The sequence below is a fragment of the Lampetra planeri genome, chromosome 24 (genome assembly GCF_965212315.1).
Source record: "Lampetra planeri chromosome 24, kcLamPlan1.2.h2, whole genome shotgun sequence".
Lineage (NCBI taxonomy): Eukaryota > Metazoa > Chordata > Hyperoartia > Petromyzontiformes > Petromyzontidae > Lampetra > Lampetra planeri.
In genome coordinates, this window is record NC_136130.1 from 11,266,305 (window position 1) to 11,482,490 (window position 216,186).

At 49.0% G+C, this 216,186-nt stretch overlaps 2 protein-coding genes across 3 annotated transcripts; one reads left to right on the forward strand and one right to left on the reverse strand.

Annotated features, from left to right (window-relative positions):
• Positions 1–27,838: 27,838 nt before the first annotated feature.
• Positions 27,839–176,560, forward strand: LOC144726793 (single-stranded DNA-binding protein 2-like). 2 transcript variants are annotated; one of them, XM_078605694.1, is made up of 18 exons: positions 27,839–28,017; positions 43,923–43,995; positions 52,024–52,085; positions 55,580–55,664; positions 154,005–154,109; positions 154,617–154,703; positions 160,959–161,018; positions 161,792–161,858; positions 163,914–163,984; positions 164,732–164,799; positions 166,013–166,049; positions 166,786–166,821; positions 167,407–167,458; positions 168,682–168,743; positions 170,522–170,609; positions 171,651–171,679; positions 172,342–172,434; positions 172,929–176,560. In XM_078605694.1, exons 1-18 carry the CDS (start codon positions 27,962–27,964, stop codon positions 173,037–173,039), a joined length of 1,242 nt encoding a protein of 413 aa, XP_078461820.1. In that variant the 5' UTR covers positions 27,839–27,961; the 3' UTR covers positions 173,040–176,560. The 2 variants fall into 2 exon arrangements, with proteins under 2 accessions (XP_078461820.1, XP_078461819.1); XM_078605693.1 differs by lacking the exons at positions 154,005–154,109; positions 154,617–154,703 and having other exon boundaries at positions 27,848–28,017.
• A 13,455-nt stretch (positions 176,561–190,015) lies between these two features.
• LOC144726795 (uncharacterized) lies at positions 190,016–203,262 on the reverse strand. The gene is made up of 6 exons (XM_078605695.1): positions 202,447–203,262; positions 195,500–195,658; positions 194,833–195,030; positions 193,754–193,828; positions 192,153–192,306; positions 190,016–191,185 (listed from the first exon to the last, which is right to left on the reverse strand). Exons 2-6 carry the CDS (start codon positions 195,629–195,631, stop codon positions 190,992–190,994), a joined length of 753 nt encoding a protein of 250 aa, XP_078461821.1. The 5' UTR covers positions 195,632–195,658; positions 202,447–203,262; the 3' UTR covers positions 190,016–190,991.
• Positions 203,263–216,186: the final 12,924 nt, after the last annotated feature.

Genomic DNA, 216,186 nt, shown 5'->3' on the forward strand with positions numbered 1-216,186 from the left:
CGTCTGAAACTGCCAACGTGATAAATAAATAAATAACCCCCCCCCCCCCACAGCCGTTCTCAATCCACCAGTGAGCTTGAGGCCTTACCACGCCGTGTCCGTCACACTTCACGTTGGTCAGTGCACATCGGCGGACGAGGTGTGGAGGAGGGCAAGACTGGTTCTGAATATCGAACGCGGGTCCATAGCGCAGCGCGCTCACCACCGTCCACCCAGCGAGGGAACATAAAATTGTGTAAATGAGCAGTGGATGTGGAGAGTTGTGTTTCTCAGGGTTCTGCACACATGCCGAAGCCATAAATCCAAATTCTACTGCACGTCTACATCTGTCACATGGCCGTGATTCATGAGCGGGGTTAGTGAAGGACACTGCACATTTCTGAGCACTCACTGGTATGGGCTGGGCTGGAATTGGGTTGCCACCCGTCCTGGTTTTTCCCAGAACGGTTCTCTTTGTTGTGAGGTAGCTGTCCTGGAAAATCTGTTAGTTTTGCCAGGACATTAAACTCTTTTTGGCGGTTGTTAAATAATACAGTACTTAATATAATCCATGTACGTGCATTGCTCCCGTGATGTGTCCCAGTGTTTTGTGCCTATACAGGTAAATCATAATTTCATTTTTTTACCCAGGAACGCTACACGAAGTCCACAGACTATTTTTCAGGAGGGTCCAGCATTGGCATGTTTGGCCAACATCGATGGCATGGTATATCATGGGATCTCCTTTGCCAAAAGGCCTTTTGGCGTCCTCTGGTGTGGACCAATCAGTTTCAAAGTAAATTCATATATTATCAGAGTATGTTTTTTGTTTGCATTCTGACCACAACCATTGTGGTTAATGCAGACATGATTCCTTGTAAAAGGTTTCAGTTTGGTGTTTTAACATCTCAACACCTGTTTTGTTACCAGAAAAAAGGGGGAAAACCCTATCGACATTGTATATTTTTAGCAACGGGAGGAAACCGGAGATATCCGGATGAAACCCATGCAGAACAAGGGAAGAACATACAAACTCCACCCCGAAAGACGACCGAGTGAGGAATGGCACCCAGGTCTTTCTTTATGTGAGAGACAAGCGTTACCACTACGCCACCTTGCCACCCACGGAGGTGGCAACACGAGGCTCGAGGAGTCGCTGTTGGTTGGCGGCGAGCAGCAAAAGGAGGATCGGAAGGTGTCAACATCATATGTGGCACGCCACATCCTTCGCAGACCACATGGTGTTCCTAACTTAGCACGGTTGACTAAGTAGGGTGCGAAAGAAGTTCAACATACATACATGCAAACTTGCGTGCGCTCTCTGTCTGTGTCTGTCTCGGCGCGACCAGCGGCCGAAGCGCCACCGCTCGTCCGAGTCACCGTCCACTGCAAACTGAAGGATTTGCATCGCTCCCGTAATTTTTGTTTCTTAACGCATTGAGCACAACCACTGTACTGCTCCATCCCCAGAACTTGTTGGATGGTATTTTGACATCTGAAAATGTAATTTCATCTATAACAAAACGTATCCCTGACTGACTTGCTCTATGCAGAGTCTGGTGATGGGATTTTAACATGCCAATGCCAATAACCTGCCAGATAAGGTCCGTGTGGCATGTGTCACGACTATGATTCATACAAATTCATACAGTGAAGTAATAATTAACAGTGCTTTGTCAATCCACTTCTGGATGAAGGCCTCATGCTGTGTCAATCTTGGGAGTTGTTTGAGTATCATTTTGACCAGCTGGTCAGTGTGAGTTGGTTCAGATCTCACTCGCCACTCGTGTCAGCGGTGGCCAGAAATGAAACTCAGGTCACCGATTTCATAGCGCGGTGCGTCAACCAGTGTGCCACCACTCGCCCCACAACCCAGCCACTAAGTAATAAAAATCCCAACATAAATTTGCAATAGCTTACGATGCGGAATATAAATAGAATCTTGCCAATCAAAAGAGCTTTTGCTATCCACCAGCTGAGTAGTTCGTGGATGTGCTACCATCAAAGTGAGAATGTGGATTGCACCCACGAGTGTGATGCAGCGGTGACAACGTGGCAGCAGTGAGACCCCTGCTGCTGGGTGCTACTGTGACTTGTAGGGGAGCGGTGGCGCAGCGGTTAGCGCGCCGTGCTACGAACCCGGCTACCCGGGTTCGATTCCCGCTCACGACAAACAACACTGAGGAGAATATTTGATCCGGTACAGGGCCTCCCCTAGGCCGACTCAGCCTTAAATGGTGCTACGTGTGAACATCAGGTTTTGGCCACCCACCCCCTTGTGTGCCGTGTCGGCCTTACTAGGTGCTCGCGAACAGAACGTCCCCCCCAAGTCTGTTTAAGGCTATCCGTGGATCTTTGTCGAGATACTAACGCCACCCCCCCCCCCCCAATTTGTACATGCGTGTGCGTTGGTCACATGGGACAATAGTGCCCCCCCCCCCCACAAATAGACCTCGTTTAGTGAGCAGTCAAAGTATATCGAGTAGAGGTGTATGGTTTGGGTCTGCTGGGATCCAATCACATCAGGTCTGATTTGACCCACGGCTATTTTGAAGCTGATCAGTTCTGATACGACGTGACGGGCGATACGATTATCGTGCAGCTCATATGGAGGTATCGTAGTCGTCGATTCGCGGCGTCGCTGCTTCACACCGAGCGGACCAGCGTGGATGCCGCGTTGCAGGCGCTGGTGCAGACGGAAAGCGAAAGACGCCGTGCGGTGTATCGATTTTAAAAGGCAGGATAGCGTGGACCCCGAGAGGGGAGGACACGTCGTGTAACAGTGACACCAAACTCCCAGTGACACCAAACTCCCATTGAAGGCCCAGTGAACTCCCGTTTGCCGCATAGGGATACTGCACGTGTCTCCAGTCGGTATACGGTTTCTACGGCGTTGGAACTATCTCTGGGATGAAAACTGTTGAAACATCCCCCAAGTCAATTAGCTACCGTGCCAACAAGCTGTCAAAACAGCCAGCGACCGCTCAGACCTCTCCCACTGCAGCCACTAAACTCTCATAATCATCTGTCCCTTCCGTCAGCTCATTAGCAACACATAAGACAAAACACCATTTCTGCCACGGCTCTCTTTGTTTTAGCCAGTATCACTGCTTCGTTAAATCTCAAAATAAACTCGACTGCATGGAAATACATTGGTGTTGATATGGCTGACTCTTGCCCTGTGTCAGTGTTTCCTCTCCAGGAGGTCATGGCCAAGCCCTCGGTGACCCTGGCTGTGATGAAGGTGACCTCACAGTAGCCTCGACCCCCAGGCTATCGGGTTTGGGGAGTCCGTCAAACTCACCAGGTGGTTTCACTAGAACAGGCATGGGGAGAAAATGTTTCCTTGCCGAGAGCCACATCGGAACTTCAAATACGTTTGGCGGGCAACTACGCAACGAACACACTACCCTCGCGTCTTTCATCAAATGACTCAAAACAAAATCGTCGATCGCCTTTACTACGCAAAAGCATGACCTCTGCGCCCACTCTCACTGACACGTGGTTGATGTTGGCTCAAAGTTCCGACGTCACGTGGCCAGGATGATTGCAGTGACATATAAATATTGCTCGCAGACCGTATCGAAGTGGTAGACCCCGCGACTCAATTGTGAAATTAAGTCGCGGGGTCGTATCTGGCCCGCGAGCCGTAGGTTCTTCAACCCCGGTACTGGGGTCACTGAGAGGCAAGTCTTCGGTTTCACACAAATTGTTGCACTACCTGGGGGAGAGCAGGGTGATGATGAGATTTATGGGCCTGTTTACGAGTGAGTGATGCGTGTTTACATTTGATTCACGTGTGTTTGTGTGTCAGCCCAAATAATAGAGGGTTGGGGGGGGGGTGTGAAGCAGTATCGCCTGAAATGCGTGTGTGTGTGTTTGTGGGCGAGCGTGAGAATAGGCCGAATACTCGTGTCACACGTGCGGCGTGCGAGATCTGCAAGTCCTTGGGTCGGCATGACACAGGTCCACTAGTTTGTTGTCCTTCCGCGCACCTCCGATTAGCAGGGTTGGCTAGGTACGGTGCAAAAGAAGTTCAACATACAGTACATGTGTAATAAAAGACTTGACCACGATCTCTGGCTCAGTGTCCTTTATTCGGTCCGTACTGCGTTCCCACACGGCTGTCTCTCTTATTCTCTCTGTGCTGGTTCCGATGTCACTCCAGTCCACATCAGCAGCCCCGCTGCTGTTCTTGTCGCTCTCGCAGCCCCACAGCAGCTCCGCTGCTGTACTCTCACACAGCTCCCTTGGCTGTTCCTGCTGCAGCTCTGACAGCCTCGTGCTGTCTCGCCTTCTCGTCGCTTCTGCGACTCTTGGCAGCCACCCCGCTGCCCCTCACACACAGCCTTACTGCCTATCTCTATCTGCAGCTTTACACCTCCCAGTAGCTCCCTACTGTTCCCAGGGTTGGCTCCCGCTTCTGACGGTGCCCCCTCGGCTCGTACGCCCGCGTGGCCCCACACCTTTCCATTCACACCCCGACTGACTTCTCCTTCCGGTTTACCCGCTTAAGGACCCCCTACCTTTCACCCACGTCACCTGGCTCCGCCTCCTCGTGACGTCGCATCCGGAAGGTCGCTTTCGCCCGCATTACACCACCCTCCCCCATAGAAAAAAACCCAGCCGACCTCGGCTGAACAACACCAAAGCGTAATGCGGTGAACCGACCTTCCCCCTTAAAGGACACTAAGCATGCAATATAACAACAAGAACAACACACAAGTAACATCGACGAACGTACGAAAGCATGCGATAAATACGACGGCAAGAACAAGAACAATAACAACATACAATCAACGAAACGTAAGCGATTTGGAACGAGTGCGGGTCGCCGGCCCGTCCCGGACGGTCGGCGGCCCACTTGTAGAACGGGGACGCGATGGAACACGAGAAATGACAGGGGGTAATTCCCCTGCTGCGATTGGAAGTCCACCGACATCTCGTGTCCCTGACGAATCAGTCTTGGTCGTATTCCGCGAATGCGCCTGCAGCGGGGTCGGAAGGGTCGCCGGGCTTGAAGGTACCGCATCCCTGGCAGGCGCCCTCCGAACAGGCCCACTCCTCCCCCGCGGTGTCACGGTCGGCCTGTCTGGAACAGGTACGACAGGCGCTCTAGCAAGATCAATGGTCGCAGGCGGGGAAGAGTCAGAGTCAGCAGCAACAGACCCCGGCAAGGCAACATTGGGAGATGACGCATCACGTAGGGGAGCAACATATGGTTTCAACCGCGACGTATGAACAAACCAACGGCGAGAACCAAACTGAACGCGCGCCGACTGTGGATTGGGAACCTCAATGAGGCGCACAGGACCATGCCAAGGTTTGTGCAATTTAGGAGAGGTCCCCGGCCGCACCTGCGGGCAATGGAGCCAGGCCAGGTCTTCCACCTTCCAGGGGCACTCCCCCTCAGACCGCCGAGCATACCGCTCGTTCCGGGCCTGGGCTTTGGCCGTAGCCACGCGGGCGTTTTCCCGCGCCTCCGTAACCCGGCGAACCGTGTCCTGAATGTATTCAGGGAGTGGTTTACGAGGTCCCTTCACCCCAGTACCCAATTGCACATCCACCGGAGGCACGTTTTCCCGACCATACATAAGGTAAAACGGCGAATACCCTGTAGCCGCATGGGGCGTCATCCTGTACGCCGAAAGCACTCCGGGGATGTGCAGATCCCAATCCGATTGCTGTTCACACACAGTATGGCAAAGCATGGCAGACAATGTCCTGTTCAGCCGCTCAACCATACCATCCGTCTGCGGATGGTATGGAGATGTCCGTATCTTCTTAGTCCCAAGGCCTGCGCACACTTCAGCCAATAATTTAGAAGAGAAATTTCGGCCCTGGTCCGTGAGGAGTCTCTCCGGCGCCCCCTTGTCCATAATGTACCCAAACAAAAAGGCGTCGGTGATGGCCGCGGCCGACTGATCGGGCAACGGCCAGGCCATCGGCCAACGGGAGAGATACTCAACCCCTACCAGCAAATATTTATTTCCCCTCGCCGATGGTGGGAAGGGTCCCAATATGTCCAGTGCCACCAATTCATTGACTCGAGACACCTGAATCGACTGGAGAGGCGGCACGTAAGGATGTTTAGGCGGCTTACGCCGGGCGCATTCAGGGCACGCGCGCACGTGCCCTACGACATCTGTCGCCATGCCGTGCCAAAAATAATGACGTTGTAACGTCAACAAGGTCTTCTGCACCCCTAAATGCAATAGTGTGTCACAATGGAGAGTTCTAATCAACTCAAATCGCAAGGACGTTGGTACCACCACACGCCAGCTTTCCTGGAACCTTTCTTGCCACATAAGCAGACCATCTCGGAGAGCGGTTCGCGGCCCCACAGCCGAACTCGGACTCCCATTGTCCCTCATAGACCGCTTCCGCATGGACAACAACGACTCGTCCATCATCTGTTCCCGAATCCAGACAGACCGCGGCAGATTCAAAACCCCATCAGTCGGTCCCGGTTCCATCGGAGTATCCGACTTCCCGACGGCCAACGTAAGCGGCTGAGGGGGGTTCAGAATCGGCGAACACCTATGCGTCCCCGACGCACATTTACAAGGGGCGCGCCCCGGTAATCTGGAAAGTGCGTCAGCGTTCGCATGGCGCACTCCCTTCCGATGTTGAATTTGGAAGGAAAATTCCTGCAGCGTGTCCAACCAACGTGCCCACTGTCCCGATGGCTGGTCCATTTTAAGTGCATATTGCAAGGCCGCATGATCCGTACGCACAATAAAAGAACGACCGTAAAGGTACGGTCGAAATTGCCGTAGGAAAAAAACAACCGCCAAAAGTTCTCTACGAGTGACACAGTAGCGTGTTTCCGCAGGCGACAAGACTCGGCTACCATACGCCACGACGCGCTCTACGCCCCCTTTAGACTGTGATAATACCGCCCCAATACCTGTGTCACTCGCGTCCGTATCAAGAATGAAAGGGCGATCAAAATCGGGATAATCCAATGTCGGGGCCGTAGCCAATAGATCACGCAGACTCCGAAAGGCCGCCTCTTCCGGTTCTCCCCAAACAAATTTCCGTCCTTTACCCGTAAGGAGATGCAAGGGCCTCGCAATCGTCGCAAACCCCGGCACAAATCTTCGGTAATACGAGGCAAATCCCAAAACCCGCCGAACATCCCCCACAGAGGCCGGAGTCGGCCAATCCCGGACACACGCCGTCTTTTCCGGATCCGTGGACACCCCCTCTGCACTCACAATGTGCCCCAAATAACGGACGGACCGTTGCAGTAGGTGGCATTTCTTTGGTTTGAATTTCAAATTGGCAGAGCGCATCCTCGTGAACACTGTCTCCAGCCGCGTTAAATGTTCCTCAAATGTGCGGCTGAACACAATAATATCGTCCAAATATATAAGACACGTCTCCCACTGCAACCCCGTCAAAACGAGCTCCATCAATCTTTGAAATGTAGCAGGGGCCGCATTCAATCCCATCGGGAGGCAGTTGAATTGAAATAACCCCTGCGGCGTACGGAATGCGGTTTTCTCCCGTGAGGACTCGTCAAGGGGAAGCTGCCAAAATCCCGAAGAGAGGTCCAGTGTGGAAAAGAACTTAGCCCCCGACAATGCGTCAAGGGAGTCGTCCATACGCGGCAGGGGGTACGCATCTGCCACCGATATCTTATTCAATTTCCGGAAATCGACACAAAATCGCAAGTTGCCATCCTTTTTCTTAACCAAGACCACAGGAGCGCCCCATGGGCTGTTAGATGGCGATATAATGTCCGCAGCCAACATGTCTTCCACCGCCCCCCGAACGTGTTCTCGCTCCGCTGGACTCATCCGATGCGAATTTAACCGAATAGGGGCAGCGTCGCCCGTCTCAATGTGATGGGAAAGCAACGATGTGCGTCCCAAATCCAAATCGTCGGAGCTGAACACATCCGAATACGTCAGCAACAATTTACGCAGCGCATCACGTTGCCCCACGGACAGGGAAGAATTTTCGTCACATAAGGTAGCGATCCAACGATTATCCGAACCCCTTGGCTCGGAAACACCAGCGACCACTCCCCGGCGATGCGGACAATCGTGCGTCGCAAACGCCGTAGTGGCATGTGCCACAACCGTACCGGCCGGAACACGGATGTTTTCCACCCCCGCATTAAGCACCTGTAAAACCGGTAATTGATCCGGCCGGACGATGGTCTGTGCCCCAACTAACGCCAATCCCGTTGTTATGGTGGCGGATGGTGACAACAAGACCCCTAATGCTCCTAGCCGATTGGGCAGGGGCTTCCGATACCGCAAGGGTATAAGCATCTGTGAACCAGGTGGGATGTCCACAGATGCGACGGACAGCGCCTGCACCTGTACGGCCGAAGCAGGTCGCCCCCAGGGCGACGGCAGAAACGAGATTCGACGGCCCCCCGGCAATTCAATACAATTCTCATTGATTTTAATCAAAATGGGCATCTTAGCCAAAAAATCCGTGCCTAGTAAGCAAGGAACCGCCAAAGATCTCGATATTAACACAACGCCCGAAGCCGACACATCCCCTATAGATATCTTAGCATCCACCTGGCCCACGATACCCATACTACCCCCGTTCGCAGCGACGCAAGACCCATAAACCGGACGCACAGCCCCCGGCGGAATGCCCAACAGATGGAAAATGACATCCGATATAATAGTCGCAGACGCTCCCGAGTCGACCAAAATGCGCACGTCCACACCTTGTATGGACCCCGGTACAGTGGACGAACCCGTAGCGGCCGCGACAACTCTCCGTGCCAATTTGCGCCACTGCATAACTGAATGACAAGGCCCCGTCGATGGCCTTTCTTTAACAACAACAATAGGATCGCGCAACAAAGGTGGTGGGTGAGGTGTAAAGCCTTGCCGAGTGTCTGGTGCGTGCCGACATGCCTGTTTCGGAGGTTCCTTGGTCGGCTTGTCCGGTGTTGTGGGCTCCTGCTGCGGCGGACCCGGGAAGCGGGCCCAGCAATCTTTGGCGTAATGGCCCCTACGGCCGCAGCGGAAGCAATCGGCCTCGTTGCGCCGAAGCGCAGGTCTTGCATCCCGGCGGCCCCGTCCCGATGGCGTAGCAAGCGGTCCCGGCCTTCCGCGTCCCGACCATGGAGAGGAGGCAGCCGTCAGCTCCTGTGGACCCCGCTCATCCGGCACATAGATCGCCCTTGTGGGGTCCCACCCCATCGCGCCTCCTTCCTTGACGGGCCCACCCGTCCATGCCGCCACTTGCTTCCAGCGACGGAGATTAAACTGCGCATCCAGACACTTTGCTGCCGCCCGGGACGTGAGCTTCTCATGCCCACACACAGGCATGGGGATCCCCAGATCCCGAGACAGCTCCAGCATTTTTCCCAATATGAGAGGCTCGAGCAGATCCTGTGGCGTGTCAGGATATGCTGCCATGGCCAGCTCCAACACCGCACCCCTGAACGCCACGGGCGATTCTTCGGGTGCTCGTTGTCGTTGAGCGAATCGCCGATGCGCGTCGTCAGGTGGCTCATAGGCGTCGGCCATTTCCTCAAAAACTCCACATAAAGTCTTCTTCTTATCGGCCGTTATGGAACGGAAAAATCGAACAGATTCGTCGTCCAGTAGAGTCGGCAACACTTCCAAGGCCTCCGCATCGGTCCATCTTGCTGAACGAACCGCCGCCAAAAATCGGCAGGCGAAAGCGCTCCAATCGCCCCCGATAGAGAATTCCTTAACTGTAGTAAGGTGGCGACTCCGACTCCTCTTTACGCCGTCTTCCAATGATGGTTGTTCTGGAGGCAAATTCAAAATGGCGTCGGCCCGCGGCGTGGCCAAGATGGCGGTTTGGCGCCGCGGAGCGCGCAAGATGGCGTCTTCTTGCCGCGTGGCCAATGGCGGCGGCAGGGCAGGCAACGTGGCGGCCCGTGGAGCACCTTCTCGTTCCATCGTCGTCCTTGGCGTAACGAGGTGACATAGATGCGCCAGGACGTCCTTGAGTGTCTCCAGTTGTTCTGCCACCTGTTGCCATCTTTGGTCAGCGTCCAATGTTGTTGACGGACCCGCCATCGCGCCGACATCTTCCACGCCCGTCCCCGTGCTCGCCTCAGCAGGGCTCTCCTCCACCACCCCAGCAGAATCCGTGGTCGGAGGGAATTCGTCGTCGTCGGACGAAGAAGCCGATGCTGGCGCCGGGGGAATTTTCTTCCTTACTTGCTTAGACATGCCGTTTCACTTCTGACCCCAGTGTAATAAAAGACTTGACCACGATCTCTGGCTCAGTGTCCTTTATTCGGTCCGTACTGCGTTCCCACACGGCTGTCTCTCTTATTCTCTCTGTGCTGGTTCCGATGTCACTCCAGTCCACATCAGCAGCCCCGCTGCTGTTCTTGTCGCTCTCGCAGCCCCACAGCAGCTCCGCTGCTGTACTCTCACACAGCTCCCTTGGCTGTTCCTGCTGCAGCTCTGACAGCCTCGTGCTGTCTCGCCTTCTCGTCGCTCCTGCGACTCTTGGCAGCCACCCCGCTGCCCCTCACACACAGCCTTACTGCCTATCTCTATCTGCAGCTTTACACCTCCCAGTAGCTCCCTACTGTTCCCAGGGTTGGCTCCCGCTTCTGACGGTGCCCCCTCGGCTCGTACGCCCGCGTGGCCCCACACCTTTCCATTCACACCCCGACTGACTTCTCCTTCCGGTTTACCCGCTTAAGGACCCCCTACCTTTCACCCACGTCACCTGGCTCCGCCTCCTCGTGACGTCGCATCCGGAAGGTCGCTTTCGCCCGCATTACACATGCATACATTACCCAACTCTGTACTCTGCTGATTGAACTATTCCACAAAATCAGATGGCTCGAAGTCTGATTGGTTGGCTTCTTCCGTGGCAGTGAATCACCCCAATGACATCATGATCCAGTGGTCAGAATCCTCTTACACAACCGATCACTCGGGATTGGTCGGTGTTAATCTAGTGGGAAGAGTTGTCCACTTTCCAGCCGGGAGAATAGCGGTCGCGTTTGATTTTGAGCAAAAATGGCTTTTACACACCTTTGTGTGAAGCTTCCTTTCACTCCATGTATGAATCATGCCCACGATGTAATGACTGAGTATACTATGTGTATATATATACGGTACATATTACAGTTGTGTAAAGTTTTTAAGCATTTATGCAACCCTTGGCTTATATATACAGGGGAACCCATTTATGGAAAAAAAACATCTCGGTTTTTGAATGACCTCTTACTTTATTTTCAACAGGTGACTGAATATTGTGCAAGGGATGGCTCCATAGCTTATAGAGGGGCAAGTTAAAAGATGTAATAAATACACTGCGACTGGTTCGGAGAATGTAGATAAAGGTTTTGAAATAAACCGTTATTTTGTGTTTAATCTCCCACTCTTATTCTAGTCATATATATACGTACTGTTATTATTATTGTTATTATTTTTCTATCTATGTGATTTTACCGAAAGACCCAAACAGTATGTGATCACCCACCTTTATATATGAGAAAGCAGATACACTCTGCAGTTTAAAATATATATTTTTAGTTTGGAACAACCCTATTAACACACCAATATCTTCTGTAATACCTCAAACATACTCCACATTCAAACCATGTTGGTCTCCTCACAATCCTCCACTTACCTGGTCTAACTACCCACACTGGCACCGATCTCAGGGGCAATGGAACACATTTTGGTTGCGATCGAGTCACTTACCAGGGTGGCTAGTCGTGTGGCATCTACCAAAAATTGGAGACAATCGCACAATCATTTGGGAAGTGGTACCACAGGCAGGGGACATGGCAACCTGTGGCACCTTTGCCTCACCTCGATGAACAATGTGGCCGCCATAAATGGGAACAGCTTTCCCTTAAATTCCCTTGTCCTGTATTTTATACAATTACGGTCAGTTACAACATTCGTTATTTCAACAAGGATCTGTTATAAATCTCACACCGTGCACTTACTACTATTCACAAATCTATTCTGCGCTGTTGTATTATTCGCACACACACACTCCGCCACTCACAACCATCTCGCACTGCACTCCTCAAATCGCTACAACAGGTGGGCCATTACACATTTGTGCATTTTTGGTCATCCGCTGTACAAACCCTCCGAGGTGGGAAAATGGAAATAATCTTGAGTGCTTAACCACGTGTTGATGGTGTGATGGGTCATTCTGTAGTCGTTGGTGTTATATTTTCAAACTTCATCTAACCAGGATTCAAATCCAAGAATTTAGCAGTACCAGCTCAGCACTCATACCGTCACAGAAATAACCTTTTAAGATACCATATTAGGAATCATAACCGTGTAATATACTCGGTTTTGTTTATATTACTGGACAGTGTGAGATGAAAGATTATGTCTGCCGATGACGAGTAAATTCACGTCCCGTTTTTGTAAACCATTGCTGAATGCGGAGCTCCCCACGCGTTACGGACTTGAGAGACATTCGACCATTCTTCACCACGCTGGTTAGTGCTGGTTGGTGAAGGGGGTGGGGACAGAAATATTTTTCAGCTGATCTCTACTGCTCAGAGCGGGTAAAACGTGTGTCTTGTGTGCACGATGGTCACCTGTTCAAGCACTATCAAGGTTTAAATACTACTTAGCTTCCGAATTGTGATAGGACCAGGAGCAATCCAGGTGATTTGGTCAGCACATACATGTTCACAAGATACAACTCTGAGCACATGTTAGGGGTTGAGTTAGAACTTAGAAAGGGATTGACACATTTACGAAAGTTAGATGGAAGGAGGTGTTGGCGGAGTAATTGAAGGACCTGGGTTAAGGAACAGAGAGGAATACACCAAGGAAATGAACAAGGGGTCACCGTTGGTTTTATTAAAGCAAAAATAAATCACGTGAAAGTGGAAAGGACACATCTGGAGAGCTGAGGAGGCATGAGAGATACACTCAGCTGTGGAGTAGAGAGGGAGAGAGAGAGAAGCGAAGACAAGACAAGTTGGCAAGATGGCACGACATATTTTTGAAGCCATTAAACAGAATTACAGGAATAACAATGTTCTCATACTCTTAGGTTCTTTCGGTAAAGTCACGTAGCTAATAAAACACATTCCTCCTGCGGAGGGAGCTGGTAGGAACGTTGGGTTGCTCGGTCAATGGCCAGGGTCAACGGCGGCGTGGTGTATTCCGCAAATATGCCCGACTGTGAGGGCGGGCACAAGCCGGCGTGAGTAGGTTAAACGTTGAGTTTTATAAGGGCACCACGGGATGACCAACCCCTCCCCACCCAGCCCCACCCCTCCCACCCCCCACCCAGCCCCAGCCTCCCCCCACCCAGCCCCTCCCCACCCAGCCCCTCCCCACCCTCGCCACCCAGCCGCCACCACCCTCCCCTCCCTACCCAGCCCCTCCCTGCACAACGGACACAATAATCCCCTGTAGGCTGGTGTAACCAGGAGGTTCCTACCAGTATAAAATGTTCTCAAATTCTGTCCATCGTGCAATGTGTGAGATGGAACCGAACAATGGAGAGGCCGCTCCTGGACAAGAACAACTATGGAAAGGAATGGAAGAGAATGGGACAGTGGGAAGTTCCTGGCTGACAACTCTCCGATAAAATTTCGATTTAAAGCTTTCGTGACTGTAGGGATTCATCTTCTTGGTTCTTTCGGTAAAGTCACGTAGAATGGAAATAATAAAATAATAAAAATAAAACATAATAAAATAATTCTCACAATTTTTATTATTTTATTATTTCAACTCTCCGATTGGCTCTACTCACTCACACACCAGTGATCACCTCCTTCCTTACTCACTCTCTTATCACTACTGTGGCTTACGTTCATATCAACTTCATCCGATGACTTTATCCGAGACAATTTCGTCTCATCCACACGGTTTCATCCACGACATCGCACTGCTCACACTTTGCAGCTCATGAAGGTGTCACTTGCCTAGCTCTTAACCTCGCTCAATTAAAGCAAATTGTTGCGACCCTCATCGATAGCAAATGTGTACAGTGCTGTTTCTTGCTGGCCGCTTGGCGATTTTGGTGCCTTTGGATCTGTGCTCAGCCATCGTGGTAAAAGGACAAAACGAAATGTGAGAGATGAAATCAAATAGTTCGTAGGCCACCACCTCTACTGGACGTGAACAACGAATAATAGACATAAAAAAATAATTCGTGGGCATTTTGCTCAGCAGTGAGAAGTTCGAGGCTGACAACGACTGCGCCTTCTGGTCGGGGTGGGGGGCCTCGTGCCCCCTCCAAGCAGCTCCCCCCCCTACTCCAAGGAGTGAGCTTGGGGGGTGGCTTGCAGATGGGGGGGGTGTGCAACTACTGTAGAGGGAGGAGAGGGCTGCCGGCGGGTGGTGGTGCTGGTTGTGGTGGGTGGTGGTGCTGGTTGGTGGTGGTGGGTGGGGGTTTGGTTGTGCTGGCTGGTGGTGGGTGGGGGTTTGGTTGTGCTGGCTGGTGGTGGGTGGGGGTTTGGTTGTGCTGGCTGGTGGTGGGTGGGGGTTTGGTTGTGCTGGCTGGTGGTGGGTGGGGGTTTGGTTGTGCTGGTTGGGTGGAATGACGCTCGCTCCGGCAGCAGCAGCAGCTCGCGGTTTCAAGGCGGCCCGCGCGTGCGCATAGAAGCAACACCACGCACACGCACACACACGCACGTGTGTGTGCGTGTGCGTGGTGTTACCGTGTACATAATAATCATAAGTCACATTTTACAGCTCCTTTGTCAAGCCCGCTTGACCATATTTCACCATCCTGGTCAGTGCGAGTTGAGCGAGGTGGAAAGCTCGGCGTGGGGGGCGGACAGAAGGGCTTGAGACAACATCACCGGCCACTGCTGTTAGCCGTGGCCGGGTTTGGAACTCGGGTAGCCCCCGGGGTTCGTAGCTTGGTGCGCTAACGGCAGCGCCACCGCTCCCTATCTGCTGGCCTCGCACAAGAACGAGGCAAAGATCCCCCACATAGCCTTCACACACTGCGGGGGCAAGTGCTGTTCGCGGACTACCTGTGAACGCCCGCACGGCACACGCGCGCGGGGTGGTCAAACACCACGCCCGGCCGCCTTTGTCTCCCTCCTGGCGGTGTTTACACACCGCGCCAGGTACTCATTTGAGGCTGAGTCGACCTAGGGGGAGGCCCAGGACCGCTTCAGGTAATCGTCGCCGGTGTTGGCCGTGAGCGCGAATCGCACTCGGTGGGGTCGCCAGGTTCGTAGCGCAGCGTAGCGCTAACCACTAAACTACCGCTCCCCACATACACACACACACATGTATAACACACACATGTATAACACACACATGTATATAACACACGCGCTTTGGTCCAATCAGATGTCACTGCGTTTCAATTACAGTAAATGCCCCCCCCCCCGCCCGCTTTCTCCCATACACACACTCACACACTGTTACACACACTTACACTGTTACACACACTTACACTGTTACACACACTCACACACTGTGACACACTGTTACACTGTTACACACACTCACACACTGTTACACACACTTACACTGTTACACACACTCACACACTGTTACACACACTTACACTGTTACACACACTCACACACTGTTACACACACTTACACTGTTACACACACTCACACACTGTTACACACACTTACACTGTTACACACACTCACACACTGTTACACACACTTACACTGTTACACACACTCACACACTGTGACACACTGTTACACTGTTACACACACTCACACACTGTTACACACACTTACACTGTTACACACACTCACACACTGTTACACACACTTACACTGTTACACACACTCACACACTGTGACACACTGTTACACTGTTACACACACTCACACACTGTTACACACACTTACACTGTTACACACACTCACACACTGTTACACACACTTACACTGTTACACACACTCACACACTGTGACACACTGTTACACTGTTACACACACTCACACACTGTTACACACACTTACACTGTTACACACACTCACACACTGTGACACACACTCTGAGCACACAGCGCCTCCCCCTCGACACGCCCCCAATACAAACACGTGCACGCACACTCACACACGATTACACACTCACACACTCTTACACACACTCACAGTTACACACACTCACACACGGTTACACACTCACACACTCTTACACACACTCACACACGGTTACACACACTCACAATCTTACACACTCTCACAGTTACACACACTCACACACTGTTACACACACACACACTGTTACACACATTCACACACACTAACACACTGTTACACACACTCACACACTGCTACACACTCACACACTGTTAAACACTCACACACTGTTCCGCACATTCACACACACTGTTACACACATTAACACTGTTACACACACACACGGTTACACACACTCACACTCTTACACACTCACACACCGTTATACACACTCACACTGTTACACATTCACACCATTACAGACTCACAGTGTTACACACACACTGTTACACACATTCACACACTCTTACACACACTCACACACTGTTACACACACACGATGTTACACAAACACACACAAAGATCCCTCGTGTAGCCTGCAACAGACTGTTGGGGCTATGAAGACCGGCAACGGCACACGAGAGGGGGGTGGGTGTCCAGCACCACGCCCGGCCGCCTTTGTATCCCCAGTGACGATGTTTACTACACACCGCAACAGGTACTCATTTGAGGCTGAGTCGACCTACGCCACCGCTCCCCAATATAAACACGTGCACACACAATGACACAAAAAGACAAAGATCCCCCGTCTAGCCTCGACGGACTGTTGGGGCAAGTGCTGTTATCAAGCACACTGTTACACGCACACACAATACTGTAGACCACGTAACGTCTTCCACGTGTTGGTTAAGTATGGTCAGATAACCCCCTCATCCAGCAGTGGATTGAAAGAACGGCCTGTGCATTTAAATTAAGTTCACGAACGTGCCTATGGGAAGAGACGAACGGCACGTGTGCACTCTGTTTCGGAATAGATGGGGCAATATGTGTTAAGTGGGTATCCCCTAGGTCGACTCAGCCTTAAACGAGTACAGTACCAGTGTGTATACATCAGCTACTCACCAGTAGCACTTGCCCCCAAGTGTTACAGGCTATATGGAGGATCTTTGTCTCTGTACATGTGTCAGTGAATTTTCACGTCCTGCACATGGACACCCGTGTTGAGTAGTACATGTGTAGTGTTCACCCTCGCGGCGTGTGTGCGTGTGGTGTGCGGCGCACACACACTCAGTCGGAGACGAGGTAGTCGCAGGAGACACCATCTCGCTCTTTATCATCTCGTTCACACCACCAACTCAGGCCCCCTCTCTCTCACGACCATGCTGCCGTACGACCCGGCCGAGACACGACCCCGTCCGCGTTGCACCGACGGCGTCGACCGAGACAGCCAGCCGCTGTCCGGCCGCGCAATGATCGGGCAAAGACGACAGCGAAGACGACGACTCCACTCCCAGCACCGGCAGCCCGGAGCCCTCGCTCTCCGCTGCTTTTATTCCCCTCGGCGCGGCCTGGCCCCGCCCTGGCCCCGCCCTGGCCGCGCCTCCGTTCTCGAACCCACCGGAGGGTTCCAGGGGCCTCCCCACGAGGTCCACACCGTGGCCCTTGCCCCAGTTCCTCCGCCCTGCCGGCACACACACACACCGTGTACATCATGCTCACGGCGTGTGCGCTAAGTGTCCACCTGCAGTTGCCGCTGCTGGACAGCAGTCGGCGCTGTGTCACTACACATGCGCACGTGTACGAGCATTCACACACTGGGTGAGACTTTTAGACAATATAGAACACACCTTGTGTGCACAGCACGTACATATTGGTCAAATACGGGCCCATATACACCAAACACAGATTTAATTAATTATCGCGAGCACGTATTAATGCTATCGCTAGGTCTGTGGGTGGTCATTGCCACGTAGAGCCAACCGCATTTGTATCCCCCCCCCCTCCCCGTGTTTAAGTTCACACAACCGCAGGTAAACCTTCTGAGGATTAGTTCAAAACCAAGTTCCAGGTTCCAATTAAATTTCACTGATGGGCAAGACCAGGAATGGAATCGTGGATTTTCGTGATCCGCGGCTGACAGTAGTTCACTATTACAATCATAGTATACCCTTTAATTATTTCGGTAAAGTCACGTAGGTGTAAAATAAAATAAGCAGTTCCACTGCTGGATTATATATTTTTATTTTTTCTACCTGAGGACGACCGCTTGTGTTGCGATCGAAACGTCGTGATTTATTTTATTTTATACCTAAGTGACTTTACCGAGTCACGAAAGCTTCAAATCACTATTACAATTGCTTCCAGTACAGGGTTATACTTACGTGTACACACATACACGCGTACTCAATCACGTGTATGTAAAATGTGAACACGTTCTAAATATTTTTAAAATAAATATCTGGTGCAATTGTGAACTTGTGGGAACAAATTTACGTGTACACACTCAAAGCAGTCTGCATCAGCAGTAGGCCATGCTTTCCCACCTGATGACGGACGCTTGTGTTGCGCCCGAAACGTCGTGATTTAATTTAGTTCTTTTCATTGATTTTATTTTTTACCTACGTGACTTTACCGAATAAACCAAAGAGTACACTCGAAACTGCACATCACACGACACAATTGTCACTTACAAACGTGGTGGTGTATGTCAGAACTTGTAGACACGAGATAAAAGTGTACATACACGTGCACACACATTTGTGGACACTCAAATCTACATATCCCACGTGTACACATACGTCACAATGCCCACTTCCTTACCACGACGAATTGCAGCTACGGTGCGTGTCTGAGCTTGCAGACGCAGGCAGTGACAAAGGTAAAGATCCCCTATGTAGCCTTGTAGACTGATGGGGCAAGTGCTGTTGGCGAACCCCTATTAAGGCCGACACGGCACACGAGGCTGGTGCTCTAGCGAACACCACGCCCGGCCGCCTTTGTCTCCCCGGTGTCGTTAAAACACCGCACCAGGTCCTAATTTATGAATGAGTCGAGTTAACATTGAGGTTCAGATATGCGTTGGTCACTGAACTGTTATTGGTCGTGAGCGGGAATCGAACTCGGGTCGCCGGGTTCGTCGCGCAGTGCGCTAACCACGGCACCACCGCTCCCTACACACACAGCCACTCAAAGCACACACAACCCACTCGTACACGCGCAATCACACACACACTCACACTAAGACGCCCCGGTGTAGCCTTTAACAGACTGTAGGGGCAAGTGCTGTTAGCGAGCACCTATGAAGGCCGGAACGGCACACGAGAGGGTGGGTGGCCAGCGCCACGCCCGGCCGCCTTTGTCTCCCCAGTGGCGATGTTTTTACACACCGCACCCAGCTACTCATTTGAGGCTGAGTCGACCTAGGGGATGCCCATGACGGGAGATACTCGCGCACAAACATTACACACACACACGCACATCAAACACACACACGCGCACATCAAACACACACGCACATCACACACACGCAAATCACAACACACGCCACACACATACACCACACGCACACACAAACACGCACGCACACACACCGCACACACACCACACACACGAACCACACACACACACACACCCACACAAACGCACCCACACACACGCACCGCACACACGCACCGCACACACGTACCACACACACCGCACACACACACCACACACACGCACCACACACACGCACACTCACCGCACACACGCACGCACACACACGCACCACACACACCGCATACACCACACACACCACACACGCACGCACACCATATACGCGCACGCACATCCACAAAACTCGTGCCCAGCCCCCTTGAGCTCCCCCCTCTCCGCCCGTCTCCCGTGAGCGCGGCGGCGGCGAGGGTGGCCCGCAAGGTGCGGAGCGGAGTCCGTGGCCGTGGGGTCTGTGCGGAGTGGAGTCCGTGCGGAGTGGAGTCGATTCCGTGGCCGTGGAGTCGGCGATCGCCCGAGGAGGGGAGGGTGCACAGAGGAGGAGGGGGGTCCAGAGCATGTGTATACAGTGTGTGTGATGTGTGTGTATGTGTGTGATGTGAATGTGTGATGTGTGTGTGATGTGTGTGTATGTGTGTGATGTGAATGTGTGTGTATGTATGTGTGATGTGAATGTGTGTGTATGTGTGTGTGTGATGTTAATGTGTGTGAATGTGTGTGTATGTGTCAATCTCCTGGCTCCGCCAATTGGGGTTTGGCCAGGAGGAGAGGCTGCCACTCCTTTGTCGGGAGCTGGACCGGTACCGCCTGGATCTCTGTGGCATTCAGGAGGTCCAGTGGGCCGATTCTGGCTCCTGCCACCATGAGGGGTGGACAGTCCTCCACTCGGGGCAGGAGACTGCCAAACAACAGGGTGTGGCTCTTATTCTGAACAAAATAATGAAGGGGGCGTGGGAGCGTGGAGGTGAGGTGTGGGAAGCTATAAGCCTCAGGATACTTTGGCCTCGCCTTCCCATCAACCTTCTTAGGTTTTTTCGGTAAAGTCACGTAGAAAGTAAAATAAAATAAAAACAAAAATCACGACGTTTCGGAGGCAACACAAGTCTCCGTCATCAGGTGGGACCGTCACAGCCAGATTAGCTGTATCAAGTGAGGCAATGATTCAAGATGTAATCCCTTAAAAGCGAGTTGAGGGGGGAGGGAGAGGGAGGGGGGAGCTCATCAGACTATGGTAGCCAATGAAAGGAACGTATCGGGAGGGAGGGGGGGCGAGGCCAAAAGGGTGGGCGATGGACGTGGAAGCGCTTGTGCGCAAGCGGCCAATTACTGCACACGCCAACACAATTGGCCGCTTGCGCACAAGCGCTTCCACGTCCATCGCCCACCCTTTTGGCCTCGCCCCCCCTCCCTCCCGATACGTTCCTTTCATTGGCTACCATAGTCTGATGAGCTCCCCCCTCCCTCTCCCTCCCCCCTCAACTCGCTTTTAAGGGATTACATCTTGAATCATTGCCTCACTTGATACAGCTAATCTGGCTGTGACGGTCCCACCTGATGACGGAGACTTGTGTTGCCTCCGAAACGTCGTGATTTTTGTTTTTATTTTATTTTACTTTCTACGTGACTTTACCGAAAAAACCTAAGAAGATGATTCCTTGCAGTCACGAAAGCTTCAAATCTAGAATTCCCATCAACCGGAGGCGAGGAGTGGTGGTCGTGGTTACTTATGCTCCCACCGAAGACGAACATCCGTGGAGGGATGCAGGCAAAGCCGATGAGTCAGATGCCTTCTATGACCTCCTGTCACAGGTGCTGGCTAAAGTGGCCACTTGGGACAGAGTCATCTTGTTGGGTGACTTCAATGCTCGAGTTGGCCATGATGCTGGCACCTGGTCTGGAGTGATTGGAAGGCATGGGCCAGATCAGCTCAATAACAATGGTAGGAGGCTGCTAGATTTCTGTGCAGCCCATGGGCTTGTAATTACCAACACGCTGTTCCGGCATCAGCGCATCCACACAACATCATGGATGCATGCCGGGTCCAAGCAAGAACATCTGCTGGACTACATAGTGATGGACCAGCGGATGCGAGCCCATGTCCTTGACACCAGGACCTACCGTGGAGCTGATCTGCCCTCTGACCATCGACTAGTCATCTGTAAGATGCGCCTGCCATTCTTCCACTCCGGTGGTAGGTTTACACACAGGACCCCATTCCAACCTAAAGTGGCCTGGTCTCAGTTAGCTGATGAAAGTTGCAAGCGAGAATTTCATCATCGCTTGCAGTTGGGGTTGGCATCGTCCCCCACTCCTCCTGATGTCGAGGGTAAATGGGCGAGGTTTAGGACTGTGACTCATGCAGCTGCAATGGCTGCTTTGGGTACGCGGCCCAGACCTCCCCAGAAACCCTGGCTGACAGAGGAGGTGTTCAGGTTAGTTGAGAAAAAGCGACAGGCTCACTCTCATCGGCTACAGCATCCCACGTCAGAGAATGAGGTTTACCGCAGCGTTCGCTCGGAGGTTCGGAGAGCCGTAAGGCGCTGCAAGGATGGGTGGTGGTCACGGGTTGTTGAGGAGATGGAGTCTGCCTCAGTGGCCCGCGATCACAAATCCCTATTTAACTCCATCAAAAAAGTTACCTGCAGCGCCATACCTATTACCATCATTAGGGGAAAGAACGGTGATCCAATCTCCGACCCCCAGGAACAGGTTTGCAAATTTTCTGAGCATTTCTGTGAGGTCCTGGGGGAGGGGAAATCCCTCAGCCAGGAAAACATCATGGCACAAAGTGGGAATAACCCTGCTGAGGCTGCGGTGCCTCAAATATTGGAAGAGGTCACCCCCTGTGAGTGGCTGGCTGAGGTGCCAGCTGTTGAGGAAGTACTGAAGGTGATCCAGAGTCTGAGACCAGGAAAGGTACCTGGCAGAGATAATCTTCCAAGCGAAATGCTCAGGGAGGTTGGCGTTTGTGCACAGACTGCCTTATATGACATCATAACAGTCTGGACCACTGGACGGGTTCCGCAGGATTGGAAGGATGCCCTGGTGGCCCCCCTCTTTAAGAAGGGGGACCGCACAGACTGTAACAACTACAGGGGCATCTCACTCCTCAGTGTGCCGGGAAAGGTCCTGGCAAGGATTATTCAACATCGCCTTGCTAGGCACACTGAGGAGAGGCTTGCGGAGCCCCAATGCGGTTTCAGGAAAGGGCGGTCCTGCACAGATGCCATATTTTCTGTCCGTATGCTACAGCAGAGGTATAGGGAATTCCAACAAGACCTACATCTCTGCTTTATTGACCTGGTTAAGGCCTATGATACCATCAGTAGGCCTGGGCTGTGGGTTGTTCTTCGTGACTGTGTGTGATGTGAATGTGTGTGTATGTGTGTGACTGTGTGTATGTGTGAATGTGTGTGACGTGTGTGATGTGAATTTGAGTGACTGTGTGTGATGTGAATGTGTGTGTGAGATAGATGTGTGTAGTGTATGATGTATGCGTGTGGGATATATGTGTGTGTGTACTGTGTGATGTGTGCCAGACAGATGTTTAGTGTTTGAGATGTGTGTAGTAGCTGTCCTGTGTGATGTGTACTGTGTACTGTGTGTAGTTTATGATGTGTGAGATAGATGTTTAGTGTTTGAGATGTGTGTTGACACTGTCCTGTGTGATGTGTGTGTGATAGGTGTGTGTAGTTTATGATGTGTGTATGTGTGAAATAGATGTTTAGTGTGAGATATGTGTGGTCACTGTCGTGTGTGATGTGGGAGATGTGTATTTGTCTTAACCAGTCCTAGGCCTCCCTTAGGTTGACTCAGCCTTTAATGAGTACCTGGTTCGGTGTATAAACAGCATTGGGGAGACAAAGGTGGTCAGGGATAGTGTTTAGCCACCACCCACCCTTTCAAGTGCCGCGCAGTTCATATACGGGGGATCTTTGTCTTCGTGTGTGTGTGTAGTGTGTGTGGTGTGTGTGTAGGGTGGGGCGTGTGTGTGTGTGGTGTGTGTAGTGTGTGTGTGTAGTGTGGGGCGTGTGTGTGTGTAGTGTGTGTGTAGTGTGTGTGTGTAGTGTTTGTGTAGTGTGTGTAGTGTGTGTAGTGTATGTGTGGGGCGTGTGTAGTTTGTGTGTGTAGTGTGTGTGTGTAGTGTGTGTGGTGTGTGTAATGTGTGTGTGTAGTGTGTGTGTAGTGTGTGTGTAGTGTATGTGGGGGGCGTGTGTAGTGTGTGTAGTGTAGTGTGTGTAGTGTGTGTAGTGTGGGGCGTGTGTCGTGTGTGTGTAGTGTGGGGCGTGTGTGTAGTGTGGGGCGTGTGTGTAGTGTGTGTGTAGCGTGTATGTAGTGTGTGTGTGTAGTGTGGGGCGTGTGTGTGTGTAGTGTGGGGCGTGTGTGTGTGTAGTGTGTGTGTAGTGTGTGTGTGTAGTGTGTGTAGTGGCGTGTGTGTAGTGTGGGGCGTGTGTGTGTGTAGTGTGTGTGTAGTGTGGGGCGTGTGTGTAGTGTGTGTGTAGTGTGTGTATGTAGTGTGTGTATGTAGTGTGTGTAGTGTGTGTGGGGTGTGTGTGTGTTTGAAAGATGTAGTGTGTGTGACGTGTGTGGGAGATGTGTATGTGTGCTGTGTGTATAGTTTGTGTATGGGTCGTACTGTGTATGTATGTGTCAGCTGTATTTAATGTGCGTGAGAATATGTATTGTGTATCATTTGGTGTGTGTAGTGTGATATTTAATAGTAAAGGAATTTTGTGTAATGTTTTGTGTAAAGCAATACCTGCATGATGTTTTGTGAACAATATATAAAGTACATTATTAAATGTGTAGAGTTTGCCTATTTATACTGTATCTGGAGTGTGCTTGCAATTGGTGCGAATGAGTGGGTGTCGAAAGTGCATTGTGTATGCAGTGTGTGTATATACAATACAGTACATGGAATGTGTGTGTATATTGCAGTGTTTGTAACACTGTTATATGGAATCTATAAATTTAGACTTGGAAGGTGTGTGTGTGAGTGTTAAATGTATGAGTGTGTGTTTAGTGTATCCATGTCCCGTGTACATGAGTGTTCAAATATGTGTGTGTGTCTAAAGAGAATATTGAATGTGCCTTCATTATGGGGCACATGTGATGCTACTTTACACACATGCACCGTGTGTCAAGTGTGTGTTATGTGTGGAGATGGTGTGTGTGTGTGGAGCCTATGTGCTTGGGCTGTGTGTTCACGTGTGTGTGTTGTGTGTAGATGAGTGTGTATGTGTTGTGTATAGATGAGTGTGTATGTATTGTGTGTACATGAGTGTGTGTTGTGTGTACATGAGTGTGTTGTGTGTACATGAGTGTGTATGTATTGTGTGTACATGAGTGTGTTGTGTGTACATGAGTATGTGTTTGTATTGTGTATACATGAGTGTGTGTTGTGTGTACATGAGCGTGTATGTGTTGTGTGTACATGAGTATGTGTGTGTACAGTAGTGATTGTGTAACATGTACAGGGATAATTTGTGTTTCGTGACCAGAAATTGAATGTGTGTTGAGTGTGTGTGTACACAATACTGTCCGCGTTGTTGAAGTTTGATGAGAAAGATTATGAACTGTGGATCACAGAGTATATCGTGTGTGTATGGAGTGTTTGTGTAGTGACTAAGCAGTGTGCTTGTGTAAAGTGTTTGTGTGTTTTGCGTGATTGTGTAGGATGAGCCTGTATTTACACATACATCGTATCCTTGGTGTGTGTGTAAAGACTCTTGTGGAGTCTATGCATTATTACAACGTGTGTGTGTGTATCTTGAGTGTGTCAAGATTTCAATTCCTGGTCAGGGAGTCAACTCAATCCATGGTCTTCACGGATCAACAACAACAATCGAGTCGTGCAATTTCGTGGTTGTCCTACGGGGAGACGTGACCCCGTCATAGGAACAGGGAATTTCCACATAAGTTATAAGGCTATAAATAGCAGACGAGCACCGCCCCATGCTGGACCGAGCGCAATACCGCAGCGACTTTGGTTTTGTGTGGAGTTTGTGCCGCTTGTGATTGTTGGACACTGTTGTTATGGTGTAGTCGTGTGTCAATCGTGTGTTGTTGTTGTTGTCATATGTGTGTATGTCGAGTACTGCTTGGAGGGTGTTGGGGGTTAAGGGGGCTTAACACGCAGTGACAAGGCGTTGTTGCACATCGTCGTGTGTGCAATTATGTGTTGCGGTGAGTGTAAATGTGGTCTTTTTGTGTTGGGGAATTGTGTATTGTGAAATGTACATATGGTGTGTATCTTGTGCATTGTGAGTGTATTGATTGGCTGTTTATTGCTCATTTAGTGAGAGTGTTTTACGTGTGTTGTGTGCATTATGTGTATGTGCGTTATGATTGTAGGTGTGCATTGTATTTAGTGTGGTGTCCTGATTTGTACTATATGTGTGTGTGCATTATGTATGAGTACATTGTGTATATGTGTATTTGTGTGTGCAATGTATGTCCGTTGAACTTCTTTCGCACCGCACGTAGCAAACCCGTGCTGATCTAAGTAGCTGCGGGAGTATAACGCAGCGAGTGTACACACACGTGTTCATTGTGCATATCTAGTGTGTTGTGTGTGTTTTTATGGGTGCGCGAGTGTTTTACGTGTGTTTGCATTGTGTATGTGCGTGTGTGTGTGCATTGTGCGTGTGTGTGTGCATTAAATGTACGCGTGTGTGTTTATATGGGTGCGCGTGTTTTACGTGTGTGTGCAGTGTGTGTGCATTGTGTGTGTGTGTGTGTGCAGTGTGTGTGTGTGCACTGTGTGTGTGCAGTGTGTATGCACTGTGTGTGTGCAGTGTGTGTGTGCACTGTGTGTGTGCAGTGTGTGTGTGCACTGTGTGTGTGCAGTATGTGTGTGCACTGTGTGTGTGCAGTGTGTGTATGTGCAGTGTGTGTGCACTGTGTGTGTGTGTGTGCACTGTGTGTGTGTGTGTGCACTGTGTGTGTGCACTGTGTGTGTGCAGTGTGTGTGTGCACTGTGTGTGTGCACTGTGTGTGTGTGTGTACTGTGTGTGCACTGTGTGTGTGTGCATTGTGTGTGCACTGTGTGTGTGTGCAGTGTGTGTGAAGTGTGTGTGCACTGTGTGTGTGTGCAGTGTATGTGCACTGCGTGTGTGCAGTGTGTGTGCACTGTGTGTATGTGTGCAGTGTGTGTGTGCACTGTGTGAGTGTGCACTGTGTGTGTGCACTGTGTGTGAACTGTGTGTGCATGTGCACTGTGTGCGTGTTTGTGTGCAGTGTGTGCATTGTGTGTGTATTGGGTGTGTGTGCAGTGTGTGTGCACTGTGTGTGCAGTGTGTGTGCAGTGTGTGTGCACTGTGTGTGTGTGCTTTGTGTGTGTGTGTGCAGTGTGTGTGCATTGTGTGTGTGCACTGTGTGTGCACTGTGTGTGTGTGTGCATTGTGTGCGTGTGTGTGCACTGTGTGTGTGAACTGTGTGTGTGCACTGTGTGTGCACTGTGTGTGTGTGCACTGTGTGCAGTGTGTGCACTGTGTGTGTGTGTGCAGTGTGTGTGTGTGTGCACTGTGTGTGTGTGCACTGTGTGCATTGTGTATGTGCACTGTGTGTGTGCACTGTGTGAATTGTGTGTGTGCATTGTGTGTGTGAACTGTGTGTGTGTGCACTGTGTGTGCACTGTGTGTGTGTAGTGTGTGTGCACTGTGTGTGTGTGCGTTTTGTGTGGTGAGGGGTAGGGAAGGCTGGGCATGTCCGAGAGAGAGGGGGGGAGGGCGGGCGGCTGAGTGGTGGTGGGTACTGATATCTGTGCACAGCCAAGAAAATAAAATAGAGACAAAAAAAGAGACACGCAAGGGAGCAGCAGCAGCAGCCACGGCAGTAGCAGCAACAACAAAAAATCTTGGCAAGACAATTTAACAACCACCACCACAACCAACAACAAAACCTTCCCCCCCACCACCACCACCAACTATCACAAACCCGAGAGGAGGCAACAGCAGCTACCTCCGAGTAGTGTGCCGTCTTTGTTTAGCAGCGCATTGCAACGCGCGGCGGGCAAGAAGAACATCTTTAAAAGAGAAACAACAACAGCAGCAGCGGTAGCAGTAGCAGAGTGAAGGAGGAGGGCACGAGGTAGTGGTGGTAGTGGACACGTGGTGGTGGTAGTGGGCACGTGGTGGTGGTAGTGGGCACGTGGTGGTGGGCACGAAGTAGTGGTGGTAGTGGTGGGCACGTGGTGGTGGTAGTAGTGGTGGTGGTAACGAGGTGGTAGTGGTGGTGGTAGTGGGCACGAGGTAGTGGTAGTGGACACGTGGTGGTGGTAGTGGTGGTGGTAGTGGTGGGCACGAGGGGGGTGCTGCTGCTGCTGGTGCTGCTGGTGGGGGGCCAGGCTGCTGGTAGTGGGGGGGGGGCTTGGCTAAGTGTTGTAAAAGTGGGGGGGAGGGGGGGTTAGAGGGGGGGGGGGTTCTTTTGGGGGGGGGGGGGGTGCGGGGGGTTTTAGCCTCCGTGGCTTTGGCTCTTCATGGGCTGACAGGTGCCCGCGACCACGGCAGGGCACGGCAGGGAGACCTCCTCCTCCTCCACCACGACGTCTCTCGCCGGCTTCCCTCCGCGATGTACGCCAAGGGGAAGTCGGCCGTGGTGCCGTCAGACACTCAAGCGAGGGAAAAGTAAGTTTAGCTACGTCTCTTTCACTCGTCTGCCGTAGTTGTGTGTGTGGTTAGAGATGTGTGTAGGTGTAGCATTGTACGTGTTGTGTGTGTAGCACTCTGTGATTGTGTGTATGTAGAGATGTGTGTGGATGTAGCATTGTACGTGTTGTGTGTGTAGTAGTCACTTAGTGTGTGTGTGTATGTAGAGATGTGTGTAGGTGTAGCATTGTACGTGTTGTGTGTGTAGTACTCACTTTGTGTGTGTGTATGTAGAGATGTGTGTGGATGTAGCATTGTACGTGTTGTGTGTGTGTGTAGTACTCACTTTGAGTGTGTGTGTGATTAGAGATGTGTGTAGGTGTAGCATTGTACGTGTTGTGTGTGTAGTAGTCACTTAGTGTGTGTGTGTATGTAGAGATGTGTGTAGGTGTAGCATTGTGCGTGTTGTGTGTGTAGTAGTCACTTAGTGTGTGTGTATGTAGAGATGTGTGTGGATGTAGCATTGTACGTGTTGTGTGTGTAGGTGTGTAACACTCACTTAGTGTGTGTGTGTATGTAGAGATGTGTGTAGGTGTAGCATTATGCACTTGCCTGTAAATCGAAGCCCACGTTGTTAATGATGTTGTGTGACTGTGTACATTGGCCATGCAGTGATTGTAGATTTCCGTGTGTACTCCCTAAGTGAATGTGTATATATGTGAATTGTCAGGGCATTTAAATGCATGTGTTGTTACATGCTTGGACCTGTCATCTGAAATCCGCGTTGTGAGTATACTATATACTATGCAGTATATGTTAGCCCTGTTGGTAAATGTATTTGTACAGCATGTGCGGCATGCTAGTAGTTTGAATGTAGTTGCAGTGTGTGTGGATATGAGATGTGTGTGGTGTACTGTGTGAATGTACATTCGTATTGTACGATATATGTAACTCAATTGAATTATGCATATGATACAATGTAGATACATGACAGTACATGACAGTATATCGTAGCTGTATGTATGTGTACTCATGTATGTGTAATGCATACAGCTACAGTACTGTAGTTGTGAATCTGTGTATTGTACTCACTGAACGTGATGGGTTCCTGTGTTGTCAATGAACATACAGTATAACCTGTACACTTAAAAGCTTAAATTGTACGCACATTTTGTGAATTTGCTGTGTCGGTGTACGACTGTGTTAAGTGTATGTGCACACGTGTGTGTCTTTGTGTTTACATGTTACATATGCCGTGTTAATACAGCTGGGAAGAGAAGCCTTAATTGCCTGGGTAACAAGTACTGTATCTAAAGTGAGCATAATGCACTGTAAAACTCATTCTGTACACTTTAGTGTGTTCGGTTGAAGGTGTGTGTGTGTCGAATAGACAGATTTTAGTTACTTGTGTGAAACAGTTTAAAATGTGGGCATCTTCTCGAGTTAACAGTAATTACTTTCTCCACCTCCTGTATACATTACAGTGCTGCGTACACGTGCGTTGCATTGGTGTGCTGCAGGATGTCTCCAGTCCTGTATACATCAGTGCGTTATAAGTGAATGATTGTGTAAAAGGGCAATGATGTAGTTAATTCAGTCTGCACACTCCAGTACTGTTTGTGTATAGGAGTTCTGATGTTGGCAAGTACCAACTGCTTGTGTTTTCTGTCGGCATTTTAATTGCTTGACAGTACGCATTGTGTAATGTCTGTACTGCGAGTTTATGTACAGCACAGTACTGTATTGGTGTGTAAAGCACAGCTGAATCAGTATGCAATTGTGATTAGAGGTACAGTACACTACAACACTGTAGGCTCTGCTTTATGTTAAATGTGTTAAACTGTAATGTACAGTATACTCTTATGTTCTGAGCTGTGTGCGATGTGCTTGTCACATTGTGTGTCACCAAAAAAGTCACCGCTTGCGAATAACACCGCCTCCGAAGAGGATTAAAATATGAAATAACCCGACGTTTCAGGCAACTGCCCTTCTTCAAAACAGGGACATCGTTCTCGACAAACGCGTTGACATTTCGTGTTGTAGTTCGTGCGTGTGCACCACTGCCAACACAGCACTGTAACACGTTGCACAATGAGTTGTTGCTGTTGAACATTGAGTGTAAGACGCATGCACGTGTTAGCGTGTGTCACGTGCACCACGTTGCACCTATTTGCAAGCGTTGCACCACCTACACTGGATGGGTGGTTCGTCCTGTTGCTGCAGCTGTCTGCAGGGACAATACCACCCCCGGAGTGGGTTGCCCCCCTTGAACTCTGCCTAGCCACTAGGGGTTGCCCTTTACTGCCCCCCAACATTTATTGTTGTTTGTTAACCACCACGACTCCACTGTTGTGCACTTTGCACCGCGCGGGCGGTGTGCGTAACTCGGGGCCAGCACGGTGCGCGTAACTCGGGGGCCAGCACAGTGTGTGTAACCCGGGGCCAGCACGGTTGTGCGTAACTCGGGGCCAGCACGGTGTGCGTAACCCGGGGCCAGCACGGTTGTGCGTAACTCGGGGCCAGCACGGTGTGCGTAACTCGAGGCGAGCGGTGTGCGTAGCTCGGGGCCAGCGAGTGGCACACCGCGTGTTTGGGGTGTCCTTTGTGAGCCGTGCACGTGGAACCGTGAGAAGTGTGTGTGTGTGCCCTGTTGTGGACTTTTATCCCAAGTGTTAGAGCGTGCGTGGACCGGCGGCACCCGCCGTAAGTGTTAATTTGGAGTAACATACACGTCACGTATCCGAACCGTGGCGTGTATCCATCCATTCTGGTCAATTAACCGTGCACACCAAAGTGCAGCATTTACACTTTGTCTAACTCAGTTTAGTTGTTGCTACAAATGTTCAGTGGACGTGTGGTGGTGGTGCACTTGTGTGTTGGTGGCTTGTTTTTGTCTGCACAATGAGATTGATATGGTCTGGGGATTGTTGTGTGTACAAGTAACTGCGATGTTTACGTCTGCCTACAAGAAGTTTTTGATAACAAACTAGTGACCGTGCAAGTTGTTCAAATTTACCCTTGTGCAGAAAGTACAATAATGAATCCACTCTTTGATATTTGTGGCACTGCAATGTAATCTCGGCTGATGGCAATTCCTGTGTATCAACAGGAAGACGCATTCCTGCAAGTTGAAGAAAACACGAAGTGTAGTCAATTGGATGATGATTCGTGTACATACATTTACTGTACTGTAACAGTTACCTGTGAGCAAATAAAATACGGTATTCACTCCCATCTCGCCATCAGAGTTTAGAAGTTACGCAGATTGAATTCAGCCTGGATAGTGCCCGGATTGGTGACCAGAATATAAGTTACGCAGAGTGAATTCAGCCTGGATAGTTGCCTGTAAGGATGACCACCATGTAGGAGATACAGTTGCAATAGGCTGTGTGGGCAGTAGAGGGCAGTCACAGAAACTAAATAGTTGTCTCCCCAACCCCCACCACCACCAATCCGCACGCACCAGTGTGGTGAACTTTCGCTAACATGGCCACAAGACACGTGGTGAGGCCCTCATCCAGGAGTGGTTTGACAAAACGAGCTGTGCATAGACCGTGGCAGTGAGTTTTGATGTGTGCAGCAGAGTGCGGTAATCTACCGTATTATGAAGATAACATCTTCGAGTGAATGATAATCCTCGCTTCTTTTGACCGCAACATTTCTCCTGGCCGAGATGAATCAACACATTACTAATATGAGCCAAGAATGTGTGTCCCGCGCGTGACGTCACTCCACATGAGGCCCACCCCCCTCATTAATATTCATGAGTGGGTGGATTATTACACTAACGCAGAGGAAGGTCGAGCTGAATTAAATAATTTATTACGCAAAGTCGCTTCTTTACAGAAAGTGACGGTGAAAAACACATTTTCGCAGCACAGTGCTACATCCGTGCGTGACGTCACTGCAAAAGAGCTCCCCCCCCCTTCATTAATATTCATGCACGCGTGGAAATTTACACGAACGCACAAGAAGTTTGCGCACTCCACATGCTGCACCCCTCCACAATAACCATTAACGGGTGACGTCACTCCACATGGGGCAACCCCCCTCATTAATAATCATGAGCTGAACAAATTTTCTATTGAACACGTTCCTTCGGAGTGGGCAGGTAGGAACTTGGTTGGACAGCGCATTCGTGCACAACAGACAGACAAATAATCCCTGGTGGGGAGTGTGGAACCTGTTGTTCCTACCTGTGTACAAGATACAGTAACTTGACTTGAGGTAGCCAGGCAGACAGCCAGGTAGCCAGCCCCCTTAACTATCGGCCCCTCCCCCTTGCTTAAGCACCCCCCCCCTCCCTTAGGCCCCTCCCCTGGCCACCCCCCCATATCCTCAGGCCCCTCCCCTGACCCCCCTTCCCTTAGGCCCCTCCCCTGACCACCCCCCATATCCTTAGGCCCCTCCCCTGACCCCCCCTCCCTTAGGCCCCTCCTCTGATCCCCCCCCCCTCAGGCCCCTCTCCTGACTCCCCCCTTCCTTAGGCCCCTCCTCTGACCCTCCTCCCTTAGGCACCTCCCCCCTCCGTACCCGGCAGTAGGTCTCCACCAATCAAAGAGCTGTTTGTAAGGTCTCCACCAATCAAAGAGCTGTGTGTATTATATATTTATTTATGCACGACAGACAGACAGACAGCTAAATAATCCCTGGTGGGCAGTGTGGAACATTGTTCCTCCCTGTAATATTTCAGATTTACTGCAGTATACACCTGTCCTTGGTCGGGCAAGAAAGCTAGTACTGAGATAAAATAAGTAATATTTAAAAATACCTTTTTTTAAATACGCTTTAATGAAATGTACCGTACGAGTAATGGCAGAACTCCACGACTCCAGGAAGTGGCCCCGAGGCTTGCCCATAACATCAGGGCCCGTGGTGATTTACAGCCAACGTGAGTTGAGCGTGGACAATTAGACCCAAGGCAAAACATAACATATAAAAAGATGGTTTAATTTTTTTTATGTTAGAATATAGTATTGTCATCAGTATGACATAAGTATACCAAGTTTGCAGTCGATACCACATTGGGAAGTGGGTTAAAATTGAGTTACAAGATTTGAGGATACGACAACAACATCAACAGTGATTAAATAAAAAAGCGTGAAATACTAATACAAATAAGTTTGCCCCAAATCTTAATTTGGAGCTATCGTCACAACAGCATAAACGCCCCCTGTTGGTTGATGAAGAATTTTTCTTATTTTAAATTTCAGTTTCACCTTTTACCATAGGCATATAGGGAAAACATTTCTATTATTTCTCTCGCAATGCATACATAATCACATCGTTTGTCTAAGAATCCGTTTATGTACATCCGTGCATGCTTGTGCACGTTTCCCTTCGGCTGATTAGAAGGAAGACGCATTGTGAACAAACATCACAGGTGAGACGTTTCAGGATAGGTGAGGCAAGAGGGTACCAACAAGACCGTACAAACAACACAACAAACGAGACCCAACAACCAAGGCAGGGTAGATGATACTGTAGAAATAAGAAGAAGTGATTCCTGAATGGAATTTCATCGGGTTGAGGATTTGTGAGTGGTCAAATTACTACTTTAAATAGTTGGTATCCAATAATCAGGCTGCTGTGCGTACAATTGCCAACAGAGGGCATGCCAGTGTGTTGCGAGTTTTCGTTCACAGGTATGCGTTGAAGTGCATGTTCAAAAGTCCCAAATTGATGTTTCCTCTATTCAGTTGTATCATTGGTTGTATTTTCCGTGTTATGATAATATCACCATGTGATTTAAGGTACTGGCTTAAAGTGGTCAGTGCATATTTTTTTTATAAGCCAGTCTGTACAGTCAACACTGCTGCTTGGCTATTTACGCGGAATATATTTTACAGAAGGGATGTTGCCCGTGGTGGAATGGTCAGGGCATTGGACTTGCAATCCTCCTGTTAAGTTCAATCTTTCAAGCGTGGCAGTTGAAACAACGGGGCAGCTTTCTCAAATTGCCTACCCCTGTCCACCGAGCAGTGCATGTTTTGAGTGGTGGGGTAAAGTGTGAGTACTCCCATCTCTGTACCTATAGGGGTCGGCTCTGTTGAGCTCTATCGAGTGGAGATCCTTCCACCAGCAGTGGCATGAGCAAGTTATGTACAGTACTTGCAGGGCTAAAGCTTTACTTTTTACATTTACTTAAACTAATTCCTGGACAACTAACTGGGACATAGACTTAGGAGGTGCCATTCGTTTCGCCATACACACGAATGACACAATACTATGCTATTACCAAGGTGTAATAATAAGCATATTGCCAAAGTGTGCTGAACTTAAACACACACCCGTGAAATCACTTGCATAAGTAGACCACTGTCCTGGAGTCGGCTCAAATCTCAGATGTGACAACTTGCATTCACTCTACAGTAAACACGAAATCCCAATGCGACATGAGCTGTCGATACAATAGTGTATGTAGCTGCAGTTTTAGACAATATGGAATAGGTCAGATGGTTAGCACACAACTGAGTGCACCTCAACCATCCCAGCGTGGATGAAAAAGTCAGTTCGTCCGAGTATGTCTGACGCCGTGGAATATTTTAAGTGTTTTTCCCCTTATAAAGAAAGCGGGACATCTTATTTCGACGTGAATTAACAGCCCTAAATGATTTCCTCGCTGCCCAAGTAAAAACGCCACTTCATAATGATGCGAATGATTGCTCACGTTTTAAAAGTGTCTTGACATATACGTCCAAACTTGTGCGACTGCTCAATTGCAGCAAAATAAGTAATGGGCACTGAATTCGTGTTTATTTGTATGTATGGTCACAGTAACACTGCTGTTTATTTACGTACAGAACTGTGCATGTGCTGTTAATAATTGCCTGTGTGGTGTCACTGTAAGTACGTGGCATTAATAATGCTTGTGCTTGGTGACTTTAGCAGCAAACAAGACTACAGAACTTCTGTTGTAACAACTTATGGCCATGTCAATCCACAGCCTTCCCCATGCTGTGTCATCATTGTGGGGATTGTTTAACCATACTTCACCGTGCTAGTAAGTGGAGGTTGGCTTAGTGGGAAGGGGATTTCACTTGCCACAGATGTTAGCCAAGCACGTGGAATACAACTGAGGCCACAAGGTTCATAAAACTACAAAAAAACTTTTTTAAACCATGTAAGGCCCATTGAGCTCTCTAGCTCTTTTTCAGAAGCGATCTGGTCACAATTGATAGCTCAATGAAGTGGCTTATCGTGTGGAAATTTATAGCAACCAAATACTCTAAACGCTTGTTTCTAAATGTGGAGGGGAAATCTGGACTCGGAGAAACATCCACGAGACCACAGGGAGAGAGACACGCAAACTTCAAATATACAGGGGTCAGGGTCGGGATAGAACCCTCGAACTCCCGTCTACCAGGGGAGATAGTTGACGATAGTTGACGTCTCTCCACCGTGGCGCAGGGCACAGCAATCACTGGGCCACTGCAACACTCCAAACACCGACAAAACAATTCTATAAAGCTCTGGTTACACGCTCACCAATGAATGTGCGTCTTGTATCCACTGGTCATTGTTAGTGTTCACTAAGTAGTCCTGTAGTTCCGTTGTGGTATCTGTCGTCCTGCATTGGCACACAATACACTGGGAATGCCAGCAGTGGCTTGAGCAAGCAATTGCAGGGTTGCACCTTTACCTTTGACACATCGTTTACTCGCAGGTCCGAATTGTGTGGATGTCTTCTTTACACTTGTGTGCGTGATGCTGGTGACGCATGTGGCTTTAGTGCGGCAATTAAAGGAACTGTGGTATGTGTGTGTGTGTGACCTGGGTATGTGTGTGTGTGTGACCTGGGTATGTGTGTGTGTGTGACCTGGGTATGTGTGTGTGACCTGGGTATGTGTGTGTGACCTGGGTATGTGTGTGTGTGTGACCTGGGTATGTGTGTGTGTGTGACCTGGGTATGTGTGTGTGTGTGACCTAGGTACGTGTGTGTGTGTTACTGACTGGGTACATGTACGTGTGGCTGGGGGTTGGTGGCGCAGTGGTTAGCACGCTGCGCTATGAACCTGGCGACCCGGGCTCCATTGCCACTCAGGCAACACCAGTGGTGATTTTAAGAACCGGTCCTGGGCCTCTCCTAGGTCGACTCAACCTCAAATGAGTATCTGGTGTGGTGTGTAAACATCACCACTCGGGACACAAAGGCGGCCGGGCGTGTTGCTGGCCACCCACCCCCTCTTGTGCCGTGCCGGCCTTCAAAGGTGCACAGCACTCTCTGTTCAGGCCAAACGGGGAATCTCTGTGACTGGGTGTGTGTGTGAGCGGCAGGGTATGTGTGTGTGTCTGACCGGGTATCCACTCACTGGGTATGTGTGTCACAGACGTGCCCAGTGCAGTATTGCCTTTCATCTGTGTGTATTGTGTACTAGTGGTGAAATGCGTGTGGTCACAGGTGTGGGTTCACGTGATCGAGAGATGCACACGGGTGAATGTGTGTTGTGTACAGGTGTGTTAGGTGCCTAAATGTGCATGTGAGCATGTTGGCTGTACTGTATACCCGAAGCGGCTTAGGAAAGTGTGGCACTGACCAAAAATGCAACTCCCCAAATGAGATTGAATATTTGAGAGACATTACCAAGTTCAGCCTCATCGATCTGTCAGCGACTCCTTTATAAGTCTCGGTTTCTCAATCAAATACGTTTCATTATACGGATAGAACAAACCCCAACTCTCAAGCCCCGGGATTGGCTGCTCCATCAGCATCTGTGCCACCCCTAAGAATTGTTGGTCAACATGAGTGTAGGACATGCAGTCCACGGGTGATTCAAGGTTACACTTGAGAGTGAAGTGAAGTAGTTCAAACTGACCCCGTCGCTCAAGATACCCCCCCCCCCCCTGCTACGCTTAACACTGTTGTCCCATTCGTGTTGTACGAGACCGCTTCAGTGTCGGAAGCAAATCCTTCTTCAGGATATGTTACGCACCCATTTTAGGAAATTCTAATGTCGCATTGTCGTCACCTTTTACCGTCTGTCATCCACTTTAAACTTTTTCGCACGATCCGAACGCGCTTCTGTGTGACAGACAGACGCGCACACATCACGCGGACGTACAGGTCACCTGCAAAAGTTCAACTGCTCTAACATTTTCATTCACCGTAAACTTCCATCACGTGCTGCTGTTTCCCGCAGCACTTGAAGCAGAGTTCGCTGTCATCCCGGGAATACCCAGACTGCCCCAAGCAACTGTGGCATCACTTCACACAGGAGATACCAGATGTTGGCACTACCGCTCTGCAAACTTTCCGCAGAAACATGTCATTGTATGAATTTAAAGAGAAGGTCCTGGCCAAAAACATCTGGTGGGTTGGTCAGCATCGTTTCGGGCGGTACTTGCCTTGCTGATGAGAGACCGTGTGTCAAAGCCAACTGTAGCGATTGATTGGTTGTACTCGACTGAATTAATTCTGGAACCGATTCGTTGTAAGAAAAAAAACTTTTATTTCTAATGAGGAAAGGCAGTTACATGAAGGGGACTTACAGTATTGTCTACCATCTATGGTTTTTTTCGCATTATATCGAACAAAAAGTGCAGGTTAACCGCGAACCATATATATAATACATTTTAATTTAGTGCATTAACTTTCTTATTCCAAAATTAAACTGCATTTTTTTGTGTTTATCACCACGCGCGCACCTAAAATCAACGGACACAAACCTGCGGGGCAAGGATATGGCAATAGAACAATGCCTGCCAGCACACAATCTTGAGTCGGCGTACTTGTTGAGCTTCGCAGTGGGACAATGGCCATTTATTCCTCCAGCAGGCGACTCGAGAGTGACGCGAATCCAACATCGTCGCCAAGCTGTCATTCCGGTTGTACGAGTTCCGTTCCCACTCCTCCTCCCCCCCGTTGAATTCCTGCTCATTTCATTGACTGAGAATGGAGACTTTTCCTGGTCCTCCACTGCGGGGGCGGGGTGGGAAAGTCGACCCCTCAATGTGGCGTCAGTCCTTTGGGACAGTGGCGTGGTTGGCCTGAGCGGCGAGAAGGTGAAGAGACAGGAGGGCGTTTATGTGGAAATGGCCTTGTGTGTCGCGCTGGATTTAGATGCTTCCAGAGGAAGCTCTAGAGAGGCCCTCCAGAGCGGCGTTCTTCGCTGCAAGGCCCGCCGGCCGCTGGCGGCCCCTGGTGGCCTTTGGTGCGGCCCCTGACGTGCGCTCCCCCCCCAGCATCATCATCATCGTGCTGCTGTCAAAACCCCCAATGGCCCTCGCACCGATGTCGTCTTGACGGCAAAAGTGACCCCCCTTTGAAAGTTTGTGAAGAACACTGTTTTAGATGATACTTTAAACTTTTTTGCATGCTGTATCGTAGACTGTTCATTCAGTACTTAAGAAAGTTTCAAATCGGTTCATATTACCTGCTGTGACAATGGATCAGAAACGTGGACATTGACCAAGGAGAATGGGGGTGACATTCTTGGGGTGACACCGAGAGACAGGAAGTAGAACACAGGTTATAGAACATACCAAATGCATATTGACTGTTAAGAAAATATTGGGGAGGACCTGCGATGGAGCAAACACAATCGAAAGGACGTTGATCACGGAGATAGAGTAATTAAAGCTTCTCATTGTACAGAAGCTAGATGGCTTTTTATATTACAAGTTGTGAGAGAATGCGACGGCTTATGGAGGCTTTCATCCATCAGTGGATTCGTCATGGGTGATGTGCTGTACTGTGTCCTGAACTGTTCAGGATTGCACTTCTGTGTGCGAGTGTCTGCGTGGGTTTTGTCGCGTGTTAAATATGACCGTCTGCAGGTCTCGCGTGTCGTTAGGGATAAATGGCTTAAGCCCAGTCTATTGCTGCGTGCACTTCATTGCTTTTATAAACTGAACTTAAGAGTGCGTGTGAGAGAAATACAGCAAACTACACATGTGCGCTTACTGTAGTTTGTGCACGAATATAGAGATATATTTCTTGAGGTGCATTGTGGTCTTTATGTTGATGGTGATCTTAAGACTAGAGAACCATAATGCACTTCTTCGGGAAATGCTGATTGTTCTGCATTTGCACAACGGCTCTGTGCCTTTTGCAAATGTTTGTGTGTTGTCTGAGTAGTATTTGTGAGTTCCCCTGCAGGTAACAGGATGATGATGGCAACATGTTCATTATGCTATTGCTGCTAATGACGACACCATGCTGCTTGTGCTGATAATTATGATGATGGTGATGTGACATATTTAGTCAGGAGAGCTGATCCGAGTCTTAAGATGCCTTTTCAAGAGGCTCCTGAATTGGATTTGTTTTGCCCATTCATTTCAAGGAGTGTTTTAAATGCGAAAGGAAACGAAACTACCCCATAAAGGCCCACGCATAACGAGGCAATAACAGTGAAAAGTCCGCAAACAGAACTGCCTGTGGAACTACTTCCCGAACTGCTGTCCGCTCGACCTTGGGTTTGGGAGGGTTCAGAGCCCTTTGTCGCGATCGTCCCCCAAACCTCGCTTGCTATGTGGCGCTCGATGGCCCGCTGCTGCGGTGCAAGCGCGTGCATGAGACTGGCAATGGAATGGCAGCAAAAGGAGGGACTAAAAACGTCTCTGTTTAAAATGGCTTTCTCTCTCTAGTTATTTTCAAACGTCTTTCTCACTTCTTCTTTCCTTGATTGATGTTAGACTACTTCTGCATTTCCACGCATGGTGCCCTGAGAACGATTGGTTAGGGGCGCTTTATACATTTTAATTATTATTCTCATGCGCCTGAGTGGACGACAACCGTTGCTGAGCGTGGCGCGATGAGATGAGTCCGAGCGCAGGGACGAGAAGTGGTTTTTGGCATCACAGGGCAGTGAGGGGTGTTGGCGGTGTGAGGAGGGCCTTCATCCAGTAGTGGTGGATCGGCAGCAGCTGATAGAGATCACGATGACGACGATGATGGACACGTTTATGTGGAGCATTAATTCCGTCAGATCTTGAGACCAACGACCAACGAATGTGCTTGCAGCTTCAATCGGATTAAAATCTCAGCGGTCGTTCAACCATCACCCCTACTTTTAACCTAAGATTTTTTTACAGCTGTTTTAAAAGATGAAGGTGATTTATGACGATGATTTATGATGACGCACCTCCACACTACACCGCTACACTACACCGCTACACCACACCACTTGTGGAAAGGCCTCCAATAGAGGGAGCCCCTGTAGAAGGTGTTTGGCCTACTATTCCACGCTTGCCTAGACGTCTTGGAGGCGGTTTGGAGTTCCCGCACTTTAGCCCACCGCACACAACCTGCCGATGGATTAAATGCCGTGTACTCATTTATACTGCTGGGTGAACAGGTGGGGAGAGATTTCAAGAATCTTGCACCGTCTCAGCTGCCGAGCTGAGAGATTGAACCATGAACCTCTGGGAGTCCAGTGTGCCAACCATTATATCATGGCAGCATCCCAAATATGTATCGTACTCTAGTATAATATTCATACCAGTTTCCTATGTTCTCCGTACAAAGGAAGACAACACAGTAGCTCTCCAAACCTGTCGTGGGCTCTCGAACCCGTTAAACGATACTGGTGATTCAGAAGGAACGGGGAGTGGACCACAAGATGTGATGGCCTTACGCGGTACCGTGTTTACTGTATAAGGGTATTCGCAGCACACAATGGGAAACGAGGAATGTGAAAACATGAAACGTGGAAGACATAAATATCTTTGGGGGCAAAAAATGAGGAAATGAGATACCATGCGGATTCTTTTTGTCCACTTTAACACGAGTCCATCACGCAAATTGTATTCAGATGAACTGGAACCTGATCTCAGCAATTGTTTCACAATTGTTGTGAAGTACAGTTCTCTACTGAATTGTTAAATCACCATTTTGTATCGAAGTATAGCTCACATTAAATATGTATTTAATCTTTCCTTGTAATTTCCCCGTAATTATATCCCGATTGTGCTATCGGCGTCGCGTCATGAGATGGAGAATCCATTTGGAGCTAATCGTCAAGTAGTGTACCCCTTGTTAGAGAACAACCCGTGGAAGCGGATATTACAGAGCTACCTCTCAGATGCCTTCGAGTGATCTCCGGTCCACAAAGTAGAGATCAGCACCTTCTCACCTGTTCCGCACATGGGAATAATTTGTGTCTCGTGACATTCGAACCGAGATTTTAATTCTCAGCCCTGGGCTTTAGCCAACTTAAGTACAGATTCAAATTAATTGCGATGTTTTTTTTTTGGTGCAGTCATTGGTGACCATGCTAAGACCATCAACTCACTACACTTGAGAAGCCGATTTAATTACGGGCAGCTGCTCTGATGTAAACCCAGAATCTCAACGGTGCAGCACAACACGCTGATTTCCGAGCCACCCATCCGCCTCTTACATTTATTAAAAGCAAACCTCCATAGATGTATTGTCACCATGGTCTTGTCACAAAATCATTTCTGTAGCCTGGAAGGAGCTGTTTAAGCATTGACCTGCAGAACTTAAATCTCCTAACAACATTGCAAGCCGGTGCAATAAATGAGTTTCAGTCTAACGAGTGGGGTACAGCATTCTGATATGAGTCAACTATAAACGATGCAAACATGGGTGGACATTATTAAAACTCTCAGCAGATGGCAGCACAGTAAAAATTGCATTGTGGATGTAATTTTTTTTTCAGAGGAACATCTTTGACGAGCGAAGGGAGTTGGTCACACGAAGTGGCGCGTCGAAAGGAATTCGCGGTGGTGGCACTAGCCCATCCGTGGCCCTGAGTAGAAATTATTTACCTACCATTGAATTGTCCAAACTAAATCCGAAAATTGGATGATGATGATGGAGAAGAGACGTTTAATTAGTGGCAGCACAACCCCAGCCGTGAACGAAGTGCCCAATGTGTTCCACAACTTACACTGCCCTGATGGTTTCAGGGCCCATGGTGAAGTTAGGGTTACCACCTGACCTGGTCTTCCCAGGACGTCCTCGTTTTTACGTACTTGTGCTGGGGAATCCGTAAGTCTCCCCGGTTAATATTAAGTCCTGCTTTTTGCCATTTGGATAATGATAATAAGCCGCCACTCGAGACGAAGCATACACATTAGGTTCTCCACTCTCCCAGTATTATGAGATACTTATTCTTAGGTTTTTTCGGTAAAGTCACGTAGGTAAAAAATTAAAATTAAAATTGATTAAAGTATCAAGTACAGCAAGCGTGCTGTGACGGTTCCACCTGAAGACGGAAGTTTGTGTTGCCTCCGAAACGTCGTGATTTTTATTTTATTTTACTTTTCTTAATTTTAATTTTTTACCTACGTGACTTTACCGAAAAAACCTAAGAATATAAATCCTTGCAGTCACGAAAGCTTCAAATCTAGAATTATGAGATACTCTTCTTCCTCTGTCCCAGTTTTGTGTACCTTCGAGGTGGCGACCCAGCCACGTTCTCTCAATACCAAAGCGTTCCCTGCATTGTGTTGACAGCCCTTTGTCACTCCACTGCTGCGTGAAGGCTTCCTTCCCACAGCGTGTTGGTCACGCGGGTTGCTTGACCGTGCTTGTCAATGCTGACTGGCGACGAGGCGGGGGATCGTGGGGGGTCGAGGACCGGTTCAGATGTCAGCAGAAAGCTGCTCGTAAAGCGCGCTTATATTTTAATTGCTGCCAGCGTATGCCTGTGGCTCTCGTCTCTTCCACTGAGAGAGAGGGGGAATTGGAGGGGCAATCGTTCCACAGGATCTAGAACGGAGGAGCCTTACGCGCCCTGTGTTTTCAGCTGCGCCGTGTGATGAATAGCTAACCTATGCCTGCGTAGCTGTTGTGCTTAGGCATCGGATGGCCCCTCACCTCATCTCCCTTGTGTTTGTCCGCAAGGGATGTGAGCCAAAAACAAGTTTTTTTTCAATAAATCCTCTCCACAACTACTGCTTTGCAAGGCTAGGCAGCCAGCCAGCCAGCCCCTCCTTGTATGTCACACCCCAGTACCACGAGGCCACCGTCCCTTAAAGGACTCGAGGGACGAGACCACGCCGGCGCCCTTCATCTCTGGTCGCGATTGTGAATTGACGCGCATCGATTTCCACCGTCTTTCACCGTGCGGTAGAAAACTTTCAGCGGTGGCTGGAACTGCAGCTCCACGGACATTCTGTCGTGGATGTTACAGATAATATAGGATGTGTTTAGTGGCGGCCTTAATCTCACTCGCAATTCTCTGCAAGTGAGGTAGAAGTAAGATGTTCCTTTTCTCCCACATTATTCAGAGCATCATCACTATTTACCATCACTATTTATCATCACTATCATTATTTTATTATGTTTCATTTGTATTATTTTATTATTTCCCTTCTACGTGACTTTACCGAAAGAACCAAGAAGATCATCACAGTGCTTTGTGGCTTCCTGTCAGGACTATGTTTTCGCACTGATAATTGAACGTGCTTCTTTTAAACGTTGTGCTGTTTGTTTGCCCATGCTTTCTTTACATAAAATATATATATTAAAATTCGTGATTGGTTGTCACTTTTGGCTGATGTGGCACTCCGTGTAAAAATGGAACAGTTGGATAAACGTGCAGGTGTAGAGGCATCCATCAAATTTACGTGATGTACAAAGCCATAAATAAAAATATCCCATGACCAAATCAGGTAGCGATGGCGATCAGCAGGCACAAGCGCGCGGTGTACACCAGGAGGGCAGTGCGACACAAAATCCAACTTTGTAATGATCGCCATCATCAACCTACACTGAACAGCATGGTGAAGTATGGTCAAATACCATATTTTACAGGCACATCTTGTAATTTTGTGTGTGTGTGTGAGCGAGAGACCAGATTTGTTCAACTCCATTCACATCAGGTGTACGTCTAACCTTCTGGAAAATATAGCAAAATCCCCATGGAGACCACTAGCAGCAGTTTCCCGAGCAGTGTGTTAACGCTTTATGGGGGATCTTTGTCTTTGATTTCTGCTTGACCTCTGTACATGTTTGTGTGTGCGCACGTGTGCAGGCTTGCTCTGTACGTGTACGAGTACTTGCTTCACGTTGGCGCTCAGAAGTCGGCACAAACGTTTCTGTCGGAGGTGAGTCACACGAGAAACGCCTTGCGTCGGCAAACTCTCCGTTGGGACGGCTTGCGTAGATTTCTGATGGCTTTTCTTCTCCTGCAGCTGCCTGGTAAATTCTTCAGAGAATTACCAAGACATTTTGTTTATCGCAAAGTGAACATTTAAGACCCCAAGACATAATTGCAAGGAGCAGGCCATTTTGGGTCACTATTATGGCCAGAATACATATGATGTGTACAAGCGGCGTGACGGGGTGGAGCAGACGGCACAGACACACTGGGGCATGTTGTCTGGGTGGAGCAGGCGGGGCGAGCACAGTGGGCTGGGCCGTGTCACCGCTGTAGATGGGAGCAGCAACGATGCGGGGCTCGATGGTTCAAAGAGAAGCCAAACAGACCTAGAATCACCCAGGAAGGGAGGCACAGTCACGATGCAGAACACGAATGAAATGGGCAAGAGCAACTCCATGAGCCGAATCTTGAAAATCCTGCTCTGGCTGTTGGAGTTGTTTGATTTTTTTTCATATTTCATATCGTGGTCCATTCCAGATTTCTGAGTTGAGGTAACTCTTAATAACAGTACACCGTATCCTCTGGGTTATAAAAAAAAAAAGCTCTAAAGTGAAAGACGCACCCCAGACATGTGCCCGGTTTCAATAATGCTGCACAAATCTGGTCTTGCACACACACACGCGCGTGTACCTACCGGATTGTGAGATGAATTCCCATCTTTCGCATTACAGTACTGGGGGAAAAGTGCGTCATAATACGGAAAATTCGGTGATAGGAGTTTAAATAAGTTGGTGAAAAGTAGTAAGTGATGTTGATTCATTTGTAGGATTTAAACTGCTTCAAATGTAAAGAAGTGTTTTGTTATTGTCACAGAATGTTTTTTTTTCTGGACACAAGACACCATCGTGCAGCGAACTCGGAGTTGGGAACAGAGATAGAGCAGGCGAGATGAAGAGCCAGATTCTCATGCTATTCCAATGGAGCCAATTGCCTTTTGTTGATTGGAAACATTTGCATTCTCAATTAGAAGCCTAATTGTAATGGGAAAAGGCTGCGATTGCGTTGAAAACTGCTTCTGTATGTTACGCGACTCTAAGTAAGCTCTCGGGCGCAAGCTGGCCCGTGGGAGACCCACAAGCGTCTCGTTGGCACGCTTAGCTCGAGCGGAAGCTGGCGCTCTCTCAAGCACCGGCCGTGCGCCGCAGCTTGGGCCAAGTGTGGCCACGGTCGTGGGGCGTGGATTAAGGGCGGCCGCGAGAGCCGAGCGGGCAGTCGGGCTCAAGAGTCATCGTGGCAGATGCATACCTCTCAACCCCTAATCAGTGCCCTACCTTATTACAGACCAATTCAGACCTTCGATTTAAAGCTTTCGTGACTGCAGGGATTCATCTTCTTGGTTCTTTCGGTAAAGTCACGTAGAAGGGAAGTAATAAGCGTCTCCCCGACAGACCTGGTCTTCACCTGAGGACGGCTGCTTGCGTTGTGGCCGAAACGTCGTGAGAATTATTTTATTATGTTTTATTTTTATTATTTTATTACTTCCCTCCTACGTGACTTTACCGAAAGAACCAAGAAGACAATTCAGACCTTATTGGTCACCCCGTGCCCCTTATAAATCTGAACGTTCATCCTACAAAGTCCCATCACAAGGGAGAAACACAAACAAATAGACACAAAATTATGTTACTAAACAAAAACTGTTTTACGTATTAATTTTGATAGTTGCTGTCAATGATGCTACTTATGCTATCGTCTGTGATCTTGCATGCTGATACTGCTGCTTGCTTGATATGTGGATGTACACACTCACGTTGTAAATATACAACAATAAGCACGAAAAATTATGAAGGGTTAAATAATATACTATCATCCATGTACATCCCAATCTGCTACTCTGCAGAATAAAAAGAAAATATGTCCCACGACTTTTTTTATTTTCCACTTCTGATGTTTCTGTTGCTCGCATTGAAACGGTTGTACGCCTTGTGGACCTGCACACTCATGTCCCTGTACACGACTATGGGTGGACATCTAAGCAGCTGCCTCTAGTGGGCAGAGCGACTGGACACGGAGTAGCCTGGTCACAGAGACCCTTCCTTCCTCCAGAGGTGCCGCCGGCCAGAGGAGCGAGTGGCAGAGGTCGCAACCGGGTACCCGATACCCGTACCCTACCCGATACCCGGCTACCCGTACCCAGCCGGGTACGGGTACCCGTTTGCGACCTTGGTGCGGCCAGGTACGGGTACGGGTAAGGAATCAAAACCCGCTTGCGACCTCTGGCGAGTGGCGGTTGTGTACGGCGCGGTAGGCAGCACGGGTGATGCATCTGCCAGTCATCTCGGTCAACCCACGGCACCACCTGGGTCTGTCCCGCCGTGACCTCCTGCCAGCAGCGAGCCTTCGACACTTCACGTGGCCTCAAAGTGCACCTGGCCTGGCACGAGCGCCGTGGTGATGTCACCGTCACTTGGTGATGAATGGCGGCTGTTGTTGTCGTCGTTGCAGTTGTGTGGTACAGCCCTCCGATTAGTTTTTTGTGTTGTATGGCGCGGTGTGGGACGTTTTTTTCGCACCCCGCGCTCGGGAGACTTCAATGCTCAGGAGCTGATGCAGGAACCCACTCGGGTTCCTGCAGAAGCTCCCATCAGACGGAGTGAAACGTCAGACATCACGCCGAACAACACGAAAAACGAATCGGAGAACTACGCAACACAACCGCTAAAGCCTGGCCAGTGTTCATGGTGCACGTGATTCTTAGCTCACAGCAGAGGGCCTCCCCTTATCAGTTGTTGGGGTTGTTTGACCATACTTGACTCAACTGGCCAGTACGTGATGCTTATATGTCGATAAAATAATACTACAGCATGCAGGACAGCTGGAAGAATCCTATGCTATGCTCGGAAGGGTTGCAAATGGCCAGACACAACTAACATCTTTAGATTCGTGCTTTGCAGTGTTGCAACCGCAATCGCCGTTCAGCGCTGTTATTGTAAATTATACTTACGGGCAGAATAACATCCACCTACTCTGCAGTGTCTATAATGGCGTTAAATAGCACACGTGTACGCGTTTGCGACGCAGTTAAATGGCTTAGGTACGCGACGAATATCCAGTTCACGCTGTTGGGCATCGCGAGATGCGGCTGCGTTCAGAGAGCCACGTAAATCCACGTTTTATTCCAAGGGTGCGAGGGAACACGCCACGCGCAAGCGAGCGCGTGAGCTTCGGAGCGAAGCAAGCGACGTGTGCGGCTCACGCTGCAGTGCAGTCACCCGCGCTGTAGGTTGTGAACAGGTGCGCACACAAACGCCCGCAGAAAGTGTCCTCATCACGACTGACGGCTGTTGAAACAATTGGACCTTTTTGTTAAATCTCCCCGCCGACCCACTCAGCGCTTATGTCCACCCGGAAGTACAAATGGATACAGCGCAGTTCGTCGGCAGGTCGTGTGTGATGGGCTAAAGTGTGGGTACCCCCCCACCCCCCCATCTTCCAAGACATCGAGACGGCATGGAAGACAAGGTCAAGATTTCCTCGAGACAGGCTCTCTCTCTCTCTCTAGAGCTCCGTCGGGTGGAGACCCTTCCACCGGCAGTGGTGTGAGCAAGCAATTGCAGGCTGCACCTTTACCTTCCCCTTTGTGCATGCCTCAGTGGGAGTGTGATAGCGTGATGGCTTGGTAGGCAGTTTCCCAGCCACGCTGAGTTCACTGCTACCCAGAGACTTCTGTAGGGTACAATGTTTGTTTTAAAATGGGAATTAAAATCCAGACATTTGCTCTCAACAGCAGGCCATTGTGTCTCTATCATCAGAATCATGGCCATCAGCTATTTACCGCTGGATGAAGGCCCCTCCACACCATCGCAATCCCTTGTGGTCCTTCGCTGCTCCCGCTCATCCCACTCCTGCACTTGAACTCAACCCGATCACTGCTTGGTCCATCCGTGGCGGTTGTCCTCTTGAGACTCATTCTCTCCAGTCCCATTGGGCGACGTGTCCTGCCCAACGCCAACTCTCACGTTTCTTCAAGTTCAATACGGTGTTTCTCACTCGTGGTTGGTCCCTGACCCATGCTCGATCATTTTTCTGTCTCTCAGTGCAATTCCAAGCCAGTGTCTCTGCGCACGTGGCAGTGTCAAGTTTTCAACGACGCGTTGGAAAAAAACTACCCGCAACTTTAAAATAAATGGTTTTTCAATCAAACTCGGACGCTGAATCTCCTTCAGCTCTGCCTCGGTCAAATACCGGTCAACGCTTTGGGCTATGCATCGTCGGGTTAATGTCAGAATTTTGTTGTTAAAATAACGGGATGTCATAGGTTGCCCCCCGTTCTTCTCACAAACGATATGTTTGAGATTTACATTTTGATCACTTTCCACTTGGTGACGTATTTTTCTTTCTGAGAGAAAAGTTGAAAAATCTGGATCGTAACAAGCAGCCACTAGGCAGCGGCACATTGAAAGTGTTTCAAGGTGACGGTGAGTAAAAAAAAGGGTCTCTCTGCATTGCTTCCACCAAATGTCACTGTGGAAAATAGGCCCGAGAATACCAACAGCTTAACCGGCATAGAAAATTGACACAAACGTAATAAAGCATCTTGCCAAATGCTGATTATCTTTTTGCGATGGATTCTGAGAAAAATGATGGACAGCTAACAACATTAGCCTAACTCAATTTTTTGCACGCTGGCCAAAGGCTCCTGGGAATGTTGTTGCTAGGCAACGTGCGCTGTTTAGCAGTGATTTAGAGGTGATTCTCAAAATGGCGTGCAGGCCTGCACAGCGTTCTTACCCAGGAGCGGATCTCATTGGCTGGTTAACTTCTGTGCAGGATGAGTCTGTGCAGCTTACGGTGCTGCTGGTGGACAGAGAAAAGTGACTTCTGAAAGTCTGGGCACACATCTTGAGTTTTCACTTTTTTTCCCTTTTAAGAGTTTTTTTGCCATTTGTCAAACTCACTCACGACAGCACAAAAACAACACCCGGTACCAATTAATACAAGTTTTTCAGAGTAATTCAGTGGAATTAATTCTTTTTTTTAACGTAAAAACTGTGGCTGATTCTGTTTTTCGCAATTCAAGAACGGTTCTTCACCCCCACTTGTGGTATTTGTGACCTCACCACTGCTGGCCACGGTTCTCTTCTCTCTCTGTCACCTTGCGGGCACCATCAGCTGCAACTGGAATTGGATCGTGAGTTTTGCGTGAACAAAAATATAGGATGTCAGCTAATCGCAAATGTCGTGCATAGATTGGAATGAGATTTGGTCAACATCCCGTCATGTTCCTAATCAGCTGATTGGACAGAGTCTTGATCAGCCAATTGGATATTCTTATTTCTAGATTTGAAGCTTTCGTGACTGCAAGGATTCATACTCTTAGGTTTTTTCGGTAAAGTCACGTAAGTCTCCGTCATCAGGTGGGACCGTCACAGCTAGATTTGCTGTATCAGCAAATCTAGCTGTGACGGTCCCACCTGATGACGGAGACTTGTGTTGCCTCCGAAACGTCGTGATTTATAATTTTATTTTATTTCTATTATTACTTTTAGTAAAAATGTTTTTATATTTTTTACCTACGTGACTTTACCGAAAAAACCTAAGAGTATGGATAATCATATATTTTTTATTTTAATTTAAATAAATCCATAAAGTACTCAAGTTATGGTTACGGTATTACTGTAAATGGGGTCTGGAATGGATTATGGCTTCCTCCAGCTAGGAATAGATCTTGTCTGATGATGATAATGATGATGGCAGTGGTTACTATAGACCTAACAAAACATTGAGAAACATCGTCCGTTCCTCAGTATTAGCAGCACTGTATATGTTAAAAATAGCCTCCAGTACCTCTCGTGTGTGCAGTCGGTGTAGTGTGTGGGATAGTTCAACTCACGACCTTTGTACTCAGCAGCAGCAGCAGCAGGCACCTCACCGGGGCTATGCTGCACTGCAGTTCGTCTTTTTGGGATATTCTTTATTGCACACATTGGCAGCCTCATGCTCGCCCATAGCGCTGTCACTTGAACGTTAATGAGGCGCCGTCTGACTGACGTCCTCACCGGGCAGGCGGCTAAGATGCACGCAGCGATGTATGTGAACCTGTGAGCGTGTATAGTGGGGTACTGTACGTGTTACATTGTCACGCAAAAAAAAACCTGCACTTGGTAAATAAATGGTTCTCGCAATCGATTCAAATCCACACGGTTCATTCACGCGCAGGGTACCTTCCAACGGATGCAGCGCTCTCACTTCTTGCAACCCTCTCGAACAACAATCTTAGCAACAATGTTAGCAACGTCGAACCACGTATAGCTCAAAAATCACCGCCGTGTTCCGGAAAGCATGCCTCATTCGGTAAACCGTGAAGAGCCGAAACACACATTTGACAAGGTTTTCCTGTACAAATTAACGTGATAATGTATGTTTACACCTAAACTGAACTTTTTACGAGTTGAATAGAATAACAAATTATGTTTTTGTTCTTTTGTTAATTACTTAGTACAGTGGTATAATATGTCATTGCACAGTTTGTAAAATTGGATACCAATAACCCGATTCGGATTGGATTTTACTGCCTGCCAAGTGATGGGATTTTGGGAATTCTGTGTCTGATCCAATCAGTTTGGAATCTTATTCGGGTCACGACACGAGCCGTCATGATTGGATCCCTTCATAGCTGAACTGCGCCCCACTCACATATCTACATTTGCATCTCTTCCCAAAAAGGGCCTGATTTGTCGAAAATATGTCATATGTATGTATTCAGCACCACTCAGAACCTTCAGATACAAATCTTCGTAGGCCTGTGTTAAAACATTTTAAAGTGTGAAAAAAAATTGGCACCAAATTTTTGGTTCCCCAAATTTGTAAACATTAGCCTGTAGAATTTTAAAGCAGACAACGGCGCGCATTTAGAGTTAATACACCTGCAGTGTTAACCAGGGCGGCCCTTTGGGTTTGAACCGTGGATTGCTCCAGCGCATTGCAACCACGCTAAGGCGAGAGCATGGCCACGGGCCCCGGTGTGAGAGGGTGTGCTGTGGCCTTCGCTGTGGTGGCACGTGGTGTCATAGGAGACGTCAGAAGAAACTAAATAAGTCTTCTTGAAATAATTGGTCATCGTGTTTTATTCGCATCTGCCATTATATGCACCATTATATGCACATTGGCAGCCCGGATGTGTTTTATTTATTTATTAAAATCCTCAATATTATGTATACACTGCATGTGCTGCGCTATTATGCACCCTTACGATTGTGATAATATAAATCCTTGTGTCTGTGTATTCGGGTACCGGTATCTTATCTGGCCCTTTATGCTGTTACATACATTTAAACCATTGTTATTTTGCAGCCTGTTGTTCCAGTATCCACTATTAAGTACTCCGGCGTTTAACGATGCACTGTTATGCTCCCCATTACGTGATGTGCCTATACGTTCCCTGATATCGTTTTATGAACTAGCAATTCAAAAATGTGCTGTTTTGTACCCCGATGTCCAATTATGTACTGTTGTGTGTGTTCATTTTCGGTGATTCACTGCTTCATTCCCTAATGGCATTATATACCCAGATGATATTACATACCCCGATGTTCCACGTTGCTATGCGCCCGTCTGTTTGCTGACGTTCTGCAATGTCGATACTCAGGGATGAGCTGCCGATTTTCAGATGAATCCGAAAATTCTGATGCCTTAGACATGAAATTTCAGGATGGTTCCATTTAATTATTTTTATTGTTCTACGCAAACTGCCGTTAAAGTGACACCGCGTCCGCACGTTCCTGCCAATAATGGTGTCAACATGGGGTCGGCGGAGACGTTAATACATTTATGCGCGTGCACTCGCCAAAATACGGCAACGTAAACTATCTGAAAATCAAAACAAATCCAAAATCCGAAACGTTTGCGTCCAAGACTCATTCCTAGTTGATACGCGCAGAGCCTGGGTGTGCCCTACAGCCGGACGCTGTTATGAACTCTGATTTACTGTAACGCTGTGTGCGTGTCTGTGCTTATTTGTGTGTGTGTGCAGATACGGTGGGAAAAAAATATAACTCTGGGGGAGCCTCCTGGCTTCCTGCACTCATGGTGGTGGTAAGTGACCACCGCTGTTACCGGACAGCGTCATAAGAAGTTCTTGATTTATTGCCGATGGGGAGGCTTCTCGTATTAAGCTCGACACCACCTTGCGGGCTCGCACGGCTGCAGACAGGCAAAATACAATAACTGGAATGATGCTGCTGGAAGATAGATCGGGCCTAAAATAGTATTTGCTTTGCTGAAGTGGAGATTTTTTTCAAAGCTAACATCGTTTCCAGCTTATGAGAATCTCCATCAACTGACCAAAGTGTGTAGGCAGGGACACAATGTAACATGCAGTCCAGCTCTTAGCTGTAATCCGCTTATCTGAAAGTCTTGCTGTCTATTACCAGGTTTCACATTCGGCTCCTTTGTTCGAATAAAGTGCGGTTTGTTCGAAGTTGTTTGGAAAATCGAGAGCATGGCTAACAATGTATGCCTCCTTCAAAAATATATAATAAAACTCTCCACGCGTCGTCACGCCGGCCAGTGCGGGTTTGCGAAGCTGGGTGCCCAAGATCGGTTCAATTAACACTGATGTTAGCCGCGGCCGGGAATTGAACTCAGGACGCCGAGTTCGTAGTGCAGTGTGGAGATTAATGACACTTCCAAACTCTTTTTTCAATAATCATGGACCCCGTGAGGTGGATTTGCCACATTAGATGTAAAGTTTGCTTGGTAAAGGTGCAGCCCTGCAATAGCTGGATCACGCCACTGCCTTCGGAAGCGCGTCCACTATGAGATGAGAGGCAGTTCTGGAGAGCGCCCTCTGGGCGGTGTCTTAGCCCAGACTTCCACACGTGGTGATGATGCACACGCTCTCTGCCACACTCACTCGTTTCATCTCATCTCACACACTCACCACACTCTCCACACTCATCCACACTCACTCACTACACTCAACACACTCAACACACTCACCATACTCGCCACACTCACCACGAAGATAAAGATAAAGATCCCCGTATAGCCTTAACAGACTGTAGGGGCAAGTGCTGTTAGCGAGCACCTATGAAGGCCGGAACGGTACACGGGGGGTGGGTGGCCAGCACCACGCCCGACCGCCTTTGTCTCCCCAGTGGCGATGTTTACACACCGCACCAGGTACTCATTTCAGGCTGAGTCGACCTAGGGGAGGCCCACGACCGGTTCAGATAATCGTCACTGGTGTTGGCCGTGAGCGGGAATCGAACCCGGGTCGCCAGGTTCATAGCGCAGCGCGCTGACCGCTACACTACCGCTCCCCACACTCACTCATTCACACACTCCCCACACTCACTCATTCACACACTCACCCACTCACCACGCTCAATCACACACTCACCCACTCACCACACTCGCCACACTCGCCACGCGCACTCACTCATTCACACACTCACCCACTTACCACACTCAACCACTCACCCACTCACCACACTCACCTACACACTACACTGCAGGTCACAACAACAGACTCACCGTACTCACCCGCTCACCCGCTCACTCACTCACTACACTCATCCACTCACCACACTCACTCACTACACTCACCCACACTCACCCACACTCACGCACACACCACACTCACTCACTACACTCACCCGCTCACCACAATCACTCACTACACTCACCCACACTCACCCACACACCACACTGCGACTTTTCTCTGCCTGCTACTTCCCACACACCGCCTCACTTTGAAGCTCCGTCTCGTTGCCTCTTTTTCCCAACATCCTATCAGCTGTTTCAACCTAATCAACGTCTTCACTCTTTTCTATGACAACTTTGATAAGAGTGTTGAAAAATCGGCAGGAATTGGTGTAATTGTGCAATTGGTATTTCTGTGTGTTATTTATTTTAGTAATTTGCTAACTTTTCCTCTACTTTGCTCTCGTATTGGTTTTCCTAGTCTTTGTTGTTGTAGCTTCATGACCCACCCCGACTGGACATCTGTGAAAAAGAGCTTCATGGCTCTTCGGATTCCTCCTCGAGGATGATAAAAGATTATGATTCTATTTTGCTGCCCGCTTGACACTTGGGCCTTTGGACCCTGTGCTCAGCGACTGTGATTCAAAATGACGATGAAATACTTTGGGAGAATGGAACGTAAGTCAGTCCTCGTCCGTGGATGGGCGTTCACGGTATCTAACCTCCCTCATGGACCTCAGAGGTCAACTCAAGTTGTTTACCTCAGAGCAGCACCCGGTTGACGCACGGTAAACTGTGTTTCCCTCAGAGGTAGATTTCACACACATCTCGGAAGCCCGTAAGGCGAGCTCACAAATTGAATCCTTCCTTATTTCAGCCGATGTTAGTCCCTCAGGTGTTTAGAACACGGATTCATGATGTCCAACATTTTGGTCACGCTCTGATATCGCCTTTTTTTTTCAATTTGTTCCTGACCCTGAAACTTTGACTCACGGGAAGTGGTCCTCAGACACAACGCTGATAATATAATAATTTAAATGTGTAACACGCCGCTGCGCGGGATTCACTCGCTTTTGAGTGAGAGAATGACGCTGAGGCGTGAGAAGGAACCGCAGCGAAGCGGTGAAGACGGCAGTGGCCACGCGGTGAACCGGTGCCAACAATTGCCCAAGCTCTGCAGTTCTCCATATATTAAGGTGTTATCGGACAATTCTTCCAGTGTTTACACTTTAGGGGCAGAGGTATTGCGGTAGGAGCCCATGACACGAGAGCTCGATGCCAACCTGAACTCGAAAAAAAAAGAGTTGGAGCCATTGTGTACGAAGCAAAAACACCTTCAGTACACGGTGATTTAGCAAACCAAGCTGGGTCAACATTTGAAAAAAATGAAAGCATCCGAGGCCCCAAACATAGTTCCAAACATAGTGATAGGTTTTTACCCTTTCAACTGGTACAAAAACTGACACCTTTATACAAGGCATCATGTTTGCAATAACCACAACACAAGCACTCAAAATGCAAACAAAAAGAAACAACTCTGATAATAATATGCACTGTCCTTGAAGTTGATTGGTCCACACCCGAGACAGCTTTTCTTAGAGCCTAGTCTCCATTGGTGTTGGACCAGGTGACGCCAAAAGCTGTCTTGGGTGTGGACCAATCAACTTCAAGGACAGTGCATATTATTATCATTATCAGAGTTGTTTCTTTTTGTTTGCATTTTGACTGCTTGTGTTGTGGTTATTGCAAACATGATGCCTTGTATAAAGGTGTCAGTTTTTGTACCAGTTGAAAGGGTAAAAACCTATCACTATATTTTGCCACTGGTAAAGGAGGTCTCATAGTATAGTTCTAAACGTCGAGATAGTGACCCATCTTAGCGGGACAGGTCACGAGCTGGCGAGAGAAAATCTAGATCTCAGAGATACGATCTTCCGGTTGCATATTGCAGTTCTCAGAAATAAAATTTATTTTGTTATCATTGATAAAAGCTGTATAATTCCACAAGCTTTATTCAAGAAAGTAATTTTTCAGGACTGCACCTTTACCATTCGGACTCGTGTGTGTTTGTGTGCTCCCCACCATGGCACCCTCTTCCCCAGTGTTTTCTGGGACCTGTACTGCGCTGCCCCGGAGAGACGCGAAACGTGTGACCACTCGAGTGAAGCCAAGGCCTTTCACGATTACGTGAGTAACCGAAACCACTCCTCTTCCCAGAAATGGTTTTGTTTGTGTCCTGGGGCTATATAACCAGTCAAAGATAAAAAACCGAATCTAATCATTATTACATTTAGGATTGGCATCATTCTTATCGTGCAAGGCTAGCTATCATGAAGGCGCTTTGTGCCGCAGTTGCACAGTAGGTGGGCGATTTAGTTTGGTGTTTTCCTTAATAAACCGATTTGGATAAACTGACGGTGCCTCATCATGACTCATACCTCTTCACTGGAGACCTGGACCACCAAATGGTATTCTTCGACTTGGGACAGGAAACGTCACTGAGATCCATCTCCAATCGTGCGATTTGCGGCTCACAGGGAGCGATTCCCATCACTGGATCCGAATTGTTACACTGTCCATCACTCTCTGTGCTTTTTTTTTTTACAAACATGCTCATGTTTTACCAGCAGCTGCTTCATACGTGTGCATTTATAGCTTAAGATTGTTTTGTTGAACTGGGTAATTATTTCCGCTGCCTTAACTCTGTGACCTCTGTAGGCCTCTTTTGGAAAATACTTTGTCAAATTAAATATTTTCCTCAACTCGCATTACAATGAACACATAAATATCCACCTGAGAAACGGCTACGGTAAAGGCTGCTTTGTGTTTCCCGGTTAATGCAACATCATTACTTTTGATTATTTGCTTTTGCATAAGTTTTCGTCTCCCATTGTCATTGATAATTCATGGCTGTTTCATAAAAGTGGATAACAAAGTGCAATTGTCCATTGGCTTTACACAACTGACAGAGCCCAGAGTTCAATATATGTAAACAATAAAAAATTGGCAATACATGTATTCAACCAAAATAAAGAAAGGGTATTTGTTATAAAAATAGCAAAGTCCGTAAGCATTCATCTTCACACACTTGTGTTTGGCGGAAGCATCCTGTGTCTGGACCTTTGACTTGAACACCTGCATTGGAGTCACGGATAATAGGGTTGTGGATAGGACTTCCCGGTTTATGTTGAAATCAGGGGACTGCTCTACCTGGTGTAATCTCCCGTGACCCGATAAACGTGTACGCAACAGCGGAACATTTTTAATTGACGCTTTCCAGACATAAAGGTGGCTTACCTGTGTTATAAGATGAACATGTCCTCCCTATACGTGGTGAATCCATCCAGCATTGCGAGTGGTGTGCAGTATGGGTACGTGTGTGTGTGTGTATGCGGGCGTTCGACACTTCACGTGGCCTCAAGGTGCACATGGCCTGGCACAAGCGTCGTGGTGACGTCACCACCACTTAGTGGCGAAAGGCGGTTGTGGTTGTTGATGTATGCGTGTATTTGTATGTGTGTGTGTGCTCGCTCGCATATCGGATTCAGTGTTAATGCCAAAGTATGGCCTTGCTAGGGCTCAGCAGGGTTTCATTGCCCGCGGAATATGTTCTGGAGTACCTTCAAAACCAACCCCCTGGACACCTCCAAGTTGTCGCCCCCCCCACCCCACATCACCAGCATTGGTGGGTGCGTGGATAGGTGGGGAAATATATTCTGGTGCTGCTCAACCATGGACGGCTACGTCGAAAAATTAAGCCCCAGGATTGTAGGTTCAAACGGGCAAATGATGCTTTCACATTTCTTAGTATCCACTAGTGACCCAGCTTCACATGGAGGGGAAAAAGCATCCTTCTCAGGATTTGAGATTTCAGAACGAATACTTGAGACTAAAAGGCCCTTCACACAATTTCCACTTTAATTGGCTGTGGCTCGAACGCTGTGGAGTAGCTGTAATCGGTGTGTGCAGAGCTACTTCTGTGTTTAAGAGATGATTCCTGAGTGGTGTTTAACTTTGGCGCGCGCTCCACGAGCTTTCAGACTTGATGTCCTCGTTGTGTCTTACACACACACACACGGCATGTTTGAGGTGTGAAGCATGGCACGCGTGATACTATACACAAGGAAGAGCAACAACAACAACAACGCCAATCTGTACAGCGTACTAATGCTACCACATCTCCACACGCTTTACATGGGGGATGGTGACATCGGGGAAGATTGTGAAATGGGAGGGTGGAGGTGAGGGACACACACAAGAAAGAAGAGGGATTCCTTCTCATCATCTCTGTTTCAGAGATGCATAGGAGACGTGTGAGATAATAATTATTCATTATAGTTGACTAGAGTTGGTATTGACGCTATCGTTCTTATCGTGCAAGGCTATCGCGAAGGTGCCGTTGTGTTTCACAGGCATCGCCTGCAGTAGTTTCACAGTAGGGTGGTGATGTTGCAACGCGACATGCACCCGTTGAGTAATGTGTTGTGTAACATTTCGATTGGGGCAAATCTGGACCATGATGTCGGCACGCAATACCCGACTCGTTGCGAATGACGTCTAGAGATCTTATTCCAGCGTCCACCGTGAAGTCGGCGGCGCATGTTGCGTGGTTAGTGCAGCCGCGCTATTAAGCAGGCGGCCTCGCAGATTCGAACCGCGGACCTCTGCAGCAAGAGGCGAACGAGCTTTCGCTAGGCCGCGTCACCGCCCCGATTAATTATCTTGCGAGGAGAAGATGAGCAGTGTCAGCTGTGTGAACGGCATCGTTCTGCCAAAAGGGGTGGAGATTTTCTTTTTTTTTACTATTTCAACTGTGGGTTCACTTCACATCCAGGCGTCGTTGACATGCGATCACGCAGGGACATGCTGGAACTTCCTCCGTTCCGCGTTATTGTGGACCTGGGGAAGTTCTTAGCGCTTAGCTTATTATCTGTGTGGAAACACCGAGTGTGAAAGCGAAATACAGTATGGGAACGAGTGCCCCTTCACCGATGGACAATCGAGAATAGTCCACAGCGCGACTGGCGTCACCAATCTCAAACCACGGAGCACGCGGTGACGCCACGGCCCGCTGCGATCATTCGCCGGCAGCATTTCAAAACGTTCACCGTGAGGCTGATTCCTGAAGGCGTCCACCCGCTCACTCGCCAACCTCGATAAAAACACAGAAACATCGCCGATCAACTCCGTGCCGTCAGAAAGAAGAGGTGTAGAAACGTAACGATCACCTCTCCCAGTGGCTTGGCGATTTGTCACGATTCGAGGTTGCGGTTCCGTTCAAAAATCGGTTTGCTTCATTTTTGCGATCTCATTTGTATTGTTTTTCAATTGTTAGTTGCTGCACTGACCTCAAAAGCAACATTAGAATTTGTGTACAATTTGCATCAGCTGTAAATAATTAATTCTCAAGCACACTATTTGAGGAACTTGCCTTGAGTGTAAGAATTAATTTTAATCGAGGAATTGATGCATCATTACACCCATAATCAATTTGTTTTCGATGCAATCTGCCAATGTTTTTCATTTGTTCTCTCATCCACGTGTTCCCCTCCTGGGAGAGAAACGTCGGACATTGTGCCAACGCACACTAACATCCTTTCTCTACCATGAAAACTTGGCAGGAGCCTCCTAAAAAATTGTCTTGATAATTGTTTGAGGCTTTCCTGGTTTAACAAAAGAATAATACGAGATGTTAACTACTTCGCCTGGTATATGGGAAGCCGTGGGTCAGATCACTACCCTGATGCCTGCTGTATATTTTGAGTTTGCGTGTTGTATCTCCCCGTGGTTGCGTGGATTTTTCTCCAGGTCCTCCAGTTTTTCTCTCCACAATTAGAAACACGTTTAGAGTATTTGACTGCAATACATTTTCACCTGATAAGCCACTTCGTTGAGCTATCATTTGTGACCAGGTGGCTTCTTAAAAATAGCTACGTAGCTCAGTGGGCCTTACCTGGTAAAAATAAAAATAGTGCTAAATAGTAATACAAAAAAGCGTGGTGGTGCCCTGTGTGATACACTTGACGCGTAGCGTAGCACAGACGCCGCATGAAGAGTCGCAGGCTGTAGCGTGGCGGCCTGTATATCACTGCCACAATTAAGTATTTCACCACTCATCCTATCTGTATGGCAACAGTGTAACAGGAATAATGAATCCGCAAGCCCTTGTAGATAACAAGATCTACTGATTGGAGCTTAACAAAGAGGAGGTTTTATTTAATGGGTTTGATTGATAGGTCTTTATAACGGAGGCTGACGCTTGTCCCAGTATGGATGGAATTATTCCGATTTGGGGTTATGAATGTACCTGTGGAGTAATAATAATTTTATAGCCATTTACCAATCCACTGCTGGATGAAGGCCTCCTCATCCCATGTTGACCATCGGGGTTGATTGACCATACTTCCCTAGTACAGGGGAGTGAACGGGGAAGGGCCAGGGACCACTTCAGAGATCACTCGCTACCGATGTTTGCCTTGGCTCGCAGTTGAACTTCCTTCACCGCAGTTCTATAACCTCTGGGCTACAGCTCCTCCTCCCACTGAATACCGTATATACTCTAGTAGGAGGTAAAGGTGCAACCATGCAATTCCTTGCTCATACCCATGTTGGCAGAAGGTCCTCCACTACTAGAGAGCCCCTTTTGAGGGAATTTTGGCCTGCTCATGTACGTGTGTGTGTTGAACTTCTTTCGCACCGTACGTAGCCAACCGTGCTCATCCACGCTAGCTCTGACGTCTTGGAAGGGGTTGGGATAACCACACTTTACCCTCCACCTCATGTGACCTGCCCATTGACTCGCTGCATTTATACCGCTAGATGGACAGTGAAGGAAAAAAAATCACATTGTTTTAACTGCCGCTACAGGATAAGTTGAACCGGTGACCTCTGGATCAGAAGTCCAGTTTGCTCACCATTACAACCCCGGCAGCATCTCTCCGCTGTAGGTATGGAGTTGCACTGTGCAAGGGATGGTCGGGGAATGTCAACATTAAGTGAACGTTTGTTGACAACGTGAACAATGTCCGACTCAAGTTGAGCAGAAGAACCGTTATCTGAAAAGAAGTAATTTTTTCGCATCACGTAATATAAACCGTTGTGCCGGGGAAATTAAATTGGCGTAACATGGTGCGCATTTTTGTGCCTGTGTGGGAAAAGACATCTCCCAGATGACATGCCATGGCCCCTCAGTGGCAATAAAGAGGCGTGTTTTGAGTGGCAGTTCTGCACCGGGAAATGCGTACACAGACCAGACCTGCGCTCTCAGCACTCTCACAAGACAGGCAAGTAATGATGTCATCGGCGGAATCCAACACGTGCACCTAAGTGACCAATTAATGCCGATGCGGCAATTTGTGTAGGCACATTGTAGTTGTTTAAATACAAATGGTTGCCTCCGTGAATTAGAAATGTGTCCGTCGTGAAAAGTGGCTGTTCACGCCAATAAGGACCTCCACTCGGCGGAGCTCTATAGAGCTACCCTAGAGGGTGTTTTGGCCTACTCTTCCATGCCCACACTGTAGCCCACGACTTGCTACCTACCAATCGGCTACCGGTGGTGCATACATTTATAATCAGAATTTTTTATGTAAAAAAATCGGAATATTTATTTAGACAGGAGGAATCTGTTGAGCTATGAAGCTTTTATTTCACAGATGTTAATTAAGGGAGTGGGGGGTCAAATAATATATATATTGCTGGCTGAACAGAGGTGTGGGGTCCTTTAACAAACCCGCACCGTTCGTGTCTTACCTGCTACGCCAGGAGATCAATTTGAACCGGCGACCGAGTTCAGTGTGCTGACCATCACGCCACGGCAGCATCCCGTTTGAATGTATTTACATAGACATTTATTTATGGATATATATTTTTGTAAACTATCCGCATCGCATGCACAGCGTAAGCCCGGAAGTGAACAAACTATTTGGCGATAGCTGCGTTGGCAGTGGTGCGCAAGCAACGGCAAACTCGACACATTCATCAATAACAACAATGTGGCTTTGAAAGGAAAACAAATCACAATTGGCGACGTTTCAGACAATGACCCTTGCCCTGAACACAGCCCGCTTTATTTTTAGCCTTTTAAGCCCAACAACATTTGTTTCGAGATGTTTACATTCTCAAAACCACTTAGCTGCTCCTCATGAAGACAAGAAATGTTTTCCGCTCGTTTAATTCTCTCCAGTCAGCCTTTTTTGGTAAAACAAAAACATATCTCCCCTCGTTATCTACTCGTAACTCTGTGACGCAAGGCCAGTTGGCCCAACTAGAACTATGTTATTCCTCTCATAACGAGAGAGAGGGAGAGAGAGGGAGAATTAAACAAAACGTGTTATTTTTACTATCACTAACCCTTTGGATAGGTTTCCCGTTTCCACCCAAAATTGATCCAAGTCGATCTTATTGGAATCAAGCCCAACTCGGACAAAGGTGTGTACATTACAGCATTCGCCACCTGGAGACGAACAGTTTTCGACCCACGTTTGTGTGCTGTCGTTGGCCATTGGGCTGACAGCGTCACGTCACGCCACACTGGCCAGCCTCCGTTAATGTTTGGTCGCCAGCCTCCGTTAATGTTCCGTCGCCAGGCTCCGAACGGCTGCTGGCTGGGGGCTGCGACTGCGGCCTCATGTCAGGCCCTACGCGTGTAGCCAGTGATTCCGCGTGTCTGCGTGTCTGCGTGTAAACGTGCTGTTGGAAGTAGTAACATTTCTGACGGTATGTTCTCGGTCAGCCAGTCAGTCGGTCAACTCACGATACCTGGGTCTGTTCCGTGATCTCCTGCCAGCGAGTGTTCGACACTTCGCAGTGGTCCATTCTTTGGGTTGCATGTCCACAGTCGCACTGTGTTATGTCTCTAAGTTTTGCATTTATGAAGCGTTGTACTGATGATTAACCTTTAAACACTGAGTCAGTGGATGTAGTATATTGTAGTTGAGTAGGACATAACTCCTCTTATCCGTGACAAAGTAGGGAGAAAACTTAGTAGATCCCATCAGTAATCTACCCACAAAGCACTGGGAACCGTTCACTAATGATACACTCCCCGACTTGCAAAGCGTAGCTGCACCCCTTTTCGCAATGCCAGCAAAGTGGGTCATGCTAACGTTTTTGAAACGTAAGCAGAGAACACCTGGTTCGCCATTTGCGCAATCGTAAACAATTTTACGACACCCCCAGTCCCTCACGGTTTAAAAATGTGATCATCATCATCATCTTCATCATCATAGTTTTTATGTTGCGGCGTCTTCTGCACGCACACTTTCTTCGTTGTTCTTGAGGTCATCTCTCGGAGTCCGTTCTGTGCAAAAGCAGCCGAACACACTCGGTGCGCTCGACAGCGGGGCAAGTGTGGCGGCGTAGGCTTGTTTCAGCATGCCACGTGCTAATTTATATGTTAAAAATAAAATGTGTTGAAGTATTCCTGAACAGCCCTTACATGAAACGTGCAAGCGCACGGTCCACGCAAGATGCGCAGCGATGCCGTGCGGTGCGTTGTGTGAGATCGCGCCTCCGTGGCGCGCTTCCGCGTCACGGAGAGTTGCGTTCCGCTTGATGTTCCGACGTTTCGTTCTGCGACGGGGGGGGGGGGGGTGGGGGCTTGCTTTGGGATCAGAACTGAAGAAGCCTCCAGCACGCGAGGCGTTAATCGCACGCTCTTCGGGCCATAGAGCGAAACGTCGGACATCATGCCAAATAACGCGCGGTGCGACCTAGACACACACCGGAGAGCCGTACGGCACGGCCGTGAAAAACCCGCGCAGTTGCGTGACAGAAACCCTGCAGTCACACACCACAGCACCATCTATCGGACGTTCGTCTTGCAGATGACCTCACAACAACATCAGACCGTCGGTTTTTCAATACCTTGTGAGTTTTGAAATGTAGTCAATGAGCGTAGCATTCTTCTGTTTTTGACCATGAAGATGAGGTCAGGATATAAAAAAAAGTCAGTTAATTGAAGTCGATGACCTCAAAACACTGGGTAGAGCGAGCCCACTGGAGCCATAGACATTATTCGCGCCATTTATTCACCCATTCACTCCATTACAACTGCCGTTCTGTGCGTGACTTTTCGTGTGCATATTGTACGCTAACTGACCTGCGGGGTAAAGCACGCTCAGAAATCCCACTGGTCGACGTGGCGTCTGGAGGCATCGGATTGAGCAAGGGATGTAAACGAGCGTAACTGCACGCGCGACAGCGTGAACGTGAATCCGCGTAGATCTTTCGTAATCTCTCACACTGGCTTTTCTTCCGTGCAATCCAGCTGCCACTACACCAGATGGGTATAGCCACGTGTTTTATCCACGTGAATGACCATTTTCATGATTTCCAGTTTAAAATCCCACCGTGCACGAAGCGTGCCCCAACAGCCACAACTCTAGAGGGGGGCCGCGTAGCACAAGCGATAGGCACCGCGTGGCCTTATCCTCCACTTGAGATTGGTTATTGACACGGCTGTACGAGCAGCGTGGTTGTGGGGCGGCACTCACGGCGCGTCGCAAGGTCAGCAGTGCAGGTTTCCTACGAATGAGGAGGTGATGCCATGATACCAGGGATGGCCAAACTTCCTGACCGTACAAGCCGCAAAGCAAAACCTTCACGTGGCCGGGAGTCAAAAGGCACATGCAGGGTGGTTACATAGGGTGGTCACACGTGGCCGGCTCGCTCGCGCTGATTGGCTGTGGTCAGTTCTGAATTTGGAGGTCTGTGGAAATGCCCCCGGGGTAATAAATTTTGGCTCCACTTCCAGCGTTTTTTTTACGTTTTGAAATAAAAGTTGTAAGGAAAGGTGAAAAATGTTAGCTGCGTCTCTCTGTCGAACCGCAGTGGAACTGCCCGGGAGTTCTCATGCGGCTCGTGAGTCACGGTTTGGCCTCCGTCGTGCTGCCACTCGCGGTGCCTTCGCACGGCACCAATCAACGCGTGCGACGGAACACATTTGGCACCTTGAGACTCAAGCAAGCGGCGTCGCGGGGATGTCACGCTCACGTTCAACGCGCCGCAAGGTTCGCACGGGCGACTTTTCAGGGATGGACACGTGAAGCGGCAGCCAATTGTGGCTCGGGTGGCACAAAGGAAGTGGAGCCCAGAGACAGCGACCATCTCTTATCGGCCGCCGTCGAAGGAAATGTCACCAACCGCGGTGGAATTAAATGGGAGAGGGCATTTCCATGGCTGTACATCTCTACAGCGGGTCACATTTACCTTAAGTGGGGATCATTATCGCATTATAGCCCTGCTACCCGACTGCGGCTAAGGTTGTGGGAGAGAACTCCTCGCAAACTGTGGGGTCCGCCTTAAAAAGAGGAATCGCAACAGCCCAGAGGGGTTTGTCTAGCAGAGTGATGGAGTGGCAGCCTAGGAAAGGAACGCATCCGGGAGAATGTCTCCCCGAGGAGATGGAGTGATGAAATCAGTTCGCGTGGAGGTGCTACATTGCATCGCAGGATCGTGAAAAACATGCGGTGGTTGCGGCTTGGGGAGTTCTCTATCCAGCAGCGGATTGACCATGGCCGATGATGATTGAAAGGGATGAAAGCCAGCAAACATCCTTGACAGCTGATTAGAATTCCCACCATCAGGTCAGCGCTTTGCCAGTCCACTGCTTTGACGAGGACCTCTCCATGCCACATTGGTGTTGGTGGGAGGGGGGTTGATTTGACCATACTTCACCTCGCTGGTCAACAAGCGTTATACAACCTATTACGCATTCCACACAGCATTGTGGGAAGACCCACACTACTGTGTGAGCCCAATAGAGGGCATGTATATGCATAGGGGAGCGCGTTTCAGCCAGAGCAAGCGCGCACGGTGGGAGAGCAGCGGAATGATTTGCTCTCAAACGAGGGGAGAAGGGAGCGCCGTCTTCACGCAACGACGATGACTCTGCGTCCTCTTCCTCCTCAGCGGATGCGTTGCGCCATTCTGGATTGCAGATCGCACCTGCGCTCGATTTGTTTGGATGCAGACTGGATGGCCGCGTGCTGACGAAACCTGCTGTGGGATGTGCTCTCCGTGAATTATTGATGGATGCTCGTCCGTCGAGGGCAAGAAGGGGGTGCGTGGGTGAGAAGGGGGTGGGGAGAGAGGAGGATGAGGAGGAGAGGGCAGGAGGAATGGAAGGTGGTGGGGTTGGTTGGGGCAGGGTGGCAATGCAGATGAGAGAGGTTCGCCAGAGATGTTTGCGAGCCGTGGGTCGCCTCTACCGCATGCGCCGAGTAATGTACGTCGCACTGAGATTTATAGCAACCATGTTGTACAGTGTTTAACACGAGTACAGTGCTGCTTCGGCTGGATGGTTCGATCCAAGCTGATTTTTTTTTGTTCTGTCAGATAACGAAATAAATTCAATCAGTTCGGATCTGCTGATGTGGCCTGCCCGTGAATCATTTGGAGCGTTCGTCCAATGGGGTCCGGTTACATCCAGCTTGACCGGTCGGACACTCGGCCTGCCCATTGGGAGAAGGCTTTGTTGTAGGTTTCAACAATAAATCGTGCCTGTTATTCATACTATTAAAACACGACTATTAAAACAGTGCACTCTCCGTCATGGTGAGCACTGCCTCTTGGCGAAGAGAACGACGTAGCCGAGCGTGTCGAAAGTCGGGGCACACGGCCACCTGTCATGTTACCCAGTCAGGGTGTGGATTTGGTGACACGGTGGGGAAGCCGTTGCACCGTGAACCCGGCCGCCCGAGTTCGATTCCCATCCACGGTCACCCGTCCGTAGTGGAGAGTGACATTTGAACTCATCCTGAGCCTCACTTCCTTGACCCACCTGTACTAACCGGAGTGGGGAGGTATGGTCAAACAACCCCCTCACGACCGACCTCGTGTGGGAAGCCTTCGTTGAGATTTGTGTTCATCTAGAAGCGGTTGTGCTGCATGGCTCTCCGGTGTGTTTTCCGGTCGTGCCTCATCCTGGTCGGCACGGCGTTCAAAGTGCTAGTTCCTGAATAAGCTCCCCAACGGCGTGGAGTGAAACGTCGGACATCGGGCCGAACAACACGATGCGACCCGGAAAACAACACGCGGGCAAGCGGTTTTGTTAAATCGGCGTGGAACGTTCGACTTTGTCGACGGGCCCTCAGCAACGGTCCGTGTCGATGTGAATCCTGTGAAGCTGAGTTGATCCATCGAGGAACTCGATCGTAACTGGCTGCAGTGAAAGTGGCGGCGAAGTGGCCAAAGCCCAGCTGGTCTCCTCCCAGCTCGTTTTGTGTGTGCAAACGAGCGCTTGGATTTGTCGAGATCTTAGAAGCCAGTCGATGCAAGACGAGGCCAGTTGAGCCCGCCCTTTCGCCGCCATCCCATTAACACGAATAATCAAGCTTTTAAGTGGATGAGTTTGCAGTAAATAAACAAATAAGTGAATGAGCACAAAGAAAATCCATGCGAGCCGGTGATGCATCGTCGATGCACTTTACAGGCGCTGCGATGTGTTTTTCACGTTTGCACGCAACGCTCGCTCGACGTGCTGCCAACTACGCACGGTCCCGCGAAGGTGAATTGATCATCAATGAGTTGGTCTCGTGGAAATCACCACGACGTATACTCGAATTGCGGAATGACTGTTGTTCCATTCCCAAACATTCCCAAAGGGAAGTTAAGGATCTTCCCCAGTCTCCTTCAAGGGTCCGTCTTACACTCTGTGTAGCTTATACTTGCCTTCCGCTGTAAAGAGTAAGTCACTCTGATTTTTTCAGAAAAGTCTTCAGTCCTGTGTCGTGGGATATTCGTACTCCGATTATTTATCCTGGTCTTTTGCACCTCAGCGATGGCAACTGTAACTGCAGTGCACTTTAGAAAAACACCTTTTGCAAATGGTGTTTTGGAAAATGTGAAGCAAGCCTCCGTGTGATGTGATTGAATTTTCAGTAGAGCTGCAACTAACGTCTGTGTAATCAGCTAAAGCTCAGTCGTCGATAGCAAATAATCAATGAGCTGTTAAAAGTGGCATGCACAGCTATTCACATTGTATTGAATGTATGTATAGTTTAGTTGTTCAGTTTGTGGTACCCTCCCCGCACCTCCTATTAGCACGGTTGGCTGTGCAACAAACATGCATACATATGTACTTTCCTAGTTAAGATGTCCAAATTAGACAATGGTTCTGCATCGAATACAGCACAGTTCCACGTTTCAATAACGGCGCAGATCATCATTGTCCAAAGGGTTTCTTACCTGTATTTCCCGTGTTGTTCCAGGGCCTGAATCTACCTGCGAAAAACTCCTATTGTCAGCGGGTCAAATTCTCTTCTTATAATTCGCGTGTGTCCGTAGTTATGAGGAGTTTTTGCTTACGGATACCCGGAGTAATTTCCCACGTGTGTGGCATTATGTCCAGGAGCTAAATGCTAATGTTGAGGTCCGCTTGCCCCAGGAGGACATCAGGAGAGACCTAGAAGTGATCGCTGCAGGTGCGGTAGGATTATCCATGATGGATTGTTACGGATGATTTTGTATTTATGATTATGAAGTTGCCAGCTGCCTCTGAGTGTTCGTGTTTTTAGACCACGGTGTAAGTGCTGTTGTGGGTGCCTCCTGTTATTCGTGGGCATTTGTAAATAAAATAAGTGGAACATTCCTTTCCTTAACTGTCACCACAATTTCCGATTTGCATCCCTTGATCGAGGATAATTCCAAGCAAGCCTTGTCTCTGTAAGCTTCTTTGCACACTTTTTTTTGTAGCTTTTGTTCGACTTTCTGGTCATTGTGTGAAAAGTTTTTGATCCATTTTCACAGCAGATAACGAGCACGATGAGAAAACTTTTATTCGTCAGGCTGTAATTTTTTTATTGTGTCAAATTCAGTTTTTTCTTTTCTTTTTGACGGTGTTCAAAAGAAGGGTGAGGTGGCTTGTGGCATGGATACAGGAAAGTTTCAACGAGGCTTGCAACACACGAAGGGAACGGTGTTAGTTGGGACACAAAGAAAGGGGACGGTGTTGGTTGGCGATTGTAGAGGCCACTGAACAAGGCCAGTGGAGGTCCTCTTGGGTTACGTAGCCTGGACGTCCGTGGTTTGGAGATATTTTAATAACTTCGGAACACCAAAGTAGTATCTCATTAGGGCACTTTTAGGCAGCACCTTTTAAGTGACCTCACATCTAGGAAACTTCACAATGCCAATCAAAACTACATTTAATTTTTGATTGGCATTGTCTTACGTATTTCTGGGACATTCACGGTCCTGGTTTTTTGCAGTTGCGAAAATACGTGAACTCGAGACATCGAAAACATTGTGTTTAGTTTGTTGTTCTTTCACCACACCTCCGATTAGCACGGTTGGCTACGTACGGTGCGAAATAAGTTCAACAACATACATTCACCTACGCTTACACGCAGTTTGACCCTCCTCCTCTGGTATTGTGAGATACAATTTTTCCCATGAAATACTCTGTGGTTTTATTTTGTACCTCAGCTGTGTCAACCCACCTGGCATCAACCCTTGCTAAGTAAGGCCAGGCTGAGAGCACAAGTTCTACCGACATGTCTCTGTAGCTTGTCACGGTTGTGCTGCAAAGTTCTCCAAAGTGTTTTCGGGTTGAACCAGATGTTGTTCAGCACGATGTCTGACGTTTCACTCCACGCGCCGGGAGCTTCTTTAAGGAACTGAATGGAGCAGGTCAATGCTCCCTCGATTATATCGCGTTGCGGTGTCTGATGCAGGCCGGCCGATGTTTGAGCCGAGGCCGCCAAACTTTGTGTCACGGAGGGAACGGGGCTCGCGATCTGCCCAGTTCGATTCCGCAAGAATCGCCCGGCCACGTGGAGCGGAACGTCGTACCGAACATCTCCGCGGCACGACCCTAACGCGCGCCAGCGGAGAACGAATCCCACCGATGTTCGGAGTGGCCCACGCTGCATTCCAGCACTGGGGCAGTGACGATTCCGTTATCCTGTCGCGGGACCAGGTTCTGTATTTAGCAACTGCTGCTGAATTGCCAAAGAGTGGCACTTCAAGCCACGTGGTGCTCACTTCACCTACCCGAGAATTGTGATGGGCTGCCTGAACCCTCTCATGATTCAGAGGCTGCGGGATAGTCCGTACAAATAATGAAATAACGGGCATCTGGTGTTGCACCCCTCCCCTCAGCCCCTGGCAATTGTCACGGTTGACGATCATCAATTGTTGGTCCTGTCTTGTTTGGGCTATTTGCCAAAAAGTGGCATTAGCATATCATATACATACATCCTAGATGCTGTAACCGAGTCTTAAAACATATGCGGTAATGCACGTGTCCTGAGCGTAAGAATCGATCTCGATCGAAGAATCGTTAGCATCCTCGATGAATGATCACCACTGTCAGGGTCCGAACGTGACACCTTGAGAGTTTGTAAGTGCAGGAAGGAAAGGGGTTCAGTAAAGTCGTGGGGGGGGGGGGGACCCCGCTGGAAAAAAAAACAACAGCAGCAGCGAGATAAAGAATGAGCGTTGCATTTATGCACGGCTCTTTCAGTTTCTCGAGGATGTTCAAAGCAAAACGTAATATAGACGGGGATTTTGCCTCTCCGTGACGTGGCCATCTGCCAGGTTAAGAGAATTGAGCCGAGAGATGCTCACTTTGTGGACTGGTCCGCCGGGTTTGTCAATTCCGCCAGCCTCCCCCCTCAGCCCTCTCCATCTTCCCCCCCCCACACACTCCCCGCCACCAACCAACGCCAAAGATCCCCCGTGTAGCCTCAGCAGACTTTTGGGGCAAGTGCTGTTCGCGAGTAACACCTATGATGAAGGGCATAGCACGGCACACGAGGAGGTGGGTGACCAGCGCCAGGGCCCGACCGCCTTTGTCTCCCCCGTGGCAGCGCCGGGTACTAATTTAAGGCTGAGTCGACCTATGGGAGGCCCGGCACCGGTTCAGATAACCGTCGGCGGCGGCGTCGGTGGTGGTGGCCGTGAGCGGGAATGGAACTCGGGTCTCCGGATTCTCGCCCCCACCACCACAACCTCCTCCTCCTCCTCACCCCCCCACAACTCTTCCGTCCCTCCTTGTGCATTCATCCCACGTGCCCCCGTGGTGATGTTGGTGGTGGGGGGGGGGAGCGGTCACTGGGGGGAGGGGAGGAAAGCGACTTGGATCCCGGTTGTCATGGCAACAGGGCTCAATGTTGAAACGGTGAAGAGGTGGATTTTTTTTTTTGGGGGGGGGGCGGATTTCGCCTCCACAAATTTTGTGCGCCGGCCGAAAAAACCCGGAACTCTGTCTTATTTGTTTGTTTCTCCCAGCCGCCTTATCGTTAACTTTACTTGTGTGCGCGTGTGGCGGGGACAGAAGATGCGTTTTGGCAGCTTGGCACTTCGTTACTTGTCGTTTAAGCGTTGTTGGTCAATGCACAAAGGTGGGCGGCGTGAAATACAAGACGCTCGCCTTCCCACTGCCATTGCTGCTGTACCCGTGTACCCGTAAGATGTTTGTTGGTTCCCGGGTGATACCGCGGGTAGCCGGCCACATTTGACGAGTCGGAAGAGTTTTGATTCTCCACGCTGCCCAGTCACGTTGTTGTGTCCGTCTGTGCGGAATTGCCGCAGCTTACCGGCCGCTGTAAGTGGGTGCCAAGAGTAGCGCGCCTCTGTGCAATGCCACACATTTCAAGAGCCACATTCGAAAATTGTGCACATGATTGAATGTACAATTATTGTCAACTGCGTTAACTGCGATTTCACAGCACTTCCTCGGGATTGATGAAAATAATTAATGTAAAAAAAAATACTTTAATTTTAATTGAGATATACATAAAATATGAGGTTATTTGACCCTCTGCTCCTAATCAGTGTCTTTATTTAACCAGGTGAAAACCTCTGCAATGGATTAGAGAGTTTATATATCTGCGGAGTGGAAACCTGAGTTACAGCGGTTGTGAATAATTGGGAACGTTTTCATTGCGAGTCGCTTTTGTTACCGCGATGTTAATTGTGCACCGTTAGGCAATGTCAGGTAATTTTAAACGTCCGTAAATTTTGGTAGAGTACACACACGGTGCAACCCCCCCCACCCCGCCTCACCAAATGTGGTTTTATCACAATTTTTCGTAAGTTCATGTTTATGGAATGCCTGGGCCACAGGTCTCCGTTGTGCTCAACGTGGTGAGGCAGAGCCCCACCTCATGGGCGCTTCACAGAACCACACTGCGGACACCAAAAGACAAAGATACCCCGTATAGCCTTAACAGACTGTTGGGGCAAGTGCTGTTAGCTAGTCGCACCTATGAAGGCCGGCACGCCACACAAGGGGGTTGGTGGCCAGCACCTCGCCCAGCCGCCTTTGTCTCCCTAGTTTTTACCCACTGCACCGGGTACTCATTTGAGGTTGAGTCGACCTAGGGGAGGCCCAGGACCTGTTCAAATAATCGTCACTGTTGTTGGCCGTGAGCGGGAATCGAACTCGGGTCGCCGGGTTCGTAACGTTTCGCGTTAACCGATACCAATACCAATATCTGCCATTCGCCACACCACGGCGCCTGTGCCAGGCCAGATGCACTTTGAGGCCACGTGAATTGTCGATGGCTCGCTGACAGGTCACGGGACAGACCCAGGTGCCATGGGTTGGCTGAGATGACCAGTAGATGCACCGTTGGGCATCGTTCCCTCAAGTCATCCTCTGCAGCATCGTTCTGCCTTGGCAAAGATTCCCACTTGTGCTGTCTGTAACAAGTTACAGATTGAGTCTAGGAATCTGTCATGTAACAGAATAGATGTGTGTGTATATACACGGACGAGTAGTAGGCTGGCTCTTTGAGTAGACGAGCTAGAGAGTGTGATGCTAGGGGAGTATTGCGGTCAGCGCACTGGACTTACAATCCAGAGGTCCCCGGTACGAGTCAATTTCCCGATGCGGCAAATGTTTTAAATCCCCAACCCCGACTCCGCCTGTCCACCCAGCAGCGGGAATGTGCACTCCACAGTCTGTCGGAAAATCACGCTTTGTGGGGCAAAATGTGGGTGCTTCCCCCATGTCCAATACATTTGGCCAGTGGAAGATGAGGCCAAATATACCTTCTAGAGCTGCCTCGAGTGGAGGCCTTTCCGTCAGCAGCGGCGTGGTCAAGCAGGGCCTGTGCTTTTACTTACCGTCTGATTGTTTCGATTGTGACCGCTGAAAACCTGCCGGAGACCACATTGGTTTACGTTGACAGGGGAGAAAGCGAGACGTAAGAGGGACAGCCTCATCATGGGACTGTTATTAGCATGAAGCAGGCAGGGGAAATGGAGAAACTTAACATAAATAAGGACGGCGCCAAGTGATTCCATAGAGTAAAGAGACTCGATAGCAAGCGGCCTTCCACGAATATCGCATTCGAATTTGTGGTGGATGTCCGCAGCCGGGAACACTCGGGAGAGATGGCACGTCCTTAAGGTTTTCACAAGATCCGATTCATCCAGAACCGCACAGTCCTTCAGATTCATTGAGAAGCATCGATCAACGGGGGGGAAGAGTGATTTGCAGCTTTGCGGAGATCAGTGACTAAGAACTAACGAGCTGGACGTAGGGGTTAGCCTACCACAGGCCGAAGCAGCAGCAGCAGCAGTGAGATCTCCGTATCCTGCGTGGGCAGCAGGAGTGGGTGGTGTCACCACCGAAATGGTGAAATAAGTGGCCGGCAGACCCCGATGGAATTGTATCATATATTTAGTGGCGAGTGCAATGGGAAAACAGTTGCCACACAACTTAAGCAGTCGGTTATTTTAGCATTGCATAGAGAGGGTCGAGAAGAATGAGGTCCCAATAGGAATAAGCTCATTGCCCATCCCAGGGTTCTTGTTCACTATAGTTTTGCCAAATTCGACAAACAAGCGTATAATAGCGCACTTAAGGAAAGCCTGGCATGGGCCGATAGCAGGCAGAGATTGCAGTCACCGGACCTTGACTGTATTAGAAGCTAGGGGGGGCATATGATCGTCCTGAAAGGAGCTCTAGATCTGCTTCCACGAGCGGAGTTTCGCTGGTGCCCGAACTATTGGTGAAGTGCACACACACCGTGCAAACCCCCCCACCTCTCCCCCGCACAAAACGTGCCCTGTCCCCCCACAAACCCAGAGGCCTCATCCCAACCATTCTCACCCCCTCCTGCCCCTCGCAGCCCCAAACCCCTTTAACCTCGGTGAACCGGAGGCAACGCAGCGGTGACACGGCAGAGAGGTAGGGACAGTAGCGTGTTGGCCGCTCTTTGCTGTAGTTCGTGGTTCAAGCCCTGGTCACCGCCCCTGGCCAATACCGCGGCTTTAACAATCACAAATACTGAGCACTGTCCACTTTACAGTGGAATGATAAAAGATTCCGTGACATGATTCGAAAAAGTGTGAGCCATGTGTGCCGGTGTCGTGGTCCAAATTCGATAAATTCCTCGCAAATTATTTACTTGGGGAAAAAAATCCACGTAGGCAACATCGCCACCTACCGGTGGACCAATGGCCATTGGTAGGCCAGTGCTGCGTATTATTCGTGCTGCACAGGGACAGCTGCCACTTGGGGTTCCCAAGGCTAGACCGCAGCAGGGCATTGGAATGGTTGAGACACGATGTGCTGTAGGCTCATTTAATTTTTGCATCATCAACGAGGGTGAAAATCGACGAGGTGAGGTCAGAATACGGCTGGCAAAGACAGAAACGTTACACGGCTGGGGTAGAGGAGAATGACTCCGTGTGCACCGAGAGAGAGAGAGCTCCTTCTGCTGAATATAACCCCAGCGAGAGAGCACCATGCAGTGAGCGCAACCTCTCTGAGTGTGGAAATCGAGCGTTAAAAAATATACGCGCATTATTTCACAGAGCCTGTTTTTTTACATTTTAAAAGCACGAATGCAGACATTACGAACAAATAAACAGAATTCCATTTCATCAATTCCACTTTTGGTGGCAACGGATGTGAAAAGTCTGCGTAATTGCTTGCGTTCCAAAGGGTTAATCGAGGCCGTTTCAATGACGAATCCTGATCCAGTGCTGTGCATCCGGGCCTCGTTTTCGTAGCGACCATCATCAGCTTGGGGATGATTGACAGGATGTGGTTGGATGGGTCTTGGTGTCTTCATGGGGCTGCTGCCAAAATGGCAAGCGTGTGGATTCGCTCGCTTGTGTGCACGCACACACGCACACATACATCTAAGCAGACACGTGCGCACAGACACTTGCGCACAGACACTTGCGCACAGACACGTCGAACGCTCGCGTGCACACGTGAATAGAAAACACCCCCAATGTCGCCCTGAGCAGGCGGTTGGGCGAAGGCTGTTTGTGAGCACCTATTAAGGTCAGGACGGCACACTAAAGGGGTGGTGTGACCAGCACCACGCCCGGTCGCCTTTCCGTCTCCGCGGATGATGTTTGCATACTGCATCAGGTACGTACTCATTTAATGCCGAGTTGACCTAGGGAAGGCACAGGACTGGCTCCTTTTTTCGCCATTGATTTTGTCTGTGGCTGGAAATGGAACGGGGGGGGGGTGGCCGGATTTTGGAGTGCAGTGTGCTAATTACTGCAATGCCCTCTTCCACATACACGCCACACAATACACGCCACACGCGCACCTGTGCGTTTCACACGCAGGTACGTACACACAACACGCGTGCCATGCTTCATGCCAACACGCGCGTGCAAATGCACGCTCATAAATGGGCACATTTATGCGAAGGTAGCCAAGTGGTGTGGCCTTGTCCCTCGCTACTTTCAATCAGAAGCCATCTGGAAATGCTGAAAAGGTGGCTCAAATCATCATCAGCCATGGTCAGTCCATTGCTAGATGAAGTCCTCTCCATGTTGTATGGGTTGTGGGGGTTATTTTCTACCATACTTCGCCACGCTGATCAGTACGAGCGGGCGACTCAAGCGTACGCACAGTTACGCGTACAAAAGTGCACGTGTGCACGCATATTCAATGAAAATGTCTTTTGTCATGATTTCACCATGGAAATTATTCTAATAATTGAAACGTGTAACGTGCTGCACACTACAGTATTTGCTCACTCGTAGAGGCAGAAACATGACTCGGCTAGGGGTAGGGAACCACGGACGAGCGGGAAGGCAGCCACGCGATGGGACTGCACCAACAATAGGCTGCGTGCACTTTGAAACCACAAAGGCTCACAACCAGGGGGTCACAGGACAGACCTAGGTAATATGGGTTAACTGACCACAGTAATTGGCAGATGCATGACTTGTGCTCCCCACTGTGCTAGCTTGCTGTTTCGCCACCCGACCTCCTGCTCCTTGTTGTGAGCAACGCTCATCTGTCTCCTGTTGTTGCTGGAGGGCAGATGTCTCCAGCCGCACAGAAGTATCTTTCATGAGCCTCCTACAGAGAGGCCGATTCTGACGCTGCTGGTACCAGTCACTTGCAAATCCACTCCCCTCCTGGTCATCCTGAACCACATCTGCCCATCTGTTCTCTAGCTCAAGTCATGCCCGTTTAGCCCCCTCCATACAGCCAAACAAAAGCTAATTGGGCATGCCATGGCTGGGGATGTGGTCTGCATGACTCAACCAACACATGCTTGCTGTTGGGATTTTGTCTTTTTATTTCCAGTATCAGTGATCCCAGATAATCCAACGTTGGTAGCCTCACAAGGGACCAGGGTCAGGCCAGCCTTAATATTTCTAAGTTGCTACCCATGTCCCTGGTAAGTGGCCCACAATTGACAAGAAAGAACAGAGGGCATGATCGTGGTGCAGAAGACCCGGGGTTTCATGTCGATTGACCGTTCAGTGTTCGACTACACTAAGTAACCACGCAGCTGTTTTGTTTTGGTGTGAGTGATGGCAAGGCCCCTATGTGTTTTTTTAAGCAAAATCTCTCGGATCAATGTTGGGGACATTAGTACCATTCTCAGATTGGCAGGAACCACCAGGCCATCAATATACATCATAATAATAATGATGTTAATGTATTGATTGTATAAATAGTGCAAGCAGCCCTAAATGCTCATAATAAAACAACTGCAAAGCAAAGCACAAGTTTGGCAGTTTGAGCAGCGGCATTACCCCGCACAACCGTTCCCAACCACCGTCACCCCGCGTCAATTGTTCCGGGATGCACGATGATTCGTAAATTATAATTTATTTAAAAATTTCCGCTTGTTTATCCAAGGAAAGCCTCACAGAAGTCTCCGAGTTTTCTCAGGAGGGGCGATGTTGCCGTGTGTAATCCAACGCCGAGCCGGGAATCGAACCCAGGTCGTCTCGCTGTGAGGTACAAGTGTTGCATCTGAGCCACCCTGTCGCACAACGACATATCTTTAATTTTTCTGCAACCAGAGAAAGAATGGGAGAGGTTGATGATTGAGATGGCAGGGTCTAAAGTGGTGGGGGGACGTGTGGGAGAGTGTTATTAGGCTGTAAGTAGCCAATGGTAGAGGAGAGTTGCAAGATCTTAAGTCTGGACCTAAAGAGGGAAGGGAATCAGCGGTGCACATGACCAAGGGGAGAGAATTGTACACAGCTGAGATGGCAGAGGGAGAAGGAGCGACCTCCCGTAGCTTGGAGGTTGATTTGGGTTCCACTAAGAGGCCAAGCCTGCCAGGGGGAAGTGCACTAAGAGGGGAGTCGAGTGAGACGAGGGGAGACTGATAGCCCAGAGCAGTACCATTTAGGATTTTAAAAACAGTAAGAATGATCTTGAAACCGATTCCAGTTCGAAATTTGGAGCCAGCGATTTGAGAACTAGATACGATATCGTTTACAGGTGAATTCAGAAGTCTAGTGGCTGTAATTGGATCATCTAAAGTTTTGGTGCAAGGGATTTAGGGAGGCTGTAGAGGAGAGAGTTGCAGTGGCCACGCAAAGTGACAAAAGCTTGAATTGGGGTTTCAGCATCAAAACGGGGTTGGGAAATTGAGGATCAGAGAGAGATGTAGCAGCATCAACGAGGAATTGATCAGCGTCATTTTGGCATAGCCATGGCCTCCTGAACGATGCGGTCAAAATATTGTGAAATGGCTCCGAGCCTAGTGGCTTTTTTCAGGGTCTGCGCAGCATCATGAAGGGCCTTAATGATCATGAGCAAAGGGGCCAGGACCCTAAAGGCATGAAGAATGATCCAAAGCCGTGGCCTCTTAATGGGTGTCAGAGGTCTTGACCAGGCATAAAGAGCAGATGCGTAGGTTCCATTAAAATTCTGCATAACTTGACTCGAGCAGACGGACACAAAATACTGTCGAGGATTCGTCAGGGACAACTCCTACGTGAACCCACACTGCCGTTCCACAATCTTCCATTCATCGTGACGGACAAGACTGCCGGATTAGAATCAGCACCAGGATATTTCCTGGCACACTGATGCAGGAGATCCATCCCTCACTGCTACCACCAACTTTTGTTTTTGGGAAGCTGATATTGAGGCCTCAGTGTCCAGCTTCATTGGCCCAGCCATGGTCCTGGCTAACAAACTCGACCTATACCGTCCACATACGCCAAGCCTCCCATGTACAACATATAAATTATGATTCCTATGTCTGATGCTGTCTCTACCCCAGAACCCAATTTTTCACGGGATATTGTCTAGGTCACTGGTAGACTGCAGTGGGCATGTGAGTAGAAGCCACAACCATAGTGAGAGGCATACTCGATGTGGTGTGCCCACGGTGTGGTTATATTTTACGAGCCAGGCAGACTCGGCTCAAATTAAGCCCTGCTCTACCCTACCTACATTTTTCCAAATGCGAAAATGACCCGCGATGTATTCGATGGCGATTACAGTATGCAAAGCAACCATCGCCCCCTACTGGCAGACCGACGTCCGCTTGCGGGACGGGTGCCGAGGCGCCTTGCGGCCACAAGCACTCCGAGACATCTCCGGCGTCTGGGGTGCTCTATAAGATAAACACAGATTATTATCATCACTTCTGTTATCTGACGTCAGGTATTTCCTGTTGCTTGACTCGGTGTCTCATTGTGTCAATAATTATCTGCCTTCCTCTATCCCAATAAAAACGAATTTGCATTTGTAAGGCGCATGGATACCATTGGGCCAACCCAAACCGGCCGCTCCGAATCGCATCTATAACACACGTGCCCAAGTTCATTAGCCCTCTCCTGGCATGAAGTTCCCAGCAGCCGCTGCATGCAAAGGTCAGACACTTATTTTACGGTTGCTTTATAAATCCCAGCTCTCCGCCCCATGCAATAACAGGTTTACCGTTGCCTCAAACTCTCACCTCTCAACACTAAAGATGACCTCTCTACTCCCTTAAAAGGGGTTTTTGCAGCATGTAAAAACCAACCCTGCCCAATGCAGTTTGTCTCTTGACCTTTCCACAACTGACTAAACGCACAAAGTCGTCAATGGCTCGCACACAGTCTCACTTCCTCCCGACACCTGTAATAAAGGTACAGGAAGTTCATCTCGAACACTGCCCATTCACCCAGCTTTAAATAGCTCGCTCGAGTGGCCCACAGTTGGCCCCGGTGCCTACAACCGCCACAAAGAGCCGCCGCTAGGGCCCCTGTGAATAAACAGCTGCCATCTCCGGTTCCCTCCGGGGCACGTTGCCCCTGGCTGCTTCGCTGCCTCCACCCCTGCCTCTTAGGCCGGAGCATAAATTGTTACCACCTAAGGAGGCCAAATTTTAGTAGTGACACTGAACCTACGCGGCCAGTAAGGTTGAATTATTTGGTAACCCACTAATTTCAAATGCCTATCACGTAATCTGCTGCGATTGGCCACGTGGAGAATTTGGAACTCGTGCAGTTATGCCCTTCCTCGGACCAACGATTAGCACGGTTGGCTACGTACGGTGCGAATGAAGTTCAACGTACATACTGACCAGAGAAATACTCGGTCCGGGCATCACGGACTGTGATGGTTTTAGTGAATGCACAATAGTCGTGCGGGGTATTGAACGTGGGTGACAAAACATACGGCTGCGAAAATCTGGTCCTCAGGTCAAGCCGTTCAGTTCCTCTCCTTTCACTTACACACGGAGCTTAGCCTCCATCATGCAGACGCCTGTGAGACTTTCAGGCACGCACGTGAAGCTATTTGGATAAAAAGAGCTCCGGTAGCTTATAGTTCTGTCATTCCAGGTGCAATAAACCGACAGATTATGAACTTGGTAGCAGGCTTGTTGGCCGTGATGACCTCACGACATTATCTTTGATCGTAAGCAAAATTGTCGTTTTTCTGTTTGAGCTGAAGGGCTTAACCGTGGCTGAGTTGAGCATTGCTGAATCTTAAAACGAATCAACGTCAAGCCGCGCGCTCCGTTTAGGCAGCGTGTGTGTACACGGTGAGTTCAGATTCTCATTAATTTCCTCCAAACAAAAATGTATTTCATCTTGATCTCTCTCACGAGCAAGACGTGGTGCTGAGCTTTCACTTGAATCTAACTCATCAGCATCAGCCGTGTTCAATCCACTGCTGGATGAAGGCCTCCCCCAAGCCACCACCACTCTCAACTAGTAGGTGACTTAACACTTGTTTTTTATTACGCAATAACATGCGCAGTTGACAGACTTTTAGGCGCCATGGCATCATGGGAAATACCCACAATTCCTGAGTATTTTTTTACACTATTGTTTACAAGTACAATACGCATGGCAACTTAATACGACCACCAGACTAGGAAGGATTCCTGCGCAGCCTTTCAAGCCCCTCTGTGGTTATAAAGTGATCTGACGTTGGTTGGGGTGTGAGTTTCATCGCTACTCTGGATCACCGTGACGGCGTCATTCTATTCACCGTAAACCCCACAATTGAATCGGCGACTATGACGTTCACTCCTCTCCCCAACAAAAACCGCGGGGCCCTGTAAAAAGAGGAATTTGCGCGGCCAGGTGCTAGCATTCTCTCCTGCCAACGAGATTCCCCGTGAGCTTGATAGCCGCATGATTTACACTTGAGAGCGTAATGGGCACGCTGCGGAGCTGAGCCGTTGACCCAACGTGAGTGGCGAAGCCGCCCCTACGCGTGTGGCTTCCGTGGGTCCTCAATTTAAAAGAAAAAGCCAAGAGAGCGTCAGACGAGCCGGGCATCGCGATCGCTTGAAAGTCCAGCACCGGTTCGCTTTCATTTAGCACTCTTCAAGCAGCTGCACAATCCCAGGGTGCTTTACACTAAATACTCTGACAACAACAACACTAACAGCAACAATAATAAACCAGTCGCCATTCAGTGCAGCTTAAACACCGGCTGCTAACATAATTTTCTCTCTGATTCGACTTGAAAGATTCGAGTGTGCCAGCGTTTGCGATGTGACTCGGGATGGCGCTCCACGGGCAGGCGAGCCGGTGTGGGGCATCGTGGACGCGCACGCCGACTGGATTTGGTGGACGGACGTCACGACGACCATCCCCTTGTCCGGTCCTCGCCCTAATCAGTGACTGACCACGTGGGCGTCCGGACAATGCCAAAGTGACTCCAGTTACATATAATTATATAATTAACTCTTGCACCGCTGGGAGCGATACAAGAAGGAGCTTCCTTAAAAACCTGTGGGGTATTGCAGAGTTGTAGCAGCAGATGGCCATTCATTTCCCATGCCTTATTTACTGATGGGATGTAACAATATCACTTAGTAATGGAACAGTAGCATATCTAACAATATCATGAGCACACGTCTGCACTGACATGCACACCGATGCAAACACACGCTTGTACTCACACATACCGTGTTTGAACAAATGCAAAATACGATAGAACGTCCCTTTACACGTTATGATATGGGGCGTCAGTATAATATGATCGGAGTTGTTCACGATTTTTTTATTAACTGTTTCTCAAAATATGTGTGGGTAATTGGACGCTGTTCCGCAATGAACCTTGAGAATTGCATTGTTGATGGCGGATAATAGGAATATTATGGCCGAGGGAAATGGACATTTTCATGGACCCTACAGTTCCCACGGATAATAGAGGAGTCAGGAGTAATCGGTTAACGGGTCAGAGGAATTATCTTGCATTACATTACCATATTTAATTGACATTGATCAAATAGGCAAATTGAATAGATTACTTAGTATGCAGTGCACAAATAATAGATGCACGGTATTCCTGTATCTGCCGAGAGGTGAAAAGTAATCCGCCGTTTGACGGACAGATCTTCAAGGTGAGCGCACCTATATTTTACATCAGCGGGTTGCGCAATGCAACAAAACGATTTGGAGTGCTTTCAAGCGCTCAGCCTGATGTTGCCACTTGCCTGTGTGACGCACGGATGTCACGGGCAAGAGCCGTTTGCTTAGATAGCGGCGGTTCGGCACAGGCCCCAGGGGCTAGTAACAAACAGCACTTTAAAAGTTGTAATAGATAAGGGTGTAGAGTCTACGTTACTTGAATTGCGCAAGGTTATCAGAATTTGGGCGAGACTTTGAGACGATGGGACGAGGGAATTCCAAAGTGGAGCGGTGCGAGGGAAGCAGCAGAAAGAGAGAGGTGCCGTGACCTGCAGTGTGGTGGTGAACACCACGTGGTGGTGAACACACCCCGCGTGGTGAGTGAACACTGTGTGGTTGAGATGAAACGGTGTCCGGTAGACCCAGTCCTCGACACGGGTGGAGGAATCGTAGCGAAGATCGTGGCCACAGTGGCCGTGCAGGTAGCGATCGGGGAATGAACATGAAGATGTCGTTTTTGTGAGGCTCCATTACGTGTCATCCTGATGATTTGTTTTCCGAAGCAAGCCCAAGAGGGTGGTCTTATTGGCTTTGCCTGTAACAGTCAGGCAATTGTTGACTAAAACTATGGCTCGCTGATGAGTATTAAGATCACAAAACTAGTTCATATATGTTTAGTTCGACAAAGGACAATGCTAAACAGGCAAGAGGCCTGTTTCCTTGGCTATGCAGGTAAAGGTGCAGTCCTGAAATTCCTTGCTCATGCCACCGCTGAGGGAAGGGCCTCCACTAGAGGGAGCTCTAGAGAGAGCTCCTACATCGGCCTACTCTTCCATGCTGGCCAGTTGTCTTACGTACGTATGTTGGACTTCATTCGCACCCTACGTAGCCAGCCGTGCCAATTGGAGGTTGCGAGTACCCACACTTTACCCCACCACACGCGAACTGCCGGTGGACTGCTGCTTGGACAGAGAGGGCTGAATTTAAGAAACTTGTCCCACGTTTCAACTGCCGCGCCGGGAGATTGAACTGGCGACCGACCGGTCCATTGCGCCGACCCAACACCACGGCGGAATCTCGATTGTTGAAACCTTGCAACTAGTGAGAGTCTTTTTTCTCTCTCTCTTTACAAACCTTCTCCGTTTATTTTTACTCGTCATACGTACACACACGCGCACGCAACTTCAATGCACCGCACAGTATCGGTGTGCGTATCATTCCGTGAGCTGTTGTGTGAATGACGGTTGCCGTGCGCGTGGCCTTGGGAAGGGTTCCTTATGGACATTTACGATGGCGCCGGTTGTTCGCGTGCACTCTGCTGCTCCGTGCACCGTGCGCGCGCGTGGAGTCGTGTGTTTGTGGGGGGGGGGGGGGCATCGTGGTGGTCAGCCCCCCCCCCCCGCGCTACGAACCCCAACGGCCCAAATTCGATTCCGGTGATTATCCGAACCGGTCCCGGGCCTCGCTTTGGGTGTTTGTGTTTTAAACGAGTATGTGGCTGCGGGTGGGTAAACGTCAGTTCTGGGGAGACAAAGGCGGCCGGGCGTGGTGCTGACCACGTCTCCCCCCCCCTCGGCCTTCATAGGTGCTTGCTAACAGCAACTTGCCTCAACAGCCTGGTAAAGCTATATGGGAATTGTCTTGTGGATTATGTTCATGATTGAGAAGCAGTGGCCCATTGGTTTTTGTATGAATATTGAACTTCATTTGCACCGTACGTAGCCAACCGTGCTAATCGGAGGTGCGATTTCATATCGTTACAAAGTAAATGAACACAAATCAATGCAAAGATGCGTGGATAGATGGACACTTAGAATTACACGGGGAGGTGGGAAGGAGGAACACGTGGATTACGGAGCATACGCAGGTCAAAGACAGTTCAGAAGATTAAGTGGGCTTGGACAGGACACATCGCTCGATGGGTTGATGACCGACGGTCAAGTAGAACGATGGAAATGCCACCCCAGGAAGGGCACGCGTCTGAGTGGATGTTCCCTGAGAAGACGTCGCGATTAAATTATCGGCTCTGAGCAGCGGGTGCTGGGTGGATCGCTACACCGGGGGATCGCACAGCATGGCAGCCTACGTGACTTTACCGAAAGAACCAAGAAGAAGCATGGCAGCTGCTTGGGGAGGCCTTCACCCAGCAGTAGATTGACCATGGCTGCTGCTGCTGCTGATGATGATGATGATCCTAATGACATGGGCTTAATATCTGGCCATGCACAACCCCGGTGGCAATGTGTATCTGCACCTGGCCTTGGCGTCTTGTGCTTTCGATGAACATGTGCTGTGTAGAACAGCGGGTTGGTTGGTGCGGTGACACTGGCAGTGTTGAGCAGGTAGGGTCGTCCACGATGTCACAGATGGAACATCTCTTCGACAGTTTTCTCGGTCAGCACGACCCCAGCTCCACCCCTTCCAGGTGTCACCGAGGCACCTACCCGGTCAAGGTGCCCCCTCCATGGGTCGGCAACTACGTTGACAGGTGCGAGGAAGAAGGAGCGAGCGGAAGTGCGAGAGGGAGATCACGCCACGTGATAATCCAGCCAGCGCCCGCGTACGAGCTGATTGCTCCGTCCTCACGGTGGACGTAATGTCATCCCCTGGCTGGCACTCCGTTGTCAACCGAAAAATCTAAAACTAAAATAAGATTTTTTTTTTTGGGGTGCCATGGTGGCTAGGAGATGTTACCGCCCTCACCAGGTATACAGGAGGTTGTGAGTTTGATCCCGACCCTGGCGCCTGTATATCTGGAGTTTGCGTGTTCTCCCCGTGGTTGTGTGGATTTATCTCCGGGTCCTCCGGTTTTTCCCTCCACATTTAGAGACATGCATTTAGAGTATTTCACTGCGACACATTTCGACATGATAAGCCACTTTGTTGAGCTATCATTTGTGGCCTGGTCGCTGCTGAAAAAGCGCTCCGTGGATCTTAGCTGGTAAAATTAAAATAGTTTAGTGAATTATTCTTGACCATCGGCCTTTGTCTCTTCTCATGATGTGTCCTGGCCAAGACCACTTCATTTTCTCAACAGTTTGAATTGCGTTTTCAATAAGCATAGGTTTTCTTATCCACGTGTTCCTATTTCTGTCTCTCCGCGTAATTGCAAGGAAGCGTCTCTCCACGCTTTTCTGCGCACTCTTCCGTTGTCATGCCCTTCCCTGAATTAATTACTGTACAGTGCGGTAATTAATTCTTCGGATTAATATGCATTCATTCGGAGGCAAAAAAACAACATGTTTTCTTCATTGTTAATAATTAATAAATAAAACACTTTCCATTTGGGGAATTGAACCGGGGACCTTTTGTAGGTCTACAGGGGCCTGCTGACCCCGACGGTAACGGCATTTTGTGTTCTTGGGGACAATTTTTAGAACGCAGTAATTACGGAAACACAGTACACGATGGTGGTACATTATGAATTTATTCTTAAGCGTCTAAAAAGACGTTCTTTCTTGTTCATTGCTAAAATTAGCAAAAAATATTTTATATTTTGGCTGATGGGGACGCGACCCGACCTTAGTCGGGGTAGACTTGATGCTGTGCTTATCAGTCGGTTAATCTGATCCTATCCAATGTTCGTTTAAGATCATTTCGGTTGAATCCGGTTCCACACTGGAGAGAGTGTGAACCCATACGAGGCTCGTTCCACGGATCTGTTGCCAGCCAATGAATTGATGCCTATGCTCACCTCGCTCGACCAAGACAAAGATCCCCGATAGACACGCCGCCTGTCGGAACGGGCGTTGTTAGAGAGCGCCTATTAAGGTCAGCACGGCCCACGAGGGGGGTGGTGTGGCCAGCTCCGATCCCGACCGCGGTTTTTTCTCGCCACCGCTAATGTTTCCCACACGCCACACGAGGTGCTCGTGTACGGCTGAGTTGACCTAGTGGAGGTCCACGACCGGTTCGTGCAATTGCCGCTGATGTTATGCACGGCTCGGGAAACAAACTCGGGTCAGCGAGTTCATAGCGCAGTGTGCTGCTGCACTCACCTCTACACTATCACTCCCCACACACATACAAAAGACAAAGATCCCCCGTATAGCCTGAACAGACTGTTGGGGCAAGTGCTGTTAGTGAGCACCTAATAAAGGCCGGCACAACACACGAGGGGGTGGGTGGCCAGTACCACGCCTGGCCGCCTTTGTCTCCCCAGTGGTGATGATTACACACCGCACCAGGTACTTATTTGAGGCCGAGTTGACCTAGGGGAGGCCCATGACCGGTTCAGATAATCGTCACTGGTGTTGGCCGTACACATGGGCATACACACACATGCACACCCTTCAATGGGTTTTATTGCTCGAACATAAGACAATGATCATTTCTTGGGCTCTGTGCCTGACTGTACTTCGCTGTTCGACGTCAATGGCTGCTTGTATCGGTGGGTATACGGCCAGTTGTGTGGTGTGATGGAGCTATGGATGGTGGTTGTATGCCCAGATGGGTGGCCAGCTGGCTCGTGCACCTGACTAGGTAAATAATCGTCCCGTACATTTGCTAACCGGATATGTGCTTCACCTGTTAGAATAGCTGATGGTCTGTTGCGGCTAATTGGTTAGCTGTCTGAAGAGAGTGCCGTGCAGAGAGCCATTTGCCCGAAACGTCGTCTGTTGTACGCATTTCCTTTTAAGGCCACGCACCGTTATTGACGAACGTGTTGAGTTTTGTGTCTGAAGGGGGGGGGGGGGGGGTCAGCTGTGCGGAGAGCTTCTGATTTGGCGCAATACCCGAGCCTGCAATCTCTTGCTCGCAAGATTGCTGAAGGGCCTCTACTAAAGGGAGTTCTAGAGAGGCCCTCGGCAGGCTATTTCCAGCCTCGTCGTCCACGCTGACCAGACATCTTGAAAGAGGCGGAGGAACCCACACTTGGTTCCACCACAGGCGACCTGCCTTATTGGTTCTCTGTGGTGAACCCGTTTATACCCCCGGGTGGACGGAGGCACGGAGGGGATTTTAGAAACTTGCGCCGTAGTTTCAATCGCCGTGCCGGGAGATCTGAACCGGCGAATTCTGGCGGCCAACTGCGGCGTGTAAACCACTTTACCTCGGCACACTTCCCACTACATTTATCTTGGGTTTTAACTTTCGTGTTGGTATTTATTTTCCACAAAGGGTTGTAAAACCTCACCGTGACACTTAAAGGTTTGTGTATGCTCATGACCATGCGAAATGTGTTTTCTTTTGACAACTTAGTCAGAGTTGTGTGCAGTAACGTGGCGGTGTAACGGCGAACGCTGAACTTGCAATCCAGCGGTCATGGGTTCGCTGCAGTAAATATTGCCGATTCTTAAACGACAAACTTGATGCATGCTTTGTGATCAGAGGAATCACATTTAATCGATGTATCGTTACGCCACTCATTTCAGGCTGAGTCAAAGCTGGGGTGCGCACGTGGAGCCTGCTCAGAATTTCATTGAAGGGTAGAGTAAGCAACGCGCAAGTTTATGCTGGGACCTCTACAGAAAGCACTGGAGATGGAATTAAAGAGAGGAGGTTGTGATGGGTGGGACACGTTTGCGGAACGGCAGAGGGACGGTTCGCACACCCTGCACTGGAGTGGCACCCAGCGGTCAGCAGCCAAAGAGATGACCTCGAGTCAGATGGTGGGAGACTTTACAACAGCCAAGGGGATCTAGCAGAAGGAGGGAAGTGACGGCGAGGTGACGTTGGCCACATTGGTCATGATGACCTCTTGACCTTAACTAACCCAGGGAATTTACAAGAGAGGTTCCGATACCAATCGCTGCTCATCTCGTGCATGACCGGGAGTCAAATTAAACGTAATGGGACCTACCGTATATGGAATTTGCTGAACATTATCCCACAACTCCTCGTATTTATAACAAAGATAAAGATCCCTGCAAAGCCCTCTTACAGACTATTGGGACAAGTGCTTTTATTGGGCACCTATTCAGGCTGGCAATGCGCACGAGTGGGGAACTACGCCTGGTCACTTTTTTCCTTTCCACTGCCGATGTTTAAACAACACCCACGCGCTCGTTTAAGGCTGAGTTGACATAGGAGGGGCCCCAATAGCGGCTCAGATATCACCTACTACGTTAAACATGCCCGAGAATCGAACTCTGATCGTTACATTCATAGTGCTTTCTGCCTTTCTGCTAATGTTGACACACGATAACAGGCACTCATTTATGGTCGAATCGGCCTCAGCCCAAGACTGCCTTAGACATCAGTCCCCATGAATTTTTGGCGTCATCATCTGCCCAGTAATCGACCTCAGGTCACCGGATTCCTAGGGCACCATCCTAACCACAGTGCCACCGTTTCCCATAACACACACACACACACTTGCATATGAGTCAGTCTACACGTGTGCGTGCATACGTTTAATAAGTGCAATGTGGGACTGGGGCAGTGAATAATTGGTTACAGAGTAAACAGGATCTGGGAGTAGGATAAATATTTTTCTTTAATATCTCATTATTAGAACGGCATGGTTATGTTAAGGGATGCCACAGTGGGTACTGTACTTACAACTTGACCTTTCAACCACAGGAACATTGTACCCGTTTTTAGACAAATTCTAAGTTCGTTTAGTTTCAGTCAATCGCAGTGTGCTCACTTCAACCAGTTCACAGTCCATTACCATACTTGCATTTACAAGAGGCGCCTCGACGATTTTACAGGAAATAGCCCTACATTTAAATGTTAGATTTTAGTTCGTTAGTTCCAATGCTCGTAATTTAGCCGATGGCGCCTGAATAAGGAAGACCCATCGATGTATTCTGTTAAGTTATCCGAGCATCGCTAGAGGTCCAACTCCTTGAGCCTGCAACCAGCGCAGCATCAGCTCGACCCAGATACAAGTCCAACCCAGATGTAAGTCCAACCCAGATATAAGTCCAACCCAGATACAAGTCCAACCCAGATGCAAGTCCAACCTAAATACAAGTCCAACCCAGATACAAGTCCAACCTAAATACAAGTCCAACCCAGATACAAGTCCAACCCAGATACAAGTCCAACCCAGATGCAAGTCCAACCCAGATACAAGTCCAACCTAAATACAAGTCCAACCCAGATACAAGTCCAACCCAGATACAAGTCCAACCCAGATGCAAGTCCAACCTAAATACAAGTCCAACCCAGATACAAGTCCAACCTAAATACAAGTCCAACCCAGATACAAGTCCAACCCAGATACAAGTCCAACCCAGATACAAGTCCAACCCAGATGCAAGTCCAACCTAAATACAAGTCCAACCCAGATGCAAGTCCAACCCAGATGCAAGTCCAACCCAGATGCAAGTCCAACCCAGATGCAAGTCCAACCCAGATGCAAGTCCAACCCAGATGAGAACAAATTGTTGCCGAGTCTTTGGTGGCACCAAAACATATTATGCAGCTTGACCGGATTCTGCACACGAGCAGCGTATTAGTACAATAATGGGGCGCTACCCGCCTCACCGCAGTCCACTCAACATTGACAGACCCGTCTCGTGCACTTCGTACTCTACTGCAATGCTCCGATGGTCACTGCTCTTTTCATACGAGGGAGACTTATGCCCTCGAGGCAAAGCTTGAGCACACTCAAGACACCCCCTCCACTGCTGCACACTGCGTGGCGGCTTGGTATGGAGCTGGCACGATAAGTCAACGAAGTCGACCGAGCGACTAATAATGGTCATCGATTACAGTGCTCGTTTGTGGTCAATCAGTCGGGTCTCTGTAATAACGGCAGCCACCCCGACATTCGAAGGCAGGAAACCCCCTGCACGCCACGCCCAGCGTGACACGGCTGATGATGATGCCGCCGATGACATCGCTGAGACCCGCCCATCGCCTCCCGCGTATGGAGGTGAAACTTTTCTTTCCGACTATTTTCAGTCGAGAAATTGAACCGATAACTGGTGGAGTAATCGAATACTTAATTAAATATTATTTAAGTATTCGATGATAGGAGGGCCTTGCTCAACATTTTTTTATTGCACTTTAAAAACATGGAATATCTTGCATGCATGGGGTTTTAATTATCCCTACGATTTTTTTTTCATTTAGCTTTAATATTGTACTTCGAAATTATGAGTCTGAGAACTGAAAACTAACAAACCAGACCCTCCTCAGTGACATTTTCTTCGCCGACAGGTGGGGAAGATCGCACTGTGCACTTCACACCAGATGGGGTGGGTCGTGGCGAGTGACCAAAGTGTCACCAGAAAACTGCAGGAATCAAACCATTTCTGCCCGCAGGCAAAGTGACTCCACGTTGCGGTTCCACGGCCATTAGAAACCAGATCCGCGCCACGACGAGCCATTCTTGTTTCGGCCTGGCATGGCTCATTTCTTGTCGCATAGCTTCACGGCGGTGGAATCAGCCCCCCTCCCATCAGCCCCCCTTCCATCAGCCCCCCTCCCATCCTCTCCGTATTTCCTGCCCTCTTCTCCTCATCCTCCCCCTCCTCCCCTGCACGGCTGAAGGGAAGCAACTCAATTATTTTCAACAAGGTTTAATGGATGCTTTGGTAAGCTTACGCCATCACAGTTTAACATATGTTATTTTTGTAAAATGTTTTACCTGTTTTTTTTAAATAAAAGCCCTCAAAATAAAAACCTGGCCCTGAATTTGACCTGCGAAAGACAGGTCAAATTGAGCGCGTATCTCTTTTCTGCGTTGACCCTGCGACACGACACCTGTACCCGCTGAAAGTGCGGAGTTGCCTTCCGGAACAGAGATACTGGGCCCAGCAAACGGTGTGCCACAAAGCCTGGGCGTGCATCTCGCCTAACCCGAGAAGGTAGCTATGAGAATCCAAGCTCAACCCATATGCCCGGTTTTTCTAAACTGGGCCGACCTGATGTTCAGTGTTTGTGGGAACGCAGCATCAGAGACAACCATGCCTTCATAATAGCAGGCATTTGGTTGACTAATTTAAGATTCAAAGAAATGAAATCTGCAGATAGGCGTGGTTTTCCAGCCATGTTTATGAAGTGCACCTTCAGAATTTTATTGCAATTTTTTTAGCGTGAACCGACTTGGGTAGAATAAAATATCCATCTCAAAGGTTAAGTAATGTTTCACTCATTCTCGTAATGAACTCAATGTTCTGTATCGATGCAGATTTTTGGCACAATGTATGCAGTGACTCAGTGATGATGACACGAACACTGCACAGTCATCGGATTAAATCCACCTCGCAGCCTCCCTCCGCCCCCCTCCAAACATCGATCGGCGATGCGATAGCCGTTATCACGTTTCGCAAACAAACACAGCGACAGCTGGGCCACGCTCTCTGCGCGAGCCCTCGCTGAGCATTTGAGGGCCTTCAAGCCCGCCCCCGCCTCCCCCACAACATTGAGACACCACCAAGCGGCTGCATATGTGGGCAAAATCATGTTCGCATGGCACGCGCTCGCAAGCGTCGGGAGTTGCAGAACGCTACAGGCACGGCACGGGGGCAGGCACCCCCATTAACGCGAGGAGATCGTTCATGTAAATGCAATCACGGAATCAAAGTGGGCTCTTCGCGAGAGTGAAGAGTCTGAGCTTGAGCTCATGAAGTGGCCGATGATGAGCTCGGTCTTTTTTGCCACGAGAGTTGCCCTAATTCTATACCAAGTGGAAAATATTTTGTACAACTCGGATGTGGGATCTGTTAAATGTGAAATTTCATTTTGGAATCGGTGGGTACTGCCACTTCTTCCGAGATGCCTGGCCAGCGAGGAGGAGTAGGCCAAATACCCTCCAGTGGAAGCCATTCTGCGGGCAAACAATCCCAGGGCAGCACCTTTAACGCTCACCTTGTATTTATTTTTTATAAGAAAAACAGAAAACAGCGACTGTACTCAGCTGCCTGCCGGAATGAGGCCTTCAGTGGGCTCGAAGCAGAAGTGTGAATTCCGTACGGAGAAGAATCTCGGCAAACATGATGGAGTGTCCTAATTTCAACCTTTAACCCTTTTTGGCAGCCACATGTGACTCATGCCCGCCGTGTTTTGTTTTGAAATTGCATGTCGTGTCTACCACCAGCAACCCTACACCTACCCGGCAGTTTCCCGTTTCACTCGCGCCCCCCCTGCCTCCCCGCCCCTGCTTCTCTTTGACGTCAGAGAGAATATGCGTGGCGTTTTTTTTCTTTCAAATATCACGACTGTCGTGCGCGCTGTGAAATGAGTCTGATATGGATGCTGGGTGTGGTGACACGCACCTTTATTACAGCAACTTAAGAGGGTGGATTGGTGGGACTCACAGGAATTATAAATAATTGGTTCTAGCGAGGGTCATGGTTCAGACCTTCCATGTCATCACCAACATCACCATCATTGGTCTACGTGTCCAAGCCGTTCTTGGCTCAGATGGTTGGTAAACAGCATCTCTTCGTAACTTCCTGCCTTCTATCTGATGCCATCATTCTGCAGTCCTGGCCTCTCTCAAGGCCTCCACGGAACCATCTGTCCACCTCTTCCTCGGTCCTGCCTCCAGTACCCCTTTTCCACTGCCACATCCGAGCCGAGCCAGCGTGGGACCCTCACGGTGCGTGTGGTTTAAGCCACGCGGTGTTCGCTGCATCCAGTCCACCATCTTTAGTTGCTATTTTCCCTGAAGCGAGAACAACATTTCCTCGAGCTTAAAGATCTTATCTATATATATCCCACCTTCCTCCAAGGTGCTCTACAACAATGTTAAAACTGTACATCAGATGATAGTGGTTAAAATAAAGAGTGGGGTTATCTTCCTCTTCTTCTCATTTCGTATGGCTGACAATTTCTTCTGGAATCCGGCCTCAATGTACGTCATAAGGGCCAAAAGTTGGTGACAGCAGCAGCTGTGTCCAGGCTCGACGAGGATGATGATGCGTTTCAGGAGTTTATGGGTTGTGCACAGGAGTGATATTATTGGCCTATGACTTCCCGGGTTGATCGGTTGGTTTGCCCGGTTTAGCTATTGCAATGACGGTCGCCTCCCGCCATGCTTTTGGGATGCTTCCGGTTTTCATAGTTTCGGTGCACAGGTTTGCCAGCCATTGGAGTCCCCTAGGGCCTAAGTGACGGAGGGATTCTGGGGGGATACCATCTCTCCTGGCAGCCTTGCCTTTCTTCATTGCAGCCGGACCCTCCCTCACTTCCTCTTTGTGGGGGTTATTAAAAGTGGTGTTGTAGCTATGGTGACAGTAAGGAGGACAGGTGGCAGTGGTTAAAGAGCGGTTGGGATAGGGGTAGTGACAGGGATGGGGTAGGCCTGGTCATAGCTGGGGGGCCGGGGCAGCGAGTAGGAGTAGGATAGCCACGGGAGAAGAGATTGGAGTTGTTTTAAGGGAGGAACAGAAGCAGGTCATTAAAGATGATTGGTTTATGTGCAGTGGGAGTTTGTTCCAGTGAAGGGGAGTGATAAGGGAAAATGGACGAGAGCGAGAATGAGCGCAGGGCGAGGGAGGCACCGAGAGGGAGAGTGGCGATTGGGAGAATAGAGGATGGGATGTGTAAGAGAGAAGCAAGATACGGTGGGGCAAGACAATGGAGGGATTTGTAGGATAGAGTGAGAAATGTTAAAAAGACGGCGATGGTAGACGGGGAGCCAGTGGAGTTGGGAAAGTAGAGCAGAAGTGTGGGAATTGTGGGGGGAGGTTAACATTTATCCAGGCCGAGGCATTTTGTATCTGTTGTTGGAGAGGAGTGAAGGCGCGGGCAGGAAGGCCGAGAAGAAGAGAACTGCAATAGTCGAGGCGAGTGAAACCAAGGGAGTGAACCAGGAGTTTAGCGGCAGAGAGTGCGATCAGGGGATGGGTGTTGTGGACATTGGACAGGTGGAAGTGGCACACGAGCAGGTAGTGGCAGATATTTGGTTTGGATAGGGAGGAGCTAAAGATAACTCCGAGGTTACGAGCAGAGGAGACAGGAGCGAGGAGAAGGGAGGGAATGAGATGGTGGGACAGAGTGGAGGGGAGCGGGAAGCGGGGAAGAAAAGGATTTAATTTCAAGGATTGATGGAGAGGTAGTGGCCTTACATCCGGGATCTTCCCTGCAGGTGGCCACACACCACTGAACCAGCCCAGCTAAGAGGCTGGGTTTGAGACCAGGCAACCAGCCATGGCTAAACCAGGCTCTCAGGTGTCACGAGCTGATGGTTGGATGCATCTGGTCAGCAATGACTGCACAAACCCGGATCATGTTAAGTTATGTTTTTCACTTGAAGTTGGAAATAAATCCAGGTTGTATTGCTGTAAGAGGAATATCTTTACAGAAAAGCATGTGGAATACGAGGTCACTTGAGGTCATGTAAAGAACTAGGAAGTCACATGAAGGAATCTCACAAGTAATTCTGTAAAATCACCTTCAGTGGGCTGTTCTCTAACATGGGGCGATCTACGACTCTGTAAGGATTTGAAATGGAAACTGTTCCCAATTTGGAAACGGCCATTATTAAACTGGGTTCTCAAGTGTAGGGAGTTGCTGGTCTCTACTCGGTCACCAATGACTTCACAGCAACGACACCGTGTTTCAATTAATGTAACAACATTCCAGCTCTTGAAATGTAAAATACTGCTTCGATTGCGATGTGACGAACATTTCTCCATCGCAGGGTTTGTGGGAAGGTGCAGCAGTCCCCTCGTGTGAATGAAGAGCTCACTTGAAGCGATCTCGAAAGTATTTCTGTGATATCTTCTTCTGCAGGCCGTTCTGTAACACAGGGTGATGATGCCCGGCACACTCCGGTAGTTCTGAACGGGCACTACTGTCCAGTGAGATGACGCCAGGACTACAATTGTAACACATTTTGGGTAAAGACCAAAAAAAAATCTATTTTAAAAAAGCACATTCCATGCTCGGAAAAATTCTGTTATGATTTTTAATTACTTCATGATTCAAACTTTCATGGAGCACTCCTTTCATTCGCATCACACACAAAGCAAACTAGCATCTTAATATGTGGTCATAAATATTTTACAGTTTTAATAATATTTTTAATTATACCTTATGGTCTTTGTATTCGGTATATCTGTGAAGATTGTATAACCACCCTTGAGCATAATTCACTTTTAGCTTATTCAGGATCGGTGACACCTGAACAGCTTCCACTGAAATTAAACTGTAATCCTGCAGCGCTCATTTCCATGCGTTTCCGAGCCGTACCACGTGTCTCGTTCGCCACGTTGTCCGATGTTTCACTCCACGGGCCGAGAGCTTCTTCAGGAAGAACATCAGATGTCGTGCCGAGCAACTTTCCGTACCACCCGAAAACACATCGGAGAGCTACTCAGCAGCATAATCGCGTACAACCTGCGCGTTTGGTGTTCAATGTCGTGAACAATTTATAAACCATAATATATAGCATTGGTATGGATTTTCCGAATTACATTACCGTGTATAAGCAAAAGTCAGATCAAGACCCGTTCTTGTACGGTACATGTCTATGCTACTAATTCTCTGCTCAACGCCTTGGTTTAAGGCACTTTATGAATGAAAGTGAGATAAGAACTGACCAGCGCGGTGAAGTATGCACAAATTCCCCCCTTGGCAACTGGCACGACGTGGGGAGGCCCTCGTCCAGCGGACGGTTGACAAAACACAGCGAGCAGGGAGCAGAAACCTCCGCTGGACCGGACGTCGTGAAGATGCCTCCAGCGTGCGACGCGAAACGTCGTGGAGGAGAAATGAGCAGCAGCGCTCGCCGCGGCTGCCCCAAAAGAGCAGCGTCTTAAGAGCGTTTCTCTACATCGGAGCCGTGAAAAGCTTCGTCAAAACAAAGGACGGTCGACGTGCAATTAAGTGCAGCGACAGGGCAGAGATTCATTGTTCAGACCCAGGCAAAAGCCCGTTCAAGACAGCATTCCGCTATTATCAGGGAGGCCTTGGTGAAAACAAGGTTATTACAAAGCAATAAAACGACTTAATGAGTAAAAGATACAAACAATTTTAATAATAAAATTGATGGTCTGAGCAGCGGATGAGCAGATGGGCCGTGCACGTATACCCAATCTCGACAAGGAGTAAAAAAAATATTCCCCTTCCACAACCCCATATACGGAACAGCGCAGCCGTGCGCCCCAAATGTGGAATGTGGACGGCTTCTTCAAATCTATTGCAGAGGAAGTGCGGAGGGTAATTCCTGTGTGGTGCAGCCCTGAGCCATCAACGCTGAGGCCCTGGGTTTGACTCCGTACACAGTGGTGGAGAAAGCCAGCCAGAGGAGATCTTGTTTCGACAAGAGATATATTCGGTGAGATGAATGTATCTCATAAAATGTTCTTCTTCCGTTCTCTGTTCGTGTCCACGTTTGTGATGAATGTTATAGCAATAAAAAAGCAATTATTGAAAACAGTCCAAACTTTAAAAACTATAACATTTTTTGTTATATTACCAGGTAAGTCCCACTGAGCTGTATAACCCTTTTTCAGAGGCGACCTGGCTATTACAGTCAAATAATCTTGAGTACATATTTCTAAATGTGGAGGGGAAAACCGGAGGACCCGGAGAAAATCCACGCAACCACGGGGAGAACATGCAAACTCCAGATATACAGGCGTCAGAGTTGGGATCGAACCCACGTCCTCCTGTAGACCAGGCGAGAGAGTTAACATCTCGCCACCGTGGCGCCCCCCTTATTAAGCACATTGGTGTGGTGCTTTTCATTTCCATTCACTTCAGATTGTAGATACCACTCCGACCTGCTCTCATCCGCCGATTATTTTCCACAATGTCAATCGCTATCCCAGGTACGCAATTCGTGCGGAACCTTGCGGCCGCTTCCCTTCGATAAATAAGTTTCACTTCTAAGTACGTGAAGTTTGTTTTGCTTAGTTACCTCTAGCCCAACTGTGCCTCTCCCATTGACTAATGTAATAGTTCTCATAAGGACCGAGGAAATTAACTGCAGGATATGTTTTGAGAAATTAATATAGAAGGCCTCAAAGTTGGGCAAAAGACGCGACGCTACCTCTTGGTAAATTTATCCCATTTCCCACACCTTTGATCAGCACGGTTGGCTACATACGGTACAAAAGAAGTTCAACAGACCTACATACATGATCCATAATTGTTGCATATATCAGCCTGTTTGTTAATCCACTTCGAGATGAAGGACTCCTCATGCCACGTGGGTCAAGAGTGTTGGTTGACCATACTTCACGCTGGTCGGTGCTGATTGGTTGATTGGTGGGTGGCTCAGGAGGCCAGCTCAGGGAGCACTCACCACCGATGTCTCCCGTGGCTGTGACTCAAACTCCGGCCTCCAGGTGTCACAGGTCGCAACTCCACTTGGTCATGTGTGCGGATTGTCATGGGTTTACGTGAACGACTCCCTCCAGCCACTAGTGCCCTCTACGGCCACCCAGAGCGTTAACAGCATTGATCCGAGATGGTGAAGCAATTCACGGAATCGTCGGGAATGTGAATGGTTGCCCCTCTCCCGCAGCAAGCAGCCTAAGTTTTCGCATTGAGTCCAGATGTGCGGACGTGAGTGCGTATGCTGGCGAATGTAACGTTGTCTCGGTGCGTGTGCACGTGTCTGTGTGCGTGTGTGTCTGTGTGCGTGTGTGTGGCTCCGTGTTGAGTGAGAGTGCCTGTCTGCACGTGTCTGTGTGCGTGGCTCCGTGTGGAGTGAGAGTGCCTGTCTGTGTGTGTCTGTGCGTGTGTGTGGCTCCGTGTGGAGTGAGAGTGCCTGTCTGTGTCTGTGTGTGTCTGCGCGAGTCTGTGCACTGCTGTGGGGAGCGGTGGTGTTGCGGATCAGCACCCCAGAGTTCGATTCCCGCTCACGGCCAACACCGGTGACAGCGATTATCTGAACCGGTCACGGGCCTCCCCTAGGTCGACTCAGCCTCAAACGAGCACCTGGGTGCGGTGTGTAAGGGTGGCTACTGGGGAGACAAAGGCGGCTGGCCGTGGTGCTGACCACCCACCCCCACGTGTTGCCGTGCCGGCCTTCATAGGTGCTCGCTAACAGCACTTGCCCCAACAGTCTGTTATGGCTACACGGGGGATCTTTGTCTTTTTTTCAATATTTGCTTGTCAGCTGTATTTGCGCATACAGTACTACTACTGTGCAATGTCTGTTTGCATCACTACACGGTGTGTGTGTGCGCATTGCTTCGTCTGCGTGTGTGTGAGTGCACCAACGTGGCCTCGTGCGTGCACCTAGCCTGGCACATCGTCGTCACCGCCACGAATGACGGCTACCTGTGGTTGATCGTGCATTCGAGTGTGTGTGTGCGCACATGCCTTGAACGGTGCATGTGTAGAGTACAATGTTAGATCAGCGTGTATGCTGTGTGCCTTCCCGTCGGAGTGTTATCATGTGTGGGTGTGCATTATGTATGCTGGATGCTTTGCATATCTAAATGTGTGTGTGTGTACATTGGTGTGTGCGTGACGATGTGTGCGCACTTGTAAGCGTGCGTCTCTCTTCGTGTGTGCGGTTTATCACGTGCGTTGCCGTGTGTATTGTGTGTGTGTCGTGTGTGTAACATGTGCGTGTGTGTCGTGTGTGTAACATGTGCGTGTGTGTGTAACATGTGCGTGTGTGTGTGTCGTGTGTGTAACATGTGCGTGTGTCGCTGCGTTACGAACCCGGCCACCCGAGTTTGATTCCCGCTCACAGCCAACACCATCAGTGACGATTACCTGAACCGGTCCTGGGCCTCCCCTAGGTCGACTCGGCCTCGAATGAGTATCCGGTGCGGTGCGTAAACATCCCCACTGGGGGAGACAAAGGCGGCCGGGCGTGGTGCTGGCCAACCACCCCCTCGTGTGCCACAGTGCCGGTAGCCTTCATAGGTGCTACTCGCTAACAGCACTTGCCCCAACAGTCTGTCCGGCCCGTACGGGTGATCTTTGTCTTTGTGGGCTCTGCAGCCCACTCAAGCCTCGCTCCCAGTGCCCACTCTGGGCAAGCTCCCACGTGGAGTGGGCTGGGGGTGCCCATCTGTCTGACGCGCTGCGTACGTGGCAAGATTCACAAGCTCGCTGGGGGGGAGGGGAATGTCTGCTTTTATGTTCGGGGGGGGGGGTGTAGATCCTGTGTGGGGGGGTGTGAGTGGGGCTGGGGAGCGGTGGCGCAGTGGTTAGCGCGCCGCGCTGTGAACCACGGTCCACCCGAGTTCGATTCCCGCTCACGGCCAACACCGGTTGACGATTCTCTGAACCGGTCCTGGTCCTGGGCAGGTTTAGTGACACGTTTATATTTACGCGATTTAACCCCCCCCCCCCCCAAAAAAAAAAACCTATATTATGGATGATATTGGTCGCGAAAGTCTGCGTGTCAATCTTAAGTTCAGTTGATATCAGAACCTGACCTCGCTTAGGTCAGTTCAGCCAAAACTTAGGAGCTAATCTACTCGCGTGGCTGTCAATCGGGGTAGACAGACACAGTTGACATCGTGTGTGTTGTCTGCACACAGCATCCCCATCCCATGCTGTGTTTATCGTCACGTGTACTCGCTAACAGCCCTTTTGGCGTCCACCTGCCTCAAATCTCTCTCTACTGCAACATGCACACCTATGTGTGTGTGTGCGCGCGTCATACAGTGTAGTGGTAGGAGCATGCGTATTTGGATCTCTCCCATAACCTTGTACCCATGAGCCTCTGTCATTCCATGTAACTTCACAGGGCTTCTAAGCATGGCGCGAACGCCAAGGTGACATCACCACCAATTCGTGGCCAATGCGTTGCTGCTGTTATATTTGCCGCATCAAATGTTATTACTTCTCTTGTTTACCCGGGAATCCTCACTCGGAGTCGCATGATTCTTTGTCTGGAGGGTCCTGCCAAGTGTATTTCTCAGTATGGGCTGCAAGGGTCGCAATGTATACTCCCAAGCGAGTAATTTTCTGGTAATGTTTCTCATTTGGACCGTGGAAATATGGCCTATTCTTGCAAATGTAGCCACGGGAACCCTTAAGGTCACTCACTGTGCAGCAGACGTAGCGCATTCGCGCGGTTACCACGCCCGCAGTATTAATCGGGGCGGCCGCTGAAAATCGAACCGTGAACACCTGCAGCGAATGGGGAACGCGCTCTGTGCGCCATAGCGTGCGTGCGTGTGCATCCGTACAGGACTAACGCACACACATGATTGTGTGCACCGACTCACCACACACGACTGCAGATCACTCGTGGAAGGGTGTGTGTGTGTGTTCGTGTGTGCACATATCGACGTGTTAGTGCTGAACGCGTGCACGTGTGTGTGTGTGTTTGCCGACTCAGCCTCAAATGAGTAGCTGGTGCTCTGTGTACAACAGAGCCACTGGGGAGACAAAGGCGGCCGGGCGTGGTGCTGGCCACATCTCCCCCGTCGTCTGCCGACGGGGGGTGTGTGACCAGCACGCAATCGTCTGTTAGGGCGAATAGGTTGGATCTTTGTCTCTGCACTTGCCCCCAACGTCTATGAAGCCTATCCGGGGGATCTTTGTCTTGTGCATGTCAGACGTCGTGAGTGTGCCACTCTCAACAGGGGGGGGGGGTGTGGCGGGGAGTTGGGGGGTGCAATAATTGCCCGAGGGAAGTCGTGCTCCCCCCCTCCTCCTCCCGATCCTCCCTCTCCTCCTCCCCCTGTATATATATTAATATGTTGTGTATTGTAAGAAGGGGCAGGCAGCTATTGTGGGGGTGGGGAAGAGCGATGCAGTTTAAGAAACAATCTCCAAGGACACGCAATTCTCTCTCCCTCTCCCATCTCTCTCTCCCCCTTCCACATCTCTTGCACCCCCCCCCTCTCTCCCCCACCTCCATCACCCTCCCCATTATCTCTTCGCACACCCTCGCCGCGTATTACACTGTACTAATATGTTAAAGGCGCGATGGTGCATTGATGACTTGGTTAAAGTCGACTGGAATAGATTAGTCAAATCATATTTACGTTGGGAGCAATGCGGGGGTTGGGGGGTGGGGTGTGCGGCCTTCCCGTCAATATTTGTGACCGAACAATGCGCGGAGCACGTGGCCGTAACGACCGCGTCCACGAACGCGAAGTCGTCTGATTTGGCTCACGGTGTTGGCCAAATTCTGTTAAAAATCATAACAGGCCCGCAAAGAAGTGGGTATTGAATGCCAATTTAATATAAAAAAAATTTTTATCGACCAGCTGTGCACTCTTGACTAACACCGCGTGTTGGCCAGATATAGTTATTAATGACCGTATTTGTAAACCTAATGTCATCACGCATATTCTATCCACTGCTAGATGAAGGCCTCCCCATGCCTTTGCAATCCCTCGTGGTCCTGCAATATCACACAATGTCTTATTCCTGCACATCCACGTATTTCATTGGCCCATGACTCCCATTTTTCCACGGTGGTCATCCTCTTGGGCACATTCTCTCCTTGGGCTGCCATTCTGCAACAAGTCTCGTCCAACATCGATTATTATAATCCCATCTAAGCGAAAATGTCTGCCCAAGGCCACTTATCTTTGTTAACAGCCAATGTGATGTTTATGATTTGCATTTGTTTCTTAATGAGCGTCTGTCTCCCCTTGTATATCGGTGTACATCCGAGCTCGTATCTGTCCATAATCACCTTGTTGAAAATATTTGCAAATAATTGCAACACCACGTGTTGTTTTCATGGGGCATGATGGTATCGTCGTGTAAAACCTGCCTTCCATCAGGCCCTGATCCATAACTTCACCAAACCATCGCTGACGCTTTGTCGTGTGTGTGCGTAGGCCTCGGCAAGGTAAGGTAAAAGTTAAACGGTAAAAAAAACAAGAGAAACTTTACCCTACCTTTTACCTTACCACAATACAATCGCGCTACCCTACCTTTTACCCTTTAGCAGGTAAGGTAAAAGGTAAAAAAAGAACGAGCCTACCTTTACCTTACCTTTTACCCTTATCCCATACAAATTTCGCGATTACAGGGTAATTACTGGGGTAAAAAACATGGAATTTTTTTAAACGATAAATGCAAAGCGCTTTATTCATTTTTCGATTTAAAGCTTTCGTGACTGCAGGGATTCATTTTCTTGGTTCTTTCGGTAAAGTCACGTAGAATGGAAATAATACAATAATAAAAAGAAAACATAATAAAATAATTCTCACGACGTTTCGGCCACAACGCAAGCAGCCGTCCTCAGGTGAAGACCAGGTCTGTCGGGGAGACAGCGTCTGAATGAAACAGCACCATGCTTGGAGCGTATATTTAATCTGGGTTGGAAGGGGGGGAAAGGGCGCCTTGACAAAATAATTTGCATATCAAGAGGAATTTAGCATATTTATGAGAAATGCAGGTATGTGATTAGTACTACTTATGCCCGTGCATTATGCAGGATTAGCAGCATCAAAAGGAGGGGATAGGGGTAGCATTAATTAAGGGAAGGCGTGTTAATAGTATGTAGCTGCAGTAACTAAAACCACCACGTAAACAACTAAAGTATAAACTAGATAGTCTCATCAATATACTAAATATACTCTACAATAAGCTGAGTTACTAACAGTAAGTAATGCATAACAATTCTACGTCGTAAAAAATATAATATGCTTCCATCTAAACTTTATTCTCTTACATCACACGAGTCTACTTCGTACTATATACTGCCATAGACAAACCCAACATTAAATTATATACTGTATTGCTATAAACCACCCTATATCTTATACATTGTAATATTACAATATGTATTATTCTCCACACCCTAATGTATATCACACTGCTGTATATGGTACAGTGTATAATAACAAATAGTATAAAATGTATATGCTTAATACAATGTACAAAGTAATATATAGTATCGTAATTGTATAGTGAAGGAGTGGAGGTTGTCTGGTGCCAGGATGTAGAGTGGAGTTTGTCTGGTGCCAGGATGTAGAGTGGAGTTTGTCTGGTGCCAGGATGTAGAGTGGAGTTTGTCTGGTGCCAGGATGTAGAGTGGAGTTTGTCTGGTGCCAGGATGTAGAGTGGAGTTTGTTTGGTGCCAGGATGTAGAGTGGAGTTTGTTTGGTGCCAGGATGTAGAGTGGAGTTTGTCTGGTGCCAGGATGTAGAGTGGAGTTTGTCTGGTGCCAGGATGTAGAGTGGAGTTTGTCTGGTGCCAGGATGTAGAGTGGAGTTTGTCTGGTGCCAGGATGTAGAGTGGAGTTTGTTTGGTGCCAGGATGTAGAGTGGAGTTTGTCTGGTGCCAGGATGTAGAGTGGAGTTTGTCTGGTGCCAGGATGTAGAGTGGAGTTTGTCTGGTGCCAGGATGTAGAGTGGAGTTTGTTTGGTGCCAGGATGTAGTGTGGAGTTTGTCTGGTGCCAGGATGTAGAGTGGAGTTTGTCTGGTGCCAGGATGTAGAGTGGAGTTTGTTTGGTGCCAGGATGTAGAGTGGAGTTTGTCTGGTGCCAGGATGTAGAGTGGAGTTTGTCTGGTGCCAGGATGTTGAGTGCAGTTTGTCTGGTGCCAGGATGTAGAGTGGAGTTTGTCTGGTGCCAGGATGTAGAGTGGAGTTTGTATGGTGCCAGGATGTAGAGTGGAGTTTGTCTGGTGCCAGGACGTAGTGTGGAGTTTGTCTGGTGCCAGGATGTAGAGTGGAGTTTGTCTGGTGCCAGGATGTAGAGTGGAGTTTGTCTGGTGCCAGGATGTAGAGTGGAGTTTGTATGGTGCCAGGATGTAGAGTGGAGTTTGTCTGGTGCCAGGATGTAGTGTGGAGTTTGTCTGGTGCCAGGATGTAGAGTGGAGTTTGTCTGGTGCCAGGATATAGAGTGGAGTTTGTCTGGTGCCAGGATGTAGTGTGGAGTTTGTCTGGTGCCAGGATGTTGAGTGGAGTTTGTCTGGTGCCAGGATGTAGAGTGGAGTTTGTCTGGTGCCAGGATGTAGAGTGGAGTTTGTCTGGTGCCAGGATGTAGAGTGGAGTTTGTCTGGTGCCAGGATGTAGAGTGGAGTTTGTCTGGTGCCAGAATGTAGAGTGGAGTTTGTCTGGTGCCAGGATGTAGAGTGGATTTTGTCTGGTGCCAGGATGTAGAGTGGAGTTTGTCTGGTGCCAGGATGTAGAGTGGATTTTGTCTGGTGCCAGGATGTAGAGTGGAGTTTGTATGGTGCCAGGATGTAGTGTGGAGTTTGTCTGGTGCCAGGATGTAGAGTGGAGTTTGTCTGGTGCCAGGATGTAGAGTGGAGTTTGTCTGGTGCCAGGATGTAGAGTGGAGTTTGTCTGGTGCCAGGATGTAGAGTGGAGTTTGTCTGGTGCCAGGATGTAGAGTGGAGTTTGTCTGGTGCCAGGATGTAGAGTGGAGTTTGTCTGGTGCCAGGATGTAGAGTGGAGTTTGTCTGGTGCCAGGATGTAGAGTGGAGTTTGTCTGGTGCCAGGATGTAGAGTGGAGTTTGTGTGGTTTATAGCAATACAGTATATAATTTAATGTTGGGTTTGTCTATGGAAGTATATAGTACGGTGTAGTTTAGATGGAAGCATATTATATTTTTACGACGTAGAATTGTAATGTATTACTTACTGTTAGTAACTCAGCTTATTGTAGAGTATATTTAGTATACTGATGATACTATGTAGTTTATACTTTAGTTGTTTACGTGGTGGTTTTAGTTACTGCAGCTACATACTATTAACACTCCTTCCCTTTATTAATGCTACCCCTATCCCCTCCTTTTGATGCTGCTAATCCTGCATAATGCACGGGCATAAGTAGCACTAATCACATACCTGCATTTCCCATGTCCCCTCCATTTGATGCTGCTAATCCTGCATAATGCACGGGCATACGTAGTACTAATCACATACCTGCATTTCCCATATCCCCTCCCTTTGATGCTGCTAATCCTGCATAATGCACGGGCATAAGTAGTACTAATCACATACCTGCATTCCCCATGTCCCCTCCCTTTGATGCTGCTAGTCCTGCATAATGCACGGGCATAAGTAGTACTAATCACATACCTGCATTTCCCATATCCCCTCCCTTTGATGCTGCTAATCCTGCATAATGCACGGGCATAAGTAGTACTAATCACATACCTGCATTTCCCATATCCCCTCCCTTTGATGCTGCTAATCCTGCATAATGCACGGGCATAAGTAGTACTAATCACATACCTGCATTTCCCATATCCCCTCCCTTTGATGCTGCTAATCCTGCCTAATGCATGGGCATAAGTAGTACTAATCACATACCTGCATTTCCCATAAATATGCTAAATTCCTCTTGATATGCAAATTATTTTGTCAAGGCGCCCTTTCCCCCCCTTCCAACCCAGATTAAATATACGCTCCAAGCATGGTTCTGTTTCATTCAGACGCTGTCTCCCCGACAGACCTAGTCTTCACCTGAGGACGGCTGCTTGCGTTGTGGCCGAAACGTCGTGAGAATTATTTTAGAATGTTTTATTTTTATTATTTTATTATTTCCATTCTACGTGACTTTACCGAAAGAACCAAGAAGACGCTTTATTCATATAGAATACTCTCAAATCGGGCATTTAGGCTGTCGACGACACCGTCCTCCATAACCTCCTCGTCCCAGTCGTCTTGGTCGATGGCGATCTCATCAACAACCTGATCAAGTTCGTCATTGCCATCATCCTTGGACGGACGACAGGCAATAAGATCCTGCGCCGCTCCCGCCCAGTTAGACGGAACCTTCAGGCAGCCGGCTGTGATCCATGAGCGCAAGCACATGGACTTTATGAAGAGCGTCGTTGACAGCGACTGGCGAACGCATGTGAACTCCCGCCCGGCTCCGCTATTCGCACGTTCACAGGGAGTTGACGTCGCCGGCGCTCCCAAGTAGTCGCAGGCCATCTTGTAGTGGGCGGGGAGCAGCTCTTTGCGGAGAAACCACCACTGCATTACGTCAATGAAGGCGCTGGCGGTCGTGACGCCCATGCTCAGAAAGCTATCGACTTCATCGCCGTCGTCTATGGAGTTGCCGACGTTGCTGAACAGGGTGCTGAACAGCGACCGCTCCTCCATATGGGCAGCAACTGCTGTCGGCGAGATCGTGAGCACGTCCGAGTAGCGATGCTGCAGGACAGAGCGGATCGTGGCCTTCAGTGTAGCCAGCTCGTCTTGGTCTGTCGTTTTCGGCAGCTGTGGATTCAAGTAGGATGCCACAATGGCGGGTTCCTGAACCAGTAGGTGGCGGTACCGCACTAGTTCGGTCTTCATCCCCGTCGCAGGCAAGGGCTCATCGATCGCTCTAAGGGCGGCTTCACCGTGATCGCAATGACGGACGAGGTGCTCCATCATCACCGGCACGAGATCCAATGTCGAATTGTGGTCCGCCGACAACGAGGCCATGACCTGGTGCGGCATTCGCAGGAATGCTGTCACGCCCTCGATGTTTGTCCACTGCAGTTCAGATAAAGCACCGACACCGATCACATCCTGGAAGCGCGCCATGATAATGTCCAATGGGACACGCTTCTTGATGGCGTCGTTGCCCATGTCAAACGTCGAATGCCACCTGGTCGGCGAGTCCTGGTGCGTCGGCTCCTTGCTGGCGAGCTTGGCGATCTCAGCCTCGCGGCGGTACGACTGCCGGACGACCTTGCTGCACCTGATATTGACGAGCGCCTTGCGCAGTTCGGCATTTGTTGACTTGATCAGTTTTAGAACTTGGACGACACCGATCTGGACGGAATGATCCGCACATCGAATATGGTGGCAAGCCCACAACTGCTCATATCCGGCGTCCACGTTGACCAGGGTGAACAACGTCTTGACAGCACTGTTCGCATCGGAGCCATTGTCGCTGGTGACAGCGAGCAGCTTGGTCGAGATATTGTGCCCGAGGCTTTGGAGATGCTCAAACAGAGCGGCCTCAATGCGCTTGCCGACACCCCTTCCGGACTGCACATCGAGGATTGTCAGCAGCATGGATTTTGACGCACCAGATTTGCTGTCGATCCAGTGCACCGTGACCATCCAAAATTTCTTCAGGTTGCGGTTCGACCACCCGTCGATGGTGAGCGAGATGGCGACGTCCAGGTTGGAGAAGAACGCCCCGACGATGGGCAGCATGATGGCGTGATGCTCGACAATCCTGCGAATGATGGGCCCTCGTATCCCTGCGTCAATGTGTTGACCAAGATCTTGAACTTGTCGCTGCCGGCGGCTCGCAAAGAGATTGCACCTTGGATAACAAAATCCACCACCGCGTTCTCAAACTTTACCAGGAGGCGATCCGGGATTGCTGGACGGCTCAGCGTTTGCTGTATTAGGCGGCTCGCCGACGTCCCGACCTCGCTGCTTGGGGCGAGCACGTTGTGTTTCTTGAGGTGGGCTTTCCACCCCGACGCGTTCGTGTGGGTGGAAAACCACTAGCGGCAGTGCACTGCCGCTTCCCTTGCTGTGCATGCGGATCACCCTCCATCCAATCGTGTGTGTGCTCCCACGGGAACGCATACCGCTGCCTCTTTCGATTGCTGTTCGCAGCGACCCCAAAAAAGCCGTTGCTGGCATCCTCGTCCTCTAGCACCTCGACCTCAAGAACGTGGACCGTCTCCATGTGCTCCGCCATCACTTTAAAATGGAGGCCACGGACTGCGTCACTGCGCCACGGAACTTTTAGCGGTAAACAAGGTACTGTATTTACCGGGTAATTATTCGCCCGACCCTTACCCTACCGGGTAATTCTTCTGAGCTACCTTTACCCTACTCTTTACCTTACCCCTTGGCATGTCGAAACCTTTACCCTTTACCTTTACCCTTTTACCCGGTAATAAAGGTAATTTACCTTACCTTGCCAAGGCCTATGTGTGCGTGTTTACGTGTTGACAGGCAATTGTGGCAGCGCACAGGTGTGTACGTGTACACGCTCTGCCAATACATTTACATACAAAGAAGGATGATAACAACCAGAGGGAGTTAGCTGCAGCGGGAGCGGGGTCCATGTTTGTCAGGGTTGACCAGATGTGGCATCTTTCAATAAACGCTGCTTTGTGTAAATCTTGACTTGTCTGGCGATGAACTTTCCTTTTATGGTATTAAGACCTACATTCTTCAGCACATTTCTTCCTCACGTTTTTTTTCTTTGAAAATCTCCAAATACAATTAATCATGGGCCTGTTTTATATGGGTTTAAAATTTACTTCGAGATTTTAAAATCGGATGCCATGTTGCATTTGGCAACCCAAAATCTAATATGTGATTTTAAGATTGTTCTCATTAAAACCATGGAAACGACTTTGTTTTGGGCCAAATTTCAAACGAATAGACTGTCACCCATGAGGCAAAGTTAATTGACTTAAGGGGCCTGAACAGGTTTTATTCCCCCCCAGCTTTTTTCCACTACTTTCATATGGTTAATTTGTATGTGATTTAGCCAAGCAGTTGCTTCGTCTGATAGTTTGGTGAAATTCAGATACGCACACCCACCACCTTCACATGCATGGTATGTTTGTGGCAGTGCGAAGTTACGTGGTCCGTGGTTTTGAGTTCCTAGCCGCAGCAGCACACAGGAAGAGTCTCGGATTTTCCACTTGGGCATCTTCCCTGGTTTGTGCCGCTCAAATAAAATGCTGCAAATTGTTTGCAGGGAAGATGGAAACTGGGCATCATGGTGGTGGTGGGCTCGCTGATGAGCTGTGTGTAGAGGAAGCTGGGCAGTGTGGTGGTGGGCTCGCTGATGAGCTGTGTGTAGAGGAAGCTGGGCAGTGTGGTGGTTGGCTCACTGATGAGCTGTGTGTTGTGGAAGACGGATAACGTGGTGGTGGGTTTCCTGATCAGCTGTTTGTTTCGCAAGTTGCATGAAGCCAATGATTTGGTCCGCGCCGTTCCGATGCTGAAATTCGCATCCCGTGGAGTTTGTGGCGCGTGCGCTCAAAGCGGCCTGAGTCCTGGATGTCGGCCGTCGACGCGGGATGCCGTTGGGGTTGCCGTTGATTGGCAGGTTTGGGTCAGCCTCTGTTTGGAGCAGTTCACGAAGTTTTTCTCCCGCTGACCGGCAGGAATCCCATTTTGCCAGTTCGCATTATTCGTGCTGAAATCCTGAGCGCGAGCGTTAAGACGCGCACAGCACGCCACCGCACATGCCACCACGGTTGGAAACTCGGCATTTGCGCAGAGTGGAAATGTGGCAACTGAATTGGACGAATGCTTAATTCTCCCCACCACTGACTTAACTGGGCATTAGCCCTGCCCGCTTCTGCAGCCAGGGTTGAAGGTGCTTTCCGCGAGGTGGAGATCGTTTAGATCGCATCTGTGTAAAACTATCTCATGAGTTTACATTTGCATTTTTTCCCATCAGGATGTTAATCAACTCCGAATATGGAAATATATGTCGCATATTTGACTCGCTGAGGACTGAGGTGGATATGTGCAAAGGTTGGTTTATGTGGACATTTGTAGGAAATTATAGTTACATCGTACACAATTACGGTGCACTGATTAATTGGTCAGGGCGGATATGTGACAGTCGGATATATGACATTGTACTGCATTTTGTTGATATTGTCTGGGATGTAGCCACTGCAGAGTCCATGCAGTAACCTGGGAGTTGATCTTCTCAACCCAAACTTTCAACTAAGTAGCTCAGTGGGAAAGGTCTTTACAGTGGCATTAGAACTCTGGCTCTTGGCTCAAGGGCCAAAGGTCTGCGTCAGAACTTTAATCGAAAACCACAGAGACCCCGGGTTTAACTCCTGGGTTTAACTCCTGGGTTTAACTCCTGGGTTTAACTCCTGGGCTCCCACCAGATATTCAAACCAGCTCCTCAGGTGTATCAACGTGATGGTCTCGACTTGTCAACAACAAATGCTCGAAAACTTTTTTCTGCCATAATTAAGATTTTAAAAGCAAAAAAATGGAATGCTAAATGCTGCGATGTCTAAAAAGCTTGTGATTGCCATAGCCTGAATCCCAAATCCTCTGCTCTATGAAGCCAGCAACCGTGGTTCAGTTCCCGGCTACGGCTAACATCGGTGGTGAGTGAAATCCTAACTCGTCCTGGGTGTGCCCCCTTCATCAACACGGCATTGACCATCGTGGTGAGGTATGGTTAACCAACCACAATGATCGACACGACATTGGGGGATGCCTTCATCCAGCAGTGCATTGACTTAGAGGCTGGTCATAAATCATATTCATCCCCGTATTCTCCGGAGCGTGAGGTCTTCCGGAGAATAAAACTCGCCCGAAGCTCGTGCCGGGCGTCAACAAAGTTACGCAATTTCAGTCACACATCCGATTATAAGATGCACCCACAACTGTTTGCTTTAAATTACACGGGGCAAAAGTGCATCGTATAATCCAGAGGATGCGGTGTTTGTCCTTGCGTGGTCATGGCCACTGAGGTGAGAGAGAATGACTCGGAGTTTACGTTCCTGGGTAGGTGAAGGATGTTTTGCTTCTCGGTCTGGTAGTTTATTTTCACCCTTGCCCCCCCCCCCTACCCCATCTGGAGCCGACTGCACACAGAGCCACGGAGAGCCGCGCTCGGCATGATGCGAGGAGCTCTGCCACCTCCCCGTGTTGTCAAAATAAGTGTAAGTGAATTTCAATTTAATCAAATTAAATATCAGCCTCGCTAATCTGCGCCTCTCTGTGGCACTTTTGACGTGGACCCAGAATTATAGGATTAGGGAGGTTTATGCGTTCGCTTGGTATTTGTTCATTTCTTTTATTTACCAACCTGGCTTCTTAAAGTATATTACATTAGTTACATGTTACAGATGAGCTAATCTCCTGAGCACCTTGATGAAGTGTGACAAAGATTTAGCAGCAAAGATCAACCGAATGTTTTAACCGTGTAGCTTAGCGTACTGATCTTAATTCATACTCGAGGCCCCACTTGCAATTGTGCCCGTGATGGCAATGTGGCGAGGAGTGTCGCTGTGAAGGGCAGGCCCCAGGTCTCCGTGGCAACGCAAGGGGCACTGCTGGACGCATCGGACCCATGGGCAGACGTGCGCTTTGATGTCACCGTTACGGTGCGCGTGTATATTCGACGCCTCGCAATGAATCGCCGCGGGGATTTGATCCGAGAGATCGATTCTTCGTTTTTTTCGTTGCCGGTGGTTGTGGCGGCCCTCCGGTGGCTGTGTTCGATCTCACGACGCTTTGTCACGTGACTAATAAGTTAAAGGTCTTCTTAAGTCGTGTTCTGTCCACATTCTGAGACGTCTCACATGCGACGTTACTTTTTAGGGCGGCTGGCTGGGCCCAACTCTCCCTTCCAACGGGGCTGGTCAATCATCTCCAAATAAATCAAGCGCCATGTATTCTTGCTGCGATTATCTGGCACGCGGATAATAGAATGTCGCTTGTGGGGAGGGAATGATGCTTCGCAAAATTTACTTTCAATCAAGAAGTCGCCTGTTTTGATCTCCAGGCGCGGCAGGCGAAACGACTGGAAGTTTCTTAAACCCCCAACACCTCTGCCAAATCCAGCAGCGATGAACGTGTCCCGCCGCGGTCAGTCGCTCGCACGTGACGGTGGAGGGAGGCATTCACGAACTCGCATCGAGTCGCAGAATGCGTTTTTTTTATTTGGGGGGGGGGGGGGTGGATGACACTGCCGTGGCCACACAGGAGCGGCAAAAATTTACGTTTGAGAAGCTGTGACGTTGATGGCAGGAGGCAACGATCCCGTCTCTTTTTTTAAAAGCGAATGTTATTGAGAGACTGATTTGTAAGCCCTCCGTGAAAAGATCCCAGCAGTGACATGCTTGATGGCAGCAGAGATGAGAGATCAAATCAATAAAACCTCACGTTGCTAATTGGTGTTTTGTACGGAGCTGCAGGTGTTGCACGTGCCTAGACCCACGTGACTAGACGAGTGTGACTAGACCCACGTGACTAGACCCACGTGCGTGTGGAGCGAGTGCCGTGGTTGAGTGTGAATCGCTGTGATTGATCGCGATCGAGAGCGGCATCGATTTGAATAGCTGCTCACGGTAAATGAATCGAATCTTGCCGTGCGCGAAACGATTTTCTTCGAGACGCACACGTTGGGTGCAATGACAGGGTGTGACGGTGGTGGCTGGCTGACTCGTGGAGATTTTGGTTGTATTCTGAAAGGGCTGCAAAGCTGAAATTGGCAAAAATAATCAGGACGTCTATGCTCTTAACGCGAACAATCCGAAACCCTACGTTTTCCAACGTGAGCCTTCAAAAACGATGGACTCTACAACACACGTGAATTCTTTTTTTTACTCATGCGGTAGGGGCATGCTTAGCACGAAACATCAAAAATTCCCATCATCAGCGAACCAAGTGATTTGCCTCCGCCAGGAACATTGCACTACAGCCCGAGACAAGCTGGGATCGCCCGCAACTGTTACCAGTAAATAATAGAGGCGTGCGTAACATCCATACATACACATACGATAAGCACACACACTGTTGCACACACACGTATGTGTCACATCCACAACACAGTGTAAAATGTGCCCCTCCCCTGAGACCCCGGCCTCTCCTCCCTCCCCCACAACCCCCCTCGCTTCTCTCCCCCCCCACCAGCACCGCCCCCCCCCCCATATCCTTCCCTCTTGGCCCCCCTCCCTCCCTCCCCTCCCTCCCTCCCCGTGTTCGCACCGGCGCCCGGCAGCCCTGCACAACACGCGAATGGAACTGGAGTCGGTGGATGTCGAGCTCTGGATCTGGATCCGTGTCCATTTCAATCCCCGGTTGAGACTCGGTGCTTATTATTCAGCTCGCTCTGTCCAATTCGGTGACCCGGACAATATGGACGCGCCCGGCACACCACGTCCTGTATACATTTGGTTAATGGCTGTGGTGGCTACTTCCAGTCACGTGCCACCTCCTCCTGCCGACCCGACCCCCTACCGACACCCCCGACAACCCCCAGCAAATCCAATTCGTTGATTCAGGGTTGCGATTCGACTCAAACGTTCAAAAACGATTGTTACGCGTCTCGTTTGCACCGTCTCTCTACTGTCGTTCTGTCTCGCTCTGCCTGGTTCATTCCATTGGCCTAGAGGAGTATTAGTCTGTAATTCGCTTAGCATTTTCACAAATGGTAGTTAATTGATTCTTAGACACGCAATTTGATGCATTTATTACGAGCACAACGACAGATTTTAATTGAGGAACCAATTAACCACCGCACACCCAGTTTAGACTTTGGCTGTCTGTAAAATTCGGAGCGGAGCGGCATCGCGCTCGTGAGCCCAACGCACCACGAGCCCCGCAGCGTCAGAATGTCATTCACGGCCGCGTCCAATGCCGGCGGCCGCCGGTAACATCCGAGCCGCGGTGAACCACGGGGAGGGCTTCGGCGAGCCGTAGATCCGTCGTGTCATCAGTGTGTGTCCCATCATAGCAACGTGGACCCAACGGTGACGATCTGCGGTGGGCGCGCTCCGCCGACACAACGGGCCGACGAGCGAGGCTTCGTCTTCCGATGGCCGTGGACCTCGGTCTTGGCCCGGTGGAGGTGGCCCCCCACTTCTCGAGGTTCACTCTGCGGCAGCCGACGCCCGTACGGAGGTGGTTCAGGCACCGCCAGGTCGCCCGTGGACTGACAAAAGTAGCAGTCGTAGTCGCTAAGCCATCGACAGGCGGCCGTTTCAAAATTGTTCCTCCACGTGTCCGCGATCCGTCGCCCCGAGCCAGGCCGCCTGGACAGGCACGGTCCGATTCGAGCGCAACGGTCCGTGAGCACCAGCTGACAATGAATTATATTGTTAGCTCCCCGATGCATTGTTGCGTCGCACCGAACGTTGGTCAGCGTGACGTCCAACGTTGCGCATCACGTGCCTGGAGAGCTTCTTGAGAAGCCGCACGAGTTAGTTCCGAGCACATGGAGCGAAAGGAGCGAACCGTCGGACATCGTGCCGAGAAACCCGGCGGCACAACCCAACACACACTTTGCACAGCTGCACAGCACAACCGTGAAACCCCTGCCGAGTGTATTGTATGATTACTGATGATTATTACATGTAGCCCACTCGATACATCTGCGTGGCCTCGGCGCCACTTAAGTGGAACAAGCAGTTAACCGTATCTCATTGTCATTACACGTTTTGCAGTGGCATTGTTTAATAAAATAGCGATACTTTGTGCCAATTTCTCTGCCACTCCGAAATTTATATTGCACATGTACCCCGCGTGTATTAGGCCTTTATTGCATAGTATATGTGCTTGGCAATGTTTTCATTGCTCACAATTGAATGTACCGACGCGTAGTGTTTATAATGATGTTAGCACGCGCACGTGCTCGTCTTTGCCGTGCAGTTTAGCGATGTCTGCGTGTAAACATCACGCGTTTAATACTGGTGAGAACAAGGGACTAGCAAAACGGCGCAGTGTGTTCCTCAGCGGACCCGTGTAGTTATGCAATATTCACTTTAGTGCCGGTGAGTGTGCTCGTTGTACTGGGGAACGGTGTTGTAGTGGTTAGTGCTACGCTGCGCTACGAACCTGGTGACCTGGGTTCGATTCCCGCTCACGGCCAACACCGGTGACGATTATCGGAACAGGTCCTGGGCCTCCCCTAGGTCGACTCAGCCTCAAATGAGTACCTGTGCGATGTGTAAACATCGCCACTGGGGGGACAAAGGCGGCCGGGCGTGGTGTTGCCTACCCACCCCCTCGTGTACTGTGCCGGCCTTCATAGGTGCTCGCTAACAGCACTTGCCCCTACAGTCTGTTGCAGGCTATAGGGGTATATTTGTCTTTGTTGCACTGAATCTGAAACCAGTGGAACAGACTTCTGCGTGTGAACGAAAACATCCTGCTGACTTCTGGATCGTATACAATCGTGATTTCTGTGACCAGATCACCCAGATCTCATCAGATCTCAGAAGCTAAGCAGGCTTGAGCCTGGCTATCACTTGGATGGGCGACCACCATGCATAAAACTGGTGTCAGCGTCAATGTCAGTACAGGGCGTTGCAGCAAAATCCATCGATGTACAGGACTACGCTCCAATGTCCTTGCTACCCATCTTCGCCAACCCGCGTTGACCAGCGTGGTGAAGTATGGTCGAATAATTCCTGCGTTGTGAGAAGGTCCTCATCAAGCAGTGGATTATCAAAAGGGCTGCGCACGTATTTTCCTTGTAATCATGACACCATCGCTGCAATTGTGGACACCTTTCAGCGTGCACAAGGCCTATTGGCTCGCCTATATCTCATTTAGTCGTTTGACAGTCTTCCTAATTGTGGGATTACTGGCATGATTCGTGAACAGAGTAAAATTATGCTCCGCTCGGCTTAACCTTTCCACAGTTAGATTTTAACAATTACCGTCTGTTTTCTGCTGAGCGGGCACTCTGCAATTGCCAACCAATCCCAAGTTATGGGCAGGGCAGAACAAATCATTCTGCCACAGAGTTCATCGCTGTGTAATCCCTGCCCACGGAAGGAGCGGAAGAGTCAGGCTTCAGGTGCTCTGCCGCGTGTGAAGGCCGCGTTACGCAAATGCGCAACTGTTCCATAAAGTTGCGGGGCTACTGGGAAAACTGTGGCGTCTTTCATTCTGCGAAGTTGGAGAATCCCAAGCCCCAGGGGGGGGGAATGACGACCCCCCCCCCGCACATTGCCAAACCCTCCTGAACCAGCAGAGGGGGGCTCGACCGAACAAACCCCAGCGGCGAGTTGGCTCGGTCCTCCTCGCGCCTAAAAACACAAACATGTTTGCATACGCCGTGTATGCCAGCCGGGGTTAAGAGGTCACCAAGGCCACTGCTATTGACACCACCGCACTTCTTTCCTCGCGCATGGGGCCTTAAACGGTTGCACGGTCAGCACCTGGCTCCCACGGCCTGCTCTTAACAATCAGCCGCCGTCTGGCTCCAGGTTGTGTTTGCTTTGGTCGCCAACCATTGGACTTGTTCGGCTCTCCGCGTGCTGTTCGGCACGTTGCCCGATCTTTTGCCCCACGCGCTGGAAGCTTCTTCAGGAAATAAATATGCACGTCTCGGTAACCTACCCTGACCAACATTCTCACACGACGCACAGCACAACCCACTCTTTCTGATTACGTTAACAATGACGATTGATTTGCACCGTCTATTGGAGGCAATCTGCCCAAACTGATTTGCACTGCAGGGAATTGTGTTTGCAATATCAATATTTTCAATTCCTCGCGTGTTACAATTGTTTGTGTTCTGATTTCTGGTTTTTGTTTTTCTTTTGTCTTTTCTGTGACCCAGGTCACGCTCGTAAATGAGACAATTCTCGTCTATTGTTTCATAAACTTATTTGCTCACAACAAATATTCTGGCAACATATCTCAGCAGTCATCCACATTTACATGTACGCAAACACTGTAAGCTTAATTTAAAATCTCCTTGTGAGAGTGTCACCGTAACCCACGCAGTAACACAGACACGGGTCTGACTTCAAACTTGCATTTCTTAGCATCCGAGTTGATAACTTTATATTCTTCCAAAGTGGACACTCACCCCTTCCTACGTAAACTTGTCACACAACGACATCCCTATGCGCTGCCTTAAACCTTCGGCTTGCGGAATTAACACTTAAACTAGGGTTCAATATAATGGTTTAATAGACATAATTGGAGAGATGCAGACAAGGCTGATGAGTGAGATGCCATCTGTGACCTGTCGCACATGCTGGCTAAAGTGGCCGCTCGTCATCCTTTTGGGTGACGTCATTGCCCGAGTGGGTCATGATGCAGGCCGAAGTGATCGGAAGGCGTGGGCCAGATCAGCTCAATTAGATGTCACCATAGTGATTAGTGCAGGTTAATTAAGACAAATGGATGTGGGGGACGAAGACGACACAGCACCGGGTTAGAGGTCACTTGCCACTGATGTTAGCCGTGGCCAGAAATCAAACTCGGGAACCCGGGTTCACAGTGAAGTGCGTTAACCATTGCGCCACCGCTCCCCATCCTTTGTGGAAGAGACGAGCCGGCGAGCTCTTACTCGGTCTCAATGAATTACTGATTTACATGACTCTTAATGTGCATGATTTATTCATATCTGCAGTGTTTAAAATGTAAACATTATTTGTTCTCCAGCTCTTTTATAGCGAGTCGTCTTTTTTGTGCATGCGTTTCATACACAAGTGTGCGCAAATTGCGCACGTAATCGTTGTAGTCATCTGTTTACGTAAAATGTAAAAAAAAACAGTATCCTTGCCTGCATATGCTGTGGTTAGCGCATATCTGAATCGATCCTGGGCCTCCCCTAGGTCGACTCAGCCTCAAACGAGTACCTGGTGCGGTGTGTAAACATCGCCACTGGGGAGACAAAGGCGGCCGAGCCTCGTGCTAGCCACCCACCCCCTCTTTGTTCCAAAGTGCCGGCCTTCGTAGGTGCTGCTCGCCAGCAACACTTTGCCCCAACAGTCTGCGTCGGCTACACGGGGGATCTTTGTCTTGTACACGCGTGCACACACGTGTGCACGCGTGCGCTTACCCAAAGGAAACTCTTGATCCAAGAGATCATCTATTTTTAAATCCCTGTCACCCATCAGGGGAGAGAGAGAGAGAGAGACAGAGGGGAGAAAAGTAATTTAATTGAACGTGAATAAATAAATGCATTCCCGTCGCAGACACACGTCCTCGGATCCAGATCCGGGTCTTCACTCCAGCCAGAGATTACCAGAGCAGCTTTACTCTGGGACTCTGGAAGGCGAGAGGCACAGTGGTCATAAATCACGCGTAGTGGTGGGGGGGGGTGGCGGTGTCGGTGGTCGGATGGAGGGGGCGGTGGTGCAGGGTGGGGGGGTGTGGGATGGTGGGTGGGTGGGGGGGCAGGTTGGTGGGTAGGGGAGATGCTTGCATTGGTTGGAATGTAATTGTTATAGCCTCCCCAAGCACAACGTGGTACCGTATTCTAAAGATCATCAGACGCACTGCCGCCCCTCCCGTATTTTAAAGCTAACGGGGGGGGGGGGGGGCATCTTGGAGCAGTGTATGAAACGTGTGTGTGTGCGTGCGTGTGTGTCGATGTGTGTAGGGGGTCATCCATTTAGTAGGCACGCAGAAATCTGTCAAAACTTGACCCCTCCCCTCCTCCCTGTACGCATGCGGACTTTTTACACCCCCCCCCCCCGAATCCTATAGAACGGTCGGTATTTAATCCACGCAGAAACGATCAAGGATTAATAATATTCACGTGTTTAAGCACACCGATAGTCCACCGCCGGACTATCTGACTCATTTGAAGGCCAATGTAGACACATTATTGTCGAGGCTTCACCCCTCCCCCCGTTTCCTATGCGCACATTGTCAGTAGACCCCCCCATACACAAGCGCACGCGTTTGGTTTAACCCCCCCTCCCCCCTCCATGCGTACGTGCTAAATGGATAGCCGCTACTTTATTGACAGCGGGCATAAGTTTGGGGGGGGGAGGGTGTTCGTCTTGCTTTGCATAGCATCGTCTAATGTGGAGAATACGGTAGATCTGGCCCAGCCCCCCCCCCACCAACCAAACCCTCCCCTAGCCCCCCACCAACCAAACCCTCCCCTAGCCCCCCACCAACCAAACCCTCCCCTAGCCCCCCACCACCAGCACCATCCTCCACACACACGGGGCGTCTTCACATCCCAGCGCGCACCTCCACTCACCAGCCTGGCTCGCCTCTCTTCTCAGCTTCCCTTCTGCCCCTCCTACACAGATCCCCCAGGGTGGGTGGGTGGGTTTGTGGGGAAGGGGAGGAGAGAGAGATGGAGGGAGCGAGGCAAGTGCCGTTCCTGCAGCGATATGCGCTGCTTGAACATCGTCTCGGCCCCGACACCGCCGTGGCCACGGCAGCCGTGCCGCGGATAGACCCTCGCTCACGACACTACGTGCCCCTCCCCCCTGATTAGACCGCCTGTGCCCCCCCCCCCTCCGATTAGACCACCTGTGTGCCCCCCTCTTCCTCCTGACTCACACCCGCCAGACTGCCCCCACACCTTCCCCTCCCCCTGGACGCATCCCACCCATTCGACCCAAATATATTTAAATCTGCACATTTCTAAACAACAACAACAAACTCCTCTCTCTCGAAGGGAAAGTGAAAAATGTTGTCCGCGCAGAATCGTGAGCTGTAGTAGTGATGCCTTTATTTTTTTACGTCGTGACGGTAAATCAACGTGGCAATTATTTTTCTAAACTTTCATCCTCTCCATCCTCACGAGGCTATTTCTTGTCCTCTCCAGACAATGGTAATTATTTCCCTGCCTCGCCATGGCACCGCGCGACGTGCGGACACGGGAACTTCTCACTCGCGAAACGTCACATTCGCGTGATGACACACACACGCACACGCACGTGCGTAATTTCCCTGGGCTTGCGTAATGCGCACGCGTCTGACTCAAGGTGCACCGAGCCTGGCACAAGCGCCGTGGTGGGCGTCACGAATCGCCGCGGTTGTTGTTTGTGTTTGCCGGGGTGAGATGAGGGTGGGTGGATTGGGGGGTTGGGAGAGGAGGCCCTGCAGCTCCGCGGGCTGCCGAGAGAATCCGCTGCCTGGTCCCGCGTTGTGTCCGCGTTACCCGGTGAACGCGTTAACTCGTTAACCCGGTTAACGCGGCGGCCGCGTTAACCGCGGTTCCGAGCCGCTGCGCTCCTCCAGCAGGGCACACGCCGGCAGCCACCACCACCTCCTCCTCACCATTGGTCCTTCACCTCTCACACCCACCACACACTCGCATCCTTAGCGCAAAGAGCGCCTAACCCCCCGGGGGAGGGGGACTATGTGTGTTTGTGTGTGTGTCTGTGTGTGTGTCTGTGCGACCCCCACCCACACAACCTGCATCTCCCCCCCCCACCTCTGTGCACTCACCCCAACCCAGTTTGTTCCTCCCACCACCCTCACCCCCCAACACTGCTGATGCCCCCTGGGCGTACAGTGCGGCAGTCAGGCACGTGGCGTCTCCTCCCAGACGATTTGCGAGAGGTGGGGGGGGCGTCAACCCTGCCTCCCCCCACCCCCCTCCCACCCCTCTCCCCACTTCACCCACCCCCCTCCCACCCTTCTCCCTCCCACACCTCCTCCCACTCTCTCCCCACCTTCTCCCACCCCCCTCCCACCCCTCTCCCCACCCCCCTCCCACCCCTCTCCAACCCCCCTCCCACCCCCTTCCCCACCCCTCTCCCCACCCTCTCCCACCCCTCTCCCCACCCTCTCCCACCCCTCTCCCCACCCTCTCCCACCCCTCTCCCACCCCCCTCCCCACCCTCTCCCACCCCCCTCCCCACCCTCTACCACCCTCTCCCACCCCTCTCCCACCCCTCTCCCACCCCTCTCCCCACCCTCTCCCACCCCCCTCCCCACCCTCTCCCCACCCCCCTCCCCACCCTCTCCCACCCCTCTCCCACCCTCTCCCACCCTTCTCCCCACCCTTCTCCCCACCCTCTCCCACCGTTCTCCCCACCCTCTCCCACCCCTCTCCCCACCGTCTCCCCACCCTCTCCCACCGCTCTCCCCACCCTCTCCCACCGCTCTCCCCACCCTCTCCCACCCCTCTCCCCACCCTCTCCCCACCCCCTCCCCACCCCTCTCCCCACCCCACTCCCCACCCTCTCCCCACCCTCTCCCACCCCTCTCCAACCCCCCTCCCACCCCTCTCCCCACCCCTCTCCCACCCTCTCCCACCGCTCTCTCCACCCTCTCCCCACCCCTCTCCCCACCCCACCCACCCCTCTCCCCACCCCACCCACCCCTCTCCCCACCGCTCTCCCCACCGTCTCCCACCCCCCTCCCACCCCTCTCCCCACCCCTCTCCCACCCTTCTCCCCACCCTCTCCCACCCCTCTCCCCACCCCACCCACCCCTCTCCCCACCCTCTCCCACCGCTCTCCCCACCCCACCCCACCCACTCCCCACCCTCTCCCACCGCTCTCCCCACCCCTCTCCCCACCCTCTCCCACCCCTCTCCCCACCCTCTCCCACCGCTCTCCCCACCCCACCCCACCCACTCCCCACCCTCTCCCACCGCTCTCCCCACCCTCTCCCACCGCTCTCCCCACTACTCCTCAAAGTCCGCCTGTTTGCGTAGCCCAGCTCCATTGCAAGAACCTCCTGCTCCTGCCGCTCCTGCTGATGCACCCCCCGCCCCTCACGGCCTTCTCCACCGGCACTGCAGCCCTCTCCCACCCAGCGCTCTTTTAAAGCGGCAGAAAAGTCTTCGGGTAAAATGTTCAGGACGAGGTTTCAAACACACCAACTCCAACCAATGTTGCCACAGGAGCTGAATAAGGCTGCTCTGCATACACTTGATGGGTGGAATGATTCACAACCCTCTGCTCCCCTCCCCGCTCTCCCTGGAATATTTGTTGGTCGCGATTCGATTCGAGAATCTGTCGCCTTTTGGAAGAACATTGTGGTGAATGGTTGGCGTCTGTCGTAGCTGCCTGCTGAGGTGATGTGCACCCATGACAAAAAACTTACTGCATACGAATCTAGGGATGGGGGGAAAACATCAAATCCTCCACGCACGTTTCGTTACTCGGATCGGAATAAATATGAAAGAATAAGTGCACCGTTTTGTTGCTGATACTTAAGCTCTCGAGGGGTGGCTATTGCAAAGTATTATTGGGTTTCCACGTCGCTATGCAGATTGTCAATGACCCTAGGTAGAGTGTTGTGATGCTTGATGTGTTGCATTGATCAACGCGCGTTGTCCTTCCGCACTCGCTGGGATCCTCGCTGGCAAGACGTGGCTTGCGCGAGACCACGGCAAGATGCCATCCGACGGCCCCCGCCACTCGCACCCATGTAAAGAGAGGACCATATGTTGCACGTTGCCGTGTGTGTGTGTTTCTCAGCCCGCTCGGTGCGTGGTCAAAAGCCCTGGCCACCCTCGCTTGTGGCCGGTCCTAAGGACACGCTTATTTTGTAAACACGTGGCGTTAAGTGTATGCCAAGTGGCAGTGAATGCAGCGGCTTAAGGGTGGTGGTGGTGGGGAGTGTGCAAACAGCAATTACGGATGGAATTAGGTGGCTGCTTGGACTGCAGAGTGGCTCATTGAAGGCGTTAACCCCTTCATCCCCACAGTGTGGAAAGTCCGTGCGTGAAGCCCATGACTTGTTCAATGGGGGTCTAATTGCGCCACGCTTTTTTACATTCTAACAATCCCAACAATAAAATCTCATTCGGCACGCGGGGTACGGAAGTAAGGGTGACTTTTCCCTTTGTTCTGGGAGCAACTGTGTGGGGTTCGTGAAGAGAGAGCGCCTTTGACCTTCGTCTGTCATCGTTTAAGGCTCCGTCCGGCCTTGCTACAGCCTCTTAAGCCTGCCGCTATCTTCAGTTGCGCATATGGCCAAGTGGTTAACTGTGTGACTTTTTGCTGGCCCGGGCCAAATTAAACTGTGAAACTAAATTTATACATTGGGGTTTTTTTATGCAGTCATTTGTGGACTTGGCTGAATCCATCAGAATGTCTACAGTGATTTATGTGGAATCGTGGAACTTTAATCCTTGTCAAGTAGACACCTGTGATGTTACTTCCAGGCTGATCGGAAAATGTGAAACTTAGTAGCCAGTGCCTGAAAAGTAATTCTTAGCATTTTCTAATTCTCCTACTCTGTGCCTCAATATCACGATTGGCATTGAGTTTAGCAAAAAAAAAAACAATAATAGCATTATTACGGCAATATATAGTCTTTTTATGAAATGGCTGCAATATAGCTAGAAGGCGAGCCTGTAGTAATTTAAATATTAAGCGAAATTATTTTAGCAGTGGTTAAAATGGTGGGAAGATTGTTTAACTGTTTGCGTATTGAATTGTGTATTTAACACTTTAATTGGGTAAATGAGGGTAGCCTGGGTTATGGGGTTAAATCTTTGTGCACACAGAAGGAAGCCCCCTGTTTTTCAGATCAATTGCTTCACCAATCTCTGCCTGGTTCCGTGTTGCCGGGCCGATTAAAGTGGGGGGCGGGGGGGGGCACTGCTTGTGGTACAAGGAGGCACCGTATCATCCTCCAAGCGGTTAGGATCTCTCACGAAGCAAAGCAATACATACGTGAGCAAGCCAAGTCGAGTAACAAACGCTGAACTGAAAGCGAGACAAAACAATGTTCTGGGAGAGACACAAATACTGTCATTCTATTTTGTTTAACCCAGTTGAGAAGTCAAGAGACCAGGATATTCTCATTCGCAGGAATGATCCAGGCCACCAAAATAATTAAATACTGTGCTTTGAAAGCCCAACAGAGGGTTTGCGTGTACATATTGCTTCAATCTTGATGTTGTCGATTCCGTCACAACCTCAACATTGCTTTCTTTTGCTTCAGATCCATTAACTGTTGTCCGGTTGATGTTGCACAGTTGATACTCAGCCTCCAAGATGTGCTTTTACACTATCGCACTATCTGGATGTAAGCCTGCTTTTGGCTTCCAAGCTCTGGGTACCTCTCCAGTGCCAGCCTGAGTTCACTTAACCTCCTCCAACCTGCCGACGTGCCCAACCATTGCATCCTCATCTTCTGGAATGCATCTGCAGCACTTCATTGCCAGGCTCCGTTCTGCACTACTTTCAAGTTGCCATGTGCTTTGTGCTGCTCCTGTATTGAATGCCAGAAGGTGCTTTTTTCGAGTTACTTTGTTCGGGTCTATTTGTCTGATGCACACAGCAACACAGACACAGCTCCTGCCGCAAGCATCCATCTTTTAACACGGACACTGACGTCTCTACTTTTCCAAAGTGGTTTATGGGATCCGTAAAATAATTCACCCTGAAAACACATTAGTTATTTTAACCTCTTCTCAAGCTGCCCGCATTATACACATTGCTGCCACTACAACATGTCCTCTGCCGTTTGGAGTTGGGCAAACATCTGTGCGGGCATTAAACATTTATGTATTTATTTATTATTTCCACATGATCACTTCCTACGGATCCCCGTGATAAAGGTATAGGAGACTCACATCGTGACTTAGCAGAACATCTGAAAGTTGACGAAGGAGAGGCTGCCATTGAGGCCTACTTGCTCGTTTGGGCAGGACACCACGGACAAGCTGGAAGGCACCCAGTCACCGGGGCCACCAACGATTGCTGAAACCCTGTGGGCTGCCAGTGGGGGAATGCTTGTGATTTCATAATCCAAATTGAGTACATCATTTGCAGGTAATTTTTCAAATACGGAACATTTGGACCATGACTCTGGCACACAGTGCCCTACTTTTGTGAAACAGACGGCACGCGCGTTTTTGGTTAATATCTCATCTTGTATAGATTAAAACAGCGCCTTAGCCCATGGCGATTTACAATCATTAAATTGTACACTAAGATGATAGTGGTTAAAATAAAGAGTGGGATTATTGAAAGTGGTGGTGTACATCAGAGCGGCCGCTGAATTCGAACCCTGAACCTCTGCAGCAAGCGGCAGACCTGCCACCTCAGGGTGGTATCACGTAGCTGTGGGCTGAGCGAAAGTTGAGCCTGACATTGAACAGAATGGGTTATAAAATATTTACGTCAATACCGGGCCTTACTCATACTCTTTGGTTCTTTTGGAAAAGTCACGTAGGTAGAAGAAAAAATAATAACCGATCACGACGTTTCGATTGCCACACAAGCAATCGTCTTCAGGTGGGAGGCAGGCCTTGTTTTAAACCACTCTTGCTTCTTTCCTTTTAGTTGCGCATAAGCACGCGCCTCATCATACAATACCTTAAGTGGTTGGCTTCTCCTCCCTGGAAATCTATATCAATACAAATCCATTATCATATGGTTGATCCCAGCCTACATTCGATAACTATCCAAAACATATGCACTCCAATGGAGACACGGGCCTGGTTCAGATGCTACCTGTTGTTGGTGTGAGTTCCTAAGATCGTAGTGGAATGTGCTAACTTGTGCGCCACTGCTCCCTACACACGTATATACATAATATCAGTCGCGAAAGCCTACGTGTTAAACTCGCATATATACAGGACAATGTCGCATATCTAACCATGACATATCTGCCGTGATCCATTTACCGCCCATACCCAGTGTAGTAGTATATGTGCATGATGGCGTAAACTTTTCTATCGATATTCACGTATCCGACCACACTCATACCCTCGGTTCCCAGCGAGTCAGATATGTAACATTGTACCGTCCAATCCTACTTCATACAACCACCTAACAATACAAACTCCATGCAGTCTTGGACTCTCATTCCATTCGGCTTGCCACCTTTTCCACAACAAACTCGGGCATCAAAACTGGCCAGTACATTTTTAACAGAGTTCAACACGATACTGGTACCATATCTTGGCACAAATCAGTCCATGCCACCAGAGCACAGATGCCGATTCTCGGACTGTGTCCGGGTCAAAGCCGGACACGCGGCTGCCCGACATTCCGCCCCGCATCCCACCCTTTCTCGCTTTCACTGCAGCAAAATGAACACCAACCCCACACCCAGCACGTTACTCGCTCCCACCGCTGCTCACTGACCCCATCACCCACAATCGCAACGGCCTCCTTCGCACAGTCCCCGTTCTCTCCCTCTCTAACGGCCGCTCCCCTCTCCGTTCGATACTCGGTCAATCCACCAGCGTGCACACTCTCGCTCGCCCCACATCCCGAAGGTGCTAATGGAGCCGTTGAGTCTCGCAGGGACATCGTAATCCGCACGGAAGCCACGGGCCCATGGGTGGGTGCTTGCTGAAACCTGATGTGTGGACATGCGGCTCTATATGGACACGGATGAATAATATAGGATACGCTGTTACTGTGCGTGCAAGCGACGGGCTCTGGTTAGTGCACTCTGTTATTATCTCGGTGACCTGGGCTCACTTCCTGCTCGTGCAAATTCGTGTCAACTGAATTTGACCGGGGCCACCCCTTGGTCGGCTCGAGCGAGTATTTGGTGTGGCATTGCGCACGTCAGCAGTGGGGAGGCAAAGGCAGGTGGGAATGCGTGGTGCTAGCTTCGTCACTTCCCTGCATTGTACCCACATTTATGGGTTCTCGTTACCAGCACTTGCCCTGACATTCAATCTCCGCTGAAGGAGGTGGACTTTGTATTTATAGACATAAGAACACGCATAGGTGTGCTGGTCACAAACAGCAGGAAGGCAAGACTCCCATCATGCCTTGCAGCATGTCATGTGAACAACACATTGCTTTGTTGCACTGCTGCCTGATGGGATGGCCACGTTTTAAACTGCTTTTGAGTTTGGTGGTTTAAAACAATAATACATACACACGTACTGTACATACGTCTATTGTGAGCTGGTATTCTAGACAAGGCTTCGAGCATTGTACGTGCCATGTGGTGGTCACGTGGTTGTCAAACTGTGAGGTGAAGAAACACCCCCCTCAAACTCGTGGTCAACAATCACACCACTTCAGGAGGTGGCCCTGATAGCGACACTGCACTTGGGAGACTTTAGCTCAACAGGCCTTAACCAGATGAAGTCAAGTCTGAGTCTAAACTGCTTTGGTAGGCCAATCTTATCACTCACGAGATAATCTTCTTTCGTGCTGTGTAAAACGTCGCTTTCTGCATGCGAATCAGTCAATACAGGGTGCTTTAAAAAAAAATGTGAACACTTCTGAGAATTTGCAACGATACCACAAGCAATGTGCCTCCGGGCTCTGGAGACCACCTGGAGAAGATTCCAGGCAATGTGTTGACAACGATGGTGAACAAGTGGAGACTTTTTGACTTTTTGAAGCTATTAACATCACATTTGTTATGATGTTACAGTGTAGTATGCGTTCTTTTTTTCGTTAAAAACGATAGGACCATATGCGTGTTTTAAAAAAATGTGAATGTATCCCCCAGAGTAGAGAAAATTTTAATTCACCATTATCATCATCAGCCACCATCATTCCACTGCTGTTTGAAATCCTCCCCAATCCACGGCCATCCTTCACCGCCCCGCAGCGCAACGATTCGCCGAGCAGCTGCACACGGATCCGATCTCACCGCTCCATCTCCCCCCGGCGGACTTCTCCTCCTCGGGGCTTTCCCTCTGTCGGCTGGCGTGCGTGCCGCTCTGCATTCGCTAAGTGAACATGATAGGTGATGCGTGTGACGGGGCAGTCGTGTTGCCATTGGTAACCAGGCTCAAAGCATCATCGGCTGTGCTTGCGAGTGAGTGGCCTCGTCCCTCAGGTGGTCGCCTGCAGTTGCATTATGCGGGGGTCTCAGCAGAGATGCTTCGGTGGTGCGACAAAGGCACTATCCCCTGGGCCTTCCAGACCGGCTTTTCTTTTAACCACCAATTATTTCTCAATTGTTCCCTGTCGGTTGTGAGGTCACGTGGAAAAAAGTGTCCATTTCGGACCCCCGACTGGCAGCGGATGGTATAATGACTGGTGCTGATGGCACAGTCATTATCACGTCCAATTTGAAATGAACTGCAGGATATGTTAGGAGAACCTCATGTAAAGAAAGCTGCAACGATAAATGTGGGCAAAACAAAGGTCACGAATTATAAATCTGCAACAAATTTTTTTAGATATCTGTCAGAGTGACACACCTGGATAGCGCAGACGAGTGTGCTAGTGGGCGGCCGGAATCAAAACGATGAGATGAAGAGGTTGGATTGCATTTGTAAAACTCGACTTGGCAATGAAACGGAATGCAGCAATGTGCCTCAAGAAGAAAGTTTTTTTTTTAATCGGTGCGTAATAGGTGCTGTGACACATGGTTCAGAAATGTATTCCTTAACAATATAATGGAATAAAAAGTGGATTACGCTGGGAGACAGAAAAAGGAACATGACATAAGCAAGTTAAGACGTAAATATTTTTGTTTACAAAAACTAAGCGGACTTGGGCAAGAATCGTCGCGAGAAGGGACGGTGGAGTGACATCCAAGATACGGAGGGCGTCTAAGAGAACGTCCACCGAGGAGACGGAGCGATGAAACCATCTCGCGTGCAGCTTCTTGGTGGGTTGCGACGTTATCATGAGAGACGGCGATATCTTGCGGACGCCTTCATCCAGCAGCGGATCGATCATGGTCGATGGCAGCAGAGAATCAGCTTCACCAGGGAAGCATCGCAAGGCACCTTCTGATCGTTCCGAGCGGCTCTCTCGTCCCCATCCTCCACACAGACCAGAGTTCCCTTTCACCTCTTTGCCAGGGCGTTGTCTTGCCAACCGCCGCCCTCAGCCTGGCAGCGCCCTCGGCTGCACTTTGCAACTGTGAGTGAGAGAAGAAACAAAAACAGACAAGTTTTAAAAATGCTCTCTCGCGTGCAGTCATCGGTGACCGAACGGAGGCCATAATCTGAGACATGATCCGCCCGAGATATGATCTGTGGTCTCAAGTCGTTCTGACACGGCGCACCGACATGGGCATTGGTCACCTGAGCCAACCTGCTGCCCTATTTGAGGCTTATTTTGAAAGTTGTGAGTTCACATTCCAGACAGGGCTACTGAGCGGGGAGTCAGGGACCCCAAAGGCATGAGGAGTGATCCGAATCCCTGGCCTCTTGATGGTGTTACAGGTGTTTACTTGGTCTATGGAGCAGAGGTGTGCTTCCCATTGATAGTATATCTTAACATCTACTGAAGTAGAACAACAGAGAATATGATGTCTCCATCCAAGAACAACTTTGCCTAAACTCACAATGAGGTTCACCATTTCGATTTAAAGCTTTCGTGACTGCAGGGATTCATCTTCTTGGTTCTTTCGGTAAAGACACGTAGAAGGGAAATAATAAAATAATACAAATTAAACATAATAAAATACAATTCTCATGACGTTTCGGCCACAACGCAAGCAGCCGTCCTCAGGTGAAGAACAGGGCTGTCGGAAAGACAGAGTCCGAATGACGCTGTCTTTCCGACAGCCCTGTTCTTCACCTGAGGACGGCTGCTTGCGTTGTGGCCGAAACGTCATGAGAATTGTATTTTATTATGTTTTATTTGTATTATTTTATTATTTCCCTTCTACGTGACTTTACCGAAAGAACCAAGAAGAGGTTCACCATGCTTGGCAAAATTATGTTAATCTTTCCCAGGGCATTTAAAAGCACGTTGAGGAGGGGGATGCCCTGCTACTTGTAGCAATCTGTGCCGTTCAGGGTAATCCTCTCCAGTGCTATGGAACGTAACCTGTGGTCCAAGCAGTTGCGATTTCATTCCGTTGAACGCACTCGGCACAGAATCTCCACCCTTCCTCAGCATCTCACTGGAGAGATCATCCTTGCCCTGCTACTTTCCTGATCTCGGGGCAATAACCTCCCTCTGTACCACGCTGGCAGAGGAAGCATCAGTCAGCGGTGTACAGGATGTGGCTGCTTTTTCCAACCTTTCAGGCTCCACAACCTTCGAAAAGGTCACCTCCCTGTTGCCCCGCGATGTTGTTTTGGCAGGGTGTGATCCCCCCTCCCCCAGGGACCTCAGACATACCTCGCAAATCTGCAAACCTGACCCGAGGGATCGGAGATTGTATCACAATTCTTCTCCTTCATGTAGGCAATAGGGTTAGTGCTGTAAGCGACTTGTTGATGGTGTAAAAGTGTTTTGTGGTCATGGGCCGCTTAAGCACTTTCCATATCGTCCACAACCCAAGATCACCACTCACCCTTGCAGCCCTGAGTGGCTCTTTTCATCTTAGGGCAAAGGTCACAACGCTTCCTCGTTCGCTGGCAATAGATGTTGTAGTTTATGAGAATGGAACCAGCCACGAGTGATCCAACCCGCCTCTCAAGTGCAATGAGTTCGCGATCTCAGCGCAGGCACCAATGACTGCACGGAATAAAAACCATCACCTTGCAGAGCAGGTGGATACTCAAATCCTCACACACCTTCACTGTCATGCTCCCATGGCCTCTTCCATTTTTGTTTGAAATAAGAGAGCCACTCCGTGTTGTCTTGTGTGCTACGAAGAAGGGACATTGCCCGAAGCGTCGCTTGTTACATATTTTTTTTCCTTCAAGGAAATGTGTAGAGTTTTTTTTATCCTGCCCGAGTGGATAACTGCCGATCCCTCTCTATGCCAGATGCCAGAGGCGGTCCTCCCTGTGTTCATCCAAGGTCCAGGCGCCACCGGTCCAGCTCCCAACAGAGGAGAGGCGACATCTCATGCCCAGCAAACATTGCGGCTTTCAATGTGGCCAGCCACAGCTCTTACCCTTTGCCTTTGGAGAATCTCTGAGAAAGGATTCTGGATTTCAGTCCTCTTGCTGGGCACCAGACGGGGCTTGGCCCAGGAACACCGTCAGCACTGGTCAATAGAGTTGTGTTACTTTCTAGTAATCGATGACTCTCTCGATTATTGGTCCGATGACCCGATTTATCGGATTGTACGAAAATAGTCGTAAAAAATGATGTCATCCCTTCGTTCCCACACGTGCTGCTGGACGGGAGGTGATGGGCTGAGCTTCATGACGTCATCGTCGTGCCGGGTGTGGCTCGTAGGGTCTCGAGGAACCGAGCACGAGATAGTGCTCAATTAAACATCACAGTCGATACATTGATGTTTAATCGACGAGAATCCGGTATTCCCGTAGGGTTGGCATCCCCTCGTACAACGCCACACACACTTCTTGTGCGCAGATCTTATGAACCCCCCCCCCCCTACCTCGTTCCTCCGTCTCCCCTCCTTATTTCCACGTCGCTCACCACCACCCACTCAAAACCCCTCACTCCAAACCTTCCCACAACTTTATTTCCGAAGGCCCGGAAGCATTAGCATGTAATGGGGCTCCCTGCCTGGTGGCATGCAAGACACCCAATGGATTATTAAAACTCAACTAGACCGGAATAATCCTTACAGAATGCTATAAAAAAAAATATGGATAAATATTGTATTTTACAAATGAATAGAGCATTATGAAAGAGCACATACACATATAATTGAATTAATTTATTATGGACTGTAAATGTTTTTTTGCATTAATACTAAATAATGTATACATTTCATTTTTTTGAATAATATAGGTTATTTTAGGTTTTATTTTGGCTCAAGTAAAACCCATTGGGCAATAGACGTACATTTTCTATGGGGGCCTGGTGACACCATAAACACCCGGCTACAGTCGGGGCAACCGGAGAAAACCCCACGCATTTCCCGAGTTTGTCACCACTCTACCTGTACAGATAGAAACAGATGGCGATTAGTCCACTTTGCTGTCCTGCCTGCTTCCGGCGAGCCAGGGTACGGCACCTCGACGCCCACGGGAAAGGAGTTTCAGGACGTGTGTGTGGCGATGCACAGTGCTGGATTGCAGGCCATGTCCAGTGTCACCACCGCCACCGCCACTCTACAACCTGACGATGCTGCATGCGGCCTGCCAGTAACGATTGTGCTCCCCCCACTCGCGACTCGACGAACCGTTGCAACTCGGGGTGACGATTCCGCTCGGCGTGGGGACGCCTCGATCCAGCATGGGATTGATAAAGGGCCGTACATTGTTATTATAATTGCATTATTTACCATCTATATATAAAAGGGAAATTTGTGATTATGTGTGTCTGTTCAAAATGTTTAGCGTACTTCCCGACATGCAACAAACTTGAAATTTGCCATGTGGGTACTTTCCAGACTGTACACCATGCACAAATTATTCAAATAGACTTTGATATTTTGGGGGGGGGGGCGGGGGCGCAATAATGCATATTTTTTGCACGGCAAGTGAGCTGTGACGTCACATCTGTCATGTGACCCGCGCATGCGTTGTGCTTGGCGCGCTGCGCTACGAACCCGGCGACCCGAGTTTGATTCCCGCTCACAGCCACCACCGGTGACGATTATTTGAACCGGTCCTGGGCCTCCCCTCGGTCGACTCAGCCTCAAACGAGTAACTGGTGTGGTGTGTGAACATCGCCACTGGGGAGACAAAGGCGGCCGGGCGTGGTGAATCCAAGTCCCAGGCGAAGCCGGGTAGTAAAGCTCGTATCCCATCAAACGCTTTGTGGCTGATCTGACGGATGGCAGAAAGTGATTGTGAGCTGTCGGAGCAGCAACGGCATTGGCAGTTGTGACCTCTGGGCGGTGACGCCTGCACAACGTGGCTTCATTTTCAAGTCACGGACATCGTGGGCTGTTTACCATTTGTTACACAGTGGCAGCCACCGGGACTACCTGGGGTGGCAAATGCTACGAGTATACACCATCTTCTTGGTTCTTTCGGTAAAGTCACGTAGAAGGGAAATAATAAAATAATAAAAATAAAACATAATAAAATACAATTCTCACGACGTTTCGGCCACAACGCAAGCAGCCGTCCTCAGACGCTGTCTTTCCGACAAACCTGTTCTTCACCTTAGGACGGCTGCTTGCGTTGTGGCCGAAACATCGTGAGAATTGTATTTTATTATGTTTTATTTTTATTATTTTATTATTTACCTTCTACGTGACTTTACCGAAAGAACCAAGAAGATGAATCCCTGCAGTCACGAAAGCTTTAAATCGAGTATACACCATTTACAGAAAGTCCCGTGAATGTAAACTCTGCTTTATATAAGGACCTGCTTTTTATTTTCATATTCCATTTTCTGTTCCCAGAACGGTATTCTCTTGTCAAACGTAACGCGGTAATTTTCCATAACAGCCTTTTGCCCCCGCCCCCCCACCACGATAAACCGCTACCATCGTGACCTTGCTATCGTACACGTTGGTGATCTAGAGGTCAAAATGCTTCAAGAAAATCACCGTTAGCATCTGACAGTCTGGATGGTATCCACTAAGCTATTTTTGGGGCCAATGGGTTTATGTAGCTGTGGCTGCGGGAACTAAACTTTGTGGATGCGGTGAGGCGTGGACCCAGAGCCGATACGGCGCTGGTCGGCAGGCTCCCCGGATGCTTTGTTGGAGGCTGAATGTTACGACGGGATTATGGAGGGAGACCTTTTGGAGACCTAACGGCTTCCCCGGCATCACGTCCCATTCGTGCAATTCCCCGATGGGTTTGTTTGTGGAACGTTTTGAGAGAATAATAATTGCAAAAACGCGTGCATTTAAGAGGAAAGCCGTGTGATTAATGCTTAATCTCTTTTAAGTGTCGCTGCAATGTTGTGGTGCATTACCAGAGCACAAAGTGAACATTAAAGTCTAAGTGACATAATTAGCAAGAGCAGGAAATGAAAACTTAACGAAAAATATCGTCGACATACAGGTCAACAACAATTGCATTCCCTGCGCCTGTCAAGTCAATGAATCGTCGCGATTCGGGCTCGCGATTTGGGCTCGCGATGATACCTAAGAATGGGTCGGGGTCTCCACAGCCGCCGAGCACACTCACATCACTGGCCACGGCTCGTAAATTTCCGGTGAAACTCTGATCATCTTCATCCCCACCCTGGGGCCCACCCGCTTCCACCGAGCCTCCCGTACAGGCCGCTGAGGCCAGGCGGAATGGGGAGGAAAGACCCTTACGGTATAGTGTGGCAAACCTCACAGCCCGCTTTGTCAGTCCGCTGTGAGATGAGGGCCGAGGTCACGCCTTGCTGGCCCTGAGGGATATTTAACCGTGCTTCACCACGCCGGTCAGTGCGGGTTGGTAAAGGGGTGGGGGTGGAACAGCGGTGGGAATTTTCTGCACTGCCCTCTGCCGCCCGTGTCCCGGGCATGGCGGTTGCCCATCCGAGCGCGGTCCAGGCTTGAACCCCCGCTTAGCTTCCCAGGTCCATTGCGGTCAGCGCGTGACGGGTGACTTGGTCTGTACGTGTGAATGTTGAACCTCTTTCGCACCGTACCTAGCCGACCACGCTAATCGGAGGTGTTCATCGGCCCCGACCTGAGACAAATAAAACTAGCGTCATTCCTCCGCTATGGGGCTGGTTTCTAAACGACGACGGAATATACGTATACGCAAACGGCATAGATTCGCACTGTAACTGTTCACAAGTTTGACTATTCCGTTTTTTTTATATTTTAGTAAAAATGTGTCATGTGCCTGGCCTGTATGCAAATCTGGGGCCAAAAGGGCCTTCCTGCCATGACCGTGAGGAGATGGGAATTGCCTATAAAGTGCACAAATACATCGTTTTTACACCATGGTGTTGTGTTTCTAAGACAGTGACATATATATACAATACACTGCGTATATTTGCTGGCCTTACCGAATTTCATTTGAAAATAGCCATCCAGTCCCGCAGTAGCCTTCCCAATTTTGCACGTTGTTACTGGTCAATGTGTCCCCTGTGCATGCCGGCGTTTTCAAATGTCCCAGTTTTGTATTTTCATATATTTTTTTTACTTAAAAAAAAAATACTTTAAAAAAATATATATGAAAACAATTGTAGCCCGCTAGACTGTGGGTCACTTGAGTCTGCCGCTCGGATGCTGGGTGTGGCAGAGGCGACGGTTCGATTCCTGCTCCTGCTGCCGCTGCTGCTAGGGCCCACTCGTGTTAGCGAGCCCAAGTGTTCCGTCCTGTGTAAAGTGGGATGATGATGACCCCGCGCTGTAGGCGGCTTGTTAATGTTGTGGCCCAGATTCACAACAGGAAAGTTCCCTTGAGCTGCAAATATCTCTCAGCGTTCTCGAGGCGTAATTGCGAGTAAAGTTATCCCTGTAAGATAAAGGCGCAGACCTGCAATTGCCTGCTCGTACAACTGCTGCCAGAAGAGCCTTCACTCGAGTGAGTTCTTCCAAGCCCATCTATGATTGTATTTGACCTACCCGTCCTGCTGGCCAGATGTCCTGGAAGAGGTGGGAGTGCAGTACCTCACTCTTGGGTCCACGACACGCGACCTGCCCATCGACTCACTGCGGTGTTCCCCTTTGTACTGTCGAGGAGACAGAGGCACGGGGGGATTTAAGAACCTTGCCCATTTGTCTTAACTGCCGTGCGCACGGGAGATGGAATCGCACCGGCGACCTCCTCTGCAGCAGCACCAGCCCCCCCCCCCACCCAAATTATACAGATTGAGTTAAACCTGGCCACATGGATTACCGTGAAGTCAGTTTTACAAAGGTTTCAATGTTGAACTCTCACGGCCGCGCGCAGTCATTTCTACGGAGGATTGGGAAGAGTGGCCCCTCGTGTCAGAGACCCTGGATGTTAAAAGCAAGTCGGGGCCATTTTGAGATGTTTTGTATTGAAGTTTTGAAATGTTGCCAAACTTATTAAATTAGGGGAAATGTGTAATTGTGCTCCAAGGGTACAGTGCTTGGGGTTAGAAGCCCCCTGTGTTGAGCAAAGCCATAATTGACAGTAACCGCCTGCTATTATACAGTGCGTGGACACGAGACAGCGTTCACATGGCACGAATCCCTGTGACGATCAAGTGCATTCGAGTTTGCAGCGCAGCAGATTGCCTCTCTTGAAGGCGCGTGTTCACTGACGGAACCTCCGCCAAATATACTTTCAACATAAAGGGGTGTGGGATTCTGCTGCCGAGGATATCACGCTGCACTTCTATCTCCCGGCGTGGCAGCTGAAACACTGGGGGGGGGGGGGGGCAATTCTTAAATTCTGCTGCCTCTGTGCAGCACCCAGCATCGTAAGTGCAGGTCGCGTGTGGTGAGGTCAAGTGTGGGTAGCTCCAAAACATGAGGCCAGCGTGAAAGAGTAGGCCAAGTCCTCCCTCTCGAGGCGCCACCCGGAGTGGAGGTCCTTTTGACAGCAGTGGCATGAACAGCGTAATTGCAGGGCTGCTCTTGTACCACCTTGTATAAACTGTACGGTGTGTGTATGTATGGATGTAGTGCTGTGTTTATACACATTGGTATGTGCACGAAGATCCACAAAAGCTGAGGTGTTGTTTAAACGTGGGGCTTACGGCATTAGCATTCTGTGGCGGCGGTGTTGGCGGACTCTTTGTCGATGTAATGTATATCTATAATGCAGCCACTCCTCTGGCTGTCTTTATGGAGCGGAGAAAAAAATGTTCACCGTCTCACTCCCTCCCGCTTCCTCTGCCATTTCGAGCGAGATTTACTGCGACTGCAGCCGTGGCGAGTATTTTAACGAGGCAGCCTCTTCATTTACAGTCTGTCTCCATGGCCACGGGAGAATTTGTGGAGGCACTGGGAAAATTTCTGCCGTCGGGAATTCCAGGCTCAATTTATTCCACGTGTCCCTACCCAAGTCACCTTGAATTCCCAGAATTTTCCAATGTTCGCTCATTTGGGCTGCCTAGAATTATAAAAGGAAATCTCGAATTGTGGCTAAAACATTTTTTTTTACCATAGCCTCATTTTCCTCAGATGGAATCAATTCCTGCAAGAAGCAGTTTTTTTTATTTTCCCACAAAAATGGTTAGAGTTTTTAAACATTTTCATCCGCTTGATTTTTCCATTGCAGAAAAAAAAAAAATGTATTTTTTTCGAATGCTAAATTTAGAAAAATTGTTAAATTTTAATACAGCTGTAACATGAATTATTAAAGCAGTTCGGTTAACTCAAAGAGGAGTTTGTGCCTCTATTCAAAAATATTAAATTCAGTACCTTCGACTGTTTTTCGACGCGACCGCGGTGTAACGAACGGTCAGCATGCTGGACTTGCAATGCAGAGGCCGCCGATTCGATCTCCCGGCACGGCAGCTGAAACAATTACTTAAATCTCTCCCGCCTCTGTGGCACCCAGCAGTATTAACAAATACACCGCAGTTCCTCAATCAGCAGGGCCTAATCTAGATTTGAAGTTTTCGTGATTGCAGGGATACATACTCTTTGCTTCTTTCGGTAAAGTCACGTGGGTATAAAACAAAATAAATTAAATCACGACGTTTCGGGCGCAACGCAAGCGTCCGTCATCAGGTGGGACAACCACAGCAAGAAACAATTGCTGAAGTGGGCAAAAGGGCTGCTGTAACAACAGGGCCTGTTTGGCGGAGTAACACGTAGCTACTCCCCACCTCCTTGAAGACGTCCGACCGGCTTGGAGGAGTAAACCAAAATACTCTCGACGGAACGTTCTATGGAGCTGCCCTGTCGCCAGCTGTGGCATCTACCGGCAATTGCGAGGCTGCTCCTTTGCCTTTTGCTCCTGTATTTTTTTGGATGGATAGGTTTCCTCGGGACAAGGCGGGAGCCCACCGGGGCGTGTACCTTTTGCTCGGGAAGCCTGGGAAATGAGAGGCGTTGGGCGCGGGGAAGGATGCAGTGCATCGAGGTGTTAACATTTGTGTGAATGGAAAAGGAAATCAATGAAATGCATGCAGACCTCTCTGCGAGTAAGTAAAATAGGAACGACGGTAACTTTAAGACTGCAGTATTTTGTAAACCGGTGTCTTCATGACTCAGGGGACTAATGCCTCAGTCCGATTAGCACGGTTGGCTGCGTACGGCGCGAAAAAAGTTATAACATACAGATGAGTCAACAGCACCGTACTAAATTATTCATATTAATCGATGTTTGTGAATCATTGTTTTACCCCTGATAGAATTGTTGGTCCGTGTTAAAGCTGGAGATGAATTTTGTGAGTGGGAGGAGAGAGCGAGCGAGCTTAGGATGGAGACCTGTCAGACCGCAACGAAGAGATTTCTCACACGAGCAAGATAGCCCCTTGTATGGCGATGCACGAGTGTGATCAGAGCTTTGAGTGGCATCAGCAAAACACTGTGCCCAGAGATGCCTACATGCAGGGGGAACAGTTATTTGTTTACGTACTTTCTAAAGTGCCATTTGAAGGGCCACCAAGCCTGAAACGTTGCCTTTTATATAGTTCCTGTTAAGGCCACAGCCTTATTGACGGATGTTGTCGTGTGGTTGTTGTTGTTGTTTGTGCGCCGCTGCCACCCAATGATATTTCATTTTCCGTTTGGCCAGCGACACCGATACATGGCTGGCGGGAACTCTCTTGCGTCTCGTCGCAGGCCCGTTGGCCGGCCTATGATGTTTCGCTCTTCAACATTTCGATCGTCATAATTTGAGGTGTCCGTTAATATCAAAAACGGATTCCTCTTGGATCATATTCTTAGGTTTTTTCGGTAAAGTCACGTAGGTAAAACATCAAAATGAATGAAAATAAAATAAAATAAAAAACAAAAATCACGACGTTTCGGAGGCAACACAAGTCTCCGTCATCAGGTGGGACCGTCACAACCGTCACAGACGGTACAAACGATCCTCTTGGATCGTTTGTACCGTCTCATTTGTGTTGTTTTGCTTGTAGAATTAGTTAAATGAGGGCGTGATCATTTCGGACCCAGGAACCCAACCCGATGTTTCCCACAAGGTCAATTATTTGTTGATCCCGGTTCTCCCCAACACGGCATTTTCCAAGAAGGTAACCCTCGCGCTCGGCGAAGTCTGCCTGGCAGAGGTGGGACAAAGTCATTGTTATGCAAGTCACAAGTAAGTCTCAAGTCTTTGCTCTCGAGTCCCGAGTCAAGTCGAGTCAAAGATGAGGCAAGTCCAAGTCGAGTCTGAAGTCATCAAAATCATGACTCGAGTCTGACTCGAGTCCAAGTCGCATGACTCGAGTCCACACCTCTGCTGCCTGGACAGTATTTCTCCCCCTTTTCTGCACGGCTTTCCTCTGGGTTCTCTGGTTTCTTCCCATAGCTAAAAAAAACTCCATGCATTGTAGCTGGCGGTGGCCTAGACATCCTAATGCTCAAAGAACACCTGCAAATTACTCCATCCTGAAACTATTCTTGAGGACTCGGTGAGGCCTTCTCGAGTACACTGCCGCTGTTGGCATCGCAATTTTTTTCTATTGAAATAACAAAACTATCCATCCCAGGCCTCTCACTGCCGACGCAGCGGGGGATTTCGGCCCGAACATTCCGCACTGTGCGGTTGAGGAGGGGCCGAGGGCAACCACGTGGGTCGCGGGGCAGCAGACGGGGGAGATGGAATCGTCACCACCGCCGTGCAACATTGGCGGCTCTGCCGAGAGTGCGCAGACCGCCAGGCAGGGAGGGCCCTCCAGGAGGGGCAGGGCCCTAGAGGAGGGGCAGGGCCCTAGAGACGGGGCAGGGCCCTAGAGGCAGGGCATGGAGCCGAGAGCTAAGCTCCGCGTTGACGCGCCGCACGTGTTACAAACACACAAAGCCCAAACCGCGGGCCGACTGAGCAGTAGCAGCAGCAGACATTCACTGCCACGAGGGGTGGACAGATGGTGAGAGAGAAGGGGGCCTTGGCACGTGTCCCACCCTCTTTCTCCACCTCAAACCCCCAGACACCGCCCCCACTTCACGCAGCCGCTCCACCCACAGCCCCGAGAATCTCGCGGTGCCATCTCTGCCTTCGTCTGTCATTCGATAAATATTGTGTTAATACTAATTGACGTAATGTATTATTATGATTATGTATAAATGCGTATTATGATACAATGAAACGCATCACATTCACGTCACGTATTTAAATTCAATAAACATTGGTTGCCTTACAGCTAAAATTCACGTAATGTAGAGCAGCCACAACATTGCGTAATACCGAATTTATTTATCGTAACGATGGTGACTTTCATCATAATCATCATTCAAAGTAGCCGTGACTTCACGAATCCGTATCGCACTCGAGCACCGCATGTGAAGTGCGCGCGTTCGATCCTCGTGGTACAGCACTACAACAACCCGTTTTGGTTGGCAGTTACGTAATTCTCTCTGTCATTGACTTCAATATGCATTGTTTTCCACCCCCCTCCGTGCCCGCTCGTGGCAGCGTTCCACCCCGGACTTTGAGACGCCTCCCGCCAGCCGTGTGCCTGACGTGTCCACTGATGGCCGCTGCGATTGAATTCTAAACACGAGGCCACACGCGGGTGGCATCGTCGAGTCCTAGCCGTTGTTCGCAAGGTGGCCTGGTTTCAGCGGATACTAATGAATAATAACAACACGCACGCTTGTAATCCGGCACTGTGGATGCCAGGGTTGGTGGATTGCCCAAATGCGGTGGCAGCTCTCTTCCCGTTTTTATCCAGGTGCCATACCCAGGCCTGCGTGGAGAATGCGATACGGCAAAGTGCAAAACGCGAAGTCGTCTGCGTGCGTGGGATGTTGCCTCCTTGCGCGCGTGACTTTTCTCCGGGTTCTTCCTCCATGTATAAGCACATTGGCTGAAAACATCTTAATATATATAGAGAACTGCAGCTTGGGAAATTGTTGGCTCACCACCTGCCTGCCTGTGGTTCCTCGTTGATTGTGAGATGCAGTTTGAACGACGCAATATGAAACAAAAACGTACATATGGTATTCGTGGCATTTTTATACAGCGCAGGGCTGTCCCGACGGCGTGATGTTTCACAGATGGATGTAAGTCTGCCAGTCGGGAGCAATCATTGCGACGTGTAATCCCAATTGAGTAATTTGCAGGCAATGCATATTCGTCAAATTTGGTGCATGGCACCGGCACGCAATGGCCTACTCATTTCAAGTGACGGGATCTTTAACGTCCACTTATTGCGGTTAATACTCCTGCAGTAATAACCAGGGTGGCCTGTCGGATTCGAACTGCAAACTTCTGCAACAAGCAGAGAACGCGTTTCGTCCGGGCGACGTCAGCGCCCCATCCCCGCCGTCAGCCTTCCTAAGCCTGCCCTCCTACCCTCCTCTGCATCACCTCGTTCGGAAAAGCCTCCTTTCCTCGACCACCGCCGCACCCCTTCACCACTTCACCCACCACCCCTTGCCCTGCACCAGCCCGCTCGTGCGCCGACCTAAAATTGGCCCCAGGTAGTTTTGCCATCTGCCGCTTGTGTAAACAGCAGAGATTTGATCTCGGGAATCGGCACCACCAGCACACGGCGCAGCCACGCCCACAAAACTGCTGCCCCCCCCACAGAACTGCTGCCCCCCCCCCCCATTGCTGTCCCGTCGAACACGCGCGCGGTGTCACCAACTGGCTTCCCGTAAAGCTGCGGTGATGTAACACAAATTACAGTGGCACTCGAAATAGCGTGCAAAATGAAGCGGTTGCTGTTCTGATTACAAGCCCGATAATAGGCCAGTGTCACAGCTCTCGTGTCCACAGTATCGAGGGCTTACACCCGAGGGGGTGTACGGGGGGGGGGGGCTTCTCTGCTGGGCCAGCAATGACTGAAAGTGACCGCCTCAGAGACAGAGGGCTCTCTCCGGTGGCTTCTTGGCTTGGACCCCGTGGCCCACGTTTCGCTCCACATACCGGGAGCTTCTCCGGCAACCAGCTCACGTTGCCTGGGCCCTGTTGGTGTTGCCGGTTCTTGACGCTGTGTGTCGGCTGTACAATCTCCTGGAATCTGTTTAGCTGTAGGCATATTTCACATTTTTATAAGAACTGTGGGGGCTGTCAGACCAACAGCACAAATTACTCTTGCTAATGGTGTCACGGGTCCTCGGCTCGTTGCGAATTCTGTGCCGTAACACTTTCCAGGGAAATGAGGGAGTTCAACCGTGCACTTAGTGCAAGCTGGCCTAATGGCGAGTGCGCTAATTACCAGAAGCCCACTGAACCCATTACACCCTATAGTAGTAGTGTACATACACACGTGTGCATTCACCAGTGGGGCGAACTCAGGCCGCCGGGTTCATTAGCACGGTGCCTTAATAGCTACGCCACCACTGCCCCTGAATATAGTATTTTTTTTCCTCTCTCCAAATATTACTCATGCGGTGCTGTGCTGTATTTAAGAGTACTATAATACAGTACATATAATGTGAAAATCAATGCACCACCATCCTGCCGTGCGTACAGTGATTCTGTCTGTGAATTATAAATGCAGTTACAGTCCCACACAATATGGCGCATGGAGCCATAAAGGTCGTGACTGTGGTGGTCCCAGCTCCTATAGCCGCTGTCCAAACAGTGGCTATCGCCTCGCACTCTCGCCCTCCCCCCCACAATTCGACTGCGGCGGTGGATGGTAATTAGTGGTGGAAGAAAAATATGGACATCTTTGTTAGAATAGGCAAAATGGCCACATTAAATTTCACGCCAATATTAGCCGCCATATGACTGTCGGGAAACCCAGATTATCATTAACCCTTTTAGCGCCGGGAATGGCTGTGAATTCGCTAGAGTGGAGAGAAGCCAGGTCTATAGCATCGTTATTCTAATTGTTAAACTAATTTCAAGCTGCAAATTATATTTATATTGTATTATCGTTTAGTTCTGTGGCAGTTGATTTGTTGTTTTTGTTTAATGAATTACACGATGGATTTGAATTGCAATTCCATTTTATTAAAATGGCAAACTGAGGTTCACATTTTCAAATAAAAAAGGCAGTGCAGCGTTATGGAAATAAAGACCACAGGGTTTTTGCAGAGCAGTACCAACCAAGCGCCTAGCCCTGGAAGGTTAAAGAAAGCGTGGCTTTAGTGTACATTTTGTTTTCTTATTTCCATGTTTTAATTTAACCGATCTGAACCGTTGCCGTGCTGTCCAGAGCCATGCCTTCTGCGCCTCTGCAGCAACAGCGGTTGAATTACAAAAGATCAATATGGCTGTCCAGTGTCTTTCCGGGTTGTAGTGCGTGCAGTCCGCCATGGTGTCCGATGTTATTGCGCACCGTGTGCCGAAGAAGCTCCCGGCACGCGGAGCGAAACGTCGGACGTCGCGCCCAACGACGCGACCCCGAAAACACAACGGAGGCGCTTCGTAGCGCAGCCGCGAAAAAACCCACGCAAGTCAATCGTGGTGGCAGCTACCTCCGTTGGGCATCCAGAGCCTCTGTGTAGAAGAGCATACGCACGACATCAGTCTCTTCAACTACTCCAATAAGAGACAGCAATATTTAAACTGACTTTCTGGGGGTGTGCAGTGTACAAGTGGAGTTGGCGAATCGCACATCGTGGATGTGTTGGTTTTGCGTCTGGGCCACGATTGGAGTGAGACACCCACCTGCTGGGGGCAAGGTGTGCTGCTTGCTTTGCTGACTCGGGGCAGTTAGAGACGACCGGCTCGCTGCCGACTGTCCCAAGTCAGTGGACATCGTGCACAGGCGTCCGCTTAGCAGTTTAGTTGTTTTGTACACAATGCAGTAGAGCAGTGGTTCTTAACATTCACTGCAGCTTGCATCCCTTTGGTGCTCAGGGCATCTCGCGCCCCAGGTTAAGAACCACTCTGCAGTAGAGCATGGTTAGAAGCACACCGCTTTGGAGACAGACCGGGTGTGCGTACATCCAATGTGATTGTATCAGAAGCTGCCGTTTGTCTTCCACCAGCTGCCTACCAGCATAATGTGAAGACGTGTTGCTTTTATTAGAACTGTGCTTGTATAACATATACTTATATTCAGTATATATTCACAAATATATTCTGGTTTAACCTGAAAAACTGGATCATCCTCAAAGAGTCATGGAAATCCGGTTAGGCTTTTAAAATATTGAACATTAGTAAAAAATATATATTTTAACATAGTATAAATGACATTTGTGTCAGCATCCAGATAAGAAAGCAGATCCCACTCTTAAGGAGCACATGACACCGTGTGGTACAGAAACGGTTTGTTTGGCATCTCAATTTGCCATCACATTTATCAATTACGATATTTCAGTTAATATTTTGTTATCTTTCCCAGTTTTCATCACTATTGGGCGACGGCATCGCGTCACGAGTCGAAGTGTCCAATCGGATCGCTCGCAGCGCAACCATTTTTTGTTTTAGAGAATGACCCACAGAAGTGGATATCACAAAGTTACTTCTTGAGACCCCTTCAAGCGACCCCTGGTCCATACGCAGTAGAGGGCAACACCTCCCTCACTAGTCTGGCCACTGAGAGGAATGTTTATCGTAGGACAGTCAAACCGATATAAATGTTTTACTCTCAAAGCTGGAGTTTATCCAAAATTGAATGCAGAACCACATTTCATGTTCCGGGTTATTTATGCAGTCGTTGGTGGCTGGGCTAAGAGGAACTCGCAGCACTTGAGACCTCGGTTTGATCGCGGGTGGCTGCCTGGAATCCAACTCAGGATCTTAGCAGATTTATTCAGACTTAAAGTTCCCAATTTTGTGATTTCTCAATTAAATTTGAATGTCATGCTGTTTGTTGAAAAAAGCTAAAGTGTTTCACTTATTCATACACAGGTAATTATTTGTAGACAAGGTTGAATGTAATTTATCTCCACACTGAAATGCATTCTCAATCCCATATGCAAATAACAAACACCTATTTGCGTACTTGTCTGAGAGGCTAGTTTTTTTACCTGAGCGAGAATGTGGCTGAAATTCTACATTTTTGTTATCGTCTTCTTTGTTTGGCTAAGGTTTGTTCAGGTTTGCCGTGAATGTAAATGCATCTCGGCCAGGGAAACATGATAACAGAGGAGGAATACAGAATAAAAACATTGTAATTTGCACACAGCACTCACCACACGAAAAATGGTTGTCAATTTTTTCGTTTTATGTTTTTGCATAACTTTAATTTGGAGCAATTTACTTGTTTTCTCTCCAGGTTGTATATTGTCACTTATTTACAATAAATGCAAATAAAGTAACCGGCCATTAAATTAGTGTGACCATCAAGAGCACTTACAGCTTTATCTTTCTGTGTCTCCGCGTCTGTCTGTCTCCTACTTGTTTCCGTCTGAGAGACACAAGGAGGAGCCCCAGAAATGGAGATTCATGCACGGAGATAGAGACACAAAAAAGACAAAGACCCCCCGTGTAGCCTTACAGACTTTTGGGGCAAGTGCTGTTAGCGAGCACCTATAAACGCCGGAACGGTACACGAGGGGGTGGGTGGCTAGCACCACACCTGACTGCCTTTGTCTCCCTAGTGGTGATGTTTAGACACCGCACCAGATACTCATTTGAGGTTGAGTCGACCTAGGGGAGGCCCCGGACCGGTTAAAATAATTAATCATCACTGGTGTTGGCCATGAGCGGGAATCGAACTCGCGTTGCCAGGTTCGTAGCGCTAACCGCTACACTACTGCTGTAGAGATAGAGACAACCTTGGAGACACACACAGACATGCAGACAGAGAGAGACACGGGGACACACGGAGACACGCACACACACAGACATGCAGACAGAGACAGACACGGGGACACACGGAGACACGCGGAGACACGCACACACACAGGCATGCAGACAGAGAGAGACATGGAGACACGCACACACACAGACATGCAGGCAGACACAGAGACACAGTGATGCAGACAGACACGGACACACACAAAGACACACGTGGACACAGAGACACATTGCCACTAATCTCGTATTTTTTTCCTACTTATCTTACCAATTAAACAAAATTATGTTCAAACAAACTTGTGGAACTAATTACTGTATTTATCTTCAAAACTATATTTTTAAAACTGTCCCATAAGCAGTAGTGTTCACATTCATATTCCTACTCAGCAGTTGTGGATGTCTGGATGTTTTGTGATGCACGTTTCAAGCAGGTGATGCCTCTTGGTTGAAGGAGCTATCATCAAATAAGCAATTGCAATCTCCAGAACCGTGTTTTAGAACGTAGTCTCATCCACGCCATTGTTTTACCTGCGAGGTATTTTAAAAACACTAGGATTTCAGCAGCCTGTGGCCTCCTTATTCTCGCTCCTGCCTACAAAATAAATATGGACTCTATAGTATGTAGGGTGTCTAGTAGATACTACTGACTCTATAGTGTGTAGTGTGTGTAGTAGATACTACTGATTCTATTGTATGTAGGGTGTGTAGTAGATACTACTGACTCTATAGTATGTAGTGTGTGTAGTAGATACTACTGATTCTATTGTATGTAGGGTGTGTAGTAGATACTACTGACTCTATTGTATGTAGGGTGTGTAGTAGATACTACTGATTCTATTGTATGTAGGGTGTGTAGTAGATACTACTGACTCTATAGTATGTAGGGTGTCTAGTAGATACTACTGATTCTATTGTATGTAGGGTGTGAATCAAATACTACTGACTATTGCATATAGAGTATGTAGTAGATACTACTGACTATTGTATCTAGTAGGGTGTGTAGTAGGTATATTTATCTATATTTATTTTCTTTTCGTGGCGGGGGGGGGGAGTTAAACTCGTTGGGGGGGTCAAAAATTGTTGTAAACCTGTTGGATCGTCCACTTTCTATAACTTTTTGATTCAGGACCTTCTGAAAGGCTCTCTTATAATTTAGTTGACGGACAAACGGAACGCCGGGCTTTTATAAAGGATTAACTTTTTGGACGGCCAACGAATCCCGTCAAATGTTTCAGCTCGTGCCGAAAGCATTTTATGCACAGACTGTGTCCAATCCGTGTGTCCAACCCGTATATATTTGGGGCGCCGCGATGGCGAGATGGTAACTGCCTCCCCTGGTCTGCAGGAAGTCACGGGGGGTTCAATCCCGACCCTGACGCCTGCTGTATACATGGAGTTTGCATGTTCTCCCCATGGTGGTGTGGATTTTTCTCCGAGTCCTCCAGTGTTTTCCTCCACATTTATAAATCAACGTCACGCGTTTCGAGTATTTGGCTGCCGTGAATTTCCACGTGATGATGATGACGACGAGCCACCTCGTTGAGCTGTCACTTGTGGCGAGGTCGCTTCTGAAAATAAGCTACATAGTTCAGTGGACTTTATCTGGTAAAATAACAAAATTGTAAATAGCAATAGCAAATATTTAGCTGAGCGCAGTTCTGAGGGATGATATTTTCCACGCTGACATGCAGCAAGGAGGGCGACCCAGAGGGGGAATGACATCTCCTCGTTTCAGAGGTGTGTTGAAGTTACTCTCAACATCGTCCCATCAGTTGAATTAACTTTTGTTCTTCATTGGGCTGCACGCAGCCGTGATGCCCGTTTTTTTGAAAGATTCACTCATCCTCACGTCTTCGGAGCAGCCAAGAGATTGTGCTGGGATAGACCATGAGATAATGTATGGTAGACATGTTCATTGATGTACGTATGCACGTTGAACTTCTTTCGCACCGTACGTAGCCAGCCGTGCTAATATAGGGTGTGGGGGAAGGACAACAAACTAAACACACAAAAATAAGTTCTAAAGAAATTAGTTTTCAATCTATGTCGTGATGTTGCCGCGAGTGAATGCATCTTGCACGCGCCAATCAAAGTTGCGTCGGTAATACACTCCACCACAACCAAATGTAATGATTACATCCTGAGTTTCATTTGAAAGTCACGTCAAACGTCATCGGAACAAGAACCAGCGAGTCGACGTCAACTAACCTACGGTTAGAGAAGTGGTTTTATTTGTATTATTTTATTATTTCCCTTCTACTTGACTTTACCGAAAGAACCAAGAATATGAATCCCTGCAGGCACGAAAGCTTTAAATCGAAATGGTTTACCTCTGTTCACCCACATTTGCCCTCGACTCCCATACGGATTTTAATCCGTATACTCTCATGCAATACCGATATTAATCGCAAAAAAACACTTAACACCTTCAGAACTAATACTGCCTTTAAATAAAATATGGACGACGTTCTGAGCAATGGCCCTTCTTCAGAGCACAAACTGTTGATCAAGGGCCAATTAAAAAGACTGTCCATCAGAAAATATAAAAAAAATATTATCAGGCCCCATGATGTGAAGTGAAGTCTCCAGCTCCTATTATCTCTGGCCCATGTGCTATGAGGAAGGGCCGTTGCCTGTAACGTCGCCTATTATATCCTTTTAAGGCCATACACACACGCGCGCGACGTTGTTACTGACGAATGCGTTGAGTTTTGTTTGAATTGTGCTTCAGCGCCGCTGCCAACCAACGCAGCAACATCACCACCAGATAATTCGTTGGATATTATCGGCACGGTGTCCGAGTTGTCGGTGGGTTTTTGTGAGCACGTCGGCACGGTGCGCTTGTCGGAATGCCCCCTTAGAGGTCCCCTCGTGCTGATTCTTCCTTTGGCTGGGGTTGTGGAGAGGTGGCTGCTGCTGCAGCAGAAGGAGAGGAAGCTGCTCTCATCTGCCAGCGAGTAAATGACAGTCTGATGTGGAGCAGCTTTTCTTAGAAATGCTAATGATCTTGCGCGTGCGTGCACACGCACCCACATGTATGTATGTGTGTGTGTCGGTGCATGCACAAGCATGTGTGTGCCATATTGCACATGTCCGCTGTTGTGCACGAGTCGTGGTTAAGCCTGTACGTATGTACACGACTGAGTGTGTGTGTGTATGTACACGTGTGTTTGTATGCGGCCGGGCACGGTGCTGGCCACCCACCCCCTCTTGTGCCGTTCCGGCCTTCGTAGGTGCTCGCTAACAGCACTTGCCCTAACAGTCTGTTACAGGCTATACAGGGGATCTTTTAATGCGCATGTACACGTGTGTGTGCGTGTGTGTGCGACTGTAGAAATTCAGTTCAGCGTCCTTTATTCGTGCCAGTTGCAGCCTGTGGAGATTTGTTTTCGGTTGTTGCAACGCGTGGCAGACCATGGCGCGTGGGCCGTTGCTTCAACACGGCCATTCCTTCGGTTTTATTTCTCAATTTTCAGAACTCTATTTGCAGAAATTTTTTTGGAACTTGAGGTTGGCCCTGTGGCACCACGTCTTCCTTGTGACATTGTTTCGTACTAAATCCTTCACCAGCGGTCAAGTCTTTTCACAGGACAACCGCTGATGATTTGGTACCCATTTTATTGACCCCAGAGGGATGATGGGCTTAGTGAGCCCCAGCCGAGGTTTCAACTCACGTGCTGCACTTGTGAGTGCAAATCTTCGTGCTGACAGTGTGTTTTGGTTTTAGGCACGTAATGAATTATTCAATCTCCCCCATCTTGAATCAAAGACCCCGGTCACATTTGATTGTATAGTTAACGTTATTTATTTATACCATGTCATTGCTATTGTCTCTTGCCTTTTCTGCCCAATTTGAACTTGGCGTCGTGGCCCAAATTTGCCAGATGTGATCAAATTTGGCAAATGTACTCAATTGGAATTGCACACATAGTAATCATCGCCACCCACTGTGAAAATACTGCAGAATATGTCCGTGAAAAGCAGCTCCTTCCTCCCAGGATAGCCTTGCCTTATTAGAATGGCGTGAATACCTAAACGGACAAAATTACGATTCATTATTTTTTATTTAATCTGAATAGGCTCAGGATAGTAGTAGTAGGTCGGCCTGAAGGTTTTCAAGCCAGCTGAGATGCCCTCTCAAGAGACCCCATGCCTCACAGCCACAGGGAAGCGATGGCAATGTGACTTCAGATGTGGTCACATATAGACGCTGTGTACATTCAAATCATAGTGTATTGTCTTGGACTTTATATTTTAACATTGTTCTGTGTAGAGAGCCGCAGCCCAGGCAGCTTTCGATTGGCCTTACGCATCTGATGAAACACGGATTTCAGCTCATCCTATGCAGAGAGACATCATTGACAGGCCATCCCATGGAACACAGCCAACCAATGCCACAATCTAAACCGCAATGTAAAATACAAATTAAATGCCGTCTTGCACCAGTTTCTACAATAATTGGAGAAATTTTCCAGTGGATTTTTTTTACTCAACCCGCTACAACAAGGAGGACCTGCTTAATAGGTCATGCATGATAGAGTGCAATTAAGTAATACAGGATATGATAACAAATATTTAGCTTGTACTTGTGGATCTATGCATAATACAGTATCGGGTTCAGGAATTCATGCTTGGTGCATTATCACAAATGCATCATCTTAATTCCTTATTGGGTAATAGTGCAAAAAGAATAACATAGCATGTCCCTAATTAAACCACTGCAGGCGTGATGGAGCAGACACGTAATTATATCACACAGCCTCCATAAATACAGAGTTATCTGAGACGGGCACACAGCAAAATGTGAAGTTCATCATTTGCATGAGTATTTCTCACGTAATATCATTCAACGAACATCACAATGCCCGCATGCGCGTGCATGCGAGTATTGAAGGCGGCGCGGTCGTGCGGAGGTTAACGAACTGTTGCTGCAAACCCGGCAGCCACAGCTCAAAGTCGGCGGTGGCTTTCTGCGCAAGTCGTTGGTGGTCAGGCTGAGACCATTAGCTCACTCCCCTTGCCTGGATCGGAGCCCCAGGTCTGAGGGCTCTGACCTCTGAGTCAGTGCCGACGAGAAGGGAGTTTCGCGACATTTGTGTCATCCGCCAACCCTCGCACGCGCTGGCGTGCGCTACCACCGCCTGGATACAACCGGAGACACCGGCGCAGTGGTATATTGCTAATGCAGAATTCTACAAAGAAACGGCAATTAAAACGAGACTGAAGAAAAAAAACTGATTCTTGTATCGAACCGTCGGCCTGAATCGCGACAATTTATAAAAAAAATTGCTGCGCGTGTGAATCGTGCCGTGAACAAGTTGGATCAGGCTTTGTTTTTTTAGCCGTCGTGAGGAGTGCCGATGCAGGTTTACGCTCTCGGCGAAGTCCCAGTGATGCATGGGGTCACAAAATGCGGGCGCGATAACGCCCCCTGTGCAGTCCATTACATCAGGAGTGTGCGTGCGCGTCTCCGCTTTTACAAGTGTCCCTGCTGTTTGTGTTTGTACCGTGATCCCCGTGACCCAGCGTTCATTCCTGGTCATGCGACCTGCAGCAATTGCCCAGATATTATACGGCACTGACCGTGGGGTCAATGTTGTTCCAGCGTTGGCCTAAATTTATCCCAATGCATTACGTTAACCGCGTGGTGTCTCAACCCAGCCGCGGCCTCTTCGCCGATGTGGTTAACTTGCTCCGCTGTCAGCGCGCAGCCTTTGTGCATCACGCAAAATCCATCGGCATTTCCCGAACAAGTGCATTGTGGTCCTCTTGTCTTAGACCACCATCGCGATGTGGAGCAAACGTGACCGACTGCGAGCGGCAGCAGCAGTGGTTAACAACTGTGGACCGGTTTCACCCTTATTAGGACCCATCAGCGCAGTATAGTCACCAATGCTCACTGCTGCAAAGTTTGCCTCGCCCTGCATCGATGTGTTTTCAGTTTATGTGCGCGTGCATTGACTGTGGGTGTTCGTACCCAGCGTGTACCTGGCCAGCGTGTGCGCACATCGTGTCTCGGAGCAGCTTCAAATACACGAGCAACGTGTGCATCATCTCCTTAGTAGCCTGGTTGTCACGGCGACCGCGTGCAATGTCACCGCGTAGATTAGTGTGGAGCAGTGTAGTCACTTAATGACGAATGTAAAGTGGACCATCTGCTTTCAGGTTGGAATTAAGACCCTCTGACATAATGTGATGTCACGCTCCATTTCGCTCCGTGAATTTCCTCCTCTCGCCCCTCGACGCGCACTTCGCGTTACATTTCCTCAAGTCTTCCGTGAAAAGTAGACGTTGCGGTGGGATATCACGTGGTTAAATAAAGACATCGGTCTCTCGGGTAATGAAATTATTATAATAACCATCGTTGACTTGACGTGTTTGGCAAATTCCTTGTTTGTGCTCTGCGTCTCTCCCCCCTGTACTTAGTGTCCTCCCCTCTGCCTCGGCACGTTGTGTTGACTCCGGGTCACAGCCGCGCGCGCGGTGCGCGTTTTGGTAACGCGCCGTCAGTTCGAGGAGAGCATCGTTGCTCGTGTTGTACGGAGCCCCCTCTAAGGGTGCCTGTGTGTGATCGTCGACAGCTCTCTCCAGCCGGTATGGGGCGAGCGATGATGATGACGACGATGTTGTTCGTTGCTTGCAGCATCGGCTCGCAATCGGGAAAGGTTCATATCACAGTCGGGGGTCGACTCGGCTCATCATCCGTGTTGGGTAGATAAAATATGTACTACGTTATCGGAAGCCGTCACTGACCGTACTCTTGGGGAAACAATTCTCCTCGTTAGAAACGCGATGTGCACTTTCCACTGCAGGATGGTCCTGAAATTTCAAACTTTTAGTTGAGCCCTAACACGAATATAAAAAAAACATTAAATGTATTTCCCCCTGATAAATATCAATAAGGTACCACCCCCCCCCCCCTCTTGTATCCACCACTGGCTGAAGGCCGCCAGTAGGGTGTGAGTATTTCCTGAGCGCTTCAGCAGGAAGACATGGACGTGACTCGATATGAGAAGCCGTGGAGAAGTGACTTGTAACTGAGGTGGTTTGTCGCTTGAGACACAGAACTGTTGTGTTTACTTGGGCCCTCTGTTCGTTAATGCCTCTTGGGGTCGAGTCTAACCCGGACCGGAACTCATCCGATCTCGCGAGCTAAGCAGGTACGAGCCTGGCTAGCGTTGAGTAGGCGACCGCTCGTGGCTGACGGCTGTCATCGGCCATAGACTGGAGAGACTGCGGTGGGCAGCAAAGGGCAGTGCATCACAATGCATTTGTGCACAGTACTTCTATGCTCCCACGTTTATACCTGACCAACCCACACGGATCAGCGTGGTGAAGTATGGTCAAATAAGCCCTTCCGGCCGCACGGAGAGGTCATGCCCTGTAATGTGCAGTAATGTAAAAACTTTTTATAATTTAGTTCCAAAATGAAGTTATAAAACACAGCTGTTGACTCGCGTAGTTAGTTACATAAGTGGTATTAATAATATTCTTTGGTTCTTTCGGTAAAGTCACGTAGGTAGAAAAATAAAATAAAATAAAAAATAACATATCACGACGTTTCGATCGCAACACAAGCGGTCGTCCTCAGGCGGAAAAAACAAATCGCCGGAGTGGACAAAAAAACCAGCCAACAGCTCCACTGCTGGATTATTTTTTCCCACCTGAGGTCGACCGCTTGTGTTGCGATCGAAACGTCGTGATGTGTTATATTTTATTTTATTTTGTCTACCTACGTGACTTTACCGAAAGAATCAAAGAGTATGGATTCCTGCAGTCACGAAAGCTTCAAATCAAGATTGAAGCGGCATTAAAATAAGCACACCAACGCTGTAAAATGAAAGCACTATGTTAAACAACTTAAATTACACAGATAAATAAACAATTATAATAACTAGCTAAATGAATTCCATGAATTGTACTGTTAGGTTAACTATAATATACCGCCTCTAAGAATAATGTCTCCAGCACTGTAATTTAATTATTGGATACAGAAACGGTCCACAAATATTATATTAAATATCCTGGTACATTATCAAACGACGATATATTCATTTTCTCCAATATTGTTTACAATTGCGCCGGACCGGACAATATATATGTATAACGCATGCTCTGACCGTATCTGCAACAAGCAAGCGGACGCGTCACCGACCCCCTTGAACCTCGGGTTTGAAGCATCGCAGTACAGCGTTCAACCTTCCCCTCGGATTAATGGTGACGCATTCTTTTGAATCGCTGGCTGCTGTCAAGAAACGTGGCCCAAAGTTATGAAACAAAGTCAAATGAGCAATTTGAAAGGTGTTCCAAAATCAAGAGTGGCTGGGTGGCTCCATGCCAGCATCACACAGATAAATAAACTCCCACAAGAGATGAAACCAGATTTTCATGTGGGCTGAGTTGGATAGTCTTGGCCTGCACACCATTAATTAGGATAACAATAACTTTTCTTAAAACTTACTTTTGTGTTTAAACTCAGCAAGGATAGACCGTGATAATTTGGTAGTTAAGATATAGCCCGAAGGAAATTTTGTTAAGGCCTATAACAAACCGTTCAGATCATGAGGCAATACATATATATATATGTGTGTGTGTGTGTTAATTGTACTCCGCACCTGCTGTAGTTCACCTGAAACAACTCAAACTAATCGTCATGCTTAACTAAAGAAGTTAAAACTTGTGGCACGCATCCAAAAAAGACGTGGATATGCGTGTGTGTGTGGGGATCAGTGGCTGGGTCATGTAGCCCGCATGCCCAGCCACCGCATGCCTAAACAGCTTTTGTTCGGCCGGATAGAGGCTAAACGGGCGTCGCACGGGCTAGAGAAGAGATGGAGTGATGTGGTACAGGAGGATGTGGAGCTGAGTGGACTTGCCGATGACTGGTACCAGCGGTGTCAAGATCGGCCTCTGTGGAGGAGGCTCGTGAAGGACGCTACTGGGCAGTTGGGGGCAGTCGCCCTCCAGCAACTACGGAGGGCAGAGGAGCGTTGCTCACAACAATGAGCGGAGCACCGGGTGTCTAAAACACAGCAAGTTGGCACAGTAGAGGGCACAGGTGGTGCATCTGACAGTCATCTCAGTCAGTCGACCCATGGTACCTGGGTTTGCCCCGTGACCTCCTGTCAGTGGGCGTTCGACACTTCACGTGGCCTTACGTGCACTTAGCCTGGCACAAGCGCCGTGGTGATGTCACCGCCACTTGGTGGCAAGTGGCGGTTGTTGTTGGGACGGTAGTGTAGCGGTTAGCGCTACGCTGCACTACGAACTTGGCGACCCGGGTTCGATTCCCACTCACGGCCACCACCAGTGACGATTATCTGAACCGGTCCTGGGCCTCCCCTAGGTCGATTCAGCCTCAAATGAGTACCTGGTGCGGTGTGTAAACATCTCCACCGGGGAGACAGAGCGGTCTGGCGTGGTGCTGGCCACCCACCCCCTCGTGTGTGGTGCCCGGCCTTTATAGGTGCTCGAGCACTTGCCCCAGCAGTCTGTTCGTCTTTGTGTTTGTTCTGTGCGCACATGTACAGTATATGTGCGTGAGAACGGTGGTGCAGTGCACACTGCAGTATGAACTCGGCAAGCTGACTTCAGTTCCTGGCTCTAAACATAATCGGTGCCAAATGGTGTCCGATCCTGTTTTGGACCTCCGCTAGGTACACTCAGCCATAATCCTGCTGCAGGCTCGCAAAGGCGACTCTCGGTTGCAGCTCTCCCTGTACGGCACAAAGTGAACGCGCTTCGGCCTACAAGTGGGCATTTTTTTGCCGGTGGGGAGCGAAGTTGCTTCGTGGTTTTTCCAATTCATCAAATTTGCAAGTAATCTATCAAATTTGTAGCATAGAGGCAAGCCCGGTGCGCTCTTATTCCTCCCGCCGGCTTGCGCTCCCAAATCGCAGCGAGCGCTCGCAACAACCAGCGCCGCAGTCGGACCGAGCTGACGTGGAGACCTCCGTTTTGTGTCTGACCACAGAGTGCAGCGGCGGCAGCCGCGGCAGCGGCCCAGAGCCCAGTGCTGGGAAATCTTCCCCCAAATGACGGCATGCCCAGCGGACCGCTCCCGCCCGGCTTCTTCCCGGTACGCACCCCACACACGGCACCCCCGGGGACGCGGGTCGCGTGGTCTACGCCTGCTCGGGTGGCCGCGGTGTCGGCGTGACCACCTGTGGGAAAGCTACCAAACGTCCCAATTTGGTTGAACGCATAGTAGGCTTTCGCGACCAATATCCGTAATAAAGGGGGTTTTTTTTGGTTGGGTCTCGATTTGGGGGGGTGGGGGGGAGTGCGATTACGTGGTCTGTGACGTCTGAAATCCACGCGTTCCTCTTTCCGTCCCAGCGTAATTCCAAGCATGCATCTCTGCGGGCTTCTTGGCGCACTTTTCAGTTTTTGTTTATTTACTTTTGTAAGTCAACGCCCATGTTTCTGCATCGTGCGTCGTGCCCTAGCAAGTGGCATGCACCATTAGTCTATTTGACTAAAATGGAGGCTTTTTTTAGACGTGAAAATTGCGGCTTGCGTGCGTGCGAGCGTGCGTTTCTTTTTTTACGAAATAATAATACCGATGGTAATCGTGTGTTTACAGGGCCCCCCAGGCTCACAGATGTCTCCACACGGGCACCCGGCTCCTCCCCACACTCCCAACAACCCCATAATGGGACCGCACGGACAAGTGAGGCTCCTAATGAACCCGCACACCCAGCTCTAGCGCACGTCGCGACCCGACCGCTCGTGTTGATCTCGCTCTTGCGGCGGCTCATTGTCGCACGGTATTAAAACAAAAATTCATCGTCGATCGCAACGCATCCCAACTTCGTGTGGGAGTGATCCCACACCCAACAGCACCTACAGGCATTCCCATATCACTGTCACAACGATGGTGAAGGCAGAGGGGGTAACTGTGCAGCCCCGGAAATGTCTTGCTTACGACACTACTGGCAGAAGGGCCTCCAGATCTGTTTTGGCCTTCTCTTCCGTGCAGGCCAGGCATCTTGGAACAGGTGGGAATACCCACAATTTACCCCACCACACACGACCCCCCGATCAAATACTGTGCTGCGTCCATTTAGATTGCAGGGTGGACAGAGGCAGAGGGGATTTATTCATGGCGATAAAATGAGTACTACCTTGTGGAAAAGTCCTTTGTATAGGCTGGCGCCTGTCATAGGAACGTGGAATTTCCACCACTGGCTCGGGCTCCCGGTGGTGGTGAGTGCTGTGCCAGTGCTTGTTTGAGCAGAGAGACAATTTGGCTTAAATGTGTTCGTGCAGCCATTGGTGACTGACCTTAGATCATCAATTCACGACACTTCAGAACCCAGGTTGATTGTGGGCAGCTGAATTCCAGATGTGAACCCAGCGTCGATCATCTCATTTGCTCCGATGCCCTGAACCAGCCGACCACACAGTGTCCTCATGGCCACCGCCAAATGTTTCACCACGACATTACTTTCAAGCTGCATGAATATTTAATTCGAAAAAGTTATAACACGAGCATAAATATAATAATAACTACAAATAATACAATTGATATTAATTTTTAAAAGCAGAAACTCGTAGACAGTAAAGCAAAACATGGTGAACTCAAATTAGGCCGCTGGGTATTCGAGTGATCAAAAAACTTGCGTTTGATTCACGTTGCTTGGAAACAAGTTGTTAATTTCCCGCAGTCACCAACTGGTTTTTCCCAGCGCATTAGTGCGCAAGTGTGCCCCATTGTAAGCCATGTAATATCCTGAATAGCGTCCTAAACTTCACACTTACCCAATGGCGAATGGTGAAATACAGTGTACAGTAAATGTTCTTGGTAAAAGCAGAAACACACCTGCATCTCGGCAGGGCCTCAGCTGGTCAGAATGAAAATAAATTGAGTTCCCGAGGAAGCTCCCACGGAGCTTGTCGAGCGAAACGTTGGACATCGCGCCGAACAGCACGCGGCACGACCCGAGCACGCATCGGAGAGCGGTGCAGCACAACCGCGAACACCTAGGCCAGCGTTCCTCATTGCAAGGCCCGCGGGCCACTGGCGGCCCCTGACGGCCTTTAGTGCGGCCCCTGAGGTGCGGCCTCCCACAGTACACAACGAGTGAACACACCGCGCATTATCATCGTCGTGCTGCTGTCAAACCCCCAATGGATTTTAAATGTGTGGCAGCCCTCAAACCAATGATGTCTTATCCGCGAAAGTGCCTCCCACCCCCCCACTCCCTGAAAATTCGTGAACTCTGACCTACGCAGCGGTTAAATAAAGGGCATTAACTTTTAATAAATTGGCTGGTGCGTTTGTACCAAAATAAGCCCTCCGCTTGCTCTGCTTGATGCGATTGAGCTGCTTGATGCTGCGGTTTTCACTGCTGCCCCTTTGCCGTGTAAACAAAACGTACGCGCTCGCCCGCGTGGGCTGGTGTGCTGCCTGCATTGGGGGGCGACGTTGCTGCTATTGCGTTTAATCATCCCAATAGAGTCATTTGCAAGCCGTGCTTTGAGCGTTGGAACGTTTGGCTGGTATCTGTTACAAGTGCGCGACTTTGTGGCTTGTGGATTACGTAACGCTTCCCAATGCGCGTTCGTCCGTGCGCGGATTAAAATCAGCAATAGGGAAGACAGCCGGTTCCAGTCCGAAACATGTTTGCATATTTGTTTATACGGAAGTCAAATGTTGCCCGAGTTTTGTCTCCAAAGTTTTTGGCAACACTTGGTCAATTTGGCCGGCTTTTTTAAAACCTAAGTCCCTAACAGCAACACAACGTTGCAGGTTCGTTCATCTTGCATCACCTTTAGCTATTGTCCCCCCCCCGCTTCCACACATACGGACGGACAAACAGAGCTAATGCTTTAAACCTTCGTTGGAAATCGTTAAAGAGGAAACACTGCAACCCCTCCAACCCCACTCACAACCCGATTGACGCACGCGCTGTTAGCGAGAATATTTGTAATGCACCCTGCCCCATGAAGAAATGTGACGGCCACTGTTTCTGTACAGCGCCTTGAGGTGTGGTCGGATCATCTCGCTACCGCCACGGTGGCTAGGAGATGTTAACTACCTCACCTGGTATACAGGAGGTCGTGGGTTCGATCCTGACACCTGCTGCTCTATATTTGGAGTTTGCGTGTTCTCCCTGTGGTCACGTGGATTTTTCTTCAGGTCCTCCGCGTTGAGAGTATTTCACTGCTATAAATGTCCACATGATGATAAGCCACTTTGTTCAGCTATCAGTTGTGGCCAGGTCGCTTCTGAAAGAAATATATAGCTCAGTGGGCCCTCCCTGTTTAAAAAAAAAAATATTTGTACTATTTAAAAAATGAAATCGTTTTAGTTTATTTCGACGATGCCGCCACTGTTTAATGCAAATTCTATCCCGTTACTTTGCGTTATGGCCACAGCATTCTCCTGGCTGCCTCCATTGCCCCCAGCTGCTGGTTCAGATGCATCGCACCAGATACGGGGGGAGGCGCAAGCCAGGTTCGGGAATTGAACTCTGGTGCCGGGTCACTGCAATGATAGCGCAGTGATCGGCAGTGCTCCCACGTGCGCTGGGGCGTTGGCCGTGGTAATGTTTCACCCACTCGGCGGTTTGGTCAACGATCCTGATTCAGGACTACGGTTCAGTTCAAGCGGCACCTGCTGGCCTACTGTTGTGCTGTTCTCACTGGCATCCACGTTCCGTTCAGCATACATTGTAAATATTCGTGTTTTATGCGTATATCGGGAGCGTAAGACTACATTGTACTTTCATTGATAAATGGCTGTAGTGCTTCAAATATGTTTCGCGATACGGCATTTGGTAGCGGTTCATTCGGACAGACAACGCAAACGCAACACATTTGTCAATAACACTGTGGCCCTAAACATTTTTTTTTTATATATATTAGGCGACGTTTCAGGCAATGACCCATAGTACAGAGATGTGTTTTGTTACATGCTTAATATACGCAGTATGTAAGCTTGTACTGTATGGCCATGTACTCTATATAATATATGCAGTATGTAAGCTCGTACTGTATGCTCATGTACTCTATATATAGAACGTGCAGGTCTGTTGCAGACCTATGCATTAAAACAGCAACATTCACGTCACATAAATTATAGTATATATTATTCCGTCTCCTGCGTATGGATTAGGCAATTAAAACACGTACATTTTATCACTGTCAGATGGCGAGACCCTTAACTATACTGCATGCCTTTGTTGCTGCATATGCTTCTGGGAGTGACGTTTCACTTGGCTTGCAAGCCCTCGCTTGCTGGGTGATGGCCAAGCAATCCCAGCTGTAGGCGTGTGGCCCCCTCTGTTGGATTCAAGGTGGAGGGTGCAGTCCCCACCACCCACCCACCTTTCATTTGCTCGCTGGCGCTACTGCTGGCAGAAGAGGCCTCTCCCACTCGGAGGGGATTTTGCCCGCTCTTCCACTCCGGCAAGGTTGCCTTGGAATCAGTGGGGCAGAGGTGGGACAAAGTCATTGTTATGCAAGTCCAAGTCGAGTCGCAAGTCATCAAATTCATGACTCGAGTCTGACTCGAGTCCAAGTCACATGACTCGAGTCCACATCTCATAGGTGGGACAAAGTCATTGTTATGCAAGTCCAAGTCGAGTCGCAAGTCATCAAATTCATGACTCGAGTCTGACTCGAGTCCAAGTCACATGACTCGAGTCCACACCTCTGCAGTGGGGTCATAGACACGTGTTACCCACCGCACCCGGCCTGCAGATCGACTGTCTCTGGTTGGCCCATTTATGCTGGAGAGGACATGGGAGCTTCAATGAACCTGAGCATTGAGTTTGTGAGCCCAGGCCAGACGTGTCACTTGTCGGTGCCACCCGAGTGGTTGCAAATTCCTTGTGTGGCCAATAACAGTGAAGTATGTGAAAACTATTTGAAATTAGTGGGTTTGACAAGTAATTCACTCTTATTAATCGTATAAATATATGGGTACTGCTAAAGATGCTGATGATAATTTCTGCTCTGGCCCATGGACTAATTGGGTTAACTGCCACGGCATTGAATTCGTGGCCTGTGGATTGCAAGTCCAGTGTGCTACCCACTACACCACTGTGGCAGTCCAAAATTAATTCCCAGAATTGTGAATTTTTATATCTACGAATAGTTAATTCTCCCCTCCGAGTGTCAAACATTTTTTCATAGCTGTGTGCCCAAGGCAAACTGTCACGGCCTGGCAAAGAGGCTTCACACCGTGACACATGAACAAGGAAAGACGCGTTAATCAGACGTAGTGATAATCAGTTCGCGTAATTAACGTCTGGGGAAGCTCATGAAAGGAATGAGAACGACTCATGTTTTGACAAAAAAGTTACAGGAGATATAACATATAACATTAACACTGACAACTTTCCTCCAAGTAAGATGATTCATGCATTGAACCTTTCCACAAGGTGAAATGGTGTGTGTGTGTATATACATTTGTGTATGCATGTTATCAATGTGCGTGTGTACATTTAAGTGTATGTGTGTGTGGTGAATGGCGACTGCTGGTGCGGGGGTGGGGGTGCTTGCGCATCGCACTGTGAATCCGGAGGTGTGCGAGTTTGATTTCAAACCATGGCCTTACCATCGGACTTGTTCCACGTCGAATTTGTTATTTTGAATGGGAGTGGTAAATTGGTGAACTCGGAGAGACGTAGCGTGCCGGTGGCGGGTCGCGAGGCTTGGGGTGTGGGGAAGCCTGGGCTGTGGCGACCTCGCCTCACGTCGCCCACTTCACGTCGCCCACTTCCACCCTCTCGCCGCTCTTGGCACCCCCTGCGATTCTTTGACTCCAGTGCCCACGCCTCAGGTACCACCTCCACGAGGGCGATGCGGTGCTAAACCGCCGTTGCCACGCGCAGGCGGGAATCACATCACTTACCCCATGCTTACTTGTTGTTAAGTGTCATAACCACCAGACGAACATGGCCGTTTTAGACAAAAAAAAAACTTGAGCCGCTTTAGGAAGCAAATTATGGGTTTGTGTTGCTTTAGTTTTCGTGTCAAATGTTTCTAAATGAGATCCATTTCAAAGGGGGCGTTCTACGCCTGGTTCTCAGGTCCCATGATAGCCAAGTGCACGCCAGCAACATTTTCACATTTTACAGGTCAGTGGGAAACGCTTCCCTGGCTTCAAGGGAAATGCGTTGTTCAGTAAATTGTGTTGCCAGGTGTTCTGAATCCTGCAACCCTGAGAGATAGAAAGCGTTTCACCTGGATCTGTGTGTTTAATATTGATTCAGAGTTTCTGGATGTTAAGCCACTCTTCATCGTCATTATCATCAGTCACGTTCAATCCGCCGTTGCCGAATGAAAAACTCCCCAAGCCATCACCGTATCACCGCGTGGGGAGCCCTTCATCCAGCGGTGGGTTGACAATGGGCTGTAAATTATATTATTTTGTATTTATACGCAAATATGTGTGAAGACACTAAATCTTACCTTGTGTACATATCTCATAACCTGAACTAGTGACTCCGTATTTCCCTCTGTGGTGGCAAATTGAGGTCAAGGCCTGAAAGTGACTCCGTATTTCCCTCTGTGGTGGCAATGCACACTCTTAGACCGATTGATCAGTTGATTCCTCAAGCATCAGTTCGAGCCTCTCTAAGGGGTTTATCGAGCTCCCTCCAGTGGAGGCCTTTCCACCACTAGTAGCACGGACAAGCAATTTCAGGGCTGCAACATTCATCTTTACTGTATTGGCGTTACAGCAACTGTTTTCATTGGAGGGTGGTGGATCTTGCGTGCGCTGGTTTTCTCCTGGCACTCCGAGTTCTTCCTGCGTGAAGAAACGATGAAAGCGGAATTCACGTTGCACTCCATTAAGACCCCTTCATTCAAGGCTCTCCAGGAAGCATTGGCGAGAGTCTTGTGGGAAAATACGTACTCTTGTTATAATTCATCGTGCTGCTGTGTGTGTGTGTGTTCTCGTGTGTTCCAGCCGTTCATGTCTCCTCGGTACCCAGGAGGACCCAGAGCACACCACAGGATGCCTGGTCAAGTAAGAGAGGCTGCTTCTCACGACATGCTCTGTCTGGACTTGTCCTGGCTAGAGGCTGCTAGAAAGTAGTGTTAATTGAGGTGTCACATTTAATTAATTTAGTCGTAGTATTAGTCTAGCCGACGACAACATGTGACGTGCTAGTCAAGTCTTAGGCGGCCCGTATTCTTTGTCATGGCTCGGCTCAGACCAGGCTCTGGCTCAAGGGAGCTGGCTCAAACAGGATTTCCATGAGCTGAGCCTGAGCCACAGCTAGCCATTCGTGAACACGTCTGTAGGTCATGCATAACCATAGGAGTTGTTTTTTTTCTCAGTATAATAATAAATAATAATCTGTATTATAATGATAATAATTATAGACCACATTGACTAAAATGTCTAGACCAAGGGAGACCTGGGTTAAACAAGTACCAGCATAGCAATTATGAATGCCACCATACCCTTATACAATTCATCGTCGTGGGTTAGATGAATTATCTTGAGTTTTGCAGCTGTAGATACCGTGGCTTGTGGACGTATGGGACCGGGGGCCAGAGGGACAAACACGGCACAAATCAATCCGGCCAAAAAAATTCAACGGCACCTTTGCCTCCACGCCTTTGGTCACATTTATTTAGATTAGCGGAAAGTCAGGTGGCTAGCTCGACTGAAACACATAGTGTTGGCAGATTTCCCCATCGTTGTTACTGGAGAATTCGCGATTTTTTTTTTTACAAGAATTGCGTTAAAAGCAGTCACCAACAAGAAGTGCATCACGTTTATTTCTGTCACAGCCTCCAGGTGCTGTCACAGGCCCGCAGACTCTCCTTCCCAACAACATGGACCCCATCAGGAACCCAGGTGAGCGGCTGGGCACAGACGAGAGAGTGACAGATGGAAATGCAGGGGCAGAGGTCGCAAACGGGTTTTGATTCCTTACCCGTACCCGTACCCGGCCGCAGCAGGGTCGCAAATGGGTACCCGTACCCAGCCGGGTACGGGTACCCGTTCCCTACCCGTACCCTACCCGAAATGAGTGACAAACAGTTACTCACCAGTGACTCACGGCCTACCCGTACCCGGCCGCACCAGGGTCGCAAACGGGTACCCGTACCCGTACCTGGCCGGGTACGGGTAGCCGGGTATCGGGTAGGGTACTGGTATCAGGTACCCGGTTGCGACCTCTGCGCAGGGGAGAGAGACGGGAAGTCTGTGTACACGGACGGAGGGGAGAGGGGACACTGGACAGAAAACCATGCAGGGAGGGCAATGAAGATAAAGTTGAGAAGAGAGGGGAAGGAAATTATAGGAAGAGGGAGAAGTTGGTGAGGGAAGAGGGTGGAAAGGTTGTAGGAGAGAGATACAGACACTCCGTGCCGTATTAATGGATGAATCCGTGGCAGGTATTGCGTGTCCTCTCTGGAGTGGTATTCTGAGTTTACGAGTCCATTTTACCATGAAAATACAATTCTTCACTGGATATTCGTCCATTGGTGGCCACGTGTGGCCACGTGTGGGCAGTAGTGTAGTGGTTAGCGCACTGCCCTACGAACCCGGCGACCCTGGTTCAATATCCACTCACGGCCACTACCAGTGACGATTGACTGAACCGGTCCTGGGCCTTCCCTAGGTTGACTCAGCCTCAAATGAGTACTTGGTGCAGTGTGTAAACATTGCCACTGGGAAGACAAAGGCGCCTGGTCTTGGTACTTGTCGCCCACCCCCTCTCATGTGCCGTGCCGGCCTTCATAGGTGGTCACGAATAGCACTTGCCCCTACAGTCTATGGAGGCTATACGAGGGATCTTTGTATTTTGGGTGACGCTGTGGTTAGGACACTGCTACGAAGCTGGCAAACTGAGTGCAATTCCCAGCCACTGCTAACAGTAGCAATTATGTGAACCAGTTGTGAGCCTCTCCTAGGTCTACTCGGCATTAAATGAGTACTTGATGCGACGTGCAAACATCAGGACTGATGAGACGAACGTGGCCAGGCATGGTGCTGCCCACACCACCCCTCGTGTGTGCTGTGCTGGTCTTTTAAGAGGTGCTCACGAACAGCACAAGGCCCTATGATGTGTAAGGCTAAAGGGAGGTGTCTGCGCGTCTATTTGTTTTGTCACAAAGCCATGCTGACGTCAATTACAAACTTGGCAACTGGCGCCGGGTGTTTTGCCAACGGTGTGCGAGTGCACACGTTGAGTCTGCCAATGTGCACAGAGGCGTGTGTACACACCGGCTCGCGCTCATTTAATTAGCGCACGCGCATTTGTGTACGTTAGTGGAAGGGGACGGAATGTGTCCACTCGGACGCGCGTCACCCGGGAAGATGGAGCGATGGAATCGGCTCGCGGTGGAGGCATCAGGTCGAGCGTTGCACCGCAGGATCGTGAGAGATGGCGGCGGCATTCATCCAGCAGTGGATTGATCGTAGCTGACGACGATCATGGGAAGGGAAAGTAATGGGGACGTTCTAAAGCAGGTTTGGGTAGAGATAAATTCTAAAGGCAAACGGTGTGGATTGATTTTTGAAGGAAGTTCTGGACGGAAGGATTCCGGCATGAGAGGCAGAAAAAGAAATGTACTGCTTGGAAACTTGAAGGAAGCGGGAGCTGGACAGGGGAATGAAGACGGTAGCTGAAGATCAGATAGGATGGAGGGAGTTTAAGCCAAGCACCTGCTGTTGGGCAGAGGACTGAAGAGATAGCTATCACACATCGCCCTATATTCTCAGTGACCTGGGTTCTATTCCTGCATGCGCGCTGTGACATTTAGCATCTAAACCTGGCCTCGAACTCCGCTGGGTCGGTGCACTTTAGAATGTATATCTGGTGTAGTGGGTGAGTGTATTGAAATGAACACAAAGGTGGTGTTTGTACTCTGCGTGTGTCTCCGTGTGGACCGCCGCTGTCCGCAGGTCACCCTGTGATGGGAGGCCCCCTGCAAAGGATTGGAGGGCCACGTGGGATGGGACCGATGGGGCCTCAGGTATGGGACATGACAAGTTTTGTTTGACTTTGTGTCCCTATTACATTGTAATTGTGCTCTTGGCATCATGCAATGAGACAAATACATTCCCATTTTGAGGTCCGCAGTGAGCGTTTGTATAATGTACTAGCAGGAAATACCCGGCGTTGCCCGGGTACTTGCGGCTATCTTTTCTGAATGTAGAGTGGCTCAATCACTGTATTCAGAAGGGGTCAATGGCGTTACAGCAACTGTTAAGATTTTGCTGTACCATGGGGCCTGTAATAAATGTTATGTAACGTGCCGTAATGGGGTACGAAATTACATAGCGAATTTTTTTTGAAGCGTCAATGCCGTTTGATTGTCTCGCACGGAGAGACGGTGGGCAAGCTCACGGTGGCTGACCACTAATTGGAATCACCAACGGTGTTTGTTTGGTGATCAATCAATGGCAATAGTTAGATTAACTTTATGAGGAGGAGGGGTCGTTATTTAACTGTTAGATGTGCAGGGCCAGGTTATTGTGTGCTGAGTTAGGGATGGTGATGTCACGGGGAGCGTGTGGGGAGCCGTTTGGGGGGCTCCGAGCCCTGTAGCTAAGGTTTTCTGCGTGGTTTTAAAAGGTAGCGCTGCCAAGTATGGTGACGGTAGCTTCAAGGTGTGGATTTGTAGTTGGAATATACAGACAGACTTTCATTTTTTTATATATATATAGATACAAAATGTACACTCTGCATACAAAAATAACCATGATGTATTTTTTTGCAGGGTTACGGACCAGGAATGAGGCCTCCTCACAATTCCTTGGGAGGCCCTGGGATGCCAGGACTTCCCTTGTGAGCAACACCCAATTTCAATTAACAGCCCTTTCGTTTCGTGTCCTGACAGGTGGTTAGAGGGCCCGAGTACAGACCGAATTAAGCAATTAAAAAAATTGCGTAAGCTGATGCTTGCCGTAACTCCTGATCCCATAAGCGAGTCAAGAGAGTTAAGCTTTGTAAAGTGAGGAGAGAATCAATGGGCGGTCAGGACCCGTCATTCTTACATCGATGGTCCAAAAGCAAAGTAAACTAATAGTGAAATAATATAATTATTGGCACTATTACTCGTAATAACAGAAATAAACATTAATCACCCCAGCTACTGACCGGCTTCCGCGCACAGTGATGATGTCAGAGGCGCCATGTTGCGTGAGTGAATTTGTGGTGGCCATGTTGTATGGACTTTGATTGGCTGCTGCAGTGGGAGGGATGACGCAATCTATAGCAACTTCTGACATGCCCCTCAATATCCAATCTTACTATGGCTGTAAATCACCCACACACTCACCACACTGCAGGTCACCACACTTCTCTCTCTGCTTCTTTACTACCTCGCACACTGCTCCACTTTGGATTTCCTCTGCCATCATCTCTTTGATCCAGGCTCTTATAACCTTGCTGAATTCAAGACACGTGTTACACCCTTCCCTCTTAAAACTTTGATGATACTGTTTGTTGCTGAACCTTTGGACCTGTGCTCAAAAACTGTGTTTAAGAAAATGCTCTCAAAAAAGTGCACAGCGGCATTGTATTGTCCATGTGGTCACCATTGGCTCTGCTGGTGTCCTATGGAGGTGAGCACCGTGAGTGCACTGCGTAACGTTGAGCCGCGTCGCACGGGAGAATCGATGCGTCAGTCAGTTCATCGTTAATGCCAATGCTCAATGCTCATAATTCATGCGTCCGGCGGCCTATTTAAGAATCGAACTTTTGTTTAATTTCGTGCAAATTGTATGCAAGTGACATGCAAATGTCACGCGAGGCAACTGGAGCAAGCACAAACTCTACGTATGAGATAAGAAGAGAATCCAAACGGGACACACAAGGTGAAAGGATTGATCATTGAATAGAATTGTGACCCACGATTTGCGACAATTCCTCGACCTTCCGCGAGATGAATTATGACACTCCTCGTGCACGGGGACTAACGTGTTGACGCTGCTGCCCATTGGGAGCTGGGAGGGAATTTACACCGTGGAAGTGACATGAATTATTCTGTTCCATGCAGAGTCCCAGGTGGTCGACCGTGGCCCAACCCAAACTCAGTAAGTCATGTTTTACTCTTGACGCATTTAACCACATGTCCCGATTGTGATATTGGCATCCAGGCAAAGGACAAATCACTTTTGCATTCGAGAACCTCCCCACAGACCCCAGAGCTGTCTCATCACATGACCTGACACTGACATTTACTTCTCCTGCCAAACACTGTTTAAAATAAATTAACGCGTGGTTGATGGCGTGCGTGCAGATGGGTGTCCACAGCACAATAATCAAAGAGTCTGATGTGCTTGTCGGTACATTGTATGGAATAATGAGAGATTAATTTTGATGAATAATGGGCGCGTAGGTAAAAACAACTTTTTTGGAAATGCAGCATCATGAGAAATCCCCAGAGCATTCTGGCTTAGCCACAAGGTTAAACATCTAAAGTATGACCTCTTACATATTACAGCGTAAGCAGACAAACCTGCCACTGCTTATTAACGCTGAGATGTTTGGTTTCTCTACTATCACATTATACCAAAGGGTTATAATAATATAATAATAACAAAAAAGCCAATGATCTATTTCACAGAGCCTCAGTGAGTCTAAAGATCTGCGCCATTTGGTCAATTCTATTTCGGAGTGGTGTTATGCAAAACAGTCCACACTTCCTGTGAGTTGTGTTGTCTGTGGTTATTGATGAATTACCTTGTTGATGAGACGGCTTGTCAAACGCACACGTGATGAGATCCGTTGTCATGCAATTTGAATCATAACATGTTTCTATATCTGCAGATTCCTTACTCTGTTCCCTCACCTGGAAACTACGGGGTAGGTGTTCTTATTTTATGTCATAATTTCCAGATGCATATATAACCGTGATTTGAAAAATACCACTGTATAATCAAGAGAACGTTCATTTAACAGATCAATCTTGGCCGTTGATTGCAGATGTAAACGAATTTCTTCATCAACATTCTCAGATTATTTACGTGTGTCATCTATAAAGGGGTCCGTGTCGTGTTCATTGGGGTCAACTTCAGATCCACAACGCGATCCGAGTGCAGGGGTGAACAAGGGGAGTTTCACCATCGGGTTCCGCCTTCAACCCCCCACTCTTTAGCTGCTTAAATCGTGTCATGTATTCACGTATTTATTTGTACGATTATTTGACACGGTTGGGAGGGAGGTGTGGTGGCACATTGGCTAGGGCCGTGTGAATTCACACCTTTGCAGTGCCGTTTGGTTCATCGTGTTATCAACAAGGTGTTTGCGTTTACCTTACAAGGCCCATCGCCTTCGTACACCCGCTTCGTCATCCACTCGCCTACCTCTCTGTGTTCGCGTAGCCGCTTTGTCACTCACCGAGGTGTCTCGTTTTTTTTCCTTCCCTCCCGTTGAATGCATTTCCATCAGGGTCCCCCTGGCAGCGGCCCACCAGGAACTCCCATCATGCCCAGCCCAGGAGGTACGGCCGAGCGTGTCCGTCACCCCGGAGTTTAGCGCGCACGTGTGTGGATCATGACGCACGATGCCACGCGGAGATTTTAAATCTGCGCGTCCAGGGCAGCGAACGGTGTAGCTCAGCGGTGTGGAGTCTGTTCCTTACCCATCGGCGAAGAGGAGACTTGCACGTAACCTTTGGCGGGCCCACACGTCGACACAAACCTCAGCGTCGTTCAGTGATAACGTCAAAAACTATGAAGGCTCACCTTGACCTCACTGATGTGGTGCTTGCGTCCGCTTTCCTCGCACCAACACCTGGATGTGAACATTTCCCTCTAGTACCCAATTCGTACCAGCTGAGATACTTGCAATAATGTACAAATCGCTTTTGCCGACCGCTCCACAGCGGCAGGCCTCGTGTGGCTGCGGGGCCGTACCTTCAGTGGCACGGCGGTCTTAGCCCACGGAGATAAAACTAAAAACTAAAATATTTTTATTTTACAAGGTAAGGCCCACTGAGCTCTATAGCTCTTTTTCAGGAGCGACCTGGTCACAAATGATGGTTCAACGAAGTGGCTTATCACGTGGACATTTAAAGCAGCCAAATACTCTAAATGCACGTGGAGGGAAACACCGGAGGACCCGGAGAGGCAGTTAACACCTCGCCAGCTGTGATGATGTCCACGACACACGGTATTCGTTCAGAGCCCCAGCTTTCCAGGCGTGACGCTTCGCACGTGTGGGAGTCTCGCGGAGGAGCGACGTATGAGGTTGGCGCCCGAGAGTCGAAAGCAGAGGGTCACGATGATCGCTTGTGGAATAGTTCCCGCAGCCGTGCGGTGGGTGTTCGTGTTTGTGCAGGGGGCCCGTGCCGTGCCCATGCCTGTGGCCCGCCTGCTCTTTGTCGCGTTGATGTCGGTTTTCTATTTTTTAAAGTTTCTCTTCTTCACCCCGAGAGGGCACTCACGATCAGCTGTGCCAGAGAGTAAGAAGAGAAGCTCGATAAGCGAAGCTGGCAGACAGGCAGGCAGGCAGAGAGCAAATCTGTCTCATGCACAACCGATGAGAGTCCAGTCCAATGGATGTGGTGAGATAGGACGTTTGATCTCGATTTGCGAAAGGCAATTTCATGTTTTGTAAGGGAAAGACACCTGAGCTACTTACCAACCTCCTGATACAACGCAATGCAACACAGTTTGTCGTCTCAGCGTGCGTGTTGATGAACGTGTGTGTTTTTGTTCACAGATTCTAACTCGAGCGACATGTACACCATGATGAACCCCGTGCAGCCAGGGAACCGGCCAAACGTGAGTCTCGTGCCTTGGAGCTTTCCAACGGAAGCTGGGCAGTCACCTGGGCAGTCACCCGGGCAGTCACCTGGGCAGTCACCTGGGCAGTCACCCGGGCAGTCACCTGGGCAGTCACCCGGGCAGTCACCTGGGCAGTCACCTGGGCAGTCACCCGGGCAGTCACCTGGGCAGTCACCTGGGCAGTCACTTGGGCAGTCACCTGGGCAGTCACCTGGGCAGTCACCTGGGCAGTCACAAAGGATTGAGAGCAATTAGGTGCTAACTGACATCATCATCATCATCAGACATGATCAATCCACTGCTGGATGAAGGCCTCCCCAAGCCATGGCTGTCCCTCACTCTCGTGATACAACTATCCATTCAGCTGCAGCATACGAGCTGACTTCATCACTCCGTCTCCGTGCTGGACGTACTCTTGGACACTCCCTCCGCCATTAGTCTCGACCAGCGACCATCGTCGCTTCCAGCGACATGTCCTGCCCAAGCCCACTGACTTTTTCGAGCGGTCAAAATCATGTCTCCAACTGGCGTACGTTCTGCAATGGACGTGTTCCTCTTCCCGCCTCTCCCGTGTCTCTCCAAACGGGCACCTCTCCCTGCTTCTTAGTGCATATTCCGGCCTGTGTTTCGTATTCTTCGTGAATGTCGATGTTTCTGATTCAGATGTCACCGCAGGTGTGATTAACTCTGGTGAAGGCACATCTCCTTATGTGACTCCCCTCTCACTCAATATTTAGTTCCTTTCATCGTGCCATCTGAGTGGAGCTAGCTCTTCCATATTTGTAAAAAATTATATTTCTTCTATGTTTTATTTAGGTCTCGGTTCGTAAGAGCTTGAATGACTGAGAAAACTGTAGCCACCGCGCAGATGGTGAATTCCAGTGCAGTGTGCGTTGGGGGAGGCAGGAGGGGAAGGGCTTTGAATGGATGGGGCATTGGAGGTAGAAACGTACAATGATGATTCTTTCCAGGACATGCCGTGGGCCTGACTCACAGAAATTGAAGTGCGGCATATGTTATTGGCACGCGTGAAGCGCATGTGAATTTTCTGTTGATTGAATTTCCAATTCACATTTTTACTTTAAAAAGTGCCAGTTCGTTCAAATATAGTTTGTAAGCAAATCTGGCTGTCGCCTGATGAAGCTAGTTGTAATTACTGGCGAAACGTCGTACTCAGATTGTAAATGTTGTGGCTTGGCTCTCCAACACACCAGTTAGTGCTGTACTAGTGACGAATTGGCCTCGTTCTGTTTACGTGACAACCCTTACTAGTTGGCTGTGTCGGGTGGTGGCGGGTTTAACGACACATTTATACATTTATGCGATCTAACCCAACAAAAAACTGTATTATGAACGTTTGTAAAACCTACTGAGTGGTGAAAAGTGTACATGTCCTTCCAATAACCGTACCCTACATACAAACCCGTCAAATAAATGCAATTAGGACACAGCGAATAAGTGTTCCTTCCATATAAGATACCGACGATAAATTAAATCCAATTATTTTAAATTATAACCAGGATGCCACGAACAAGAATGCATTACTCAGAGAGCATGATGGTACCAGTGGCTCTTAAAGTGAAATAATTGTTATATTTAGGAAAATGGTCGGTTACTTTATGAGTAAAAACAGAGTAATTTTGATTGGAATCAGTATTTGTTTTCTTACTTCCGAATAGAACTCCATTGTATGGTCTGGATGGGTTAGCGTCACCTGACAGGTCGCTGCGTGTGTCTCCACGCCGCGTCTCTCAATGCCGCGTGTCTGCCCACAGTTCCCCATTGGTCCCGGCCCGGAGGGGCCGATGGGCTCCATGCCTGGAATGGGCCCCATGGAACCCCATCACATGAACGGCTCCATAGGTGGGTCGCGCACAAGAGATTGGGGATTGGAAAGGTGGAGATTGGAGAGTGGGGATGGGAGAGCGGCGATGGGAGAGTGGGGATGGGAGAGGGACGATGGGAGATTGGGGATAGGAGAGCAGGGATAGGAGGGCGGGGATGGGAAATTGCGTGCTGTGATGTAAATTCAATCTAAATTTGAAGTTTTCGTGACTGCAGGGATCCATACTCTTTGGTTCTTTCGGTAAAGTCACGTGGGTATAAATTAAATTAAATCACGACGTTTCGATCGCAACACAAGCAATCATCATCAGGTGGGAAGACCACAGCAAGAAAAGCCATCACTTCAGCAAAACATTTCTTGCTGTGGTTTTCCCACCTGATGATGATTGCTTGTGTTGCGATCGAAACGTCGTGATTTAATTTATTTTATTTTATACCTAAGTTACTTTACCGAAAGAACCAAAGAGTATGGATGTAAATTCAGCCTAAATTGTTATTTTTGCCAAACTTGTCAACACTCACAACGAATAGAAAAATCTGACCACGTGTGCGTACTGACTGCCCCATGATGTGCTTGTACCGTATTTTCTATTTTAGATAAACAAGTACTGTACAATTTGTATGTATTTGGTGATGACATCTTTTTATATATATAATTTTACTTTTTAAACGATTCAGGTTACAACGATTCTTCCCCTGTTCCCGCCAGCGATGTGATGAATTGTCACGATTCAGGGCTGTGATTTTATTTAAATAATCTAGAGTTTTTTTTATTGTGAAGAATTTAGCAGCCACTGGTGGCTGCGTGCATCACAAACAAACACGAATCGAAAAACAATTTTTAAAAATCAGTTCCATCGGTTCCTGCGTTGCTCGATGTGTGTATGTTGAACTTCTTTTGCACCGTACGTAGCCAACCGTACTAATCGGAGGTGCGGGGGAAGGACAACATGTGTGTATCAAGAGACCCTGAGACATCGATATAAACGGATGAAACGATGCATTGTTACATTGACAGTAGGGTTCCTGCTAATTTTATTTGTTTGCTTGTGCTGTTAGGTTCTGGTGAAATGGATGGAATTCCCAAGGTGGGCCGAGTGCACACGTTCATTTCTTTTTATTGGTTTCTCACAAAGTGATGTAGGGACTTGTGTGACGCACACAAAGTGCAGGAGGAGGTGCTGCAGAAGAATCACACGAAACCATGCGACGTGGCGCAGTGTAATGACGGGAGGCCTGACTGAAGTGACTGAACGTGCACTACACCAGCACGTCAGCACGTTGCGTCAATGCACCCTCAGCCACCCGACACAGCCAAACAAACCACCTGGACACAGGAGCCAATGGGTCCTACCGTGCGTTGTTCGGCACGATGTCCGACGTTTCGCTCCACGTGCTGGGAGCTTCTTCAGGAACCCAGTTCCTGAACCGGGTCCTGAAGAAGCCGCAGTTAGCTGATCGGCAGCTCATGTTTGATGGTGTAAAGTGTGGGTACGCCCACTTCTTCCAACACGTTTGGTCAATGTGAAAGAATAGAACGAATGCCCTTGAGAGTTCACTGTAGCGGAGGCTTTTCTGCCAGCGGTGGCATGAGCGAGCAATTGCAGGGCTGCCCCTTTGACCTTTCACCTAAACGCATGCGGGTTATTCGACAGCGCGATGTGGGGCTCTGCCATCTTAGTCTTGAAAACAGATGATGCATCTGTCAATTATCTCTTGTTTTTTTTTCATATTTCCTTTGTTTTTAAAGAACTCGCCAAACAACCTCAGCAACCAGCCCGGGACGCCACGGGAAGAGGGTGAGATCCCTGCGGGATTCCTCAACGCCTTTCAGAACGACGGAGTGAGTGTCCCACCGTAATCCTCTTCGTGCGAACACTCGGTACAGTGGGCGTGGGCAATCCGTACGGTGTCCCAGTAATCAGTCCACCGACTATAACAATTGCTAGCTATGTGACAATGCATTGATTCATCGATTAAAATCGTTTGTTAATGCTCGCGATACGTGCATAGAATCGTGTGTGTGTGTGTGAGAATCTATCATTTTTCGAATTGTGTTTTTGTTGTATGCTCTGGGGTCACATGACCCTACAGCCACTAGGGGTGCTACATTCAGCACAATGTTAAACCCGAATCATGACAATTCATCGAGATATGAGGGGCTGAAGAGTCGCACGCCTCCTGTACCTTATCATGGCTGACGTGTCGCTTCAAAGGCAACATTGGAATGTTCATACCGGGGTGCAAACTTCGTCGGTGGCATTAAAAACATTTTGTCCAAATGTCCGCTCCCTCTGCCGACCCGCACCTCCCCCTGTCCTTGCTGTGAACGCCCAGGACCAGAATGAGTCGGCTGCTATTTTGAAAATCAAGGAGAGCATGCAGGAGGAGGCGAAGAGATTTGAAAAGGAGCCCGGAGACCACGCAGACTTCACCTTCATGCAATAAACAAAACAGATTTACATATATATACATACACACACAAACGGGAAAAAGAGAAAAAAACACAACACGCAGAAGATAACAAATTTATGGACCAAGGCGTTCACAGGCCTGTGTGCGCGAGGCGCTCAAGTGAGCGCGTGTGTTCGTGTCATCTCTGTGGGCAGCATTTGTCTCTCTAGTCTTGAGGTGGGTAAACGTTCCCGATTAACGAAGGGACTTTTACCACACAAAATAAAAAAACACCCTGAACTCGTTCGCTGCATTTAACGCAACGTTCTTAATCCGAGTAAATGTTTTTTTATTTTTCGTGAGTGTTTCAGTAACGATTTGCCTTGCAGCTTCGTGTCTTCGATGGAGTATATAACAGGAAATACATATATATTTTTGTTGTTGTTTTCGTGGGGAGAAAGTGGGTGCAGTGTACGTTATCGTCCGACGTGGGAAGGGACAGAATCGTAACGGAGATGGTTTTGACGGAGGGGAGCCAAACCCAGGTGCTGTTGTTGTCCTCCGTTATCCTTCATGCGCAAGGGACGCTGTGTAGTTGGCACTGTACATTTTTTTACGTGGGAAAAAAAAAGAACGATGGGACGGCTATCGACGGGTTGTTTTACGTTCACCAAACGTTTGTAAACAACTGTGTGATGTTGTTATCGTCAATTTCTTCCCTTTGTGGTATCGGAGAACGTAAGATGTACTTTGTGTACATTTGGTACGTACATGTGGATTTGTGCGTGTGTATTTGTGTGTGTGCGCGCGTGTACCTCTGTGTGTATACGTGTGTGTGCATGTATGAGGCTAAGAATTTATATCTATCTCAAAACATGTTTCCATTTCCACGCAGTTTATCCCAAAGCTTTATTAGCAGCTCCCTTCCCTTTAAAAGACCCCTGCATTTGATTTCGAAACACGTGGGTTGTGTAGTTTTTTAATTTATTAATCATGTTTTAAATGTGCTTCTGAACATTGGGCTGAATCTGTGATCACAACAATTGATTCCGAGAGGTTTCATTGCCTCTCTACCTCGAGCGTGATGGCTCATGGTGTCTAATCCACGAGGCCTTTTTTGTGTGAGTGCGAACGTTGAATTTGACCAGTATTTCTACAGTGATGTTAAAGGTCTTAGTCTCTGTTGTGTTACTCATCGAATACTGCACACTCTGGACAAGAGATGTACATCGGGTTGCACATCGTAAACGTGGAATTTCCCCACGCAGCAGAGGGCATGTGCTTGCACAGCGGCCTAATTTGGCCACAAGACAAATGACCGCACCTTCCAAGCAGATTTTGATCCAGAATAATGTTTATATTATTTATTTTTAGCGATAAATATATATAGGGCATCTGTTTTTGTTATTTCATTCCATTTTCACTTTTGGCGTCCTTTCATGAGATTTAGTGTCCGTTCGGAACTCATGCAGAGCCATTGAATGTCCCGTGGAATGTGATATCACTGAACGACTTCAGAGGGCCCGTCAAGTGACCTCTGATCAGCACCAGGGACGCAGCACTCCCCCCTCCACCCTCATTGCACGATAGTCAACCAGACATTTTTATTGTTTTTGGCAAATCAAGTGAAAATACACATTTCATATATTGTTTATTTTGTGTGCAGTCATTGAAGTTAGGGGGCTGAGACCATCCACTCGCAACAACAGTTGAGAATCTGGCTTGGATTCGAACCCAGGCCCTTGGTGGTGCAGGCACAGTGCCCTGACCTCTGCACCACCCAGGCCGGCCACCATGACTTACATACCACCGAGGTGGCCGCCTCGTAGGGCCACTGGCGAGATGAGGCCGGTGTTGTGCTGCTCGTGCCCACAATTTGGCCAAGAAGGTGTCGCCGGTTGTTTGTGCCGTTGAGCGGTGCGACCGTAATAACTCTGGTCCCGGTGTGTGCATTATTTAATTTCGAGTTGGTGGGGATTTTCACCAGCAGCAGAGAGGACGTTTTGGTTGGCCAATACGCCAGGTTTTGAAATAAATACGACAACATTGCTGTGGTACGTTCACCTTCGGCAAGGTGGACCGCAATACTGCGTCCACGTTGTTGCAAGTGCTGGAGAGTGTCATCGGAACGTGGGGGTATAAACACGGGCGAGGTGCTGCTTTGCGTTATTCTGCGGTGGGTCGGTAGGCACCTTGAGCTGCTGCGCCGTGAAATGTGGCGACAGTTTTAAGTTCCAAGTGAAAGGTTCCAAAAATCTGCCAAGCTGTGTACAGCAGAAGGACTTATCATTTATTTTTGTTGATAATAGGCAATAGCTTGCTTTAGGAAGTTCACTTAAAATGTTACTAAGTTGTTGATTGTGCGTCATTGTCGACTTATGTAATTGAGCTTTGCTGAATGTTTTTGTTGTATAGTTTTGATCGATAATTGAATAGTCGATATCGCAAGTTTGTTCACACTTAAGAAGAAGCCACTTTTTCTCCGACAGCAGGTTCCACAAACCAAATCCAGAAACGCAGGCCGTGGTATTACGCGGTCATTTCACCCGGAATTTACGAGTATACGACTGGCATTTTAATAATATTTGTAACAGCGGCCGAGCTAACTTCAGATACAGCAACTCTTATCAAAGGGAAAACTATGAGGGTCTATTTTTAATTTAATGACATTCGCAGTATACTGTATATGCAGTACTGCATACCGTATTTGAATATTTGAAGCTGTCAAAACATTGTAAAAGAATGGTTTTAACCATCCCCATCGATTCACACGTTTTACATTACCATAGTATTGTAGGAAGTGACTTGAGTAGCATTACAGATATTCTGTTGTACGCTTCTTTGCGGTATTGTACAATAGCTAGTTTTGACCACCCTCGAACAATGCATTATTAGCACTGCTCTTATCCGCCGTGATGTGGGAGACACACATCGCAAGCCCCAACTATTACTACTATTATTATCCGCGAGGTTATCCGCGAATTTGCTGCACTTATTTGTGGAGAGAAAAAAAAATCACGGATAACAGGATGAATAGACACGCGGTTAGTAAGGGTTTTAGTGGACCCTACAGCTGCCGGGGATAATTGTAGTCGCGTGTGATAGGGTCACGGATTAGTTGGAGCACTGCTGTATACCACGGTATTACACGGTAGACACACACATCGGTATTCCACGGTATACACGCATTGTGTAAGTGAGTGTGAGGGGCGGTTAAAATGTTTCGATAACCAGTTACGGTACTTAGATTTCAAGAAAAGGTCACACCAACACAATGCCAAGCCGTTAATCGAAGCCCAGTTAAGATGGGAACGCTATACAACGATCACTGTACGGGCCAGTACGTTAGCCTGGGTTGTCGAATTCTCGCTGTCACGCCGACGGCAACTTCAATATCCTCTCCCCAAAATGTTTTGTCCGTTCGTGGTTTGTAAAGTGTACATATGATGTTGATTTGTCGCTCTCATTGAATCGTTTTGCTGATATCCTCACTCTAGATAATGATGATTTCAGGAATAGTAACATTTCTGATATGCATTTTATTCAAAAGTATTAAAGACAGATTTTTGACGGTTGATTTCGGTGATAAATTATCGGCTCGGTTAATATAAACGATGAAAGCGGTTCGAACCAAACTATGAATTTCATGCAAATTAAAGTTACGATCACTAATTTAAGATAGTTTCTACCATTGATAAGTCATAAAATCACTTCAGTTATTTAACGTATTAATTAATTTGCTGTTATACGATGCTGTAATTGTTAGAATTGTTTTGTTTAGTGTCTGTTTAATTCTTGGTATATATATTTTTTTATTAATTTGCTGATTGAATTTCCATGGCAGTTATGAATATATAATTCGTAATACAGTCATCTGTTCTGACCAACGGTATCAGTCCACTTGCCTTTAGGTTGGTTGCTATGCGCTGTCAATAATCGATGAGGTAATGGTGATTAACCACAGCAATATTACGAAAAAGTCGTTTACTCCAATGGCAAAAGCACAACGCGTTATTTTTCTAATATAATTTTATTACACCAGCACACTTGAGTTTGTAGTTATATTTAATTGTGCTTGCCAAAATTGTAATTTATTAAGTTATTGTCTAATCGAGCTCACGTCTTTAACACGTCGCATGAAACCAAGACATGAGCAGGGCTGTCCGAACTGCGCTTAGCGCCACCTCGTGGCGGCGACCTGCAGCAGCTGCAGCAGCAGCAGCAGTGCGCCCAGAAGCCACGGAGGGCAAAGGGCAATTGCATTCAGTGGCACGAGCGCTGAGGGGCAATGCCCTCTGGTGTGCATGGGGGGGTGACAGCCTTCTTATTCATTTGTGTATGCTCACCGCGCTTTCGCCGCAGAGTCGAGGGTGTAACGATGGCAAGATTCGTCAATGAAAATTGATCCTCATCCCCGTGATCCACTCTCACTGTGCGTGGTAATGAATAGATTTTATTCGGTTTGTGCAGTGGGTTAATGTGGCCTCTGCAGCCACCAGAGGCGCTATGCATTCGACCGCAACGTGGAGACAAACAAAATCGTGGATTCGTTCGTGGGAATCCCAACACAGCAATGTTGAGCTGCGACATAGGAGAGACATTTACACTTTGTGTTTCCGTCATGTGTGAGTACGCATCTTGCAAACCAAACACTTAATAACTCACAAAAGGTCATTGGTGGCCATGAGAAGCACAGGCTTGTCGAGCGCAGTTGGAATGAGTGAAGTGAGTAAAGTGTTACATTCATGGTTGAGCCACCTATGATGACAATGCAATCAAATCTGCTTGTCACATGAGTCTATGGAGTCAGAGTTGCGGGTCTTCTCTTTGAAAGGCGTTCGTCAAGTTTGTATAGGGACCCCCCCACCACCAAACCGTACTAATGCACAGTATTTAAAAACGCTCCCGAGGGTTATCATTCTTCTGGCGAGCACGATTTGGGTCAACGTTTTGGCGAGTACCTTAAAAGTGAGTGACTAAAATTTGATGGGCCAAAGGCTCCCAATTTTATTCTAACGGATGGCTGCATGCGGCACGCACCTCCGCGTGGGGCTGCAGTGTTTCGCATTGCGTCGTCGTGAGCTCCGCATAACGTCGCCGCAGCAGCCATCCAATCAAAGTGGCCTGGCCATTGATTTACAACTGGGTTGTATTTGAGACGGAGCTATGAAAACCCAGATGTGTTTTTTTTTCTACAACGTGAGTGCTGACATCTAGTGTTTGTAATGTGACGGTGATTCAGCACGTTGTTGCAGCTCTACATTGAATTGTTTCACAGCCTCTTCAGAATTAGTTTTGAATTGGCACTCAAGATTTGTGGGGTTTTTTTAACAAAGGGGTGGAGTGAATGTGATGTTATATAAAATTAATATTCTAATCAAAAGGAGTGTTTTATTTATTGGTTCCGGTTAGATCAGTGTAAAATAAACAAAGTGTTTTTGCCGTCGGAGTATCCCTTTTGGGCACTGTCGTTTTATTATTCAATTTTTTTTGCCCCAAATGGAAATGTAAAAGCCTCATTTCCACGCACACACCATCACATTGAAAGATAAATTGCAATGATCCCGAATTAACTCTTAAACAGCACTTTGGACCATCGTGAAAAAAAATCCGTTTCCTCATGTTCAGATGGAAACCTTTGTAAACTGAAGATCACGTTTCATTACAGCATCTGAACATTGGAATCCGGTAAATAGAGTATACCGAAGAATGACTTTCTTGCCAGCATGGTCCATGCCTGTGGGGATAAGGCACGGGTAGATATCGCAAAGAACCACAACATTATTTCAGTTGTATTCTCCTAAAAGTCCCTCAGAGCAGGATGAGGCCACCTCTGTCATTGCACATCCAACGGTCTAAGGCGCAATTCCTAAACGCGTTGGTGATAATGCTGAAAGAAGGTGGAGTCTTGGGTAACTTAGTTGGTGATAATGCTGAAAGAAGGTGGAGTCTTGGGTAACTTAGTTGGTGATAATGCTGAAAGAAGGTGGAGTCTTGGGTAACATAGTTGGTGATAATGCTGAAAGAAGGTGGAGTCTTGGGTAACATAGTTGGTGATAATGCTGAAAGAAGGTGGAGTCTTGGGTAACATAGTTGGTGATAATGCTGAAAGAAGGTGGAGTCTTGAGTAACTTAGTTGGTGATAATGCTGAAAGAAGGTGGAGTCTTGGGTAACATAGTTGGTGATAATGCTGAAAGAAGGTGGAGTCTTGGGTAACTTAGTTGGTGATAATGCTGAAAGAAGGTGGAGTCTTGGGTAACATAGTTGGTGATAATGCTGAAAGAAGGTGGAGTCTTGGGTAACTTAGTTGGTGATAATGCTGAAAGAAGGTGGAGTCTTGGGTAACTTAGTTGGTGATAATGCTGAAAGAAGGTGGAGTCTTGGGTAACTTAGTTGGTGATAATGCTGAAAGAAGGTGGAGTCTTGGGTAACTTAGTTGGTGATAATGCTGAAAGAAGGTGGAGTCTTGGGTAACTTAGTTGGTGATAATGCTGAAAGAAGGTGGAGTCTTGGGTAACTTAGTTGGTGATAATGCTGAAAGAAGGTGGAGTCTTGGGTAACTTAGTTGGTGATAATGCTGAAAGAAGGTGGAGTCTTGGGTAACTTAGTTGGTGATAATGCTGAAAGAAGGTGGAGTCTTGGGTAACTTAGTTGGTGATAATGCTGAAAGAAGGTGGAGTCTTGAGTAACTTAGTTGGTGATAATGCTGAAAGAAGTTGGAGTCTTGAGTAACTTTTAGTTTCTCTCCATTGTGTGTGGCCACCGTGGATCTGGATCCAGGCACTCGGCGAGGCTGGCTTGCCAAGGTTACCATCCTCGCATGGGCAGTGTTCTCGTGAACTAATCGGCCAGTGGCTTTTGGTTCTATGTGAACAGTGGAGAGAATGACTCTCATCCCAGATGTGTAGTGGTTTCGTCATCGGCACGCAAGTACAAATGCAAAGCTGTCAACCCAAACGATTTACTCGTTTTCTTGTACAGGGAAATTGAGTTTTCAGGTCCATAGATGAATAAGGGCACGGGGTGACCAATCGAGTCTGAATTTGTCTGTAATAGGATAGGCGCTAATAAGGGGTTGACAGGTATGCAAATGCCACAAGATAATATAGGTCTGGGAAGCCAAAAGACTGGTGGACTAAAATGTACTTTTATTTTAACGTGGAGACAGAATAAAGTTCTGTCAATATATACCGGCATCTATAATTATCCTCCAAAACAAGACACAATGAGTTACACAAATGTTAACGTGTGCTTTATGCAACAGTCCACATTTTCTGTTGCCTGGACTCCTTCTGTTGGCATGTGTAGGACACGTCTTGTGTTGGGTAACTACAGTAAATGCTTTAAAATGCCACGCACTCTTAGCCCACATTCATCGTGAGTTTCATAACGCAATTGTGTGCGCATGGAAATGAGGCTCTACAACCCCAGTGTAACTTTCATCGTAATCTGCTTGCCAATATTGCAGTGCTCTTGAATTTGGGCCACGTTTCAGCATCGGTCATGGTGACATTTAACTTTAAGGCCGATTGATATGTCGTCACTGTATTGAACTGTTTCTAGTATAATGCAGGATTTAATTTTACAAAAAAAAAAACTTGTGTAGTGATGTAACACACCCAAGCATTCCTACGGCAGGTGATGAGTGTACGATGTGGTACCTGCAGCCAAGTCACTGTTGTTTCTTAAAATGCTTTTTATTTGTCTCAATTATTATGCATTCAAACTCTTCTCGCCTTCCCCCACCATTGCAAATGAAGACATTAAGCTGCACCTGCAGGTGCCACTCCTTGAAAGGCATGATTGTAAATGGAGACATTTGTACTGTGGACAGATTCTATCGGTTGGTATTCACAGTTCTTTGGTCAGTGTTGCTCGAACGTAGAACCGCGGGCTTAGCCTTGTGGGCTTCGGCAGACAACTTCATGGAAGCCTCGCGTCCGTGATGAACGTGGCTCGGTGTTTAAAACAAAAATCAAACGAACGGCCCCGTAACGTTAAACCACAGTCATTCAATTGGCTCTTCCGTTGCAAATTCTCACCGCTTCATCAAGCCCACACGAATATTTTGGGCGATACCATTTATAGATATCCCACTAAAAATAAAGTGAGAAATCATGAAGGAACAACTCTTTAATTTCCAAGTCTCGACAATGTATTCCACCAATAACAACACAATTATCGGCTGTTTTCGCCCCCCCCCTCTCCTGTAAAAGTCACTTCTCTCACGGCATTCAGTCGCTTGTCGAGAGGAGAGTTGTGATGCTCGTTCTACGTCAGTGGGGTGTCTGTACGTCGAGCACCCTGGACATTGCTACTTTGTACTTCACCACAATGGCCTCTCCATGATGACCCTGGGATTATTTACTCTGGAGTGGAACAATACCATGAACTGTTGATGAAAAACAAGCTGTCTAGCTTCCATCGGTGTTTCAAGATTCTTTAAGCGTCCTGTATTTTGAATAAATGTGTAGACATGAGTTACTGTATCAGACGGTTAATGACACTGAACATTTGATATTATAATTAAATAATAGCCATTGATTAAACTAATAACCCTAGCATGCTTTTTTATGTTCTAAAGATGAAGCCATTTCTTAAGATAAAACGAAAATGAAAAAAAAACACTACGATATTTGAAGGGTTATAGTGTAAAGGTTTGGAAATGTCGCGTGATAACATGGTGACTGTGTTTTAAAAGTACGAAGTTTCAGTGGCTTGTTTTTATATAAAGAAAGGGTAAGAATAAAGCATAAGGTATAAAGAATGAGAAAAGAAAAATGTATTTGCCATGTCCAAGTCTTCTGATGTCCCCTGTTTTAAAGACCAAGTGAAAAATAGCATTCATCGTTTGTAAATATAAAATCAGTGCAGGCGTGACAATCCTGTTTGCTGACGTCTTCTCCAGCACTGATCTTTTTATTTGCGGTAATTGTGAGAGCTTCTGTACGTGGGTACGTGTGTGGGTGATTGTGTGAGATGTAGGTACATGTGTGTGTGTGTGTATGATGTGGATACATGTGTGTGTGTGTGTGATGTAGGTACATGTGTGTGTGATGTAAGTACATGTGTGTGTGATGTAGGTACGTGTGTGTGTGTGATTGTGAGAGCTTCTGTATGTGGGTACGTGTGTGTGTGATTGTGTGAGATGTAGGTGCATGTGTGTGTGTATGATGTAGGTACATGTGTGTGTTTGATGTAGGTACATGTGTGTGTGATGTAGGTACATGTGTGTGTGATGTAGGTACATGTGTGTGTGTGTATGATGTAGGTACATGTGTGTGTGTGTATGATGTAGGTACATGTGTGTGTGATGTAGGTACATGTGTGTGTGATGTAGGTACATGTGTGTGTGTGTATGATGTAGGTACATGTGTGTGTGTGTATGATGTAGGTACATGTGTGTATGATGTAGGTACACGTGTGTGTGATGTAGGTACATGTGTGTGTATGATGTAGGTACACGTGTGTGTGTGATGTAGGTACATGTGTGTGTGTGATGTAGGTACATGTGTGTGGGTGATGTAGGTACATGTGTGTGGGTGATGTAGGTACATGTGTGTGTGTGTGTGTGTGAAATAGGTACATGTGTGTGTGACGTAGGTACATGTGTGTGTATGTATGATTTTGGTGCATAAACCTGCACATACCAAATGGGAATGGGCAAGATATTCATGCCACCAACTCTTCTTCAGACTAATATCCGATCCTGTTATCGTTTTTTGTCCATCTCTGTTTGCAGTATTTAATTCCTTCCCTTTACGAGTTCACCACAGCTCATGCCAACACCCTTGCATTGTTATACACCTTGCATTGTTATACACCTTGCATTGTTATACACCTTGCATTGTTATACACCTTGCATTGTTATACACCTTGCATTGTTATACACCTTGCTGTTTTCATTCATGGGTTTTAAATGTGATAAATTAATTGTAAAGCGAAATGAAAGTGCAAAAAAAATTACAAATATTTTCATTTTAGCACGTGACCTGGTTAAATAAACACATTGTGTACTGCTATGGTTACGTTTCCTGTAGGATTCACGGTTGTGCAACAGTATTTCATTGCGACCATTAGAAAGCAGTATACATATACTGATCACACCACGTTAAACGTGTTTATAGTTTATACCGCACAGCAGCAGCGTGGAGACCACTCGCAATGCCACTTAAGGCCAGCATTGATGACGTACACGTGCATTCCGCACCTTCCATTGCCACGGTTGGCTACACTACGTACGGTGCTAAAGAAGTTCACCCTACAGACATGCTGATGAGAGTGTGGGCCTTTGAAACTGGCACCGCTGCGTTGCTGAGTTCGTATCCAGGCAAGCGACTCATTTGACCGGGTTCTCAAGTGGAGTGAGTGGATCGTGTCAACCCGGTCACCAATGACTGCACACACACAAAACGATTCGATTTTGGGTTTTTTTCAATATGGGAACATTCTTGTTCTTGGTATACATGTCAGTTACATTGCAAAAATGCAGTTCCCTCGTGGTAGCTATTACGAACATAAACCTCTTGATACAAACACTCTCTGAATAAAAAAAAAACCTATTGGAATTCAGCATCGACTGTATAACACAAAGTAAAGGTGCAGTCCTGCATGTCCTTGCTCAGGTCACTGCCGACAGATGGGCCTGCACCAGAGGGAGCTGTAGATGACACGTCGCCTTCTCTTCCACGCTGATCAGACGTCTCGGAATGAGGCGACGAACACCCACGCTGTTACAACTCGTTCTACAAACATCATCATGGCTGCTGGGCGGACATGGGGTGGGTGGGTGGGTTCACGACAACCGGGAGAAGACCCGTGGGGTCGGACCAGGGCTGCTGCTGCTGTATAGTGTGTAGTGTAGAGTATAGTGTAGTGTATGGTGTAGTGTATAGTGCATAGTAGTGTATACTGCTGCTGCTGCTGGCGGGAAGACGTCGCTCGGCTGGCCTGGGAACGCCGCCTGGGAATTATCTAGGAAGACCGACAGTCTGTGTATAGTAGTGTATAGTGGTGTATAGTGTAGCATAGTAGAGTGTAGTGTATAGTGTAGAGTATAGCGTAGTGTATAGTGTAGTGTATAGTAGTGTATAGTGTAGCGTAGTAGAGTGTAGTGTAGTGTATAGTGTAGTGTATAGTAGTGTATAGTAGTATAGTGTATAGTAGTTTATAGTGTAGTGTTTAGTAGTGTATAGTGTAGTGTATAGTAGTGTATAGTGTAGCGTAGTAGAGTATAGTGTAGTGTATAGTGTAGTGTATAGTGTAGTGTATAGTAGTGTATAGTGTAGTGTATAGTAGTGTATAGTGTAGTGTATAGTAGTGTATAGTGGTATAGTGTATAGTAGTTTATAGTGTAGTGTATAGTAGTGTATAGTGTAGTGTATAGTAGTGTATAGTGTAGCGTAGTAGAGTATAGTGTAGTGTATAGTAGTGTATAGTAATATAGTGTATAGTAGTGTATAGTGTAGTGTATAGTAGTGTATAGTGTAGTGTATAGTGTAGTAGTGAGTGAGTCTGCCACCACGACCCTTACCAGGACAAGCGGACTGAGACACGCACGAATCTTCCATCTTAAAATACCGCTCGTGACGGCTGAGTGCTCGACAGCCATCAGCGCCTTGGGTACATCATGCTCCTTGACCCATCCTGGCACACACCTCGACGAAAACACACAAAATAGTTTTGCGAAAACAAGCAACCTCCTCCTCCTCGAGAGAGAGAGAGGTGCTGCTTTGCAACACAGCCCCGGCAACACATTATAGCAGCCAAAGTTGATTTAACCCCCTGCCGCTGTTGATGACATTGCAAACACGAAGCCCTCGCAAGCGAGACTCGCTATGTTCATAAGGCGGTCGGTCGCGCGCGTTCTCAAATCTGCTCCCTTTCCTTGTGCTGCTGCTGCTGCTGCCACGGTCTTTAGTGCCGGTTGCTAAACAAAAACAAAGGGGGGTCAGTGAACGGTCGAGTTGGAGCCTTGGCTGACTCGGGGAGTCTTGGATGAAAACGCATTTGCCCTGCGTATGCACACGGCCGATGCAAAAGTGTGTTTTTTTGTATGCATATCGAGTTGCAATCATTCTTTGGTTATATTTTTGGTGGACCAAAAATAAATATTTTCACGTCTCTAAGTTGTAAACTTTACGGCGGTGGAGTGATGTAAACCCCGTGACCTGAGTTTAGTTCCTCGTCACGGGCAGCATCAGTGGAAAGTTCTGGGGTCACCAACCCACCACACGACTGACCAGTTTAGTGAAGTATGGTCTCGCGACCTCCGTGACCGACACGCTGTCGGGAGGTTTTCATCCAGCAGTAGACCGACGAGGGCTTTAAATGATTACTTTAAATGTGACAGTCACTATAAACACTGCTGCTATTTGTTGCCTGAGAAAACAACCCCAGCTTTCAGCCAGCAAGTTTTCAAGGTCAATATTGTACATGGGCAGTGACGCAGCACGATCGACTTTGGCTGGCTTTGTACTTTCTCAGAGCTTGTCAACAAGCCATAGCAGAGTTCACATTCGTTTAACCTTGATTTATTTTTGCCCATCACATGCTCTTTCAATTTGTCTGGTATTGCCGCTACTTAGAGAGCACGCCCTCTTGACAAAAATGATATCATCTTTATAGGTCTCGCAGTCTTATTTATTTACATATTACTATTATTATCAGACTTTTCCCGTAAGTTCCCACTTGCCCATTCTTGTAACCTCTGCCAACTCCAATTAATCGCATTATTTGCCCGAATGCCAAACGGACACGTCAACATTATAGTAATTACCCACCCCGCGTGTTCCCCCCAAGACCCCCCTCCCCACATCGCTGCAGCAAGCCCCATGTACATCTACGGTTTAAATGTGAGCGACATTCCGTGGTATGCATCTTGGCAGTTTACTTAAGACAGCGGTCTGGCATCATGCAAGTCCCTTCGTGCGTCACTCCCAAGACGGCCACGCAGCCACACCAGCAGGGTACAGCAGCAACAACAACAACAACATCAGGACACGTGGCGGCAACGAGACAACCTTGGACACCTCCTCACTGCCACCCCGGCTGTCGCAAGCCGCCACTCAGTGGCACAACTCCGGTTCTAATTGTCATCGTTTTGTTTTGCTTTATCCTCTTAGATTGCTCCTTTTGGGTGGAATCTCATCAGGCATAATTATCCCGTGTTAAGGGAACAGCTTCTGGACGTTTGACATGACGAACCGCTTCTCTGGGTCCCATTGATGGCTTCTTATCTCGCCTCTAATGCCCGAGTGTTGAGTTGTACATGACTCGGCAGTCAAACCAAATGGTGATATGGCTGTGAGAGATCAAATATGTTGAATTTAGTAATTAGGAAAAAAAAATCGAATTTAATATGGATAGAATTGTTCATACAAATGTGAGGCTGCATACCCAAGTAAAAAAGAAAAAAAAGAAAAATTAAGTTAGAATTATTGAGAATTTATTAAAATATGATTAACACAGTCGATGCAATATTTTTAAATTTGTATTTGCGAATGAGCTTGAAAAAATACTTTAAGACTCAGATATGATATACAATCCAGTTTAAGTTCTTAAAAAATACATCAATGTATGTCAGTAATGTTTGACTATATGTGTGGCTCAGAATTACGGTAGTTATCTGCATTGCAAACAATTATGTGAAAACAGGGTTATATACTTACATATACAGTTTATAAAAGCACGTGACGATATGAACTTTACAGGGAAAAAACAAACTCGCTGACATTAGGCGAATCCTTTTTTATACAAACAAAATCATTTTTTTGGACTTGTTTAGTAAATAGTATGGATAAATTATTATTTCTCTACAACACTGCCACCATCCACAGGAGTCTTCACATTGATGGCATATGACTGCCGACACATTTCCAATACCTCTTCGAGCAAAACACGTGTCGGTACGAAATGGAAACTATAATTTAATTTTAAGCATTTTACTCTATTGCATAAAGTTATCGTCATGTAAATATGTTTGAACAACAATGGGGCAAACAATACACATGGTTAACATGCCCATACTTGTCAACCCCTTATCAGACCGTATTGGTCACCCCGTGCCCCATATAAATCTCAACGTTCATCCTACAAAGTCCCATCACAAGAGAGAAACACAAACAGACAGACAATTTTTGTGCCCGTATTGAAACGGCTGTACGCCGTATGGACCTGAAAACTCAATTTCCCTGTACAAGAAACCGGGTAAACCGTATGGGGTCGACAGCTGTGGCTTGCCGCATGAGTGATGGCACTGGGGCTACTTACCTGGCCAAGCCAGAGTGTTAAACTTAAACGCGCTCACGTGACAGGCCGTTCAATGAAGCCAAAGCGTCCACCGGTAGACAGTTTTTCAATCTTGCAAATGCCGGAGTTATTGTTGGAAAGTCCACTGTGTGTTTCGCAATCTAGCCGAAGACTGCCGAAACTCGAGTGATCGGTGTTCACTCTCGCATGGAACTATTCACCCACCCAGCGATTATAATCATTCAAAATTCGAATCCAGTGGCCAAAATTGTACAAACGATACTAAAAGAAAAAATACGATGGTAAAAATGAAGACAACCATTTTCGATTATTAAATCAAATCATGATCCCGGATTGTGGCAATTCGTCGAATCTCTGTGGTGTGAATCATTGCATGCCGATGATTTAGTTTTATTTTGTGCAGTGCCTTTCACAAAAAAACAAATGTCCCAAGGCACTGTTCGATCAAAAACAGAATAACCTTACAAACAACCGTCTTTACAGAGAACTGTATAGACCGTTGCTGGGAACACCTAGATCATTGCTGGCACCCGACGAAGGTTGAATTCATGTAACTCTGACCACAGATGATTATTGTGGCAACTCTTTGAAGATTGAACACATTTCCAAAAATATTCTTAGCACTGCTCGACTGTCATTAAATCTTTAAACATCCAATAAATAAGACATCTACATTGAACCTTCTGTATTCATGTCGGATGGGGTTAAGTGGAGGATATTTCAAAATACATCGGAGGTCTTCAATCGAGACGCACTGAAACCTGCCAGTGCACACCTTAGAGCACGTCCACATTAGGCCCCAAGATAGCCATCAAACACAGACGGTGGTCACCGCATCGCACGCCTTTCAGATGCACTGCTCTTGCAGCCGTCTGGAACGCTCTTCTTTCCGATATTAGGAAGCCACTAGAGCTTTGCACTTTGAAATCTAGAATGAAAACTAATTTCTTTAGAACTGCGTTTTGTGTTTAGTTTGTTGTCCTTCCAACACACCTCCGATTAGCACGGTTGGCTGCGTACGTTGCGAAAATAATTTCAACGTGCGCACATTGAATTTGGCTCGCAGCCACATGAGACGCACCTCTTTACAATGGCCTGCAAATGACACCCATCACTGCAATAACTTTGGGCGCAGTAATCGGGTACTAGAGGGGAATATGTTCTATCTGGCAACAACATTGCTTCTCATTTAAATCGCTCGGTCACGTCTGAGGTGTGTGTACATGTGTGGCCCACGAAAGGTATTTGAAGGTCCTGTTTGGCACTTCAGAAGAACAAAAAAAATCTCTGCCCGAGAGCCAAAGTCCGAGGCGAGCAAAATATTTGTTCTCAAGAGACGCTGGAGATGATCAAGAGGCGTCGCGTGCTCGGGTTGAGTTGTGAGGCCGACCTGCAACGGGCAGCTGAGCGACCAGATGACACACTCTCTCAGGAGTGACGCAGACCGTTGGGTCCAGGTGACTGCCGAGGGGTGAGAGAGCCCCCATTGTTCAAGTGACTCTCACACTCCACGTGACGCCCTTTGATGCCCCCTGCTCGAAGCCTTGACCCTCGTGGGTTTCCTGTAAGTGCAGCTTGTGGAAGCCTCTTAAACATACCTGGATGAGTACAAGACCCTCTGAGCTCAGTTATTCGCGCAATAGTGTCGGGCGGTAAATTTTGATGATGATGAAGAATATCTAGCCTGCTCTCTTAAGCAGCGGTGCGTTGGTTCTGGCTGCTGCTTCACTGGTGGCAGATGTCCCACCTGTTTATAAACGTTGTCATAACGCTCTAAATTGTAGTGAATGGTTGAATAATTCGCAGCCTTATGTCAATCCAGTGCTGGACTAAGGTCGCCCCATGCTGTATCGGTCACGGAGGTTGTTTGTCTTCACCTCACTGGCCAATGTGTGAAAGGGGAAACCAGGGATCAGTTCCAATATCTCCCACTACTGATGTCAGCTGTGGCCAGGAATCAAACTCGGGTAGCCGAACCCACGGCAAAGCGTGCCAACCCCTGTGCCACCATCTCAACCCAACATTTCTCAATAAGAACAGATTTGATTGACACTTTGTATAAGTTGCCCGTCAGGACGTTGATCTGGTTGTGCACTTTTGGAAATGTTCAAAGCAAGCCCATGGGTTTACATGTTAGGGTCCATGTATTTTTTTGAGCTTTGTTACACAAAAAATTACTTGGATACGGTTCGAGTACATTGGAATTATTTTTGGAGTAGACATCACAAATCTGGTGGAGAAACTTTTACGTGTGGGTTTGGCCCATCGTTGTTCGGCCCTATCCCCCAACCTCTGATTAGCACGGCTGCCTTCGTTCGGTGCGATATAAGTTCAACATACACACATCCCTCTCTCTGGAGTCCCACGCAATGTCCCGGTTGGGTGACGTTTGAAGTCAATGCGGAGCAGACGGAAAATAAAGCCACTTCCGTTTTGCCCGATTCGATTCTCTTGACGGCCACCGAGAGGCCAAGTGCCAAGAGCTCTGAAAAACCTTCAGAATCAGAACATTTATACCGAAGGAATCCGATGAGCTATAAAGCTCTTTTCACAGATGTGCAGGAGGTAACCGTCATCTAGCAGCGGGTCCAGGACGGTGCATATCACCGTATGGGCTCACAGTCGGGGTCAGGCAGTGCTCACGAGACCCTGGCCGAGAGCTACCAATGGACCAGAGCCACCAGGGAGAGTTGGCATTGTGGGCATCAGGGGTGTAAATAATTCCACCCTGTCCCCCGTTCCCCCGCCCCTAGCCCCCACCATGATCTGATGAATTGTCACGATTTGAGAACGCAATTCTCTTGATATATCATGTTTGTTTTGTTTCATTCGTGTCATTGGCCTCAATCTTAACTCAACCTACCATTTCCATTCAAATGCAAATTTCATGAATTGTGAATGTTTCTATGCCATGCAACATAAGCGCAGGGATAGATTTTAATCGATGGATCTTGTCATCATGATGCAAGTGCTGGTTTCACAGCGTGAAGAGCGGTGGCCTGGTGGTTATTGGGATGACCAACAAGTCGAGGCAGCCAGGCTTTGGCCTTCCCGCCCACGTTCACAACGGAAATTAATAACTCAGCCTAAGCAAGTTGAACCACCCTAAAAAAGTGCCTCTTGAGCGTCGTGTCGAGATCATCGGTGGGGAGACCGTGGCCGATTTTGATCTCTCCACCCCCTCACGCCCTGTGCTGGATTTTGCAGGTTCCTATTTATCCCTGCAGTTAGATCAGACTAAAAGAGTATATTTGTTTATACGTACGTGCGTGTGCGTGTTTTTAACAAGATGACAGAGCAGACTCTCGGTCTGATGACAGATACCCGAGACCCGGTCGCAGACCCTCCACAATGTTGCGGGCTCACCGCCCTGACACGCGCGGCGTTGTCCGCGACGCCGCCGATCACTCACGTGCGACGAGTGCATCGTCAGCCTCGACTGCGCACCCCCGATGCCAACCCCCGCACCCTTCCTACTAACGCGCAGACACGGACGACCGTGCGCGATCGCTGCCACCGTGCAAAACGACCCGGACGACGCTCGCCCGGCGCTCCTTCCTTCCCACGCCGGCACCGCGATTCACGGCCGATGATGTCGCGCAAAGTAGGGAGGGGTGGGGGGGGGACACCGATCGGTAAATCCCACGCACCGGCGCACGCCACGGACGTGACGTTCGCGGCGACGGGGATTTCGTTTCGAGCCCGGGGTGGCAGGGAGACGGCGCCGGCGGCCATCACTCGTAGTAGACGCCGAAGATGGTCGCGACGCAGAAGCGCGCCCCGCGGCGGTAGTGGTGGGAGGCGAAGGCGTCGGCGGCCGGGTCCCAGAGGCAGCGGCTGGCCACCACCACCTGCTCGCGCTCCCAGCTGCCCAACGTCACGCTCACGATCAGCTTGTAGCGCGTGGGGGTCTGTTCCTTGGCGCGAGCTGTGCGGGGGGAGGGGGAGACGCGGCGTGCAGAGGGGGAGCTCCGATTGGAACGCTTGAACGCCTCGGCGTGGCGAGAGCGCATCTCGTCTCGACCATTCACAATGCCCTGCTGCAGTTCAACCAAGGGTACCCCCGGTGGCAGCTGTCCCTGTATGTTGACTCGAGCAAGGGCCAGACAAGTTTAACTCGGCGACACGATCCTGAATGTCACAAACGCTTTTGAGGGTGGCAATGGGGCCTCCTTCGAGAAACTGGGACTGTTTTGGCCCAACCGGGATATCTGGCAGCGTTAATTGTTGGAGTTAATTTGTTTGAATGCCACATCTACACAGTGACGTGGCACCGGTGTCCCTCTTTGATCCACCGAACCAGTTGGATGCAAAAGTGAAAGATGTGTCACGAGCGCTTGCCACAAATGAACAACAACGCCTTGCTGATCTTGTCAAGGAGCGTAAACCATCACGCGAACTCCGGTTACCCTCGCAGCGGCTTTTGGATAGCCATTAAACAAGGACGGTGACTTCATCGCGCGCTTTCAGATGCGCTTCTGTGGCCGTCTGGAACGCTCTTCCTTCCGATATTCAGAAGCCACTGGAGCTGTGAACTTTTAAATAATCTAGAACTGAATCTTGATTTGAAGCTTTCGTGCCTGCAGGAATCCATACTCTTTGGTTGTTTCGGTAAAGTCACGTGGGTAGAAATAAAATGAACAAATTACGACGACCGCTTGTGTTGCGATCGAAACGTCGTGATTTGTTTTATTTTATTTCTAACTACGTGACTTTACCGAAAGAACCAAAGAGTAATCTAGAACTGCTTTTCGTGTTCAGTCTGTTGTCCTACCCCCGCACCTCCGACGAGCACGGTTGGCTACGTACGGTGCCAAAGAAGTTCAACACACACACACACACGGTACATACAGCACATAACACGCAACGCTCGCCATCGGCCGTGGGCGCTGTACCTTTGATCTCCTCGCTGAGCAGCGGCGCGAGGCGAGCGCAGGCGGCCGCGTCGAGGGCCTCCCCCTCCCCCAGGTGCCGAGTCAGCGTCTCCTCCAGCAGGCGCTCCAGGCGCTCCACGGGAAAGCTCTCGTGGCCGGCCCCAGCCGAGCCACCCTGGACAAAAGAGACGGGAGGTTATTATTTGACTTGCTTATTATCACGCTTGCTTACCCCCAGGAAAGCCTCACTCGGTCTCAAGGCTCTTTGCGGGAGCGTCCTGCTAAGTTTTTGTAGCAGGAGGCGATGCTGCTGCTGCGTATAATCCCATTTGAGTAGTGTGCAGGTACATGTTCAGAATTGGGATGTTTGGCCACCACCAGTGACCTTTTACAGGCAGACCTCGCTGAGCGCGACCCCCGTACAACGCTGATTCAGTTATGGCGCTCTTTGGCCCCAGGGAATTTTTTTACAACAAAAAATGAACTCTGAATATCTAAATGGTGCTTACGAGTGAGCGATGGTCCGGGAGGCGTAGCCGGCCCCATCGTTGGCTCAGCCAATGGGAGCGACGCACCCCGAGGCAACTAGACCCCAACCCCCGAAATTCGATTAGCGCGACTCACGGTGGGTATATGTGTGTATGTGGAACTTCTTTCGCACCGTACATAGGCAACCGTGCTAATCGGAGGTGCGAGAATGGGAATGATTACACACACAAAAGCGAGAAAATAGATTTCCCCCCCAATGTTATTAGAATCGTACGTTTAGCCAGGTGAGAACTCACGAGACCAGGACAAAGTCTAAGGGTTGACCTAAAAGAAACTTCACGACAGATTTTGACTGAGGGCATCGCTCAGACCCGGATTGGAGTTTCGTGATGCCATGCTGAACAGTGCACAGGACCGGTTCTGATATCACTCCACACCGATGTTCGTAGCCATGGCCTCAAATAAAGTTCAAGTCTCCAGGTTCACAGCGCAGGTGCGCAAGCTCCTTCAAGTTAATATGCTTCAATTACAAGAGAGCCCGCAGAGAGAACACAATTCCCAATCTGCAATCGGTGGTTTCGTGAAAAGCGTTGAAACAATAACAGTGCACGCGCCACTCGAGTGAGGGGCTCTCGGCTCCACTTACACTTTACGCTGCGCGTAATTACCCTTGCCGAGAATTTAATGCGCTAAGCTCGCGGGGTTCTTCACGTCTGCAAATTGACGTCTGTGGTTATGCCCTTGAACACATCAACAAGCGAAGTGTCTCATGCAGAGAAAAATGTCTGTTGTTGTTTCTGGGTTTCTTTTTATACAAAAATTATTGCAAAGTCGATTGGTCTATAATGTCCATTTGTACGTAAATTAATATTTTGATAATGTTCAACAGTAGGACTAGGGTGCAGGTGGACTTTCAACCACCAAACCCTCACGATCTTCCAGTACATGGGAAATTACATTGACCGCATTATTCATTGTAAAACTTCCAACTCTGAATGTCCGAACATTCACATGAAAGTTAGTCCGATCCGCAGCCAGGGCTGAGCCCAATCTGGGCCACCGTTCACCTCGCACCAGGGCCCATGCCGTCCCCACTGCCACCCTGCACCTCCGTGCCTCCTCGCGGAGTTTACCTCTGCCCCATGGTCGCCCGTGCCCGCTCGCCCCTCCATCTGCTTCCTCTCTGCGATCCTCTGCGCCGTCTTCGCCTGCCGGGGGGACCCAGAGGTGCAGGGTGAGTGCCGACTGATACCTCGCCGGGGGAATTACCCCGCGAGTTATAGATTCATTGCAAGAGCTTTGTTTCGATTTAAAGCTTTCGTGACTGCAGGGATTCATCTTCTTTGTTCTTTCGGTAAAGTCACGTAGAATGGAAATAATAAAATAATAAAAATAAAACATAATAAAATCATTCTCACGACGTTTCGGCCAAAACGCAAGCAGCCGTCCTTAGGTGGAGAACAGGAAGAATCTGTCTTCTCGACAGACCTGTTCTTCACCTGAGGACGGCTGCTTGCGTTTTGGCCGAAACGTCGTGAGAATGATTTTATTATGTTTTATTTTTATTATTTTATTATTTCCATTCTACGTGACTTTACCGAAAGAACCAAGAAGAGCTTAGTTGTTCCGCTTCATTTCTTGAAAAGCAAACGTTGCACGACGATGAGCAACGCACCAAGAATCCACGAGAGAAAAATCTCCATTTTCGAAATGCGGGAGTGTTTATTGACTGTGGCGTCATTTGTCCTGCACGGCAGCGTTCGAGAGCGATTGTGAATGCCCACTCCAGACATCTGTTTACGGGCAGGTGAAATATATTATTCAAATTCTTAACTGATATTTATTTATTGCCAGATCTTTCATTTCATCGGCGTTGAGATCATCGAACGATGTTTGTACTTCATTCAGCTTTTAATGAAATGACCGAAGGCCAGACGATGCGCAGCTCGCGGTGCGCACGGCGGCAGGGGCGAGACGGCTGAGGGAGTGCGCGCGTGCGTGTGTATAAAGAGTTGGGACGACACGCCATACACGTCGATTAATCGGCTACAATTATCATCGACTTCTTTCATGGGAAAAAAATGCGAGCGGGCCGTGCTGTTCACGGACGCGAAACCAAGTCCAGCACGACATTTTGTATTTTCATTTTGACAGACGCACGCACGCATGGACGTATCCACGTACATGGCGTGTGTTTAAAATCCGCGAGCACCTTGAGGTTCCTGGTGAAGCGGCGTGCGGTGATGAGGCCGCGCAGGCTGAAAGGCGCCACGGAGCCGCGAGGGAGCACGGCGTGGCCGGGGATCGCGGCGGCGGCGGCGGTGGAGGCGGCGTGGCCAGGAGGGGATTCGCGCTGCGCGGGCGGCATCGGTGCCTTCCTGCGGTTGCCCGGCACGGCTACGGGCGACGCCTGCGTGGAGAGGGGGGCGGCAGGTGTTGCTTCGCGCGCTGGGGGGCGGGCGGGCGGGCGGGCGAGCGCCGTGCGTAATCTGCAAGTGGAGTCTCAACCACGGTGTCTCGAGTGGAGTAGTTGTTCGACCGTGGCAGCGAAATATGGATGAATCGACGCGGTCGACGTTGTTTATGGCACCCGCTCTCCCGGTCCGTCGCTGCGTTAAGGGCGACGACGTTGCGGATCGCCAGAATGTGTGGAGTTGAGTCAGAAGGATCTTGTCCTGAAGATCCTCGACGTAGTTTCAAATGACACGTCACAAATCCAATTGCTGCTAAATTTGTCTGTGAGAACTGTACCTCAACACCACGTGACAAGTGCATTTATTTTGCCACGCTGGGTGGTGGAGGGTCTGAACGACACACATTTGACCAGATCATGACGCGGACCAATTCAACGGAGAATGGCGAGCGACGACGACGTCTACCTGGGCAGGCTTGGGCGAGCCATGCTCCCTGGCCTTGTGGTTGTGGTTGTTGGTGGGGACTGGACTGGGGTGCACTGCAGGAGCCGTCCCCCTCGGGGGAAGAGGAACCGGGCTCCCAGCGTCCTTCACCATGAGAACACACGCACCGCTCCCCGCCGCCTGCATGCCCCGCGCACACAAACAACAAAGATCCCCCGTTTAGCCTGGACAGACTGTAGGGGCAAGTGCTGATAGCGAGCACCTACGAAGGTCGGCACGGCACACGATGGGGTGGGTGGCCAGCACCAAGCCCCACCGCCTTTGTCTCCCAGTGGCGATGTTTACTTAAACGCCGCTCCAGGTTCAGACAATCGTCACCTGTGTTAGCCGTGAGCGGGAATCGAACTCGGGTCGCCGGGTTCGTAGCGCGATGGGCTAATCGCTCCACCACCGCTCCCCATGAACACGCACACACACGCACACACGAGCTAACGACCAAACATCCGTGTTGCATAATGTGCATGCATAATGTACGTTGACTACCATATGAATAACCCAACCAGCAATGGATACGCATTGTAATTTAGATGTAATAATTAATCCCCCTCCACTTCGCACGTGCTGGGTTCACAAGTGATGTCATCACAGCTACCCCTTCTATTTAAGGAACGAAACAGGAGGACTTCTCCGCAATTCTGGCTGTCGCCTGATGAAGCTAGTTGTAATCACTGGCGAAACGTCGTATTTAGATTGTGAATGCTGTGGCTTGGCTCTCCAACACACCGGTGTGCTGTACTAGTATACTACACTACATTACACTATACACTACACTATACACTACTATATACTACACTATACACTGCACTGTACACTACTATATACTATACACTACACTATACACTACTATATACTACACAATACACTACACTATACACTACACTATACACTACACTATACACTACACTACTATACACTACACTACTATACACTACACTATACACCGGTGTGCTGTACTAGTGACGAATTGGCACGTTCTGTTTGCGTGACAAACCTTACTAGTTGGCTGTGTCGGGTGGTGGCGGGTTTAACGACACATTTATATTTACACGATCTAACCCAAACCCCCCCCCCCCCTCTATTATCCGCGTTTATCTCGGCAATTCTACTCGTGGTACCCTTACATGTTACCCCGACGTGTTACCCCTACGGCTAGCTTGAACGTGGATAAGAGGATGAATGCGCTGCTACTCATGGATGATCTCCCTCACCTGTAGATTGGTGAGGGTAACAGAAGGCGTCAACTCGGAGCTGAGCAGACAACAGGGAGAGCCGTACGAGGACGGCGCAGGCGATGGCTTCAGGATAATGTTGCGAATCAGACAAAAACAATTACTTGGGAAAGTACAGGGCCTGTGATGCAGCCTAATTAACGCTGCAGTGATTTCTACCACGTGGGGTTTGGGGGGAGCTGAACATCGGCCTCTTTCTGCAAATGTCCAACCAGCTGTGTGCTGTCGCCCCCATCGCAGCGACGATGAGAATAAGAAAAAGCCCACAACAGCTTCAAGAACATTCATTCGGAACGGAGCCATCCACCTCTTACCCCCCCCATTCCATTCCAATGCCGTCGAGAATCGCAATCCCAGGGAAAGCTTCTAGGAAGTTGGTGCCATTGACTCCAATGTCAATGGCCCTACGGTGTGGAGAGTTAAACGCGCTGCTCTGGGTTTGCTAAGCAACGAGATTATTCGACGGTCTGTGCCGAGTGTTTACACCCTTTCACCGCCACATAAAGCTGCCGACTCCAAGTCAAAACTTTGCTTTTGTTGAGAACGCGTGGGGCTCGTGGAATGAAGGAAGCCGGCGTGGCCTCTCCCACACCGCTCCCAGTCACGACCCTGACGCCCGGTCAGGACACTTGACGCTTTCCCAACACATACGTTGTCGACTTTGGTATTCCGAATTCTTAAAATGCAGAAGACTCACTCCTCTATTCCAATATCTGCCGAAATGTCTGTCCCACTGATGCAGTTCACGAAGGATGATTATTAGGGATAGCCGACCGTATGTCACGAGTAAAGTGCTCAGACCACTTGGCCCTGCTGAAGCTGGTGAACCGGCTTAGATTTTCTGTGGCTGTTAACGTCAGTGGCTGAGTGATATTTGAACCAATCTTGGGCCACCCTCGCCTTGACCAAGCCGCATCGACGACCAGCGTGGTGAAGTATGGTCGACCGACTCCCCATCCGTGTCACGGCGTGGTGAGGATTTCATCCGTCAGTAGGTTTACAAAGGGTTGTGAATTATAATGATTGTTACTACAGTGTTTGCGTTGTGAACATTTTACAAAAATGCTGTGGAACTATTTAATATCTCCACGGAGAAAGCTAAATAATTAAAACCACTAAACCATATAGCCCGTGCTATTTTGACGAGGTTTATGATCTCACAACGATGTCTGCGTCGCCAATGCAACGAATACCCAATTTGAATACGCAGACAATATATATATTACATACTCTATGTGTGTACACTGCACGGGTGTGCTTTTGTTGCCCACGCGTTCCGTGAAAGTGGCAGCTTGTGTCTATACTCTGTGTGTCGAGTGTGACACACATCTGTGCGGTGGGCACACAAAGACAAAGATCCCCCGTGTAGCCGAGGTAGAATGTCGGGGCAAGTGCTGTTAGTGAGCACCTATGAAGGCCGGCACGGCACACAAGGGGGTGAGTGGTCAGCACCACGCCCGGCCGCCTTTGTCTCTCCATTGGCGATGTTATTACACATAGCACCAGGTACTCAATTGAGGTTGAGTCGAACTAGGGGAGACCCAGGACCGGTTCAGAAAATCTTTACTGGTGTTGGTCGGGAGCCGGAGTCGAACTCGGGTCGCCGGGTTCATAGCGAGGCACGCTAACCGCTACACTACCGCTCCCCGGTGGGCACACACACATACACACTCACACACACACTCACACACACACTCACACACACTCACACACACTCACTCACACACTCACTCACACACTCACTCACACACTCACTCACACACTCACTCACACTCTCACTCACACACACTCACTCACACACTCTCACACACACTCACTCACTCACACACTCTCACTCACACTCTCACTCACACACTCACTCACTCACACACTCACTCACACACACTCACACACTCTCACACACACTCACTCACTCACTCACACACTCTCACTCACACACTCACTCACACACACACTCACACACACACTCACACACTCACACACACACTCACTCACACACACACTCACACACAGACTCACACACTCTCACACACACTCACACACACACTCACACACTCTCACACACACTCACTCACTTACACACACTCTCACACACACTCACTCACACACACACTCACACACACACTCACACACTCACACACACACTCACTCACACACACACTCACACACACTCTCACACACACTCACTCACACACACACTCACACACACACTCACACACTCACACACACACTCACTCACACACACACTCACACACACACTCACACACTCACACACACACTCACACACTCTCACACACCCTCACACACACTCACTCACTCACACACTCACTCACACACTCACTCACACACTCACTCACACACTCACTCACACACTCACTCACACACTCACTCACACACACTCTCACTCACACACACTCACTCTCACTCACACTCTCACTTACACACTCACTCACACACGCTCACACACTCACTCACACACAGACTCAGTCACACTCTCACTCACACACACTCACTCTCACTCACACTCTCACTTACACACTCACTCACACACTCTCACTCACACACTCTCACACACTCACTCACACACAGACTCAGTCACACACTCACACATTCTCACATACACACTCACTCACACACTCACTCACACACACTCTCACTCACACTCTCACTCACACACTCACTCACACACTCACACACACTCTCACTCACACTCACACACTCACTCACACACTCACTCACACACTCACACACACTCTCACTCACACTCACACACTCACTCACACACTCTCACACTCACTCACACACTCTCACACACTCACTCACACACAGACTCAGTCACACACTCACTCACACATTCTCACATCACTTACACACACTCACACACACTGCTCACACACTCACACACACTCACACACTGCTCACACTCCCCGTGTTTGCCAGCTCGTTACGTGGCAACCCGCAAACTGGCGTCTCGTCGCAAGTTATCGATTTTATCTTTTGTAAACTAAACCAGCGACGGGCAATGCCTGCGGCTGCTTGGTCTGCACCTCACACGGGCAACGTCTGAAATGGAAAACAAAAATCCACGGTGCGTGTCTGTGCCGTGTGTGTCTGGGTTCACATCCAGTTGACAAGAGAGTTAGAGACACCTATGTTGGAGCCAAAAGAGATATTCTGGCTCACAAAGACATGTTTGGAAATCTGAATCTTTGCTTCCTATATGCGACGCTTAGCCAAAGCGGGAGAGAGATGTGTGGGAGTTTTAGAGAGTTAGAGGGGGCATCATATGTTTGCCGAGAGGAATCCAGGAGAGGATCTGCCTGAAGAATAGACGGAAATTGCAGGGCCCAACAGAGATGCGGCTGCTCAAGGATTATTGCAAGTTTTGGTAGCCGAACACATCGGAGATCGGTGGCTTGAGGTGGCACGGCGATTCGAGCGCTGCACCGCGCACCCCGTCACCTGGATTCAATTTCCGCCCACGGCTATCATCAGTGGCGAGTGATATCTGAACGGGTTCCGCAAGCCCGTGCATCCCACCCCCCTTACGTACTGACAGCGGAACTAAATATTCTGATTCTGAGTGTCATCGGGAATCGCCCGTACCCCCCCCCCCCCCCCGTGCCATCCATCCAGCAGTGGATTTGAAAAGTGTTTTAGATTATAACGGTGTGTTTATCTGCTCTCTCCCCTCGTCCTCATGATGAATGTATCTGTCATTGTGTTGACTCGCTAACCTGGTTACACAAATAAACTAAAACTAACTGTGTGGTAACTGGACAGCATCTATGAATGCTTTATTGTTTTGACTCTTGACTGCATGTACCCCACGCGCGTTTTCCATTCATTGTGAAAACTACCTAATACAAGGAATGCTTTCACTTTGTCCATATTCTTTCACGGTAAAATGTGCAGCAGCGTTGGTCTGCATTGAAATTTGCGGAGCAGTTCAGCTTCGGTTGGACGTACATGTGACACTAATGGGTCTGTTAACGGAAATCACTGAAAATCGGTTTCACATTGGTATTTATTGTACCAATTCGCACTTGCTGTTCAAACAGCAATTACAGCCGTGCAATATAAACGCGGCATACAGATTAACAACACTTCGAGAGAATGTTATTTAGTTAAATAAAATGTCAGTCCAAGATTCTGTTTTTCACGAGTACGTGTCAATAAATAAATGTGCCAAGAGGAATCTGTTGATGTTTATTTTATAGAATAATTTCATCGTATCTCATTAAAACTTGATTAAAATGCAATCAATTCGGATTATCTGAAGGTAGTGACTTTGTATGACAATTTGCCCCCTTTATAGATTATTACCTGGGAGAGCTACGCCGCTTACATTTGAGAGTGAGCGTTATTTGTAAAGTACAGTGTTGTGTTTAATCACCAGGTGAGAGCCAGTTGAGACCACATGTTTGTGTTCCAGTCGCAACCGTACACAAACACAAGAGCTGACAGAGGGGAAGGTGCAGATGTAACAGCAAAAGCGAACGAAATGAAAACTTTAAGTGACAAAAAATATCCTATACTCAAAAAATATTATTAAATCCGTGATAAAATTGTGCGATGTACGAGTTCAAATGCATTCAGCGTCTCTGGGTAGCCTGACGCTTTTTAGTCGTATCAAGGTAGGTCGATGAATTTCTACGGATGTTTGTGATAATTTCTCTCCATCATTTCCAAAGTGCAACATTCGCCTTGAGAGTGCACGTTAAAGACCGTGCACCGCTAAGGTCGTTCAGGTAGGTCAAGTGTCATAGCTCAAAATACACTTCTAAAATGACCAAATGTAGTCAAATACAAATAACCGCGTGTACCCCACAGTTCCATATCTCCCGTGCGAAATAGAAAATGGGCCCTTACTTGGTTAAAGGACACAATATGCCATATGTCACGTGGATCTTGACTTAAAGCTTTCGTGACTGCAGGAATTCATATTATTGGGTCTTTCGGTAAAGTCACGTAGATATGTTCAAAAAAAATAACAAAAAATAACGAAAAACTACGACGTTTATAAAATTACAAAAAACTACGTTTCGATCGAAACGTCGTAGCTTTTTGTTATTTTCTTTGAACCTATCTACGTGACTTTACCGAAAGACCCAAGCACATTTCACGTGGATGTTTGCTCTAAACCTTTATCATTCAATCAATAGTCTTAACACTGCAATGAAATAATTCAGTAATATATATAATTAATGAGGATATAAAAAGATTCCCTGTTTGTCATTAATAATAATAAGTAAAACATTTTTTATAATTAAATGACATTTCGTAACGGTCAGCAATGGCGTCGCGTGCTTTGACGCAACGCGGTCATCAGACGCAATCTTAAAACGCATTTATCAACAGGAGACTAAAGACATGTACATGTTTATTATTATTCCTATTAAATATCGCAAACTACTTATTCAAAGAACATCATCTACTTGAGTAAATGTGTGAATTGGAACCCCGGTTTAAGTCGAAAAGGACAGTTTAATGAATAATTATATATTACAAACTAGTTCACAACATTATTAAATGCTTATCTTGGATACAAGTGAACATGTGCTGGATTAAAATATGAAGCTTAATAATGTAGAATGTTGCAACAGGAGATTCCTTGCCCAAGCTGTAAGAACCCCACACTTTATCCCACCACTTGTCAGGAGGTAGCATTCACCTTACCTGTCGCACAAACAGCTCTGCACTCAACTAGCGGGTTAAAACAATAACAACGGTAAGTTTGCGACAAATTAAAAACAACGTAGCATCTTCTTATTCTTCTTCTTCCAAAAATGAAACAGTCTCTCTAGCAGGTTGGCTGAGTATGTGGCGCGTTTTCACAATCACAGCATCCCAGCACCGCCCTCTCTTGATATATATAGGCACGCACACACACCTAGCACGTGACACTCTCCACAGAGGGCACACACCCACCCCCCACTGCAGAGAGTAAATGTTGAAGTCACCACCACAGAGAACAACACTCAACTTGACTTCAGGGAATCTCAGAACGGCCGGGCGACGACATCAGATATCATGCGTGGCCCTAACAGGAATAGGATTAGCACGGTTAGCTGCGTGCCGTGCGAAAGAAGTTCAACACATAGGTACAGCAGCGAAGGTCAAGGGGTCATCATGGTCAATGCCGCTGATGCCCCCACATTTTGCCAAGGCGTCTTTCTTGCTCTGACATCCCATAGACCTTCAAGGTCTGCTCTTACAGTCTCCCACCATCTGGATCCTGGTCTTACAACGCAGTTACCCATCACAGAAGTCGCACCCAACGGCCTGTGCCTGAGTGCACCTGCAATGCTTCTATTGTGAGCTGCGTACCGTGTACTTCCATGAACTGGCCAGCATCCTTCATATGCTTAATTCGGTTCCGATCAGTTTCCCGAAAGAATCTCCCAAGCACCTGGCGCGAAACGTCGGACGTGCCGAACCACGCACGGTACGGTGGGAAGACGCATCAGAGAGCTGCGTCTTCCCGAGGGCCTAGGCAGCAACACTCGGTAGGCGATCTGCTTGCCACATCGTTCGGGATGGAGACAGCGGTTGGATTTTTTCCAGAAGCGTGATGGAGACCCGTAAACATTTGGCCACTTAAACATTCTGCCCAGGGATAGTTGTAGGTCGGATCACTCGCTCACGCCCCACGGGTCGTGAGTGGTGGCGACTCCACACGTTTGGAGCCGCAGTTGAGAACCCCTTTGCGTGAACAGTTCTTGCTGCAAGTACGTATCACGTGGCGGTAGCCGATCGATGTTGATTCATAATTCAATCGCCGACGATCAACATCACCCTGGGGTCGTGCACGATCTCATCAGATCGTCAGGTGTGGGCGGCGATGTGGCCCTGCCCCGTAGCACGTGCGCCGTTTGTTACAGACGATCGCGGTTCTAATACAGCAGGCCGCCCTGGTTATTACACTGCAAGTGTATTAACTGTAAAATACGCGCCGTCTGCTTCACGGTACGTATGTATGTTGAACTTCTTTGCCACCGTACGTAGCCGACTGTGCTAATCGGAGGTGCTGGAGAAGAAGAACCAACAGTGGACGTAAAATATTCCCCGAAGTCATTCGTAATTAATATGCCATTGTGCTGGCATGATGGTAAAACATTGGCTACATTCGAAAAATTACATTCAAATTTCTCGGTTGGAATGACACATAGCAACCATCACCCACGACTAGGAATACTGTGCACCGTGTCTGTGAAACAGAGCGCGTCCATGATAGCCTCGCATCATAATAATGATGCGACTACCAAACGGACTAATATTATTGTTAAAAGATGAAAAGGCTTGAGGCCGGTTCGTGTTTGGATGCGAGGCGGCCTGGGAGTGCCACGGTGTTGTCGGCTTGGGCAGCAAGGTGGCCACGAAATAGCAGCACGGCCATGAATTCTTAAATATTCACTAAACGTGCTGTTGCCAAACACGCCATACACTCATCGACGGATTAGGACCACAAGTTGTCTTATGTCATATTACTAAACCTTGCCTTGTACAATTATATTGACAAGGCAGACCGCTAAGTTGCGGTAACTTAATGTTTGCGCAAAAAACTCAACACATTCGTCAACACTGCCCTTAAAGTAAACACGTTGAGTAGTCGTCGTGTGTGCTGGGGCACCACCGTCATCACACACAATCACAGGCCGACGATCAGTCGGACGCGCATCAGTCGCAGGAGCCTTTCCACACCAATATTATTCACACTAGAGCAGGCGTGTTTGGGATAGATCGTGTAAATATAAATGCGTCGTTAAAACCCGCCACCACCCGACACAGCCAATTAGTGAGCTTTGTCACGTGAACAGAACGTGGCCAATTCGTCACTGGAACAGCGGCTGTGTGTTGTGAGAGTCAAGGCACGACAACATTTACTATTCGAGTACTCTGACGTTTCGCCGGCAATTACAAACATCACATGGGAGAGAAGATCGCAGTAGGTCGCCCGGGTAGCCGCACACACAAACCCCCGGGGTTCAAGTCGTCCCCTCGCACTTTTTCTGTCCTCATTTGAAGTAACAAGTTTCGACGAGAAAGAGAACCCCATGGCGATGCGGTGCTTTTGAAGAAAATCAATAAAACGACGACAACACAAACATCTCCCTTGCGACAGCCACTCGTGGAGCTCACGGCTCGTGACGAAGCGGGCAGGGCTCTCTCTCTCTCTCCATTGTCCGCGTGTCGATGTTTTTCTCACACACGGCACGCAAACACTGCGGCTTTATTTTATTAATTTATCCTACCAAAACAAAGTTTTTCCACTTCACACGGACTACTTTTGTTTTATTCCGTGACGTTGCCACCTGCCGGGCGATGTTTATTTTTTGTTGAAGACGCCACAGCGGTGACTGAACAACAACACAAAAACTTCGCATTATGACTAACCGCACCGACATTGAGTTTAAGACTTCGTTAATGTTCATTAATTTGATGTAATTTTTATTTCAAATATACAATATTGTAGCTAATCAGGCTCTGGGCTTAATAGACAAAGCGGCACTGGGTAGGTCAGTGGTTCTTAACCTCCACTGCAGCCTTATCAGCAATCATCATCAGGTGTTGCAATCGAAACGTCGCTTGCTATTATGTATTTTATTTTTCTTTCTACGTGACTTTACCGAAAGAACCAAAGAGTAAATGCATAAGAGTTTGATGAAACAAAGTAGTTGTGTACTTACGTGCTCGTGCTTAATTTGTGTTTTGGTGATTTACCTTCTAAATAAAAACCTGGCCACGTCTCGCACCCCCAGAAAGGGCATCTCCCAGGTCAAGAACCACTGGTCTAGAGGTTATTCGCGGCTGTGCTGCACAACTCTCCTGTCTGGTTTCGGATCGAACCCACGAGTAGTTCAGCGCGATGTCCAACGTTTTGCGTGTCTCACAGACAAGTGCTTTTGTTGTTTTCCCAGCAGTACTACCCGAAGCGGGCCAATCTTTTGATTCGTCTCAGTCTCATCCCAAGAGGCCTATTGATCGATCAAACGCAGTTGCAGGGCGAACCTCTGGGAATCCCACCAGGGTGGCGGGGTATCGGTCTCCAGAAAAGCCACGCAGTGGGATGAGACGTCTCAAGTGCATCTTTACCCCCATCCCCTCCCCTCTATTTTCCGCCCTTGTGCAACCACTGATGTCACCAGCCCTGAACATCACCACTGACTGTAAACTAACGGACAGAAATCTTACTTTGTCTAATTATAATTAGCGTGTGCTGAGACAGCGCGTGCCGCACCGCGGGCCTACAGGATAAAGAAGGCGATGGCAGCGGCGAACATGAGCACGCACGCCAGCACGCAGATGGTGATGAAGAGCACCCCGCTCGTGTCGTCCGACCTCACGCCGTCGAGCGTGGGGGCGGCCGGGGGCGCTGGGGGCCCGCGGGGAGCCGCCGTCTCGGGCTGCTCGACGGGGGCGCGGAGCCGAGCGAGGCAGCGTACGGGAAGCGACTGCTCCTGCTGGGAGCCCGCCAGGCTCAGGGTCACTCTCACCACGTTGCTGTGCTGCACGGCTTGCTGGGCGCCCAGTTTGTCCGCCGGCACGGAGGGGTGCTGCGAAGGGAAGTCGGTGGTGGCGAGAACGAAAGCGGAGCGGGGAAATGTTGCAAGTAGTAAATGGCGTTCTCATAATTCAAATGATTAAATTTAATAACGAAGGTTGTTGGGTTAGAGTATAAATGTGTTGGTATCACCTTTGAATCTCTGCACCTTTTGAGGAATGCCAGTGACGACATCAATTTACACGCTTGATGCGGAGTTTCTCCAATTTTATAGTAGGCTTTCGCGACCAATATTATTCATTATAAGAGTTTTTAGGTAAGGTGCAGAGATTCAAAGGTAATACCGAAATATTTATACTGATGCGATCTAACCCACAAACCTTTATTATAAATAATATCGGTCGCGAAAGCCTAAATATTAAACCAAATAATGAAAATGGGTCTGATAATAAAATGCTTGTTTCTTAAGGTGGCTTCTTCTGGGATGATGTTAAGATCTTGGCGTCAAGCACCCAAGGCCTCGGATAATAATTATCGTTCCTACGGCAAGCCTATGAAGCATTCACTCTCTCCATTGTTCTTCGTCGAATATAGAGATGGTATCATTAAAGGGAGCCTAGAACAATGGAATACACTTCAAGTGGATGAGCAATAGAATGCATTGTTACACAAAAGCAAATACAATTTAACACAAATATTCAGACGGTACATCAATGTATTTAAATAGTGAAATAATTGTGTTTTTTTTTACACTTCACTAAACTATACAATAATTGCGTATGAGTTTGTGATGTCGTTTTAGTTCCCAAAGAAGCTCCCAGCACGCGGCGCGAAACGTCGGACACGGCGCCGAACAACACCACGCGAGCCAGACAAGAGCACGGATGCAAGCGAACGCAAGAGCGGCGAGGCGAGGAATCTGGATGAAGCCCTACGAGCCATCACAGCTGACACCTTTCTCCTCTATCCCACCGTTGACTTCTCAACAACAACAACAAACAACATAGTGATAGGGTTTTACCCTTTCAACTGGTACAAAAACTGACACCTTTATACAAGGCATCATGTTTGCAATAACCACAACACAAGCAGTCAAAATGCAAACAAAAAGAAACAACTCTGATGATGATAATGATATGCACTGCCCTTGAAGTTGATTGGTCCACACCCGAGACAGCTTTTCTTAGAGCCGAGTCTCCATTGGTGTTGGACCAGATGACGCCAAAAGGCGTACAACTCAAAGACAGCGCACTATCAGAGTATTGAGAGCTCGGGGTAAGCATTCACACTTTGAGCAAACAGCAACAACAGACGACGAGAGGCGACGACGAGCGATGCAAGTCACGAATTCAACGCGGGGGGAGCCACGCGGCCCGGGGCGCACCAACCTGCACCGTCGTGCGGCAGTCGCTGTAGTTGGCCTCGATCGTGAGCGTGGCGCCCGAGGGAGCGGACGAGCAGGCAGGGTCCCTGAGGCGGGCGGACAGGAGGCGCACCCCGGCCGGCAGCTCCGTGGGCAGCGTCGCCGTGAAGCCGCTCTCGCCGCAGGCCACCGTCATGGGCAGCACTGGCAAAGGCAAAGATCCCCCCCCACCCCCACCGTGTAGCCTCAACAGACGTTTGGGGCAAGTGCCGTGAGCGAGCGGCACCTGCGAAGGCCGGCACGGCACACGAGGGGGGTGGGTGGGTGGCCAGCACCACGCCCGGCCGCCTTTGTCTCCCCATGCTGCCGTTTACACAATACGTCAGATACTCATTTGAGGCTGAGTCGACCTAGGGGAGGCCCAGACCACACGTGGCTACCTATCTGGTGGACGCCAGTGTCGCGGTCCACATTTTTCAGAGTTGGGGAATTCCTGCGTGAATATCAACAACAATGACTGTTGCTACGGGTCTGTTGCTTTGCGCCGTCTCCTTTGAGAAGGGGGCATTTGCAGTAAAAAACAAAATCTTCTTCCAGAAAACGCTCAAAGTGCACATCCAGCGGCCGCTCTCACCAGCCGTGTAGGAGAGTGAAAACCCTCGCAGGGCCTCGGAGGAGTCTGTGTGCATCGTGACGAGCAGCTTGCTGGAGGTCGACGTCGTCGCCGGGGGCATCCTCGAGCCGCAGAACCGTCCGAGAGACGAGTTCTCGTTCTCCGTCTCACCGTCGAACAGCGCCACCTGGTCATAGCTGACTCCAGGCGAACATTCAACCAACAGCGTCACCTGGTCATAGCTGACTCCAGGCGAACATTCAACCAACAGCGTCACCTGGTCATAGCTGACTCCAGACGAACATTCAACCAACAGCGTCACCTGGTCATAGCTGACTCCAGACGAACATTCAACCAACAGCGCCACCTGGTCATAGCTGACTCCAGACGAACATTCAACCAACAGCGTCACCTGGTCATAGCTGACTCCAGACGAACATTCAACCAACAGCGTCACCTGGTCATAGCTGACTCCAGACGAACATTCAACCAACAGCGCCACCTGGTCATAGCTGACTCCAGACGAACATTCAACCAACAGCGTCACCTGGTCATAGCTGACTCCAGACGAACATTCAACCAACAGCGTCACCTGGTCATAGCTGACTCCAGACGAACATTCAACCAACAGCGCCACCTGGTCATAGCTGACTCCAGACGAACATTCAACCAACAGCGCCACCTGGTCATAGCTGACTCCAGACGAATACATTTCGATTTAAAGCTTTCGTGACTGCAGGGATTCATCTTCTTGGTTCTTTCGGTAAAGTCACGTAGAATGGAAATAATAAAGTAATAAAAAGAAAGCATATTTGATTATGTTTTATTTTTATTATTTTTTATTTCCATTCTAAAAATAAAAATATTTTATTATGTTTTATTTTTATTATTTTATTATTTCCATTCTATGTCACTTTACCGAAAGAACCAAGAAGATTAATCCAGACGAATATTCAACTACAGTCAGTCCACCGCATACGGCTGCCACCTCGACTCAGAATAGCAGAAGAGGGGAGAACTGCATTAACCTCCGATGCGCACGGTTGGCTGCGTACGGTGCGAAAGAAGTTCAACATACGTACATGCAACGCGTTGTCTTGAGTGGCGTAATATTGGGCGATAATAAAATGCACATGCGACTTTAGTGACCATCGCAAGACGCGCGACAGGACATATTTTCAGATTCACGCGTGCCACATTCGAAATCGATCTCCCACAATTAATTATCTTGGAGCAAATACTGTTAAGTTGGATTTGTTTACAAGGCAAAGTTGGGTGAGGTTGTTGGGTCCCTGATTAGCAAAGGAGGCTTCAACAACGGGGCGGTCAATATCGCATCTGGCCAGGAGGTGGCTGTGTCGAGTCGCGACCTGCTGGTTGCTGGTGGTGCTGGTGGTGGGTTGGGTGCCCGCACCACAGCCACGCGGCAACTGCAGGCACTGCTCTGCTCGTGCGTGCCGTACCACTGCTGCCCACTGATGGGGCTTGGCGGTCTAGACTTGTGCAGGCAAGGGACATCATACTTGTGTTCCCTAAGTTAAGTCCACACAGGTTCTAAACAAACAAACAAAACCTTCTGCTAGCCAAATGCGTGGCGGGTGAGTTTGAACGCAGGTGCTCAATGGTAACTTCACGCATTGAGAGTTTGCAGCGAGCGGTGTGCGTGTGTGCCGCATTGAACCGGACTGGCTTAGAATATTAAGCGACTGAGTTAACCGAGTTCGTTTAATCAACACTGGAAGCGTCTGTAACCATGCCTCACGTATATTTGTGTTGGTCTTCACAGTGGGTTGGGTGTACTGTGCTGCGATACGTTGTGCAGTAGTTAAGAATGTATATCTCGAGCGAGTCAAAGGGACGTGCAAATTATAGGTGAACGTTCTGCGAATTTACAGTTCTGATCGACTTTATTAGTTTAAAGCTCAAGTGAAATGGGTAATGAATAAATGTGAACCTTCAATTGGGAAATGTCACAGCTGTCAACCCCATACGCTTCACTCCGTGTTCCTGTACAGGGAAATTGAGTTTGAAGGTCCATACGGCGTACAGCCGTTGTTCAATACGGGCAAAACATGTTTTGTGTATTTGTGTTTCTCCCTTGTGATGGGACTTTGTAGGATGAACGTTGAGATTTATCAGGAGCACGGGGTGACCAATAAGGTCTGGATTGGTCTGTAATAAGGTAGGGCGCTGATAAGGGGTTGACAGGGATGAATTGTTAACACTCGAGTCTCTAGGTATGCACATCAGCCAAACGGATAAGGGAGCCCTGGTGTTGTCCCTGGTGTTGTCTCTGGTGTTGTGTCGCTCAGTAATCTATCTACACTCTGCAGTAGTGTTGCGTGTCACAGATGCTCAAAATACATGTTGCCATCATCTCTGCGTTTCGACTGTGCACCGCACGTTCGTGATTTCTGTTCTAAAGTTCCGGTGGAATAGGTCTGCCAGGTGGCAGTTGTGTTCAAGGATCTTGGTGATGACATCTAAAACAATTGGGCACTTGCCCACAGCATTGCTTACTTTCCCAGCACCTGTTATGCATTGTTGTTGTTGTTCTTACTGTTTATGCAGGCAGGTAGCTGCGATTAAACCGAGTTCTCCAGTGTAGAGATTTGATGGTCCCAGCCATGCCATCAATGACTGCATAAAAAGTAAACCCACATCGTGATAAACTGGGTTGTGCACTTCGTTTTGACTCAATCGTGTGCACCAGAGGTCACCTGAAGGGGTCGCGGAGGTAACTCTGTGCAACCCACTTCCACGGGCAGTTCTCTAACACGAATGGTTGCACTGCACTGCGACAGTTCATTGATAAATTAAAGAAAAAAACCAATCACTCAGACCTGGGTTTTGGGCCACACGTTGCGATCTTCTTTTCCAAAACTACGGACACTGTGGTCGCGTTGATCCTAAATGATGAGTTAACTTGTGGAAAGTGGTCTGCTTTTAAAACTATTTGAAGCATTTAGTTCAGGGAAGTAGTATCCAGTACCACCTTCAGCTATTGTGATAGAATTTTAGTAAACATTCAAGTTCCTTCCTCAAAGTGCTTGCTTGGAGGAACCCCCCCCCCCCACAATGAGCTGGGAATGTGCTCGTAAAACCACGAAAAAAAAATCCACCCGACCACTCGCGACACAGAGAGGTGTTGACGCGCGATTAACCCTCACGTGACTTCAGGAGAAAACCCCACAAATCCTGCCGGGGCCTTACCCACCCACAGTGGCCCCGCTCGTCGCTCTCCTCGAGCTGGAAGTCTCGGAAGGAGAGGCGGAGGCGGAGGGGCGGCGGCACGGCGAGGAGCCAGCGGCAGCGCGCCCCGCCGGGGTAGGGGCCCGGGTAGCGCGGACTGTGCACGGCGCCCTGCAGCGCCGTCAGCGTGCGCTGGCACTCGTCTGCACGCGGCCGCGTCACGGGGGTTAGTGCGTAAGACGACCATTTTTTTTTATACGAGAAAAAGTCTCCCCCCCCCCTCCTGCACCCCCCCCCTGCCCCCGAAGTCTCGCGTCTCTCTCTTTTTTCAGGAGGGTCCTGCCAGGTCTTCGCAGTTGGGGGCGTGCGGTGTTTCTGCCGTGTCCATTCCCAGATTGGTTACTTTGCGGGAAATGTTTTTTTTAGCGTTGGGACGTTTGGCCAATAGCGGTTACGTTGTGCTCCTTTATTTTATCTGCGGGAGGAAACTGGAGAACCTGGAGGAAGCACATGCGGACCAAGCGTCAGAACATAACAGACAGACTCCATACAAACTCTGCTCGAGCGATGTTCTTGGAAAGTTTCCGTTGCTTAGTCAGCTTGTGATTGTGCTCTGCCCCTGTGCGTGTTCGCCGACCTGTGTGGTACTCGGCCAAGAAGCCCCGAGCGCCGATGTTGTAGTCGGAGTGGAACACCACGAGCAGGCGACGCCCAGGTGGAGACACGAACGTCGGGAGATCCGTCCCGCTGAGGATGCCACAATATCGGCCCAGGAGCTCGGTGGGACGAGCAGTGGCGGCCTGCCAGAGGTCTCCTCCAAAAATACAACAAACGGATTAACTCCGGATCTTTGATGCTCATTTTGACACGGATGATATTCCTTTGAAAATCATTCCCAAATGGATCAGTAAAGATCCCATTCGGTTACTTCGTGTCCCAGAAGCTAGGCTGGATTGCATACAATTATTCGTTGGTTTGGGGAGCCCAACAGGTTTCAAGGGGAACTAGTTGCACGAGTCGCAAGTGTGCTGTGGGCATCACAACACGATGCCCACGGCACGGTTGTGAGATAAAAATGGTAACACCCCCCCCCCCCCCCCGAAAACCCCCACAAACATTGAAATATCGTTCGCTACCGTCACCGCCGGCTTCCTCGCCGCCTGCGTACACAGCCACGTAGTCGAAGCCACAGCCCTCGCCCCCCTCCAGCAGCAGGTCACGGAACGCGAGGGTGGTCGTGGCCGCGAAGACCGCCACCTCCGGGCGCGCGGCGCCGATCTCCGTCCAGTTCGTCGCGCCGGTGAAGGATGCCGCCGAGTGGCCGAGCGCCCAGACGCAGTCGGCGCCGTTGGGGTAGTGGCTGGGGTATGCAGGGCTCGCGAAGCTCCCGGAAGGTCCCGAGAGAGGCCCCCCGCAGTCCTCTAGAGGAGGAACAGGCTAGAAATGTCTTCAGCAATAAAAAGTAAACAAATACGAGATCTCAGCCACCCCCCGTTTGAGAAATGTTTGTACCACGTTAAATTGAATAAATTCCAGCACTGAGAATGAATTGCTGCCCATGCGGCAAACATTCCGCTCATATCCAGGCTGGTGGGAAAGTGCTGCCCTCAGCTCTGTGGCATTCAATGGCTCTCAGATGTAGCTCTACGGTGTCCGCTTCTTCGGGCCTTTCTACTGGACGAGAGGCGGGAATAGACAGGTCGTCTCGTGCCGTGATGCCGATAGCGCGGTCAGGAAGAAACTGATGGAATATTTGGGAAACTTGAGTTTTATCAACCACAATGTGCTTGAAGAAAGTTTCCAATCAGTGCATATTGTGAACGATGACCCAAGTCTTTAGATGATATCTAATCACTTTACTGATGCTGAATATACAGGGTATTTAAAAACTTATATTTTACATATACTTTTGTAATCTGCCTACAACCAAATCAATATGAATGTTTGAAACCTCATCATATCTTGGAAACGTGGCAAAGTTTAGTCTGGGTAGCGCCGGGAATACGAGGCGTGAAGTGACATCACCATTCCGTAGGTTTTGTGCACACAGCCTTCACTTTGGACCACAAACTCAAACGAGTTAATCAATTTGCTCACATTATCATCAAGGGCTTAATTGGCAGCCGGAACTTTCCAGGGCTGACTTCCTGGAAATATTTCTGGGCCCAACCTCCACTGTCGGGTCCGGTGAGGTCTGTGGAACTCGGGGAAATATTCCTTGAGAACCGAATCTCTTGATCAGAGGTCACAACTGGCCTTAGTGCCACCACCGCTGAGCCCCACGCACCAGTGTCGTAGACGATGAGAAATCCCGGACGCGACACGTGTTTGTCCGAGTGGAACTGCAGGCCCACGACGTGGCCGGACGAGATGAGAACGGCCGGCGGGATGACCCCCGGTGACCGTGGCGCCTCCTCGCTGCCGTTGCGGCCGCGTTCCCCGCAGAAGCGGCCCCGCAGCGCGCCCGCCGTGCCGGGCTGCCCGTCCCAGAGCGTGAGCGCGTCGTACGCGCACGCCGGGTGCGGCTCCAGCGAGAAGGCGGAGAACGCGAGCGTGAGGCGCGCTCCCGCCGGGGCCACCAGCAGCCAGAGGCAGTCGGCGAGCGCCGGGTACGGCGCAGGGTGGCGTGGGCTGCGCACGTGGCCCGAGCGTGACGACAGCACGCCGCCGCATTTCACTGCGCGCCGTGGGGGGGGGGGGCGGCACGGGAGAGATCGAGCGACGCCGCTGAGTTTTGTCGCGTTCCGACCGGAGCGCTCGTTCTGATAATCCCGTTGCGTGAAACAAGCAGAGTGGAAACTCGCCTCGTCTGCGGCGATGCGGGACGACGAACGTCACGGACACGGCCGTCCGCCGGAATTTATTTTTGCTGTTTGCGAATTATCGGATGAATTTGCCGACGCGCTCCTCTTATCTGCAAAACTCGCAAAGCGGGGATGGGGGAAAAAACCCCGTGGACGATTGTGGATAGTTGGAAGAATAGGGAGGCGGAAAATGGGAGTTTTCAAGGACCGTGGAGTCGCAGGTCAAAGGGTCGCGGAGATTGAGGACTCCGGCGCGATTGCCGTCTGTAACGATCACGCTGCTTTTATCGAGGGCTGTCGTGACGAGAAACAAAGTTGCTCGTGGATCGAGTGACTCGCAACTTTGTTCACGTTACTCTTCAACGGTGATGTTGTGGCACCAGCAACGAGGGCTCTGGGTGGGTGGGGTCACGGTCGCAGTGGCAACGCGGCCCAGCATGGCCCAATTCAGGATGTTTTAACCACCCACCACTCCTCGACCTTACAACCCTTCCCTCTTCTGCACCGTGTGTCTGCGGGGACAGTGACCTCCTGTCTTCGCTGTCACGCTCTGATCATTCTTCTGGACCAAACTGTTTGCTTTTGACACCAGTGGCCGTCACGATCGACTTCGTTGTTCTGAGCAGTGACTGTCTCTCTGCCTCTCCTGAATCTACTCATCGCTCAACTTTATTCATCTATTAATAATAATCATGATCATGATGATGATGGCTTTTTACTTTCCCTTCCTCATCCGCAGAATCCCCACAACGTGTCAACAGGCAAACCGCTACCCTCTTGACCATTCACATCCATTCAAGTCTCCAACAAAGTGGTACACCTCAAAGCATCCCTTATCCCTGTCGTGTTTATTTTCACGTCTTATAAACGAAACAAGGCCCTGGCTTTCGCCACCTGCAGAGCGCCTTCCAACCGCGCTGCTGAAACCCTCGGCCACGTGCGCTGAGCTTGCAGTCAGCTGGACGTGGCCACTGCACGGGATTCACAGACTCCCTTTTCCAGAGGACGCAGGATGCCGCTGAGGGGCTACTGGCGTCATTCCAATCCTCGCATCCATCAACCTGCAAGCGTGCCACACGATGGCTTCTGATGCTCCCCCAAGCTCGTCCCTTCGACCTCTTTGATGATCCCTGACGCCCACCCTGTCTCCCCCCCATCTTCTCACTCGCGCACTCCACTCCAGGAATCAGGCAGGCCTACACTCAATATCGACTCACTGGTGGTGAGAGCATTTTTATGCTGCCCGGAACCCATTCCTCCTAGCTGCCCTCACCATTGACCCTATCTTCTCTTTGCAGTCTAAGCTTCCGTGCCTTCGTTTACAGAAAATATTCTGAGTGGCAATTTCCTTTGCATTGTTATATACAGGCAGTACGAGTCCAGGAACAGTCGTGCAAGAAGGTGTTTAATGGAACTGGACACTGACTCCGATTTTTTTGTCTCTCTCTGTACAGGGAGTCCCCGGCCTACGGAAGGGCAAGGTTCCCGAGAAATATCCGTAACCCGAATTTTCCGTATGTCGGAAACTAAACAATTTTCCCGTAAGCGATCAAATCCCACAGCCGAAAATAGCTGTGCCTCCCCTACCGCTCTCTCTCAGTACCGCATCGCGCTGTCGTCCGCTCCATAGCACTACCCGCGTCGTATCGCTGTACATACAATCTGCACTTACTACGCATTCTTTCATTCGATCGAATATCTACCCTAACACAGAGCAACTCCATAGCACATGGGTTTTTTGGGTTATATCGCGTTAACCCCCCCCCCCCCCCCAAAAAAATCTGTATTATGGATGATATTAGTTGCGAAAGTCTTCGTTTTAAACTGACAGAGAAACTCCTCTCATCCGCAGTTGCCTAAATCGTGCTGATGTACGATTATGTGTTAGCCGAGTGACCTCAACTGCGGTTTCTATGTCACTGGACCACGTCACACGTGTCCG

Coding starts and splice junctions, on each gene's coding strand:
- LOC144726795 (XM_078605695.1), bottom strand. CDS start 195,631: ATGGTGAAGGACGCTGGGAGCCCGGTTCCTCTTCCCCCGAGGGGGACG. Junction 192,307..193,753: donor CGGGCGACCATGGGGCAGAG/GTAAACTCCGCG, acceptor TCTTTTGTCCAG/GGTGGCTCGGCTGGGGCCGG. Junction 191,186..192,152: donor GCTCAGCGAGGAGATCAAAG/GTACAGCGCCCA, acceptor CCCCCCGCACAG/CTCGCGCCAAGGAACAGACC.
- LOC144726793 (XM_078605694.1), top strand. CDS start 27,962: ATGTACGCCAAGGGGAAGTCGGCCGTGGTGCCGTCAGACACTCAAGCG. Junction 154,110..154,616: donor TCCCGCCCGGCTTCTTCCCG/GTACGCACCCCA, acceptor GTGTGTTTACAG/GGCCCCCCAGGCTCACAGAT. Junction 163,985..164,731: donor TGGGACCGATGGGGCCTCAG/GTATGGGACATG, acceptor ATTTTTTTGCAG/GGTTACGGACCAGGAATGAG.